Genomic DNA, 288,358 nt, shown 5'->3' on the forward strand with positions numbered 1-288,358 from the left:
TGCAATTCCCTCTGCCATATTCTCCGTCTTGCATTGCCTCCCATTTTATCTTTTTTCATTTCCCTCTTCTTGCATCCCCTCCCCCATTTCCCTCTTCTTTGCATCCCCTCCCCCATTTCCCTCTTCTTGCATTCCCTCCCTGTTTTCCCTCTTCTTGCATTCCCTCCTCCATTTTCCTCTTCTTGCATTCCCTCCCCCATTTCCCTCTTCTTTTCCCTCTTCTTTTCCCTCTTCTTGCATTCCCTTCCCCATTTCCCTCTTCTTGCATTCCCTTCCCCATTTCCCTCTTCTTGCATTCCATACCCCATTTCCTTCTTCTTGCATTCCCTCCCCCATTTCCCTCTTCTTGCATTCCCTCCCCATTTCCCTCTTCATGCATTTCCTCCCTCCATTTCCCTCTTCTTGCATTCCCTCCCCCATTTCCCTCTTACATTCCCTCCCCCATTTCCCTCTTCTTGCATTTCCTCCCTCTATTTACCTCTTCTTGCATCCCCCCCTTTTTCCTCTTATTGCATTTCCTCCCTCCATTTCCCTCTTCTTATATCCCCCATTGTCATCTTCTTCAGTTCATCCCCCCTTTTCCCCTTCTTCCATTTTCCTTACATTTCATCTTCTGTTCTTTTTCCTCTACTTGCATTCCATCCCTCAATTTCCCTCTTCTTGTATTGCCTCACCCCATTTTCTTCTTCTTGCACTCCCTCTCCCCATCTTCTTCAGGTACATCCCCATTTCCCTCTTCTTGCATCCCCCATTTTTATCATCTTCTGTTCATTCCCCTGCTTTTCCCTCTTCTTTTATTTTCCTTACCTTTCATCTTTTATTTTCCTCTACTTTCATCCCATCCCATTTCCCTCTTCTTGAATCGACTCACCCCTTTTTCCTCTTCTTGCATGCCCTTTCCCCCTTTCCATCTTCTTCAGGTACACCACCATTTCCCTCTTCTTTCCTTTCATTTACATCCCATCTTCTTCATTTTCCCTATTCTTGCACCCCCCCATTTCCCTCTTCTTGCATTCCCTCCCCAATTTCCTCTTCTTGCATTCCCTCCCCCATTTCCCTCTTCTTGCATTCCCTCCCTCCCTTTCCCTCTTCTTGCATTCCCTCCCCAATGTCCCTCTTCTTGTATTCCTTCCTCCATTTCCCTCTTCTTGCATTCCCTCCCCCATTTCCCTCTTCTTGTATTCCCTCCCCCATTTCCCTCTTCTTGCATTTTCTCCCTCCATTTCTTTCTTCTTGCATTCCATCCCCCATTTCCCTCTTATTGCATTTTCTCCCTCCATTTCCCTCTTCTTGTATTCCCTCCCCCATTTCCCTCTTCTTGCATTCCCCCTATTTCCCTCTTCTTGCATTCCCCCTATTTCACTCTTCTTGCATTCCTTCCCTCCCTCCATTTCCCTCTTCTTGCATTCCCCCTATTTCCCTCTTCTTGCATTCCCTTCCCTATTTCCCTCTTCTTGCATTCCCTTCCCTATTTCCCTCTTCATGCATTTCATCCCTCCATTTCCCTCTTCTTGCATTCCCTCCCCCATTTCCCTCTTCTTGCATTCCCTTTCCCTTCTTGCATTTCTCTTCCATTTTATCTTTTTTCATTTCTCTCTTCTTGCATTCCTTGTCCCTCTTTTTGCATTCTTTCCCCATTTCATTCTTATTGCATTCCCTCCCCCATTTCATTCTTCTTGCATTCCCCAATGTTCATCCAATTGCATTCCCTCCCGTATTTGTCATCTTCTTCAGATCCTTCTGCCCATTTCCCTCTTCTTCCATTTCTCTTCCATTTTATCTTTTTTCATTTCTCTCTTCCTGCATTCCCTCCCCCCTTTCCCCCTTCTTGCATTCCCCTACCCCATTTTTCTTCCGTTTTAGTTATCTCCTAGTTCTTCTTCTTCCATTTCAGCCTCTATTCCCCTTTCCTCCATTTCCTAATTCTTGCATTCCCTCATTCAATTTCCTCTTATCGCATTCCCTCCACCCTTCCCTCTTCTTGCATTTCTTAATTCAGTTTCCCTCTTCTTGCATTCCCTCCCCCATTTCCGTCTTTTTACATTCCCTCCCAATTTCCGTCTTCTTGCATTCTCCCTGTTTTCTTCTTCTTGCAATTCCCTCTGCCATATTCTCCGTCTTGCATTGCCTCCCATTTTATCTTTTTTTCATTTCCCTCTTCTTGCATCCCTTTCCCCATTTCCCTCTTCTTGCATCCCCTCCCCCATTTCCCTCTTCTTGTATTTCCTCCCTCTATTTCCCTCTTCTTGCATTCCCTCCCCATTTCCCTCTTCTTACATTCCCTCCCCACATTTCCCTCTTCTTGCATTCCTTCCCCCTTTCCCTCTTCTTGTATTTCCTCCCTCCATTTCCCTCTTCTTGCATTCCCTCCCCATTTCCCTCTTCTTGCATTCCCTCCCCCATTTCCCTCTTCTTGTATTCCCTCCCCCATTTCCCTCTTCTTGCATAACCTCCTCGTTTTCCCTCTTCTTGCATTCCCTCCCCATTTCCCTCTTCTTGCATCCCCTCCCCCATTTCCCTCTTCTTGCATTCCCCCTATTTCCCTCTTCTTGCATTCCCTCCCCATTTCCCTCTTATTGCATTTCCTCCCTCCATTTCCCTCTTCTTGCATTCCCTCCCCATTTCCCTCTTCTTGCATTCCCTCCCCCATTTCCCTCTTCTTGCATAACCTCCTCGTTTTCCCTCTTCTTGCATTCCCTCCCCATTTCCCTCTTCTTGTATCCCCTCCCCCATTTCCCTCTTCTTGCATTCCCTCCCCATTTCCCTCTTCTTGCATTCCTTCCCTCCATTTCCCTCTTCTTGCATTCTCCCTATTTCCCTCTTCTTGCATTCCCCCTATTTCCCTCTTCTTGCATTCCCTTCCCTATTTCCCTCTTCTTGCATTCCCTCCCCATTTCCCTCTTCTTGCATTCCCTTTCCCTTCTTGCATTTCTCTTCCATTTTATCTTTTTTCATTTCTCTCTTCTTGCATTCGCCCCCTTTTTGCATTCCCCTACCCCATTTCCCTTCCGTTTCAGTTATCTTCTATTCGCTCTTCAATGTGCTCTTCTTGCATTCCCTTCCCCATTTCCCTCTTGTTGCATTTCATCCCTCCATTTCCCTCTTCTTACATTTCTCTTCCATTTTATCTTTTTTCATTTCTCTCTTCTTGCATTCCCCCCCTTTTGCATTCCCCTACTCCATTTCCCTTCTGTTTCAGTTATCTTCTATTCGCTCTTCAATGTGCTCTTCTTGCATTCCCTGCCCCATTTCCCCCTATTGTACTTCCTCCCATTTGCCATGCTTCCTGTGTAAGCACTGCCAAATTAACAAATGCTTTCACACTGTATGTCAGAACAGATAACATCATGTTCTAAACCTCACTTATATGCAAAAGTCAAAGTGAACAGCTGTTCATATTGTGAATTGAAACTAATATATCCCCTGTATTGTATTCTATTGATTGAAGGACTGCCCTTCATTTGGTCTTTACAGTTGTTTTTTTTTAACCATTCCTTTGACAATTTTTCAATACTTTTAACAATTTTCATAAACTCTTAACACGGTTAGCACAACATTCACCTGTGTATGCTATACAATTAACACATTTCTTGTTGCTTTGAAACAAACTACATATAGTTAACCCAAATGTAAAATGCTTGAACTTCATTTACACACAAGGTCAACCAAGACCAAAACAATGGATTTTCACTGCAAATTAACAAATGCTTACACACTGTATGTCAGAACAGATAACATCATGTTCTAAACCTCACTTATATGCTAGAGTCAAAGTGAACAGCTGTTCATATTGTGAATTGAAACTAATATATCCCCTGTATTGTATTCTATTGCTACAGAGAAACAGCTGATTGAAGTTATGCAAATACAGTAAGAGGCAAACAGAGTTTGAAAGCATTACTCACGTTTAACGTTTGGATTGTGAGGCTGCATTAAAGCTCCAAGTCTGCAGGCACTGCGTTCATGCTGGTGAAGGCTGTGAAGATGTGTCTGTAGTAGATGAAATGTTGCAGCAGTTACCGATGCTTGTCATTGTGACATAACAGCATTGTCTCTCTATCATATCACTACTGATTCTAACTGTCCTAGATGATTTTAAAGGGATAGTCCCATATTTTCTGCTGTTACTTCATAAATTGTTTATTTCTATAGCTTTAAAAGATCAATATATCAACTGTTTTTGTTTCAAACAGCCAAGTAAAACCGTTTAACCTCTTAAGGACTAGAGCAAGTTTCATGCTTTTACTATGTCTCTGTTAATATTAGTTTGTGTAAGAAAGAATTACCAATTTAAATAGACCTATATAAACACAACTTTTATCTATACAAATAATGTATTAAGCATTCACTGAGCTTCATGTGCTTTATAATAGAAACAGACATACGGTATTTTTACCACAAATCTGACAGAAATGTGTGTTTGCATGCGCTTCAGCTACGATGAGTCTCCTCGTAACTCTTCCTGATCTCTGTGTGCAGCCAGGGACCAGATTTTGTATAATTATACAGAAGTTGTTATCAGTCACTGATTAGCAGCGGTTTCCCTCCATTACCCGAGCCGGTTTCTGTGTGTAACTGAAGTTTCACTCGCGCATTCAAACACGGTTAGAACTGTAATACAGCAGGAGGGATGAGCTATAACTGACAGGCAGACCCGGCTTCTCCAAAGGTTAGTACATAACCTTATGTTAGTACCTTATCTGTGTGAGCCTCATTAGATCCTGTTGGGTTTTAAAGGAACAGTTATTGTATTAACTCATAACTGTCCTTTTACCCTCTATGTCACTGTCATTTTCTCTCTCACACCTTCTGTAAAATATTACCTTGGGCTTAGGTTAAGCACGTTACATTACTATTATTATTTACCAAAATGATCTGTTACTTCATACCCGTTTTTTAAATTTCAAACAACATGTTAGTGATGTCATTTAAATAGAGTGGGTTATATCCCTGAGGTTGGCTTTTAAAGTATTATCTGGGTGTTTTAAAGTTCAGTTCTCATGTAAACTCCCTCTTCCTGGAACAACTTAGACTACTTTGTACCACAGATACATTCGTCTTAAGGATAATACCAAATTGGTGTTATGTACCAATTGTGGTGAAAAGTACTAATAGTGGTGCAATCACCATAGCAGCCACCATAGCATGTTAATACTAATTAGTTACTTTGCCCCAGAAATTATTAAATGTAACCCTATTGTCTTTTGCCATCATTTTGCAGACAGATAATACTTTCTATTGGGAGGTAGTTCTGCCACTACCCATACATTTCATTTATATTTTATTCTGAATGCTGAATCTTGTTTTTGTTAATTAGATATATTGTGTAAAGCTCTTGGTTTTTCATTTTATATTTCACTGTATAGGCTGCGAGGGAATGTTTGTCAAAGCCGCTGGTAACTGTTTTCCCCGACAATCGGTTTTGTTGTGTACCCTTTAAATGTATGTATAAAGAAAATGTATATGGTATTGTTAAAGAAAATGTTAAAGAAAATGTATATGGCTGTTTTTTTTCTTGGAATTTACTGCTCACAAAAACATACAAGGATACATTTTGTATTCCTTTTGCATAAGTTTTATGTGAGTTTATACCGATTATATCTAACCCTTTCTGGCCCTTACGTTTAAGTTGTGTTGTTTCTTATGGGCCTGCATGCATTTTGGGGCCTCAGAAGTCTCTTTTTCAGATGGGAACCATTACTGAGATAATGAAAGGAAGCTTTATTCCTTCCGCTATAGCAAAAGTCTAGTAAAATACCGTATTTGCTCGATTATAAGACGACCCCCCAAAATCTGAATATTAATTTAGGAAAAAAAGAAAAAGCCTGAATATAAGACGACCCTATAGGAAAAAAGTTTTACCAGTAAATGTTAATTCATGTAAACTATTACATTTTTTAATAAAAGCTATGATTGAGAAAAATATTTTTTTGTTTTTATTTCCTTGTATTTTCCAACCTGCCCCCCAGTTACGCACATCTGCCCCCAGGCTTGCCACTTCAATATGGCACTGTGGCCCATGATATGCCTTTTAACCCTCTATATGCCACTGTGCCCCATGATATGCCTTTTAACCCCCTATGTGCCACTCTGCCTCCAAAAATGCCTTATAACCCTATATCCCATTCTGGCATTTAGGGGGTTAAAAGGCATATTATGGGGCAGAGTGGCGTATAGGGAGGTATAAGGCATTTCAGGAGGCAGAGTGGCGTATAGAGGGTTAAAAGGCATTTCTGGAGGCAGAGTGGCATTTAGGGGGTTAAAAGGCATATTATGGGGCAGGGGCTTAACACTGCCCGCTCATTTTTCCTTTAAATTGGGGTGTTTCCGGCTGACGTCGGCAGGAACGCCCCCGGCATCAGCAGGAACTCCCACTGACGTCAGTGGGCAGTCCTGGCGTCCCACAAGGGAAGTCTCCAGGTAGCCGGAGCCCAGAAGTTCCCAGGTATGTGTATATGACCAGGTCCACCTGACTACCCCCTCTGGAATATGACCCCTATTCGTCTGACTACGCGTCTAGTGTATGACCTTTGGCCGTCTGACTATAAGATCATGCTCCAATTGTACATTACATTTCAAATCCCCCACAAAAAGCTCAATTAAATGGCATATGCCTTAATTTCTTAATCTATCTCCTGATTTCAAAACAAGTTTACAAAGAGCACGGCTAGAATATGTGAAACATAATGGTCAACACCAAGAACCGCCAATACTTTTTTGGCAGACCGTGATGGCAAAATCACTTTATCTAAGTCGGGGAGGTATTTAATATTACTCTAACACTACTGCAGGAGAGGATCCCGTAAAGCAAAATAGGCCAGGACACAAGGGACAAGGACCTGGAGCCAAAGCAAATGGGGAGGCAAGCGTCAAAAAAGGTCAAACGTAGTCAGGTCGGAACCAGAAGGACACTTTAAACAAGCCAAATCAGGAGAACAACAAACCGGCCAGCACGGTTTACCATGCAGTAGTAACACCCAGTCTCGTTCATCTACTCTTGTCCAACCTATCCCTCACTAATGGATTTGTCCCATCCTCCTTCAAGCACGCTACAGGTGCATCCTGTGCGCTTCAGGATTCATTTCACAATCCTTACTCTTTCTTTCAAAGCCCTTCACAGCGGTTCCCCTTCCTACATCTCCTCACTCATCTCTAAATACACTCCTAACCGGTCTCTCCACTCATCCAATGATCTCCTTCTATGCTCTCCTCTGATTTCTAGCTCTCATGCACGCCTACAAGATTTCTCAAGGGCTGCCCCTATTCTCTGGAATGCCCTCCCCCGGTCTATCCGTCTCTCCACCTGCCTTTATTCCTTCAAAAAATCCCTCAAGACCCACTTCTTTAAGGATGCTTACAACATAGCACACTAACGCCCTCCCATATTCCTTTAGCTCACCTTTCCTAGTCCCTGTCCTGCAATACTTTTACTAGTGTGGCTGGTCTATCCCTAACAACGGCACTTTAACCTATTGTGTAATACACCCTAAATCCTTCTAGACCAGGGGCGTCCAACGTGCGGCCCGTGGGGCAAATGCGGCCCGCCGGACTTCGAGGTGTGGGCTGCGTGAGTGAGCAGGACCAGACTGGCCAGTCCTGCTCACTCACGCGGTGGTCTGTGGGCCGGCAGACCACATTCAAAGTGCCTGCCTGGCTGTGAAGTTCAAAGCAGCCGTTGTGCGGCTTTGAACACGTGACGTTCGAGGGGCGGGCCCACAGAAGGTGTTCCTCGTGGCAGGGAGAGGGTCATCACATCGGAGGAAAGCAGGAAAAAATAAAAATTTAAGCATTACCAATGGATGTGAAGTGTAATTTCTGCTAGCTTTTGCTATTGTGGCTGCTTCTGCATGATAGGAGTGTCATTGCTGTATTACATATATATGATTACTAACAGCAATCACACTCCTATCATGCACAGGCAGCCAGTACATGCTGGATCCTGGGCATCTTAGAAGTGTGATTGCTGTTAGCAATCACACTGTTAGCAATCACACTCCTATCATGCCAAGTCAGCCAGTGCATGCTGGAATCTGGGTATGCCTGGACATGATAGGAGTGTAATTGCTGTTAGTAATCATATATATTTAATATAGCAATGAGACTCCTATCATGCACAGGCAGCCAATACATGCACATAACCTACAGCCTCCCTGTGCCCTGCCCCCCTACCTACACATCCATGCTATCACATGCATATTCATTCATCACAAACATTCATTCCCTCATTCACGTATACTCATTCATGCACCCTTCCCCACCCTTACCTGAACTGCAGATCTTCCTGTTTCGCTCGCAGACTTGCGCAGGGGTGCTGTCTCCCTCTGCGTTGTGCGCAGTCTGTTTGAACTTCTCTTCACCTGCCCAGAGGAACAGGAACGGAGCGGAGTCACATGCGGTGAAGCGCATTCACGTGACTCTGCTGGGTTCCTGCGTCCCCTCGACGGAGCAAGAAATGCTGCTAAGCAACAAAGAGGGAAACGGCAGGGCCCCTGCGGATGATTATTTTCGGTGTTTTTTTTTTTTTGTTTAACCCTGTATTAATATGCATTATAAAGCTAAAAGGCCATATTTTCTCTCAGTGAAAAATGAGTGCGGCCCACGCACACATACATTTCTGGCCCACTGCAGAAAAAACTTGGACACCCCTGTTCTAGACTGTAAGCTCGTTTGAGCGGGGCCCTCCTCACCTGTTGTCTCTGTAAGTCAAATTGTTATATTACATGCTACTTGTTATGTCTACCCATTGTACAGCGCTACGGAATTAGATAAAACAATAAATAATAATAATAACAGCCGCAAACCTATGGGCCAGCCTTAGGGAAATTCTGATTGGGCAAAGCCCCAGGACCAGTCTACAAACTTTTGAAAGACTACCTGATGAAGCTACCAACAGACTTAAATACTGGTAATGCTTTAGTTCAAGTGAAGAACCTGCCACCATTTCACTTTGGCAAGAATAATATTACCCCCAAAGGATAAAAAAGGGATCCTCTGTTGCCAGTATAATACCACCCAAAACTCACTCCCTTACCTTGTTTAGAGCCTTTTTGTAATAGTGCGTGATCCCCCCCCACACACACATTAACGCCCCCCTGAGTGGGTCATTCCAAACGGGACCGGCTCTGTTTGAAGAATTTCGGACCGGCCAAGGGGCCCCCCCTTCTATACCACAGCAAAACAGTAGAACCCCGGTGTCAACATCGAAGGAACAACATAACGAGCTTAAAGCGTAATTATACATAAAGCAACAGACCTGAAGCAGCAGACAAAATCCAGATTAACCCACCATACCCCGCCACTCCGTATAGACCCCAAGCATATAAATACCGCAGGTTTCATACGCCATATAAAGGGAATATTTTTGATTTATATAGCGCTATCATATTCCGCAGCGCAGTACAACGGAATAGTCATACTCCTCATGGGTATTTGGAGAATAGCACTTCAGCCTACAGATTTCCCCCTTAAACTTTAGTCAGTTTAGCCAGTAAAGTGACAGCAGAAATAACTCTAGTTAGGGAGGGAGTGCAGCTGAACTCGCACAGCCCTTTCCTGCCTGTCTCCCTGAGGATAACGGATCTGTGTGTGTTAGGAGACGGAGGGCGGGGATTCACGAAAGGAAACGCCAAAAAAAAAAAAGGGTTGCGACTAGTTCCTATCCGGTAGAAGGACCATGTCCTTTACAGGGATAGGAAATAGCTTGCTCAGTGTGTTTGAGCTATTTTCTATCCAGCAAAATTACCTTTTGCCTCCTAGTGGTCAGGTCCTGTACAGGGATAGGAACTATCCAACTCATGTAAAGAGAGCTGGTTTCTATCCCTGTAAAGGACCTTTTGCTCCATCGTGGCCAGGTCCTGTTAAAGGATAGGAACTAGATGGTTCATGGTGAGAAATCTAGTTACCATCCAGCTTAAGGACCCTTATCTCTCCAGCTCACGCAGGTCCCTTACAGGGATAGGAACTAGACGGTTTATAGTGAGAAATCTAGTTTCCATCCAGCTGAAGGACCTTCATACCTCCAGCGCACACAGGTCCTTATACAGCCAAGAGACAATTATACCTCCAACTCACACAGGTCCCTTACAGGGATAGGAACTAGACGGTTCATAGTGAGCAATCTAGTTTCCATCCAGCTAAAGGACTCTTATACCTTCAGCTAACAATGGTCCTTTACAAGGATAACAATCCCTAGTTCCTATACTGCAAAGGGACTCATATTTCCAGCTCACACAGGTCTTTTACAGGGATAGGAACTAGACAGTTCATAGTAAACAATCTAGTTTCCATCCAGCTAAAGGACTTTTATACCTTCAGCTCACACTGGTCCCTTACAGGGATTGAAACTAGACGGTTTACGGTGAGAAATCTAGTTTCTATCCAGCTAAAGGACTTTCATACCTCCAGCTCACATAGGTCCTTATACAGCCAAGAGACAATTATACCTACAACTCACACAGGTCCCTTACAGGGATAGGAACTAGACGGTTCATAGTTAGCAATCTAGTTTCCATCCAGCTAAAGGACTCTTATACCTTCAGCTAACAATTGTCCTTTACAAGGATAACAATCCCTAGTTCCTATACTGCAAAGGGACTCATATCTCCAGCTCACACAGGTCCCTTACAGGGATAGAAACTAGACGGTTTACAGTGAGAAATCTAGTTTCCATCCAGCTAAAGGACTTTCATACCTCCAGCTCACACAGGTCCCTTACAGGAATAGGAACTAGACAGTTCATAGTGAGAAATCTTGTTTCCATGGTCTTGCCATGGTCATAAAGGCAAGAAAAATTCCAGAAACATTGTCTATTAGATTTTATTTACTCTAACGCGGTTTCATAACATACCCATAGATATTCCTAATAATAATTGTTGTGTTAATGAGTACCGACGTGTCCTTTTCATGACTCCAGTTGTCTTCCATCTGTCCTGGATTCACACCTTAACCCTGTGTGGTCCCTAATCATCTGAGCAGGAGAAAGACACAGCCAATGGAGCCTTTCTTGGATATTCTCCCTTGTGTATGGCGGTCCGACGCACACAGCTGAGCTGTTCCCACTACCTTTGCACTTGTCCGCTCCACAATACTCCGTGGGCAACAGCTTATGCCTGGCTCCTATTCCAAAAAACCGCCACCATGAGGACGTAATCTATTAATCTACCTATTTCACTAAAAAGTTAATGTTGTGAGTGGTTGAGATAGACTGTAGAAGAAGAAAACAGTATAAATATCTAGTTAATGAAAAAAAAAAGGATTTTTAATTGCAATTCCAGATATATTACATGCGTTATGTTCATTTAATTATTCGTGAACATATATTATTATTATTACTATTATTTTGAAACATACACAGCTGCTGCTTTATTTTATCACATTCTCATATACATTGTGAAGGTCTCAATTACAGACATGACATTTAGTCTATAACAAATGAGTCTATTCACTTAAAAATGATGTGCAGTAGAGTTGAGATCCCTGGCTTAACTAGAGTGAGCTGCGCGCGCGCTCTCTCTCTCTCTCTCTCTCTCTCTCTCTCTCTCTCTCTGAGAGAGAGAGAGAGACACACACACACGCACACACTGGCACAGACAGAGAGAGACATACACACTCATTGGCACAGAGAGAGAGAGAGACACACTCACTGACACAGAGAGAGAGAGACACACACTCACTGACACAGAGAGAGAGAGACACACACTCACTGACACAGAGAGAGACACACACTCACTGACACAGAGAGAGAGAGAGAGAGAGAGAGAGAGAGAGAGACACACTCACTGGCGCAGAGAGAGAGAGAGACACACACACACTCACTGGCACAGAGAGAGAGACACACACACTCACTGGCACAGAGAGAGAGAGACACACACACACACACACTCACTGGCACAGAGAGAGAGAGAGAGAGAGAGACACTCACTGGCACAGAGACAGAGAGACACTCACTGGCACAGAGACAGAGAGACACACACACTCACTGGCACAGAGACAGAGAGACACACACACTCACTGGCACACAGAGAGAGACACACACGCTCACTGGCACACAGAGAGAGACACACACGCTCACTGGCACACAGAGAGAGACACACACGCTCACTGGCACACAGAGACAGAGAGAGACTCACTGTGAATTATTTCACAGATTCAAGTTTCCTTCTGCCTTCATAATATTCTGTATTTTCAGTACTTCTGGTAAAGCTTCACCCTTATTGAAAAAAGAAACAGCAGCACAGCACAGCCCTTCTGTAGTCATCTGCACGTCCCGCGCTGTTGCTTCTTCTTCTTCTTCCTGTAGTTACCATGTGACCAAACAGTCACATGGTCTGCTGACATCACCAGAGTCCTTCTACTGGGTAGGAATTAGCCGCTACCTTTATTAAACGGCGCATTGTACTTGTTAACATGTTTCGTTTTTAAGTTGTGCCACCTAATAGGTTTTCAACATACCGTATTGATAACATTCTGGCATTTGCCCTTACTAAACATGGCGCCAGCTACGATAAAGCATAGTGACAGCAGATCTTTGCTTTGGCTGAGTAGCTGGAAGATTTTGGACTGTACCACTTTTTATCTGCGCGTTGGAACATACGCACACATAAAACGTGAAAACCCCTGGGGGAGTTTATTGAAATCAATAAGTAACATGCAGATGGTTATGTTTCAATACACTACAGAGCCTTTTTTATTTCTCTCCAGTCTGTTCGAAAAACAGCAGTTTGTACCCGTACTAATTGTGCTTTGAGACCCCCTCACCGTTTTGGTATGGCCCGCCTGTCAACATGGCTGTCGCATCAGCTGCCGCTGTAAACAGGCACAACGCAGCGGGCAAGATGGAAAGTGTTGGGCGACAAAGCAGGACTGGCCCTGGGGGTGCAGTGAAGGTGAGCCTGGTGGCTAGTGGAGGGCCTTAAGGGATATGTTACCTGGAACTAAATGGCCTGACAGGGTCTAACTGCCCTGCTGCCTGTCAGAAACCACTTCTGCCCGGTGTGAGAGGCATGTTGCGATGCCGGATTACATGTGTTAACACGGTGGGAATTGTATATAAATGGGGACTATGCCGTTCATACTCTGCCCTTTATTGGCTTATCGGTGATAAATGATTTGGCCTGTGATCCATAATAAAATATCAGCACTGTACAAGTTGTATGGTACTGCCAGTGTGCGCCGGCCGGTGTTGGGAATGCCAATATGCGTTGGATGGCGTTGGGAAACAAGAATGCCAGTGTGGGCTGGCGGCGTTGGGAATGCCAGTGTGGGCTGGCGGCGTTGGGAATGCCAGTATACGCTAGCCAGTGTCAGGAATGCCAGTGTGCGCCGGCTGGTGTTGGGAATGCCAGTATGCGCAGGCTGGTGTTGGGAATGAGTTGGCTAGCGTTGGGAAACAAGATTGCCAGTGTGTGCTGGCCGGCGTCGGGAACGCCAGCTCTTAACACTAATAGCCGGTGCTCCGGTGCAGCAGCTGCACGGTTCACTTTTGGGAGATTTAATTGAATTGAAATGGTTTTTTTTGCTATGATTGGGCTGCTGGTGTCACAGAATTGAATTATGCATTTTTGGTATTTTGTCAGTGTTTTTCTCTTAAAATGTCTACAGCATACTAAATATTGAATTATGCCAAATAATCATACCATCAAAATATATTCCCAAATAAGTAACTTTTTATATTTTTCTTCTATGATATTTCGGTTTCGTTTTCTTGCACAAGGCAGGAAATTAATGATCTTTTCCTTTAGACAAGAACTTTTAGTTACTGCACAGCGCGGCTACAGGGGCACATCATGAGAGGGAATGCCGGAGACAGAGAGAAGGGGAATAATTCAATATATATGTAGGAGGAAAGTGGTGAAAATACTTAAAATATTTCGCTATTGTTTTTATATTAATTGGGATTAATTCACTAAAGGGTGAGTTGTGTTTCAGCTCATTGACTTCTCTATACAGTATGAAGGTCCAACCCCAGCAAGCGTCTGCTGTAGGAAAAGCTTGGTAGGCCCTGTATAATGTATAGTCTAATAAGTGAGATTTCTCCGTCTCCTCCCCTATTGAATTATGCATTATACAGAGTCGCCTTATCTGTGCTTGCTGGAGAACATGCTGGCCCTTCATAATGAATAGTTAAACAAGAGAGTTGAAGCTCTCCTGGCAACCCTTCTTTCAGTGAATAAACCCCTACTAGATAGTTAACGCATAAGGACTGTATCCATGTCCTCTGGTTGCCCCCGTGTTCCAGTAATGTAACACACGATACTTTGATGAATATTATTGCACTTCTGAGGCTGTGGGAGATACGAGTGCGTTTGTATGTGGAGAAGTGCCATTCTCATGTGTATAAAGAGTTTTATCTTAATAAATACATGGCCCGAGATGATGCAGTGCTGGTGCGCACAGACCGGTGGAGTTTATTTACTGAAGTGGGGGGTTTGCAGGGGACATTTCAACTCCCCGATAGCACTAAGGTCAAATCCAGTGAGCTTCTTCCACAAGGAGAGCTTGGTTAGCCATGTGTAAGGCATAGGTTAATAATAAATAATAATAGGTAAATTAATAATAATAATAGGTAAGGCATAGGTAAATAACAACAGAGAGTTATCCAAAAATATAGATAGAATGTTTTCATTGCGTCCACCATGACAACAGAACACCAGGGAACCAGACGGTGAGCGGAAAATCCATAAAGAAAACACACCTAAATGAAAACCTATATGAATTTTACAGAACAGAAGGACCTGATGAAAACCTGATTGGGCTTGAAATGTGTGTGCATTTTTCATTTTGATATTACATTTTAGGGATCAGCTTTGGGACAAAGGGTGTTATCTAGACAAAGTCTTGTAAGTTTGAAATGGGGTCTTACCAAAGGTTGCTTATACATATATATATATATATATATATATATATATATATATATATATATATATATATATATATATATATATATATATATATATATATATATATATATATACGTATAAGATAAAACCCATTTTAAAAAAGTATACCAGAACCACTTTTGTACTAAGAACACCCAAACCCTATTATATATGTTAAATGCATATCAAAATCCAAGATATTGATGTTAGAAAATGAGACTTCTGTTTTATTTTCTGTCTCCCATAGCTGCCTCTTCTGAAAGCAGTAAGCGTGCTCTGCAGCACTTTCTGCGCGTGCTCTGCAGCACTTTCTGCGCGTGCTCTGCAGCACTTTCTGCGCGTGCTCTGCAGCACTTTCTGCGCGTGCTCTGCAGCACTTTCTGCGCATGCTCTGCAGCGCTCCCTTTGGAGTCAATGGGCGGAGCGGCAGCCAATTACACCATTCATCCATACGATTTAAATGGGGCAGTTAACACATAGCATATACATTAATATGTACAGACGCATCAGGAGATGCCAATGAGCTTGCCATCTAGCCTTGTGGTACTTTATACAAAGTTCCAGACAGGAATGGTGGGCTTATGAAGCCCCGCTCGAGAGCTTACAATCTAAGGTAATAGTATAGGTAATTGATACAAAAGGAGGGGTGAAAACATTCCTAATACCGTTAAATATCAAAAACCTCAGAACTAGTTCTTGAATCATGTAAAATTTGTATCCATAATTTTTGCCAGGATCATTTTATTTACATGTGACATAAAAGATGCCGCTCTTAGATTGTCGTCGTTGAAACTGAAAATGCATCTTAAAGGGGCGCTCGAGCCATCATATGGACATTAATACATATGACAGGTGCGTGGGCGCTTAGCATGTTCGTAGGGTCCCTTTTGCAAATGCAAGGGGGGGTTTCTGCAGAAATGCATTAGCCAAATACCCTGCTGGGGATGCACTTGGCCGAATGCATCTCTCGGCACGTCCAGTCGGCTCCAGAGCTGTCTCTCCTGAACGCTGCGCTCTGTGCGTGTGTGTGAAGTCTTCTTATTGATCTCAATGGGAGCACTAAAGTAAAGAGATAAGGCTTGAGAGGTCTTAGCGGTTGCCCCCTCATCAGAGAGGATAGCGTAGTTCAGACGCCGCGAGCACTCCGTGGGGCGAGTCAAAGGCGAGGACAGGGAGATTATCACAGGGGCATGGTCGTACCACGTCGTCAGACCGATAGTAGCCCGGTGCAGAAGGGCAGCGTGATGGTAGGGGAGGAAGAAGTAGTCGATACGCGAATAAGAGTTATGAGGGGTAGAGTAGAAGGTATAGTCCCTATCAGAGGGGTGGAGAGCCCTCCAACTGTCTACAAGGCGGTTACGTGGATAGAAGAGATAGAAGTGAGCGTAGGACGCGGCGAGGAATGTGGGAATGGCCGGAGGAGGTATCGACAGAGGGGTGCAGGGCAACGTTGAAGTCACCCCCCCAGAACCAAAATCCCCTCAGTAAAATCCTGGAGCTTCACAAGAATCTGTTTCAAAGCGGTATGTTGCCCCCTGTTAGGGAGATAGAGGTTAACAAAAGTATACAACTGATTTGCTACAGTCCCCTTGAGAAACAAATAACGCCCGTCCGGATCAGCGCAAACACCTAGCTCCCGAAAGGGGAGAGATTTAGAGAGAAGGTACCAAGTATTTTTAATATTTTATACTGAAAGTATTGGCTGTCTCTCCTGACACTGATTGACAGCTTAAACAGCCAATCAACAGCAAGAAATCTCAGATCATAGCGAAAGATTTTGTACCATGGCTGGAAATTCTGTGTCGGGTGTTTTATTTTTTGTTTTCATTTTGGAAGATTTTCGTAATAAAGCGCTCACAGAGGGCTAGGGCTACTCACAGAGTACTTTAATGTGCATTATCACATAGTAGGGGTGTTAGCCTGTCCCTTTAAGTATTTATATAAATAAACTCTCAGAGTGTGCCTAGGTTTGCTTTCCTGACATGCTTTTTGCCTTCAGCATCTACATGATACGAACCAAATGCATATGTAGATTTTAATGGTTAATTGCCGTATAGAGACAAATAAGGTAAAGTAACTCCAGTATTTAAACCGTTTAAAAGTTACCCTAATGTTTTAATGTGTTATACTGTTATAACAGCAATAATAAATATAGTGATAAAAAATCCTTAAAAGCAACCCCCGCCCTGCCCCCCCCCAAAAAAAAACAGTCTCTTATGAAGCCTGGCACAGTGTAATGGGAGTCGATATAGAAACAATGGAATTCTCTTATTAGAGATTTTTTGATGTTTTTCTCCTACATGCAAGTGGTTTATTGAAATGTATCTAATGACTCTAGATAAATAGACCCTATAACCCGATTCCGTGATTCACTGTAATTATATATTGGGCAGAATATGGATTATAACGCCTTCTGTACGCGGCTTTCACATCTGTGCGTTTTAGTGGCATGTTGAGAGACGGCCAATACTTTCAGTATAAAATATTAAAAATACTTGGTAATAAAAGAACCTTTGTATTCCGTCTTAAAGAATAGATTCCTTTGGATTTTTCATATTTTCTAAATAAATATCCCACTCTCTGTGTGTTTTAATTTTTTTTTTTTTATATTAAAATCCCTCATCTAAAAGTTTTATGCAAAGCGCTTTCATGTCGAGCTCTTAACACGTTGCATTGATTGTAAGCGAAGCTGCCTTGTAAATGATATGTGGGCCGCTCAGTTTATTGAGGTTGCTGGTTGACTAGATTCTCCTGCTTGTAATTAGCGTCATCCCTTTCTGTAAAGTATGCACCGCAGCTGAAAGCCGGCACTGAAACGCGAGACGATGATTTCATGTCTGAATTCCAAATGCAGCCGTTCTTAACCCTTTAATGACAAAGCCCGTACATGCATTGTTTTCAATGGGTTTAGGGACCACCCATTGTCCTTAAGGGGTTAAGAGCCGTCGGGTTGCTACACAACTTTTGAACTTGGGGTCTACAATCTCTTGTGCTGTCTGCTTTCAACATGTAAAAAGAAATAGCCGGTGTCTTCATGTATGTCCATTTTATTTCGTGAAAAAAGTTTTCCTTCCGTATTTGCTTATTTTTACATTCCGCGCTGCCATCCTCAGGTCCTAGAATGTGGAGTGTGTGAAGATGTCTTCTCACTTCAAGGAGACAAAGTTCCACGTCTGCTATTGTGCGGCCATACCGTGTGCCACGATTGTCTGACGCGCCTCCCTCTACACGGCCGCGCCATCCGCTGCCCGTTTGACCGGCAGGGCACCGAGCTAGGTAGGACTGTTTGCTTATTTGTGTGGCACAGATAAGACTAGAAAGGTAAATATTAAAATGTCATTTGATTATAAGATGACCCCCCCAAACTTTTTGGATCTTTGTGAAAGAAAAAGAGAAAAGGCCTGAATATAAGAATACCCTATTGGGGGGGGGGTCAAAACCACTATTTTTACTTTTGTTGCTTGTACTCTCTCTCTCTCGCACACACACGCTCACTCTCCCTAACACTCTCATTCTCTCTCACACTTTATTATTATTATTATTATCTTTTATTTATATAGCGCCAAGAATTTACGCCGCACTTAAACAATACATATATTCAAGGGGTCCGACAAGACAAGAATCGACAGACTAAGACAAACCAATACAATGTTTCTCTGCCGACCACTTCTGTGCCCCTGTCTTCCTTTTAACAGCTTCTTCTCTTGCCTCTCCTCGTTCTTCTGTCTTCTTTAGTCGTCTGCTTCTCCCGGTATCAGCTCCAGTATCGGGGAGAAGCGTTTTTCTGCAAATGTCAAGCCCCTAGGCTTTGTCTGCTGCTGTGGATCTGAGGTCTAAATAAAACACGACCTCGGTTATAAGATGAAGTTATTTTTCCAGATGATTTTTTCTGAAAAAACCTTGTCAAGCAAATAAGGTAATTCTGTGCAATTTGCTGAAACCGCTCAATCTTTCTTTTTATACACAGGGGATTCCGGTGTTTGGGGCTTAAAGAAAAACTTTGCTTTGTTAGAACTTCTTGAGCGTCTGCAGAACGGCGCAACTGGGCAGTGTGGCTCAGTCGAGGAGGCTGTAGGAGGATCTGGAGAGGTATTCTTCATAAATGTTCAATTCTTTTTTGGTCCATCTAAGGAATCTTAATGTCCAAACCATTATATGCTTTGATGTGTATATATATATATATTTTTTTTTTTCACGAAGTAGCCATTGTGAATAGGATAGAAATACCTCACACCTTCCATTGACCATCAGCAATCCGTTCAAAGATAATCTGTTTTTCAAACCTTTAAATCATTTCGACGCGTCTTAAAAATCCCAATAATACTCATTAAAATGAGTTCAAGAAATCACTAAGTCGTGTCTGTTTTGGCACAAGGTTTAAACAAATCTTTCATGAGTATATGATGGATTTTTTTCACCTACTGTCACTTAACCCCTTCAGTCCCAGGGGTTTTTGGTACCTGAGCTATTTTGCTATTTTTATTACATGTGGGTTTAATAAGAATTCCCCTTTTCTGTGTTTGATGCACCCGCACAAATTATACATCCTTTTTTTCAGAACAAATAGGGCTTTCATTTGAAGCATGTAAAAAAAAAATAAAAAAATGTCAGTGCTTTTCTTGAGCGTTCCGAGGTGCGCATTTTCCCAGAGATTGTCAGTGACTGGGTTCATGAAGTTCAAAAGAGCCAGGAATATGACCTTAATGCTATATGGAGGTGTTTGAAATAAGCAGCTCCATGATTTCCTTTCTAAAGAACATAAGGTTAGAAAATGAGTAACTTAATTCTGTAAGAAGAAATGTCCGCATCATGTCTTCAAATACTGATTTGTGTTGATTTTCTTTTTCGTGACGCAGAGCGTCGTACGCTGTGATGAAGATGAGACTCACGTGGCCTCTGTATACTGCACCGTCTGCGCAACTCATCTTTGTGCGAACTGCTCCCTGCACACACATTCCACAAAGACGCTGGCCAAGCACCGACGTGTACCTTTAGCTGACAAACCATACGAGAAAACCTTGTGTTCCCAGCACCAGGTTCACGCCATTGAGTTTGTGTGCTTAGAAGATGGCTGCCAGACCAGTCCTTTGATGTGCTGCGTCTGTAAGGAATATGGAAAGCACCAGGGCCACAAGGTATGTCGCGCTTTTCTCAGAAGCCTTATTCTGCAAAAACCGTAAAGACAGAGATCAAGCCCTTTACAATCATCTTTGGCATTTCCTAAACCTGTACATCGTTATTCCAGTACTTGGGGGGCCACTGATCACTTCTCGGAGCCGTGCCCCAGGCACTAACTGAGAACTTGCTGTGTTTTGTGGCTTGACAAAAGTCAATCAAATCAATTTGTAGACCAGTTCTTCTTTGGAAGGTGTCCTGAACGATTCATATATAAACTGCCCTATGGATTTGGTTTTGTCTATGAATTTATATTATGTGTCAATAGAATTGTACCAACTATTGTTTAGCGTTTGGATGAATATATATATCTATATTATATACTAGGCATGTTTGGCTGTGCATTCAAGCACACTAGTTTATTTCTTTATTCACATGTTGTTTAGCATTCTGTTCTAGAAAGCGAAGCCAGCCAGATCCGGGCTTCTATTTTGGACATGGCTCACTGCATCCGGAGCTTCACCGAGGAGATCTCCGAGTATTCCAGGAAGCTAACTGGCATCGTTCAGCAGATCGAAGGAGGAGAACAGATTGTGGAAGATGGGATCGGAATGGCTCACACAGAACATGTAAGAAAAGGTTCTGAGAAAACGCCCATGTTGCAATGGTTTTTCTGTGTTAATGTGTGCGATCAGTTCTATACAAAATAGAGCAATTCTAATAACGCATAGATTGTATCTATAAAACTGATGTTATCACCGTGGAAACCAAAGCTTCAAGCACCAGACCACTTGTTGCTATGGTGATAAACCCACCTTTCAGACCCTGCACCACAATCGGATTTAAATCATTAAATCAATGTTTTAATTGTTCATAAAATGGAAAGATTCAATAAAGATTAATGAGTGGCGCTGGTAAAATTTACTAGAGTGTGACGAGAGGCTTACGTTTAGTGTAAGGAAGTTTTACTTTACTGAAAGGGTAATGGGTAAATGGAACAGTCTCCCATCAGAAGTGGTAGAGGGTAATACAGTGAGGAATTAAAACATGCACGGGATACACATAAGGTTATACTGAATCGAAGACAGGACCAAGGACCGGTTAAGGTTTGGATCTTTACACCAGGAAAGATGGTCGGATCAGATGGGTCAAGTGGCTCTAATCTGCCGTCAATTTCTATGTTTCTAAATATGTCTGAACATTAGAAATATGAGTTCTGTCTTGGGGGGAATCACTATGTGAATAAGGGTTTAATATTTGAATTTACCTGGGCCATATTTATTAAGACAGAATGTGAGACTATGGCGAAGTGATCAATTGGAAGTTACCATAACTCCATAATACGTGTTTATAGCCCTTCTTCCAGGCTGCTCTTTCATTCCCTTTCCCTATTCAATTTTATATTCATATGACAATTTGACATTGTGTGTTCTCCTTGATCTGTCACCAATTCAATAGGTCCCAGGCACGGCGGAAAACGCCCGGTCGTGTGTACGGGCGTATTTCTCTGATCTCCATGAAACGCTTTGCCGTCAGGAGGAAATGGCCCTCAGCGTGGTCGATGCACATGTGAGAGAGCAGCTGATCTGGCTCCGGCAGCAGCAGGAGAACATGACCATTCTGCTGTCCGAAGTGTCCACGGCCTGTCTCCACTGCGAGAAGGCTTTGCAGCAGGTAACTGGCGCCGTCACTCAATCACAGAACATTGAGAGCTGTTATGAAGAGCCGTATGATGCGTGTACTGCTAATCCGTTCCCCAGGGGGGGTCTCCACAAAATACACCTTCTTTCAAGGTGGACTTCAAGTCTCTTTGACGAGACCTGTATTATATGGCGTGTGCCAGCACTGCGTGGTTACGGCACTGTGCAAACACTAAATCAAGAGCTAAAGTTTCAGGAGAACTTTCCATAGAGCCGCATGACACCTTTCTACGTGTACAATAATTTAAAAAACCTAAACTAAATAAATAAAATATGTGAGTATTATAATGTAATATATTTTTGTGTAAAATGTTTTTGTCCGGTATACCTCTGTGCTCTTTTAAATAAAGCAGGGGCTCTGGGTAGGCTGCCCCTTTCTTAGCGTGTAGCCCTTGTCTTTAATAAAAAGTACTTGCAGTTATGTTATTTGGCTACTTTTGCTTTCCTATGTTTAGCCAAGCAGATAGGAAATAATTAAAGTATTTCAAGCAGTTATTATTCCTGGAGAAAAAGCATCAATGGGCTTCTACACAGCAATTAACAAATGCTGTGAAAGAGTCATTCTGTTTTTAGTTGCCGTTGGCATCTATTTGAATGTCTAACTCATTGTACAGCGCTGTGGAATATGATGGCACTATATAAATCAATACATTTCTAGAGCTGTGACTTTGTTTCTTGCCCAGGATGACTGCAGAGTGGTTCTGGCCAAGCAGGAGATCACGCGACTTCTGGATACTCTGCAGAAACAGCAACAGCAGTTTACAGAGCTGGCGGATCACATTCAGCTCGATGCCAGCATCCCCGTCACGTTCACAAAGGTGATTTCATGTTACCGGGAGCTGGCGGAGAGATCCGTGCATGATCTCAAGATATGACAAATTAATATTTGTAAATAAAATTGTCAGCGTTAACATAGAGTGGTTATGATTTAAATTTTTCTGCATATACCCGTGCGATATCCATCACAATCTTTTTATCGTACAGTACAACAATACAACAATACTATATAACAGTATATTTGCCATGTATTATTCTCATTACAGTAATTTGTTCAGACCATAGAAACTTAAAATGACTCCTTGGCACCAAGATTTCATACATTGTTTGCCTTTTTTAACTGTAGTGTTCTTTATTCTAAGTACCTTTAACTTATTTGATAGTGTTAGTTTTTGCCACATCCATATTGTACAGTGGAGTTGTATCTAGTTGCAATGTTCAGAGAAATGCCAGTGTTTTCTGCCTTGTCACGGTTATTTACTCATAAAGGATAAGGTGTAAGTTAGCTCAGATTTGATAAAATAGACCTCTTTGTATTTTAGACTTTTTAATAGATCACAGCTGAGCCCGTTGGCATTTGCCAGGGAACTATGGATGAATATGCATTTATATGGATATGTTTGCCTTTCCCAGGATAACAGAGTCCACATTGGTCCAAAAATGGAAATCCGAGTTGTGACGCTGGGTCTGGATGGCGCAGGAAAAACAACCATTTTGTTTAAGTTAAAACAGGATGAGTTCATGCAGCCTATTCCTACCATTGGTGAGTAACCTGGTGCTTTTGTAACAGATTATAACTTTTTACAGGAAACTTTGTTTCTTTAATAGTTACTCCGTTTTGAAACATCCTTCTGTGAGTAGTGAGTGTACGTTGTAATGTATTTCTCTGTACAGTTCTCAATGGATTAGCTCATGGAAGGATGTTTTTTCTCATCGTCCCTGTGTAGCTCCAAAAATATACAAATTATTGTATATTAGCCAAATTGGCATGTGTTTTACCTTTATTATAAAGTAAATAAAGCACAGAATATATACAAATCAATCATTGTGTGCCCTTTAATGCATATGAGTGAACCCTTTAAATATCAGATTTGTGTTGTTGTTCTAGTATTACTATTAAAATAATAGTAATAATACTATTCTAATTGTGTTTATATCATTACCTGATTTACTCGAACAGGAAAATATGTTATACACCAAAATGTTTATACAAGACCTTCAATCTTTGTGTCTATATACTAATATATAGGCAGGAGCATACAAAATGGGGGATTCTACTAAATTTGTATAGTATCGTTGCAGAAGTAAAACTCCTCGTGTCTGTTGAACACGATAACATATTTGTTTTTTTTGACTCGAGTAACCAGATTTCTTTTTCTTTTTAAAGGTTTTAATGTTGAGACCGTGGAATACAAAAACTTAAAGTTTACCATTTGGGATGTTGGTGGGAAGCACAAGCTTAGACCCCTGTGGAAACACTATTACCTTAACACACAAGGTGCGTGTGCCATGTTGTCTTGGACATGATGACATTTAGAGATGAATATGTATGATGGATAACATTTAACAAAGGCTGAGAGCATTTTCTAATGATATATGTTTAGAGAGCTCGGGTGCCTATTTTTTCCCAAGCTGTTGACAAAGTTATATTAAACCAACATGTGATTTATTTGAAGGGGATCTTACCCCTACCCTTCATGTCTTCCCATTCCTATGTTAATTCTCCACCGCTTACACCTACCTTTGCAATTCTTCAACCTCTGCTTTCATCCGCCGGACCACTTATTGTTTTTGATTGCTTCCCAAGGGGGGTCTTTTGCAAAATTGCCCATCCCAGCCATTTAAACCTTGCAGCGGGTGATCCTTAGCACCCTCAGCCGGAGTCCTCATCTTGGTTTCTAGACATGAAGTGCCATGTTTGCTGTTATGAGTTCCACTGTTTCCAGGACTCCTTCGTATCTTTTGATTTTAATTAACACTTTAATAGCTCCTCTTGGTCAGTATAGCCTCACAGTTGCTCCTTTCCCTTCTTCCCAGCGGTGGTGTTTGTAATAGACAGCAGCCATCGGGACAGAGTCACAGAAGCTCACAGCGAACTGGCAAAGCTGCTCACCGAGAAGGAACTGCGGGACGCCTTGCTATTAATATTTGCCAATAAACAGGTAACACTTGTTTGACTTTTGATCCTACAAGGTATTAAAAGCTGTAACTCCACCTTGCAAAGGTTGAACAATCCACTTAACATGTATCAGCAACTTAAAAGAGAGGGATCATTTAAAGGGGAGGAATAATCATCCGAATCAGGATTTTTTTTGCTGGGCATTCTGGGGCATGTATACTCCACCTCTAAGTATCCCTCTTGTTTTGAACAGGACGTTGCTGGCGCACTTTCAGTGGAAGAAATGACGCAGCTCCTGAGCCTTCACAAACTGTGCTGTGGCCGCAGCTGGTATATCCAGGGCTGCGATGCCCGGAGTGGCATGGGGCTATATGATGGACTGGACTGGCTATCCAGGCAGCTGGTGGCCGCAGGAGTTCTAGATGTAGCCTAAATAAGGCTGTACTGAGTGCATCATTCAGCTGTCTGTGTGTCTGTTACCTGCTTTTACAGACGTTTAGGCTGTTTTAGCATAGTCCAAACTAATACTAATAACATCGGTTTCCAGTAGTCGATAAACCAGTTTGCTGCCATGCTTTAGCAGTATTGTGATGCCTGATTGTGAAGGTTTCTAAGAAAGCACCTTGGGTAGATATAAGAGTCTTGATTATGTTTAATATCGAACAGTTTTATGTTTACATTACAGTCAAAGTATTCCTTTAGTATAGATTGCCACTCACCTAATCCCAACCATGATCAGTCTTAATTAGCCGAATCAGATCTGACTTCCCAAATGTATCTTAGTACATTTGCTGCCACTTAACAAGTCTGAATTCCAGGTTTTTGAGCATTAACGTGAGCATGTATTGAATTCTAAAACGGAATATGTTTGCTGCATGCTTTACCCATCTGGGATCTCTTGTAAGTGAGGCTGGTAACAGTTTAATAGAAATATATGAAAATAAAAAAAATAATAATTTACTGTAGCCTTATAGCAGATGGAACCCATTTAAGGGATTGTGTAACTTCTATACTTCTCATGATTCCCAGCCATCGCTGGGGGATTATTATGGATAGGATAATCAGTATAATTTGTGTACATTAATCTAAGTGGCATTGTCCTGCCATTGCATTTGTCACTGTGCACGCCAGGCCCTATAGAAAATCTATTTAATCCCATTTTTTTTTCGTTCTATGGCCGACAGGCAATTATGGGGACTGGAGAGTAGTTGTCTGGCTAACCCTACCATAGACCAGGACCTTCCAAGTGTAATAATGGCAGGGCACTACAATAATATTGAAGGGGCCACAATTGGTTAGCAGTGGTAGTGACAATTACAGTGGTATGATCAGACTAGTATTTAAATTTCACGTTTTTGTTTTTTTCCTTCATATTTCTTTTCATTGGTTTCCCTGTTAAGGAGTAAAGTCTTGGTGCTGTAGCCCGTCAGTTTGTGAATACAGATCATTAAAATACAGGGTACTAGCAGCTTTCAGGTGCGCTATATAGTAAGCACACGTTGTCTGGCATGGGGTCCTGTCATTTCCCAGTTAGTAACCTCAAACGTAGTATTGTAGGAAATATGTATGCAGAAAATCAATCATAATGTACGGCAGCAATGCATACAGAGAAGCAGAAGCTTAGCTCTTAAGTAACACTGCGTGTTTTCTTTCTTCAATGTGAAATAGAATGAAAACAGTTCTGGAAATGAGTAGAATACTAATATCAATGGTAGATATATTTGTTGCCCAGGCAGCCTACCATATTTGTACACAAATTGTGTATTAGGAAGAGGGATTGAGTTTGTGATACGGGGTCAGTCCTACTCCATGTGTTTTCACACATTTTCACTTTGTGGATCTAACACATTTAATAAAACAAAGATAAACACTAATGTTGGTGTAAGGGTGGGATCGGGGTACAGTGTATATATAACTGCAACATAACTTTTGGGATGGGGAAGGGGTTTCTGATCTTTGGATGACGCCTTAGCCAAGCACTTCACTACTGATTGACCGTGGATCTCTGAATGCTCGAGCCTTACTGTGGTCGCATGATTTGTGAAGCTATTCTCTACCGGCACTGGCTGTGTTTCTGTCTTTTCTGCTTAGACCACATTGGACAAATTGTCATGCATGGGTAGATAAACCGCGAGGCCAAGAGAGGAAAACAATGGAGCGCGATGCCACAGTTTGTCCACACCTGGTTTTATATATATTTCTCAAAAATAATTTGTGAACATTTCAATATTTCTTGCTTTCCACGGCAGCCTAAAAATAAACTCCTTGTCTCAGCACAATATCAATGTATTTTTTGTTCCTGTCTGTGATAAACATATTATCATTTATACCACCGCCCCTGTGGGTTAGTGCACTTATGTTTTTACAACTCACATTTGGTGAAAGCGAATGTCTAGAAAACCCAGAAGCACAAGAGTACTTAACACATACACAAAGGTTTCAAATAGCACCCCCAGTTATTTAAATTAAAACCGCAGGAGGGCTATTGCCGCAGTTGCCACCACAAAAAGGCAAAATGCTCAAACTAGAGTGAATAGGTATTGCCAAAAGAGAAGAAGGGTGAGGAGAATGTTGCCATTATTTATGTCAGTGACCTCTGTGATTCAGGATACCAGCGCCATCTTGAAATTTCATATACTGAATAGGTCTCTTTCTCCATGATTCTGGTTTTAGTTTCCTTAACTTTGAGTATCTTTTTTTCCTCCTCTAACCATCTTCAAATGGGATATTCTTTTTTTCCCATGAACGAAAAAATCCATGTTGTAATAAAAATGGGTGCTATTGTGTTTATAATCCCCTTAACTCTAAAGGTACATTATAAGACCAAGGGCATGTAGACACCTGACCATAACCTATATGAGCTAGTTAAAAACCCAATTTCAAAAAAACATGGGCATGAATATGGAGTTGGCCTCCCCTTTGCTGCTATAACAGACTCTGCTCTTCTGGAAGGTTTTCTACAAGATATGTGTCTGTGAAAAATGGAAATTTTTTACTCACCGTAAATTCCTTTTTCCTTAATACAGTGGCAGTACAATCGGGTAAAGCCTTCTTCCCGGACAAGAAGACCGCTACAGCAAAGAAAGGGTTAATAGAGCGTAGCCCTCCCCTTTACCCATAAAGCCAGGCTTACCCGGAACGAGTCAGTAAATAACAAGAACACCAAAACTGAATGCAAAAAATAATTTATTAAGGGAGGGAAATCCGTACTGCCACTGTATTAAGGAAAAAGGAATTTACGGTGAGTAAAAAATTTCCATTTTTCCTGCCATACAGTGGCAGTACAATCGGGATGTACCAAGATCCCTAAAGAACGGGAGGGAAACCAACTCCTAGGTAACAACCGCCTGGAGCACCTTACGCCCGAAATCCGCTGCAGAGGATGAGAAAACAAAGGTATTGAACGATGACCACGTAGCTGCTTTGCAAATATCTTCCGGTGAAGCAGAAGCCTTCTCAGCCCATGAAGCAGACACAGCCCTGGTGGAGTGGGCCGTGATAGGAGACAACAGAGGAACGTCAGAGACTTGATAGCCCATACGAATAGTTCCTGTGATCCACCTTGCTAGGGAAGCTTTTGAGGCAGCCTTCCCTGCCGACCGACCAGACCAAGAAATGAACAATTGGTCAGTGGAACGGACAGAGGCAGTCCTAGAAATATACAATTCAAGGGCTCTCTTGACATCCAACATGTGCCAAGTAGATTCTTCCGGAGAGGAGGGAGATGGAAAAAACGATGGAAGAACCAGAGGTTGACTAATAGCAGATTTGGATAAGACCTTAGGCAAAAACGAAGGTTGAAGGTGGAGAACCACTTTATCCTGATGTAAGATGGTAAACTGCTCAGACGAAGAAAGGGCTTGTATTTCTCCCACACGCTTGGCAGACGTAATGGCCACCAAAAACACAGTCTTAAACGATAAGATCTTCAATGACACTTCCTCCAAGGGTTCAAACGGAGGTGAGCAGAGTGCGCGAAGAACCACCGTCAGATCCCACGCTGGAAAGTGAGCCCTCCGTGGCGGACGTTGAATGGTGATGGCCTTAAAAAAACGTCTGACCAGTAACTGCGAAGCCAGGTCTATCAGAAAAAAATGACTAAGGGCCGAAACCTGACCCTTAAGGGTAGAGACACTGAGGCCCGCGGAAAACCCATCCTTCAAAAACAGCAAAATGGAGTTGATAGTAGGAGGAAAAACCGAAAGGTCTTTTGAGGCATACCAGAGAAGAAACTTCTTCCAGACCCGAAAATAAATTTTTGACGTCGAGCCTCTAACAGATTTTAACAGCAAGTCAGATAAATCTTCCTCAACACCTTGACCCCGCAGAATCATCCTTGCAGTAGCCAAGCCGTCAATTTGAACATCTGTAGCTGGTCCAGATGCAGAGCCCCATCGTCCAGCAAGTGATCCGAGAGGGGTAGTTCCCAACACGAAAGGCTTAGATGTTTCAGGAGGGAAAACCAGCTGCGGTTTGGCCAGTAAGGGATGACGGCGAGGACCCGTGCTCCGTCTGCCCGTATCTTCTGGAGGACGCGGGGAATCAATGCGACTGGAGGAAAAACATAAGCCAGACGGAAATCCCACTTCATGGACAGACCGTCCAGGAAATCCGGAGAATCCCGCCTGTTGAGAGAGGCGAAAACTGTAACTTTCCTGTTGTTTCTGGACGCCATCAGATCTATTTCCGGGAGGCCAAATCTCGAAACCAGGGAGGCGAATGTCCCCTCGGTTAAAGACCACTCCGCCTGCGACCATCTTAGACGGCTGAGATCGTCCGCAATGGAATTGTCGCATCCCCTTATGTGTGTGGCCGATATGTCTGCCAGATGCTGCTGGGCCCAACTCATCAGAACAGAGCAGAGAATCTGAAGGCTCCTCACCCGAGTACCCCCTTGCCTGTTTATGTATGCAACCGTCGTGGCGTTGTCTGATTGAATCCTTACTGCACGACCTTCCAGCAGGGTCCTGAAGGCTACGAGGGCAAGAAGAACCGCCTTTAATTCCCGAAAATTGGAAGAACGACGCGAATCTCTTAGAGACCATACGCCTTGCCGGAATAGACAATTTAAATGGGCGCCCCATCCTATGCCGGAAGCATCCGTGGTAAGTACCACCCATCTGGGGGAACGAAAAGAAAGGCCTCTGGAAAGGTTCGAAGGCGTCCTCCACCAGGTAAGGTGGGATAAGACTTGACTTGAGATCGTAACATCTAGGTCTAGGTCTTCCTCTCGTCTCGACCAATTCCGTAATATATCCCATTGCAGGGGCCGCAGTTGGGCTTTTGCCCACTTGACCGCCGGGATGGATGCCGTAAGGAGACCAAGGATGCTCATGGCTTTCCTGACAGTACAAGTTGGGCTCAACTGAAGGGACCTGATCTCCTTTTTGATCTTCTTGATGATGGGAGAAAAAATCTTTGAGATATCGAATCCACTCCTAAACCAAGGAACTGGATACTGGTGGAAGGAATGAGGTTGGATTTCTTGAGGTTTATAATCCAGCCGTGCTTCTCCAGAAACCGTTCTGTGGTGGAAAGGTCTGCCCGAAGTTTCCATGGAGACTCGGCCTTGAGGAGCCAGTCGTCGAGGTAGGGAACTATATAAATCCCCATTTCCCGAAGCGATGCAGTCAACGGACACAAAATCTTTGTGAAGATCCTTGGGGCTGAGGAAAGACCGAACGGGAGAGCCTTGAATTGAAAATGATGAACGACCCCACGAATTTGGATTGCAAATCTCAGAAATTTTCTGGAGGACTGAGCAATCGGGACGTGAAGGTACGCGTCCTTCAGGTCTAACGTTGCCATGACGTCTCCCTGCTGGAGCAACTGGGCGACCGAAGATAAATTCTCCATCCGGAAATGGCGATACGGTATGCATCTGTTCACTCTCTTTAGATCCAAAACGGGACGAAATGATCCGTCCGGTTTTGGGACTAGGAAAAGCCTGGAATAAACTCCTTGAAAATGAAGAGGAGCCTGAACCCTCTCTATTACTCCCTTTGACAGGAGAGACAGGCAAGCTGAATGCAGTGCCACGTTCTTTAAGTGGGAAGGGTACGAGGAAATCAGAAACTGACTTCTGGGGAGTGATGAAAACTTGATCTTGTATCCCTCGGAAATTAGATCCCGAATCCACTTGCTGTGCGTAGTCTGTTCCCAAACATGAGCGAACTGCTGCAGCCTTCCCCCTACTCTGTCAGAATTTCCTCTTATCTTGCTTCTTAGGACGATCCTGGAACTTCTTGTCTCCAAAGGAACTTCGAAAATTCTGCGCTCTGGAAGAAGCCTGAAAGGGCCTGGAGGTTTTAAATGGGTACCGTCTATTCCATCTGGAACGCTTATCCTGAGGAAGAGCCCTCTTAGTCTCAGACATTTGTTTAATTAAGTCATCCAACTGAGCACCAAACAATTTATTCTTCTCAAAGGGTAAATCGCAAAGAGCCGCCTTAGAGGCTGTGTCCGCCGACCAGGATCGTAACCATAACGCTCTGCGGGCCACAGAGGATAAGCCCATATTGCGGGCTGAAGTCTTCACCATCTCCTGAGAGGAATCTGTCAGAAGGCTATTGGACAATCTCAAATTCTTAAGAAGTTGAGAAATTTCTGAGTCTTGATCATCTGGCAAGCACTCTTCTAAGGCCTGTACCCAATAGCTTTGAGCCCTGGAGACCGCTGCACTGACCACAGCTGCTTTAGATTGGGCACCTGATGCCTGGAAAATACGCCTGCAGGAAGTTTCAATCCTCCTGTCCATGGAGTCTTTTAGCCCAGAGACTCCTCCAATTGGTATAGTAGTCTTTTTTGACAATTGCGCTATTTGAACGTCCACCTTAGGGGGCTCATCCCAACGCTCATCACTCTGGAGCTTGAAAAGATGTTTGAAATGCTTGGAGAGAAAAACCCTCTTCCCTGGGTATTTCCATTCCCTTTCCATAAGCAGCTTTAGCTTGGGAAGAACAGGGAAGCCCTTAATCTTGGTGACCTCTTCGTCCGATACCAGACGAGTCACCTCTTTGGTGAACTTCCTAAGGTCTTGGGTAGGAAAAACGGACTCCTCCTCTGAACTCGAAGTTGTAGAGCTTGAGGACTGAGAAATTTCACCAGATGAAAGCTCTGATCTGGAAGATGACCGAGATCTTTTGCGCTTGCGGGAGGGCCTACTCGGAACCTTTGACTGGGCTTGAGCTGCTGAAACCTGAAAAGCCTCAAAGGTCTGCGCAAGGTTTTCCTGGAACCATCCCAGGAAGGATTGCAAGTCTTTCTGCTTTTCCTTAGAAAGTTGCTCCGCCGAGCAGGCATTACATAACTTTTTCCTGCATCCGTCAGGAAGAGGGGTAGCACACTCAGAGCAAGCTGCATGCTTTGCCTTAAAAGTGGCCTTCCTTGGAGTGGGAGCAGGTTTCTTATCTTTATCTCCTGGAGAAACCGGACTAGACATCTGGCAAGACACAACAAAAAATTAGTGAATGAAGAAAAATAACCCTTAAACAGGAAAGGGTGTTTTTTTTTTTTTTTTTTTTTTTTTTTATAGTCTTCTGGAGGCAGAGACAAATGAAGGGAAAGATAAAGAAATCTTACCTCCAAATCCTCTGAACCGTGTGGGGGGGCTGGTGACACGGTATCCTGTGCTGAAAACTGCCCTGCAGAACAGACAGGAACTGCAAAACCTTTTAAAGGTTTGAATTTGGCGCCCTCCAGATGATCCGATACGCGCATGCGCAGTAGCGCGATCGGATCTTCAGTGGAACGCAACGCCACCCGGGCGTGCGTTCCACTCACTGCGCACAGCCGGAAATAAAGCTGCTCCAACAGAACTCCTCCGTAACACCAATGCTACGGAGGAGACCTCGCTCTGCTCACCACCCGGGGAGCAATCGGAGGATAACGACCCCCAGGCAGCAACCCGTGCGCCTCACCATAGAGGATTCTTCGGGGGAAAAAAATCCCCTGCTGTAGCCGTCCGTCCCTGTATGGGACAAGAAGAAAAACTGACTCGTTCCGGGTAAGCCTGGCTTTATGGGTAAAGGGGGAGGGCTACGCTCTATTAACCCTTTCTTTGCTGTAGCGGTCTTCTTGTCCGGGAAGAAGGCTTTACCCGATTGTACTGCCACTGTATGGCAGGAAAATTTTTGCCCATTCTGCCGGAGAATTTCTGAGGTCAGGCACTCCTCTTGGCCAAGAAGGCCTGGCTCGCAACCTGTAATTCCAATTGAAAGGTGTTTGTGTCTTTACGGACCTTACTTTGTGGCATAGGGGCACAGTCGTGGTTAAACAAGAAAGGACATTCCCCAAGCTGGTAGCACTTACATTACCCTTTACTGGAACGAAGACCCAAACCCTAAAAAACAGCCCCAGAATGTTATCACTCCTCCATCAAACTTTACAGTAGGCACTATGCATTTCAGTAGATTCAGCATTCTCCTGGCATCCACCAAACCCACATTTGTCCTCAGACTGCCAGATAACTGTGATTCATCACTACAGAGAACACGTTTCCACTGCTTCTGCTGAAGCCTAGCACCGTGCATAGTGATCTTCGGCTTGTGTGCAGCTGCTCGGCCATGGAAACCCATTTCATAAAGCTGGTGACATACAGTGCCTGTGCTGATGTTGCTTCCAAAGGCAATGTGGAACTCTAGTGAGTGATGCTACAGAAGACAGGTGAATTTTACATGCTTCAGAATTCAGCAGCTCCGCTCTGAGTGTGCATGGTCTACTGCCTTCTTGGGTGAGCAGTGGTTACTCCTAGATGCTTCCACTTCAGAACAAATGTGGACCAGGTCAAAAATCTCATTAAGCTCTTTAGACCCATTCCACTACCTATGTTTGTCTATAGCAGGGGTGTCCAACCTGCAGCCCTCCAGCTGCTGCAGAACTACATCTCCCATAATGCTCAGCTTCAGCTAAGGGTCTGGCTGAGGAGTATGGGAGATGTAGTCCTGCAGCAACTGGAGGGCCACAGGTTTGACACCCCTGGTCTATAGAGACGGCTGACTACGTGCTTGATTTTATACACCTCTTAGCAATGGGTGTCCACATACATTGGTCGTATAGTGTATGTTCACATTGACCAAAGCAGTATACAATTTGGAGGGCTACAGTTTCAACTTGCTGGCTTTATGCATTAGTAGATAATAAAGTGTACCGCAGACAAGAATTTATTCCCCCTTCTCACCATCTCTGTGGTAAAGCATAGATATATGGGACTGACCACCTGCAATCATACAACTCCCAAATGCTGTCTCTCACCATAGGCCCAGTTCTTCCATTTTAAGCCAACGCGATGACTTGCTGCGCACTGAGTTACCCAAATCTTTCTTATTATAGAGATAAAGCAGCCAACCCCACCGAGCTTCTACTCCAAAGAAGGGCTTGATTATCCCTGTAAAATGGGGAGACCACCTCTCCAGCGGAGCCGTGTGTTATGCAGGAGCAGCTCAGCCCTTCTTGGAGAAGCACAAACTGCACCACGAAACAGAAATTGACGTCAGAAAAGAACCATTCGGCTCATCTAGTCTGCTGGTTCTTCTGATGTAAAGACTTGGTAATCAATCCTTGGTTTGTCACAGATTCAGAAGCCATATGCCTGTCCCATGCATGTTTAAATCCCATCACTGCATGAGCTCTACCACTTCTTATCTACCAGACTCTCAGTAAACTAAAACTTCCCTGACATCTAAGCTTCTGACCCTCTACGTTTGGATTATGGCCTCCTGTTTATGTTGATGTACAGACAGATGGCGATGCACAACGAACCCCCCCCTACTGAATGGCATTTTACTTTACGGCACTCAAAATCCAAATTTCAGCTATCTGAAAATGTCAACATGAATCAAAAGCTACATAAAAAACAAATCAGTTCCGTAGATTTTAATTATTGAGGAACATTTTCAATTTGCAAAATATTCTCCTCCATCCCAAGCATTTTATAAAAAGAAAAACAAAAAAGACTTATGTACATTCTCATTACGGTTTAAAAACATGGGCTTATTTGACAGTAATGCTGATTATGGTGATGTCTTCATACGGTTTGTCTGTTTTCGGGTTAACCTTGATGTTTGAAATTCTTTGGACAACTTCCATTCCTTTAGTAACTCGCCCAAATACAGTGTGTTTGTTGTCGAGCCAAGGCTGCGAGAGAGAGAGAAGCAGACGGTTACTTAATCCCAAGAGAGACAGCATACATCACGTCAGCACACCCAGACACTTGCCTCTCTGGGGAACACGCTTTAGCTTTCAGACGCAACGTTACCTCCTCCACCAAGCCAAGAACCAGAAACACATGTATGTTCTGGAGAGCAGATAACTCTTCGGAGTAAGTCGTCACTGTTTGAACACGGTATGACGGAGTATACACATATGTGAAGGCTGTTTCTAAGAAGGCTGCATTAGTACTAAGAAAGAGGCTGATGCCGAGGTCTTTCAAAGAGGTTAAACTAAACAAGATACATTTTGCAGGTCATGGACTTCATTCAGGTCAAATAAAGATACAGTAGCACTTAGCAACCCATATTTGTACTTTTATTACTCCAACAATCTGCCTTTGATAGCGACTGGAATGATTTGCCAACATTTAGATCATCTTATCGAACTCAGTGAAGTATTTTATCACAATGGGACTTTTTTACTGTAGATATTGAGATAGTGATATCAGTTTATGGTCAGGTGAGTTCACCTTTTTAAAAAAGGGACAGTTTAGTCACCGACAACCCAATGGAGTATCGTTGGCACTGAAATTGAGGATAAGACGCTTGTCACATCATTGTTCACAAGGTTAGTGCTGGGGCTGACTGGTGGTAAACACATCACGAGCAGGGAGATGCGCTCAGCTGAACAAATCTGCATCCACGCATGAGCAAAAGTAACACAACGGAAATGTAAAGGGGGAACTCAGCTCTCATATGCCTTTAAATAAGCAGCCCAAAGCCTCCCTTTTTCCTGAGCCAACCTCTGCCCCACAAATAATAAATTATACACATATGTACCTAAAGACATTTTCCCACAGAAATCCTAAATTCAGTTTACAATTATATATATATTATACATAATGATCAGCTGATTTAATAATAATTCAATTACTTTTTCCTTACCGTTGGTACGACGGTAACGAAGAACTGGGATCCATTGGTGTTGGAGCCAGCGTTGGCCATGCTCAAAGTGTAGGGCCGGTCATGCCGCAATGTGGCGTGGAACTCATCCTCAAATTCTCCACCCCATATACTCTCACCTCCCATTCCAGTGCCGGTTGGATCACCAGTTTGAATCATGAATCCCTAAGAGATAAAATAGGGAATTGGCATCAATATAAAGATAATCGCTTCTAACAGGACCGCACCGTGTATGTGTGTGGTAAGCACTCGCACCAATTTCAATTCTACCACCGAGTAACTGCTGCTTCAAGCCAACCAGTAGTGCTAAACGCATTATTATGAGTTCACCCGAATTTATACTTAATTTTATTTTTAAAAAGCTATTTATGCTCAATAATTAATTTCAAGATATCATGGATGAGTGTGACTCTCAAACATGGGTATGTTATAGATGTATAATACCGATTTATTATTGTTCTGCATGAACTGGTCATCTCACCAGCCAGTTATCTTACAAATCTACTGACTACAGCATACTTTGATTTACAAATGCTTTGTTATTTCAGTAGGAAGGTTGAAGCAGCCTCTGTTCTTCCACGATTGGTGATCACAGAATGTAATGACAAATTAGTGCAAATAGCGCAAGCCACAGACTAGCGTAGGGGAAAGCTGTAGTAAGATATTTTTTGACCTATGCAAATTACAAGGTGATATATTGCTTTAGTGTCAAGAATACAAACCATTTATGCACATATGGAACTCACTGGGTATTTTAATGATAAGGTGCCAGTGCTAAAATGGGAAGAAAGAATTGCACATAACAACCCAGAAATGATCTAAAGCGCATGTACCCACCTTAATGATTCTGTGAAAAACATGGCTGTTGTAGTAACCATTTCTGCTATGGACACAAAAGTTTTCCACCGTTTTGGGACACCTGCGTTAAAAATGCATTAGACATACTGTAAAATGGTTATCCAACGAAGAGAACAATACTTTCTGGAATTATCAGAGGATTATGTTATCACGGCTTGTGTATTTATGTATGCAGTTTTCCTGGCTTGATTTTCATCGAAGCTTTAATGTGTAATATCACTTAAGATTTGCTCTATCTCTGCTTTCATTATCTGAAAACAAAACCACTTCACATTAAGGGATTTATCTATGCAAACTCTATTTTACTTTAAAGTTTACAGTTTGCCTCTTTATGCCAATCATTTATTCAAACCAAGAATCATTTTCCCAAAATGCTTTAGTTCCCATAAACAAGCAGAATATCAAAGAAAACAGGCAGTTTACTTACTCCACGGGGAACAGCTTGACGTGAAGGTCTCCCATGCTGGTATGAATAATGGCGCTGTCAGAAACACGTTTTGGTCCATCTGCTTGAGTGGCAGCCATAACTTCTTCTTTTGAGGGTTTTTCATTGAATACGTCTCTGTCTGAGTCCGCACTTTTTGTGTCTTCTGGTTCCCTTTTGGTAAACTATAATTTAGAAGTTACAAGTCAAAAAAAAACAAAAAACAAAACAAAAAGAAAAGAAAAAAAAAATCAAAAAAGATGGTAGGATGTTTCTGATAACCAGGAGTGGTCTGGAAATTATGCGTCTAGACGGAGCTCATTACCCCTTATTCTGAAATGTGTTTTTAGAATACCCTTGAACCAAAAACAGATTCGAAGAAGTTTGAGAGGGGTGCAGGATCAGAACTCCAAAGGTCATGCCATACCACGAGGATATGCAGGGAGAAGAAGAAACTAGAACACCCATAATATTTCAGATAATCTAAAACAAGGATTCATTCCATTGACTCTCTACGAAGAAAGAAACATAAAACGAAAGAAAAAGATGCTTCCCCACATTATTTACAACAAGATTTGACCCGAGAAAATCTATATTCCTAAGTAGATGTTATTGACTGAAGACAAAAGGATTTAATGGAATCACGCTGATTCAGGGTGGACAACTTAAGGTCCATGTAGAGAAGCACCGTATCGCCTGCATTACTTGCATACAGTAGAGGAGGGCGCAAACCCATTGACACCCCGGAGGACCCTTATTTAGAATACAAAAAAGTTTTAGCAACTTATAAGGAAAAGCATTATTCAGTTCATAAAATAGTACGGAAAATACAGCAAATGTACGGCAAACGTACCTCCAATACCAGAATTAAAGCAATAGTTGTGCATAAAAATGACATCACAAAATATTCTAGACAATTACCCAGAAGCTGAACGTTTGCAACACTAATGAATGCTTTCAGACATTAGAAACAGAACATGTGGACAGATTAGCTGCTGGCGGCCTTTCCGTAACCGTAGTGTTTGTGAATCTGTAGAAGAGTTTCTGACTGTTCCCATCAGCGGCGGATGTGTGATGTTCCACTTAAAATGGCCATTTATCAAAAGTTTCCAAATCCAAATGAAAGGAAAATTGTTACAGGCACACCATGGTACGAAAAAAAACAAGCGCACAACTGTTGACTTCAATGGTAATTTGCTTTTCTATACATCTGGAAGAGGCCCTTTGTCACAGCTTTCCAGCTGGGAGAACATAATAAATCCTCTTGGCCACAGCAGAGAACATGGGGTAAAAAAGTCAAAGCAAGCACCAAATCATCCACATTTCAACTCAATTCGAAAAAGGCTCAGGGAATGTGTACGTTTCTTGGAAAAAATATGGGCACGCAAAGCAAAAACAATCGTTTTAAAGGGCAACTGTTGCCATCACAGCTTCTAACTAGGATAATTATTCTAATGACACTGCAATTTACAGCGTAATAGTTTTGATTAAAAAATATATATATAAAATGATAATGACAGGCAGATCCATTTTAAAGAGCTAGTAGACACTAAATAATTTATGGCTTATTTTGTAGAAGCCAAAATTATACTAAAAGGTGCCGCTGTAATTGTGGAAGGACTCCATGTACTTTTTAAAGGTTCATGAAGCTTTTCTTCCTTCTTTTGACAGCCAGATCAGTTGGAACAAGCAAGGTGTGAACAGCGGTCTTTGGCTGCCTCCGAGGTGCCGCTCCATTTTTACACCGGTACACTGACGTTAAATAGACTTAAAATCTCCACCGATCTGAAGTGAAAACAAGGGATCCATGGCTTCAGAGGTACGAGAGTCACCAGATACCCCGGCTTTCATTCAGAACGTGGCTATAGGGGATTGGAAGAACAGGGGGGGGGGGAACCAAAAAACTATTAATATATATAAGTTTCTGAAAATTCAAGCATATGTATATGGTTCCTACAAGATCAAGAAGCATTTACTACCAAACTCTGGATTCCTTATGAACTGGAAACTTCACCTGCTTTTACCAAGATCACCCTGGCAATGATTCATTACATCGGTACTCTTATGCTTTGGTGGTGATCCAGCATTCATTCTTTAGTAGTGAATTCATATTGCACGAGACAAGCAGATCACCTTAGGTGTAAACCCGACACACTGTATTTTGGGCTATTAATTGTAAGAAATAAGATTTGTTGCGTAGGCTGGACTAACCACGTAAAAGCGATTCTTTTTGAAGGCTGTGCATACAATGGTGGGGTCAGCCTGGGCGCTCTGGAGGACAGGATTATCCGAGGCTTTCATCTCTACCGTGGTGGCAGCGCGATGCTTCCTAGCCACTCCTTGGAAAAGAGCGAGCTGCATCGCCCTGATGTTCTCCTGCTTACCCAGAATACGCACACATCTGCAAGAAAAAAACAGCGTCCATCACAAAAAAGAGTTTTCCATATCGAATAATTCAGTATAACTACAGTAGCACCGCGACAAGTCGCCTCATAATCTCCAACTAATACTCACAAACTCTTTCACTAATCCTAATATCTGACCTCTGGCAATCGTTTCTGTTTGTCCTTGTAAAGAACACATGGATCTTTAGCTAATGTTAACGTTTTTCTTTTGTTCCAAAGGGGTTTTGACTGCCGCCAGGAGAAATACGTTTTAACATGATTGTTGCCATAAACCAAAAACAGATCCTCCCTTCTGCTTTGAAGCTGGCACAGAAAGGCTGCATGATAAAAAGTGCGTTGCTCATACAATCCAATGTGTAATGTTTTTGGTTTCCCAGCAAAATTAACCCCGTGCACTCTGGAAATCGACAGCGCACAACCTGTACAGTCAATGCAGTTAAGCGCTGTGTAAATTGTGGGCACTATTAACAAAACATAATAATAATAATAATAATAATAATAATAATAACGACACTCACCTGTTGGTTTCAACATTGATAACCTTGATTCCGAGCATTGTCCCATACAATACGAAGTGTCCAGTCTCATCAAAAATGATATTCATGAGTTTTATTGCATCTACTTTCTCCAGCTCCCGTTCCACCGCCATGCGTCGTCCAAACTCCATGTCCGGAAGCTGTTGCCTCATCTGCTGGAGTTCTGTGAACATCTGGGCGAGCAATTAAGATCGTGAATTACTTGTCTAAAACACCACATTTTGGCAATATCAAATATGTAAACATAATACATGCAACTACAATAACTTAACAGGGATTTGGTTACTTGTTTATGGTAGAATAGGTATTTACACACATACATATATCTCGTCACAGTGGGAATTGCACCATGATGGGACCTTCGCTGTATGCCATGCCAGGTGTGAGCGAGAATTTACACCATGGCTCTGCAGGAGATGTAACAGTGTGTTGTTGGGAGGGAGGAGAGGGTCTACTGGACGGTGTTGTGTGCGCGTGTGTAGGGTTAAATAAAAACAAAGAAAAGAAAGAACATGTGATACTACTAAAAGAAAAAGAAGTGATTTAAAGACAGATACATATGCCTGTGTACATTTAAAGGGGAAGTACTGTGGAAAAATATCATGAACATAAAATACAGCTCTGTATACAGTAATGTAGGTTAGCATTGACGAACAACAATTTAATCTCCTTTTGCTCCAATAAACTTGTGAAGACCTCGAGGCTGCCATTGTTGTTAGTCATGTGATAATTCGGTTACTTCTGAGGCAATTCTCTATGGGAATGGTTATGAAGTCTATTCCTCTATAGAATGTTATAAGTAGGGCTGCAACTAACGATTATTTTAATAATCGATTAATCGGCCGATTATTTTTTCGATTAATCGATTAATCGGATAAAAAAAACAATACGCAAATTTTTCGTTTATTTAAAAGAATTTTGCATTGTGCCCCCACCCCTTTGCACTGTGCCCCCACCCTCACTCTGCCCTGCATCCCCACCCCCACTCTGCCCTGCACCCAGTCTCACAGCCTGCCCTGCACCCAGTCTCACAGCCTGCCCTGCACCCAGTCTCACAGCCTGCCCTGCATCCCCACTCTGCCCTGCACCCAGTCTCACACCCTGCCCTGCACCCAGTCTCACACCCTGCCCTGCCCTGCACCCAGTCTCACAGCCTGCCCTGCACCCAGTCTCACAGCCTGCCCTGCACCCAGTCTCACAGCCTGCCCTGCACCCAGTCTCACAGCCTGCCCTGCATCCCCACTCTGCTCTGCACCCAGTCTCACACCCTGCCCTGCCCCCCCACCCCCACTCTACTCTGCACCCAGTCTCACACCCTGCCCTGCATCCCAACCCCCACTCTGCTCTGCACCCAGTCTGCCACCCTGCCCTCCCACCCCCACTCTGACCTGCATCCAGTCTCCTGGCCCCACTCTGCCCTGCACTCACATCCTGCCCTGCATCCCCTGCCCCCCCACCCCCTGTGCCGCGGACCCCCCACCCCCTGTGCCGCGGACCCCCCACCCCCTGTGCCGCGGACCCCCCACTGTGCAGCGCACCCCCCCCCACTGTGCAGCGCACCCCCCCCCCACTGTGCAGCGCACCCCCCCACTCACTGTGCAGCGCACCCCCCCACTCACTCTGCCGCGCACCCCCCCACTCACTCTGCCGCACGCACGCACGCACGCACGCACACACACACACACACACACACACACACGCACGCACGCACACACACACACACACACACACACACACACACTCTGCCGCGCACCCAGTCTCGCACATAAACATTCGCACAGACAATAGACATAAAGAGTACTTACCTCCGCTACGAACTTGTTCCACTTCCAACTTGATAGTAGACGCGCGTCACATCCGTCGTCACGTAGCTTGAAGAAGGCGGAGACTGCAGAGCGTGGAGCAGAAGCGGGGAACGCTGGCGGAGGTAAGTAAAAGGAGCCTAGTGCTCCAACGACGAATCGATCACTCGATTAATCGATAACGGAAATCGTTATCGATGATTTCCGTTATCGATTATTATCGATTTTATCGATTCGTTGTTTCAGCTCTAGTTATAAGAACGTCACGCTAAGCCATATTATTGTTTACTACAAGGCAGTATGATAAGGAGTCGCGGTGTTTGTCGTAGATTGGGCTAAGCTAACAGAGTGAGAACGCATACAAATTTCCAATATGTAACTGCCTGGTAACATGATGCCAAAACTAAAAGAAAATCGCACTTTTAAAAGAAATAACGGAAGTTACCCTTTAGTAAATACACACACACGTGTAGAGGCATAGGGGTCTAGTCACTAAAAGGAGAGTTTGTTTCAGCTCCTTCTCCTCGCTATGCATTACGAGGACCCCGGAGAGCTTCTGCTGGGGGAAGAGCTTGGTTGGGCCTGAATAATGTATAGTTAAACATTCAAGATTTATTCACCCTTTGACTTATGCATCATGCAGGGCCAGCTCAGCCTTTTGCAGGAGAAACTTGCCAACGTTGACCCTTTTTAATGAATAGTAAACAAGAGAGTTGAAACCAGTTGAAGTTGACAACTCTCCGTTTAGTGAATATACCCTATATAGAGTCTGATGAATAAGCTGGAGCAGATTCACTAACAAGCTGCATTAAAGCAGGCACACTGCTCCTACAGTGAATGCGGAAAGGAACAGCGTGTGGGATTACTTAACAGTAAGCAAGATTATAAAACATTCCAAGAAGGGGATTCCATCTGCTTGGAATCAGAGGGCAAATTGGCTCAGTCTATACATTCAGAGAGACCACAAAGTCTCAACGTAACATCTTTCAAAAGGCCTTCAACACCTAAAACATGAAAAGGCAGCTGCTCGCTGCTGACCTTCCGTGCCAATGATAATGTTCAAGGCGAAAACCTACTGGCAGCCTCTTGTTCAAAAGGTTAAGATCAGACACTGGAGACAATTCCTGCGCGTGATTTAAAATGTTACAAAATGATTTCAAACTCTTTCCAATTTACAGAAAGACACGTTGACACAATATGTTGTTCAGAAGGTCAAACCGCAAGCAGCAAGCAAACTGCACTGCAAAACGTTCTGCTCCCGCGATGGGGAGACAAATTGCTCAGTAAACGCAGGGTCAGCCGCACAGCGTCAGGTTATCAAGGAGTTTCTGGACATGCTACAAATTAATTTAAAACGAACGGAATGGTCTATGAAAACGAATATGAAAAGGATGGTACGTCTGTCAGAAGAGTAGAGAGCTTCAAACAAAGCTCTAGAGAATATAAGCGTGTAAAACAACATACAATCCTTACTCCATCATTAACTAAATACAAATAATCTCTTAATAAATGAAAAGGGATAGCAATAAAAGGGTCCGGCTGTTACTTACGCTCAAAGACTCGTCGAACACCCGCATGAGTTTTCCAGTCAAAAAACGGAATATTCGAACTTTCCGGTCAGATCCGACGGTGGCCATTTTTTGGCCATCTGGGGAAAAACTTATACTGGTAGAATACGCCTTACATTTGGCAAACTCATACAAATCCGTGTCGGTCTTGAACTCCCAATTGACATTGTTGGGAAATTTGTATCCCTTCGGAGGGCCAGTCCAGTATTCTATCATCCCGCTTTTATCAGACGACACAACGACTTTATACACGGGATTGAGTCGGACTGCGGTTAGCGGAGAGGAGTGCAGCTTGGAGAATACATGCATCGGCTTGTTGTCCCCACGGCCGTCGTATACAAAGATCTTTCCGGTACTCTTTTCTGAGCAAGCCACCGCCGAGATCGCATCTCCAGGGCAATAAATCCACTCAGACTGCCCAGGGTGAAAGCTTCAAAAAAGGAAGAAAAAATTATCACGGAGGGGAAAGAAAAGAAAAAACAATACATTAGCGTTTGTTATGTAATAAGAAAGTAATTTCATATATTTCCTTCACATAAAAAAAGTTTAGTGATTCCTTAATTTAACAAACACAGGCCTGGTTGATCCTCAACTAAGGAGGTGTTGAGAAACTGCACTTCTGATCGTAACGCTACTTAAAAACTTGTACTTGTAAATCAATCCCTAAACCCCAGCGTGTCTAAAGGTACTTGTGTCTTATTTCTTGTGCTGTACTGCGGTTTACGTTGGCGCGTTAGAGGAGTCATGCGGAGGAGAATGGTGTTAAGAAGGTACATAGCTGGGGGAAAGGGTTAAAACCTGGCTGCTGTTCTGTTTTCACATTGGTGCTCCATAAATTAGAATAGAAACATTCTACAAAGGTTTAAACTCCAGCGTTTCTATAATGTTAAGAAAAGAGTTATTGTACTTTGCCTACTATATCTTTTGTAAAATAACATGTCTGTGCCTTAAATAACCAATATAATACACATCTGCTCCCAATTAGAAAATAAAATGATTTATTCATGAGATATTTAAAAAAAAATCTGGTAGCAAGTTGGAAAAGTGGTCTTGTCACCATAGCAACCAGCAAAATATTCCTGACTCACTTTTCACATAACAATTATTGAGTTTAAGTAAGTTATGTAGGATGAAGTGTTATACAAGGCCAACTTCGCCATTCATGTGACAGAAGGGGGCTTTTGTTGGCCCCATATAATCCACAGTTAATGCAATAATATATTTTTAACTCACTATAAAAAGTTACCTACAACCCAATTAGTGAATAAATCCTATATATTACAGAGCGACCCACGTGGTACACATTACTTTTTTGCGATGACAAGGTACCCACAAGAATATGGCTTTTAGACACATCACGTTAACAAGTAGATAACATGCACACACGGCTGAACAGAGACTGCTAAATGTTGACCTGGGAGGGTATGCTTATCCAGCACAAACACTGTATGTCCAAATTTATTTAAAGGATGCCTGAAGTGGACAGTATAATGTCCCATACAGCGTCACCAAATAATAAATTATCTTTGGAAGAAGCAGCAGCTCCAGAGATGCAGCCCCCCTCACCCTCCAGAGTCAGGCAGATCCTGCCACTAATTAGCATAGACAGAAATACAGTCCCATTGAAATAAATGGAAGCTCTTTCCACGCATGCAGACAGTGGGCCTTGTTAGACCGGCAGCCAAACGCATTTCCCGCACACCAAACATCTGGAGGGTGGGGAAAGAGGCAAACCTCTACGCATTTGCAAGGGGGTTCACTATATACATTTAAAGGGGTCACTCAGCTATCATACGCATTACAATGTGCATAAAGGCTGCAGTGTACTGGTCTGTAAGTAAAAACAGAGAGTTGGTCAACAGAAATTAAGCAAGCAGTGAAACTTGACCTTATTCTTTTTGAACTAACATACAGCACTAGTACCTACCCAAGTTTCAACATATTGATCATGTCGAAGTTCACCACATCAAATACTTTCATTGCTTGGTCTTCTCCAACAGAACAGAGAAGAGCTCCTTCAACACTGGCTGCGATACTCTCAATCACTCCTGCAACAATAGACAGGTAACAAGTTTCTTAGTATTTATGGCTCATTTTGAATACGGTGGCAAGGGTAAAATAAATAAATAAAATCACAGGTACCTAAATGGCTCCGAAAATGCTTTACAAATTCGATCCCTTCTTCTACTTTCTTCCAGAACTTCACATGCCCATCGTGACTGGCAGTTATAATAAAGTCTGTCCTGAAAGCATAAAAAAAAAAAAAACTTATCAATACACAAAAAGAAAGAAAAATCATAGATAAAGAGTCTGACCTAGTCAGGTGTTCTCAATTCCATAATAAATAGAAAAATAACAATAAACAAGATTATGCTACATATGATACAGAACAGCCTGTAAATTATTATTACTCTATTAATGCAATATGCAACATTACATATACAAACATTTCATAACGGTGTACCATTTTAAAAAGACACCACGTGTATATACAAAGCAACCCTTTGTTGTGATGTCAACAGTGCAATAACTAGTAATTTTGTGTTCAGGTGTATTTTACTCCTGAGTGTCCCTTTAAAAATAGCATAAAATAATTTAAAAAAAAAAAGAAGATTAAAGAGAATTAAGTTCCCTCTTCCCATGTTTTTAGTCCTGTATGTATATTATTTTAACAAACGATAAGTGAATTGATCTACGACAAAAATAACGGGTTTATTATAAACGGTACTAATCACGATTTGTAATCTTTAAAATACAATCAACCAAATGCACAGTTCTATGTAGTCTTTAACTCAAAAACCAGGAGTTAAAAAAATGACATAACGATGCAGGATCAACTGGCAGCGGGGGTTATTCATCAAAACAAGGGAGAAAGGCAAACCGGGGAGGAAACTTTTACTTACTTGGTACATACAATGTGTGTGATCACATCTCTGTGCATGTAACTGCGCTCATACATCGAGGCACTGGGAAGGTTGTCCAAGTAAACTTTTTCAAACTCAAGAACTTGGGTGGAAGAGAGGAAAATTAATCAGATCCTTAGTGTTATTTAGGACAACAATATCAGAGCAGCTCATTTTACAAAGTAAACCACGTGTAAAAGCTATACAATAAACGGATCATCATTATAGGGTGTTGTAGACTTACCGGTGGTCAGTCTACAACACCCTCTGTCTAATAATTTCCTTATTATGACAGCACTAATAATGAATAAAATGTTGAGTCTTGTGCTAGAACTACAGCTATATTCCCGCAGTTACCGAGGCTGCGCATCACATGGCACCAATATCATTATATAACCTTTCACAGACGATCGGTTTCGTCATTGAATTTGCCTGACAGAAAGACGACTAAACAAAAGAACAACTAACTACACAGTAAAAAGATAACAAAGTGACAACAAAGCCGAGCGGCGGATCCGATAATAACCTTTCCTCTTCTTGCTCTGGGAAGCCTCGGTGGGCATCGGTCCCACCCAGCGTTCTTCCGTCTCTTCCTCCTCATGCTGCTGCTGCTGCTGCTGCTGCTGCTGCTGCTGCTGCTGCTGCTCATCTCGCCTCGGTACCCTTTCCTCCTCGTTACTGGAACTACTAGAACTGCTGCTACTGCTGCTGTTGCTCCGGTGTCTAGACTTTCTCTTCCTCTCCGCCATGCTTGCCCGCGTCACTGGTATGCGACGCGCTTCCCAGCGCAGTGTAGTGATGTCACCAGTCTCGCCAGCCAATGAGTGGCCGGCGCGCCCGTTTTGGCTCTGTGTGACCTACGCGGTTAGTTATGACAGGCGAAGTATGATATCCCTGGAGCGATAGCGGACGGCTCTCGTAGTGCCAGACCCCGGGGACCCCCCGTCGCCATGGTAACGTCTCTTCATTTAGCCGTAAATCCGGGAAACGGACGAGTATTAACGGGATGTGCCGCGTATTCATTGTATTGTTTACCTGTGTAAACAAACAGTGCGTTTGGTCGGTTTTGGTTGAGTGGAGGTTTTTTTGTTGTTGTTGTTTATGATGCTCTTTAATGGGCCGGCATGGAACAGGTTACAACTTCGACAAATGTCGCCAATACCTCAGAGGTCTCTCTTTCGCTTGTAGTATTGCACAGGGGACCTAGAAGCCTCTGCAGTTCGCTACATGCGTGCAATGACTGGAAAGCATCGCGCACTTTTAACTTAAGTGTTATGTGGGACCGGTACAGGCCTGTGCGTTGTATGTATAGTATAATCTCCCGTGTAAAGAACCATAGAATAAGAACCATTCGCCCCGTCCAGTCGGCCCATTATTCCTGATGTAGACACTCAGAACTGAATCGGTACTTGGCCTCGTTTTAGATTCGGGCTAGCTTTATGTCTATCCCATGTATGTTTAAATTTTAGCCTCTACCACTTCTGCTGGGGGGGTATTCCACTCATCTACCACCTTCCCAGAAAGTAAAACTGTCTTACCTTACACCTAATGTAATAGGCAGAGCTGTTGTTTTAGGGTAGTATATACCTTCTGCATGTCCTCTTTTGGAAGTTGATGTGGTGTCTGGTCATATCCTATGCTGTCTGTGTATCCCTGTTTGGAAGGTTCAGGCCTTCCTTGGAAAGCAAAGCCCTTTCCTGTCCCTCCTATAGAAGCTTGGATTGTTTAGTGAATGTATCGCGGTGTTCTATGCTAATTCAACTAGCGACGAGTGTTTATAAACAAAAGACACTAATATTGTTTCTTTGTGATGTCCGGCTGCTGGTTTTGCCCCTGATGACACCTCCTAAAAGCAGCGACCATTTTTAACTATTAGCACCTATGTGCCCCACCCCCATAACTCACATATGCATTCGCATATATATATATATATATATATATACACACACATACACATACACACACCCCACTCTTACACATACACATTTACACACTGGTGCTAACACACACACACATTTACACACTGGTGCTAACACACATACACATTTACACACCGGTGCTAGCACACAGACACTTACACATTTACACACTGGTGCTAACACACACTCCCTCGCACTTTTACACATACCGATTTATGCTAACATACAAATTATTAAACATACCGATATATGCTAACACACGAACACACATATACATTCATGCTAACACACAACATAAACCCTCCGTCACATCCTTGCCTCACATGCAGCCTCACCGTTTCTTTCTGGCTCTTCAGTGCATTTACCCCATTGGCTCCTTGTGACCTCCCCTTATTACTCACATACACACAGGCACGCACACACACTCCCTCTCACATACTCTTACACATACACATTTATGCCAACACACCCGCACTTACACATTAACACACATTGCGTGCATTACATACACCCTCCCTCATTCCCTTATCTCACGCGCAGCCACAGCTTGTTATCTGGCAGCTCGAGCCCCAGGATCACATTGCTGTGTTCCCGCCACTCCAGGCGGGTGAAACATTCTTCACGAAGGGCTGGTCCAGGACAGAGCAATCTAAGATGGAGATGCATTCGTTAGGTCGATATGAGATGAATGTGTTGGAAGGAAGGCAGGGTGAGGGTGCCAAATATATGTATTTAATCAAGAGATTTAGAATCCCACACAAGCATTCAAAAAGAAATAAATGTCATGCTCGAGGCCGGGTCAGAAGAAAATGTCCCCAGTTATGACTATTAATAAATGTAGGAAACTTCACGTAGGTGTAACGTGGATTTCAGAATCTTATCTCATCTAGTTTCTGTCCTAAAATAGCAATGAAATACCATGACTAAATAATAAATTGTAGACACTATACATATGCCCATGCAATACTACCAACAGCCAAGGCTGTTACTTACCAAAAATTTATTTAAAAAGTCAACACTTTAAGTTACTCAGGAAAAGATAGATGTATACCTTTTATATATACATACAATGGCCATCTGGCACACCAGGCAAATGCCCAGTGCTGCTGGCTGAGAGCTCCTCACACTAATCTGGCACTCGATCTGGTATGCACCGACCTCCATATTTCCTTTCCTTTCACCGTCACATACTCCAACTTCCATATCATGTTCCCTTCTACCATATAACCATCACCGACCTCCATCTTTTCCTTGCAACACTTAGTGGCACCAGGAGAGATGGCTCCACCTAACAGGCAGGGCAGAAACTAGATAAAAAGATGAACCTCCCCAGTGTTGTTCCTGCCCTACTCAGGACCCCCTTACCCTTAGGGGGGTCCTGGTTCCCTTTCTACTTTCTATGTTATCCCAGCGTAATCTTTTTCCCCACATACCCCTTGAGGCATTTCTGCTGGAGCTCTGAAAATCTCACTTCCGGCTGGGAAGGCGCGTGTCGCTTCCCATGGCCTGCTTGCCCCTCTAGATCCATTCTGGAGAGACCTACATGTGATAAGAACAGGCTTCCTCAGAGAAGAGCTCCTCTTTGTTTCATGACCAACTCCTTTTGTTCATCAAGGGATAAAGAGGGGTATGTGTCATACCAATCCTTTCGAGACAAGCCGTACAATTCCAGAGGCTGCTCTGAAAAAGGAAGCGGCCCGGGTAAGGACTGCCAGATTACCGCCAGTGGGAGGCAGACTGTGTTTTTTTTTTTCTGCACAAGTGGAAGGAGATCACATGAGATGCATTGGAATTAATTTAACCCCCCCCCCCCAACTATTCTGTATCTCTCCTGCTCTGATGATCATTACCTAAAACACCAGTCTGGTCTCTGAGATGAAGTTGCTAATTAGTAGAGATCCATCCCCTGCTGGCATGGCTATGCATTTTTTCAGTAAAAAGACCAGTAGGAAAACCGTCACTTCAGTTAGATACAGCAAGATGTAGAAATCCTTCTCCAGCTGGAGTATACAGTGTTTCTCATCCACCTGTCCCTCATCTTTCTACAGAAGGGATTTGATGCTGGCCTACAACTTGCTACGCTCAAAGTACAGATGGGGGCAATAAGCACCTGCATGGTGAACATTGGTGGGTCCAGACTTTGTCCTCGTTGTGTCCCATCGGTGTCACCCCGGAATCTCTATCTAGTTTTTCAGTTATTGTCCTCTGCACGTTTTTTCTTTTTTTTTGAACCTCTCGAAATTCTTACACATAAGGTAATTTTGTTGGTGTCAGTTACATCTGCCAGAAGACTTTGTAAGCTTCATGCAATCTCCATTTAGAAACCTTTTTTCAGATTCCTTAATGACATGGTTGTTATACTCCTACCTCTAGAGTTCCTGCCGAAGGTATTTTTTTGTTTCTGTCTTGTTCGGAATCTTGGAGCAAGTGGAACTCTCTCCATTTCTTTTGCAGGAGTCAGGAAAGGACTGAAGGTTTCCAAAGCTTCCTTAGGCCGATGGATCCAAAGGCTTCCATCTCAGAATGTTTCCTATCGTCAGGAAAAGAGCCCCCCTCTGGTCTCAAGGCACTCTTGCAAATCTGACCCTCATCTGTAAAGTGGCTTCCTGAAAGAGTTAGGCAGACACTACAGCCCAGGCCTTTCTTCACAGGATTCCAGTTGGGCCGTCTAGTCCTTCAGGCTGCTGTTTTTTTCCCTCCAAGTCTCTCCTGGTGCCACCTAGAATGGCAAGGAATTCTTACCTGGGAATTCATTTTCCTTGCCCGTTTCCACAGTGGCAATTTTTTTTCTCTTTACATCTTTTCAATTACACTAGAGGCAAGGGGGAGGTTCACCTTTTTATCTTGTTCCCTACCTGATGGTGGAGCCATCTCTTCTGGTGCAACCATGGAAAGTTACATTATCTCTGTCTTCCACCAGATCACATTACAGTAACCTCTGTGTTGTCTTCCCCCAGACTCTGTTTTGTCCCCAGCCTATAATCCCCCACCCCACACACACGGCTACCTTTTTTCTGAAAGGACCACCGTTCCCTTGTGGCCTAGTGTAGAAAAGGAAGCAGGTCACCAGCGGCTGTTTTAGAAGCGGTGGATTTGGCATCACGTCAAGTGCTTCTAATACAGCTGTGCGGGAGCTGCTTCACAGACTAGCGCTTCAGCAATGTGGGCCGGTGAAGGAAGATCTTATGAGCGTGCCCTTGCTAAGTGAGAGCCTGGGTGCAGTGCATAAGCCGTGTCCCCCTGGTATCAGCATTTTGTCTACCTTTTAGATGCCACATCTACATGTTCATCCCTTCCAAAGATAGAATAAACATTGCCTGCCTTGCCTATTCTATTTTTCATTTGAGAGTATCGTTATTTAACTATATTATACTCTGTACATAGTTGTAGAACGTCTTTAATACATCAAGGGTTTATAAGCACTTTGGTTTGGTCAAAATGGAGTATCTTATCTATGACTTTTATCGTTTGCAGGACAAGCAGGATAAACTTCTGGAAGAGGTAAGTTTATCAAACTGACATGAATTGCATTGTCTAACGCTTTGATTGCTGTACGCTACAGCGTAAACCTTGTTTTTCAACGTCTTCCAGATGTCTTATGATTCTATATTTATCAAACCTGAGGCACATTGTTTTTCTTTTTAATCAGGAACATCCTAGGGTTTATTTACTAGCCTTTACGTTGACAGAAGACTTCACAATACTTTATGAAGGCCTTCCACCAGTGAACTTCTCATGTAATAGGGAGTGAGCTGCATAATGATTAGTTTTGGAGTGATTTCTCCTGTCATTAAGGCTCATAAAATCTCGTCAGGGGTGTATAAAGGTTGTAAATTAAACTACATAACAAAAAGTATGCGGACAGCCCTTGCAATTATTGAGTTTAGGTATTTCAGCCACATCCACTGCTAACGCAGTTATGGACTCAAGCACAAAGGCAGCGTTCTCCATAGACAAACATTGGCAGTAGTGTGGGTCGTACTGAAGAGCTCAGTGAAATGTGGCTCTGTCATAGGATGCCATCTTTAGCATCCACTGTAAGTGCTATTACTCTTAGATGCTTCCACAAAGTGGCAGCCTACGCACACTCACAGAGTGGGGTGCTGAGTGCTGATGCTGTAGCGTGTGAAAATCGTCTGCCCTCAGCATCACTCACTACAGAGTTCCAAACTGCCTCTGAAAGTTGGTTTCCATGGCTGAGCAACCGCACACAAACCGAATACCACTATGCACAATGCCAAGCGTCGCCTGGAGTAGTGTAAAGAACACCGCCGCTGGACTCTGGAGTGATGAATTCCCTCATCCTGTGGAAAGCCTTCCCAGAAGAGTAGAGGCTGTTATAGCCACAAAGAGGGGCCAACTACATATTAACCCCCACAAGTTTGGAATGGAATGTCAAACAAGCTCATATAGGTGGGATGGTCAGAGGGTCCACATATTTTTGGCCATATAATATATTGCTGGTGACAAGATCACATCTTCCAGTCTTCTGTTAAATTTCCTGCATACTCTCAGAGAGCAACCATTTCAGTGTCATTTCGGGGAATCTTGGAGGGGAAAGATAATTTGTATCATTGTACTGGGATTGTTATTTAAGTTGCCTGTAGATGTAAACTGTAACTTCTGGCTAATAGGCTTGTGCAAGGCTGGTTTAATGAGAAAGTCATTTGGCTTTGCTCTTCTAGTGTTTGTCTTCCAATACAGTGAAAGGAGACATTGTGGAGAAATACTGAATTTGGGTTAATACTGGAGTTCATGCAATTAAACCTACAGAGAAACACATATCCAATAATACTTTGTCCGAGAGCGGCCAGATGTGATGCCATTTTAATAACTTATGGACTCTTGGGATGTACGTTTATAATATGCATGTATAAACATTGTTCATGACATGAGGTTTTGTTAATAAACAACAGCATTTTAATTGGTAACTGTGGATTTTTCTGAAACGCTAGCGTTTTCACTCTATATTGCACTATTGCACAGACTACAGAAAGTGGTAATAAATTACGTTTGCACAGCATGCAGTTATGGGTATTAACAGCATATGTGCGTTTTGGGGTTGGTTTTTTTTGCAGAAGGGTCCTTTACTCGTTCTGGCTTCAACGGCATAGTAAATATCATAGATACCCAGTTTTACTCAATGTGAATTTCTACTTAGGGTCCAACGAGCCAAATCACGCATATCCTTTTCTCACTAACAAGTCGGTATGTTATTTTAAAAACTAAAATGTGCCATGAATGTGCTATTCACTTTTTTTTGTTATTTTATAGTAATGACCCTTCTGCTAGATTAGCGAGTGTCATGGAAGTGTTGCTGCTCAGTATATCTGTTGTAATACCGACATGTTTGAAGGAGCTGTGACTGTTCTCTCCAGTGATATTGGGAGAAATCTTCATGACATGCCGAATTATGTATTTAAATTCTGATGGAAAAACTACTTGAGCACTTAATATAATGATGTGAAATTCATCATCTTTTACATGGAGAGTTCCTCTCTTGGGTTTACAAACCGGTGGCGCTATTTTATTAGACAATCGTATGTGTTCGTGTTAAAGGGAAGGAATTATAATGCACATCCCAAGAACTGGAGCGTAAACTGGCTCTCAATAGAACTCGAAGGGTTTGAAAGGGTAACATTTCTGGCACCTCATTTACCGTATCGTCTTCAACTTTGGACATACTTGTGTACCATTTGAAATCCACTGGGGGGTATCACATATCCTTTTATAAAATCTCACATTCGCAAATAAACCTTACAGTCAAACATCTCTCTAGTTTAAGAGCCTCGTGGGGGGGGGGTGCATGAAAGGTTCCTTCTGGTTAAAGATAGAATGTCCTCCATCGCTGAACAGTATTTGGTCATGTTATCCTGAAGCCAAACTCCTCCTGTTTCATTTTAACTATGAATCTGATTAAAGACATATAAAGAATAGATTGCGAGTTTAGTGTTTTTAAACCTTTTGGCATACATGCCTAAAGCTAACTTTAAATTGTAAACGTTTCTCGTAGTAACTGATACCCATCACACAGCCTTCATTGCATTCCCTTTCATGACCATCTTTGTATCAGTGTTTTTTTCAGCTATTTATCCATATTTCCCTATCACCTATGGAGAAGGTCTGGGCTAAGAGCCCGAGGGGTGTATTCACATTGGTCTTTCCGTGCCTCTAACTCCTAGCTTTCAAATATTTCATGAAAACACCTTCCCTTTTAGATTGTAAGCTGCCCTAACCAGTGACCTCCTTATTGTCTCATTTTACATATAGCTCCTTGTACAGCACTTCTGAATCCTGTTGGCATTGTATACAGTATATAAAATTTAGCGATGGCTTAAGTCAGAGATTGGAGCTGTAAGACAGGCGTTACAACTTGTATTCTCAAAATTCATCCTTGTTCACAACTCTATCTCTTTGTAATGCAAGCCTTGGGTACTCCATAAAATATTCATCATCTTCTATTATTTCCGTAAAAGATGCACTACGTAAGCTCATATAATTGTGAGGACGTATGGTTTGGATAACGGGTGGCAATACTTAATCAGTCTGTGAACCCGAATCACACAGGAACTCCAGCAAAGTTGTTCATTGTTCAGTAGGCAGGATAATGAAGATCAGGTGAAAGGAAAAAAAAAAACGTGAAGAATCACGAAAGGCCTGCAGTCTCAACAACCCGTCCTGTACTGAATGGCTGGGGACACAGGACAGAATAATGGAATCTCACAGCCTAGATGCCACATGCAGCATTTTCTTTTTTAAATGTAAAAGATAAAAATGGCCCAAAGTGATTATTAAAAAGGTCGGAAACATACTGGTCGCTATGATATTATATGGGGTGTTAAAAGGAGGTTTCATTAAATAGTGTGGGTTTATCAGTGTGTTCCAAGGAGGCTCAAGCACAATTAAAAAAATGTATTTTTAATTTAAAAAAAATTATTCATGTGACACATTCAATGATTGTATTATCTGCTGAATAGGAAGATGTCCACTACAACATGTTGACTTTGTTTAGAAAGATCTGCAATCTTTAATATGGACATACACCTATACAGTTTACCCCTTAGTCCTGTATCCTGCTGTTACTGCAATATGCGTATTAGCAAATGTATAATGTATTGTACTGCTGGCCCAGACATTCATCCTGTTCTGCTGTGTTTTCCAATGATCTTAACCTTTGGTATATATTTGTTTATTTTAGGCAGAGCACTTGGCAAAGCACATGTCAGCATATCAACATGATCTGCCCCCCGATATCAGCCCTAACACCCAAATCTCTGAGGATGCGAAGGAAGAGTTAGTACAGCAATGCGAGGAAATATGGCAAGAAATGCAAGAGGTATGTGACTCCATCTTGAATGTCTGGCTATGTTGGTAGTGTCTGTCCCTCTAGGAATATGTAAGGGGCCGATTTACTCTCTGAGGAGTCGTAAAAAATGAGTTATGCAATGTATCTGGGAATGGGAAGTTTCTAAGTATAAAACCCTTAAAGTGTATTTATATCAATAATTTTTCTCCCAATGTTTTAAGTATAGACAAGGACAACCTGCACTATATACGGTTTAATGACATTAGACGGTTGATAATGTAGTTTTTTTTTTTTTTTTTGTTTAATGCTTTTCATCTTCTGCTTTTATTGTTTGGTTGGCTACCATGTGGCATTTAAATGGTTAATGCATATCTGTTAATGATGTCTTTGCTTTTGTGGACAGTGCCAGAGTCGGTTAGCAGTCCAGAGTACAGAACCATTACCTGAATCAGATATACAGGTGAGAACACTTTATATGAACACTCTGAATTACATGGACTCATCTCTGCTGTTGCGTGTTATTTCTCTGTATTTCGCCCCCACTCCTTTTCAATAACCTTTCTCTCGGTCCAAATTCTCTGTGTTTTAGTCTTTTTTTCTCTCCCAGGAAAGACATTCCTGTGTTAATGTAATTACATTTCTTTCAATAAATATATCATTTAGCCATTTCCACATGTTTAGCAGTCTGCTCTCCCCTGTACAATAACTCAGTGGGTAAGAGAACATAATATTTAAGTGTCTCTGAGTGCCCCAGACTAGTGTGTGCTTTGCTATTTTCTTTGGTGCATGCACTTAATACTCCTTGTGTAATATTGGTAATGTCCATGATTTTACTGTAGTTTGCGCAGTTCCCACTGCCCTCTCCCCCAGTCATTCACCCTTTGTGTTCTCGAGCTGTAAAAATCTTTATCATATGTTGTTTTCTAGACAATGGTATAGTGAATATGTGAAATTTTGTTAGACAATAGAAAATATTGTTTCTGTTTCTGAATTACAAAATATAAAGAAATTGTACTTTCTAAACTATCAAGTACTGAATGTGAGTTGTGTTTCGATTCAGTTACATTTGCTCATGTTGCAAGTGAGAGCCCTCAATGCAGAATATGAACAGTGGCAGAAGAGATCTCCTGAAAGTAAGTTTTAATGATATAGACAGCGTTCATTTTAAACTTGACTGTGAGTTAAATCTGAGGACATGGGTGGATACCCATGCAAGAATATCCCAGCTTTCGGTAATGTCTAATTTAATGTATTGCCTATTACAAGTACAGGATGAGACAAGGAACAACATATTTTGAACATTTCACACTGAAAATGGCTCAATTTGAAAATGAACAGGTTGAGTTTCTTGAACCTATCCAAAGCATCCTTAAAAAGGAAATAAAGCAAGTTACAATTCCCATGTCGCAGGAGTGAAATATTCTATGAACATCATCACTATTTAAGAAACCAAGAATTATATCCTTTAGGCTTTAGAATCCGGAAAAAAAATAAAAAAAAATATATATATATATATATATATATCTTATTTATACACACAAGCAGTATGACGTTTAGCTAACACGTTTAATGGTGCTAAAAGCAGCGTGTGATTGTAAAGTGGCCAGGGTGTGCATCATGGTCACGTTGATGGTTTTGTCTTCTTGTAATCCCTATAATTAAATATTTTAAGGTTATACTTAAATTTACAGCGCCAAAATATTTCTGACCAGTGATTGTCATTACATATGACTGACTGAGTTCATATATGGTTTGTGGTTCCAGATTTTTTTTTTTTGTTCATCCTTGGCTTTAAAATTTAGTTTTTAAGTGTTTCTCATAAAACTACCCACAATTCTATGACCTCAACAATCAAGAAGCCATCCAGCACTTCAGGAGTCTAGCAAGGGTTTATAGACGATGAAATATTCTGGATATATGGATAAATCCATATTACGACATCCAGGTTGTAAGAGGTTAAATAGCAGAAATCATTTCTACTCAAATCACGGTAATATTATTGATTCTAATAATTCTTCTACTTGAAGATGTCTGCTCCATGTTAATTACATTTTTACTGACTTGGCATGTCCAAAGTTGGGTCTTGTGTTGTCATATTTGGCAAAACATTCTGTTTCACTGATTTCATTGTCAGTGAGGAAATTAAAATGATGGCTTTTGTCAATATGTTGCTATAGAAATAAAATATTAACTGCTATTTTTTTATGTTTCTTAGTCATCTCTAAAAACCAGGAGGTTCTTCTAGCCGTTGGAAAAGAAGAGGTAACCTTCTCGTTTGATTTCCCATAAGTAGTATATTTTTTGGCAAGGCCTCTTTAGGAAGTATATGAAGTGTCCTACTGCTCTTAGAATGCTTATTGATTAGGCTTTCTTTCCATTGAATCATTTTTTTACGTTTTTTGCCCTATCTTTTTGGTTTTATGATATATTACAGTACAGATCATGCCAGGTCAATGTGAATGTCTGTTTTGTACTGCAGAATACTCCAGTATGATTTTTTTTCTCTTTTTATGAGCTCATGTCACAGTTCATAAAATTGAATTTGTTTTATTATGTCTGAGTTACTCTATTCAGCTGGAAGCAGCCTCATCCAAATTGTTCCTGATCAATGGGTTTGAAATCACACCTTTATGGGTAGTTTAGGTTTGGGTTTAATGCGACAAATGTTTAGGCGAACAGCGAGGATTCAACATGTTATATAATCCTGTTTGTCTGGCAATTTAGTAGTACAGTCATAAGAGTCCTAATGGCCCATAACCTCTTGATTTAGTTGTATTTTGATCATTTTATATATTTTTTTTTAACTGTAAGAAACTGCAATTTCAAATGCTGATGCAGTTGCACAGAGGATAGGTTTAGTGAAGGCTTATACAGATTAAAAGCGGGGGTATGTGAAGAGAGAATGCATACAAATAAAAATGCAGTGGCAGGCAGATAATAGTCACGTATCATAATTCCAATGATTAGGAGAAGCATCTTGATCTTTCATACTTTTGTATGGTCTTAATGCCTCCTGACCTTTTTTTTCTACTCTTCATCTTTCCAAAACGATTGCATTCCAGAAGTATTTACGATATTATGTTATGGTGCACACTACCGCACGTGAAACCACTACAGATAATCTGTATTCAGGAGAGAAACAGATGTGTTTTAAGAACCCTATTAAGTACTTATGACATGTTAAATACATGAGTGTACTTCCACCCTTTTATTATCCCTCTGTTCTGCAGAAAGGCTGATATTTACTTGGAGTCCTGTTCTCCAAGGGATGACATGTGCTTGAGAAAAATTAATAGGATCCAGGAATTCTCCTGTCATCACTCAATGATCAAAAAAAGCTGAAGTCCCCATGTTCTGTGAACTGGGAATCACACAATCCAAAGTCCTCAATTATGCACTCAACAGATCAAACAACATCTTAAATTCTCATCTTTCTTTTTGTGTTGTAAGATTCTTTTGTAGATCATGTTCTGCTTCTTACACCAATAAGTTGTAGGATTGAGCAAAGCCTATATAACAGCTGAACCTTGGTCTGACTTCACTGACTGTGTTTTGTTTCTGTTATGTGTAGAAAGTATAGAATAAATATATTTTTTATGAATAGATTCCAGTAGTTTTCACACCTGGCATTTTTTATAATATTTTTGCAGTGTCTTTCGTATTTTTTTTGTGTATCTGAATGTGTACGCTTTCCTTGCAGTTGAAGAAAACAGACCGGGAGCTTGAGATGATGCTTTCTTCAGTTCAAGCAAAGAACAAAGAATTGAAGAAAGATCTGGAAGAGTATGATATTCATATTCAAATAATGATGATAAAATATGTAATTATCAATCTAGATCCCTCTAAGTTAAGAACGCTCATCCGTTTTATTAAATTATTGCTAACTTCCTGAGGTAGCTAGGAAGTGAATAGATTTGACAAGATACCTAGGGGTAAATTTACTGACTGCTGTAAATTGTATGTTTTCCTGTCTAATATATATAATAACTTTGTCACCTTGGGAATTGTTTGTCACATTGGGCAGGTGTTACGGTCCAATCAGAGTGCACATGCGTCTTCATACAGCTCAGCGTTTCAGTTCTCCTATTCTGTTTCTGTCTGGCCATCTGCTGCTCTTCACTCCCTGCTGTCTCTCACTGGCCCCTCTAGCTCCCATCTCATCCTTCCAGCCCCTTCCTACCCTTTCAGCTCTTACCTGCTCCCTTCAGCGTTCCCCTGCTCTGACCTGCCCTCTTTTTACGCCAAAGGGGTCTGCTGTTTTTTGGGGGATCAGGCTGACTGCCTGGTGTCCCCTTTGGCAGCTGGGGCCAAAATCTGGGGAATTCCCTTCAAAATCACCAGGGAATTCCCTTCATGCGTCAGGGGCTCATTGGGTCTCCAACCATAATACCTTGCTGACTGATCACACAATGCGTGTATGTATTCTGCAACAATCAGAGGGTTCCCAATAGGATTCCTATGGTTGCTGTTCAGGGGAACCCTGATGAGGGACCCTGTGCCAATTGAGATCTCTGGTGTCATAAAAGACTATAAGGGGATGTCTAGGCAGTGTGCACTTCTCTCTGTTAGAGAGCTGTGTTAAAAAAAGGCAGAAAAATACAGAGAAGATGGAGAGAAAAAGTAAAGGAGAAGAAAGGGAGAGAGTTAAGAGAGAAAAAAAGTGAATGAAAGAAAAGAGGGGAAAACGGGGGGGTAAGTATAGCGATAGAAAAGAAGGAAAGATTTTTGGCCACGTAATTTCAATGACTGGTCCCTTACACTAGTAAAGCATATTCAACAGCAGAGATTGCTGTACGGGTCAGTTTATCTGTTTGGGACAAATTGTAAAATTGTGTGGGAAAATTTGCCAAAACTTTATTCATCACCACCAATAAAGAATGCATTTTAAAGGGACACTTGGCCTTTATGCCATTAGTGTGCATATGATGACTGGTGTGTCCTTTTAACCTGTTTCTAACGTTTGATTACAGAAAAGTCTAGTATGTGAAAAGGTTCTTGAAATGGCAGATTTTCCCTTGGGTGAAACAAGACATATGGTGAACACACTTAGAACGTGGATGCAGGGAAGGTTCTTCTTGGAATAATTGTTCATTTTTATTTTTCATTTTTAAACCAGCATTAGACTTCTATGGCATCAACATTTAAATAGTCCACATGTATAGGTATTAATTAAAGGGATATTGTGACTACAGTTTATTTGAACCTCTAAATAATTAGTCATGACCCTCAATTATACCAGGATGTCCCCCTGTCTTTAAAGACTTTAAATCCTGGCACCATGAAGAAATAATGAAATTGGTCAATGTTTTTACTACATACTATATGAAGTAACTTGTTTTGAGGGATTTGTGTACAAAGCTTTATCTGTTGTTTCTCTGTGTGTCCATATAAAGACGGGACGTTCTTTTCTTCTCTGTTGGTTTTAGAGAACAGTATTGGTTGGATGGTCAGCAGCAGTTAGTGGATGCTCTCACTGCCAGGCTTGAAGAGCTGAGAAGTCAGGCCACTGGGTTTTCAGAGAATAGGTAAACTGAATATCTTATTATTAAATTGCATCATTATTTAACTCTGCTGTAAGGTTGAGTGTAGAAAGGCAAACCTATTTGGTTACGTTATTGTTTTCCTTTCTGATATATGTTTGTGTTTATTGTTTTTGGGGCGGGGGGTTCTTTTCTTTTTTTATTTTATTCTTTATACTAGAGGTGTCTAAATCAGTTTTATAAGGCTGTGAGCCAGATGGATTGGAGATTGGTATAATTAACCAAATAGGTTTGTACTACTAATATCAGATATTCTCCGTCTGTCATGGTTTGTGCCAAAGGTTGAATTTAGTTAGGGAACCCTGCTGCTGCGATCTTACACTCAACTATACATTTATAAAAACAGAAACAATTATGTCTGAACGCAATCCCAATTTGCTGTGTGGCAGCAACAACCTTGTTAGTCATGTTTTATATATAATTATATATATGATTTAGAAGAACTAATTGGTAGGCTGAGAAACACAAGTGTTATATAGTTAAAATAGTTATGAATAGTGCTATATTTTGGCTAAAGCACAAGCTCACCTGCCACGTCAATGATCTAATATGTCAAAAATCACTATACAGCAGAGATCAACACATCTATTGCTACACACAACTGAATCCATATGAAGGTTTTATTCTGTAATATTTACCAAACATTAACAGAGTTATATGTGGATAAGAATTAACTTAATAATGCCAGTGAGATTCTAAAAGCTTAGAATTTGTTTTATGCAAATGTCCGATACTTTGACATAGTAGGATGGTGCACCGTTATGCACGGGTATTACAGGCATATGACACAATTGCTGTAAGTCTTAACTGTGCTTGCTGAAACTCCCCATAAAGATAAATAACTTTTTGATGTGTTAGCAATCATTGTATAAAATTTTTACATGCTTACATCTGTCTTCAAAGCGTGTTTCAAGATCTTGCAAGTAAGCTTGTGAAAGTAAGAGCGTATAAGGAGGAACTCTTAACGGCGCTGGGAGCCTTTCTAGAAGATCATTTTCCTCTTCCTGAACAACACGAGCTGAGCAGCAAAAAGAAAAAGGTATGTCTTGAATTAGGGTAGCGCTTTTTTATTCAAAATGCCTTCTATATGTGTGAATTATTACATATGAGAGAGTGAAGGCATTACACATTCATGTGAGTGTTCCATTCAGGTGATCAGTGGAACACATCACATTGTTCACACACCCATCTAAAAGGCTTCTATATAGTTTTTAGAAAGCAGCTCACAAAAATATATACATAAATGTATTTACTCAAGCTCAAAGACCGCATTTTTGGTCAGCAATATTTTGTCCTGTTCATTTGTAGTGCACTAAATGTTTGAAACCCCTTTATGTGCTCCTGCATTCAGGCCCCAATACAAGTAAAGGAGAAGGATGTGATTTAATTGGAAAGAGTATAATGTATATGTGAGGTCAATACTTGGCCATTGTGGGGGTAATTTTAACCCACTTGACAGAGCAGGCAACAGCAGCCAGCTTATTATGATTACAGGAGCCATGGTGTCCTCTTAAACAAGGATATTCTTTCTGGTAGAGCTCTCTAATTTACTGCTGTGTATGGAGGTGCAGATTGCAAACCCTGTGGAATAAACGAGAAAGGACATTCAGTGGCATACATCATAATTAATGTCTCTAGTACAACCAGAGCTTGTTCTGACTGTCCATGGGATCCATTAGGAGTAAAATTGCCACATGTTTAAAATGTTAATATATGTTTTGCCTCCTTTTGATTTGTGCAGTTAGTACTATATTGGAACTTTCTTGCTAATTAGCAAACCGTTTTTGTGCTAATTATCTTCTAGGTGCTTTCTCCTGAGCCTTCGGTGGAGCTGATAACTTTACATGAAATTTTAGAGGTAATGTAAACTGTGGGGTATATGTCACTGACGTTGGTCATATAGGGGTAAAAATGACAGGAGGTAGTGGGAGGGCTTGTAAAGAGATGAAACTATTTAGTTGTAGCTGTCTCTTTAAACAGTTTCATGTAGGCATTTTTAGGGAAAATTGTGATAAGATGAGAACAGAATTCAGAGTAGGATTTTGACTTGTCACCACATTGCTTATGCCTCCAGTAATAGTACGGTGAAACAAAATAAAGTTTAGACAGTTAGCCCCCTTTATATTTTCACGTGGTCTGTTTTGCAGATGCATGAGGGGATTATGTAGACTCCCCCACATGCATTCACCCCTTCCCCCCCCACCAGCTAAAAGGCCTGCAAGAGATGCGTTCAGCTGAATGCATCTCCCTGCACGTGGCCTTCTCGCCTCCAATGCAGCACAGGCTCTGTTGAATTCTGCACGCGGCGGTCTGTTTAAGGCAATGGAAGCACAATTAATCAGTGGCATAAACACTGTCATTAATTTCATTGGAAGTACTGTACTGCCACTGATTGACAGGTTAAGCAGCCTATCACTGGCAAGAAAGTGCTCCTGTTGAAATCAATGGGAAGACTTTACATTTTGGAAGAATGCCTAACAAAGTACTTACAGAGCACTTTAATATGCATTCTCCTATAGTAGGGATTTCAGTTGGGTTGTCTTGGACATGTCCCTTTAAATATAGTAGAACCTGCCTCATTGAGTATATCCGTATCTGTGTATTATAGTTGGTATGCAGTAGTATACAATGTAATCGATAATATTAGTGCTGCATTTACAGGGTTAGGGAACCACTGCAGTTTCTTGCAAATTAAGCATGAATTTAGACTTCACGCTGTTTCCTTAGTAGACAGCATTTGGTTCTTCAAGCACTTCAAAAACTTAGGTCATTGTGACATTGGCTAAGATAACGGGCCACAACGCTGATACGCCAGTTCCTTACTATGAGGAATCTCCTGATCTAGAGAACATCATATCCTCTTATGACATCGTATAATGTCATCCAAACAGAAAGCACTTTTTATGGTATTGTAACTTGATGCATCCATCACTTCAGGGCATTTCAAGAGATCTAAACTGACAGTAACTTCAGCGAAATTGACTTACAGATTTATTTCCGTTGCTGTCTCTGGTGAAACAAAAGCCCATTTTTGCATTAACACCATAACTATTTATTTGACATCTTAAATATGAAAAAAAGAGAAAGAAAAGAGCAACAGTCGCCACATATTACATGTCAAAAGTGCTTTACCATTGTAAAGCTTGGGCAGGCTACCAAATAAAAGGAGCACAGCTAAAATAGTAGATAAAGCCAATAGACTCTCATGTTTTTCTCCACATATTACTACATTTCATGAAAATAAAGTAGAATCTGGCGTATGGCCTGTTTAGCTCATCTAGTATGCCCATTTTTGTACCTGCTGTGAAACATCAAACCATATTTGAGCCTTGTGCTTGTTATAAGTTCAGGATAGACTTGGCTCGGGCAAATTTTAGGGGGGGCTTGAGCTTTAAATGCTGTACTATATGCAGTAATGAGTTTTAGCATTGAAGAAAACATGGTTTTATTTCATTAATTAACTTCCTGCAGTACCAGAGGCTGCCATATGAAAATGGCTGCTAATAAAGCCCGTTCCTCCATAGTTAGTGTCAGGCTGTATGATTGAGACTGAGCCATTCTATTGTTTGCACTATGATAAGGAGATCTAAAATCTAGAACTGTTTTAAAACAGAAAACAATACCGTATCTTTAAAAACTCATTTTTAATGGTAATCATAATAATAAAAAAGCCCGCTCCCCTTTACATTCCTTTTCTTTGTCACTAAGCATGGCCGTAGATGTATCCCAGACATTTTATTTATTATACCTATCATGAAGACTGTGTGGGACATCATCTATCCTTGTTTACTAACTTTTTTATCTGTTTCCTTTTCTGCTTACAATTACAATGTGAAATGTGTTGAAATAAAACCATTTGCTGGTAGTTTGAAATCCATGGAAGTCTGTAATAATTTTAAGCTCTGACTGGCATATATTGTGAAAAACATCACTTTGAGCACTACTGACTTTAATTTTCCATCTTTAAGATCCTCATAAACAAGATGATGTCAACTCCACACGACCCATATGTTGTAATTGACAAGCATTACTGGCCTCCATACATTGAAATGATACTGAGATATGGAATTGCACTGCGGCACCCTGAAGACCCAAACAGATTACGATTAGAAGCCTTCCATCAATGACTGTGTTCCAATTGCTATGAAAAAAGCAAAAAATATGAATTAGGGGGGTAAACGTGCATAGTAGGGTAAAACACACATGGTGAAAACAAATCTGTATGAGTTATATCTATAACCTATATCTTACCCACTGTTGACTGTGGACAAAATTGGTCTTACAGTGGAGAGAACAAGGAGACAGATCAGATTTTACTGTGATATGTTCAGCCTCCCAAGAGCTAAAAAAGTTTGTCGAGAATGCACATCACAATTTTGACACGCAGGGAGGAATGTGAGCGCACGCTCGGATTTAAACCTGTTTTAACAATACGCTTTTTATTATATATTTTATTAATACATACCTCTCTGATTTTTGAATGGTGGGAGTGCATGGTTATAAGGGCTTGTGCTCAGAGAGTTCTTTAGACTTATGTCACTGTCCATGTGTGTCACGTGCACTCGGCTTTCTGGGTTTCATTTGTAAAATCGCAGGTATGACCTAAACGTAATACATTGGACATTTCCATTGACCTGCCATTACTTAATAAAGTAGCACAGAACACAGTCGCATAATGGTGGACGTTTGTGAAGCTGTAAGAAGCAGCCGTTCTTTATCTTGGTGGGGTATATTGCACCGGGACTGGAGCTCTAATCAGAGCTTTAAAATCCTTTCCAGGTGAATCTCGCTCTGTAAATATTATTCTGCAGCAATCTCTCATCGAGTACCTTAGGTAATCATGCACTCTGAGAAGTGTCCTTTCCATGTAATGAATTACTCACAGTAGTCAAGGGCTGTCTGTCTTGTACATATACGTCTCTGTAGTCACCTATAGCATCAGACAAGGGTTTCACAACTTGAGTCCTCGAAGTCCACAAACAGGCCACCAGTTTTTGGGATATCCCATCTTAAGCACAGGCATCTCATCCAGTAACCTCGTTTTCAGGCAAGGATTTTTGTTTGTGGCTCGCGAGGACTGGAGTTGTGCAGCCCACCACCAGACACCGAAACTTCTTTTAAGATATATATGCCAAGTCAGAGGACCAAGGGGAGAAGACGACCACACTTCAATTATGGATCTAAAGAGATGATTGGCTAAGTATGCAAAAACGAAAAACTGGCAACTGGGGAAAAGAAAATCAAATTACTGACACTTAACTTATTTGACAAAACTATGTACCTTTAGCTTACGCTTCAATGACAACGAAGTAGGTATTACTCTTGATATGAAGATGGTTCTGCTGTAGGTAACCAAACTTTTCATAAACCCTGGATATGTCTGAGTTAATTACCAGTATAATTAACTTTATTAACATTATTGTATCTATTCATATCGGTAAATGTAATTCCTTGTCCAAACCATCATATTCTGGTATATATTTTTAGATTTCCATAATTTTAGGGGTATCATGCTTTATTTTCTGATATCTATTAAATATTTTAAATATTGACTGAAACCATTTACTTTTGCCATTAAAACATTGTTTTGTATAAAGTGGCCTTTGTTCTTTGTTTTAACTTATTTTTTAACATTTATGTATGCAAAGCTAAAGATACACTGCGGAAAAAAATATTGCGACACCTCTTAATTATTGAATTCGGGGGTTTCAATCAGATCCCTTTCCACAGGTGTATAAAATCAAGCATATAGCCATGCAGTCTGCATTTACAAACATTTGTGAAAAAATGGGTTGTTCTGAAGAGCCCAGTAAGTTTAAGTGCAGTAGTGTGAGAGGACGCCACCTTTGCAATAAGTCATCCTCGTCATCCTCGCCAAATATTCCACGGCCAGCTGTAAGTGGTGGTATTGGAACATTGAAGCGTTTGTCAATTTGTTATGTTATATACTACTTGTTATGTCCTGTCTACCCATTGTACAGCGCTACGGAATTTGATGGCGCTATATAAACATAATAGCTTCAACTCCACTTCCATTAATATCAGCACAAAACTGTGCATTGGGAGCTTCATGGAATGGGTTTCTATGGCCGAGTAAATGCATGCAAGCCTCACATCAGCAGGTACAATGCCAAGCGTCGGATCAAGTGGTGTAAATCTGGACTCTGGAGCAGTGGAAATGTGCTCTGTGGTGTAACGAGCCATGAAGGAAAATCTTAGATTCCGCATACCAAGACATTTTGGATAATGCTATGCTCCCAACTTTGTTAGAAGGGCCTTTTTTCTATGCAAGGTCTATAGAGACATGGTTTGGTGAGTCTGGTGTGGAAGAACTTGCCCTTGCCTCACAGAGCCCTGACCTCATTGCCATTGAACACCTTTGGGATGAGCTGGAATGGAGATTGTGAGCTGGGTCTTCTCGTCCATTATCAGTGCCTCACCTCACAAATGCTCCACTGGATGAATGGGCAAAAACCTATTTTTGTGGAAAGCCTTCCCAAAAGAGTGGAAGCTGTTATAGCTGTAAAGGGGGGGTAACTATATCTTAATGTCTATATATTTAGAATGTAATCTCATAAAAGCCCCCTTTTGGTGTAATGGTCAGGTGACCCAATACTCCTGTCCATATAGTGTATCTGAAACAAGCACACTTCTCATAGTCTGACAGAGAGAAAGTGTTTGCAGGGGTTAGGATGTCCCAGTGCTTTTAACACTTCAGTCTTCTGTATGTACAATCCTGCTCATGAGTCTAATGGAAAGGGCCACTGGGATCATTATACCTCCTGCTGTAGATTAATTGACAAAATGTGCACCTGGAGCAGCAGAAATCAGAAACTCCTTGTATGAAAACAGGTGTTCTGTGCCGCTAAACTGAGGTTTAGGTATTGATTCTGCACATTGGGGGTGATCTCAGACCACCTGGTAAGAGGCAATGTGTTTGGCCAAACACATCTCCTGCAAGCCAAAGAGCTGGGGGGGCTGATAAAACCAGATATATAGAAAGGATTTTGCTGAGCCCATCTATGCGCTGGGATACAAAAGTGAGGTATGATGTAAGGGGAAACATAAGATGGATGGAGTGGCCCTTAAACCAAACAGTAACTTGAAACCTTTTATCTAAGAGTTGTAACAACGTGGTATGACTTGTCAACCCTGGTGAGTTTCATGCTTCATGAGCAAATCCAGCACACTTCTTGTGTGGCATGCGCTACTTAGTAGCTGTGAGGAGACCGGTTCTCAGACTGGACCTTGTTAAAAGTGAACTCTTAATGGCGTGGCTTAAAAAGCAATCAGTAAAAACAAAATTCTGCCCAGAGAGCAAAAAACATCTGACTTCATGTTGTGATCCCCCCCTCTTTCGTCCATGTTAGTAAGGACTATTTTGTACCCAAACACAGTATAGCGTAAAGATCTAAATATGCAACAAAATGCTAAAGGCAGATGCCGCAGGGGCTCCGCTGTATATGCATTTAGCTTTTTGATGCGCACTCTGCTCTTTGTAATGATCATTGGAATGTGTTTGGGTGTATTTTCATCCATATGTACACTTGTGTATGCGCAGCACATCTTGTGGTGAATGTACAGTGCCTTGCAAAAGTATTCACCCCCTCCTCCTTGGCATTTTTCGTGGAATTAAAATGGTTTGTATCATTTGATTTACACAACATGCCTACCACTTTGAAGATGCAAAATATTTTTTTTATTGTGAGCTTTGCAGCTCCTTCAGCGTTATCTCTGGTCTCTTTGTTGCCTCTCTGATTAATGCCCTCTTTGGCTGCTCTGTGAGTTTTGGTGGGCGGCCCTCTCTTGACAGGTTTGGTCTGGTATGGTCTGTAACAGGTGTAAAGGCTCTATTATGATGGCCGTCTGTTGAGCCACTACAGATGTGATGGTTGCCTTACTCACCCCTTTAATGGCATTTTCCAACACATTTAAAGAATATATTCAAGGGGCAGCCACAAAAAAGTCCTGTATGCTTGTGGTATGTACCTCCCACCTAAAAAGGTAGTCCCACTTCAGTGAAATTGCTAACAGCTGATGCAGGTTTTGCTAATTACATTTTATGGACCAAAAATGTATATCTATATATAGAAATGCTTCTTAGTATTGCAAGCCTAATTCTGAATTATTGTAAATGAGACCAATGTGTAATTCAAAAGAATGCAAGAAATTGAATAACTGATGAAATATGGTTTCCTAGAGCACTTCTCATTCCAATTTTGGAACATTTTAAGGGACAATTTAGTGTCCCTGACATGCATATTAAGTACTCTGTGAGTAATATGCATTCCTCAGAAACCCATAAAATAAAACCCACTTAACTGACGTGGAAACTGTAGCCCTGCAGCTGCAGTCGCCGTCCTCCTCTGAAGTCTAAGGCTTTTTTCTCTTGAAGCAGCCAGTCAGTGGTAGTAAGAGCTCAAATTGAAATCACGCGGCAAATCCTCTATACATTAGCAATGAAGACACCACAAACAAAGTGCATGTTATGGCTGCAATGTCTTTAAATTGGAAAATACATTTTATTGTATTTCAAATGTGTCTTCACACCACAAAAGACTTTTCTTCTTCCTTTTTAAAGGCAAAATAAATATGGGGGGGGTTGTCTTTTTTTTGTTAGAATTCAGAAGAACAATTGAAAAAACATTCTATTGTATTTAAAATTCGTCTCTTTTCACACCATGAAATGATTTTCTTCTTAAAGTTAAAATAAATATAGAATTTTTTTATTAGTTTTAAGGAAAATCCAAAATACAGTTTTACATATCACGCTATGATCTATTTGTTTATTATTTTTATGTGAACCTCTCCTCCTGAGCATCTAACGATGCTCCGAGTTTTCTTTTTCACCATAGTTTATCTTTTAAGCACAGTAAAAGAGTTGCTACGCTTTCTTGTTGAGCAGGATATTCCAATTCTATATCTGTTACATAATACATTTTCTTGGCTTCTTTATCACAGTCTATCTAAGTGCTTGCAAGAAACATTGTACAGCACACACAAAAATCCACGGAAACCGATGAAGGTATATCCAGAACAAAGACTCAATGAAGACGAGAAGTTAAAGATAGGGGCATTGAGTATGTAATGGCAGGCAAAGAGAGGAGTAACGAAATATAGGAGGAAAGGCAGTGAACGGCAACACTTTGTCCCCGGCTTCTCCCCCCACTGGAGAGCTCGACCTGATCAATCCTAAACACCTCTAAACATATCTAACCTCTTCCACCTGGTGTTCAGTTGTTAACCTTCAAGAACTATGCTTTTCACTATATGATATACGCAAATTACACTCCATCTGTTTCCCCATATGATATTTGTTTTGCTATATGATGTGCTATATAAAACATGATTTATGTCCTGATGGAGAATTATTTCCAGTATCTTTTAATATTGCTGCCTGTGAACCCACCTACTGCACTGCTGTTTGAGTGAAGCTCAGGCCCGCCATGCTTTGTGTGAGGGAAAGGTGCTTCCCTGTTGCTTTTTTCCTAAATTTTACTGTTCAGTACACTTATATAATGGCATTTACAGAAATAAAACAAGAAATATGTATTTATTAAAAACAGAGCAGCCATCTTAACTTCCTCCTCTAAATATTATTCTTCCCCATTAGGTTTCCCTATTTAAGTTTGAAAGCATATTGATTCTGGCAGCGTTAGAGACAGCAGTAAGCAGAAGGGAGATGTTCATTTTAATTGTAAGCCTTTGTAATTCTCATCATTACACTCATTACAAAAAACACAAACTAAATGATTCTCGCTATACTAATTTAACAATGTTAAAAACCAAGAGGCTGACCGATCATATTTAATGCATTCGCATACCTGGGAACCTCCCTTAATATGCTACCTGGAAATAGGGTGAGCGCATATCCCGGATTTCCGCAATGGGACTTTTTCCCGTGTCCCGGGCAGCCTCAATCTGAGGCACTGCATTGAGAATTGAGAAGCCTTTCCTGATTGAGTTCCTCCTTAACACGGAGGTCAGTGTAATCTGTAACCAGCGCCATGGAGGAAACCCAATGTGTGTGTAATGTCTGGTAGTGGAGGAGTTAATTCTCTGAAACTGCTCATGTCTGGTAATAGAGGGGTCAATTCTTTGAAACTGCTCATATCTGGTTTTAGATGGGTTAATTACCTGAAACTGCTCACGTCTGGTAATGCCTGTATGTATATTTTAATATATATATATATTATTACAGTTGAAACCAACATGGTTCCCAAGGCTTCCTAATAACATATACGGTAATATAAAATGTAATAGTAATATATGATATGTGAAATATATATTATACGCCTGTGTGTGTGATCTCATCTGCTGCATTTTCTGTCCGTGAATGGCAGAAATAAAATGTGGTCGCCCCACCTAGGACTTTTGGTGGACGAGCTTCATGAAGAGGCAAGCTAGCTGCGTAGAGAGGTGAGGCTGGCCCCAAGCAGCAGCCTTAGCAGCAGTGAATGCACAACCACTTTTACCAATATCACATTTTCCTACACCAGAAGCAATGTATTTGGCAGCTTTTGACCTTGTGATAATAAACTGTAAACACATGGTTTTAGTCCTATTATTTCATCTTTAGCAACACACTTGTCTGTGTCTGATAAAACGATATGTTGTTCATTCTGCTGCTTTAAGAGTTAAAAAAAAAAAAAAGAAAAAAAGAAAGAAAGAAAAGAAACCATAATGACGTTAATAGTAGGTAAGATATAGGGTACAGAATGGAAAGATGTGTAAAATAAGTCTGACTGGTGGTGGTACATTAATCACAAGCCTAGGTAAATAGATAAGGCTTACAACGTATGTTTTGAAAGGTTTCCAGGGACGGGGCCTCTTTCAATATTACGGGCAGATATTTCTATAAACGTACAGAAACGCAGCTAAAGCCTGGGGCCCCAGAGGATGTCAGGGAGATTCTGGTAAATTTTACATGTTCTACGGTAATTGGATTTCTAAGAATACGTTAAAGTGCATATGTTGGTTGGAGTGTCCCTCATTAACACTTTGTAAGAGCACAAAAAAGAATATATAACACATTTTGATATTAATGAGTGAAAAAAAAAATTAAAGGGATTGTCTGATGTCCCTGACACTCCTACTATAGGAGAATGCATATTATGGTTCTCTGTGAGTACTTTTATATAAATTCTTCCAACAACAGCAAAAAATGATGAAGAACTTAGCGGACACGGAATGTGCAGCTGCAAAACTGCCTTCTTCCTCCATGACCCGACATTTCTTACTACTGATTGGCTGCTTGAAGCTGTCAGTCCAGTGGCTGCAAAGTGCTCCTATTGAAGTCAAGGGGAACACTTTTCTGCCGCTTTCTGACAGCTTCAAGCTGCTAATCAATGGGATTAAATCAATGGGAAGACTTTACGCATGCACACTGGGGTCTAAACCCCAGACCCCTGCACTCAGCCCTCACCAGCACTGGATTAAACACATCTCCTGCAGGGCACTTTTCTAAAAGATGGGGGAAAGGGGCAAACGCACTTGCAAAATTAGCCAGACAAAAATTTAAAGGGACCATGTAGCCATAAAGTGCATGATGGCTGGAGCATCCCTTTAATGACTTTAAAACTTTAATATAAGAAACTCATCCTAGTACCTAATTAACAACGCAGATTGGACAAAGCATGAACAAAATTTTAATAAAATATAAACTGAAAAAGCTAATTGAATAATTAATGAGAAAACTTGATCCGCATCTACCAGATGACTAAATATAAAAAGAAAAAAGCGTCCGGAGTTATAGTCCATTGACTGCTGAAGGGTACAGTTGGCCAGTCACTGCAAAATCGCTTATATAACAATTTTACTACTGTCCTAGAGAATTTAATGCTAAACAAATACCTTTATGGAAAGTAGAAACACATAAAACATTTTGTTAGCGGAGGGCTCTGTGACACGATCTGAGTGAGGTTTCCTAGTCGTAAACATATTCTCCATCCCCGTCAGTCGTGTTTTGCAGCTCAGCTAGTGACGCTAGTGATCTTCTTACGACCCCTGAACGTCTGCACAGGAAGGGTATAATATTCAGTCATCTTATAAAGTCTGCCGAGAAGAGGTTTTTTATTTACACAAGGTTTGGTTATGAAACACGTTTCCCATTTATTCCTTCTAACAAATTTTGGTTTAACTCCCCTGAGTGAAATCCATGTGATTAGGCTACCAATGCATCATTCTGTTGCATACCTCCTCAAGCTACCAACACAATGATTTGTATCAAATTGTTTCCAGGTAATACAGTGAACTTTTCAAAGAAACGTAAAAATTAACAAAGTCCTTTAATCATGATTAGTCATAAAGACAAAACCATCTTTGTACTGAAAATTCTGTACTTAACAAAATGTGTTCTACCAAAGGAAACTTGATTCCTGCTCCTTCTGGTGCTACATACTCTCCGCAGGTGCTGTAAATGTGTCTTGAATTGTAGCAGTCTAGAGAAATGTAAATTGCTTTAAGAGGCTTCCTTTTTAATTCATTACCAAGCCTTTCATATAAACAGCGACACTACTGTGTTAAAAGATAAGCGTGGGACTCCAGATGTACCTGTGCTTTCCTTCATTACTCTGTTGTCAGGTCAATTTATTTTAACTTGTCTTTACATTTCCAGAGTTTTGCTAATAATGTGTCCTCCGTTAAATTATTCATATAAAAATATAGCAGATTGATCTACAGCATATATATATATATATATATATATATATATATAATATTCAAAAGCTGTGAGTTGCATTATACATTTTAATAGGCTTTTCCTGTTATGGTCTGCTTGGTGGAATCTGGTTGAATGTTTCGTGCAGGCATTGTGATGGAAAATAATATTGTAGGAGAGCACGCCTTTTGTATGATCTGAACAAGGAGGCGCAGATGAAAGAGCAAAATACTTCAGGTCAACAATAGGAGAGAGAAACAAGATGTTACATGACCAGTGTCAAAGGCCAATGTTTGGATTGCATTGGGTCTTCATCATGGCAAAAATCCAAACGCTTAACAAGCAATGATCAAACCGTAATGAGACATAATACAATGGGGAGAAAGACCATGCTGGTCCAGAGGATAGGAATTTAAGATGGCTACCCCCAAGGTAAAGTTGTAATATAGCCGAAAGATTTCGTCTCCAAAGAGGAACTGTGACTCGTAAAGAGGGGCCGTTGGATAATGGTCCTTTCCAAAAGCTCCATGCCAGGGATCTAAACTCCACTAGCATCTCTGTTTTGCTACTAATGTTAGACATGATGAAGAACATGCAGAGGAAATATACAGTGTATACTGTCAAATATAATCAATCCCCAGTGATGTATCCCGGCCTAGACCTACATGTCCCGGGGGCAGCAGTCCCCTGGTGTGTTGCTGCACAACGGGCTGGTTACATGGGACATCTTTGATCATCCCAGCTGGCCTTTTTACGCTACGGAAGCTGTGTTGGCTTTGCGCTTTGAAGGCACAGGGCGTCAGGATTTTATGTTATTGAACCTGGGACGTCGACCATGGAGGGGAAGGCAGCTGGGGATGCTGGCTTACATCGAGCCTAGGACGGCTCCAACAGGAAATACATCACTGGTGGGGATTTGCACTCAAGAATAAGGTGATGTTTTAAACATTTCAGGAAACTGCCCTTTCTTACAATTATGCATATCTTTCTCCATCAAGGGAGAACTTAGGGTTAATCACAGCAGTACAACACATAAACATTGGTCTAAGGGCCTTGCAATCCAGTGAACTAGTTATCTATCTTTCTATCCATCTATATATCTATTTATCTGTCTATCAATATATCTATCTTGTATTTAATTAGGTTTTTGTAATACAAGATTACTAATTGGAAGATATCTGCTACAGCGTACTGTGCGTTCTCCTCTTATAGTAATGAGAAAAACATACTCCAGACACAAGTGTTATGGATTGATATAAATCTGGAGTTACTCTGATTTCTAAACCACTCCACACAGGAAAAGTCTCCTGCAGGTGGGTTACATTTCAGTGCTGTTGAAACTGGCCCTGAGAATCGCAGCTCTGTTTTGTCTGGGACTGTCAAGTTGTGAGTGTTCTGCATTAAGCAAAGCGTAACTGCTGCAGCATTCAAGCCACCTAATCAGGAACAGACGTTGGCCGCAGACTTGCGTATTGCGAGTCAATGGCTACATGTTCCTGTCAAACTTTCTCGAGTACAATCAGCATTCCAGCCTAATTGTGTTTCAGCTGCGCACAAAAGCAGTTGTACAGCACACGGACTCTTCTCCCAGAGGTCTGTGGCTTATTCGATGACATTGGGGAACCACCATCTTGCACAGGATGATTAAAAAGTGAGCGAGAAGATGTAGGTATTTCCTTTTCAAAGACAGGAACACCACGTGCTTGTCCTCAGCTGAGCAGTTAATTTCTCACAACACCGGGTTTTGTTTTATTAGTTGGAGACAAAACATTCTGTGGATTTTGGGTTTTATTCTCCTGAGATGGAGGTTCTTCGGCTGTATAAGTAAATTCCAGATTTTTGTAACACTGATCTGAGCTACATTCTGTCAATCTGCCAAGCCAGGGTCTTGATTTTAATGGTAGGTCTTCGCTTTGTTCTGTGGAAACAGCCTCTGTTTACATTACGTCTGCTACCTCACATGATGCAAGAGGCTGGGATGATGCCTGTTAACAAATTACGGACCACGGGAAATGTTCACATCTTTCTAATGTCATACGCACACATGAACACCCATCCCAAATGCAATCCTGTCAGACTAAAATCGTGGAATCAATCAGGAATCTTGGAATCCAACACAGCTTTAGTGGTCCCTGAGCTTACTCCAGCCACCATATCAAGTTTAATGCATATGATAGCTGGGGGGTCTCCTTCAATTTATATAGTGTCCACCTTCCAAATGCAATCCTGCTGTTTGCCATGCAGGAAAAGCTCCTGAGCTGGATCTGCCAACACTGCGGAGGGGGTCTAACAAGACACCCCGTGTGCATGCGCCTAAGGTCGTTCCATTACTTCTCACTAAGTGATACATTTTTTAACCTTTCAAATAATGCATATTAAAGTACTCACAAAGATGAGGCTGTTAGGGACATTATACCGCCCCTTTGATAACATTCAGAATGTGAGTTATCTGTGATACAATAGATGTACCTAGAACATATATGTCTGTTAAATGCTATATGCATTCTCAGGCTCATGGTACATATTAAGATTACTTTTTACTCAACCCGAAAAGTGCTAATGCACAGTTACTTTTTGATGGTATATAACTAATTATTTCCTTTTATCTGTTTTTTTTTTCCAATGTATTTTTGAGTATATTAACTGCATTACATATGTTTGAGATGGATCCCCAGAACCTCTCCTGCCTATGAGGACCACGTCCTTGCTTGGAGCTGACCTTGCATGCTTTCACATGTAGACCGCTTTCACCAACCTCGTCACGTCAGATATACCAGTAATTCTCAGAGTGCTCTAATGCTGCCGCTGCCAGCTGTGGGCTTATTCTTTATAACACGCCATCTTACTTTTTTATCCCCACGTCTCTTCCATTGGGCTGGTTGCCATTATATCACGTCAACTTTAATTCTATGTGTCACTCTAAATCTTCAGCGCTTATTGATTCTGATTTTGGATTCTGTGTCCTGCTCTTAATACCAGTCTCACAATGTAATTACCATCCATTTCAGACATTGTATGATTTTATATCTTCAGCAAAGTCCACGGTGGCAAACATTACTCAGAGCTGGAGGAAAGCTTACACTACAGGAATCAGGTGTGCAGGAGTAAAGCATGGCCCTGGGCCTCTTGGACAATATCTCTTGTTTCAGATGTCTGCACAATTCATTGGAGACAGATTTGGCTTATGGGCCAGTTCTCCACATGATGAGGGTGACTATATGAGCTCCACCTGGACAATTCTGGCTTCAATATTCTTGTTCAGATTATAAGAACATGCTTTGACTAAATCTAAAGAATATGCAGTACAATTCTGTGAGCTTGTAGTAACGGCAGCTGCTTTTACTGTTTCTTGCCCAGCCAACCTGTGAACACAGCTTGTTCCTTTTATGCTTGCTTTACTTTTTTTACTTCTTCTCATTTTGTGTTCTTTTATCTATTTGTTCTATACTCATACTTGGTATGTATGTAAGTATTCAAATATTTCTTTAGATTTCTTTAGGTTGATCTGTTTTCTTGACTCATCCGCTATCTTTTCTATTATGTATCGTATACTTAGATATTTCGCAAGAGGAGGGGCCTGTTCCCTTTTTGTACAAGTATGTCTTATGTTTTTGGTATTGCTAGTTTGGGATATTGTTAGTTTAAATTATGTCTTAAATTTTGTATACTCCTCGTATCGCCTTAGTGCTAGTGAATCGGATTATCTGTAATAATCATATCTGTAATACAGTACACTGACCAAAAAAGGCAATAATAAAAATAATGTAAAAGGCTGATACGGTCACAGTCCCTCTTTAGATTCTTCTAAAACTCTAAAAGTAAGCTGGGCCAAAAACCATACCCAATATGTTGTACAATGATACACACAAGTTTAATGCATATGATAGCTGAGGGGTCTCCTTAAATTTATATAGTGTCCACCTTCCAAATGCAATCCCTCAATATGCGTTTACGACCCATCCCCCTGCTGTTTGCCATGCAGGAGAAGCTCCTGAGCTGGATCTGCAAACATTGCGGAGGGGGTCTAACAAGACACCCCGTGTGCATGCGCCTAAGGCCGTTCCATTACTAAGGATTACGCACTTCCCGTGTAATACCACCATTTAGACTTTAATAGTAGTCTGTAGTAATGTAGACCACCTCCCAATATAGGCTGCATCCTCATCTATAATCAGGACAATTGTTAGACTTAACTGAGAGTGGAACGCCTGCACTCTTTAATGCGGAGTGTTGCTGGCCCCTGTGTTCCTGAGCATGTTGGATACCCTGAAAGTGCGGAAAGGAGACTTAGGGGATTGATTTGAAGTGTCTATAGCACTCCAGCTAAAATGTGAGTGAAATGTCTTTTAGAAATACTACATAACATATTTGGTTTTTATTCCCATTATTTATATATTTTGGGAAATTGAAAAAGAACATCTTAAAACAAAGAGATAAAGTCTTTAGGTTGTATTTCTATCCATATCAGATTTATCACTAAAGCACACAATATCACCATTTTCTTCTTTTATCCTGTGTTCCTACATGAAGTGACTCTCTGGTTCCTGACCTCGGCCTCACAGCATATGTTTTGGGTGCTACCTACATGGTTCCTGATACTTGTCATCCTAACTGTGGACAAAGAGTCCTACAAGCCTTTGAGGAATCCCTCAACTCTTGAGGCTGTGTTACCACATATATGTAATCTCTCTAGTGGAGTTCTGACAACTTCTGGCTTTGAGGGACACACAGCCAAATGACCGTATGGTGGGGGCTGCATAAAGGACCACAATATGAGAAGGAGGAGGATAGATTCAGGGTGTAAAAGCTTCTTAGAACACTTGCTAATCTAGGTACCCTTGTGGCAGAGGCAGAAAACCTATAAATCAGGATAGCCCAGGGGGCTGGGAAGCCCTCCATTTGTGCTCTCACTTGTGCACTTACTAACTTCTTACCAGCTGCCTACTTCTAACACTTAAGTAAAAGCCTTAATGTTGTATCCGGATGAGAAATAAAGTTGTGGTGCTTTCACGATGCCCATAAGAGCTATTTTTATGATCACATTTTATTTACAGTGTAAGTTGGTTCTGTAGCTCTATTACAATAGGGGAAGAAGAGCAAACCAACAGAAAAAAAATGAAATTGACAAAACTCCCAATAACATGAAGACACATTAAGGGGCACTAGTACATCTGTTACATTTGTGTTACAGACTGTTGTTTGTATTTAAAGTAAAGTATATGTCAACTGTTTGGAAGATTCTCAAGATCGGGGATTAGCCCCTAGCTTTTAAAGCTAGTATTAACTTGATGTAAGACATTGTACTTTTTACATTTTGAAAAGCACATTAGACGTTTATTACAGATCAAATAAATGCTCAGTGGCTAATTTACCTAAATGATTTGCTATCACAGCTAGTACTACTAAAAACGATTAAAGAGCATTCATTCTCCACCTGCACACATATACTTAATCCCATGATTAATGATCCGTTTGATCCCAATATCTTTATTAAAGATAATCAGTATTATTACTATTGCTTTAAAGTATTTCTTTGATCTATGTTTGAAGTGCTAGCTTTATATGAATATTTCTGTTTGTTTCCCTAGGACTATAAACATATTCTGTCCTGTGAATTTGACTTATAGATGTATTATTATTATTATTATTATTATCCTTTATTTATATAGCGCCAACAGTTTACGCAGCGCTTAATACAATACATATACTCAAGGGGTATGACAAGACAAGAATTGACAGACTAAGACAAACCGATACATTAGGTGGGGAGAGCCCGGCTCGCAAGCTTACAATCTAGAGGGAATGGGGTGACAAACATAAGGCATAGAGAAAGGGTGAGAGGTATTGTGGTGGTTGTATCGATGACAAGGAAGTTCTAGCAGCTAAGATGGTATGCTTCTCTGAAGAAGTGGGTTTTTGAGGGAGATTCTCATTGTCTTTATGTAAAAGTCTTTTTTTCCTCTTTGCATCACGACAAACTGATAAAGATGGGCAGACTACATGGGCCAAATGGTTCTTATCTGCAATTACATTTTATGTTTCTTCCTGCATTCAATGAATTGCAACCTAAATGTTCAATTTTATGTACTATTGTTCAGAGCTCTTGTTCCTCTTAACTAGATTTATATGATCGTCACATTTGGGAACCTTTCACAAAAAAAGTTCTACTGTAGTCACTCTAATCAATTGGTTCTAATAATGATCCTTATGAAAACCATGACTTGCCAGGGGGTAAAGGTGTTTCCACCATAATGTGCCGTGAAAAGGATGCTTTGATTTATCTTGGCATGATATGAAGGACTGCTTGACTGTGGACTCTGAGACAGGAGTGAACGCTTCGAGACTCGGAGGAAAACCATGCAATTTTGTATATTATGAAGTATATTTTCAGTGGTCCATGTTGGTTGTGTAAGGCACAGTTTTACCAAGTTCTACTTTCAGCTGAGGCATCCAGCCATGTGCTAGAAATATTTATCTGGCATCACAAAGAAAACCAAGATAAAGTAGTTGTTAGCGGTAGCCCCTCTTTTTTTCATCGCTGGAAGCCTACTTAAGAATAATATTTGTACAAAGCGTTTAACCTTATTAGTTCAGCATTGTTCCTTTTAAGTGCCGGTAATGAAGACTTTGAGCCCTTAAAACGCTGATTGCTGCAGACATTGCCAAGCTGCACTGTCATATCATGAGTGCTTTCTGATCCAGCTTCCATTAGACACAAATACCGTTTCGTACACTTAGTTCTCTTCAATTTTTCATGTCTGTTTTTCTCGGAGGTTTTGCTTTTGAACACAATGCCAGGAATTTGGATTAAATTTAATCTGAAGCCAATAATTTGCTAAATATCAATAGATTTTCTAGTCTTCTGTGTGGAGGCTGAGGTACCAGTCTTGGCAGCCCATGGCAGTAGTAAATCACTGATCTTTAGTTCAGGTTGATACCTTTTTATTGGCTCAACATAGAAAATGATGTAAAGTTACATGAGCTTTCAGGACCTCAGAGGTCCATCTGAAGAAGAGACAGTTGTGGTACTGATAACTTTTTGAGCCATGCAAAAACAGCTATCTAGTTTAACTGAAAACTCAAAGTCTAAAGTCGAATTGTATTGAGCATTATAATGCATGTTAACTGATAGCCTATAGACCCACGTAATATATTGCTACATGTATAACGTAGAATTCTACCATCTAGTAGTCTATTAGGTCTTCTACCTGTTCTGAAATCTGAAACTACTTTTTTATCCCCTGATCTTAACATACTGTATGTCCTGGACAGCCGTATTTAATTTAAAGTCAGAAGCTGGAAATGTAGATGACCTCCAGACCTCCTGTTATCTCCCACTCAGTGCCTCACTGTTTGTTGAGGAACTAAATAAGATACAGCAGAGCCAGGCTGCCATGCACTTGGCATTAGGATCAGTAGCTGATGGCTATAGTTTTTCCATATAAAGTTTTTATGTAATCTGGTAAATATGGGGTTCCAACAAACTGCTATTAATGTACTATTAGTGAATTATTGTTTTCCTCTCAACACAACTGATATTGTGCGATCCGCAAAGAAATGGTCTGGTAGGTCAATTTGCAGTGTGTGAAGGAGCTCAATGTGAGATAAGAAAGACATGGTCCAACCTGGAGGACATATATTCTACAAGTCTGTGCTCCATAGCAATTTACAGGAAATCATTACCTGCCAAGGTAGTCAGAGAGCTAGTTGATATTAGGGGCTCTTAGGTGAATATGAATCTTGGTTTCCTCTTTCAGACACCAAAGTATTAACATTTAGCTTTTGTAATAAACTGCATTATAGATTATTCTTCATGAAAGGCATTGCAATTGAATACAGTTTTGCAATAAATGCGCCTTTAATAGGTGACAACATTACTAGACATATTCGTTCTTGATAGTTGCGATTAAGGACAGTTTTGTGATTATATTTCAAAATGAGAAATGGAACGCGCCAAGGTTTAAACTAGATCAGAGTTTTTTCAGTGTTGACACTGTGTCACCATCAGTGCTGGAATCCTGTAGCTTCACTCATGTCCAGATGCTTCACTCAAGAAACTGGAACGTTGAAAGATCCATTTGTACTTAATCAATGCAATACTTAATCAAATGTAAAGTAAAACAAAAACTGTCTTTTTTATATATGTTACCGAGCAGAGAAGTGCACGTGATTTGTAGAATGAAACATGTTATAATAGCAGCACACGTTTTAGATACTTCTGAATTATGCAGACAGAACACATTAAATGTTATGTTTTTTTACAGAGCACCTTATGAACTAAAGATTAAAGATTAATAGCCATTGGATTTAGTAGCTACAAACAACACCATAATCACAGTTATATTAACGAGGAGAAAAAAATGAGAATTTTATGAAGATGTTCGACTTAAGCATGATTTGCACTCTGCAGTCTGTGAATCAAATAAGACTTGGTAGAACTGACTTAATTCTTCATTATGAAGGTTTAATCACATAAAAAAACTTTTTTCTTTTTTCATTTCTATGTTAAGTGCCAGCTTTTGTGTCACATGACATGCTCCCATGATTAGGGAAATGTTTGTGGGAACCGTTTGGGCCCCAACAGTACTATTTCATTTCTAATGCTGCATTTAATTACAAAAGTGTTAAATGTGTTGGATTTTTTTTATTTGCAGGCAAACACTAAAAAAAAAAAGTTAGATTGGACGGAAAAAAAAATGTTCCCAGTGCAGCTGTTGTTTCAGTGCATCCCCTATCTTGGACAGCCAGTGTGCCGTAATAATGAATACTTCGGTCTGAAGCCATCAATAACACTAACGTGCTTGCACTATTTCTCCAGTACTGTTATTATACTTCGTTTCTCCCAGGATAAGTTTGCCTCCGTGGCCCCAGCCCATTCACACATTATTACAAGGTGAACGTCTGTGCATCGGCCAGCACAGACCATTCCATCAATGCCTCCTTGTGACCCAAGTGCCACCGGGGTACCGGCATATCATGTGTTTCCTCAGCAAAAAGGTGACACACCAGCCACGAAGAAGGAAATTAGAGGAAAGAGGTTTGTGCCGGTAACTTCACAGACTTCCACTTCCAGATTATGGTGTCTGTTGAGGGAGCTTTTGGTGGCCATATGCCATGGACCCAAAGCATCTGTCCATTCTGCCCAGTAAAGACAGCCATTCAGACAGTAGAGAAGGTCCTTCTGTGAGTACCATAAATATTATCGTTTAATTAACAGACACCCACAAATAACAACATAATGTGTTTTGCGTTTAACGTCCAGAAATGCTTTCCATTCTTTTGTATATCAGTTAACTCTTGTGTTGCTACATTTGTATCACTAACATGGATGTCTTGCTAAGCAGACAAGGGTGCCAGAGCCAGCACGGGTTGAGGGCTTAGCTGATTACCCTGCAGGCCAGTTGGTATTCCATTTAGACCACCCAAAACATATATGCATTAGTTTTTATGGCTACTTCCGAAATTATTCATAAAATTATCCTAAATGAGTATCCTGCTTTGGATTCGTATTCCTTTTTTCTGCCAAGATGCTGGACTGAAATCCGTAGTACAATGTACTGTAATCGCAGATACACGATGTTCCAATATTAAGCTGCAGACATTTCCCTTTATCATTGGATTTCAGGGATATGCTAACCTGCAGCTGATCTTGTTTGGGTTAAAATCGACCCTTGGGATGCCAGCTGCAAATGTAACATATGGTCTCTGTAAAACCTCCCTTTTTTGGACAAAAAGCCTTAAACTTTCACAAGCTCACTGTTCTCCCAAATGCTGTTGGACCCTGAAGCATTCTCAAGTATGTGGCTTGGAATCATTACTCTTGGTCAGGTGCTGTTGTCAGTAGAATCTTGGGACTAAACTCATGGTTTTGCTGAGACCGGAAAGCACCTGAACAGAGAGCTCCCCCTCTTCTCTCCTTCACCCACATTTTCCTTTCCGGTTGTTTATGCAGTTATCTCCGTAACAGTGTAAAGATGAGACTATCAAACAAAAAAGGTTCCAACAATCTCCTTTAGATAAAGCTGTCAGGATATAATGAAAGTCTACGCATCTAAAACCTTTCACATTTATTAACACGGTTATTAGAGGGTTGAATTTAGTTGAAGTTGAGACATTTTGTTTGGAAAAAAGATACATAGTATACAAAATGACATAAACTTTCAGGACCCCAGGGATCTGCTCTTACGCATACTCTGTGTTCATACTTGAGAACTCCCCAGGTTTGGCCCGAAGTGTGTGGATGAAGCCCTGGACAGGGGAGCGGTATTTGGCCACACCCACTCCCCACTCATTAATGGCTGCTGGAGCTAGCCCCACCTTTAAGTGGGGATAGCCACACCCCTTCATGAACTGGGTAGCCAGGTATGCCCATGCAATAACTACGGCCCCGAATCTCTGCTGATTCCATAATTGAAGCGTTCCAAACTTCCGCTGGCATCTGCACAAAAACAGAGGAGCTTCATGAAACGGGTTTCCATGGCCTAGCAGCTGTATGCAAGCCCCACTTCACGAAGTACAATGCCAAACGTTTAATTGAGTTGTGTAAAGCGAGCCGCCACTGGACTCTGGAGTAGTGGAAATGAGTTCTGTGGAGTGACAAATCACACGTCTCTGTCTGGATTTGGTAGATGCCAGGAGAACTTTACCTGCCGGACTGCACTGTACCAACTTTACAGTATGGTGGAGGAGGAATAATGGTATGGGGCTGTTTTTCACGAGTTGGATCCCCTAGTAGCAGTGAAGGGAAATCTTAATGCTTCAGCATACCAAAACATTTTAAACAATGCTATGCTTACAACTTTGTGGGAACAGTTTGGGGAAGGCCCTTTTCTATTACAGCATGACTGTGCCCCAAGGTCCATATGGATGAGTTTGTTGTGGAAGAACACCTTTGGGATGAACTGGAACGGAGATTATGAGCCACTTCTGTATAACTATAATATTTTACCCATAATCCCCATGTTTTAAAAATATATTCCTAGATAGTGCCATTCAAAACAGGTAAAATATGGTGTTTGCACATACATGTACCATATTAAATCAATATTTGATTTGATCAACATCAGTGCCTGACCTTACAAATACCATATAAGGTATTGTTGCCTCAAAACTCATCTTTTGAAGTTATTTTATCTAGTGGCAAGAACTATAAATATGCTTACTTTGAAACTTTGACAAGTAGCTCAAAATAGGCAATGTTTATAAAATACATGCATCCCAATGCATCCAAACCCCAGTCCCTAATACACTGTTTAATGTGGTATTCAGCAAAAAGAATTAAGAAAGTTATAAATGACACCACCAAACACATGCTGCAGGGTATTTAGATACACAAACCAATGCTTCTGTGCGTTTGAGAACTCCAGTGTTGCAATATTGGGAGCTCCATCCAAAATGCACACTTGTGTTATAAGGGGGGGGCAGAGAAGTGTGGATGCAGCACTTGCCCTTAATGCCCAGAGGAAAGGGCAGTTCTTCAAGCCATGGATTCCCAGAGGTTTCCTCCACATGGGTCTTATTTCCCTCTTCTGTGTGCTGAAGTCACTTTTGACTTACTTTGGGCATAAGTAGTCATGAACTACAATAAAATGTCTAATGAAATCCAATTTTGTCTATGTTATTGATTTTTTACCAATACTGGTTAAAATCTAGATACAGATAACTTTTACACTTCCAATCAGGGATTGTTCAAACAATCTGACAGCCAGAAGTATAGTACAACATGCGCGTTTGTGTATACATTTACTGGAACCCATATAGCATTGCTTGTCCTTTGGGCCAAAATATGCTAGCTTTCCCTTGCTTTCCATAGTAACTTTAACACTTTCAATAAAAACATAAGCTACACAAAATCTAGATACAGAAATGGTTGGATGAACCCTAGGTTAAGATGCAGCAAAACTGCTCATCAGTCTTAACAAATCCCTTGTCATCCTTTGATTACATTACAGGAATTCCATAAAAATTCTGGGAATCATAGGGAATTGTCGTACCCCATTTGTATATATATAGGACTGGTTTCAATGTCAACGGTTAAATCAGTCACAAGTAATTGTAATAGTAACCCTTGCAGATTTGAAAGAAAAAATATGAGATACAGATAGACATATATAGCTATAAATCAGTAAGAAAAAATTAATTGAATCTCATTTTCTTTTATTGCAGTTTGGGTGAGGATTGTAATTCAATTACTTCTGATTTATCTCCAGCATTGAATGCCTTTTAAAAAATGTTTAAAACATAATGGTTTACAGGAGTGTAAATCAGAATAAAGCAGAATAATAAGTAGTGAAAATAAAGCGTTCACAAGCATATTTGTAAGCCTCTCATTACCTCCCCTTACTTGTCTTAGATACTTTGTATGAATATGTAATATATTCTATAAAGGGCAGATTACTTCCATTAAAAATATAATTCTGACATGCGCAGCTGATCCACGGTGGGTTAGTGGATCCTTAGTTCCTGTATCCTGGAGTTTAGAAAAATGTATCACAGTATAATGCTGCTTTATTGTTAATATTATCTATGGTGTAACATAAATAAATATTCCATTGCAAAAGGTAAGATTGTGGACGTCCATGCGTGCCCCTCTTTCCAAGTCACTGCACACGTGTTTGTGTGAAACGGTTATATAGAATAAATAGATCAGAGGGTTATGTATAAATGTCTTGGAAGCACACAATAGGTGCAGTGACTAAAACGGCAAATAACTACCCCAATATTTATAAATGACATACTCAAGTGTGATGTAGCTATCTGGAAGTGGATAGAGGAGACAGGGGAATAACCAGAAGCTCATTCTTCTCAGAGGTGTTGAGCTTCACATAGTTTGATGAATTGAACCCTGAGGCATACCAACAGAAAGTAGAACTGACAAACAAGTTCCAGAAAAGATACAGTGAGAAAGGTGGGAATTGAACCTTATAAGAATGGATGCCATAAAAATGAAAGGTTTGCTGGAGAAGAGAGTGGTCAACAGAAAGAAAGAAAGAAAGAAAGAAAGAAAGAAAAATAAAGAAAAGAAAGAAAGTCATCTGTCTCCAGATCAAGGGTGTGTGGCTGAAGTGAAAGCCATTCTATAAAAGAATAGCAGGAAAAGTAGAGTCTGAACATGTCTTTTGTTCTGTGGCTTTCTGTAAAACTGCTCTGTGCTTGTTTATCACATTGTTTCCATTGTGTACCTCATCCTTCTATTGTTGCTGATAATTTGTAGTGTGTGTGTGTGTGTGTGTGTGTGTGTGTGACATAAGGTAATTTTTTTGGTCCATGCAGGTATATTTAGCAATGTTGCTCCAGAAAATAAAATCGGAAGAATCTGGTAAGAATTTTGGCCTAAAAGGGTTACATGTGGCTAGGTGAGCAAGGTGGACATAGAGGACCTGTGGTTTGTGCTGGGTGTCACTGGTGGCTATGACTCAAGAAACACATTCTTATCGCAGACCTGCATATTGAGAACAAGGGAATATTTTAGAATACATTCTTAAAAGTACAGTACACAGTCTGGCCTGTTTTTGGTTCAGCTGATACTGATCTCTGCTAAGCACTCACAAATGTGCCAGGTGATCTTTTCTTGCTGCAAATAAAATTGATCTGACATATATATAAAGGCTACATGTGCCCAATAAACATGTCTAGACCATAGACATGTTTTTTATAGGTTTGCGCTGAATGGCAGTGTTCCACCAACATTCCTATAAAATCAGCAACATCGAGAAAAAGCAGTGTGTATATTTTACGGTCAAAACTTGACCATGAAAATCTATACTTTTTTTTTCTATACACGTTGTTTTTTTTCCCCTAGGAACTGCTTCCGCATTCCCAAATATAGGGCTCAGTTCCACTGCTCATGATCTGCAGTGACATTATTTAAAGACATATGAGAAGAGCATTTTAATGGAATATTATACTTTTCATGCCTTCTGTTTCTATCCTTCATGTTGTTGTCATTTAAGTGTCTTCTGGTCCTGATACAAATTATGTTTTTGTCTAGCATCCTCAGCTTTTCCTCTTCACTCATAACTTGCTCTCATACTTGTTGACTTTCACATTTCTATTAGCTATCTCTCACCCCCTGCTTCCACAAGACTTCTTCACTAATTATTTCATTTTCTGGCTATAACCTAATCGCCTTTCTTTCCAAGACCCTAGGTCTACCTGTGTGTCCACACTAAAGTTTTATTTATCTCCTACCTTTCCATCTCATCATCCATACAATTATCATCAAAGAATTTGACCATCCTCTTGAAGACTAAAATAAGCATAATTAGACATCACACAAACATCCACTCATCCCTCTCTGCTCATGTTTGATAGTACAAGTTTTGCCCCAACACTTGACTAAAACAGCACTAATGAATGTGACGGATTACATCTTCACTGCTCAATCTTAGGTTTTTCTATACTGTTTTCTTGATCTATCTGCTGCCTTCAACGCCATTGATTACCCCTCTTCATTTCAACATCTTCAAAAGAAAAACAAACCTTGTTTGCGTTGTACCATAAAGTGAAAAATGTATTGGACTCTAATTGTGGCGTGGAAATGTAAAACATATGACAATTTCTATTGTATCAAAACGGTATGTTTTGCTGCTAGTCCAGAAGTTATTAATCATTTCTTAAAAGTCTGCCTTTTAAGGAACCAAACAATTGGACATTAGCTGGCAGCATGCAGCCACCCTTTTTATAAAAGTTAGTTCACAGGGCCAGACCAAGGATAAAAAGGTGGCCTTGGCGTTTTAAGGCCAAACAATTGGACATTAGACGTAACATTTTTATGTCAGCTCCAGCCAGTGGCCCATCAGGCATTTGTCTGGTGTTCTAGATGGAGCGGCCAGGCCTGTTAGTATGAGAACGATTCGTTTCATGTAGCTCACAGACATTGTTTTTTTCTCTTCATCTCTTTCTTTTCTTGTCACAGATGATCAGAACCATTTTCTCCCAGTCTGAGCATGTAAGGCAAGGCTTCTCGGTATCATATAAGTTTTGTATGTACATTTAAACCACAGATGGAGGTAGAGGAAGGTGCTGCTGAGTCTACACAAACATAATGTCTTGGTGGAGAGTGTGTCACCAGATATAGGTGGTTGGCCTCTTAAGCCTAACTAAAGGACAAACATGGCATTACCGTATATTTTACAGAATACATTTATAACAGGTAGATTAAAAATAAGAGAACATGGGGCAGCACAACTTTTAGTGGTTAAAAACCATACCAAATCCATACGATGTAAGTCTTCTATGGTGTAACTCGAGATCTGGATTGAAATTGGGGTATGCTGTATGAATCATTGTTACGCCGGTATATAAAATGAGGATGGCCTGTTTAACTACTGTAGTTTTCCCTTTGTAAGTAAAATTCCATTTAAGGTAGTACTTTATTTTTAATTTTTAGCATAACCTCTAAAAAGTGGAAAATTATTTGGTTACTAATAAACCCAGCATATCATAAACAGATGTTGCTTCCAGACACCCAACTAAACAATTCCAGATGTTTGATGATAGCAGAGTAAGCTGTTTATTTATGATAATATAAAAATGCAGAAAATTAAAAGTCTCCTGTACTACAAATGAAAGATATTTTGAGTATCTGCATGTTTAAAGTTTGGAGATGTTGTACAAGACATGCAATTGTCTTTTTAACCACATTTAGGGGGAAAATATGCCTTCATTTTTTTGAAGTGGTTTTTCTGACATGCTTATAATTCAGTAGACTAAAATCTAGGATTTGCAAAGTGATCAGTCATTGGTGTAGCTACTACTCAACAGGGCTTAATGAGTTCCCCACCATAACACACTAGGTCAAAAGCCTGTCCATTGTCACGACAATGATGGTGAACAATAAGTGGTTGGAATGTCACAGCACAATGTCACATCTCAAAATCCAAAAGTTTAAAGTCTTTTTTTGTAACATATGACATAATGCTCTACCTGCGTAGTAAGCAAAAACAATGCTTTATAAAGATCCAATAAAATAAATGTGCAACTGAAGACTTGAGATGAATTATGTGCATAAACTGATGTTAACTGATGTTAACAACTGGTCCTCACCATCATTCTACCCTCACAAGATGAAGCAATGTAGAGGATATCAATGTCATCAGAGGAGCAAATGTCACATCTGTGTTCTACGAGTTTATGCTCAATGTTTGTGAATGAGTATGTGTGTGATAGCATGGATGTGTAAGTGGGGGGGGGGGATAGCATGGCATAGGGAGGCTGTAATCACATTAATATGATGCCCAGGTTCCAGCATGTACTGGCTGCCTGGGCATGATAGGAGTGTGATTGCTGTTAGCAATTATATATATATATATATATATATATAATATTGTTGTTGTTTTTTTGTCCAATTTTGGTGTGTTATTTTTAATAAAGTGGTTTTTTTTTTTTAAATGGGGGGTCATTTTCAGTTTCGGTCCGGTGAATTCGGAATTTTTGGTCCAGAATTTTCATTTCGGTGCATCCCTATATACTAAGCCAGACACTGAAGCAGTAGGCCTACACCACATCAATGTTTAGCTTAGTATATAGTGATAGGGGTTATGCTACATTATTGGCAATGTCTGGCTCAATGTTTAGTGATAGGTGTTGTGCTGTGCCTCAGTATATAGTGATAGGTGTTATGCTGCCCGACCGTCAATGTTTGCCTCAGTATATAATAACAGTTATGCTGCAACATCGTCAATGTCTGCCTCAGTATATAGTGATAGGTGTTATGCTGTACCCCTGTCAATGGTTGCCTAACGACAGAAGCTATGCAGTTTTTCCCAATAAAAAAATAATATATATATATATATATATATATATACACACACACACACATATATATATATATATATATATATATTGATCCTTTATGCAGCCCGAAGCATATATATTCCTATGTAAGTGTCAAACGGTCTGTTTTGCTTCTGCATGAAAGTTTGATTAGTTTTTAACAGAAAAAAGTTCTGGTGTAAGTAAAAAGATCAGAAGCTTTATAACAATCGTAACACATGTCTACTTTAATAAAAACAATATTCCACTTATCATCATATTCCTATGGTGATAGGTGGACTATGAAGGAAGGTCTGAATAGAGTAAATGGACCATGAAATTACTGAAATAGCCCAAAACACAAAATTACAGTACCAGCAAGCCGTCCCAGACTTTTACCTGTGTTTTCAGTGAATTTAGTACTAATATCTAGTTTTTCACTGCCTTTTCAACATTATTGCTGAACACCTGGTAGCTAAATGGTTAATGCCTAACACTCATCCTCGCTAGGCTCTCGCCCATAACACAATTATCTGAGGGTACATTTATATTACATATTTTTGGGTTTGTGTGCACCTTTTCCTTACCTCTGGAAAGACCTTGTATTCAATAACCACAAACATCAGAACAGATTTAGGAACTGTGTGGAGAGCTATTTGGAGAAACTCATTGTGTGGTCCCAGGCCTACTGCAAATGACTCATCACACCTGTGTAGTTGGAACTATAGAGGCCAAAGCCTGGAATATTCTACTTAATTACACTTGTCTTTTTTTTATTTCTTGGCCAACCCCCAAATCCTTGGAAATGTCATTAGTTGTGTATTAGGGGGAGAATAGGGAAAAAACAGCTAACATTCAATATGTTTTAACTACTGAAACACAGAATTTGATTGTCGATAAGAATTACTTGGCCCACTTAATCCGCCAACAAAAGTTGCACAAAAATGACTTTATTTAGATAAATGGAAGGCAGAGCTGGACAGGGGAGAAAACGCAGTCCTGGCACTTTAAGCCCCCCCCCCCAATCTGCTGATGGATATAAGCTTGTTTGAGCAGGACCCTCCTTACCTCGTGTTTCTGTAAGTCCAATTGTCATGTTATTTACTACTTGTTATGTCATTATTACTCATTGTACATCGCTGCGGAGTATGATGGCACTATATTTAACAATAAGTAATAATAATGCATCACAAAATAATCATTTTTTTACATGTCCTCTTCTTACATGATGATGAATGATAGATAACTCCATACATATATGGGGGGATAGAAATTCATGTCACTTGGGCATTAGTTGGGCATAGTCTGAGTTTATTTCTACTAACATTTGGATGTGGCCAAAAGAACTGGCTGATGGAATTTCTTCTATTTTTGCATATTTGTCTTATTTAATAGTAGATAAAGATAAACTGAGTAAACACAAAGTGCAGTTTTTAAATAATGATTTCATGTATAGAAGGAAAAAGCTACCCAATCCTAGCTATGTGAAAAAATTATTGCCCCCCCCCCTAATTAACCAAATGTAATTGATAATTTGGCTCAATTTCACTAGACACACCCAAGCGTGATTACTGTCAGCAAAGCTGAATCTAAGCATCAATTAAATAGAACCTGTCTTGCAAAGTGAATCAGGATAAAAGGTCTCAAAAAGTCCCACGTGATGCTGCGATCTAAACAAGTTCACAAAGAGATGAGAAACAAACTCATTGACATCTAGCAGTCTGAAGAAAATGGAGAAAACTTGGAAGAGTGGTGAAGCTTCCCAGGACTGGCCGTCCTACCAAAATTCCTTCAAGAGCGCATCGACGACTCCAGGAAGTCACAAAAGAACCCAGACTCACATGGTAAGGCGTCACTTGCCTCAGTTAAGGTCAGTGTTCATGATTCCACAATAGGAAAGAAAATGTGCAAAAATGGCATCCATGGAATGTCTAGCCATCAGTTTCTGACCTAAAGCTGACAGGAAAATGATCCAAAACACAAGCAAGTCCACTGCTGAATGGGTTAAAAGAAACAAAATGAAGGTTTTGGAGTGGCCTAGTCAAAGTCCTGACTTGAATCTGATTGAGATACTGTGGCAGGACCTAAAAAAGATAGTTCATGTTTGAAAACCCTCCAATCCTCCAATGAAGAATGGGTCAAAATTCCTCCACAGCTACCGCAAACGCTTGATTGCAGCTACTGTTGACAAGGGTGGCACAAGCAGTTATTAGGTTTAGTGCTGTAAATGATAGGTAGTCACAAAATGTTGCAAGAATGTTCCTGAATTCTTGCGTAACTTTCAGTTTGATATACTTCACCAAAGCAAGCCACGTTAATCTCAATATTCTATCTACATGTATGACCTCAAATCATATGTCACCAAGCTCATGTCAGATCTAAGGCGTATATTATTTCTTAAGATCTCCCCTGCACTGCTCTTCAAAGGCAGATGTTAAATGTTTCTAGGAATAGCAGATGAATCTATGTTTTCCTTTAAGGTCATAATGAGTAATAGGGAAAGAGTATTCCAACCTACATATTGATTTTACTTATTCAGCAAAATGCCCAACAAATCAGAAGTGTAAAACAGCATTATTTGTATAATATTGTTTACAATGACAGATAGCATATCTTGTTGTTTTTCCCCTTCAACTTTTGTTTTCTTCTTAAACCTCTCTTCTCTTTAACCCTGTCCCTCTCTGCCTCGGCAAATTTTCCTCCTTCCTATATTTTCCCTATTGCCGTCATAATATTTTGCTTAGGGGTTGGCCTAGGCTTCACCCACAGTAGGTCCCCAGTATGGAGGCCATCTGTCCTGCCATCCCTAAAACATAAAGTGACAGAGAGATAAAAGAAATCCAAATCCACATTATAGCCAACAAATGTTAAATAATTGTAGCTTGTTAGAATAATGACATCCTTTATGTATGCTTAATATTTATTCATTTATTCTTTTTAGAATATGTACAGAAGGTAAATTGCTAAATGGGAGCCACGTATTTATCAAGTTTTTTTTTGTAGAGAAGTAAGACAAGAGCAACTAATGACCAATCTAATCTTCAGTGGCCAGTATAGAAGTTTCTCTGATGCGAAAATCTTGTGGTAGCACAAATATGTTTCTGGTCTAACAGGAGATGGAGCAATATTCAAATGCCAAGGAGAGCAGATTTGCACTGAAGGGAAAAGTAATTTTGGGACAAAATTAAAATTTAGGACGCTTAGGTATCAAGAGACCCTTATTTCTACCTAGAATTATTATATAGACTGGCCTGGAATTGAGGCAACTAGAGGACCAACTGCTTCTTCTACTCCTACTGCTTCTGTTCAGTTGACCCTTCATTTGCCTCAGGAGCTTCTACCAGTGAACTTTCTACCCAAACGGAATCACAAATTCTACTACATGAAAGGTCCGGTGCTGATGGCAGGAAATATTGGTCTTTCATTATTGTCTGACAGCTTCTTTGTTCCCTTAAACTCTATACCTACAATATAGACTTTTTAAAGTGCGCACTATAATGTCCATACTGTCAAAGCAACCAATGGATTGGGCACACCAATTGTTGAACACCAACAGTCTTATCTTGAACTTCTGGTTGTCGTTTGTTCAGGCTATGAATATCCAATATGAAGACTCGTTCAGGATCTCATCTGCTGAAATTACTGAAACTGGCAATTTGCAGACCAGTAGAGGACTATGTCTTGGACTTCAGGCATGCGGATGGAGAAATGTACCTGCCCTGAAAAATCTACTTGGCTCTAAGTGTCCTAAAAGAGCTGGCCTGGTTTATGGATCAGCCAAGTTTATGGCTTCATAACATCAGGGGAAAGAGTTTCCCGGGCACCATCTGAATCCTTTCCTGTGAAAGGTGGACACTTGGTTCACCAATGCCCCATCAAGCCGACTCCTGCATATACTTTTGAGATCTCACCCATCATTCATCCATTACCGTGCACCTACAGTGGTCCACTGACAAAGCTATGCCACCACCCATATAAACTAAGCAGACAGTGGCTGTTTTATGTACTTTTTATGTGTCATTTTTGCTATGAATCTCCAGCTCCCAGCTTTAATTGCTTGGGAAATGTCTGTGGCTTCCTTAGTATGCATCATCTCATTTCCTTCAAGCTATACTTATTGAGCTCCCTTAGTCTTTCAGAATATTTTTTATCCTGTAAACCACTTACCATTTTTGTAGCCCTTCTCTGAACTCTCTCCAATATGTCAATATCCTTCTGGTGACGGGGACTCCAGAACTGTACACAATACTTTAGGTCTAACCAGAGGTCTGTAAAGTGCAGAACCACCTCCCTCTTCCTGCTACAATTGTCTCTCACTATACAACCCAGCACCCTGCTTGCTTTTAGCGACACTTTTTAGCATTATTATCCGAAACAATTACTCCTGAGTCTCTCTCTTTTGCGGTCTCTGACAGAACATTGCGTCCAAAGCTATATTCTGCTCCCGGATTTTTACATCCCAAGTGCATTATTTTACATGAATTAAAATTAAACTGCAGCGACCACACATGACCATTCTTTTAATTTACTAATTGATACACCAGGAATATCTACCCTGTGCCACCCATCAGAGACCCACCTGTCCGGAGCAACTACCTATTGCGTCTTCTATATACAAAGCATCCGGCAAGTGCTTTGCTATCTATACTCAGTTCCTGTAGTATTGGCCTCTACCTGAGCCTCCATGCTATTGGGATCATCAAAGTCCTTGGTCTACTGTCTAAGGGCTCAATCATTCAGTAGGTTATTCAAGGTGAATAACTCCTGTGTTGTGTACTCCAGGTGCATACGTTGTGACACCCCATTAGTGACAAGTCCTTCCTCTAAATATACACCATTAACTACAACCTTCTGTCTCCTATAACCTAGCCATTGCCTTCTCCGTTCAACTATTTCAATATCCAAGCCCAAACACTGCAGTTGAGTGTGGACAGAGTGGGGATTATGAGGGACAGTGCCAAGTGCCTAACTAAAATCTAGGCTATATCTTTATCTACTGCCCTTCTCTATTATTTTAGTTACTCAATCAAAGAAGTAAATTGGTTAGACAGGATCCCCCTGCAGTAAACCCATCTACATCCAGATATTTAACACTATTTTCCTTGAGCGTGGTTTCCCTTAATGTGCCAACCACTGACCTTAGACTTACTTCCCTGCTACCTTTTTTGTGAAGCGGTACCACAATTGCCAACTTCCAATGCTCTGGAACTGCTCCTGTCAATAGCGACTGGTTAAATACGGTATGTTTGCCAATGGTTTTGCCAGGAAGCTTATTTACAAACTTTAGGTGTTCCCCAATGGTTCCTATGGACTTGTCCGTCTTTACATACTTCACTTGGAGAGTTCAAGTAGAATCTTTTCCTCTGCAAACACGGAAGTTTTACTTGTCTCTTTGTTTCTCCTTCCTGAGTTCCCTCCCCTTCATCTTCCTTTACAAAAACTAAGCGTTTTTGTAAAGTGTGAAGTGTTTATTTAGGTAGTCAGCTGATGTTTATCCTTATTTAAATAACATCCTTCATTCTCCTTTCACTTATATATCTTACGATAGGTTGTAATTTTCTCCTCCGTGGGTGCTTTGTTGCATCCAATAATGTGTTTTGCCTCCTTAAGCTTAGCTTTATATTTGCTCTCATCTTCCTCATTCTGAGTTTGCTTATAGTTGCCCTTTTCTCCACAGGAGTTTCCTTTTACTTTTATTCTTACTAACGTGTTTAATACAATGTGTATGTGTAAGCATGAATGTGTATGTGTAAGCATGGATGTGTATGTGTAAGCATGGATGTGTATGTGTAAGCATGAATGTGTATGTGTAAGCGTATGTTAACATGAGGGTGTGTGTGTTAATGAGTATATGAGTGTGGATGTGTATGTCAGCGCATAAAATGAAAGTGTGTGTAAAAATGTGTGCCAGTGCACATGGGTTACCAGGGGCAAGAGGCCGATTTGGGCAGCAAATATTGGATTGGGCCCAGGTGCCAAATATTCGAAGTATGCCACTGTCCTGGACTCCATTTAAAGATGCCCAGGCCAACAGATGTGTCTACATTTCTTTCTATCTTACAAAAATCTGCCTTTGTGGAATCTGAAACCTTTGTTTTAGTGTGGTGCAATGCAACTTCTGTCCTATTAAACCAGACTGATTGATGACCACTGGAGCCCAAACAATCTCCTACAGTGACATCCAAAATGAAGTCTCCATTTGTAAATCCTAAATCTAGCATTAGCACCAGCAATCTACCCTCCTTCCTTGTTCTTTGATACCTTCACGGCATTGTACTTAGACAACATTCTGATTTACGGAACCATATAACAACGGTAAAAAACATTAACCAAGTCTTTAACCACTAACTGATAGATAAGAGAAATGTGTTTTCATGACCATCTCTGAAGAATTTCTCTGCTGAGTTTTATAATATCTACAGGAAGCTTTACTATATAATCTAAAAAGGCTGCTGTTATTTGTGAATGGTCTCCAAACTATATAAAGGGTACCCAACACTTTTCCGGTTTCCTGGATTTCTTCTGGTTTATCAAGGACTTCTCCGAAATGATTCAATCCATCACAGCCTAAGCTTAATTAAGCTTCCTCTCCTTGGTCTATGTGAGTTTGAAGGGCGAGTTTGTAGATGCAGATAAGCAGCAATATATAGAAACGTCAAAGTCTCTTTACATCAAATTAAAGGAACACCCATAAAAAAGAATTGTACTAGATGATTGGAAAACTTTGACACTGGTTGGAGCTCCAACAGCATGTTTTTCTGCCTACCACCCTCTGCCAGAAAAAAAACAAGATCAAGAAGATCGTCCTTGTGGGAAGCGCTATTTTGTCTGACCATGTTTGTTTCTGGAAAGGTTACTGCCAGGGATTTGGCATCCGGAAACTAATATTCCATCCATACACCAACAAAATGCACCAAACCCTTGAATAATACATAACGGAGTTCTATTTCCCATCTACTAGGTGATCGGTTGCAGCTATACTCATCATTCCATTCAATCTTTCCCTTTTAAGGACAACTGTGGATGTTTTGTTCCTGATTTGCCCGATGCATCGATGTTCATGGTGTCTCCACTCGCATTCTACAAGGGTACTCGAGAACAACTTCCACAAGGCCCAACATAATGGCAAAATACTATAGAGGTTGTCTCTGAAACCCTGCACCAGTTTACAAGGTTGAAGACAAAATCTTGTTTCCCGTTGCTCACTTTAGGTTGTCCCAACCTACCAAAAAGTTGGCTCCTATGTCATTACTTGGGTAATTAATCCTGTGGCCATAGTTGGAGACGTGATTCAAGTTGGAAAGGGTGTGCTCCAGATGAAGGTTTTTGGAAGCCATCCAACAATGTTCATGCTGAGGTCAGCTGTATGCATGTAGGAGGGTTATAAATCACATACGTGCAATATGTAACCAGCCTGTATCCAGTCATATGTAGGCACTGGGTTCGCAGCCACTGCCGGACAAAAATACAGAAAATTTGAACATGCCTCTTCAATTCCTAGGACAACAAAAATAACCTATCAGTGCCAACTTTTTGTGTCACATGACTACAATTTGTCCCCTAAGAAAATATAAATAGGGCATTTTCATTCATATTTAATGAATTGTTCCTGGATGAGGACATGACATAAACAGGGCTGAGAATAGCATTTTTAATAGTATTGTAAATATATTGAGTGGAAAAGCACCATTAATGGCTTTAAAATTACACTGAACAGGAGGAGAAACATGACAACTTTCAGTCCCTTTAACAGACAAGTCTGGTGAGCTCTGCCTGACCTTTCTTGATAGAGCGAGGCCCGCATTAATTTGAGTCTTGAATTCATAATGTGACTTGTCTAAAAATATGATGGGATGACATAAAGATTATTATAAGTAACAGATGAACTATACTTATAATCTGCAAACACGGCTACTGTTTGAGATCATTTTTAAATTATAGCACTAGTCAGATCTGGTGGTCTCTCTGATGACCATCAGGGGTACAGTATTTCGATTAACCATTTCAGTACCAAAGACATTGATCATGATATAGACCTCGGGTTCCCGTGAAATTCCCAAAACCGTAGATAACATTTGACTAATTATGGTCCTTCATTAGTAAGTACAGAGATGTGTAGGTTGGTAGTTAATAAACCAGATTTAAGTCCCATTTGGTTCAGGCTGGAAGTTTTTTTTAAAAACAGACCCTTCAAAATAAGGGGTCAGTTAGCTATGAATATGCAAAGTACAGAGCAAACAGTTGGGGCAATCAGGTATTAAATAGGTTTTCTCCCCTTGGTGGTTTACTTATTAGTTTGGGACTTTGCAGGTATGTTTAAAATCAAGATAACTACCAATATATAGGAACCTGAATGTCCCTTTAAATCAAATTAAAAGGACATTTAACTTTTTCATTTACCCCTAAGGATAGAGTTGTACTGATGGATTTAAAAACTTCGACACTAGGTGGCGCTCTAGGAGCAAGTTATTCTGTCTATTAGAAGCTGTGAGTGATTCCCTTACATAGGCATTACCCTCTCTAGCAGAGTCAGCATATGTTGACATCCATTCACATTATATTGTTGAATAGTCAGAATTGTTAAACTCCGCACACAGCAAAAGTATTTTTTGTGTTTACAATATACTGGCAACTGGTCTAAACCATTTCCACCACTGTACTATGATATAATATTAAACACAGATAGAGCTGTACATGCTTGCCTTTCACAGTGTATATTTCTGTCTTTCCTCAGAACAGGCTGTAACATGTCTTTAATATCAGCACAAAATGACCAAATACATAAAATAAGTTTTTTTATTAAAATTATATTAACAAAGCGGTGAGACAAAGGGTGGAGGGAGGCTGCCTTAAGCACATAATTGAGTGCATAGGGAAAAGGGACTGTAGGAATATTGCAATCCCTTGTAAGACCTCATGTGAGCTACTTTTAGCAGAAAGTAATTCAGTAAAGAAAATTCAATATAGGCCCTTCAGTGCATATCGAGGCTTGAGCCTTTAATAGTTATGTCTTGGAAAAGAGAAGGGCTCAGCACTGGATTAAGGCCCTCTGGGGCCCCTAGGCATATGGCTTGTGCCTCACCCTTGAAATCCCAAAAATATTAGTTTACTCGTCCGACAGTCCCTGCACTGAGTTGCATGTTGCAATTAAAAATCATCCGTTTCCAGATACAATAGTCCTTTACAATATCCATTTCATTTTATTTTAATGGACAAGATTTGATTTTCTTTCCAAAACAAGGACATTTCTAAGTGACCCCAAACTTTTGAATGGTAGTGTATATATGTATATTTAATTGACAATTGTTTCTTATCCAAATACAACCTCTCTCCCTTTCATACGTGGTCACATGCAAACCAAATATAACCCTGTCTTACCAGTGACCTGATTTATGGCAAGAGTAGGATATAAATCAGGGCTCCGGTAAGGAGATCCTTAGTATAAGTTATGACCAATGACTGAATAAAGTGTGCCGTGTGAGTAGATGGGCCCGATGGGCCCAAATGATACGTTTCTACAACAGAAGCATACAACTAAACTTTAGTTATTTTTCTCTTGTATTTTTTATATACGTTCTGGTGAAAAGAGACTCAGAAATGGTCTGACTCAGTGGCCAATCTGGTTCTAGTTTCACGCAGAAAATACTTGATGTGGAATCTCTCTGAGAGGTAGGAGTATTCCGGCTCCTATATGACGTACTTCTACACTCTTTGTCGATAGTGTTTCTCACATTACATATCTTCAGAAAAGATCTGTGATATTTAGCAGTTTTCAGCTCTTTTGTAAGTTTGGAACTCCAAACGTTGGATTACTGCGCAAGACCAAATTTTCTAGGGATTGCTATCAATGTTTCAATGTCTATCATTGCTCATGGACAGAGCAGGGTAAGAGGTCTCACACATCTCTCTGTTTCAGGGAAACTCCAGTGGAAGAACCTTGTTTCCACTGTTGTCCGGATGATGTCACATTGTACTTGTGACTTCATCATACACTGTTCAGGAAACTCTGCCCAATGCCTTAAATCAAGAGTTACCACGGAAGCAGACGATGTGAGGTTTCTGCAGTTAATCTTGCAGGAGTATTTCTCCAAATTTCGCCCGTTAATTGGAGTCAAATCCACAAAAGAAATAGTACTATTAAGAACAAAAAATATCCACGCAGTTTAATCTACAACTCAAAAAAATATTAAGAATGGCATACTTTAGCAGCTATCACACAAAATCACTAGAAAATACAAAGTAATAATTCACAGTGACTTATCTTACTCTTCACACAGCTGTGAATAAATGAAGCAAATTATAAAGCTTCACTTTCAAATATTTTATGTTTTATCCAATTCTTTATATTCTGTGAAAACCAGACTGCCCTCTGTGCATGCGCCCAATGGCTTAAAGCTGGAGTTAAGGCATTGACGTCAGCAGGTAAGCTTGTAAAACTGCTTTGAGAACCAATCAGTAAAATATTAGTGTCAAGAATCACATAAATGCTGAAATAATAAAAAAAAAATAAAAATGAGTCCCTTTAACTTGTGACAGGGTAAAAAGACTATATAAAAAATACATAAAATATTATAAATGGTAGGATGTAAGCAGGGTTGAGCTAAAGCGGGTGTACAGCTCCCAGAAGAGAGGAAAGGGCCAGAAGGCTCCAATCCTCCTCCAGCAAAGTCCAGACTTCACTGCCTCCTAAAAAGAAAAACAGTGTCCAAAACGTGGTTACAAAAAACGTGTGCCATAGAGTAGTGGGGGCCAAGCCGTGAATTTCAATGCCGTGAATCAAAAGGGGAATAAATTAATGGGCACTCGTGCAAAAACGAAGTGAATTAAATAAATTAAAGAAAAATAATTTAAGGACAAGCCATTTCTGGCCTGCCGGATTCAAAAATAATTCTCATCCCCAAGACCTGATGGTACATGGGGGCGAGTAGTGCTGGAAGGCCGCCAGTGGAAACGTGCGCTCACCGTGTGCAGTGGCGTGCAATACCACACACGGTGACTCCAGCATTTCTGCCAGGGCAATTTCACCTCGGGTTCCATTGCTTTCCCGAACCCTAAGGCCAGAGGATCAGTGCCATCCCTCCCCACCACAAGAGAGACTACACTTGATCTTAGCCAAAAGGCCGAGAAGCGAATAAATAAAGCACACACAATATAGGATGTGGTGGGGTAAAGGTGAAAACCCATCCACTTAAAATGAATGGGGTAGTAGGCGTTAATAAACACTAGTCTACACCAACCAGAGAAGCCCAGTTACTTGCTGCCACCAATGCAAGGGATTCTGGGTAGACGCATGCAAATTAGTTTAACAACAATCACCTTAGTCTCTATATCCACTTTATACATGGATCCCTTGGAGCAAATGTGCTCTGTACTAGACAGCCTTTAAGCAGACGTGCAAAAGCCAAGATCGCCGCTCACGGACAGCTGTTTCATCCTTAATGGGACTCATGAGGTTGGATACTGGCTTACTGCTTGAGGCTTAGAGCAATATGTGAAGCACACACAACAAATGAGAAAGAGATGTGAGAGTGAGCGAGTATGTGTTGGAGTGAATGTGTTTTCGCGTATGTGTTAGAATGTGTTTTTGTTTTAGTCTGTACCGTGTTGGATGCAAGAGCCTGGGGGTGCCAAAGCAAAACTGCATTCAGGGACCACTTACCATAGGCTCACCCCTGGTTGTAAGGCCTCTCATTATGGAACAGAGCAAACCTGTATTTTAAATTGCCAAAGTAGGTTACGCCAACAACCAGCTTCATAATGTAACTTAGTGATCACACATATGACATCATCCAGTTACTTTTATAAATAAAATAAAGTCCCTAGTGATGACTACAACATAGAATAAACCCGTATTTGTGACCACCTTTACATTTCTATGTAGGGCAGCTCAGCATCACCAGGGACTACTAAATGGTTCTGTCCAAATAAACCTTTTTATTGTGGACCAACCCACATCATGGGCTGGGGGGGGCAAGCACCCCAGAGGACTTAGCATGCAGGGTTATAGGCATTCAACTGAACCAGAAGAACCATGGCCTTTCCCCCATCTCCATGCTGCATGCCGTCCATCCCTTGGTGTTTCTGCGAAAATGCCCCAGTTACAACAATTGTCATTTTTGGGAGCTTTTGACATAAAGCAAAAACATGCTGTATTTCGTGGCTACATTTCATACCAGCTGGAAAGGAAGGAGGAAAGAACAAAACACTATAAACAAAAGAAACAAAAACATACTTTTTTCAATAACGTAACATTAAGGTCCACAAACCTTTTCATGGTTTCTGTGCCTTTAAATTGTTAAAATAGAAAGCTATTACAAGCTATTAAAGATAGATTAAATAACAGAATAAAAGTAATGAAAACAGTTATTCTATATCAAGTTTAACCTGATTAAATCAAATGATTCCAGCCTATGTAACTATAAATTATTACTCAGAACTTTCAAGTTCTACATATGTTGACACGTCTTTGCCAACGAACACTGTGTCTTGCTTTGATGAAGTCAGCCCTCCAAGACTAGCAATTAGCTGAAAGAGCAAATTAATCATGATCCAAATGGGTTAAACTGAAAGGTATGTGTTTCAGACAAAGAATGGCAAAGAATGGCTTTAATTGAAGAAAATAAACCAAGTACTAGACTGAGTGTGTTTACAGTATGTCAGACCAGCCAAGGCGAGGTACATGATGTCCTGAGTAATGCCAGGAGTGAAGTGCCAAAGCTGGACTGCCCATCTGGCAAACTTTACCATGTTATTTGATTGTAACCTCCAATAGGGCTGACTTGGCAGCAATAGAAATTGGAGTCTATTGCTTTGACCAACAGAGGAAAAGTTTACAATTTACCCACACACACATAAATATATATCATAAATATACATATATAATATACACACATGTATTATATACATATAACACACACACACACATATACATATGTATATATATATATATATATATATATATATACACACACACATATAATATATATATATACATACCGTATATTATATATACACATATAATATATACATATATACACATATAATATACTATATTTACATATATACATATTTACCCACACACACATAAATATATAGCATAAATATACATATATAATATACACACATGTATTATATACATATAACACACACACACATATATATATATATATACATATAATATATATATCTATATCATATAATATATATATATATATATATGTGTGTATATATAATATATATACACATATAATATATATAATATATATATATATATATTATATACATATATACACATATAATACATATATGCATATATTATATATACACATATAATATATATACATATATACACATATAATATACTATATATACATATATACATATTTACCCACACACATAAATATATAGCATAAATATACATATATAATATACACACATGTATTATATACATATAACACACACATATATATATACACATATAATATATAGATATACATATATTATATACACATATAATATATATATATATATATATATTATATACACATATAATATATACACACAATATACATAATGCATATATATAATATATATATACACATATAATATATATATATATATATATATATATATATATATTATATACACATATAATATACTATATATACATATATTATATACATACAATATATAGATCCACACACACATATATACGTGTTTGAACTAAAAAAAAAGAAGATATCAGGATGCTTTCAATACTATTTGAACAATTACTTAACAATTAAACAACTCTGTGTTTAATTCACCAACATTAGTACTACACAAAATTCTAACATACATCTGCTTGCAAAGCCTTTGTTATGAACTTTAAACATATGTGCGTGCATTGTTTACTATACAATTCAATTGAAGCCAAGAAGAGAAAGCAAACAAGTCAACATTTGCTATTGCTAATCTTTTCATGTTTATGTCCTATTTAGAATGAATTCATTTTCAAAAATAACATTCCTTTATACCTCCATAGGTCCTCACCCTAGGGTATGGGGGTGGTGGTTAAAGAAGGTTTAAATTAAAGTGTTCACTTATTGTTCTCGTAAAATTCATTAGCAGACAATATCTCCAATAGTTCCAATTCTTTAAAAAAAAAAATGGATGGAGGATAAGAACTGATTGATACATCGAGTCTATCCCTTTGGGAATCTTGTGTTTGATTCTTGCCCTTTCTGTATGTTTAGGCTCTATGGATACCCATGCATGTTTAAATGCAAAGGTCCACTAGTTGTCTTTCTTCTGTGGAATTAAAAATCCCATGATGTTAAGCCATTGGCACACTCACTTTTATTAAAGGAGGCTAGTTTATGCATTACGGAGGTTTCGCTATAGTTCAATAATAGCTAGGAAGCTACCTGTTGGCTACCCCTTACTCACAAGAAGCAGGCCGCCTTGTCTACAGGAACCAATGCACTGAAGATAAGGGCAGTTGAAGAACAAAATAATGGTGATTCACTAAAGGAAGTAGACCTGCTACCAATAGGTCATCTTCTATAGAGATTACGAAGCCCAGAAGACTGACACAGGGTGAAGGGATCTGCTAATGGCCTGGATTGTTTGCAAGGAGAAGCCACCCGCTCCCAGCCATAAATGTGCTTGTCTTTACTACTGCGCTCTTATATTTAGAGTCGCCAAATGATTACGAGTTTTAATACCTGCTGTGACAACATCACTAGATGAAGCCATCATGGTTGATAATATTGCAGTTCTATGAGATACTAGTAACCTTTTGGTAGACAGTGGACTGGTTCTGGCGTATCACAAGAAATTGATAGGTACTTATGGACGAACGCATGGAGCTCATATCATAGTATTACAGGATCCTAGTCTATATCGCCTATACTAACTGCTAAGAATAAGTCTTAGCTCTTGCTCTATAATGATATAAATGATTTTCAGCAGAAGACAAGCTTTGGCCAAATTATGTGGTAATGATAACCCTTCTATTTGGCATTTTGGAAAAATACCAACCTTGGCTACAACCCCACATTCCAACATTAAGGGACACTAAAAGAAACTCAAGACTAGGAACCCCTTTTTGCATAATACCAACACATCAACAACATGGTCTTCCATTGATTAGGGTAATGGAGTTATCAAGCTATGCAGAAACCCCATAGAATGAGCTAAGGCCAGGTGAAAGCAATCACCTTTTGCTTGCAGAAAAAAAGCCCTGCTTCAATTTTCCTCTTGAAATACCTGCTTCCCCCTCCTTCCTTCCACCACCATGTTGATAGACACTATTCATTCACAAGAACAAAGCGCATGTGTGCTGTCTAGGGGAACATGCCCGGAGTAGATAGGAAAGTATTTTCAGGCTATAATCTCCTGATAATAAGTAAAATAGCGATCTTCAAAATGGTACAAGTGCACGAAGAGGGAAAAGACCGGGGGGAGAGAGAATAGGCTTTCCTTACGTTACATTTATTTATATAGCGCCAGCAGATTCTGTAGCGCTGTTACAATTAGTGGAATAATTTAACATAGAGGGAGAGCCTTGCTCTTGCTAATCTAATCGGTGGTTGGGAGAAGTGAAACAGTAGGAGAGGACCGCTTGGATGGGGATGAGTTCATAGGGTCCGGATAATCTGTAGAGGCTGTAGGTTGTCCATTTTCATGAATACAACCAATTTGTTATTCATGGAGTGGGAAAAAACCCAACACTGTCCCCCACCTAGAAGTGAGTACACTAAAAAAAGTGTGTGTGGCAAATATAGTTACTTTTTGTGTATTGATTACAAAAAGCATCCCTAGAGCTTGTTATGATGACGATGGAACTTCTGTAGTGAGCAAAATGTGGACCTCTACCTGAAGCTGGAAACTCCAAAACTACGATGTTAATTTAATTGTTTGTTGGATTTATGAATGAAGACACAACATGGGGTTTATGGTGTCACAACACCCACAGAAAAGGTGCTCTTTGAGACTAATTAGCTTGTGCAGACACAAATACCATCAGTCGAAGAGGAGAAAACATGGCACTCAAGCTTAGTGTTCAAAACAGCGGCTTTATTTCAACTTCCCTCAAGGTTCTGTAGATTTGCTTTGTCTTCCGCTGTATTCTGTGGTACTGTGTGAAGCTTATGATATATTTTAACAATATGTAAGTTTTACGTGTGTTTCACAGAACCCACTCACACCAGTATTTATGCTTTTTGCAAAATAGCAGATTTGGATTTTAATTGTTCAAGAAACTCATTATTCCACAACACCAATCTACTCCTGAAAATGTAAAATCGTTTCCATTTCAGAACGAAATAAAAGCAGTCTTGATAAGTTATATTCACAACCTTTTGCCTTTACAGAGCATCAATAAAATATTAACCAACACCGACCCCAAGACTTGAGACTTCCAACTAATAACCAGGGCTCAGGAACTGGGTAAAGTAACTTAAATAAATAAATATAAGCAAAATCAGAGATTGTTCCATATCGGTAACACTATATTTCATCATATATGCCATTAGATATAGCGATAATGTTTATCGAGTCAACATAGAAAAGGATTTTTCTTTGGCTGTGCAAAAGACCTCCTAAGTTCCAAAAGTTCCTGTAACACCCAACATCACGCAAGGGTCTTCCTCAATAGAAATCTGACACATCATTAGAAAGAGACGTTTTTATTGATCGCGATTATACTTCATTGTTAGTCTTTAGATGAAAAATACATTAAATAAATTAAAAATATACGGAAAGAGGGACATATAAGTTGTATCACTATCCAGCTACACAGCAGACACAAGTTGTTCAAACATCTCTCCCTGTTCATTCTCAGGACTGCGACACTAAAGGAAGACACGTCTGGATCAATCTTCTTCCAATTTTGGTTGTTGTTAGCAGCCAGAGATATTTTAAGCCTCTTTTTTTGCACAAAAGCTGCATATCTAAAATCTCAGTTATCTCTTGGAATGAAAGGAAGCTCGGGACAGCTCTGTTTGGCCTCCCCCCGATGCTATCCCCCTGCCTAAACAATATGGGATAAGGGCTCTTATTGAGGGGTCTACTATTCTGGCAAAGGTTCTGTTTGTCTAAAGCAAATACAGAAAAACAAAACCACAAGGGAAGTCTGGTGACAGTTGTCCAGCTTTATAACCATATATCTGACAGGGTGGCCTACAATTACAGGGGTCAACCTTAATGCAAGTATTTAAAAGGAATTCAGTCAGTCATAAGGGTTTATTCACTCAGGCTAATGCTTTAGCTACTGAATTACAAAAAGTCTAGCTCAGGCAGGGCTCGGACCTTGAAACCTTCATGCTGGTGATTCCAAATGGAATTTGTTTTTAGCTGAACTCAATAGCCGCTTGGCATCAAGAATGATAAGTGGAAGACCCTGCAATGTTCAGCTGCAGATCAAACCTCCTTCAGAGACTAAATATCAATTTTAGATGGGTTCTAATGTAACATGCTGTACCCCAATACACGGTTACCTGCTAGCCAGCACAACGAGCAAATCCCCAGCTGGCCACTGGCCAACAGTGCCACATACTCACCCGACCTGCCGCTCCTGCACTGGCTTGATGCACCCTGCTGTACCCTACGTAAGCATAAAACCTAACGTGTGTAACGTCACATCCAGTCGCACCGACGTCATTAGGCGGCTGCCGGCCTTAAAGTGCCAGGACCGTGTCTCTCTCTGCTGCCATCTATATAATACTGATAAGCCAGATCACATGGTCTGATATAATGAAACCCAATATATAGACTCTCAAAGCCTCACGTGGGTTAATAAAGAGCAGCCAGAGGTTTGAGAAAATATACAGCCACCAGCTGTATGATAAAAATGTAATGAGCAGTAGGAGTCTGATAAGACACTTTAACGGGATAACCTCTGCCATTCTTTAAAATATGTTCCAATTAACCTAATATACATCTTCTATCCCAAATGCTTAAATTGGACTTTTAACTGCACTGTAACGGCTTCTAGAAATACATTCCAGGACACGTAACGTACATCGTGTCTGCAGCTGCAGGAACCCCAAGACGGCACGCTTGGAACAGAACACATTTTGCCGCTGGCCGGTAAGGATTATATACCTACCCTGCAATAACATCGGTTAAAGGATATTTAAGTCTGAAAGACCACCGTTGCCCATGGAATTAAAGAGAGGGCTTTAAATTGCAGGAGAGTCTCGTGGGTTAAAAGCTAGCGCAGTCCCACTGATTCAGCTCCGTGGTAAACTATACAGCCTTACAAGTTGGGATTAGATAGAACTCGCTGAAATTGGGGTACTTGCAACATATGGCCGGATCCCAAAAACATACACATCAGATAGGTGCTTTTAAATCGTATTTGCTGGGTGTGCACAGCTTTTAGCAAAACTAAATTCATTTAACAGAGCTACCTATATTGTGTGCTGTTAGTTTTCATATGTGAATATTATTTTTTTTTAACATTTGTGCTTTAAACGTAAAAGGATTATTTTTTTCTTTTGGAGATTTGAACCAGTGGCAGAAAGTGGCAGAGCTAGTATATGAATACATTTTGTCCTGAAGCCCTCCCCAGAAATGGTCGAAACGTCTGCTCCCTGCATTACAGCAAAGATGTGGTTTCTACATGTTGCTTTTTGTAGCCTGTTGTCTTGTGTACAAAAGGGACCAGAATGAAATTTGGCAAATGACCCGACTTACAGGGATCCTTGTAGGGTTTACTGATATTGTCAAACAATTCATTGGAAACAAAACACAGCCAAATATTTAACATCCCTCTCTGCTCCTAATAATGCGTTCTGACACATGATGGTTACAAAGTTCCCCAATTTGTAACACAGAGAACTGTTAAACATAATGGCCGTGGATATAGAAATATAGAAGCCCAACGCATCTGTCTTATCTGCACCAGAAAGCCCACAGGGTCAGCATAAAAGGGCAGCTCCAAATCATGTAGCCAGGACTCCTTCTGCCTGTAACGTATACCTTCTGACCCGTATAACCATAATACCTATATACCATCTGCACCAACATTACCATCATAGGTCATTCTATATTAACAGCTATTTGTTTGACATATATGTATATATATGTGTGCATATATGTATGCATGGATATATATATACTTTATATATATACATGCATGCATTTTCTCTCTCTCTCGCTCTCTCTCTCTCTCTCACACACACACACATATATATACATATATATATATATATATATGTATTTCACACACATTATATATATGTATGTATGCATAATTATGATATATATATATATATATAGATTTATTATACTATAGCCTAAACACACACGTTCAATACTTCCCTCCCGGAGAGACGGCGAGAAGAGTAAGTGACGGTGTGCAGTCTACCGGCTGTTTTGGCTTGCAGGATTCCCCATGTACAGGGGGGGGGGGCAAACATCCCTCCGGTTACCCATCCCTCCGGTACCGCTCTCTAACCTCAGCCACCCATTACCCAGACGCAGCACCGGATCCCTCACTGGGAATGAATCCCGCAGCTGCCCTTTAAACGCCCGGCACACGCTGCGTCCCCAGCCCGGAGAGGCAGCGACTCCGTCCCCGCTGCACCCATACATGAAGGCGGCTGCACGTAAGCGATGCCCCTGCCTGTACCCCAACATCCCCATCCCCCCTCCACGTGACGGAGCGCGCATGCGCAGCCAGGGGCCTGGGTGACGTCAGCCTGCCCTACCTCTTCTTGCGGAGGTGCCAAGAACTGAGATCTCTGGACGGACTAAACTTGGCTGCGGGCCGATAAGTGAGCAATGACTGGCCGATCTAGCTAAAGACTCTCTGCTTGCACAGCCACATGCACTTGCACTGGAAAAGCTGCTCATAGGAGGCAAAGACTGAGCAGCAGCTGCAAACCACACAGACTAAACGAATGAAGAATTAAAATGCCAGTGTTATCACCCTCCCAGTGATCCCAGTTCACATCTCCTCTGCCCAATGGGATGGTGGTGGCATCAGGACAGGGCTGGATGCTGTTGGAGATTAAGGGTAAATGGGCAAGGGGGTCTGCAGGGTCTGAGTCCATTGTCTGAGAGCACAAAGTGAAGATGAGAAAGGTAAGAGATCATTTCTGACACTCTATACAATTCTTTTTTGTCCTTTTTTTTGCAGACTCTTCCTGATGCTCTTCTTGACTACAAATCAGATTATGTGGATTTTGGAACTTTAAAAAAATCCCTAATTTTTAGCATTTTTTTTAAAAAAAATCTATTCTATTTTACACTTGTCATTTTAATGTCAGCGTTCTGTCTCATGCCAATGTTCCGTGTAAGTGTATGGTTTTTTTTCCTCCCCAAATAGTGTTGTGTAAATGCTGAGAATGGATGAGCCGGGTGTTAAGTGCTGATTAATGGTAGGTGAGAGAAATGCAGAGCCTGTGAATCAAGCGAGTGTTTAAAGGGAGATCTGTACCTGCATTTCAGGAGCAAATCTCAAGTCGGAGAAGAGAAGCATTTATGCTCCATGCAAAAAAAAAAAAAAAAGTCTGCTTAAGAAGTCAGACAAGTGCATAGTTTGTGTCTGGACTCGGAGGGGCAGCGTTAGCGAGTCCCCGCGGTCTGATGCTGGACGATATGTTAAGCTCTTAATAGGCTAATCAAAGAGATGGGAGCGTGTGGGCTTCGCTTCCTTTTGGACATCTGATCTCCCCAGATCGCTGTATTTAGAGCGATTTATTAAAAAGTCTCCACTTTTCCGAGAGATCTGGCTTGTTGGCAGTGCTCAGCAGAATGTATAGGGAAAGGTTATGTGAGGTGGACCCCCCCCCCTTCCCGTTCCCTCTGGCTGCCGGAGCACCTCCTGACCCGGAGAGCTTCGGATCCGTGCCGGAGAACCATTGCTCGGGTTCGGATTTTTTAGTTTTAAGAGTTAAGGAGCTGAGAATTTGAGTTTTGTGAATATTCTGCCCCCACCCCTTCCCCTGCTTAGTGGTAAGTGGTTCATTAACCCTATGCCAGTGTGAATGCTGATTTGCCCGTCGGTGTGCACGGTGCTGGCTGGGTGTAAGGCAGGTTGGGTCGGTGCCAGCTGTCTGGGTCACACGCGTTCTGTCCAAATAGATTTAGCGCTGCTGATGGATGGTGTGGGGGATGATCAGCTGGATGGAAGATACACACTCCTGACACATGCTGCGAGGCACAGCCGACCTACTCCACTGTATGCTGCCATGGACTCCAACTCCTATCATCCTTAGCAATCAGAGGCATACAGCCCCTGGTTACTCAGCTGCTGTGAGCTACAAGGGCTAGGGCACAAACGAAGTTGTAGTTCTCAGCAGCTGGAGTTGTGGTTAGGTTCTCCTGCTGGCTGGTTGGATGAGAGTGGTAATCAACACTAGCTTCTGTCTTATAAGTAGCCTATCCTTCTGCTTGAGCATACTGAGTGAAAGACTAGAATAGCGTGATGGATGTTGCAGTGCACAGTAATTTGAGTTCTAAAAGTGGCTTGTTGTGCATTAGACTGAAAGTGTGATGGGAGTTGCAGTGCACCGTTTGAGTTCTAAAGGTTGCTTGTTGTGCGTTACACTGGATGTGTGATGAGAGTTCCAGTGCACAGCTGCTGCAGTGCCAGCTCCTACCTGCTACTTGGGCATAGGAACAAGCGATGTCTCAGGGGAAGCAGGGACAGCACCTGGCAGCAGCACTTAAATCCAGACATACTTTAAGTGAAGGCTGCACAGTGGGAGCCGCACAATACACACAATCACCACAGAACACACAATTGTCATTTTCCTAGGAAAAGATTTATCATAAGGAGCCCCTGGTCAGCGCCAGAAGAGCAAAGTAGCCATTTACTCTCAGAATCTGTCTAACATCAGATGTGTTTAATCAATTAAAATGTATCATTTGTTTTAACCCGCTCATTGCCAAATGTAGTAGGGATGCCTGGAGGTACACCTAGAATGTGTACTCAGCACTTATGTTATAAAAGAGTTAACAGGGAAAAAAAAAACATTTATTTAAAAAATGTAATTCACATAGAAAAATAATGTTAAGAAAGGACACGGGAACATTAGAAAAATTGCTTTTGAAGACATTGTAGTTCTTATATGGACTTTGTGTCTATTACTTGACATTGGAAACTAGAGGGGCATCTGAGTGCAGGAGAGACCCTCTTACATCGCCTTCTGCTTTATCAATGGCTAGATTGACTTGGATGTGACAAGACCCCAATCCCTGCCCACCTTGTCTTAATATAAGCCTTTACAGCACTAATTGGAAGGCAGCAGACCCCCCATCCCTCCCTTCTGCATGGGGGTTTAAAGGGTTAATAAACAAGGTACACAATTTCTAGCTAAAACCTTTTTTTCTTGAGACTAGCGGATTCATTATGTGTGGAGATGCCTCCAGTGGGACAGTCAATAGACTTCCTGTAAGTTTTACAAGACTTTTCCAGACCTCACAGATTCCGTTAAAAACACCCCTGAGAATGGCGAGTGTGTATCGCTGTTATGTGTGTCTGCGCACTCCTAGGAAGTGTCTGCTATTGCACCGTATAGTGTGGCTGCGCACACACTTTTTTTTTTTTTTACATTTTTTATTAATCCTGGTGAGGATTTTATAATCCATGGCAATGGGTTTTCCATATCCCGCCTGCTACCTGTAGGTTTGATCAGCTTTGATTTATTTGTACCCCCTATGTTAGCCTCTCTTCCCGTCGCCTTGGTAACCGCTCGTTCCACTTGTTCATTGCTTCTGCCTTGTAACGTGTGACCGAGATGAAATGCTCAATGAGGTGAGAACAAGGCACGGGAATTTAATTAGCATTTCCCTGCCTTGATAATGCAAACCAACCCCCCCCCCCCAAAAAAAAAGGTACTCTGTATAGAGAACTAGTTCAAGATGGTCCAGTCTATAAGTCTTCATACTGTTGGCGGCTGGATGATGAGAGTTGTAGTCTGTTTATAGTTGAATCAGCATTTCACTTTTTTTGTAGTCTTCGTAAAAAGGTGAACCTTGCAAGCAGGGCCCCCTTTACCTAATGTCTCGGTTTGTCTTCGTCAGTTCTGGTGTTGTGATACTGTGTGAATGTATGTTTTGTAAGAAGTGCTGTGTAAATTGTTGGCACTATATAAAGTAGTGATAATAATACTGTATTTTCTCAATTATAAGAAACAAATCATCTGCAAAAACGACCTCGTCTTATATTTAAGGTCATCTTTTATTGAGACCTCTCTCACACTGTCTAATGCTCTCTCTTAATGTCTCCCTAACTTCTCCTCCAACCACTTGTCCCGGTCTCATTTTCCACAGCTCTTGCCTCTTCTTGTTCTTCTGTCTTCTTTCTTCATTCAAATTTTGTTAAAACTGAAATTTGTACGAATCCGAATGCACAAGTCTAGTGATCGTTGTGAAAATAAATGACAGTGATCCCAATAAATGACAATTCATCCAAAGGTTGGAGGGGTTGTCTTATAATCTGGGTCATTTTATAGTCAAGCAAATGTGTTATATAAGAGACCATTCAATACACCTTTTTAAGACAATTTCTTGTGATCAAAATGAAAAGAAAAAAAAAAAATGTCTTTTCCATAGTACATGCTGGGGGCGCCATAGATCTGCAGTGTATTTTGATGTATGAATATTTACCCCTCCCCGAAAAAAAAAATATTTTAAGGTGCTGTTCCACCTAGGGGGACAGATAAGTTCTGCATCATGTAGAGGGAAGTAAAAGATTTTGTCATTTTGTTTTTCTCCTAAATCCTCTCTGTGCTTGAAACTACAATTGCCTAGAAACTAGAGTCCAGTCATTGTGTTTTGTGTGATGGGCGCGATGTGTGATAGGTGTGATGGGCGCGATGTGTGATAGGTGTGATGGGCGTGATGTGTGATAGGTGTGATGGGCGCGATGTGTGATAGGTGTGATGGGCAGTGATGTGTGATAGGTGTGTGGGAAGTGATGTGTGATAGGTGTGTGGGAAGTGATGTGTGATGAGAATGAGATCCATTTAAACAAGAAGATCTTAAACATAACACCCCTTCTCTATGTCAGAGATGGGCAGGCTGAGCAGTGAAGACTGGAAATGTTTTATTTCTTTAAGATGCACACCATAGGAGAACATCATAATGTAAACATCTGAAAAAGTTGGGGGAAATCACCTATGTGAAACAGCTGAGTTTTGTGTGTTTCATGTTGATAAAAACCTCTATAGCTAAGTTATTCCCTGTCCTAAACTCACCTTGCTGTCTGAGCCAATCGGTTTCCTTTAAAGAGGAGACGTCACTCATTTATAAGTTGCTCAAGATGTAAACGGAATTCCATATGTTTGTTTATGAAATATACTGTACTCACTAATTCAGTTGATTCATGTAGCTTCGGGCCTTCCCAATGTTCCCAGTTTGGGTTGGACTTCAGCATATTTAGCAGTCTTCTAAATAATCTGAAAACTGAGAAAGTATTAACCCTAAAGCAGTCTAACCAATTCTATGAGACCACCAGTGGGAACCCTGGTAGAAGCCCCCTATTTATCACTTATGGTCGTGTAGAGTGATCAGCTGATACATTTGGAGGCTTGTATTGCTTGTACCTCTAGAGAATATGAGATGATCAAGTATTGGGCTGGAAATCTGGTAAATCTTAAGCATACATGAAAAGAAACCCAAAATTAGCGATTGGTGGTCATATTTTTAGTATCCATTGTTCTTAGGCTTTTGAAATTTGTCCACATTTGTATTGCTATCAAGCAAAATAAAATTGAAGGAAAAAATACCTGGAACGTGACGTTCCAGGTAGTATGCACAACCACTATCCCCTGTGACCTCCAAGTATGAAAACTCAAATCCCTGTTTACCCAAAAATGATTGATATTATTATTATTATGATATCATTTTCCCACTCTTCTGTGTGGCTTACAGCTGATGTAATTTTATTTAGGACTTAGGAATTCAAACCCAAATAGGGGGTGCGCTAGTAATCATAAATACCTGGAACTCTGTACCTCTTAACATTTCAATTGATGAACGTGAGGTGCGTTCGCTTGGGGCATCGTTAGAGGTATGGCTTTGGTCTTGGCTTCCTGTGGTCTAATTAAGTAGAGCGCTGGGATGTGACATCATAAGGTGAGGTTGTTATGTGAGAGCATTGATTGAGGTCTGTGTTTCAAGGGTATTAGTTTCATAATGGGACAGTCTTATGGCATCCTCTAGTCTCCCCAGTGGTATATGATCTCCACTACCAACAACAAAGTGCCTCGGTGAGACAGTGCTGGAAACATTCTTAAAACAGGACAATTGGTACGTATGGAGTTCTTGAGGTTCAAATAACTTGGGCAACTTTAATTATTTTGCACGTTCTCAGGGGTTCCTGCAGCCAGGCTTTGTGCAATATTTGCACTGTTCTTGCAACTTGGCCAGTCCTTTTGGTGAGCTATAATGTGCTGGACAGGATATTTCATCTTTTTTAGGACTAGTCATTGTTTCCTGTGCTGTTTTGGGCCAAAATGCTACTTTCACTATTATTTGGACGGGCTTGAAAATTACCTGCCTGACCCTGTCATGGAATTTAAATCACCATCGCCTATCTTTGTGCAACGTCATGTCTTAACTTTTATTTGCGCTGCCAGGAAATGTCATTTACATTACCGACCGCTTCCCATTAACAAAACCAGATGTGAGGTCAGGGGGCTGTATATAAGCAGACTTCAGACAGGGCAGGATCCTTGAACATTCAGATACCATCTTCTAGATTTTTGGTAGCTGTTAAGGTGAATTAAGACAAAATCCTTGACCTTTTCATAAATTGTAACTAGTCAACTATTATAAAATGCAAAGCTGAGCTTGGCTTTATTTTATTAGCTGACCCCCATAGATGCATAAGTGATCACGGATGATCACCTTTTTTTAAAGATTTTCTATATATATATATATATATATATATATATATATATAAAATGACAATACAATATTACAATAACATACAATATTAAAACAAAGCATTGGAATAAGCAACATATCTCAATAAGTTTGTATATGTGAGGGGATATAGGATCAAGACTAAAACATCGATTGGCAAGATCTGATATTGCTTGCTGACTTCATCCTGTGTTGTGCTAAGACAGCCACAGGCATGCTGGGAGTTGTAGTCCTGAGCTGTTGGAGACCCATAGTTTGCTCACTACAGGTCTAAATCACTGCTGATATCATGATATATATGACAACTCTCTCTCCCATTCAGTCCTTGCATTCTATATGTCTTAAAACACACATTTAGTCCATTCCATTCCATTGATTGGTTAGATTTATTACTTATTAATCTTTTTGGTGGCAAAGGGAGGTACAGAAGACAAAATGGCTCATATAAAACATAATAATAATATATAATTATTTTCTATTTATTCAGACCTCGATATGACTACCCCGTTTGCTTCCTCCCTGTAACTGTCAGTATAATTGGTTTGATGGTTGGAAGGGGGTCCAAACTTGTATCAAAACAGCATCTGAATCAACCTTGCAAAAGAGACTTCAGGGTTTATTTTACGACATGTTAAAAAGCCTGACTTAAATACATTTACTTACGTTGGGACTGGGTAATAAAAGGTAATTTTTAGCATATGTTTGAGAGTGAATATACCTTTAAATAAATTATCTGGCATGCACGATGAAAAACAATCATAGCTGAGTTTTATGTTTCCAGCAGAAAAATCTGCAAGTTCATATTGGGTTTCTCATCATTAATTCTATATTATATATGGGTCAGCGCTGATTCTGTCTACTGGCTTTGGCATCTAACCAATGGCTTTTTATTTGCTTTTTTTTTGTTTTTGCTCTGCGGGGATCTCCGATTCTAAACGCTGCTTTTCTGGGTGACATTATACTCATACTATCCTATGGATTCAGCTGTGCCAGACCAGTTTATTTGCCCCCCCCCCTTGTCCCTAAGCCATGTATCATTTGTGTCCATGGATTCCCAGATTTAGCATGAGAAAGTACTAAAAAAAATCAAACCAAATAACGGTAGACTTTCAGATCCCTCTTACTGTGTGTTGTTGTTATTATTGTTATTTTAAATTGTCTTTGTTAAATGTTTTCACTGTCCCCTATTGGAATCTGCTGGCTCTTTATAAATAAATGCAATCATATGGGAATATAATCTGGAAAACATAATTAATGAGAAAATAATTTTTTTTTTGCTATTGTCTGCATGCCTTTAAATAATTATGGAGCGGCTCACTGTGTTTATAAATTCACATTTTTGTTACACTGTTATCCTTTGCAGTTATTTTGTAGACTTTGCCCACTCAAGTTTCTAGCTTCTGTCCTATTCCAGAACAGTGTTCTTCTTCTAAATATCCATTCTAGTTGAGTGCTTCCCCAGACATCCTTTTGGCAGGAGTTATGGAAGGGGAGCTTGGTTCAAGAATCTGTTTCCAATATTTACTATGCAAGAGAGAAGAGAAAAAAATGTGCGTTGGGTTTAGATTTTCTCCTCTCTCTCTCTCTCTTTCTTTTTTTTTTCTTTTTATCAAAACAGAAGCATTTGCAGCAGGCATATGTCTGGAGAGTAAGGACGGCACTGTATGAATGCTCAGATTAAAAAAAAAGGTATTCAAATCAATAGGGAATACTGTACAGAATGTATACAGTGGAGCTCCTTAAGCCATATTTACCTTAGAGGCAAAATGCTAAATGCATACAGATGTGGACAGTAACCTTTATGAGAACAGGTGGTGTCTTTCTTGCATTCTTTTTAAAAGGTAATCCCACTTTTTTCTTTTTCTTTTTTTTTTTTTGGGAGACTCAAACATGACCCCTGTTCACCTCTGCATATATTCCACTCGATTGTCAACAGAGATGAATACCTGGCAAACGATGTCTTGGCAATAAATCATTAATTCTCATTAACCCGTTCTCACTTTTGAGTGCGAGAGTCCTAAATTTTCCTGTTAAATTCTCCTGAATTGTCAAGTTGGGACTTGTGAGATTGAATAAAATCCATTTTGCTTCTGCCGGTACTAACCTCTGTTATTAATATAATATTATATAATAAACAAAATACACAGCTAATGGCGAATAACAAATGTGTCAATGCCCCGATTTTGCGGTTATTATTAACGTACCGTGAGCCTTCCTGCAGTCCCTATACAACTTAGCTGCTATTTAAAAAATGCAAACGCTGGTGTTTGTTAAACGCACGGCTTGGTCTCCATTTGCAAATAAGAGTTGCATGGTGCTCAGATGCCTTTGAATCTTAAATTAGCCTTTCACTTTACAAACAAAAGAAAATTTCTACCAGCACCCCTGACAAATTCCATTTCATGGTTTTCTCTCCCTCGCTTGGAAAACCACTAATTACTTTAGTTCGGCGCTTCACAAAAACTCAAGTCGACAATGCTTTTTTAGAATTGCCTGTAGCCGCACAGTGAGCTAGAAAGCGGGCATAACTCTATCATATCACGGTGAAATTGTAAATAAACATTTCTTTTCAAAATAAAGGACAGTGTTTTGCCCCCCCCCAAAAAAAACATAATTAAAATTAGCATTACATTTTCCACTTAAACTTAAAAAGACTAGAAAAAAAATAAATAAATAAAAAAAAATATATATATATATATATATATATGTGTGTATATATATATAAATGTATAAGTATTTTATGGATTTCGGTTTGATTTCACTGTAACGGGTTTATCTGTTAAATAGTGTTAAAATATTTCTACCTAGTCAAACCAATGGTTTTAGATGCTGGGCTCCAGCTCCTTCATTGAGTAGAAGGAAAGTTTAAAAGTCCTGTAGTCCTAGGAAGCAACTGGAACAATTCAGACTTCTAGTACTAATTGAATGTTCCTGCGGATAGCACCTTATTTAGCACCCCTGCCCCAGAATTCCTTTTTGGCACCTTTTTTTTTTATAAAAAGTATTACTTTGCTATATAAAAATGGCACAAGTTCCTTGGTAGAGTTAACTTGTCACTGATCAAATGTTCAAAAGGTTTTTATGCCTCTGCTTGAATATAGCATCATATGATGAGCTAAAGATGATATGCGTATACATAAAACACCCTTCGTGTTATGGCCAGATGCCTATGGGCAACAATAGAAATGCCACAGGACATTATTGCTTGTTTTGGACTAGACTAAAGTCCACCATTTTTCAGCTAATCTCATTTTTTTTCACATGTCACACCCCATCTGCTGCTTTTCATTGTGAAGAGAATCAATGGCTACCCATGGCATAAAGAATCACATTGAAAATGCTGGTCCTGAAGTATAGCCCTTCATGACTCTGCATCCAATACTTTTCTCCCTTCACCACAAAATATTCTTTCATGCATTTACGCTCTAATTTCCTCCCCTCTTATCGCCTATTTTTTTACACATAAACAACGTCTCTTATGATGCCTTGCATCTCTCGAATTCATTAATGTCTTCCAGACCCCCCCAACCTCAAACCTACAATTTATTTAACTAATGTTGAACTAGTGCATCCATCTCCCCTTTCACTCGTGGCCCCCTTTTTCCTATACCTATAATCATTCATCAAAGACCTCTCTATCTCATGTGTCTGTTTGTCTCTGTCGATTTGACCATGCCATGTCCCGTAAAATTATGTACAGGGCTGATTTTAATGATAATAGGGCTCCTGGCAAGCCTCCCCTAGTGAGCTAGACCTGGTCTTTGAAGTGCCAACAATAATGATGCCATCTAATCCTCATACTCGCACAAAGCCCGCTCCTCCCAGCTTTGATTCCTACCTCCCTGGGCTCACCAACATCTTGGTTCTCCAGACATAAACACAGAGAGGGACCCTGGTCCCACAGACCCAGCTGCGCTTTGCCTTCACTTCTGCCATGTCTGTCATCTTGCCACTCTATGCACAAGTTTATGGAACACGTCGGCGCGGGACTTTCATGCAGGACAATGCACAGAACAATCAGACGTCCAAAGGACCGCCTGCGTCTTTGCACATGCAGCTTTTGCCCTACATTACAGAAGGTCTTGATTATGTAAGGCACTGGATACATTGTAAATCCTATATATGTATAGAAAGATTGATGGACTCCAAGCAATGACACCATGACATGCCATAATCCGCAGCTATCTCTGCCCTAATTGGAGAGAAGTTGTATTGCCCCATGTAAGCAGTTGATGTTGGGATCATCTCATTTATACAAAAGCCAACCTGATCGGTGGTTATACAGTCATGATATCCAGTGGAAAGTTTGGGATCGGTAGTTGACATCTTAGTTACGCGGCACTGCCCATCATCAGTCTGCTAAAAATGTGGTTCTCCTAAAGAGTTCTAGGAAGGTGATGAACGTATTCATAGAATTAAATGTAGAGTCACATAAACTTTTAAAACCTCAGGGTTTTCTTCAACAGATGTAAATAAAAGGATGACATGCAATTAAAAGTCAAAGATAATCCCTTTCCCTTGGAGACGTACAAGACTTAAAGGGAAGTACAGACAAGTACACACAAAAAAGGAGCAGTTCTATTTTACAGGAAGAATCTTAAAAGACTTTTCAATAACTGGCAACCCAATAACTCAATGCGGGATTGCATGGCCACGTCTCCCATATAGCGTATGCCATGTAACTAAACGCCCCAGTCTGAATATACCGTGCAGTCAGGTGCTGTTTAGTATTGGAAGTTTGAAATGGATGAGGTTATATAGTGCATTTCTGGTGGTTTGGTGTGTTGATGTGCTTTATGTAACTGCTTTATAAGTCTCCTTCCAATAGTCACCTCACTATTTTTACTACACTGTATTAATTTCAGTGTATTTTAGCTCAAGAGTTTGGCTCGAGCCCATGGAACAAATCTTGTGGATGGGGTCATTGGAAAAAGTACAGTAAACGAAAAACGGATTTTCTGCAAACTAAAAAGCTTAGGAAATGGTATAATGCAAAAATACTCTGGTCTTATATTGTAAGTGATCCTACACGTGGGAGCGTATAACCACAGCTGAAGTGTCTATATGTCAACTACACCATAGTGGAAAATAGTGTAACAATGATACATTTTAGCTTTGCAGACTACTGTGTTCTAAGTGTCCATAAATCGGAGCCGTGGCATCTGTGTTTTCTTCTCCTTGGATGGTGTCTGGGTTCTAGCTGCGGTTTGTAGCTGTGTGTAGTGGGGCTATTGGGCATAACCGGTGCATGTAACTGAACGTATATGTCTCTCTTGGTATCCAGCTCGTTGTCGAAAGGCATTATTTCATTAATCAGAAATGGGGGTCTATTCGCTTAAAAGGGTCTTAGCAGGAGAGTCACTGACTTCCCGCTACATAAAACATACCTATTTAAATGTATTATTTAACACAATATAAAAATCATAGAATTCAGATACCGGGTGTTGCTGAAATGACTGACGTGTACACACAACAAAGCGAAAGATACTGAATATAGAAAGAACTATCCTAGCTACTTGTATTGCACCGGTTACATATACTGTATTCACACAAACACATTTAAATTAATAAAAACCCATAAATATGTAGTGACCTCTGTTCATTGAATGCAGAGTTACTCCTTATTTCAGGTGACATGTTCAGATATTTATTTGTAGTTAGATTATTGTATGGAATGGCAAGCTGTGCCTGTCGGTGTCCAATGTTGGTGGCTCTGCGGATAATGCGGTGATTGGGAAATGCATGGCTTTGGAATAAAGAAGCCTGTACCCCAGGCAGTAAGAGTTAAAAGTCACATGTCAGTCCCTCACACTTACTGTTTGACATATAGGCGCATATTACTCGAGTGGGTTCCAATCAGTAGAATGGGTATTTCGTTTATGGGCTAGAACATTTGAGAAACACTGAATAGCTGGGTAAACTATGCAGGGAATCTCCAAGAAGAAAGTAGTTTTTTTCTCAGTTGCTGAAATGAATGCACTTATGATGTCACTAAAACTTGCCTCAACAAGAGGGCACTAAAAGGTAATTTACCACTGCAGATGTGTGCGGAGTAAGAAAAACTGTATGGATTCCAGAGTTTAGCCGTCTAGACTTTATTGGCCTTTCATGCAGATCTTGACACATCTCCTGACCATTGTAAAATCTGTACTGAGGAACCTTTAAACACATGGGTGAAATGACCCACTCTCTTATCAGATGAATGGAGTGAGTACTATACGGCAGGGACGGTATTCCTGGTCCTGGTTTTTGGAGAAGGAAATGTATAAAGGGAATAAGTTAATTGGAATCTGGAGTCATTTCAAAATGTGGATGAAAGTTGCAGTGTTGCTGGCACATAAACAAGCTACTGTCGTGAGACGGTGTTCAAAAAGGCTTCAGGCTACATTAAAAGGTTATGATGTCATCCAGCCGATGGAAGGATAGAGGAGGCCCGGTCAGCTGTGAAATGCTTGAGAGTCCCATTCAGGATCTGCCTGTACAAAGGGTCCAGTCTAGCAGAATGAGTGTGAAATGATTACTATGGCTTTTTGGGATCTCGCCTGGTGTATAGCCCTGAACAGCATATTTATGCTATTTTACACAGTGTCTGTATTACAATAGACCTTTGCTGGCATGGACAATATGATACTGTATACTGTATAACACGAGAGGTACCGGTACGGGCCGAGATGTAATATAACTGGGATGCAATATAACTGGGATGATAAAATCTGTAATGTTTTCGTGTGAATCGGAGATGACTAAAAATTCAAACTAAAAGCCATCTTGCATTCCCCTGCAAGCCATGTGTTCATTGCTTTACATCCATTGAATAAATGGTTTTAGCTGCACGTGTAGCAATGGATAGACAACACAGGGAAATGTCCTTATCTATAAAATATTTCTTTGTAGCAATGGAAATCTGCACTTATATTGTTCCACTTACATTACATTGAACGGGAGGTACGGTACTTGCTGGAAATACCTGTTGTTTTGGATTTGCTCTGATGAAGACCTTGCTCAGGTCGAAACGTTGGCATAAATTATCACCCAAACATACACATTGGCTGAAAATACATGCATTTTTACAGGCACAGCTTACAGACATACTGTAGGAGCTTCTTGTTCTATGAAGCTTACAACCTAAATGTTCAATTATAATTGATTTCAACATTTCTAAGAACAGAAAAGGGTTCCCAAGGTCCTTAGAATAGCTGAGGGCTTGGGGGGCATTTACTGTAATATAAAGGCTTGACTTCAGTTTGTGTTGTTCCTTATACTACGTCCTATAAATGAAATCTGTAATCATAATACATACCAGAAATGCAATAGCATTTGAATTTTTTATTAAATTAAATTTTTTTCTTTGATTTCACTCTTTTTTAATCATGTAACCAAATTCCGTTTTTTTTTTTTTTTTTTTTTTTTTACAAAATATGAGGTAACAGAAGGAACAAGGGAATTGAAAATTAATTTTCTAATTTTCCCTTTGCAGCCAATGAAAAATGAGCTGTCTATTTTTGACACATTATTTAGGTTAGCCTTATATGTTTAGTCTTTTAAATGTTTATTTAGGCTATGAATAACAACACCGGTTTAATTGAATTACTTCATATTTTGTAACTTAAGCTATGACCACTGAGGCTGTTCTGTCATACAGCTGAAAGTGTTTTTATCTACCACTTAGGATTTAACCCATTGTGCCTGAAAAGATTTTGGAAATCAAGGAGTTGAAGTATATGTATGTTCCTTATTTTATTATGTTTTTGTTTTGTGTCTTGCAGGTACAAAAGTGGCCCTCACTTATTAGCTTTCCAGTCTGAAGCTTGACACTTACATAAAGGATTATTTTGCGCCTGCTAGGGAATATTTTTTATCTCCAAGTTGAGAAAATGAAAGTGAACAAGCAAGAAGTTACCAAGTTCAAGAGAAGATCATATGTTAAAAATAATATTGTATAATAAGAAAAAAAACACAAATAGAAAAGACTCAAAAAAAGTAAAGCATAAGAAAACAAGCATTTGGGTTGTGCGGAATAACAGGCATTATTCATGGACTTGGTATGGTTCAGGTCTGGGACAGAACAACTATTATAGCACGAAGCTAATCCCAAAACTGTAAAATCAGGAACTTCACAGCAAAAAAAACAATATTTCCCCCCCAAATTATGGAAATTTTGTGGAAGACGTTGACCTGGATTTTGGGCCTCGCCATGGCTTCATCGGAATTTCACAGGGACAACAGACTTTCCTATAGTTCTCAAGGTAGGGTTCCACAATCACTCCTGCAATAGGCGATGCAATAGTATTTTAGAATGTACATACAAAGATTGTTGTGCCCTTCACATTTGTTTACCTTTTTAATAAACGTGGCAATAGACTCATTCACCTTATAGGTGGTTTTGTAGCTTAAACTTGAAAGAAAGTTATTTGTCTGAGGGAGCTCAGTGCCAGAATTTAGCAGATAAACCATAATTAGTGCATCTACTTCCTTTTTAATAAGAAGCTTGAGGCCCTGCTGCCAGAATAAGACGATTCAAATCTCTGATACCTCTCTGAGATCTTCTCTTTGACTTGGAACCATCTACCAACCTGTCAGGTTGATGCAGGAAGTACAAGCACACAATATTGATTACCTGCCAAACTATAGCGGTAACGGCTATAAGTAAAGGTATTTGGCGCCATAAGTAACATAGTCATTGAACATAACTCCATCTGTAACTTCGTCCACTTTGGTGGCGCTAGATGGTTCCTTAGAACAGGGATGAGGAGGAGAAAGACAAGGTTGGCACTGGAATCTGTTAGTTATTGTATAAAAAAAAAATACAGATTTTATTTCACATATCACCAAACTCAGCTCTGCTGAGGAACGGTAGTTGTTACCTTTCAAATCAAACACAGTTGCACTGATTAAAAAAATAAAAAAACACATTTAATGAGGCTATGGGTTGCGTTGGTGATTGGTCCACTTTTGACGCAAGATAGTTAGCTGTAATCCTATCCTTGTGTTCGCTGTATTTAGTGCACTAGTATGTACTACTTCCTGTTACTCTCCTTTTCCTTTGCATGCTACCTTTCTGGACTGGCCTGGCTTGCGATTACAAAGGGGAATTCCTGTCTTACCTTGAACACTACCAGCTGACGGTTCCTATAAGGGTTGACCACAGTGGAGCCTTCGTGGGTTTTATTGTGAAGAATGAAAAGCATTCGCGGAGGAGGCGGAGGAGTACGGACCCTAAAGACCAAGAACAGGAAGCTTCTAAATTATTTTTTAAAATTTCTGCCTACGGCAAGCACTTTCATCTGAACCTGACCCTGAACACGGATTTAGTCTCCAAACAATTTACAGTAGAATACTGGGGGAAGAATGGGCCCGAGTGGAAACATGATTACATTGAGAACTGTCACTACACGGGATATTTACAGGACCAAAATACCACAACTAAAGTGGCTCTAAGTAACTGCAATGGGTTGGTGAGTATTTTTTTTTTACAAGTGTGACTTTGTAGAGTAAAAAGGAGATAAAATGTTGACTTGTTAGAACTTCTCACCTTTGAGTTGCATAGACGATACACATGTGTCTGTACCCTTTGTTAAGGCAGAGCAGTGATGGTAACTCTTAGAAAGTTGCAAAGTCCATCCAATAGTACTTTGGCTATTTAATACCACACTTTTATTACTGCTACTTCCCTGAGTTTAAGTATCGGTTTGTTTCTATATATCAGGGGATAATCTCTCATTCTTTAGTATTTAAGAAATAAGAGCTATGTTTTATTAGTAGGTCACTTCCCCCATTTCTCCTTTTTCTGTCAATTATTTTGGAGCAATGTCAGCAGAAGAGAAAAGATTAATCGGTTGGGGTACAAATTGCTGCTGTTGGTAAGGACCTCCTGTATATTATTAACCTTTAAAACATTTTGGCTTACCATATTATCAGGATGGGCAGGGCTCTGAGGCTGCTAGACACATCAGTTTCATTGACCCTTGAGTGAATGTTGGACACCCTGACCAGTTTGGTCCTCTGTACCCCAAAGATTATACACAGCTAGTTTGGTCCTTTTGGCACCATTCACAGGGCGATAGGAAATCTTATCTTTATTTCACAGCAAGGTGTGTACGTTTACCAAACCATGTGTGTTTAAAATACCCAACAGATTGGTGAGACACATTTGAGGCTAGTGTTTTCCCGATATACGTTGTTCGAGACTTGAAATGATTCACTCGTTCTCTAAACAAATCACTTGCTGTGATGAATAGGAACACACTGCCCTTTCCCTGCTGTCAGAGCATGACATGCACAATAGGTATCGTGTATCACGTTTTTGGTGGCTTGAGGCTAGAGCAACACTACTGGAATCCTTCACGAGGAAGCGAGGATTCAAGGCATGTACTGCAAAGTCTGAACCTTTGTACTGTTGCTCGGGAATGTATTAGACGTATACAAGCCTTGCGGTTATATCCTATGTAACGTTTAGTGTATTGTTACTCAATGCTCAGCGGGCTTAAAGGTAGAAGGAATGTATACATTAGCTGGCTTATGTTTTTTTTTTTTTTTGCTGAAGACACTGCTGATTATTATCTTAAATACTATAAAACACATTCTAGCTATTATTATTATTATTATTGTACGACTCACCAGCCCATTCCATAGCATGCTTTTTATGCGATCCACGCATCCTATAATATATTTGTATTTAATTCCCACCAGTCTTCCTGTGTTCTGCAGAGTGTTCTATGTGGACCATTGTGCCGACCAGCTAGGACCAACTCCTTTTAGGATGATGGCTTTGTAGCATGTTCAGCAGGCTAGCGTGTCATTGGCATGGAAGGCGTGAGCCGGTAGGGTTAAATCCCAAGGAGTCTAAGGGGGAATACATTGGGATTGTGAGAAGGTGTACTGTGTTGAATGTGCATACCTGGCAGTGGTGTTTGGTATAGAAAAAGACACACGCTTGGGTATTTAATTAATACAAAATTTGAATGTCTCATGTCTCACTCTACATTATGAAGGATCAAACCCAGTGAGGCTTTCCTGTATAATGAAATAAGTGAGAGGTCTTTCAAGAAACCCCCCCCCACATGAATTATGCAATACATGGGGCCATCTTGGTCAGTCGTGCAGGGGAAGCTCATTTGGGTTGGCCTTTCACAATGCAAAGTGATGTCAGGGAGATGAGAGTTTAACTGTTTTTGCAATCTCTCAATTTAGTTAATAAACCAAGTGTTACAATCTAGTTAGAAGCTTTACTTCTTTTATAGATGCCATTAGCCTGCTTATCCAACGTATTTTCGTATATGTAATTATCAAGTGTCGTAACTATTGCGGTAACTTTCCTTACCTTATCCTGCTCTAATACCGCAATAAACAAATATACGTATTTTATCAGGCTAGGTTATATATAAAAAAAGTGATGTGAAAACAAATTACTGGAAATATGGAAAGTCTGAGCTTCAAATAGAAATACATGATATAAACGACGTTTAAGACAATTGTCCAGACAAATGTTTAGTCAACCGTGTAAACAATGTACAGTGCACTGAACAATATTACAGATAGTATGCCCAGGGACACTGCTTTACATTAGATAGTTAAACGTGGTGTAACTGAATATTTTACTGAGCGCATCAGTAATAAAGTAAGGCTGTTTAAATAAAAGGGAATGATATGGCAACAATACATTTACTTGTCCAAAACCATCATTATGAGAAGGAAATATGATGCAAGTGTGAGTCTGCTATGATGTAACTTGAGATCAGGCTTAAAATTTAGACATAAAGCGTAAACCGCTGTAAGTTGAATCAATGTAAGATGAAAACTGCCAATACTTTAGTAGAATGCACATTTTAGAGCTAGATATACCCACGTTTCTGTAACCGGTTGGGCCGCCATCTGGTGTTTTTAGAGTTAATTAAATAGGGCACTGAATTAAAATTGCTTACTGGTGCATTGCTAATCCTATTTAGCACATATTTTTTGCATCCTTTCTCTTTCATGGGTGACTTTTCATATTTTTTTTTCTTTTTTTTTTTCTTCATTATAGATGAAATGTTTAGATTGACGTAATTATTCTTTATACATCTCATAATCGCTGTTTTAATCTTTGGATTGGGGATAAGTGGGTCCCTACAGACAGTGAATAGTACGGAAACATTGAAGTTCATTGTTTCATTGTTCCTGAGTTTCTTAACATGGATTTGTGAGCAGATTAACTTTTTCAGGAATCACACAGTCTTTCTCAGTATGTATATTTTTCATATAAGGGATTGTGGTATTGAGTTAATACATGGTTATTTTTTCACATTTGTAAAAAGAACACACAGCCAACCTTGAATGGACCCGTATTTATTTTTATTTAATTTTTTTCATTTCGCTTTGTAACACAAGATTATCTGGTCTATATGTTTTAAGAACTTCCTGATTCACGGGTTTGTGTAAAATAAAAGTGGACCTGTCACTTGAACCAGTCCTACATTTTATAATTCAGAATAAGTATTAAATTCATGGAATTGTCTTTAATTTGTCTATTATAACCCAGTTGGGTTTGAAGCTAATTGGTTCTCGCAGACTTATCCAATATCCTACATTTTACTGAAAATAAACTAGTGTAATAGCGTATAATAAGGGTTTATATGTATTATATTCCCTATATTAGCATATTCCCTGTACATGTCTACCTTGGGAGCAGCCGTTTTAACTTTTCACTGGATATAAATTATTGGTTCTGCCTATTAAGTTATCTCTTCCCACTTGTACAGTTGCTGATTGTCTTTGGTTGGTTCAGGCACAGCTTCGAAAGCATGCTGTACTCTATGATGCGTGTTCTTCTGAGGCCAGGATATGGTGTGTGTGTGTGTGTGTGTGTGTGTGTGTATATATATATATATATATATATATATAATACATACACACACCATATCCTACCTCTCAGTAAAATGCATGGCAGCTATGGACGTAGGTGCCCCTTGCTGCCCTGGGATAATATACCACTTATAAGCTATTGTCAGAACAAAGGACTACTTGTTAGTGCAGAGAATACAGACAAAAAATGTAAAGTTACATACGCTTTTGGGGTTCTTCTCCCGGGTTGGATCGACAGCAATTTGTGTGTGTTTCAAATCCCAACCTAATTTGTAGACCATGGTGAACGTTATCTTTAACTTTTTTCCTAGGATATGCATCATTATTCCTTCCCTTTATGTTATTTTATACCTGTTGATGTGTTGTCCAGGAAGGTGATATCCTCAGGACAGGAACTAGATCAGATAATCTAATAATTTATAGACCCCTTCCATGATGTAAAGTTTTATACTGGATTGACAATCAAAGATCACAAGCTATAGGTAGTTTTTATGAATGAATTTGATTATGGAGGAAGGTGTGATGGGACAAGGTGCTGTTCCACCTACTCTGCTCTAACTTTTCATAACTAAATACAGTATTACTATTATTAATATTTTGCAGTGACTTATGTATAGAACACCATTTCTAGTACTGTTAAATGCCCAAACGCTTCAAGAAATAGTTCTCATTCATAATTTCTGCTGGAAACACTTGTCATGTGACACCATAGAAGCCGAAATAGCGTCTGTGTTGTCTATATGTGACTAGAAACCACAGGGCCCTGATATGAAATAATTGCCCTGAGGCCCCCAAATTCACCAAACAACATGTCCCATACTGTCATATTTGCCCCCCAAAAGCCAGCTTATCAGTGCCATCTTAGCCCCCAAACCACTTGTCTGTGCCCCCAAACAGCTTGCCTGTGCTCCTGCCCAAGCATATCTATGCTCACACACAAATGTATACATATCTATGCTCCCACACAAACACTTAAACATACACATCCATGCTAACACACAAACACTTAAACATTCATGCTCATACAAACGTTATACATACACGTTCCAGTTAACACACACTTATACATACATTCTCATTCTTACATACATACATAGAATCATACATACTCCCTTCCTGCCACTCACATCCCCTTAATTCACCCTCTTCTTTTTTCTCTGGTGCTCGCACACTGTATGACCAGACCAGCCCTCTGTTAACCGGCAAAAGCGAGGCTGCTGGAGGAACTGGCGGACAAGTGGTTGCAAGGGGCCCATGGAAAGTTGGGCCCCGTCGCAGTTGCGACCCCGGTTGTTACGCCACTGGATTAAACGTTTAGAGGAAAGAATACAGTGACAGCTCTGCTACGGTTTATTTGCTTAACATACTAAAGAATGCAATTAATGTTTTGCCTAAGAGGAACAGCAACTTTAAGCGCACAACCATGACATTTTATAACAGAGTCCTGCTGCTACCATATTTATTATTTCGCTGTAGTGCTCTACAAGAAGCATCGAGTTCCCCCTTTTCAGCAGTGTTCAGAGGAGGAAAATATTATCTCAAGTGAGACATAAATCACTTATTATTGTTTGTGATAACATTGTAAATTGATGTGCTAACAGCGAGTTAGTTGATCTTTGCTAAATCCCTGTTGACAGAACACCTCACATGGAATGCTCCTACAAATAAGATGAGAGCGGGAGATCTGTTAACTACTAATACTTAAAACAATAATAATGCTGTGTATAGTTGCCCAGGCTGGGTTACTAAAGTAACGCTCAACCTTTATCCTTTTTAAAAGTTGCAATTATCATACAACATAATCTGAATAATCAAAAATAATGAAGTTAGATGATGATTTCTGTGAATTAATCCCACAGTTCACCTAATAGGGAAGAGGTCAATGAATTCTAATATTACAAATTAACTCGATAAAGACAAAAAAACAGAAGAATCAGTTTTCTCTTAGAAACTTTAATAGGGGTTTACCAGCGCGTGCTAAATGCAATACATAAAATTGCACTTGTGCATTATAGCATGTATAAATGCAGGGCCGGACTGGCAATGTCGAGCGGGCCCTGGCACTTTATATCCAGCAGCCGCCTGATGATGATGTCCAGGCCTGTATACATGGAATTACCATTCTTTATACACCTGTGATTGTAATGCTGCAGCATTGGATATGGGGTTAGTTTTGTTTCTTTGGTCACAAAAACCAGACAAAAATATACATAGAATGTGCTTTTTTTTATCGCGTTTCTTCACAAATGTACTTTATGGCATCCCTATCTCATTATTGAAAATTATATGGGGAAAACTATTTATTCTTTGACACAGTCACAATTTTATTTCAGATGTTTATTTCTTCTTTTTTGGGGTTTATTCACAAGAGAGGATGTTGGCAGCAAAGTCTGCAGGAGAGTTGCTGTTTCATCTTAATTTCACTGTACGTTTTGAAGAGCCAGCCTCAGTGAGGTTCTGCTCCAAGACTAATTTGGATTGGCTTGCAATAATATATATTTAGTGAGATTTCTTAAAATTAATTTCACTTATGGCACTACTCAGCATTCTTTCTGAAAAGTTTGCCCTTCTTGCACAGAGATTTGACCCTTTATAATGTATAATGAATTCAGGGAAACCACAACTCTCCTGTCAACTTTCCTCCCAACTTACACTTTAGTGAATAAACTCCTATTAATCCGTCTCTCCACTGTTATAGCCAGGTTTCTGAATATGTACGTTGAAGAAAATCAGTTATAGATAACGCAATAAACAATGAAAATAGTTTTTGAACCTCTGTGTGCTTTTTTATTAGAGGGAATAAAGGTATTTTATTTAACAGAAGCATTCTAAATAGCTAAATATTCATGTAGTGATGTAAGAGTGTATGTTAATAGTAGCAGGTATTTGTTGCGCATAATTATAAGCCATACACTCCCAACATAATGATACATGGCCGAATGGGTCAACAAAGCGGCCCTGGCAGTTTAAGACCAATGGCCGCAAATGGTGTAAGTGTGGCTGACGGCTAGATAGAAAGGCAGCATGCTGTGTTTATGCCGCTTATGCAGCTGGAGTGGCAGATTAGGTGTGCATGGAGCGATGCTGGACAGATTAGTTCTGCGTGCCAGGTGGCCGCTGCGGGCCTGTCTGGGAATTTCCTGGAGCACTCCTGATTGTAATGGTACAGCATGGCTGTGTGCTTTAATAGATTAAAAATTAAGGACTATTGACCCTTATAGGAAAAATGTATACTGCTCAGTTAATGTCGGCCTTGCTGACATATTGGAAGGCAGGTGACTGTTAGGGGTAACAGACGTGGCTTTGACATTGATTTTCACCCTGGGTGTTATTAGTTCTTGTGCCCAAATGCCATGCTTTGTTTTTATTTATAAAATGCTCGATCATTTTGGGGGAAAAGTTCCTGTTATAATGATCAGCCATGCCGGAAATATATTGTTTCAGGGATCAGTGAAGTAAACTGTGTTCCAACTGGCTTGTCAAGCTAGCTTGTCAGGATGAAGAGTGGTTTTTAATACATTTTGAATCTGTGTCTTTCTGAGTCTCTCTTTACCTGCTTTTACAAAAAAACGCAAGCAGTAACGGTGCAGCAAATATCTTAATACATTTTTTCCGGGTGGGTTTGAGTGCTCCTTTAACTAAATTAGTATTTAGTATAATAATTGATATTATGATCGTATCTATTTGAGTTCTAAAAAGTAGGTTGATGAATTCATATTTAACACACTTAGCAAAATGTACGGTAAATAAATAATGTGCATATTCAAACTTATAGAGTGCTATACTGATTTCTTTGCTAAATCCTTTTCATTCTCTCTCCTCCAAGCATGGCGTCATCGCTACAGAAGATGAAGAATATTTTATTGAACCTTTAGAAAACACAACTGATAATTCCAACCACTTTAACTATGAAAGGGGTCACCCTCATGTAATTTATAGAAAGTCTGCCATCAACAATCGGCATTCGAGTGAACAGGGGCATTGTGGTGTGAAAGGTAAGTTAAACGTGCAAACAGATAAAATAAAGTAACTAAAAGTCCAATGCAAACAGACAAAATAAAGTAACTAAAAGACCAGTGCAAACAGATAAAATGTAATCTATTTAATGAAAAAGGAAAAACGTATTTTATCAGTCACTTAAACAGATAATAAAAAAGGTCTGATTTACATTGCCGTATATTTTTTTCCCTGGTAACTTTTTACCTCCATACGTCACGTTTGCAATGTGTTTCATTTATAAGAGCAGGTTATCGTGGCTTGTAGGACTGTATGGACCTTTGTTAGCTTGCGTATGTTTAGTCAACAAAACCGGTCGTTGGAATGATTCAGACCACGTCGCCTGTCCCAGCTTTGTTATACCTGCTTTGATTAGATTCACTCGTTGCTATTACATTGTATCAGAAGGGTCATTCAGATTATAACATGGATGAGAAGTTTCTTATTCGCGTGAATCATATCATCTTGCAGTCTGTGAGGGCGGATGCATTCGTAGTACTTAATAGTGTTAAGCACTACTCACGCCATTCTGAGTAGCTAAATCTGCTGTAAATTATCATCCTTTTTTGCCTAGAAGACTTCACTGGAAACAACAAGCCCTGGTGGTTGAACCACACATCCTTCATGCCAACTGCCTCATCAGACAACGATACAGATAATGGTCCTCGCAGGCAGAGGAGATCAGTCAGCGTGGAGCGATTTGTGGAGACATTGGTTGTGGCTGATAAAATGATGGTTGGATACCATGGCCGGAGAGATATTGAACACTACATACTGAGCGTCATGAATATTGTAAGTTTGACCCCTTTATCGTTTTGGACAAGTACTTCTGTACATGATCTTTCTATTCTGTCTGTAACCCAATCAAATTCAACATGGTGGAAAAGCCAACACTCTATAACAGACCCTACAACAATCCACTGTGGCATTTCTGTTTGTAAAATTTAAAAAAACCCTACATGTCTATGATGGAGGGGAGCATACGGGATAAGAAACACATCTCACCCTGTAGGAACTCAACCAAAAACTGTTTTTTGTCTCTTCTTTCCTCCGGTATTTGACTCATCCAAATTTTTTTACAAACATATGTGTCAGGGTGGATTGATGTGATGTCGAGCTTTTCCCCCATGTTGAACAGCATCATGGTCAGTGAGGCCGACGTGCTATGCACCATTATGGCAGAGGACTTGGATTTTAATGAATGTCCGTAATCATTTTAATGCATTTGTAACCTGCATGAGTCATCCTCATTAACTTCAAAATGTAGGTAAAATACAGAAAATGCATTTCTCCTTTTCAAAAGATAATTCTCCGTCTGTTTAATTGATCACGTCTTGTGGAATGAGAGAAAACCTTTCCCTCTAAAGCCAGTTACATGATACTCGCTTAGACAGAGCATCCTATATCTCCATTCATCCGGTGACAGTTTCTCTGAGAAGAAGAAGGTGCTGGTGACTTATGTTTTGACTTCTTTTCCAACTCAGTCAATGTCCATTGTGAAAGCTATAACTTTAGACATTGTTTGGGGTTAATCTTCATCCCAGCGCACCCCTTTGAAAATGTTATATAAGAACTAAATCCAGACTTCAGTAGGAGATGTAGTTCCTGGATCCCTCTTTTGAAGTTTCTTTTGAGGTCTGTTCCTTCCACTTCACTAGAGGCTGTACTTAATTTACCTGTCAAATCGAGGTAACATTTTACATTGAAGTCACCGGATAACTGTTAGAAAACAATGCAGATTTTAAGATGCCTATCTCATAGAACGTCCAAAGACACCACGGAAGAAATGTTCCATTAAATCGGAATGTGATTGTGATAAAATCTACAAAGGTTGGCATTCTGTGATATTATCACTTGAACCTCCAGCTTTTCTTTTACTTGTCTGGGATTTTTCTAACACACTGTTAGTTAGCCTACTGAAAACCATGGGGAGCACACGCCCGTTTAATCGGCAAATAATTTAACATAGATCTACCCTAATGTAAAAAACAGATACTACATTGCATTGGAACTCTCCGAATGCCAGAGCCCTGCGCAACGCTGAGCCCAAAGTGCACATCCTTCAGGGACACCAAGAGTTAAATCAGTAATGTCAACTCCATTAGAAAACTCAGTCCAAATAGTTATGTGATGCACTGCTTTTTATGTCCTGTTTATCCGTCGATGGGTTATGATGATGCTATATTAATCAATAAATAATAGTAATAAATAATTATGACAGCAAATCAGAAATCCATAGTCTTTGAGCTTGCGGTGATGGCAGCATTGACTTGATTTACATCGGCACCAACATTTTTATTTTTACAATTCCAAATGTTATTAATTTGCCAAACACAATGATTTTTTTTAAAAAAAATAATATATATATATTTATATATTTTTGAGCATGTCACTTGGTTGTTTCATTGTCTGACTTTGTGTCTTTTCTTCTTTTCTGGAGGTCAGGTTGCCAAACTTTACCGTGATTCCAGCCTAGGAAACGTTGTGAATATCATAGTGACGCGTTTAATAGTCCTCACGGAAGATCAGGTAAATCACCCATCATGCATGTTTGAGTTTAACCCTTCTCTTTCTTGGCATATTCCACAATAGCCACTAGCTCTGTCTAGTTAACCTGTAATTAACCATTTAACCTAACTCGGTGATTGCAGAGGCATGCTTTGATCCAAATTAGTTCCACTTAAAGGGAAATTATATTAAAAGTATAAGCAGTACTTAATCATGTTTTGGAATTATGTGTCCTGCCACTCCCTTCCCTTGTGTATGCATTTGTGACAAGGTACAGTGTCTCTTTAAAGACTAAATGATGTCTGTATATGTGTGTGTATATATATATATATATATATATATATATATATATACACACAAGGGACCTTGCACACTTTTTATAAAATAAATCATTAGGACCCAGGGGCATAACCCAATGAAATATAACATGAAATCAAAAAGTAGAACCCTTGGAATTCAGCAAAATGTTAAATTAAGAAAATCTCAACATTTCTACCTATTGCTCTCTTTCTCTTTCATTACCATTTTAATAACATTGCTTCCAGGGGTCCATCTCCAATAAGTGAGGAATTTATTTGTACACAGCTGGGGCTCTTTCAGTGGTCCCTGCTTTAGTAAATTCTGCCCGGTATTTCCCAAAGAATTGCACCTTATTCACGTGCCTGTTTGGTGCGTCCTGACTCATCAGTCCGAAACCGGGGGTATATGTGAATGTGTGTACATCGCGACACACGTGCACTTGCCTTGGGACCCAACAGATTCTCCACTTTTAGCTGAAATCTCCATAAAATGACTATATATACCTTTTTGAAATACTCCACATTTGTGGACACTATACATTTAACCCTGTTAATGCCAGAATGGCAAGGAATATGATATTTGAGGAAGGGTGAAGTAACATGTTAACCAGATAAACTTAAATTAAGATTACACAGGTTGCTGCTGTTTGAAATGCAGCATACAGAAAGCTGAAGGCTCCAGTAGCACACTTGTAGGACTATGGATTTGTGAAATGACTTCTTTTGCTGATGATGTGAAATTGTTATATTGACATAATCATTATTGCATTTGGAACACAATATACGTCTGTTCAGTAATATGTTGGCTGAACTCTGGGTCAGATTTTATAGAGATAAATATTGGCAAGAAGAGCTTATTCCTAGAAACCACTGCTTCTAATTATAGTTCCATTTTAGTCTTCAAACGGCTTAACAACTGACCTTAGTAATTTGTTTGGAACATTTCTGGTATGTGTGTTGTATTGCAGCCAAACTTGGAGATAAACCACCACGCCGACAAGTCCCTTGACAGCTTCTGTAAGTGGCAGAAGTCCATCCTTTCCCACCAGAGTGACGGGAACACAATTCCAGAGAATGGCATTGCACACCATGACAACGCTGTGCTCTTTACCAGGTATGAAGCTCTCTGTTCTTGTATTAGTGAAAGTAAAATGCAATTCCTGTAACCTAAGAGGGTAGCTTCCCCTAGAAATGACGATTTATATATATATATATAAATATACAATGCCGTGCAAAGGTTTTAGCAGGTATGAGAAAATGCTGTAAAGTAAAATTGCTTTCAAAGATAGACATGTTAATAGTTTATTTTTACAGTTTAACAAAGTGCAAAATGAGTAAACAGAACAAAGATCCAAATCAAATTCATACTTGGCGTGACCATCCTTTTACTTTTAAAACTGCATCAATTCTTCTAGGTATACTTGCACACAGGTTAAGGAATTCTGCAGTTGTTCCAAATCTACTAAGGAGAACAAATCACAGTTCTTCTGTGGATTTGGGCAGCCTCAGTTGCTTCTCTCTATTCATGTAATCCCAGATTGATGATGTTGAGATCAGGCCTCTGTGGGGCCATACCATCACTTCCAAGACTCCTTTGGGTCGTGGTCATGCTCCATAATAAAGTTGGGGCCATTAAGAGGCCTTCCTGATAGTATTGTATGATAGATAGGCATCTGCCTGTAACATTAATTGTGGCCAAACTTCATTTGCAGAAATGCAGCCCCAAACTTTCAAATAACCTCCACCATACTTCACTGTTGCCTGCAAAAACTCATTCTTGTATCACTCTCTAGCCCTCCAGCAAATAAATTGGCTTCTGCTTCATCCCAATATTTAAAAATTGTACTGACCAGTCCAGAAAACTTGCTGCCATTTTCTGCAGCCTAGATGGGTGTACCAGGGTACCACCGTTCTTTGCCAATGCTGAGCTGATGGCAGCATTGGACATCTTCCGATTGCAAAGGGAGTAAGCATGATGTGCTGTTCATCTGCTGTACTAAGTTTCCTTGGCCGACTGCTTCTTCTATGGGCCTCGACATTGCTCGTTTCTTTGTGCTTCTTCAAAAGAGCTTGGAGACCCCTGTCTGCCTTGCAGTTTCTGCCTGTGAGAGACCTTGCTTGTTGCCGTGCTCAGTCTTGCCATGGTGTGTGCCGTTTGACATTAACCTGTCTTCAGCAGCCTCACCTTGTTAGCGAGTCTGGCTGTTCCTCACCCAGTTTTATTTCTCCTACACAGCTGTTTCTGTTTTCAATGATTGTCTTTCAACATGCATATTAAATTGGTGACCATCAGCCCATGTTTTGTATAATTTATTAAATCATACCACTAACTATATTGCCACAAAATTCCCTGATTTTGTGCAAGTGTACCTAGAAGAATTCCTGCTGTGTTGACGGCAAAGGACAGACACACCAAATAGTGATTACATTTAGATTTTTGTTCTGCTTTCTCACTTTTCATTTTGTTAAATGGTAAAAATAAACTATTAACATGTCTATTTTTTAAAGAATTCCTCCTTTTACAGCATTTTTTCACACCTGCCTAAAACTTTTGCACAGTACTGTATTTTTTGTTTGCCGATTAATGGTGATTAGATGGACGGATTCCATGCTGGGATCTTATAATGGTAAATAAATTGCAATTGCACAGCTATTCTAACACATTGGGAACCAGATGATGCTGAGGGAAGGACTGTCAGTCCTAAAAAATATTGAATTAAATCTTGTCCTTACATTGCCTTTGTTGGAACCGTTCTATGAGAAATTGTGATACATAGTTAGATGTAATTGCTGTTAATCTCAAACTAATACTTTTTTATGTATGTGTTGTAATGCTCTGTTTTAATTAAAACTGCACAGCCAGAAAGAGCCCAAAAGAGTGTTTTTATGTAGAGTGCCACTTAACAGCAATAACGTCAAAAGACACAAACTTAACAGCCAGTCAAGAATGGAGGTCAGGAACATGCTGGTGATTGCAATGCTCTAATGGCGCAAATGTTTTATCAAAAATATAATAAAAACCTGAAGAACTATGATGACAACAGAACCCATATACGTTTTTAATGTTGTATGTACTAATAGGGTAACATGGGCAGGAGGCAGCCCAGCAGTGTATTTATCTCGGGGCTGCTATAGGCTTGACTCTGGGCAGTGGCCCTAGCCGGCATCCTCATGGCTTGGTGCTTTGTGGCACCTTTTAATAGGCTTGACTCTGGGCAGTGGCCCTGGCCGGCATCCTCATGGCTTGGTGCTTTGTGGCACCTTTTAATAGGCTTGACTCTGGGCAGTGGCCCTGGCTGGCATCCTCGTGGCTTGGTGCTTTGTGGCACGTACCACCTTTTAATACGTCCTGTGGAGGTCATTGCCCATTGATCCACCAAGCTCTGTGTTTTGGGAGAATCAAAGCCCAGCCTGTACTTGGATTAAATATGCCCCCCCCCGGTCCACTAGACTTCTGGTCATACGTGGGGCTTTTTGGTCATGCTGTCAGAATGGCTCTAGCTCGGCCCACCTCTGTTTTAATAATGGAAGGATTTGCAGTAGGCTTTTCATCGCACTACTATTTGTAGCTCTGACAAGTTTTGTGTCAATGGAAAAAAAACATAATGTCTCCAGAAAGTATAATTAGTAATGTTATTGGTTCAACTTGATTTAAAAAGTGTGTATTCTTTATAATATATATCAGTTTAAATCTTTATCTGCCTGTCTCTGAGCAGAACGCGGAAAGTGCATTGTGGACTTTTGTTTGGAGCGGGATTGTTCTTCGACCTGTATATTAGTGTGAGGGTGTTTTGTTCTGCTGGCTGTTCTATGTATGGGGTTGCGTACATTTTGCTCACCAAAAGGTTACTGAATCTGTTGAATAAACACTTAAATTAGGCTGTTGCAGGGGTAAGCCTTAGTGAATATTCTGGCAGACACAAGGACAGCGAGCACAATGCGTTCTTCAGTTGTTTGCATGGATTATAAATAAAGCAGCAGTTCTGATGTCATGCAAATGAGGTAGTGAGGCGGTGTGTACCGATACGGGGCAACACAGGACACATTTTACTTATTAAAGCATTTCAAGTCTTGACATCCGGCAAACTGCTAATATGTCTTTGTTAAATGTGATAACACCGTGTTACAACCCCTTATAGGGAGCGCCCTCAGGTTTTCAGTAACTAGTCATGTTCCTTCTATTACTTGGAGTTCCATGACGTTTTTTTTAAATATATGTTTTATATGTATATATATTTTTTAGGATATAATGTCATAAGCCACATTTTAACGTAGATGAACGTGTGCTGCATTTTTCTGTGTGGTGTACAAGTTGTGTATTAAGTTAATGACCGTTTCAATATCAGGTTGTGTTTTAGAAAGCGCCTTATAACAATAGACTATGACTTAAGACGTCCCTTGTCTGTACAGGTTTTCATCTGCTGTTATCATGCATTCAGGTGAAATCATCCAGAGCAGGTTAACAGTACTACACACATGCATTTTTTTAGTGTTTTCATTTATTACGCAATGTTAATTGTTTGATTACGTGCTCATTAGAGTAATCGCACTACCCAGGCGCTACTGCAGCCTCAAGACTGAGTTTGATACCCCTAATCATTGGTATTTTAAAATGTGAAAAGGTATTTGAATCAGATAGAAAACAGATACAGACTCTTATGGTCTATCTATACATGAATGATTGTATTGGGTCTTAACTTGCATTCCAACCTTCTAAGGGTGAATGCATCACAGGGCAGAGATTCCACGTCCCGTTGGCTGCATCCCGTCTGCCTTACATCCTTCTCACCTCACCCTGTTCAGTTCCATCTACAATACCATCTGCAATCCTCGTAGATTCTTCCTCTGCATACATATATATGCGTGAGAGTCACAAAATTGGCATTCCTTGCATTTTTACTTTAGTACTATGTTTTAAAATATTATTACAGGCTACATAAGAAATATTGTAAGGAGAGGCTTATTAGTTATATCAAGAATGAAGCCAATCTAAAGAAATTTGTTGTGCTACAAAAATGAAAATTTCTGGTGGTTGAGGTCATCTTGTGTGTACGTGAAGCACTCTTTGAATATTTCTTGGGACTTCTTCCATCCAGAATCTGGAACTCCTGTTTACCAGGCTGCCAGTGCCGGTGGTATAGATGGGTCTCAGCTGGATTTAATCCCGAACCCAGATGCTAGGGGAGACTGCCTTAGGATCAAGTAAAAAGCACACACTTAAACCATCAACTGGCAAAGTAAATGAGCAATTTATAAATCAGTGACCCATGAAAAAAGGGTGTCTGCGCCGCTAAACAAGTTGTCGACTTTGCAACAATGAAAACTTTATTGCAATCGTATAAAAGCCGAATACATAGAGCTTTATGTAAACTGACATTTATGCAATGGAGAAAATGACATCATAATACCTAGAACTGTGTTTAAGGCAATTATGTGTACACAGTTTTTATTATGATAGATTTCAGTTGAAAAAACGCAGACAGAATAATTAACAGACAGTTTTTTTCCCCTTTAATTGTCAAGAATTTACTGTCTAGGTATTTCTTAAGAGCACAAAAAGTCTATTACAAATTCTCTTTTTGTATAATAAATTATTGTAATTTAGATTTGATTTATGGCACAATCCTCAAAGTCTGCCATGTGTCAAGGCATTTTTATAATGGTAAATTTGGAAGCTAGATTGTAACTCTGCATTACATATTTGGTTACAGTTTATTTGTAACAGCGGTCAGGTCATTATACTTAGGATTACATCTCGGCTCTGGCTTTCGCTAAATCATCGATTGTGCAATTAGCAATGTATCCAAATTCTATATGTTCACGGGTTGCCTACTACAAACATTGAATATTAACTTGTTACTGTAACAGGTGAAGGGGAGAATTCCAGCCGAAGAGTCATACCGTGCTTTAATGTAACCTGCATCGGAACCGGGCTGGTGATGACAGGGTGGCCCTTCAGAAAACTTTCTCCTGGGTTATTTGATTTAAGTTGTTGCTCCAGGGCAGGGCCGCCATCAGAGGGGGGCAACCGGTGCTGTTGTACTAGGCCTAGCTAGGCTGGGAACTAAGGAAGTGAGGCCACAGTGGGTCCCCTAGCACCATTTCCCCAACTCCCCCCAGGCTGCGTGATGCACTTCCTCAGGCCCAGCATGAGCACCGGAATATATACATACTGCATACACGCACACTATATGTGTCATATGTCAGTGTGTGTTGGTGTATGATGTTAGGGTATGTGCACATAGGGTGTTATATGTGTTACTGTATGGCATTAGTATGAGTGTGTATATCCACACGTAGTGTTAGAGTGCGTATATTGGTGTATGGGGTTAGCATGCCTGTGCATGAGTGTATAGTGTTAGCATGTATGTATGTGTTAGTGTAAGGTGTTAATGTTTGTGGGCATATGATGTTAGCATATTATGTGTGTTTGTTACGGTATGTTGTTGTAGGGTGTATAGTGTTAGCATCAGTGTGTTAGTGGTGTGTGGGTCGCGTATGACGTTATCGTGAGTTTGTGTCTCAGCATATGGTGTTGGAGTGTCAGGATTGAGCCAAGGGTTAGGCACCTGGGAGGGGGAGTGGAGAGCAGGAGAAAGAATATGTGTGTGAGTGTACAGTGGTAGAGTGAGTGAATGTTGTATGTGTAGTTATGATGGGGAGGGCATGAGCACCCATGCGTTAAGCATGTACTGAGCCCCAAGATGGCGGCCCTGCTCCAAGGGCTGGATTCTGTTACCGGATATACATTTATAACTGATTATTGAATGCCAGTTCTCCCAAAAACCACAGAAAAATTGCATCTCTTCTCACCCCCCCACATTTTAACTTTATTCCATTCTATTTTAATATAGATCAGGCACATAAACTTTAAAATACACGTGCCCTAAGTGCAGCAGGAGCACATTTCTTTATTATAAATATCACGTGGACACTAAAAGGGATTTATTACGTCTAAAGCCACAGAATGACTACTGAGTCAAACAAAGCAAAACAGTAACTTTAATTGGATATATATTTATGAATGAGATCAGAAATGATGTTCTATCCAACAGGAAGCCTTTAAGCTCCAGAGAATGTGCAGCCACTTTTCGCCATATACAGTACCCTGGCATGGAATTATTTAGCTATATTTTTATTGACGTTCAGCAGGATGCCTTCTGTAGGGCTAATATGAATGAATAATATGTGTGCAGAGTTTTTGTCACTCATCTTTCTGCAAACTATAGCTCAGAATGACTCATATAATCATAACATTCAAACATTTTGCAGTGGAAATGTGTTTTGTAGCATTAAGGTAGGATGTCTGTTATAACATTCACTAATTTATTTCCCAAATGATGGAGAAAGGCCAGCTGAGCAGTCTGCTTTTTGTGCATTCAAAAAATGCTTGCTATTTTTTATTGAAATTTTTATAGGAGCAAAACATGCGTAACTTGAATAAATCTCCAGTTCAGATGGAAGTCTAGCTTTTGGATTAATATTGTTTCAGAGTGTTTTTATAGTAAAATGCGAAGATATAAAAACAAGTACATTTTTAATTTAAAAAATATGTAGTGGCAGTCCTTTTGGGGGCAAAAAAAAGGTGCAGTTGGGCTTGATATTAACATATTTTTAGCATGTTATACATTGGGGCTGAATGCCTTAAATTTCCACTTTATACATGGAGAGACACGTATATATAATTATAAATATATATATATGTATATGTGTTATACAGACACACAAATAGATATTACTTAAAGGTCCGATAAGTATATTTTGACCATCACAAGTATATTCTGATCTAGACTGACTAGGCTTAGGGTTTCAGTTCTAGGGGAGACAGCCCCCTTTATCGGCGGCAGCCCATTTCTGATCAGAGCCATACCCTCTTTGGAACGAGCTCTGGGTCCCCTAGGCTATGGCCTCAAATAGCACGCCTGGTACGTACTGTTCATAGTGACTACTCTTGCAGTGTGCAGACTGGGTTATTTATATGTCCTATTACTAGCCATAAAACAATATTTTATTATCTAAAATAGAAGAAGATTTAAAAGCCTTATGACTAAGCCAATGGTGTCCTGTGAAAACACGCAAACGTATAGCTCATAAACACAGTTTATTTGACCATTACTTGAGTTGAAGGTTGAATAACGATAGCAATTTTAATGAATTCCCTGTAAATAGACTATATTGGATGGCAAACAATAATCAGAAAGTAAAGCATCTAGGCAGTAAGCCGGGCATATGGTTTTGTCGCGTAAGGAAGGGGCAGGATCCCTTGCAAGCCTTTTCCTAAAAGGAACCGATTTGTTAAGCTGGGACGACCATGCTGAAAAATAACACTGGTGTCTTCGGAGACGCTTCTAAAGCCAAGTACCCTGTAGAGTATATGAAGAGCTTTGTCCATGAGCAAAGACAAACGTCTGTAGGATGCCTACAATAAAGTGTATTGTGACACATTGGACCCCGGTGCTGTCCTCTACAAGTAGATCCCCCACCTGACTCCAGCTGTTCAGTGCCACAAGTGTGACAGTAATATCGGTATTTCTTTTGCAGCCAGTGCACATTTTTATTGCGTTGTTCCTTGAATATTTCCCCTTCCAATTCTGAAAGTCCAACCACACCGTGGAATGCTACGTTTTCTCATCCATGGCTTATGGATAAAGAGAAGGAATTGTTTTAGGTCAACTTGGTAGGGATCTGTGGGTTATTGTTGCGAGTTGTTTTGACAGCAAACAATAGGCTTAGGTTAGAATATTTTCTTTTCCAACAAGCCTGTATCATTCATTGCAAAAACATCACTTCCTATCCTACTAAAAGTGTAATTTCACCCGAGTACTTAAATACTTAAAACCCTAAAATGATGACATTAACAGTCAGAAGGAATAGTGATATTTTCATTTTTGTTGTACATACCTATCCCACCTTTGTTTCCATTAAATTTCACGGCTTCTGATTGTCAGAGCACATGTAGAGTGGAAACTGTGGATGTGTTGACTTTTTGTTGTCCTTGATGAGCAAAAAATATGTCAAATTAAAGGACCTGTTTTTGGTTCAAAGTTTAGAATGCAGTGCAATAATGTCTTCTTTGAAGGTCTGCAGGGGATCCATAGCCATCCTGTCACAGAGCTATATTGTTCCTGGTCCTAACACAAATACACCTGTAGTGTAGAACAGGTATTCAGACAGACGTATGCGATGGTAGGAGAGTTCTCCATTCATAGACCCTAGTCTTCCACTAAGCCGACCACAATTATTTGAAATATGTTGAGTAACAGAATAGTATTTTCAGGCTCGTTGTAATTTTACTATATTAGGCACATTTATTTTTTACAATGCTATAAAATTGATGACATTTCTTTTTGTCAGTGTTGAAAGTACATCACGTGCTTCATCTCACACCGAAGAGCTGAATGACGCTCATGCCTAAATGTGGTCTGAGTTAAAACAGACAGCTTTAGGTGAGCTGATGGACATCCATCACGTTCCCCTTATTTTTAGCCTTTTTTCTTATTATGGTAATTATTTTAAATGTTCAAATATATAATTGTTATAATATTTGATTTCTGAAGTTTTAATTTTATAGCCCTAGAAACCACCTTGTTTTGATGTTTTTGCTTATAGGATGCTGGTTAACTCTTAACCATGCCTAAAGACCCTTAATTCCTCACGCTCTTCCTTGCCATATAACTTAATCAGTATGAAAACCTTCTGGGGTAACCAGTTTTGAAATGTATATAGCACTTCTATATAAAGAATTATAATTTCAAAGAAGTGATTGTGATCAGATATTTCTACCAGACTCAACCTACTGTGACAATAATATAATATCGCTTTTTTCTAATAAGCTCATGGAATCAGTTTGAAACATATGTCTACACTTAAGTGTAGATAGAACTTTCAAAATTGCATGAGAATTAGTCTTAATTAGTACAAAAACAAATTAAATAGACAAGAAATGTTACAGCAACATAATAAAACTTGTTTATTTTTTATAATGTGAGGATATTAACATTTCTATAGCGCACGCATTAACAAGGCAGTGACTATAATAACAATGTAGTACACAACTTGCTTGACCCCTTAATGACAAAGCCCGTACATGTACGGGCTCAAAATGCATTGTTTTCAATGGGATTAGGGACCGCCCATTGTCCTTAAGGGGTTAATGGACTGGACAAACTCACAATCTGTAATTGCACTAAAAGCATAAAAAAGCAGGATACCAGTGAGGTACAAAAGTCTTGAGTTTGTCTTTTAACTTCTTAGACGTTAACCTGTACTCACTGCAATTTAGATGGAATTGTCCCTCAATTGTGCAAAATGTTCCCGAGGTTCCTCACTTCATACACATGGTGAAAACATTAAGAAAATAAACATCTTTACAATTTGAAAAACCTTACAATGTTATGTATCTGTTATACCTGCTGCCCTTTTAATTCATGGACACATAGACAATCAATCACTAGAATTTGTTTATTAAGTGATGTGTGTTCCTCAGGTTGACTTGGCCTTCAGCCTGCAAGCATAGTCTAAATGCCACCGCGATCCAAGTGTTGTGTCTTACTATATTCTGGCACGGTCTCAGCAACCTAAACACATGGAGGCACTTACTGAACTCTTACTTCCAGGAGCTGGAGGAAGGCCTGGTTATTCTGTAAGCTATCAGAATTGTATCATGCAATGCTTTTCAGATATTCCCATTCTTGCCTTTCATGGTAACATAGACAGGTCTTCAAGAATTTTCAGCTGCTGTGTAAATCACATAAAAACATCAGACTCATGCTCTATTTAATTTTGGGATGAGAAACAGGGAAACAAAAGAAGAAAGAGAGAAAAAAAAATCAGAGGTCAAGTCTTTTTGTTTGCCAAAGACCCCTGTGGTTGTATAGTAGGCCCACTCGTTAAGTGGCAGACAGAAAACTGAATTCTGTCTTTATCTTTCTTTCCCGTTACTTTATATTTCCTTTTTTATGTATCTCAGGATTGTGATAACGGGGTATCTCAATTCCTAAATGTCAGTTCCTGTGCCTCCCTCCAAGCCGCATATACTAATGGACTCAATAGCTTGTTTCAACGAAGCCGCTTTATTTTAAAGGGGGGGAGGTTTAGGAAAAAATGCTATTTTGTTACTGTTTACTTATCTTAACTCTTACAGTGCCAGAGGACTGTTGAAACTTTATCCATAACTGTTTTCCTTTAACTTCCCCCCCATAAATGCTTAACTGCTTATAAAAAACAAAGTTCTAAATTTTGTTGATTGGCACATTTCCTGTAGTGCTAGAAAGAAATCGTAAAAGCGAAATGCAATTACAATTTTCTGCAATTTGATTTCTTTCTTTGCTAAGGATTTTGCCGGAATATTCACAGAGCAGAGATGATAACATAACGTAAACGTTTTATAAGCTTTACGATATTGTTCAGAATTGTGAATTGGGTTCCTTAGAGAAACATTTTAAATTGTTTGCTAAGAGCTGTGAAGCTTGGTCTTCATTACCTTAACTAATTACAAGTTTCAAGTAATATACAGAATGAAGTAGAGGATCATACTATTTCTGGAAATACCAACATGGTGTACATCTACCCTTTTGTAGCCAACATGTCCCCATCAATGGTTAGAGGCATACAAACAAATAGAAATCTGTAAAATTCATTCTAGATTAGACTTGACGAAGAAGGATGTTTGAAAGTTAAGTCAGTTCTTTAATTATGCCACTGTGGGGGTCCAGCAACTTTTACATACTACACCTTTCATTTGATTTAGCTCCAGAACATCTGTGCTTATTTTGGTGAGTAAGGATCACCTCTGGATCCTGTGAATATAATATCCTATCAATATAAAATGAGTGTGAATTACTAGACGATTATTTATTTGGCCTAAAACACCATGAATAGCCGAATATTTGCATGTATGACTATGCATTTGACCCATCAGAACTCCACTGGATGAGCTTTCCTGCCGTTGATTGTCAGTATATGCTGGTTTGTTATGTCCTGTTCACCTACTGTACAGCGCTTCAGAATATGATGGTGCTATGTGAATGAATAATAATAATTGGGCCACCTGATGCTTTGGTAAAAAGAAAGCAGATATAAAATAGCTTGATGACCCAAATGTGAAGCACTTGTCAAGCAGGCTCTTATATTTTAAATGCCCCCTTTCTTCTACCATATTCTCCTTCTTAATTCACTGACTTGGATGACTCCAGTTTTTATGGCAGATGAAAGTCTTGTTGAATAGCTGTTATTTACTGACATGTCGTAAAGCCCTTTAACAAGCCAATGAAGCCGTTAATGAATTCCTCCCATGATCTATTGATCCAGCATGACGTTATTACATGTTTACTGCCCTGCAGTAACATGCTGCAATTGCATCTAGCAACATACATTCAAAAATGTGGCTTAAAATAAGGCATTGAATGCAAATGTTTCAAGATAAAAATTACAGTCATTAAAAAAAACAGTAAATCTGCGCGTACCGACTTGACACACGACTCTTATTTTATTTCTCATCAACAGTTTATATTAACACATTTATTAGCTCATTTACTGTAGTTTTGATGAATATACTGAAGTATATGTGGAAAGCATGGTATCATTTTTATACAATATTTACTGACACCACATTAATCATTTTGGTAGATGTATCATTAGGATTAGTCACTTTCTGATTGCATTTAACTGTCCTTAAAAACATCACATTCTGTATCAAAATTTCTATACCAACCAACGACAGTTTAAGAGAGACCGACTTTTATTTTCCGTGTAATTATGGTAGAAGTTTTGTAAGTTTCGTATGAAGCCAGGTCTATCAGCGAGATAGGGCGATCATTGTGGTGGAAATGACCTGACGGTTGCAATGAAAATGTACTTATCAATGCATGTCATATTCTTCCATCTACAATAGTCATTTACGACATTAATAATAGCTACACTGTAATTACGATCCATTTGATGTTATTTTAATGGATAGAATTTGCTTTTCCAAACCTCAAACTCTTAAACTGATGTATACTATATATATATATATATATATATATATATATATATATATATATATATATATATATATATATATGTTGGGGTCTGATTATTTGCCTGCCATTGGTGCTTAATTAACAAATGTGTAACCTTGGTTTATGTCATGATTGTTGAATAGAGACAATAACATTTTACTTAATGTGAAGAGATGAGCTCTGAATGACCATTGACATTGTCCACTGGCAGTAACTTTAAGAGAATGATGTTCACTCACAGATTGGCTGCTTTGAGTTAAAACAGTTTATCTCAAGGCATAATCTGGTCCTGCATGGGAGAGAAACATGGCAGGGTTTGTCTTTTGTAACGCACAGATAACATGTCATTACTAATCATTAGACATGCAATTGGGCCAAAAATGATTAGGACAATTTTTTTTGTTCCTTTTTGGCCCATTCGTTTTCAGACAATGAATTCCATTTTCACATGAAAATCAGGGGGCCTTTTAGATTTGGAAACAAAATACGTTGTCCCATATTTACTCTTACTCACTCTTTCACTCATTCTTTCACAATATCTCTCATGCTCTCTGAATGTCTCCCTACTTTCTCTGCTGCCCAGTTCTCCTGCTCTGCATTATCTTGTTCTCTCTTTTTTCATCCTCCACATCTCCGCGGACATAACCTCCTAGTAAAACTCTCTCAAAATGCCGGAGCTGCTGCTGACATTCTTTCCCTCGATCCTCCAATCAGGGGAGACAACATCACTGGAAGCTCTGCCATTTTGGCCAAAGTTCACATAGGACAAAATGCCAGACCTTCTGGTGGTGACCTCTATCCTGACACTGCAATCAGGGGAGAGGACGTCACCAGAAGTCTCTGTCATTTTGATAGAAGTTCAAATGAGATTATTTTAGGGCAAAATGGAGGAGCTTCTGGTGATGTCGTATCCCAGATCCTCCTCCAGAGAAGGTAGGGAGACATTCAGAAAGTCGCAGAGAGTATGAGTGAAAGAGCTCAAGGATTTCAGATAAAAAAAATTCGGCGCTTTTTGCTTCGTTTTCGCCCGTTTCATGGGAGGTCTGGCCTCGTACGGATTGACGACATCTACAAAGTGTTGCAGGTATTGGGTTATTTTACTGTATTTTCTGAATGTAGGGATTCTATGTAAACAAGTGCCATTTTCTGTAATAATATGTTTGTTTGGTAGGTCCATACAGTTATGCGCATTTCACCTGAAACCATGATGTGTATTCTTTTATGTGTGTTTTAACCACTAGTTAAATAATTTAATAATGAGCTCAGCTGATTTATCATGCTTTCCCAATTTACTGGAATAATTGAATGATTCAGTTCAGTTATGCATCAGTTCTTAAAATTAACACCCACATATAGCCAACAGTCGTGGTTAATCTGAATTCACAGGGGCATTTGGGGATACTAATGGTTTCTGCGCACTGGCGGATGTTGATGTCTGAGGACTTTTCTTACAATCTTGACTGGTTCACAATCTCCTCATTGTGAATAAGACAATGAATGGAATGAGAATACGTGTAGATCCTCGACACTGAATTTTATATTTATTAATGTATAGGAGTATACAATAAAGAGCCTTTGATTTTTTTATTCACAACAATAATTTAGACTTTTCTTTAAATAATTAGACTTTTCTCCTTTTAAATGTGGAGGGATAAAAAAGTAGGATTCCCCTGGCTTACCAGCAAAACATAAAACAGATTAGAATAGATTTTGACACAGATCGTGTTGAACGGAGGGAAATTGTCCCTTTTAAATCAGTCTGCCGCTGGCCCCACATTATCTCGGAAACAATCACCATTGGCTCAGAGGACCTGAAACATTGTTCATTGTAAGTAACAGTCTTCTCAGTGTTCCAATACTGTTTATCTTCATACTCATTGGTTTATTCTAAAAGAGTGTTGGCATCCTCTTATCTCAAGTGAAATACACTCAACACTTGTTTCCTTATTTTAGGAAACTCAATTACAACTGACAGAAAACTTCAGTTGTGACCTGTTGTGCTGAGCGGTGGAGCGGTTTTCGAGGAAAGGAGTATAATAGACAATGAGAAGCCTTTTTCACTCTTGTCCCTCTTCCTTTCTTCTGCATATATTGGATCTCTAGATATTTCATCTTAGACGTTTTCCAGTGCACTGCATGGAAGCTGAATGTTTATGAAGCATTAGGATGCTTGTAGGAGACAGTGTTCCCTCTAAGTTGAGCATTCCTGTATTTAAATAGTTAAGGGCAATAATATGAAGGAAATTATTTATTTTCTTTATTTTTCTTCTTTTTTAATTTATTTTTTTTTTTTTTTAACAAAAAAAGAAAAATTAGCTCACCCTGCACTTTGCGTGGGAGCAATTACCACCAAAGGCATCCTTGCACTTTACTAGCACCCTTAACTATTTAAGTGTGCTTCCTGGCACTCCGGTGCTGAAGGGGTTAAAGAACAGACCCTGGAGCGTGCAATCGTTTTAAATGTCATCTGCAAATATTTTCTCAAAAAATAAAACTCTCAAGCCAAGTCTAGCTTCCAGTCATATGGCTGAGTAATTTTCGACTGATGTAACTGCTGTTCTTGCCAACGTTGAACTCATGGGGGTTCTGAAGAAAATACCTTTTAAAATTGTGGACTTTTAATAATTGTTATTTAGGCTTTGTTGTTTCTCTGAACAGTCCCCATGAGGCACTATCTGGGGGTCTCCTCCTGGCTTTGAGGTCTCCCCAAACATCTGTGGTTAACTCATCGTACATCATTTTGCCTGATGATGCCCTATTTTTTCATGCTGTTAATAACTAGTGCCATTGTATTATCTAGTTACTTTAACTAGACACCCACTCTTGTTTTAATTCGGAAGTAGCCCAAAGGTAGTTCTTGACCGTTCCCGTAATTCTAGGTCAGACTCTGGCTGTGGACCAACATAGGGAAAGCTACCTGTTCTTCACCCCCCGGCCCGAGTATTTAAATAACCTATTTTATGTTTAATAAATCCAGTTTAGAGAAAGAGAAAATATTTTCTGAAGAGACAACTTGTGATTTTTTTATTAAAATAGAGAACCATTCAGGAAAGTGACTAATATGAGGCTATTGCTTTAACCTCTTGACTGAAGGAGTTTCACCTTCTCTGAACTTCTGACTTTGGTACATTCAGACAGGCACGTGGCTGGCTCTGTCTGCTGGTAACAGAAACATTCATTAACTATGTGTTGTTCCTGAGGATCTTTTTAATGTCCAGTATAACCTGTGGCAAGGGGGAGCTGGCTTGGGCCACAAGATGCTTTAGGGAACAGTGGAGAGCTGGCAACAGAGCCGGCCTTAGGCGTTGTGGCGCCCTGTGCGGACTACTCCTCTGGCGCCCCCCCTCAATACCCCCCCCTCTGCCCCTTCAAACTACCCGCCCTCTCTGCCCCTTTAAACTACCCCCCCCTCAAACTACCCCTCCCCTCTACCCCCTCAAACTACCCCTTCCCTCTGCCCCTTCAAACTACCCCCCCCCCTGCCCCTTCAAACTACCCCCCCACTTACCTTGTTGCCGGAGTCCTGCGGTAAGAGCGGGAGGCATCAGTCTTCTCGCTCTGCCAGCATTTCATGTTGAGCGCCGGTATAGTCCGGCGCTCAACATGAGATGCTGGCACCGCGACGGAGTCACGGAGAGTAAGGGGCGCCGAGCGGTTGCCGAGAACTTCACGAGCAACCGCTCGGCGCCCCTGACCGGGACTTAGATTAAAGCATCGTTTTTTTTTTTAAACTTTATTTAACATCAATGATGTTAAATAAAGTTTTAAAAAAAAAACAAAAAAAAAAAACGATGCTTTAATCTAAGTCCCAGTCAGGCGCCCCTGCAACCGTGGCGCCCTGTGCGGTCGCACAGGTCGCACACCCCTAAGGCCGGCCCTGGCTGGCAAGGTGGGGCAGTTGCCTTCTGGATGTCTCCAATTACAAGATTTTGACCCACTGCCTGAAGTTTATTTCTACTTGTAGTTCTGATTATATAGATATCAGGGCGTTAAGCATATCAGGGGCTGTATGTATCACTGTGATGTTTTTTTTCTCTTCATTTCTTAACATTTACAAACTTTAGGAGACTGCTACCTCTCTCTAGCCATGGAGACCAAGAGACCATTTCTATACCCTTTACTTATGCATGTCCGTTTGCAGCCCCTTAGCATTGTATATCAATTCTTTATCGTATGCATGGAGTTCATGAAGATCACTGACGTGTTTTTTGTGCTCGGGCTGCATCTGGTTTATGAGTAAGGTGTGAGGTTTCATGTTCCATCACCTGCGTAACATTTTTTGTTGGGACTTTTCAATGCTCCAGAAAATATCTGGGATTTACAGTATGCCTACAGAAGCTTGAAAACGTTAGCAGCCCATTAACTGCAGGATATGGATTATGAGGTTCACTGGAAAGTTGTTAAAATAAGACAGAACAAATCCAGTGGAGCAAAACAAAAAAACAAATGCATTCACGTTGGCAGTTTCATGCCTAGATTTTGCCGGCAGTTAAAGGATTGTCTTGGGTTTGAAACAAGTACTGGGAGCTAATCTGGATTTCTCCCATTGTTTATTTGCAATATTCAATATGCTTCTTCCCTTTAAGTAATTGCTGTTTACTACTGAAGATGTGAGCGCTGAAAGTATATGTTTATCCCACATGTATGTCGACTCACTAAAAGGTATTGCGGGCTCGTAAACGTTTTGTTGTTGCTTTGATATCTTGAAACTGCTTCTTCTTGAAATTTCCATTGAATCGATTTGAATGCACTGTTCATTAAACTACTAGTTTACTCCGTTAATTACGCTATAGAAGAAAAAACCCATCCTGTTGTGTCATTCATTAGCAGAATATTGACGGATGCATTAAAGATTTTAAATAATCAGGGTGATCATAACACTGGGGACAGTCGGATATATAGACCAAGTGAAGGGATCCCAAGTTATTAACATATATTGTATATATTGTATATTGTAAGAACCATTCGGCACATCTAGTATGCCTATTCCCTTGGTCTCGTCTTCACGATAACCATATGCCCATCCAATGCATATCCAGCTCTTCTACTGAAGCATATTTATACCAACCAACTACCAACTCTTGAATCATATTTTAAGAAGTGGTCTTATCACCATAGCATCCAGAGGAATATCACTGCTCATTGCAACATTCTATTGGTGGGTGATAAGACCACGTTTCATTTTTTGCATCAGAACTGATCATCGTAATTGCATGTAGTGCAAGGGAGCAAGAGGCATTGAAGTAGAGAAAAGAAAACAATGTTTCATTGCCAACAGCCATACATGCCAGATATGGATCTTCATATAATAATAGAAAAAAAAGCTCATTGTGAGCGTGGGTTATGTTGACCTTCTCAATAACTGTAGGAATATTGTTTCAGCAGCTTGGGATATATAAAAAGGAATGCTAGTGAAAGTGGCAAAGTTACCAGTATCTTTTTTTTTTTGCTTATCTGCTTGTTGAAATGCTGATAAGGAAAAAGATATCGTTAACAGGACTCATTGTCCTTTGGGTCTGTGACCGTAGTAGGAATCTGTAGAATTATTATTATAATTAATAAATGTTGTGTTTATTGGTAAAATCCCCATGGAAATGCTAAAAGGAACTTTATATGGAATAATGGAAACACCATACAATGTCTCTTCTTGCTTATGTTTTCCCTTGAATGCAAGTGTGGATGTTGACAGCTCATTAAAGTTGATAATGCGGATCTAAGAACGCGTTAGTATTCCGAGTTATCAGGATTTTAATTTTGAAAATCATTACATAGTTTTAACAATAATCCATGTTTTTCGCAGTAAATTAAATCCTGGGTGCAAAAGCATCCAGATCTCGGCTTAGTTCGGACAATGTAAGCTAGGGCCCCTATGGATATCTTGAATCGAAGACAAGACCAAGGACTTATTAGGGTGTGAGTCTTTTACAGCATGAAAAACAGGCAGACTAGATGGAGCTAAAGGTTCTTTTCTGCCGGCATATTCTGTGTATGGCACTCTCAGGTTTACTACAAAACCACATACATGGCTTATTAAAACATAATAAGTCAGCCTTCAACTAACACGGATGTAATCACAGTAAAAATGACTTATTGCAGCTGGCAACCCTTCACCTAAGTAAGAAACCAACAAGGCTATCTGTCTAGATATGCTTTGCAGTTGGAAGTTGAAAGCTACTTATTAAATTGACAAGTGTATATACTTAATCACTTACAAGCATTATTTTATTTGTTTTGTGAACCATTCTATTGGTTAATTCCCAAATAGTATTTTTATTAATTTATATAGCACCATCTCTAGAGTGTAAGCGTGTGAGCAGGGCCCTCTTTACAGAATGTATCGGCATGTCTTTGTCTCAATTCTAGTTTTGTCATTCCCTTTGAATATATGTATTGTAAGAAGCGCTATATAAATAAAAGAAGATAAAAATTATAATATTACATGGCACTCTACAACATGGAATGCATCACAGAACAGTTGGGACCTACAGAAACAAAAGTTGAGAAGTGATTAAATGGCTAGAATGCGTTAAAAGAGATGAGCAGAAAAAACAGGCTTCAATTAGTGATGAATACAGCTTCCAAGGCAATGATTTCTAGCAGATTTTTTATGATCAAGCAAGTAATGCATTCTAGTTAGACCAGAGTTCATTTTAGACAGAACATTGACCCCATGCATTTAAATTTTTTTCCTGTGGAATGCTAATTATTTATTTTTTTGACAGAGATCATGCATTCCACTAATGAGATAATGGTAAAAGGTCAAAAATCAGATTTCATTATGCAGAGCCCTTTGGAGACTAAGAGACATTTATGAGAGGGAAATGTGGAAGCTGAAATGTTTTGTGATTTCCAGTGAAAACAGCTTGTTGTCCGCTGCAGGATGGATATTAATGGGGGGGGGGGGTATTTTGAGGCATTGTTATAGCTAAGAGTCTTTTGGGATACCTTTCTGACAGTTATTAACAAGAATTCCTGACCTCCTGGTTCTCACTAGCCTTTCTGTATTGGTAAGTGCCGGAATATACTGCAGTCACCTTAGTATTCTATTTTGGGGCCATTTGCTTGTGACCCCCCGCAGAATTATTAAAATAATGATTAACAGGGGAAGATTTATTGGTGCCCTGCACATTTTACTACGTGAGAATGTGAAGGATCATCTTGTGTGGGTCTTTGAAGACACAGTTATCTCTGAAGGGTTTGTTTGGATTAAAAGGTATAAAATGGTGACAAAGTAGACTTTCTGAGGGAAAATATTGTCAGATCCATGTTGGATAGAAAATTCTGCTGGTTATGAGTTTATTTTTGGATCTTATTGGTGTTATCCCCAAATATCTATAGGTCTGATATTAGGGCCTTATAATGGGTATGATCCTTCCGTTGTCTTCAAACGTCAGTTTCCACTCAAGTAATAATTCTAAGCCCAATTTGTCTGTGACATTAAACCTTTTGTTGTCATGGACAATTGTATTTGTTGGATCAAATACTGTGCCTGGACAAAGACTTTAGTCCATATGTGCTACATTAGGAAGGGACTTGGAGAGAAAGGGCACTGGAGTGAGAAAAGGATGGGGATAACTACAGAGGTTTTTCATGAGCAGGACTACAGTAGAGATGGAGATGAGAGAGAACAGGTTGGAGGAGCCAGGATATTTACTGATACTTGGCAGAAGGATGCTTTACTAGACCTTATAACAGGAAATGGAGGTATATGCGTGACCCGGACAGCGATTCTCACTTCAAGGGAGGTTTGGCATGTACCAACAACCATCTGGAAGAAGAAAGAGCAACATATTTTACCCGTGACACCAAGTTCGAAAAACTTCCAAAAAACCCTAAAAAGGTTTCCTAAGTGACAAACAGCTTTTTTGACATCATCAGGGCCCTGAAGTACTGAGTACTATGGAAAGGGCATGAAACACATTCTGTACCACACCCAGCCAACACCTGAGGGCTTCAGATGAACTCTAACAGTGCATTAGATGGACTATGTGGTGGCCAGTAGTATAATGATAAACATAATTACTAGTTGTTTTTTAATTGTTAAAATGTTACATGTTTTAGAATCATTCCTTAGTTTCTATATCTCTTCTCTCTCGGCATCATTTGCTCTTTTATGCCTATGTTGCCAACACGCCTAAATTTGTTTATTCATTCATGTTTTGGCAGATGTAAATGTTTTAAGTGCTAAACGTGTGTTCCATGTTGCCAAGAAAGCTACTAAGTGACTAGTGCATTTGGCAGAGAGCCCTGTGTTCTTTTTTTCTAAAGATTACAACATTTGTGATTGGGAAATCAAGCAAATGTTAAGTTTTCTTTTTTACATGAAGTTTTTAGTGTTTCCATTACTGAAATACAGGGACTTTTTAAATGTAATCAATGAGGCAAGTCAAGATGTGGTAAGGATTTGCTAGGAGACTGAGCAGTAAAATGAAACAATCTTGAAAGCTATATATCTGCTTGAGCTAGAGCCACTAAATTGTGTATAATTGATAATCCTAGTGTTATCAATATATCTTTAATTAGATAACAGCTGGTATAACCTGTAGTCAATGTGGTTTCTTAATACCCCAGTGTCATAGTGTGGTCTTAAGTTCTGGAGATCTCTGGACACTGGAGAAAATAAGACATATTAACCAGTTACAGCTGTTATGATGGGGGGGGAGCATAATTATTAATAAAAGGTTGTGCATTGAAGCTCTGCTGTGCCGGAACAGCTCCATGAGCCTATGTCCTGCATCAGCCAAGTCGGTAAACTCTGATACAAGCCCATTTTAAGTATCTTCTCCAGCAAATATATTTAGAAATATATTTAGAAAATATATTTATAGCTTGAAACCCATCATCACTTAATTAACTCAATCAACCTAATTAACAATGTATTAAAATGCATGGTTTGCTATTCAAATACCTGACTAAACACCAAACAAAGATTGTGGTTTCTAGACTGATCTTCAAAAAAAGCTATCTTGAAAAAAGTAGAAAAGTTTTGCTAAGCAATTTATTGGGAAGGGGGGAGGTTTCCATTTTTACATGTAAATTTTGGACTGTAAAAAAAATATTTGTATGTAATCTCTAAGATGCACCTAAAGATCTTTGACAATGTACTCCTAGACTAAATCACAGTCACTTCCATAAGCATAGCTTTCATCCTAATATTATTTTTTTATTCACATATTAGCTACAAAAGCTAAACAAATGCATTAATTTTGCATGAGGGTAAGCATACTTTTAAAGCAGGTTGTGCAATTTTGCCTGTAATGAGCTTCTTTTGTGTCCAAAATCTGCATTAACATCAGTTAGATTATTTTCTTTCATCTTGTTAGATGTTCAGGGGTTCAGGTGTGAAAACATTACATGTTATTATGTGATGATAAGATACTTGTACTCTAGATTTGTGTCCTGGGAGTTGAATTGTTTACTTGGGAGTATGATTTTAGTATGTAAACCTCATCTCTGTACAATTTTCAATGGGTTTTACTTGTAACTCCCAATTAGGCCCATTTGCTCTCAGCATATGGCCGTTTTTACCAAATCGTGTAGGCATGTCCTCCTTTAAACATCCTTTTAAAACGGCTTGGGCCATAAAATCTTACTATAATCTGCAACATTCTTTTTTTAACAGAGAGATCAGTTATGCACAGTGCTATTTTTTTGTTAATGGCAGGAAGATAAGTGCAAATAGGGATATATTTCAAAGATTGAGTGGACCTGTACCTCAACATTTTGGTCAGTGTTGGTTGGTATACAAAAATACTAATTGGAGTATGCAGTTTGTGGTTTTGTAGATCTCCATGAAAAGCCACCAGATGCTACTCTATGTAATGGTTACTTTTGAAATAAATATAGGACCTTAAACTGTATATTGACCAGGCCAATATGGCTTTTTCCATAATTTAAGGGTATTTCACGGTTGAGTAGATGGATGATGACTATGGGAGAATCAGAGAATGCTTTAACAGGACTGAACGCATTTTTGGGCTCTTAACACCTAACTCTTTACCTTGTGCTTGTCTCGGTTAATGGAGCTGCATACTTGAAATAACAGAAAGGTCAAACAGAATCCTTTTGAGTGGAGGTCTTAAGAATACCCTTCTTTTAGTTGTATTCCGTGTAAGAAATAATGGACAGTGGACATTTTCTATATGTTTATGGAAACAGAGCTCTTAAAAAGCATATTAGTAGCATTTTGAGTTATTTTTCAACAGTAGATGGATTATCATGTAACTCACTTTATGTAAATTTGAACGGCCATAGTTGTTGGACCCGTGTACCTGAATTGGGAAGAACACTAACAGAAGGAGTTTTACAATATGTGCTCTGGATTTTAAGATTGCCCTTTATTGTTGTGGAAACTGACCACTGCTTTCTGATTTTGTAATTTTCCAGAAGTCAATACTATTCTATGTTAAGTTGAGTTGTCAATTAATTTAAGGGTTACACGGACTGACCAAACTTGCATGGTTTGAATGGTAATACTTTGCAAAACAATTGCAAATGTGTTTGAATTTTGCACATTTCAGACGAGAGAATGCAAGTTGAACGAATGCCCTTAGCTGAAATTTGGAGAAAAATTAGTAAAAAAACACCCTCTAGTATAAATAGTTTGTCAAAAAAGATTAAAAAACAAAGACATGATTAAAAAAAACAAATCTGAAAAAAACGAGTCCCCAGAACCCCTATTTGTCAAGGGGAAGCTCATGATCAGCCACTTCTTCCTCGAACCCTTGTGTGCTAAGATGGGGTAATAAAATAATCCTTTGGGAGGTCTAGGCTCAAGTATATGAGAGTTGTGTGTTTTTGCGAGTGTAGTGTAAGTTCACTTACATGGAGCTACAACTTTGTCCAATTTGTGCGAGTTTACTGCTACAAATTCACATTTTTAGCCAACAACCGTACACTCGCATTTTAGTTAAAAGACCCTATTGACTACCCTTTGGCCCATTCAGGTCTATTGGATATAGCAGAGTTTCTAAAGCTGAAGTTGGCTCAGGAAAGCGAGTATTGACCAAAATTTCAATTTTGGCGGCTGCGGCACTTAGTGTTCTTTATGAAAATTCTTTTTGAAATGCATTAGACACATTTAGTCAATCATAATGGAAAACTAGCCTTGTGGTGCCATAAAGTTAGTGATGCAGATCCAGTGGATAGATTAGTAAATGTGTTCTTGTGGTTGCACGCTACTTTTATTTTTTGTTGGCATTCAAGTACTAATGTGGAATACACTATTTTATTCATACATATGTTAATTTTCCTGAGGTGCATTTTAGTATCTTTACTTTATTTACTGACTATTTTTTATTCTTCTAGTTATTGTTTATGGAATGAAACAATACAAACCACACAACATAGAATCATGTCAAAGTCAAACACCTAAAATAAAACAACAGCATTGTTTTATATATATATATATATATATATATATATATATATATATATATATATATATATATATATATATATATATATATATATATATATATATATTTATAACAATGATCCAAAATATTCTATTGTTAAGAAAATTATATTCCATTTTTTTACGATCTAAGCACTTGTTCATTTCTTTAATATAATTTTCTTTTTGCCCAAAATACACTATAAAAATATAGATTACCAGAACCTTTCCTTCTCTGTAACCATTTAATAATGTATGTTAAAGGGTGACATTTATGTAAATTGCGTGTTCATATGTATTGTTAGTGTTATCAATTTAATGCTAACAATTTAACACTACACTTTATTAAACTGGTATATATATAAATTAATCCTCTATTTCACTTTATTAAACCCAAGTAGGCATTTCAGTAAAGATAAAAATAATCGATTGATTGATTGCCCAAATATTTACACATTACGCTGGATAGTAATGATATGTTCATCTGTCTTATGACCTGCTTTTTATTTGTTCAAATGCGTGTCCAAGTATATCTCCTGAAACTAACAATTTAACTTTAGCCACAGTCTGAAATCCCATTTATACCCCAGACGTTTGGATAGCTGTGGCAGTCTTTTTAAGTCAAACAATCCTAATAATAGAAAAGTTATTTTTGCTTTAACATACATTATATTATACATTTCCTCCCCTTGGTTAAAATTGCCCATTTTTTATTTCAAATTTCTATTTTAGGGTCAGCAAATAAAAACAGAATTATTATTTTAGTTTGGGGTCGGAGTGCTGTGGTGGAATACCACTTTATGTTAAACAAAGTAGACAGTGGATTTTTGGGCAGGGTATAGAAAGTGGGGTTGCTTTCTTTGTTGTTGAAAGTATTGTGTTGCATGTAAAACCTAGTATGTTATTAAAAGGAGGGGTTGTGGTGGTGATGACCACCATATTGCCGCTGACAGAATGTTAAATATGTTTAACGCCTTTGCCCCTGGAAGAGGACAGGATTCGCTACAAACTATGCTCAGAGAGAGAGTGAAGCCACAAATAAAACAATGCCTCTAGTAGTGGAAACAATTAAAATATAACTAGCTTTCCATTACAGCAGGCTTAGACCTAACGTGAACAAAAAATGTGTAGAAAAATACAGATTTTAGGTTCTTATTTCAGTGTGTATGACGCAAAGGGAATTGTTGGTGCTCTTAAGTTCTTTGTTTGTAAAGTTGCTTTATCCTTATGGAGTTGCTCAGAACTACTGCATTGGATTAACGCTGACTTCCAAAAAGAGTCCAAAACTGAGGTCAGGGGAGGTTGTGGCAGATGATCAGGGAAGGGCTGCAGAGGGGCAGAGGGGCAGGGGAGCAGTTACCCCCAGGTCTGGATACTGTGCAGTGGGTGTTTTATGGGACCCTGACCACTGTGCAGAGAGAGATTCTAGCTTTTTTCTTTCACAAGCAAGTATGTATTTATTATTTCATAAAGCATCATAATATTCTGCAGTGATGAGGTCATATCCCTGCGCTCCCTCTCCTAAAGGTGCACATGCTTTAAGATCAGACCTCAGAGCTATAACGGCCTATTGAGCAGCAGCACACCAGCGGGCCTGGTCACCCAAGAGGATCACCCCCTGGACCTGCCACCCCAGGCCTAGTCAGCCTAAGCCAGGATAAATCACTGAGAGAAAGTATAAGCAATGCCTTATCTGTCTGTTAAATTTGTTCAAGGATACTATGCACTTGAGAGATTATTGTGGAGACCGGCAGCTACGCTTAGCAGCAGCTTCCATGCGCTGATTTCTATACAGGGAGGGGATCTTTTTCTGCAGCCATGTATTTTATAAATTGCTTAAGGTTTGTGCTGTACTCCACTTGGGAGCCTAAATGGTTAAGAAGCAGGTGATCCCCCAAGTTCCAGTTTAACCTTTTTTCCTGCAACTGGCCATTGTCCAGTTGGCTTGTTGCCAGAGCCTGTGATTATGTTGCTTGTGGTTACACTGGCTATGCTGAAGTTCCCGACACTCTACTTGCTGGCGGATAGTTAGACTGATTTGTGGTTTAACTATTGGAGCAGAGATAAAAGACAAAGACTAAATATATTTAAACTTTTCCTAGCGTTTCCGAAAGACTCGCGTGCGGAGAGCGAAAGGAAACCGATTGCAGATTGTCTTTGTAGGTTCCAAACGCTAGTGTCCCACTTACCAGTATGCCAGATCAGATATGCTTCTTCAGGTGTCCTAAAAAAGCCTGCAAATGCCAAAAAACGTACAGATCCCTCTGGGTTGGATGGAATTAAAAGGGTGAGATAAGTAATTGCAATAGGCCACTCTCTTTGGATTAGAGGAGCATTCATGGTGCTTTGTATTATACTGGAACATTAACCAAGATAAATGTACGAAGCTTTCAATTCACACAATGAACAGTAGTGCTCTCATCATGAAAACTAGGAGCAGCAAAGCCTTGAGTTTACCTTGAATAACAATGAGTAATGTATTATCCAGCAGTCCTCAAGCATCAAAATTTCGAGATAACGTACAACTTTTGCATGAAAAGAAACCATTAGACTTGTATTGGAACGGCTGATGCATAATATGAACCAGATGAGATTTTCTCAACTAGTCCCCATATAATTGTGTTTTACACTGGGGTACAATTCTTCCAGAGAATGTTTATGCCCAGATAAAATCTATAATTGGTGTTCTGAATAATTATGCTCTTCATATTAATTTGAAGTCCGCTGCTTTCATTGACTTCATTGCAATGGATTGAATATACTAATGGGCAGTTTCTGTCGATATGAAACATTTAAAGTCACCATGTTAATTAACTTGAGTTGCGAAGCTGACCATTTCCCAAAAGATTCCAACTACTATGTTGCTTTTTCTTTGAGACCTTAGAATAATTCCGGAAAAAGCTTTCCTTTTGGTTTGTGTATGTTGTTTGTTGATGCTTCTCAACCATGGGTGATGGGAGAAAATGGAATGTCCTGTTGGTTCTATGTATGAATTTATGAATCGATGTGAAATTCTGCTATATTTATTGTTGTGTGATATGTTACCAACCATGTACCATTTTAAGTAATTACCCTTTCCCTTTATCTGTTCAATAGGTATGACATCTGTACATACAAAAATAAGCCATGTGGGACTCTGGGTAAGTGCACAGAAATTGTTATAATTTATCTTTAAAATGTTATCCCATTCACGGTGTGTAATGTACCAGCTCTGCCTTCTCAGTTGACCTGCTTTTGTTTTCCCCTGAAGAAGACCTCATTGAGGTCAAAATATCGGCATATGCTATCATCTAAATAAAACTTTATTTTTTTTCACTTACTGAAGTGTGCATGGGTACCTTCCTTAGTTTTAACCCTCGATTGGACTGAGCTGAAACCAATGTTGGTTTTTTAAGTTAATGTATGTGCCCCTCCAATAATTTTTCCTGTGTGTGTGTGGATAAAACCCTTTGAATCTGAAACACTCAAGTTGGGTCTACTGTCACATTTGCTCTTACTGGTGCTGGTCCGATCTGGATTGACAGCATGACTACGTTCTAGTCTTCCCCATATACAAATTCTGAAAGCAAAGAAAATACGTGTAGGAACAATTTTTCTCTGGTCTTCCATGACATTTCCTTTAAAAATACTACATTATTTATAGCCATGTCTGCCGTCCCCTTGAAAAATTACTAAAACATTGAAAAACAAAGTTTAAAAAAGAAAATATTTTATTACTTATTTAATTCTTCCCTAATGATGTCAAATAAAGTATGCTAATACCATTGTCCAGTTTTGGGTCTCTCAATGGGTTAACAAATCTTTTGAGGTGAACACAATCTTGTAAGTCATTAAAAGCTGAAAATTTTGTAGATTAATGTAGGGCGTTCCTCCTCCGACAGCTGTAATCAGTGATAAAAAAAATGTTCCTGAGATGATTCCAATTTACCAAGCAAGTAGGAAACTGATTTATTTCCACCCAGTTCAGGTCCACGATAGTGTCCGGAAAAATAACCTTACTGTATTAAAGAGGTCTTGGTTACAATTCTAATAGTTACGTCAGTCGAAACAAATTCTCTTGTGAACTGTAAGCATGGTATTGAATCATTGATATGCGCTATTAGTTAGACTGCTCCCTGGCTAGCAGTTTATGCTATCTAACCGGCTCATGTGGTTTGCCTTAAATAAATGTGTTTTTAGCTAAGTTTCCTCTTTGGAATCTTTCACCAGGCTCAGTAGCCTTATGTGTAAATGAACCAGGACTGTAGTTTGTACAAAAAGGCGTAGTGATGGATAAAAAACTCCCAATTCCTCTTTGGGGAATTTTTGCATTTGTACTCAAGAGCTGAGCGTTAAATTGCTGCCTTTGTAAGTGATTTTTCCATCTGATTATTGTTCACACAGTAGGAATTCCTGGTGGGAAGGGTTATTTTTCTAGTGTTTTTTCTTTGTTTCACCCTTCCCAATTATACTCGTTTAATTTCAACTGTTTTCCAATACTAGCATTTAATAGGCGTATGGAACTAAGAGGAGTTCATTTAAATGAACGTTATAATTTCAAGAGTTTATAAGCGCTATGTAGAAATTGATCTAACTAATATTGATCTAGTATATATATATAATGCATGCCTTGTGTGTATGTGTGTGTGTATATGTGTGTGTGTGTGTATATATATAACACAAACATTAAAGATTTATCTATAATGTTTTAAAAATGTAATTCACTTTAAAAGTAACTTTGCAGTTTTGCAGTGGGATGGTTGCACTCTTTTGACTTATACTTGTCTGATCCTAACTAGTTGAAGTAGCTCGTTAGTTCAAATAAGCTGATTAGCTCGTGTACCAAAACTCACCATATTTTTCAATTTCTTTATTAATCACATTATAATTGTCTTTGGCTCGGTGCTGTAATAATGAGCCCTGCTTTCAGAATCCCATTCAGAAAGCTAACAATAAATGGTAATATAACTTCCAGATATCAACAAAGCAAGAAAAACACAATAAAACCTATTCTTTTTTTCACCTGTAAGATACACAATTATAACATTGGGTCAAATATATGTTACAAATTAAGGAAACCAATGAATGTAATTTAAAAAACATGCACTAGAGAGGTGTGTAATGCCATAGGCAATATGTAGTGAAGGTTAATGATGGCGAAAGTCCGGATTGCTGCTGTGTTCTAATCATTATATATGTAATAAATAAGTATATTTCCCAATGACACACAACAAGTGTCCATAGACTCTGTTATTATTGAAAGTTTTAGGTTACGTACTGAACTATTTAGGAAAACGGTTCAATAAAATTAAAATCAGCTGTTATTTTTTTAGATGACAGGCCCACCTTCAAGGCTCTGACCTTCCTGATCTCTGTAGGCTGTTTGGAAACATATGTGGACTGAATACGTTACCTTTGTCTGGAGTACGAGACAAGTAAAAATCTTTCTGGTTTACTGAGTGATGACATAACTAGAGCAGAACATGAAAAAAAGTGAATTAATCTGTACATTCTGAGATTAAGTCCCATTCCCAAGAACAAAAATATAATGTTAGCTAACGCTTTGTGTCAGGGCATAAATAAAATGGACCAAAATTAGGTAAAATAAGTAATTGGTGCTTCCAACAAATAATGGGTTATTTTATGTGGGATGGGATGCATGTACTTCTTGATATTAACAGCATGTACTTTTCTCAATAAACAACCTTTGTTGACATTCTTATTATTTGTCTACAATTTCTATTTTGAAATAGTTATATTGCATTTGTTTAGTTTTGCATTTAAGACAAATATTCGTATTCTAGTTATGAAGTTTTTGTTCTACAGTATATCATTTGAGTAAGTTTTGTTACATTTGACGTAAGGGCAGTTACAATACTCGGCACAGCAACTGGTGTGAACACGTGGGGTCCTCCACTTGAGTATTGGTGGAATCCCTGTGTTTTGCTTGAATGCTGGTTGAAAGCAAGTGAAGTGGAGGATCTACCTTGAGGGCCATGTGCATCCTCTGAAAATAAATCTAGCCTATACATTATCACTGATATCAAAACACGTGCAAATATTATAATGCTTAAGTTTCCCATTGTTTATTACTTAATTGTGGCCAATGTACCAAATTATCTTTTTACTTTTTGTTTTCTGACTCAAGCCCTCAAAACTGACTTCTTTGGTACCAGTGTTACCACGCATGGCTGCATTCTTACCTCTCTTTCATTCTTAACAGTTTTCTTCTTCCTCTTCAATGCTCAGAAGTGCAGAGTATTTGACCTGTAGATCTCTGCCTGTACATCCAACCTTAATATAATAAGCTCTAGCTTATATATTCTCAATCAAACGATACCTCTATCAGAAGCCAACCACCTAAATCTAGGAAAGAGTTGATAACGCAGACACATTATCAGATAAGGAACATCTAAAATGAACCCCTTCTGCTCAAAGGATGTAACCAAACTCTTAAAGTCCCATCTTCATTGACCTTACTATCGTTATACTAGGACCTCATCCCATCAATCACAAATTCTACCGCCCCACCTCACTTTGCATTTTATTGTCTGCTGCTCACATATCATTGTGCTACAGTTACATTATTCCACTCACCTTCTTCCTTCGGACACTTAGCCAGAGTTGCTGAACATTCTAGAACATTTCTGCTCTAGAGTGGGTTGTATTTTCTCTGTAGTATAATTAAGGAATTGACCACATAAATGGGAAATTCAAGGCCACCCCACTTTGGCTGACGCTCTTCCTAACTTTTCCTACCCTCTTTCCAATGGCTTTCTTGGGGACGAAGGCAATGGTCCAAATGGCATCAGTCGTGGTTTTACGGAAAAGGAGCAGAGAGATTTGAGCCCAGTTGACTGGACTGTAAAACGATGAGATAATGACTATTGTTGTCAACAAGTTGTTTTTTTTCTGTGCGTTTGCAGAATAGTCTATTTCAATCCAATGAATTAAACTCGATTCAGTTGAGTGGCTAACAGTGCAGTAACTAAAAGTGCTATATCTTAGGCGCCTTTGGATTTAAAAAAAAAAAAAAAAAAATATCCTTTTCAGGATGTCGAGGCTTTCCAATGGTCTTGGGTTCATCTGCCAGTTTGTAACAAATCACAGGCTCCTATAACAGGAAACATAATGCATGCCAATCTGATCATGTCCTGACATCTTAAAAGCCGTTCGCATCCTGAACAAACATGGCATTGGTTCATTCTGTATTGGGGTATTCACTGCGATGAAGGAGCCCCCTTCTCCTTTGGGTACACTCTCTTCCAAGTGTGTATTTTTCCAAGAAGTATGAAGCAATAAATGGTAATGTATGGTCTTTTCATTTTTTTTTCCAGTAAAATACAGTTGTTCTATTTATTGTATAAAATCAGCCTGTTAATCGGTTGAATTGGGACTTGTTTTTACTAACGTGATTGAGGGTGGATAAGTTGTCTGCATACTTCTTTTATTTGCATCCATACAGTAGAAGTTCCATGTAAATTGATTTTCTTGCTGAAGTCTGAAGGAAAACACAGAATTTCCCCCAAAACTGAAAAGCAATACCCATATCCAACTGCTGCCGTTAAAAAGAGCTTTGTTTGGAATACAGTGATTTAGTCTTCACGCTGATACAGTACCTTATGTTATTAGCAGGGATGAACTATTTAAAAAAATAACAGCAGTATATAAATACCAATTATCTTCCAAAGTGGCACAACCGCCAGGAACGTGCCATTGGTTGCTGTGGTAATTGCACCATGTTTACCATTTTCCTTCAGAATCGCTGTCTGCGTAACCCCTAGTAAGTCTGATATGCCTTGACCATGCCAAATGACTTTACTGAAGGCTAACATAGAATCAGACGGCCCCAGGTACTCGTTTGAGTCGCTGCAGGTCAATAACATGAATATCCATTCAGAACCTTCTCTGTTCTGGAGCTCCATTTCAAACTACATTTGAATTTCTCCAACCTTTCATCAACACATTGTGATCAGCCCAATTACTTTCCCATACCTTTCTGGTGACTATGGACTTCTGGCTATGGCTATTAGCAGAGGTTACTCTTGAAGGGCTCTGAAAAGACACCCATGCTCCTAGAACCTTGACCTTTATGTTTGTAATTTTGCCGTAAAAACGATTCCGTCTGTTTTAAATATTAGTTTATTTTATAGGGTGTGTATGGAAGAGGCATGGCCATATATTGCACTAGGCAGTTTTAGTGTCCGGATGTCCATCTGTCTGTCAATAGGATCTTATTGTGCGTAAAGTAGTATTATTTGTGGTAAAATGGCCCCATTCAATGGGCTTAATACTGCAGTTCTCACTATTGTTTCTACTGGACATGAATTGTTAAAATGTAATATGTGTTCACATACAAAGAATTATTTTACGTAGTATACCGTATTTGCTCGATTATAAGACGAGGTTTTTTCCAGAGCAAATGCTCTGAAAAATACCCCTCGTCTTATAATCGGGGTCGTCTTCTAATCAGACCCCAAAAAAATGGCTGGGGCCATGCTGCTTACCGGTCGCGAGCAGCGTCTCTTCCGTTAGAAGCAGGAGGACAGGAAGCTTGTAGCTTCCTCACAGAACTCTATCTCCCCCTCCCTCCTCTGGGGGCGGGGCCAGAGAAGTTGCTGGTACAGCCGGTCCCCTGCAGAAGTCTTCGAGTGAGAGATCTGCAGTTCAGGTAAGGGGGTGGGGGAGGGTTTTTGGGTAAGTATGTGTGATTAATGTGTGAAGTATGTGTGATTAATGGAATGAATGAGTATTTAAATGTTTGTGAATGTGTGTTTGTGTGTGATAGCATGGATGTGTAAGGGGGGTGGGGGTTGTAGCATGGCATAGGGAGGCTGTAATCCCACTACTATCATCCCCAGGTTCCAGCATGTACTGGCTGCCTTGGCTTGATAGGAGTGTGATTGCTGTTAGCAGCAATCACACTCCTATCAAGCCAAGGCAGCCAGTACATGCTGGGTTAAAAGGCATATCATGGGGCTGAGTGGCATATAGGGGGTTAAAATGCATTTCTGGACCTCCAGAAATGCATTTTAACCCCCTATATGCCACTCAGCCCCATGATATGCATATATACCTCCAGAAATGCATTTTAACCCCCTATATGCCACTCAGGCCCATGATATGCCTTTTAACCCCCTATATGCCAGAGTGGCATATAGGGGTATAAGGCATATCATGGGGCAGAGTGGCAAATAGGGGGGGTATAAAGCATTTCTGGGGGCAGAGTGGCATAACTGGGGGGGGGCAGGTTGGCAAATAAAAGGAAATTTAAAAAATATATTTACATGAATTAATATTTACTGGTAAAACTTTTTTTCCTATAGGGTCGTCTTATATTCAGGCTTTTTGTTTTTTTCCTAAATTAATATTTTGATTTTGGGGGGTCGTCTTATAATCGGGGTCGTCTTATAATCGAGCAAATACGGTAATACAAGTATATATAATCTATAATAAACATACATATACAGAGTATATACATAAAGTACATAGTGTCAATAGTGTCAATATCAATACACATTATAGTACCATCAATAATTACAGTAAGCTGCACATACTGTACTCCGAAAGGGAGGATACTGTAGAATCTTGATGCATCATGATACATACTTTTATGTAATACGCTTAATTTAGAACTAGGTTGCAAAAGACTAGATCTTGCTCTAAAGAACTGTATTGTACTTGAGATTTTTTACAGTATTATTACATATATCTACTGTAAACAATGCATTCACTGTTCCAATAATCATCATAAGACGTTGTCTGTAGTATGTTTACTTTAAATGGTAGAATGGACGTCTTGAATCCTTCACAGTATGTGCTCTCCAGGTCTTCTTGAATGTTTTCATGCCTGAGATTTTCCGACAGTTTTGTAAGTTGGGTTTTTAACCTGTGTCTGTTTGTTAAATGCAAAGCACTCTTTGCACTACGCATCACTTATTTTCTCCTCCCTGGGGTACACATACACAATGTAGTATTTCTTTTCTTCTTTCCCTGGGGTGGACATACTGTTCAGAATGCAAGACTTTTTCCCAACCTTGCTCTACACCTATTCCTAGTAGATTTTTTCCAATTAAGTACACCTTTTATCATCATTTTCCACTTCTGTCAGGGCTTTTTTTCAGTGGAGTCCTTTCAGCACAACCCTTTTCTCAATAAAATACCCCTAGTGTGAACTTTCCAAGTGTTATGGAGCTGGTTATGGTTTGGGAATAGTGGGCATTCATCTAACCCCTACTATTTGCTATGTCCTTGCTATATACCATGGTACTATGACATATATATATATATATAGGTAAATATTCAGCACTCTGGAAGCACATGTCAGGAAATTATTATGGAGCCACTATTGGCCACTCAACAGCCACCACAGACATCTGAGAAACTATGGTAAAATCAAAGTCCATTTGCTGGTAATTAATTGGGAATCAATGACCAATGATGAAAGTAGTCCACCACACGTGACTTGGGTCATTAGGGCCTGACATTTTTTGTCTCATCACTTCGGCCTTTCTGAGTAGTATTATGAATTAATAAGTTCCAACCTACATAACTGATTATTGATGCCCCCCCCCCAAAAAAGGCGAGTATCAATTAATGAAGTCTAAGCCCATCCTTAACTAAGAACTACAACTAGGTCTGTGAGCTTGGCCAAAGCTCACACCTCTCCATGGCTTTCCTAGCTCTGTATTTTTATAATGTAGTGGGCTTTTCTGTATTTCACGCCTACATACGAATGTGAATGCCAATATTCTGAGATACGGTGGCTATCAAGCTTAATCGGTTATTACAAAAGGGCCCTGCTTGATGGTTCTTGACATCTTTTGCGACCTGTCAGAAAGCCAACGCAATGTCATTCTAGCTTGTGGCATTGTACAGTCAGTTCTAAGAACAATCCCTTCGCTATGTTACTAATGTGTTTGGTAGAAGCTTTGAGAGCACAAGGCTGTCCTGGTGGTAGGGATGAAGGACAAATCTCTGCTTGCCGATGGGGAACGAGGAAGCGCAAATTTCTGGGGAGAGAGGGAAGGAGCCTGCAAAGGGATATCCTGGGGGTAAGGATATAGCACAAGGTTCTGCGAAGTACACAACTGTGCTAGAAAAGAGAAAACTCAAGGCCTTGCTGGGGGCTACACTACAAAATAATGGATGGTAAAGGTAATTGGCCAAGAGCAACACCAATACTGTTTTGCTATGGTTTAAATACCTTACCAGTTTGACAGATATTACATTTTCATTTAAATATAACCGCTTCCACCAAAGCGTTCACGGAGCTTTTGTTATGTTGGGGGGGGGATGCATTTTTTAACGATTCAGATTTTTTTTTAAACAAATAAAAACTTGCTTATATGTTTTTTCTTCCTGAGCCCACTAAACTTAAACAGCACTCTAGAAAAATAATGTGGACACTTTTTTTTTTTTTTTTTTGCTTTCTGCTGCCTCAAGAATGTGAAAGTAAAAATACTTTGTTGAATTCCCTCTCCTGGCTCATGTTTCTTGGTGGTCCCAAGTTACCAGAAGTAAAATTTATAAATCTAACCCCTCGTCTAGACATTTTCCAGCACTGACTGCAGTTCAAAAAATATTAATGTCTAGCCTGCAAATTCCCCCCAGTGATTTTGTAAATGACTCGAAAGTTAACCTTTTGCCAACTGCTCCTTCTATATGTAGAGGTTATTAAAAAGAATCCAAGCATTTATAAGACTGAAACACCTTGGCTTGACCCTTTGTGTCTCCTTCTGTTTATTTAGGCTTGGCCTCGGTGGCTGGAATGTGTGAACCAGAGAGGAGCTGCAGTATTAATGAAGACATTGGCTTAGGCTCAGCATTTACTATTGCACATGAGATTGGTCACAAGTGAGTTGGAAAAAAAAAAATCTAAATATGTTATTATGCAATCTGTTTTACATTGTTCCCGTGAATTACATCCATTTCCAGTACACTCATCTCTCTGTATTTCACTGTCCGCTTCTTTCGGTATCATAACATTATCCAGTCGTGGACGTGCATTTGTTTTTGGTATAGCTTTGTTCGTATCGTATTATATTTATATTTATACTGGTGTAAAAAAATTATTTCTGTTATTTAGATATTTAAACAATTTTGTTGTTCTATTTTTGAAAGTATGTATTTTCTGTGATTTTCTTTTTTGTCTAATATTTAGGAAAAATTTCTACTGGGTTTTATTTTCACACTAGACACTTGTAATTGTTTGGATACTGGAATGTTACAGCATCATAATTTTACTTACATTGCTACAGGCTTATTATAAAAATTACGTTAATGCATACCAAAATTAGGTTCATTTTAAAGAAATAAAAGCTTTTTAAGGTGGGATTAGGTAGTACGTGGGTGAACCAATACAAAAAAAAAGTAGAAAATGTTTGGAATGGTCAAAAATGGGTGGCATAAAGGGAGTGGGCAGAGTTACGTGAAACTCCCTTTAAACCCCAGCCCTTGGTGTGTATGCTAACTATGACTGCTGGTAAAACCTTGTGGCAATTGTAGGTTTCATAGAGACAGTGGCAATAGTAGGTTTCAAGGGGCTTGTTCTCGTGTTTAAGTATCTTGTTTCAGCTGATGTATTCTACATAAGAATGACAAAGCACCTCTTCAGTCCCTAAATTGGTCAAGCTTGGCTGGTCCATCGCTTGATGGTGACAAGTGTCCAAACTTCCTTTATGTACTGACAGATGATGGCAATAAATACTTGGTGTATTTAAAGCAAATCAACCATTTTGTATTAAGAAGTCTGTGTTCCTTTTAGCTTTGGAAATATTTTGACCAATTTAAAATGTGTCAAAATGTAGCTGTCCCCTTCAGTCGCAGAAACAAAGAGTTAGAAAGTTACATCACAAATGAGCACTTCCTAGTCTAAGGACACGTTCCAGCCATATATGCTCTTTAACGCATGTGATAGCTGTAAGGTCCCTTTACATTTCTATTGTGTCTTTTTAGAAATGCATGCCGAATTCTGCAGAATCCCCCCATTTGCTCCTTGCTCTTGCTATTTTCCGTGCAGGAGATGTGTTTTGCTGAATAGATCTCCTTGCACGTAATATATTTACTGCCCATCAGCTCCAGCACTGGCCCGCTGAACACTGTAGGCATGAACCCCTGTGTGCATGCGTGCCAATTAAGCACTTCCATTGATTTTAACGGGGGCGATACCTTGCCACCGATTGGCTGCGGCAAACAGCCAATCAGTAACAAGAATCGTTGGACCATGGGCTGCAGCTTCTACAAGTGTTTTTTATTTTTATTTTATGTTTTGAAGAATGCATATTCAAGTGCTCGCATTATTCGATCTCCACTGGGGTTAATAAGAAACATTATTTTCTCAAACAACAATCCGGGATAAGTAAATGCAAAAACCTGTAAGAGCCGGAGCATTTACATTTTTTTTGCCAAACTGCTGAGGAAGTAATTGCAATGTATTAGTCACTGTCCAGCAGTCAAGAAGTTAAGGTTTCATTACTACGACTACTGTAAATCAGAGAGACTGCTCATACGTAATACAGAGCTCATTTTAAGTAGCAGTGATTACATAGATGGGATCAATCACAAGCTGCCTAATTATTATTTTTGCTTTTTAAATGCAATGTCTGGATTACAAATGTCTAAAGCATTTCCTTTACCTATCTGTCGCTGGGCTGACCCTACCTGCCTATGAAAGGAGAACTGTTACTCACAATTTCCTTCCTTCATTTTTAATTATTAGTGACAAGCAAGACGTTTGATAAAATAATATTCACTTTATTTCACTGTTTTTACAGCTGCACCGATCTGTTTCTCCAGCCACAAAGTTTATGTACTGGTCTCATAATATCACCTGCGCTTCCAGCGCACCTGCGTGAGTGACATTTAAATAGAGTCAACTTTAGGATTTGAGACACAGCTATTGTAGTTATAGGAAGCTTGGGAAATTTCCGAATATCCTGTTTGTTGTCAGAAGCAGTCCTCCTTCCATCATGGATTGGCTCAGCGATAAAGCCCTTTTCTGCTTTAATACGGCCGGTGCCATGAATGTCAAGCGCTATAATATTTTTTCTCTGTTAACTCTTTCATACCCGACAAGTGGCACTTGTCCCTTGATGTTTTTTTTTCTATACTACACTAAAATATATTGAAATTAATATTGATAAAAAAAATATCATTGTGTAGTCTTATGCCAATAGACAGAAGAGTGCAAATAATGTCTCGATGGCAACAAAGGGGTAAAAATTACAGGCTTTAAATAGGATGTACAAGAGTAGGCTGTTACTAGTCCCTATATCCTAGTAACATTCTAACAACTACAAGTAGTTACAGCCATGAACGTCTGTACATCCGTCAGAAATTGAGAATGGGGAAGCTAAAAAAAAGAAAAAAAAAGGATTGGGATTGTCCATTCGACCCTGATGTACTTTGTACATTGAATTTAAAGCAAGTCTATATAGAAACATAAAACATGGCCCATCTTTTCTGACCAATTGTCCTGATGTAAGGACTCAGACCTTAATAATTCTTCTTAGATTTAGGATATCTTTATGCTTATTCCATGCGTGTTTAAGTTCCCTTTATTATATTAGCCTCTAACACTTCTGATGGGAGAAAGTGTGTGTGTGTGTATATATAGTAGCGCTTGCTGAAAACTTCACGAGCAACCGCTCGGCGCCCCTGCCTGGGACTTAAATTAAAGGATCATTTTTTCTTTTGTGTTCACTTTATTTAACATGAACGATGTTAAATAAAGTTAAAAAAAAAAAGATGTTTTAATTTAAGTCCCGGGCAGGCGCACCTGCTGCCATGGCCGCACAGGTCGCACACCCCTAAGGCCGGCCCTGGTTGTAGGAGCATTTTCCACCACCTCTCTCTGTCTCTGTCCTCCTCTTTGCCTTCGATGACGCCCTTTGCAGGTATTGCTCTGATCTTGTGTGCAGAAATGGCGAGCTCCTGCCTACTGGTGTGAGGAGGCCGCTGATGGTAAACTCAAAGGTTATTGAAACCCTTCTTAGATTTAAAACATCAGCTTCCTGGAAAAGACCACGTTGTCCCTGTAAAGTTGTGTTAATATTCACAAAAGTCCCAAAAAATGGATTTTTCTTTTCATTTTAGATTGCAGGTCTTCATAGCAGCACAATTTATCTCCCAAAGTCAGGCAAGATAAATGAACCCCTACCTCCATCGCTAGCGCATTCCTTCCTGTGTGCGTGACGATATGACTGTAAAATACTACGCATTTCAAGGTTGTTTTTTTATATTGTAACTAGTAGACAGGGCACTTAACATCACTAAATTCCACTGCCTAAAAAGAGCACTCTCTTTGTTAGACGGCTCTTTCTCACATTTCTCCTCATTTACCCCCTACAGCTTTAGAGCATGACCTCTTGTTCAAGAATTTATTTTATCCTGGAAATTGCTTCCCTTCTGCAACGTACCCTTGAGGTGTCTGCCATATCATCTCTTTTACCTGCCTCCAGAGAGATTAGAAGTCTTGTCATTTTGTTCGAGGAAAGAATTCTGTAAAAAAAAAATCAAGTTTTAACTATTTAAAAAAAAAAAAAAAAAGACACATTGTAAATGCTGTTTATGGCACAATAACAACAGAGACTTTAATTATTATTATTAACTTTATGTATATACATCGCTTCTTTTAATACGTACATTCAAAGAACCGATAAATTAAGTAAGTAACGACCTTGCTTACAATCTGGATGGCAAGCTTACAATTTAGATATTACAAGATTAATAGTAAATAAAAAAAGGCTTATAAATTTGTCAGAAAACAAACAAAACAAAAAATGTAATAAATAATAAAAAATAATATAATAATAACAATTAAAAAAAATAATAAAAAAAAAAAATATATATATATATATATATATCTGTGTGTGTTTGTGTGACCTGCTGATCACACGCGGTATGATTCCTGGTATCTGGTTCTATGTTTAAAAGGCGGTTTAGAGCCCGAACGTGCAAGTGATGTACAGGCTGTAACATGCAAGTTCCTTCTTATTTTGCTGTCTTCCGTTTAAGAGTTGTAGATATTGTTCTTGTGATTAGTTTGGCACAACTGCAGCAACGTCAACAAATCCGTGTCAAAAAAATGGCCCGGAGAACACCTCTCTTAATAGGAAAATTAGAAAGAAAAAAAAATGAAAAAGAGGAAAGAGGGAGAGAGAGAGCAAAAGGACATTATGAAACCCGTTTGTGAACGTTTATATAGAAGTCTGAGCGGAGTACCACACAGGAAGCTGTCAAGAAGTTACTAAATGGGATCATATGGCAGAGACAGAACAATTAGAAAGGAGTTTACTGAAAGGTGAGAGTGCTTAATGTTATACGGTCCACAGGGTGTCCAGTGAAAACTGGAGCGCGCAGGCACACAGCAGGGTGTAATATTTTCCTAAGCCGCTTCAAGTCATATACTTTCTATAGAATCCTTGGTACAATACATTTATATTAAAATAGCTGCGTGCATGTAGGATTACCAGATATTCTAATACCGAGACGCTACAGGGTTTTGGTTTTAAACCCTTTTTCCCCCCCTGAATGCAGTTCCCAAATACTGGGCTGTATGTGTTTTTTTAATTACTATTATGTATGCTGTATCAACCTGTAAAATATGAGTTTTATTCTAATATATTAAAGATATCTCCAGGATGGATCATTCAGAAAGTGAAGATCAAATACCTATAGCTTTATTTTTCAGGTATTCAACAGAAAAAGATAGGGTATATTTATGTTTAAATTAAATATAACCGTTACCTTGGTTTATTAAGTAAGTTGAATCCACCTAAAGAGTTAATTCCAGCAAAAAAAATTATTTCTTCATTCCAAATAAGCCCCATCCAACCATTAAAGATTCTAGTTCTTGCGCAATATCGTTTCCCCCCCCCCAGGCAGCTGCATATTAGCCATTTGTATATGTTCTAGCTTAGTTATTTTAGCACATTTTACAAGACAAACACTTGCCATACTACACTTTTGTAAACAATAAACAATATCCGGACACACAGACTAATGGAGGAAAAGATTTTATACCCTGGGAACTTCATCACCACTGTCATAAAGAATCAGCTCAGTGTGGAGGTAAAGTCACCCAAAAATATTACATGACTGGCAATGGCGGCAGCCTTTCGAGTCCATAGGTACAGCATGTTTATTGAAAACAAAAATGAAATAGAACTTTTTTTTAGCAATTTGAGGATACATTACTTCAACGCTACTGGATTTTATACTTAAGTTTTCCGTTGGATTCTGCTGTAAATGAACGTACACCTTGAAAGAATGGGATGGAGGAAGTGATGGTTTCTTCTCTCATAGTTTGATGTTGCGTTGGGTACATCAGGAAATGATGAGTACAAAGCCAAACTCTTTCTCCTTACTATTCCGAAAGCACGGTATGTTTTTGATATATATATATATATATATATATATATATATATATGCAGCCAATTTAGATTAGTGCAGAAAGACAAAAATCTCACCAGCATACAACATTTAGACACTGCTGATAATTCTGTGCACCAACAAGAAAAGAACCGTACCCGGTCACTATTTAGATTCCAAGCATATTCACAGAGATGAGATTTCTCATGTGGGCTCTTCTACTGCAGGTTTTATAGAAAGGCAGGCGAGGGAATGCCTGAGCAGGTCAACCAAAACGTAGACAGTTGTTTTTACGTCTTATCATCAGGCCTGGAATGATAGCATTTTATACAGTTCCACAATAGAAACATGTTTTTGTATAATAGTTTGTCTTATTCATGGTAAGAGACATAGGGGTTTTTTACCTTAAGTTTAAAGGTCAGTTAAGGTGAGATTCAGGTCCGGTCTGGCAATCTGGCATAACAGGCAAATGTCTGATAGGGTCACAAACCTACCGTCACTGGCGATCCAGCGTGCCTTGCAGAGTATGGTTTGGATCATCACAACTACACGTCTAAAAGTATATAAATCCTAACAAGCAGCTGGGCATATACAGCATATACAGCTGGTGGCCACACCTACACCATTTGGAGGCTGCTGGCCTTAAAGGGACAGGCCTGCTTAGTCATTCCCAGTTATGGCCATGGTCATACAGCTGTATGTAGGTGAAAACTCTTGACCATATGCTATGGGTAAAGGCATATACAAAGAGCTTGTAACAGAGCATGTAACATCCTTCCTAGAATTCGTATGTTGAATTCAGTCCGGGATTCATTTTACAGACTGTGTGTGTATGTGTATATATATATATATATATATCTATATATATATATATATATAGATATATATAGATATAATGTTTTCTTTTCCCTCTGTATCTGGCTTTCTCTATCTCTCTCTTTGAGCCATTCAGGATCACTAAGCACACTTTTCTAAAATATTTTTTTAAAATATTTATCCAACTATAATAAGTCTGGCTAATACAGGTCTAAATTACAAGACATTATAGTCCTAATATAGAATTATAGCTAAATCCAAGTTTATTTTTAATGTTTTCCGTTTGATGTGTATAGCAGGATAATCTATCCACAGAAAGCATTTTTGGGGGAAGCTATCATTACAGTGTTACTAGTGGTCACATTCATGACCGTTATTTCTTATGCTCCAGGAATATACAATTACCACGTGAAAACATCCGGTTTACATTTCGGTACATGTGTAACGTGTGTCCTATTTTCACCTTACAAAAGGCCAGTCATTCATTTTCTTGCTTGTGCGGGTAATTACAACCTGCCTGTATATCTACTTACGTGGTGAATTTGATTATTATGTCTCGTGTCTGTTTCTGTTATAAAAACATACTAGATCTGTAAATGTGAACCAAATACTTCTTTGGGGGTTTCAGCCATTATGATTTATTAGCTCTGTAGGCTGAAATGTCATAAATGCAAGGCTTAGAAAAACATTGTCGGTTTCTGTAATGTGGTTCAGTTTGCGTTAAATGAGAACGGTGCCTTGCATGGCATGGAAAATGTATTTCTCAAGGCTCCGTTTACAAGACCCTAAATCATTGTGCTAAAACACCCTATTGGCGGAGGAAGGATCAATATGTGTCTTCTTCTGCCCAAGATGTTTATTGCTCTCCATATTCTTGGTGTAATAAAGATAATTAACAGTGTATAGTTAACGACATCTGTTTTTAATCTCATCAGCAGTTAGGACTCGACTCTCATTGCTTCTCTGCCCAGGTAATTTTGTTTATACTGTGATAGAGATGTGCCAGTGACAGGCGGTATGTAAGTCCAGCTGCTGGGGTCTATTTGCTGATCATTGACTGACGTAAATACTCAGATGGTCACTAAAGTGCATTTGTATCAATGTGGGTCTGAACCACAATAGTTGTACCACACAGCAGCTTAGATTGTGCAGTTTAGTGAAATGTGTGATGACTATGACATGACTGAGTTCACTGATGTGCATCTGATGACCTAATCTTAAAACTTGAATCTCTACAGTCAGTATAAGCTGAGTTTGGCAACCTGGTAATAGTAAATTGGCATTTTATTCCATCTTGGTAGCGCTAAAGTTTTATCTGGTTACATAAAGTTTAAAAAGACACAATTAGAATTTTGAGATTGTAGTTTGTGTTTTTCAAGTTGCTTCCAGTTACCAGAAGTTACTGTCTGTGTATCGTCGGAAACGTGGGGTAGAGAGAGAAAGTACAAATAAACCAATCCCGTTCCCGGGATCAAAAAATACCCTTATTATAACCCCACCCTAAAACATAACTTTTATTAATATGTTTATTAAAAGGTATAACCAAAAAAAGATTTTTAAAAACACCAGTGTCACCAGTCCTACTATAAAAGGTATACGTCACAGTAACATAAGCTGTGTAACACTAATATTAGGTCGTACATACTGTTGATGGCTGCAGTCCTAACAACAGAAATAATTCAATTATGACCAGTGACAGAGGCTAATTAAAAACTCAGACAAGTAGCCCCCCTGACATGTTTCGCTCCTCAGAGCTTCATCAGATGATTTTTTAATTAGCCTCTGTCACTGGTCATAATTGAATTATTTCTGTTGTTAGGACTGCAGCCATCAACAGTATATACGACCTAATATTAGTGTTACACAGCTTATGTTACTGTGACGTATACCTTTTATGGTAGGACTGGTGATTTTGGTTATACCTTTTAATAAACATATTAATAAAAGTTATGTTTTAGGGCGGGGTTATAATATAATAATAAAGATTTTTTGATCCCGGGAACGGGATTGGTTTATTTGTAGTTGTAACTTACCCTTGTCCCCACTGGGGCATTATTTTGGAATTGTAGAGAGAGAAAGTCATTTGGTCAGCTTATTTGTTCTTTGGGTCATGTTTTTTGCATCGCAGGCTAATCCATTGGGTGACTGTGTGGTAGTTTTTTATGAGTGAAAGATGATTTTAATTGATTCAAAATTTAGCTTCTTTATAAGAAATCATTCTTTAGAGATTAGTAGATGGTAGGCCAGGACTGGCCATTGGGTACACCATGCAAGGTGCCCAATGGTGCCTCCTAGCATGGGGCCACACACACATCATTTATTTCAATTGTACAGCTCTGTGGAATATGATGGTGCTATATAAAACAATAATTAATAATAATAAAAATATCCTGTTTAAAACCAGAGCAAGATCATAATCATGAACCATGAGTTCACCGCTCAATGGTTTATGGTTTTAATAATTTATTCTAAGCTGCGTGTTCTACGTTTTACTGTATACATTTTGGAGGACCACATGTGGATTTGGTTAGGGAAGCATTAGCCCAATCAGGGAGCCAAACCTGGTGAGACTTGTCCATATTCAAATAGTGTACAGTGCTCTCCAATCCAATGCATTTCATTCATCTCTGATTTGTGTGTTATGTTTTGTTAATGAAAGTTGGTGTCTGCTGACCACAAGGTCTTCTGCTGGACCTCGTTGGTCTACATCAACCAGATACAAGACCCTCTGGGCAAGATTGAGAGCAATGATCCTCAACTAGAAAATAATCTTCATGTCCTTCAACTGGCTTTGTTTATATCTTGCTCTCAAACCCAGTTGATTAGAGATCAGTCTAGAATCAATTAATATAGCACAATCCACTAGTATAAAGTACAAGCATCATGTTGCATGTTTTTAGTTTTGGATTCATGACAGTTTACAGCTGTTACTGCTTGTGCTGCTCAGTCCTTTATGTTTTACAATTTTTAAAATTGTTTTCTCAGTTTGCTGAGAACTTACATCAGAGTGTATAAGCACAACCATTAACAATGATTAAAAAATAAACATGAAAAAGTGCAACATTATTAACAATTCCAGTTATTTTGTTGCATTTCTACTGCTTGTATGACAAACTTTTACAAAGTGTGCTCAAGGGGACATATGCTATGCTTCCAATTTTGTGGGAACAGTTTGGGGAAGACCCTTTTATATTCCAGCATGACTCTGCCCCAGAACACAAAGCAAGGTCCAAAAAGATAGGGAGTTTGATGTGGAAGGACTTGACTGGCCGCACATAGTCCTGACCTCAACCCCATCGAACACCTTTGGGATGAACTGGAACAGAGATTGTGAGCCAGGACTTCTTGTCCAATATCAGTTTCTGATCTCACAAATGCTCTACTGGGTGAATGGGCAAAATTCTCACAGAAAGGCTCTAAAATCTTGTGGAAAGTCATTCCAGAAGAGTGGAAGCTGTTATAGATGCAGAAGGGGTGGCAACAAGATATTATGTCTATGTATTTAAAATGCGGTCTTGTAATTTAGAACATTGTGATATTAAAAACTTAAATGCATTAATAAAAAAGCCGCCATATTCCGTTTTATATATACACAGAAGTAAGAAAGAATGTTATCCTGGTCTATGTTGGACTGTGATAGAAAGACACTCAGCACTGCTTAATTATTGTCTTGGTTGGTCCAGATCCATATGTTGATAGTTTGAGCTGAGTGGTATAACAAGTGTCATTTATTCTTTGTATACACCAGTGCTCAAGTGTTCATATGATACCAGGCATTTCCCTCTATGCCAGTCCAGCCTTCATCATGTCTCATTTCGCTCGTAGATAGTAACATCTATGTCTTTTGGAAAATAAGTCTCTGGAAATGCGAAAGTTTGCTTTTTGGCTATATTTGAATTAATAGTTTATATACTAAGTATAGCCCAAAAAAGTGACAAATGAAAAAGGAGCTGAAAATTTTTTAGAAGATTGCCAAGACTTTCTCTCCTTCAGGGATTAAAACCTAAGAGGTTGATTATTCGCTAGTTCCAGACAAAACATCAGCACTGCAGACATAACATCCTACCACTTTGCTACACCAAGAACACAGGCAAAGTATAGATGTTTCAAAAGTGGTACAGATTATATCTACATACCCACATCAGTGATTCACGCAGTAAACATATAATTATCAAGAGGTATACCACATCCTCTCGTGAGGCCCAGACTATCAAGTCACTGTGGATTCTGGATTGGGAATAGTTACGTGTTTATCTACATGCGTGATGTTTGCTGTATGGCACGCACCAATTGCAGGTGCCCCAGACACATTCCACACAATCCAGCATCTAATGGGGAACAGTCAGCATTCAGTAAAATGAACCATATTTCTTCTGCAACGGTAGACTCCTTAGAATTCCCCTAAAGAGACTCTAAATCTTCTCTTGTTACTGTTTCATAAATATCCATTCACCAAACGTTACTGGTACTGTTGGCATTGTTGGCATCTGGCTCTGCCTACCTTAACAAGACCAGGACAATCTACAGAAGTGGGGGACTTTTAATATATGTAAGTTTTGGTGAAAAGTCGTATAAATAGTGAAAAGTTAAAGTGCTCTTTTGGTGCGGCATTAATACATGGATGGATATGATTCCTTGATGGTATTTATTTGCTAAATTGGTACACAGTGTAAAGTTATAAGAAATTCTGCATCTGAACAGAATCTTTATTCAAGGACAGAAGACAAATGTTTTAAAAAATAGTTAACCCTGTTAACAGATAACTATAACGCAAGGTTTGTAAATCATCCCACTCAATCTCATTCTTGTGTCTAATACACGCGTGCACTCTGGGATTCCATTTGATTGTTTCATGCAGGGTCAGTTGTCCCATGGGCTGTCCCATTTTTGTGTGTTTTAATTGTAGTACCAAACATAGCCACAAGGATGTCTAGGGTAGCAGGGCCTTTGGGCAACATTTATATCCCAATTGGATCATTTCTGTGCTCTTTTTATGGGCTTTTGCATTCCCTTCCTTGGACAGGACTGAGTGTATTGTCTGTCAACGTGTTCTTGTTTATTCCTGTGCCACGTAGCATGACTTGTCCCCAGGCCCAATAGTGATATTCCTCCCCTGCCTTTTATTCCAATGGGAGTGAGAATGCACATTTCTTATTGCTTAAACAATTTAAGTCTTATTTAATATTATTTGACTTTTGGTTAAGAAAACAAAAAATATATATTTCTGTGTAAAATGTACCCCTTTTCTCTTCTTCTTCCTTTTTCTACCAGCTTTGGTATGAACCATGATGGAATTGGAAATGCCTGTGGCACCAAAGGTCATGAAGTAGCCAAGTTAATGGCAGCGCACATTACATCAAACACAAATCCCTTCTCCTGGTCCGCCTGTAGCCGGGACTACATCACCAGCTTTCTTGAGTAAGTACTCATGGTGAGCCTTATTCTGATGGTCTACATTTTATGGTTTATACGTTTAATGTACTTCATTTTTATGGGGTTTCTGGTGGCAAGTAGCATTAAAATAGATTTGCGTTAAGAACAATAAGACTCTGACTTTGCATTTATCCCATTTATAAGAAAATATGAGCCACCTGTGTAAGTAGTTTTTAAGTCAGTAGGTCACATAATCCAAAACTCTGCAACATCTACAGTTTAGGGTTACCGTGATGTTTCCTACCTTCTGTAAGGGTCTTTAAAACAACGACACGTTGAGTGTGCTCTTTAGTTTTGGGTAAGGTGGGTGAAGGAATGGAACAAACTACTTAACCAAGACCCGATACCTGGAAGGTGTCCTCACATCTTAACATTACCATAGATTGAATTACATAGTTTCGAGTGGTTATGTTTTCTCTAGTGTTTTCTCACTGTATGGAAACCCCAGACCATACAAGGTTGGAATTACATAAGTCGAGCCTATATTAATATTATTAAATATTAATGTCATCATCATTTATTAGTTATTATCCCATAGCACTATACCAAGAGGTTATACAAACTGTTTCAATATACTAATCCAGAAGGTGCCCTGGTTTCTAGAATTGATCATGTAACTTGTATTATAAATGAGGTAATGAAAACATACATGTCATACCCGCTCCGTGAATCATACTTGGTTACTGTTGGTAGGTTATGGGTCCCTGAGTGGTGGAGCACGCCAGCGTTCCTTTAACAGTAATAGAGCTTAAGGCAACCATTAAATCAATGCCATCCCTAGACCACATAACTTCGTCTTCAAGAAGCTTCTGTGTTTAACTTTATACATATTTCCAGCTTGCTAAGTCACCCAAACAGAACTGCACACATTAGTTCCGTTCACTGCCTGAACAAAACTTCTTACGCGGTTCGGTAAACCTTTCTGCCTTTTGTGAAAAATTATTGTTTTGCCAAAAAGCATAGTTTTGTAAAGGGCATAGCCTGATTAATATGCTGGAAGATGATCCAGAGACGTAGAAAGTAGCTTGTTCTGTAACATTTTTTTGGCAAATGTGTTCAAGTACAACAAAGAAATCGTGAATTTATGTGGAAACATTTTTGGAAACGTATTTTATTTTTGCATGACGTGTACTAAAGGTCTGTGATTTATTATGTGTTGAGATTAGTGTTTCAATGGGATGTCCATCGTCGTTAGCATTGTAACGCGGGCACAAAAAAATATTGCCTCCCTTTCCATCTAGTTACTTAGTTGTGTAGGTTGTAACTAAATGTTAACACCACCCTTTTACTGTTGCCGTTACCATTATAAACAATCGGATGGTACAGTGGATATAGGTAATAGAGCGCATTATACAATCCAACATTTTTTATTATCTGTATTTTCTCCTCTTTTCTATTTTTTTCCTCTTTCGCATGTCTTAGTATCTAATTGTGTGATTAGTCATTTAAAAGTTTTCACTTTTTAATTGTTTTTCCTTTTAACTATCTTATGTTAACCACTGTTCTATATCACACATTGTTCCACTGTTGATGGGATTATGTTCCCAATAACTACCTTTTCACTTTCCTTTTTTCACCTTTCAGTTGCCTCCTTATAATATCATCGACCTTACCTTTCAGTTTACCCTCCTTATTATAATTATAATATTTTTACACTATAATTAGATCATACAGTATGAACACACTCTCTCTATTTTGCTTCCAATACTGGAGATACAATACAAAACAGAAGGTAGCGAGAAGTTGCTCTTCATCACCCAAGGCCTAAATGCACTTTTAGTCTATGATGACTACAGGAGTCACGTAAAAAAAATCTCCTTAACCATAAAATACAGTGCTGTATAAAGAAGTGTATTGGAAAAAAATGTTATTTTATTTCATTTCAGTTAATAAATACCCTCTACAATTGTTGTCGGTCATGCGTTTTTGCTGTTAATGTAGTATAGTTAGTATGTTAAGGGTTTTTGTCTAGTAGACTGGGCTTAAATAACAGCGAGAACACATAAATTCACTAAAATGCAATTGTCTGAAAGCATTTTATTATGGGAAATATAGACGTAGTTAAAAAAAAATACTTTTATTTGATACTAGTAATAGAAAATTGAGGGTCGCCTTTTAAGACCCAACAAGTAAATATATATAGGATATTAATATTTGTTCCAAAATATCACTGTGCGTAATATTGATGTGTTTGAGGTTTATTGTATTTTAGTTTATTCCCTTGGTGTTGCATAAGCTATATTGTTCTATTGTAGCATTTGGCCATTTGTTGTACTTCATAGAGCTGAAATGAAAATCATGAGGTCTGCACGCTAACTATATAAAAATGAACAATTACATCTGACTTCCAAAACAAACAGTCACTGTCTGGCTCTCGTTCTCCCCTGCAAAAAAAAAAAGGAAGAAAAAAAAAAGACGGCTGAACACAGGCTAACCCTTAAGAGAAACTATTGTCAAAACTAAGAGCATTATTACATTTTTTAGCATTTGAAAGACTAAACAGTATTACTGTTCTGACATCTAATGCTTTTTTTTCATATTAGTTTTAACAATTAAGCACATTTCTATCTGTATGTTTTTATGAACACCGATATGTAAAAGCATGTATCAGATTATATCAAAATGCTTTAGAATCTGCCTTTATGGTTCTAGACACTATGAGTCTGGGTTCTTTATGCTTCTAGATTCTAATGGTCGGTCGTATCTTGGTATTATATAGCTTTACTAATGCCCATTCAATATTTACTCACTCAGTGATCACTCAAGATTTAGACTTTTTGAGGGATATCAAGGTCCATTCATAAATAATAATAAAAAAATGAAAACACTTAGCATTACAATCTTTATTATCACATATAGGCCCCTCTGTGATGTTCATGGGTTCCCCTTAGAATAATTGCATGATTGAGGGGAAAGATCTTCGATTTAAATTGTAGAATGGTGATATCGGTTGCCCCTCAGGATACATTGAATGTAAGTTTGGTCTTACTCTCTTTTTTCAGAGAACATATTAGAAAAGAGCATGTGAGCTGAGATCATATAACCACACAGTCTTAGGGATGGAAATCCAATATATTGCTGTAGAAGTTGTCTATTTGTTTAAAGAAACAAATAAAGCTCTGACACCAATATCTGCTGTTAGTACCTTGTGCTCCTTTCTTCTATACCTCCTTGCATAAAGACCCATGTTGTACCCTTGAGATATACTTTTTTTCTCTTCTGAGTTATTCCTAATCCACGAGATATCTTTTTTCTTTATGTTTACCAGTTCAGGACGTGGTACGTGCCTCGATAATGAACCTCCAAAGCGTGACTTCATTTACCCGGCTGTGGCTCCAGGCCAGGTGTACGATGCAGACGAGCAATGCCGTTTCCAGTATGGAGCGACATCACGCCAATGTAAATATGGGGTAAGAAGTTGTCATCTTTACTTTGAATATGACGGTTATAATAACATTCAAGAACATACAGTGAACATACTGTCCATTGTCAGTCACAAACCCCATTGGCTTCAGAAGTTGTACTTTTTGTGCATGTTTGTGCCAGTCCACAGATTGCAGCCCTTGTATTCTTGTATGATTTAAAATTGGTCCTTCGAGGCATGAGAGGAGACTATAAAATCTGCATTTTTGAGTACTTAAGATCGGATGTGTATCTAGTAAATATAACAATCTGCTAGCTAAGGTGTATGTATCTTGAAGGTGCTATAAAGGAAATTAGTCTAAATGTATACCCTTGACCAGTAACAGAATTGAATGATCAGTCCCATATATACAATATCAATAGGGGAAGGGTTTGCATTCCAGGTCCGCCAAGCCGTAGAGGGAATGTCTGGGGAATGAGCAACAATAGATAACTGGGCATGGGTGAAACTTGAAAATGAGCAACCATAGGCATGCGTGGAGATGGTGGGATTCTTCTTTACCAAAAAGATAAAAATCCACTCTAGACACATACCGAGTCTGCATTATTGAATATACAGCAACAGGAGCACCATCAGATCTGTGAAATCCCTAAAAAGAAACACAACAATGACTCAGATTCTAAAGATAAGCTTCGCTAGGACATGATTATTTAAAGGAAGTCAAAACTTCTTCCAACATACGGTATGACATTTCTAGAAATGCCCTCCTTCTAGTGTATAGCTCATTATACAAGCATACTCACGCTTGGACCAGCATCTGCACTTCCATCTCTACCAGTTTGTCCTCAATAATTTAGGTCTTTTTTAGTGTAGATAAATACAAGGACAATGCTTCTTAGCAAGAAAAACAAAATACAAAACTAAACGTTAGGACAGTAACATAAATAATGAGAAGGGGTATCCAGCATGTATCACTCTTGGTGTTAGGGCTCTTGGTGACCATTCGCCAGCGGGATTCTAATTTTATGAACAGCTGAAGAAATAATGCTGCCTTGCCCTTGACCTGTTAGCCGTGGAAATGAATTTTCCCTCTTTTTCCTTCTGATCATGCTATGTTAATTATTCTGATGGTGCAGGAAGTATTATCTTCATTAACCCCCCACTGTTTTTTTAATGCACCTCAATGCATAATTAATGTTGACATTTATTAATATCAAACATAATGATTTTTTAATGAGATTGGAACTAAAATATTTATGCCTAATATTGGAGCTCAAAAGTTTGTCTTTTTTTTTTATTTATTTCTCCTTGTTCTGGCGCTATACCAAGTATAAATGAAAATGGAGTTTAATAAAATACTATATTCAACTTGATCCTCTGAATGTCCAGGCATGCCATTCACTGGTAATACCAATTGTATCAATGAAAATCAGATTTTGTTTTAAATTAATAATCTCCTTGATAACCTTCAAAATACATATAAATAAAAAGCGCACAGAAATGTTTGTAACTGACCCAAAAATCTCAATAAAACACTGCATTAGTGTTTTTATGAATAATAAGGTCTTGGGCAAGCCTCTGCAGGACCCCCCACAGGATCTCCTACCAACATCAGCACTCCTCTTATTTAGCACCCCTTTTTGTCTACTACCATCGGGTCACCTTCCACTGTAATTGCCCCATTTGCCCTGTCCTAAAAAGAGCCCTGGATCTAGCCATTGAAACAACAGCATTGAGTCCATTAATGGAAATACACTTTAAAGCTTCTTTAGTTTTTCTCTACTTTTGCCCCTATTCCTTATAACTTCAATAAGTAACCATAAAAACTAGCAATTTTATTTTTTTTATGATTATATCTTGTAATAGAGTAATCTAAACACTTTCCATCAGTTTAATTATGGGAGGATTAAGGAAAAAGTGATCCTAATGACCAATGCCCTGGGTGGATACCTATATCCATAACAAAACAGCATCCTATCCCTCCTCTTTATATTACACAGATGTTTCCATGGTGTTTAGATAAGGTTTGCTTCTTAATTGGTAATATGATTTGAAACTGATCTGGAATAATGGAAGGGGTTAGGATTGGACTTTCCTATCAAATGTGGTTAAATAAGGCAGGATATTTTCTTTTTATTAAGTGCTTCCTGTAAAATCGATGGGATTTCCCAACATCATGTAAAGATGGCTTTGAATGGTTAAAGGAAACTATGACAGTGTGTGTCTAGAACTGTAATTATATGACAAATGGCTGAGGAAACGTATGAACTTAGATTCAATCCTGGGATATCTCCTTGGCGGTACCTAATTATATTAAATGTCATGTGATTGTGTAAATAGCAGTGCAAAGCTTCTATATACATTATATTTTATATATATATATATATATATATATATATATATATATATATATGTATACATTATTTTGAAGTCATCCAAACATATAGATGGTTCTCGTGTCGGTTTAACTGGATACTTTAGGTGGATGTGTAAAAGTTGTGGAAAGTTTGGCATCAATGCAAATTATTATTTTTTTTTAAATGATACAACCTGAAAAAAAAGAAATCCATAGCCGCTCTATAATGGTCAACCTCTGCTTCTACTACAAGAACAGCCCCCCCCCCAATTATGCATAGATAATATGGGGACATTTCTTAAAGTTCTTAAACGAAGTATACAGGGTCAACTCAACAAGGGAAGCGATAACAGGGACAGTTTAACGCGCCAGGTAGCCTCACCAAAGAAGAATGCATGTTTAGGTAATGTGATTGCTTTCTGAGCATACCCATGGGGGGGGTCTTGTTAGAATCCCTGGAATGTTTGGCAAACTAGCACAAGAGCTCACTGACGGTAAGTATAGGAAAGGGGTAAATGTATACGGGGGAATTCTGCAGCATTCCCTTGTGCATTTGCAAGTGGGGCACCACACAATTTTAAAGGGACCACTCAGCTACGATATACATTAAGGTTCATATGATGGCTGGAGCGGCCCTTTCATTGGGACATTATATTGGGAAGGCCATCTCGTCTGGAAATCTCCCAGGGTAATCACTACTCAGTGTATTCTACCTTTTGCGAGTAGCATATACATAACATTAGAGTAAAAATACTTTTTCTACGGAGTTCATATATGTAAGTCCTGTATTACGTCATAAAAGAAAATATTTTCCTAGCTGTATTATTTCCTAATATCAGAATACTGAAATAAGAAAGAATATATAAAATTTGCCGGTTTGTTCCAGGCAATGTGAAGTGTATTCATGACTTCCTCTGGGCGATGAGTGATTCTGTACTGACAGCGTAATGTTTAAACCCTTCTTACGGGCTGGTTTGTTTACTCTGTCATCGTTTCCACAAGTCATTTCCTCTTTAGAAGAAATAAAATTGACATTATGTCTCGTTTATGTCTCTGTTGCCACTCCACAATATTTTTGCAACATTCAGCTTTCTAGGAAACCTATTATGATTTATTATTGATTACAGCCACATTCTTATCTTGCTGAACCCGTCACAGGCAATTTATATTGGAAAATTCACTTTACAGTGGCAGAAATATAAAGTGCGAGTACCCACGATGGGTTACTATTAGGGTCCTTCAATTCTTCACGGCTAACAAGTCAAATATACATGCACACATGCATATTTATGTGTATGCTATTATTATTATGCACCAATTTTCTAATTATACATAGTTTTTGTTTAAAATGATTAAAAAAATTGTACTCACAGTAACACTTTCTTAAACAAGAATAGATATTCTAATCTTTTAATTGTATTAAGTAGTCTTATCATGTTAGCAACCAATAGATTGTTCGTTCTGATTGTATAATTCATAATAATAATTATCGCTATTGTTTCTTCAAATGAATAAATAAATTAATAAAATGTAATAGCAAAACTATGGTAACACAAGCAGAGAAATTATAGTGTTGTGTTCGAAAATCATTTACTAGATTAAAATGTTAGTGTTAGTAATAAAAAAAAAAGTGAAACACTACTAAATAAAACATAAAAAAAATGGCTTGCTGGTTGACTTTGCACGATGGCTTCAAGCGGCTTTATTGAAAACAGCTGTTACGAGATATTACCTATCGGGTATTTTAGAATATGGCCGGCTTGGAACATCTTCTATTTTAGAACAAAGGCTGCGCAAGTTTAGTGCTTCCTTCGGGGCGCAGAAATACCAGGCATTATAATTAAGTCATTGTAGACTTTCTTTTTCATTTGTTTGTAATTGACAAATGCTTAGATTATGGTCTTATGCATCACTTAATTGTCACTTTCATGTAATGTTAGGATTTTCAGACTGCAAATCGTTCTTTTTTTCTTCATGAATTTTCCTTTTTAGTGGAATGTATAATTACGCAGATTTGGCCATCTCATCCGTGTTGCGTTATTTGTAGGTAATTACTTTTAGTCTTGTCAAGGCGATTTTAAACACCTGGTAGACATTTGTGTTCAAAGTGGTTTTAGTTTCATGCCTGGTAGTTGAAAGAGACAACGTGTAAATGTCAGGAAGGGACTTGATTTATTGCGTACAATAATATATCATATATGTTTTAATGTCAGTTATTATTCACACCTTTTATTAAACTTACCGAACGGTAAAAAAAATAAATGTTTGTTTTGAAAAGAAAGAAATGAATACCGAATCTAAAGTGTAGGTTACTCAATCTTTGTGGAAAAAGCCTTTCTATAATGTTAATGTAGGGTGTGATAAATGATCTGTACTTCTTGTCAGCAAAATACCGGGCAAATTAGGAATTAAGTTAGAAAAAGTTATAACTGCATTAGCTCTGTCCAGTTTGGGGCACTATACGCTAATTGATCATTCTTCATTGTGCTATTTAACGTGCATATTGCGCAACATGATGATTGCGCCATGGGACAAAAACCAAAAAAATATATTCTTTAGCTGTTGTAATGAATATATCATAAGCAATTTAAAGAGATGAATCATCAACCCAGAGCTTTAAATGCCTCCAAGACCACTACTAATATGTATGGTACGTTAAGCAATGGGGCTCCTGCTCTCCTGTAGGGATGGGGTTTATTCACTAAAGGTAGAGTTGGCAGGATCGTTTGCAGAATAGTTGTGGTTTTACCTCTCACTTCACTATTCATTATGAAGGGTCAATTCCAGCAAGTTTCTCTTACATGAATTCTTTTGGGGAAGAGACTTTTAAGAAATCTCTCTGATTTAAGAATACATTATAAGGGGCCAGTCAAGCTCACTGGCGTTGAGTCTTCATAATGTATAGTGAAGTCAAGCAGATGAAACTGCAACTCCTGCAAACCCTCCTGTCAGCGCTCTCTAAAGTGATTAAACCCCTATGTTAGTGTAATAGACATAGCACAAATGGTACCTCATCCAGCACACCAAACGCAAACTCCATCATAATCTTGCAATGTCACTTTTTTTCTTTTATTAACATCTAAGTCTAATAATAGGTACTCTGTATGTACTTTAAATTTAACAAAGGTAGTTCTTGCTATATGTAGCGGTGATGTATATCATCAATATACATTGTAACGCGTTCTTTTAAAACATTCTAATATTGGGTGTTGGAACAGATATATGTGCCAGCATTACCTGTGGTTTACTTCTGTAGCCCGTAAACTAAACAGAATGTCCATATACTTTGTTTCATGTGGAACAGAATGTTCATATACTTTGTTGCATGTGGAACAGAATGTTTGAATGTGTAATTCTGATCAACTTGCTTCTGCCTTCTTTCCTAGGAAGTGTGTAGAGAGCTCTGGTGCCTCAGTAAAAGTAACCGCTGTGTTACCAACAGTATTCCTGCCGCCGAAGGAACCCTGTGCCAGACTGGAAGCATTGAGAAAGGGGCAAGTTCATATTGTTTTTTTTTGTTTACAAGTGTAAATCTGTAAAGGAGAGCAGATATGCCACCTTTAAGCATTCAATACGATGTTGTATACAGTAGTGCAGTTTAAAGGGACACTACAGCCATCGTATGTACTTTAATATATGTGAGGTGCATTTTTGTTCTTTGTTTTGCAAATGCATGGGGGGATTCAGCCGAATCTCTCCATATACATCGGCCCTTTTCCCACGTCTCAGCTAGATGTTGTGAAAGCGATGCGTTCAGCCAAATACACCTCCCTGCATGTGATATACTCGCCTTCAGTCATTTCCAGGGCTGGTTTGGCAAATGCTGTGTGCAGGGTCTGTTGACACCCCTGTGCGCATTTGTGGGAAGCACTTCAAATGATTTCAATGTAAAAAATGTCTATTGTGGAAGGGGGCAGTTGCTGCTGCAGAGCTGCCACTTTTGTGTCAAGTAAGGCAGTCTAGTACAATGGGCTAAGATAACAGAGCCAAAACATATACAAATTACTAAAATGCGGCTCCCTGAAAATATTACATTACGTTAAAAACTGGAACTGTTAAAAACAGCACAATATTTGTGAAGACTCGGTTTTAATCTAATGCTAAAATGGTGGGAGTCCCCCTTTAATATGCTGAGCTCACATACACAGGTTATGTACAGGATAACACAATACAATTAAAAAAAAGTCAAAAAAATGTATTATGGAGGGAACTTTGTATCTTTAATCTATAATCTATAATTTGTAAAATAGAAAGTGTTACTCAGCTGATAAAGACTTTATGTACATGCAGCACATTATTATCCCTTCGTATGTATGCATGCAAACTATAGTGTATGGAAAGCTACAAGTCATTGTGATAATAGGCTTGTAGTTCCCTTAGGCCAGGGGCGTTCAACATGCAGCCCGTGGGCCAAATGCGGCCCGCCGGACCTCGAGGTGTGACCCGTGTGAGATCTGCAGCCAGGGCAACCGGGGTCGCAGGATCACAAGGGCCCTGTTGCTTTCCTGTGGGTTGTGCGCACAGTGTCTTTTGTACTGCACAGGGGAAGCAGAATCCAGCAGAGTCACGTGAATTTACATCATATCACATGACTGCTTCATTCCTGCTTCCTCTGTGTGGTACAAGAGAAGTTGCTTGCACAGAATGCAAACAACGCAGAGGAAAGCAGCAGCCCCTGTGGAAGTCTGCGCGTGACACTGAGGGAGCTGCAGTGCAGGTAATGGGGTGGGGAGGGTGTTTAAATGAGTAAGCGTGATTGAGGGAATGAATCTGTGAATGAATTAGTATATGAATGAGTCTGTGTGTCTGCTGGCAGCATCAATACACAAGGGGGGCAGCTAGCCAGGTTTCAGCATGTCCTGGCTGACTTGGCATGATAGGAGTGTGATTGCTAACAATTTTCGGTTTCGGTCCAGAATTCTCTTTTCGGTGCATCCCTAGAATAAATAGAACCCATTATTTTTTACTTATCCAGAATCCTGAATTTGTAGTCACTTCAGAGGACAAAACTTTCCAGGCCCAGAAATCAGTGAGAGGAAAAGTAAAGGTTTTGTGTTACTTTATTTCAATCTGCATATCTTATTAAAGGCCATATTTTCTCTCAGTGAAAAATGAGTGCGGTTCTCGCACGTATACAATTCTGATGAAGCGGCCCACTGCAGAAAAAACTTAGGCCACCCCTGCCTTAGGCCTACAAATGAATCAAGTGAGACATTTAATAATAATAATTTATATGGAAACCCTGCTTGTAATTAATTACCAGAATTCTTTGATTCTTCTTATTATAATTCTTTATTGGATAAAAGCGTATGGAATGTGTGCGTGGCCCATACAAATGACCAATCATTTAAAGTACATTTCCACGTGGACCTATGTTAGTGTCAGGACTGCTGTATGAATGCATTATTCCGGGATTCTTAGAATGATGATCACCCTTCAATAATTATTATTAGTATTATTATTATATTGATATGCATAGCACCATCATATACCACAGCACTGTACAACAGACAAACAAAACACACCAATTTGGACATACAGAAACAAAAGGAGAGGTGGTTTTCTACACGTGAAGTATACATTGTTATAATAATCTCAGTGTTCTTGCACTTGTATTCTCTCTGATGGGGAATCTGGCATTGTGCAGACGAGGAGTGGGCACAGCTTAAGTGTCAGGAAAGGGTAGAGCCTGGCCAGAGAAGTAACTTTCTCTTATTCCCATGAGTAATTTCCTTAGGCTTTCACATATCTATCACAAACTCTACATGCGCTCAGTTTATTTTTGCCTTTAACCACTTGGGGTTCTTAAAGGCTGATGTGCACATATTGCAGGGCACTCTGTTGCTTGTCGTCTGCCACGCAAAGGGTTAAAAAGCAGCAGTTCAGACTGGATTTATGTTAACAATGGCTACTGTCATCTCCTCTTAGTGTGGACTCCTGCTATATCAGCTGGGCTAGTTTCAACAAAGATCGCAGCGCACTTTGACTTGCAATCTGATGTTTAAATAAAGAGAATGAAAGCTTTTGGGCAGCTGTCACTGTTTATTAATCCTCGCTGACGGCTTCATTCAGAAACTCTGACCTAGTGCCACTTAAATGGCTTTTTCATGCTGACTTGGGGAATGTTAGCAAACCGTGCTAAATTAATTGATTGGCCATTAAACAATGAACCTTGGTGACCGTTAAACAGAAAGTAACATCTGTCTTTGGATAATCATATTAGGGAGGTAATGAGAACCTAATTGTTACCATTGTCCGCTTTTAGTCATGAATCCAACTGTTCCATAACTAGACAGTCAGAAGGAAACACGATTGTCCTTAGTGCCTCATTGTGTAATGAGGTTTAATTAATCAATAATTAACTTGTGTTATGCTGATACATATATCCCCATTCCCCTTTTTTGTTGTCTGTACCCCACGTTTCTGTCGCCAAGAATGATAGAGGTGAGCCTCTACGTAGCAGTACATATAGACAAGTCTATATATTCCTTCAGTTGTTTTATTCTGTATAATATCATCTCTCTAAATTGGAAATATTTTATGGTATGTGAAATTGAATAACATTTTAAATTAAAGTTTCCAAATTTCAAACTAAAACTTTCCTCGCAAGTATCAGGATAGCCAGTACCACCGTTTGCCACGTCCACCGGCATGTTGGGAGGGATTTGTTGCAGCCATTTAGGAGAATATCCTGGAATATGTACTCGGTGTTAATTCAGTGCCTATTAGTGGGGAACTAGAAGTGGATTGGGCAGATGTATGGCTTTTGGGATCAGCCAGGCTCATGCTTGACATTAGCCTATACAGCTTGCGGGAGGAATTATTAGTAAGGCACCATCCTGCCAAAGCTTTTACACTACACTACATCCATTGACCTGGTTTGAATTTATCGTCCATTATGGAGCAGCCAATCCAGCCTGTGAGTAGGAGAGCACCCTACTCGCTTGGTGCACTAGACAGCTGCCTATATGGTGGAGCCGGCCCTTAACATCCTACCCTAGGCTTGGACCAAAACAAGCTGCTGTTGGCATCCATTGACAGGTAGGCTGGGTTTCTCATGTAATTTGTATCTAATCATAGGCTGAAGCAGACATGACCTATATAAGCAGCAAATTCAGTTATACATTTGATTTGCTTTAAATAAACGTTCTGATTCGTGAACCATGATGATGAATTGCCCAGTTAGAAAAGCCCAGTCTTTGGTTTCTGCTGGTAACGGCGGGTCATTTACAGTTTATGTGAAGAAAGGGCTGTTGGCAGTATTGGAAGACAGTAATCCAGGTTTGTATTCCCCGTGACAGCTTACATTCTAAATTAGGTGATGAAAAGGCTTTCACGTTCAGGTGCTGGAAAATAATAGGTACCGCTTTCCCTACCGCATATAACAAAGTAACTTCAGTTACTGCTTTTTGGAAATATATATATTTTTTTAATGTTTGTACAGAGATTTGCAGCTGGTGCGGATGAATAATCTCTGTGATTCAATATTCCATTTAATAAAGTGAGTGTGCGCATTCTGCACTTAAAAGGGCATTTTCAGACTATTAGTAACCTGGATTATTAATTTACCTGATTAAATTGGTAAAATTATAGAGAGGTATTACTTTTTTATTTGGTAATACCTTTTAATGGGGTAAAATAAATACATATTTATTTTGTAAAGTGGGCTATTCTGTAAGGGGGACAGAATTTGGTTTAGTGAAAAGTTAATTTTGGTTAAAAGTTAATTGCAGCTGTCACACACATAAATGCAACCTAATTTATATTATTTTTCTTAGGCAGGTCCTATTAATACAAGGGTTTTTTTTTCTTCCATTTGAGACAGGCAGTGAGTTTGAGTGCAGAAAGGTCCTGGACTGAGTGTACGACCCTGTGCAGGGTCAGAAGATCTGTGGAGTCCTGTAGCATAGTGCCCTAGGACATAGGGTATTCTAACCCACTAGGCAGCTTAATATCAGGATGGGGGTGCATTTGTTCACGGATTAGTAAGTAATAGGGGCAGCGTGAGCAGTGATGAATGGGTACTAAGCCATCTGCATCACTTTCTGCTGGTACTGGTGGACACTATGTGGATATCTGGTACAGAAACCTGCATACATCCTAAATGACACATCAAAATAAAACAATCTAATTAGCCCTGGGAAGAATGGGGTCAGCCATGTTTATTCCATCACTCAGCACCTTGGACAGCACACCAGACTTGAAAAGCCTCTTGTTCTTAGTGCTAAGTGTGGCATACCATGTTGTACTCCGACAGAAGAAGCCCCCCAAAAGCTTGCAATTATCAGGTATCTAATGATAAACAAATGATATGATGCTGCGATCCTCTTTATTGAGATATGTGCAGCAAGCAGTTGGCTTCTGTATGCGCACCCAGACCAGACTCTGGTCCATTTACTACAGAGCTGTAAGGACTCGAAGTTTAACTCTTTGCTTAATGGCACATTTGGGTTTGCCCCAGAAAAAATAATAAACTCACTTATTGAATCTCTCCATGTCAAGGGGAACGGTATCTCAATGGGACACACAGTCCAACTTGTCTTGGGGAAAAAATCATAGTAACATATATGTGGTTTATTGGATGGTTATTACCTGCTCTTTTAGTATTTTTTAGCAAATGGAGCTAATACTTGCATGGTTCTTCAGCTACAGAACACCATATACTGGACAAGCAATTAAATACTCAGTGTTCTGGGGATTTCCTGATTATACGATTTTCAGCAGTTTAAACCCCATCATCCAAGGGCTGCATCATTATACTGGGCATTGTAATCGCACAGCACACAGAGTTCCTCTTATTGCCCACGGTACTCTAATTGGTCTTTATTAGTGATGCCTCAAATCCGAGGAAAATAAAAATAGAGAAATCACTATGCCATATGTGCTTAGAGTTATCTGTGGCTTGTAGAAATGGGTTTTCTCTCTCTTGAATTAGCCCAGTGTATATCTCCTCTATTCTTTACTTAGCTCTTTCTTATGTGAATAGCAGCTATTATATCCTTGGCATCTCTTAGCTGCTTCATCTGGGAATCTGGCTGTGGTCCCATTGACCGGCTTTCACCCTCTCTCTCTCCACTTGTCTTCTAGCTATTCCTTCTCTGTGCATTTTAGACCGGCTTCATTTCTTTCCAGCAGAACCATTTGCATGGAAGCCGTGCTACTGTATGTGACCTGCGAAGGCTATTATGTGGATCAGTCTAACCCTGGCCATGGACATCCATTTCCCCCCAAATTAGAGTTATCCTATGAGCTGGATTGTTGTAAAGAAATGAAAAGTGCGTTCCTTTCTTTAATCATTCCGTATTAAATTGCGGAAAACTCGAAGGACACCCAGGAGGCGTTTATTCATCTAGAATTGAGCAGAATTTGTCTTCATTTGTCCTTAAAAAAGGCGATTTTTGGATTTGCATTTTTTTGAATTGCTCCTTTTTTACATTTTTAAGTGGAAAGTGCCGGGGACTGCATGAAAGGGTAGCTTGTATAAAGTATTTTGCAATAGACAGAGAAACAGCACTTTGATTATATGATGTCATTATCAAATGAATTTGCATATTCATAAATACTGATGCACTTGGATTGCATGGAAATTGCACAAAATTCCCCAAAAACCCACCTGAGCAAAGGGTTTGATCCGACACAAGTGTGGTATTTTCATTACATGAGTTATTGAGTTGTTAAATAGATATACAGCTACCCCAGATAAGATCTGAGATGACTATTTTCTCTTATGAAATACATCAAAGCGCAATGAACATATTTCTGTTGTATTAGAAGAAAAATAGTATTCTTTTTTAAATTAAGTGAGGATCTTCGTTTTAAAAGACCCATCACCTACAGAACAAATACATCGGACTGCCTTACTATATGGGATGTATACACTTATGGAAGGGAACCAATTAGTTATACATCCTCCATACCGCAGGGCAGCATTTATATGTGTCCTGGAAAACATGGCCGGTGTGGTCATCCTAGGGCCAGAACATGTATCTCACATTTCCGGTCCTCTGCCGCCAGAGCCGGCCTTAAGTGTTCTGGCACCCTGTGCGGACTACTCCTGTGGCGCCCCCCCATCCCAAAAAAGGAAAGGAAAAAAATCTTGTCACAAAACTCCTCTTTCTCACCATCTACCACCTCTGCCCCTTCTCACTGCCTTCCCCCCTCTGCCCCATCTCACTGCCCCCCTCTGCCCCTTCTCTCTGCCTCCCCCCGCCCCTTCTCACTGCCCCACCCTCTGCCCCTTCTCACTGCCTTCCCCCTCTCTGCCCCTTCTCACTACAAAAAACTTTATTTAACATGGAGGATTTAAATAAAGTAAAAACAAAACAAAACAAAAAAAAAACAATGTTTTAATTTAAGTCCCGGGCAGGCGCCCTTGTTACCATGGCGCCCTGTGGCGCCGCACAGGTCGCACACCCCTAAGGCCGGCCCTGTCTGCCGCAATGGCACGGGCTTCTCTGTGTAAACTGCAAACGTCCCCTGTATGTGCCATGAAATATATTGCAACCGTATGATGTATACTGTATGCTGTAGTATATATTACGTAGAAGTTAGGCATATAATTTACATGTTATGTCCATGGAAAGCTAGTAATTAGATTTTACCTAGAACCTGTTAATTAGGCTGCCTTCTCCATGGCATCCCAGCACATATTTGTATTTAAAGTATAAACGGGGGGCAGTTTCTCTGAGCGGCCCGAGAAGATGCTTTTGGGACATTTCTTAATACGATTGCCTCCATTCTGATCTTGTGCTTTGTTATGCAAGTGACGTTTTTTGGAGTAAAATCACCTTTAAAGTAAAACATTCTTGACTGGGGTGGACGGTTGTCCGTTTGCTGCTGTTGCTTTATGTTTAAGCAAAGTCAGCATGTGTTTGGGATTATGTTAGATTACTCCATGCTTACAACTAGCTGCAAATGTATTGGCTTATATGCAGAGTTTTGCATTAGCCTTTTAAATAGGGGATTTGTAGAGTATTTTCAGATGCACTTAATGGACATACGACTTTATCTAATATGTTTATCTTTTTCGAAAGAATGGCTTCACAAACAAACCAATGATGGATTGTAACAGCTCTGATTATGGAGCGCTGGCAGTAATTCTGGCAGATTGAGATAAAAGGAGACACCTTGTGGAAATGCGTATCGGCACAAGGGTTAAACAAACAGACGGTGAACCAAGGAGTCTTTAAGAATTAGGATTATTTGTCTCAAAGTATAATGCTAAACACATCTAGCAAAGCGCTCATTCAAAACACAACCTTTTATAGGCACAACCATGAAAATGGAAACAATTGTTTTCTTTTGCATATTTATATACTTGATGACAAGCAATTTATTAGTTTAATAGTTTTTTAAAAATATTTGTTTTACTATTTTTTTTTTTAAATGTCCTCTTTTCTGCTTGTCTGTTGCCTAATTGCGAGATGGTAAAAAAAAAAAAGAATGACTGCATAGTCATTGATGTTATGGCTTTGCTTGAGTGAGCTTTTCCATAGACGTCAAGAGCCTATTAAAAACTCAAATACCGTCCGTCTCTATAATTAGTTAATAGACACAGTAATGAAGTTGTAGTCTGAGTAGATTTCTATATGCTTCATTTGTGTGAGAGCTGTGATTTTTCAACTACACGGTGTCTTTGCCCTATTTCTAGCTATTTTATAGGTAAAAACATTTTAATTATTATTTTTCACCTTTATGTCATCATCGTAAAGTTGTAATCTCCCAAAATTCATGCAGGCAGTGCAGTCTTTTGTGAATTCGACATACATTATACAATCGACTTGCAATCTATATAGATGAATGTTTTACGATATACATTAAATGAGATGTAATCCCTTACCTGTCTTACTGCCATCCTAAAAACGCTTTGCTTTCATTTATTTATTAATTACATTAATCTAAAGTAAACCTTTGTGACGGACCGACCAGGAACCTCAGGTTGTCCCTCTCTCCGCCAAGAGCGACTTCTCCCGCTAGGATGCCAAACCACCGCAATCCGTCGGCAATATCCCCAAGCAAAATAAGGGGATATCACTATCCAGTACCCAAAAAACCAGGCAAGACTAGTCTTTAGGTAAAACAAGAGGAGAACTGATTAATTTTAGACGCAGACGGCTGGATATATCCAGCAAAACACACATTAACATGAAACAAGATACTGGGATACCAACTGCCCCCTTAATCTGCCTCCCAGAGACAACAGGGGCAGTAAAGGGATTAACAATACAAAAGGACACAGAGACCACTAAGATAAGGAATACACGTTGTCTTGATTAGAGTATCTCCCAGACCTTAGTGTGCTGTGTGTAAACGGTTAGGAAATGGGGCAATAATAAAATACATTTTTATTAATAACACACAAAAGGCTAACATGGCACTCATTACCAGGGCCCATAGTCTGTAGGAAGAAGGCTGGCACTCAGTCCCCTCCAGGAGCCCATGGCACGGAGGCTTCCGTGACAACCTTGATTAATGGTAAAAAAAAAAACCTGTGATTTTCTGTAAGTTTTGGGGGAAACGGATGGGGGTTCGTCATTATGAAACAAGCTTTTTCATTATTTATGTCTGCTACTCCCATAATGTTCATTGTTTTCTCTGATGTTCAGCTGATCCCATGTTCTGTCTTCTTTTTTTTTTAGTGGTGCTATCAGGGGGAATGCGTACCCTTTGGCACGTGGCCGAAGAGCATAGATGGGGACTGGGGGCCGTGGTCCGTTTGGGGTGAATGCACAAGGACCTGCGGCGGGGGAGTCTCGTCTTCTGTTAGACATTGTGACAGTCCAGCGTAAGTAACTAAAGTAAGCCAGCGCCAACAAATAGAACCATTTGGATGCTATTTAGAATTGTTTCTTTTTATTATTATTATTATTATTTTTTCCCTAGTTTTATAGAACTGTGTACTTGATACTACAAGGTTTAATTAATCCCAGCGCTTTAATAATTTCAGATCACTTACTAGCTGATATGTAAAAATATGAAACTCTCAGCATTATGTATAAAAAGTAAAGCTGAAATAAAGTTTAACATTTTTTATTACTTTTATAGTTCAGTCAGCGAGAACACAACCTTTCAGCTAGTTGCACTTACATATAACCCCACTAAAATGAGTATATTTTGTTGATCTGTGTAGCGCCATCTTATTCCGGAGCGCTGTACAATGGTATCCCAGAGTGATTGCCTTTTCCCCAGTAACTGAAGCACAAGTGTTTTACTAAAGTAATAATGATTTATCCATAACATGAAACATTAACAATAGTTTACATTCTGTGATATAAGTATCAGTATGTGGCATTTTCCGAGAGCAGCTTTACAGAAATCCTCAGAATCAAACCAAATTCTTGTTAGTGACTAGTACCATTTGGCAGATCTGTCTAGAAAATGAGCTTAACCAAGTTAAGCATCCAGATTTCAGGGTAACGCAGACACACATTAAGCATTCCCACGTTTAGCATTATTTCAGAGTTTCCTTGGAATAAAGGCAATATATATATATAATCTCAAACCACACACGTCTTAATTATCTTTGTTTCCCAATAATTCCACAATATGGATTCTAAATGTTAATGTTTGCTGCAAGCTCATCTGTCCATGATATTCCACATGTAACCATATGCATACTATGAGTTTTTAGGAAAGGGGTAGACTTATCTGTTTTCAAAAGACATCTGATAGATTTGTACTTTTTGAAAGAAAATCCAGGGTTTGTAATTAATAACATATTTTGTTTTTGGACAACACATCCATTGGACTGTTCTTTTCATGCAGACTATGATTATGATAAATACAATGTGTACCAAAGCAGATTTTAGAAAGAATAGACTGCTTTACGTAACAGGGCGCAGCTCCTAGGTTCTGTTTGCTGCCCTGATTAAGGACAGTTCTTCCTATGTTTTAATAACGGTGAACGAATAGTTAATGCGTACGTGCATCGTTAATTAGGATGGGCCTGTGTTTCTTTAATTCTTTATTCCTTTAAGATGGCTAAAATAAAGTACCGAGCTCATAAGAAGCTAGAAGCTTATGCAAAGGAATTATGGACACAAAATATAAATGAAAATATATAACCTATGTTAATCATCTATTAAAAAGTAGCTAAAAGTAGTGAAAACACCAGGGCAGACATCCTGATACTGGTATCCAAATATCCAGCCATTGGTGAAAACCATTCACAATAACCCGGGAACAGAGGATAGAATAAGAATACAGTAGTAATGTATGCATGCATGAATATGTATTTGTAAATGTACAGTTTTAATGCGTGCATAAATGCTTCATATAGAAACATAGAAACAGGTATGTCCACAAAATATCACAAGTTGAATTCTAGACCATTTAGTGAAAATGTTTTAGTGTGGAAATCATAAAACATATATAAAAATATTGTTAGAAAGTGAAGTCTATGTATATTGTATTGGCTATTTTGGTACGGATATTGTTTTACATGTCCTTACAATAATTGGTTTACAAGAATAAAGGACAGTGCCTTTTTACAGACCTTCAGGTGGAGGAAAGTATTGCCTCGGGGAACGGAAGCGGTACCGCTCATGCAACACGGATGTAAGTAGAAATTGTGAAATGCTACATTGCTTGTACCGAACTGCAACGTTTTATACTTATTACAGGGCCGTGTGATGTCCGCATCAGATATCTTCGTGATTAACCCTCTGAGTGCTAGAATAGTATGGAGCACATGACCTTACATTATGCTTCATGACTTCTATCACTTGCTGGTTTAAATTTTCTATGTGCACTGCAAGGAAAAGTCTCTTTTAGGCCGTAATACGTGTGTCACCCCCGTTTCTCCTGGTGGTGTCGAAAATGTTCTGTTTTTGAGTACATTGTATGAAAATATGAATACTTTTCCTTTAAGGATACATGCCAACTTTTGTTTTTAATTAAGCAATTCATTCTCTAATTGTTTAATACCTTGTCATTGCTGTTCTTCTGTCATAAAACATTCTCTGTCATTGTTTATAGTCAATTGTTTTGGCCAAATAACCCCCATTGACTTCAATGTGTTTAGAACACTCATCCTCTGCATACGTCATTGGGCATATGTGATTAATTCACTCCGTTTAGAGGAGAATGGCAGATTTAATTTTCTTATTTCAGTGACAGGGTACAGGTAGAAACACAGATGCCATCATTTGGAGATTCCCAATTAGTTTTGGCAGATAAGAACCATTCAGCCCATCTACTCTGCCCTTTTTCCCTGATCAGATTTCTCATCTTAGATTTAGGATAGGTTCATGCATATCCACTGCGTGCTTACATTCTCTTACTACTACCCTCTCAGCATCCTTTGACAGGGATAGGCAAACTTCGGCACTCCAGATGTTGTGAACTACATTTCCCTTGATGCTTTGCCAGCATTAAGGGCATTATGGGAGATGTAGTCCACAACATCAGGAGTGCCGAAGTTTGCGTACCCCTGTCCTATAACAATTGTGCTCTGTCGTAAGTCGTTAAGTAGGATTCTCAGGCAGGGGCAGTAGGACATGGTTTGTTTCATGGATGCCAGAAATTTGCAAAGGCTGTCTCTTTAATAAATACCTCTGCCCGCCACCAGTTTGAATAGACAACTTGTGATTTTTATTCCAAAATCAATGCCAATACTTCAGCGAGCCTTTAAAAATGCTTATTATTCTGTTATAATTTGCATAACTCTCGTTTGGGTCTGGTTAGCATAGTGGCTTTCTTGGATGCACCAACCTAAACTTAGTCTCCTCCTGAGATTTTTCAAAGCTGATTTTGTCCTTGAGGTCTGGTCTTTAATTTCTTGGTTTGTTTTTAGCCTCAATACATATGGGAACAGACTGGAGCATTTTCAGGATTCACGGGGGGGGGGGTTCTGGGGTTTAGCCTTTTACAAAACAATGTCAACAAGGGACAGAGTGGTTAATCTCGGAAGTGAAAAGCTGGAAGGTATCACGTTATTGTGTATTTCTGTTAGTGGAGGACAGTTTGGGTGCAGTAACTCTCTCAAACCTTAACATTTGTGAATGTGCAATATGAGAGGTGGATGGTCCGGCCAGAGACACGGCATAGTCTGATACGAGGCTCAGCCGTCAGTCACCCACTGAATAAAGATAGTCCTCACAACCATGTCGATGTGCTCAAGGACCAAAACACCAATTCTAATTTAAAGGAAGAATTTGAGTTGGCCCCTCCATTCTTGGCAAGCCAGGCATTGCGTTTCAATCCACACCAGCTTGGCCAACATTAATGCTATTGGTGTCTCCTCCACAGACTCCGTTAACCATGGTTGAATTTACTTCCTATGGGATAGAGACTACTAAAGGGCTCCTACTTCCTAAAAAAGTCATAGATGGACAGGCGGAGAAAGTTCTTTGAGAAAAACAAATGTGCAATGTGTAAAATGCCTTATCTTTATGAAGTCTGTGAAATTTTCCAGTACCCAAAGCTGATGTTTAGGCTTTAAATGTTTTTGCGATATCTCTGAAGATTATTCAGTTTGTTAAACGATGATTGGTTACCAGTTCAACCACGTACAGTCTATGCAAGTCATGTTCTCTAGTTGGAATGTTTTGTAGTCCTTCATGGAATCATCACTGAATTCACTGCAAGGTGTGCCTTCACACTCAACTTGGTCTTACTGCTCAGTACTCATTAGAGAACATGGTTTAAATCTGTGGAACCAAAGTCAGATGGCCATAAATGTTGCTGCTTGAGGTAGTTGATGCCGAGGCGCTCAGGGCTTGTGACAGGCCGAAGAACCAGATGGGGTTTCAGAGGACGCTGCTTGATTAATGTTAGCCTTAACCAGCTGAGAATTTGACAGCCTGTGCTTGAAAAATGTGTTGCTTTAACATGTTGTTTTCTTGGAAGAGTTTTTGTGCACTGTCAGCATTCATCACAGCCCTAATAATTTAAAGGGTATTTTTCTTTGCTGATTCTGCTTTTCATAAACAAAGTAGATGAAAAAAAAACATATCTACCAGACTTCATTTATCTTGCAATGATAAACCTTCCTTTTGCCTGTTTCTTCTTTGAAATATCTTCATTTTCTTTGAAAACTGTCTCAGTGCCACTCCTACAGACCACACTCCCTCGTTCAATAGTGCAACACAATGCATTCTTGTGAAGCAATCCTCATTAATTTAGAAAGCCTGTAACGCAGTCTTGGAAGTAAATGAAAAATGATATTAACCGCTGCTTTCTTAACTTTTCATTTAACACCCAGGCCTACTATCTGTAGTCTCCCATGTACGTATTTTAGCACTTCATACACTTCTAACCACTTTGAAGCACTAGCCTAGTTTGATGAATTTTATTATTATTATTTTTTTACTATCGTACGGACCTACAGAAGATAGTTGAAAAAGTTTTTCTGACATGAACCATATGGCGAAGAGTGCCCCCCTCCCCTATTTGATGTGTCTCTGTCTATACAGGTCAAGCGTAGACATGGTGCAGCTGTTTTTGGACATCATTCTCAACAAGCCAAGTGCTCCCCTACAGAGTTTCTCCCAAAAACTCTTTTTAGTTTAGTAACCTAGCCATCTCCAGCAACTTGGCCAAACCTGCCGATTCTTAACATTGCCTACAACCAGTGATGGCTAGAATTCACCACTACTAGGACTCGGTTTAGGGATCAGATTTAGCACCTGACATATGTTTCATTTTTAATAAGCACTTTGTAAGAAATGCAAGTTAATGTGCTGGCCAGAGATCCATGACATTTTCTTGGTTTGTTTTGTTCATGGCTGCCAAAAAAAATACATTAGCTATTGTTTTATCACATCCACATCATTGATTTAAGAGGCTCTGGCACTCCATGACACCATGCTTATTGATACCCTTACCAAATGTAGATGAAGGATTGCCATTTTTTAAGGCGGGTTGTACAGATATTTTGAAGGGAGACATGGTTTCACTTGTGCCTCTCTGCATGTGTCAGGCCTTATTGTACATGAGGCCTACCCATCTTTTCCCTGCCTGCGGCCCTTCAAAAAATCCCTTAAGACCCATTTTTATTAAGGATGCCTACAAACTTACACCTTAACACCCTTCCTCCCATACTTCTTACGCTCATCTTTCCTTCTCCTGCAATACTTATACTAATATGGCTGGTCCATCAATAACAACGACACTTTTACCTCCTGTGTAATACACCCTAACTCCTACTAGATTGTTAGCTCTTATGAGCAGGGCCCTCCTCACCTGTTTCCGTGTGCCATCTTGTTACGTTATATACTAGTTGTTATGTCCTGTCTAATTAAAGAACAATTAAAATTAACAATTAAAGAACAATTAAAAAGCAAGGTTAAATTTACAGAGATTTTATTAGTTTATAGGTATGCTTACATTATATACTTTATATTTTATATGTTCATTAGAGTCATGCATTTTTTCTTTATGAGCTACCCAACATTTACTATTTTTCCTATTGAGTATTTAACATTTCATTAATAAAAGACAAACATATAATGGAAGTCATGGAAACGTGAAGTTACCTGCTTGTGATTTAAAATTACTTTTGCAATTTAATGGGAATTACGAAAGGGTCAATGTATTTTTTTTTTGTGGTCATTTTTCTCTACAGCAGTTTAGCAAAAGAAAAAAGTCACGCATACCAAAAGCAGCACCGTACTGCCCAGGGAACACAATGTTTTTACAAGTCGTGTGGTGTAATTCACAAATATTCAGGCTTGACTTGGCACTTTGGTGTATTTTGCATATTTTCAAAATTTGCAATAGCTTCACCTTCCAAATCCTACAGCCTTGACGTGCTGTGGTAGGAAACTGAAGGAGAATACGCTGTAATTATGAAAACATTTGAATGGATATTGTATTTGTCATATATTACAATAGCGATAGGAATATAGTAACTTATCATTACAGTTTGGAGACCAAAAAGCAAACAATGGCCTTGTAATCCTGTTGGCATTCTTTAAGAAATAAGATTGTTTGCCTTGGTAAATCATCTTTATGGCGATATTATATGGGATATTAAATCTACCCCATCAGTGAGAATGGTACGGTTTTATTCCACCATTATTATGGCATGTTAGTCCAATGCACAGGGCTAGAGTAATAAAGCAGGAGATGGAATGGGCAATTACAACTTATATAGCAAGATCTTGGGTTCTTAACCTTTGTTAGGCAGAATGGAAATTAAGTCACGTGTTTGTATAGAGCAAAGCTTTGCATTGGCCTACTGAAGTAGCATGCCACGTCTCTGTAGATGCTGTAGGATCCTATCTAATCCGAAAACATTTTTGATTGTGATTGCCCTGATTTCTTCTACTAAGCATCAACTACTATTCATTTTCACGAGAAGCTGAGCATAGATGAAATTCTAAAATATAGTGTATTATAATATAATATATAAATTTTTTCTAAATTGTTGCTTTATTTGTGAGGCTAAAGTGGGAACTGCTAACCTGAAAGTCAAGTTGAAGGTTGTAGTGTTCATATGGTGGATGAACCCAGTCTTCAGGAGTGCTCATGTTTGTCTTTTACGCTACTGCTAGAGGCAATTGGGGAACTACTAAGAGTAGTAATTTCTGATGAGCATACCTCCAACAATTCGGGACACTTGTGCTTAGGGGTGGAGTGGAGTTAAGAGCAGAAGTGTGCAGGTCTGAGACATGGCCGCCCACCCTCCTAACCTGAATAGCCACCTTATGGAGCCCAGCAACAGCCCAGACCTCCTTTGATTTTACAGATCCCTTGGTGCTCAGGGAAGTTTAGTGGATCTACCTAACCAGCCTGTGATCATCGCTGCCCACAAAAGCAGGACAATAGGGCAGCTCTGCAGAATAGTGAGCCTAAAAACCAGGACACTTGGGGGTAGGCAGACAACATCACAAAATGATGAGAAATCAAAGAATGCTAGGTTGGTTAGTAAGAGGTATTATTAGCTGAAAGTGTGAAGTGTAGCTTTATAGATAACCGTATGACACTTCACCTTCAGTACAGCAGACACCTATAGCAAGTCTGACGAAGCGCTAGGAAAATGGTGGATGGTTTTCAGGATGACATGATCGGATGAAACTAAAAGATCTGAAGAAATGATGAAAGAGCAGGGATGTTATAGAAATATTTATATACCTCAGGGTGGCCAGATGGCTCTTTTAACTGTACCAATGTGGCTTCTGTAAACCGCGTAGCATTTTATTAAAGTAGTCCTGGTTAAAGGAGATGCAAATGGAAAATGCTGGATTAATTAAGGTTCACCCTAGTCTTGATAGACTTGTCCCTGATAGAGATCGGTTTGACACTCGTATACATGGAAGCCTTAAAATGATCACTCATCACACATGGGAGTTGCTTTGTTTTGGCTGTGTGTTTTATCAGTCTCGTTCCATTCAGATACATCTAGAGAATTTATTAAAAGCTGTGAGGCATACGAGTTACCCATGTAATGAAACTGCAAAGCTAGACACAATGTTACAGTGTAACTCGGCTTCGGCACTAATATAACACCCCCCCGTATTTCATAAGGGGATTAATTAGGTGGAACATGTACTGCTGTTGAAGTATGTCATCAAATAATAATTAAATGTAAAAAAATAAAGTGAAAAGACTGGGATGATACTTATTAAAACAAAATTAAACCAACACCAGCAAAAATAATACGAGGGGTTTATTCGCTAAACAGTAGCTTTGATAAGTGTTTTCATCTTGCTTCAGTTCACTGTTAAGCAAATAAACCCATACATGTTGTTTGTGGCTTGTTTATATGTGGGGGTAATTAGTTTATAGGAAATAAGGGTTTCCAAGGGGTCTGTCTACACGAGGTGTGAATCGCGGTTCAAGCTCCAATGACACGTTGCAGAGACAGCTCCACAGTGGTAGTTTAGTGAACGGGGTAACGTAGATCTCATTGGATATACAATAATTACGTAGGGTAGAAAAAAATGGTACGTGAACTTTTGAAAACCTATGGCTCCACAGCTGTGTACAATTTGTATGATGGTTTTGATAATTTTTAAGATATTACAGCCTGGTTAAAATCAAGCCAATGGAATCAATATGTTGCTCTCTTGACCAATGCCTGTTCAGTCTAAACAAATGTTTTGATTGCTGATTTAAATAAAGCTTTGTAAAACTGTGCAGAGCAAGAGAAGTAAAGAGAATCCATTAAATAAAAGAAAAACACAGTTTGCTGATTCAGCGATTGTCTGTCTGACTGTAATTGCTGTAACTCGATATCTCCATCAGAGAATAGAGGGAAAAAAAAAAAGATGGCATTCGGAACACATACTTCAGCTGTGACGTTCTTCGTGTTACAATCAAACACGCAATGTTAGTGCTTCATTTTCAAAGTACTAACTTTAATGTTTTAAACATGTATACAGTAGATGTTAATCACTACCAACACCCTGTTGACTTAAAACCTTGTTTAAAATAATAATACCATTAATTACACGAACAAGTGAGTTGTTGTGTATGGTGTGCCAAGCTGATTTAACACACATGTGCACTTGTTTCTTTGAAACTCAAATAACTAAATCATAGCTATCTAAGTTATCGCAGGATGTTTGATAACGAGAACAGATTGCATAACCTGGTTTGATTTTTCATGCATGTCCTCCTATAAGACGTTTGACTATACTGAAAGGGCTTAACCCTTCAACATACAGCAACACATTTCTAGTGCTACACATCTAAAATGTGATTTTCAGAGATATTATGTGCCTCATTGTGGCAGTTTTTGAGCTTGTTGTAAATGTTTCCATTATATATTGAGATGTATACTTGCTGGTTATACTGGAGCTTAAGCCTGTGATGTGAAGTAGAACACTTGAGTGGCCCCCACCTTTATGAATCACATTTCTACACTCTAACCTTATCAATTGTTAGGATATGGGACCATGTAGCAGAACCAGTGGTGGCCAGTCTTTGGCTTTCCAGCTACTCAACTATGGTTCCCTAGATGTTTAACAGAACGTTGGGGTAACCTTATTCCAGGACAGTCATCATTTCCATGAAAACTGTATCATATGCTAACTATGCAGATAACACTATCAGCTAGCGTCATAATAATAGGAACATGTGCCGTCTCTTGGAACTAAGGAATCTATCAAAAGAGGGACACAGAAATAAGGTATAAAGCATTCTTAAATGCAGATAAGTAATAGCAACAGATAGTCAAGAGGTTTATAAAAGTCAATGGTCATGGCCCTACAAATTCCATGATGCTTGGTCAAGGTGACATAGCTAATATGTAGCTCTCTGGCTGTTATGAAACATTATTCCTAGCTAGAATTCCAAAAGAACAGAAATGTGACTGTGGTGTGCTTTTTCAGGATTCCTTGAGTTTAGTTGAAGCTACGGGGGAGAGGTCTTGGCGAATACAAAATTTGTCAGTGTCTGAATGTTCCTGCGTTTCCTTGTAGTTGCAGAACTTGCTGAAACATTTAACAGGTTTCATTGGGAACTAGGGAAGGTCCAAGTTGGTCCTTCACACATTTTAGTGAATACCCTTGGTTTAATATTTTCACCTCAGGGGTATTTTCTGATCAACCTAGTGAGTATGGCCCTATGTCTACTTAGAAGGTATAGTTTCTAGGTACCAAGAAAACTACCTATTGACTATCTCTGACCAAAAACCTTCTTTAGCACAAAGCCCGAGGTTTAGTCCTGCTCCGTGTACATATTGATGGTCTATGTCAATGGTGAGCAACACAAATTACATTTTTTCACCCAGAAATTCTATGTAAGAATTAAGTAATCAAGCCTTTTATTACCATGAAGGCATATCCCTCCAGGAGAGGGTAAAAGAGCATATGACTCTGCAGGGAACGTGGGACATGAAACATTCTCTTTTCTTTTGCACTCCTCATAAAATTATTTATGCTGGTAGTTAAAAGAATATAAATGGGTATATTAGCTCTCGTCAGATGGGCTTCATTATATTGCACAGCCATCCAATGATTCCCTTAGCAGGAGGCTAATGGCATTTTTCAGTTCAGCGTTCAAAACAGCTGGTTCTGCAGGACCATAACTGCGCTTTCATGGCTCTGTTTATATTCTGGATTCTTCATCTATTTTTTATGTGTGTTTATAAGGAGATACCTGATGGATTAATTGCAAAGTGATCCATGACATGCACTGGAGATTAAACCTGTTAAGAACTGGTGTAACACTTAGCACTGTTTATAAAAGTTCTATTATATAATACTTGCCCCATATTACAAAGGATACAATTTAGTCTCGATACCAGTTTAAAAACTCTTCCCATATAATAACATTTTTATTTTGGTCCTAACAGAATGAATCGTTCACTATAGTTCTGATATTCCCAGCCTCAAAAAAAGTGCTTGATAAGCTTTGTGAGTTTCATATCTCGCTCTTTCTGAAATAGTATTAATAAACATGTTATATGTATTGTACTCTCTAGTATGCTTTAGATACGGAAAAATAGACCATAAGTTGGCAAGCCATCAGCAGGGAATTGAGTTCAGTATGGTTCTTTGATTAATTCTTGTGCAGAATTGTGTGTTTTTGTACCCAAAACATGTCATTTACAGGATGAATGGATATACTGCTAGAAGAATCTAACCTTGTTTTGCTTTGTTTTAGCCTTGTCCCTCCGGATCCCGAGACTTCAGAGAAAAGCAGTGTGCCGACTTTGATAATATGCCTTTCCGCGGGAAATATTACAACTGGAAACCCTACACTGGAGGTATACTGCCGTATATGCGAACAGGAGAATATAGTTAATCAAGACGATGCATGTAGACAAGTTGTATCAGAAAAGAGGGAGGAAGTGCTTTACGATTGTTAGATAGCAGCATAGCAGGGCAAGAGAACCATGGCGCAGGCTAGCAAAGGTCAACACGGATGTAAAATGAAATTAAAATGGCCTCCTAATATAACCAAGTTTACACTAGAACTCATCTAGAAACCTATCCATTGTTGATGCCCGACTTTTGGGGAAGCCAGGAACGTGTCATTTAGAAACACTGCCCCTTTGCTCTTCTGACACATTTGCTATGAGGGTGATTGTTTGCATAGTTCCAGTGCTTTCCTCTCAGTTCTCCAACCTATATATGCCACTGGCACACTACACAGACCTAGTTGCCCTCAACCTGCAATGGGCAGAGTCGCCCCCCCCGTATCTTATTCCAGATGCCCTCAGTGTTATATATGGAACGCCAAGTAAAGATATTATAGCACTTGTGGTTAAAATAATAGCATGTCTAAAGAAGCGGTCTTGCAACTGAGAACTTGAAAGTAATTCAGATAACCCATAAAGATTTTTTTTGGCATATTTTCTAGATCCTTTGGTAAGCTGCCAAGGGGCTATTCATCACCTGCCCACCACCTGTCTAACCCAACCCTGCATATCTTTTTTTTCCGAACTAATATTTGTTAAATGTTGTCATTGAATTCACTGTATATTGTTGGGGGGAGGTGTAAACTGCTTGTTGAACACTATGGTAGTTGTCGTACAGTAAGAGCTAGAAGGCTACCAGCCGGCTGTGCCTGTACTGTTAAAAATGTTTTAACCCTTTGTCATGATAGCTGCAAAGTTTACATAAGTGACATTCTTAGTCTACTAGACTAGGTTAGACATATTGTCTTTATAAAAACTCACTGATTGATTTAGTGTCTCTGTTGCCTGTTAAAGATGAGGCGACATGAGGTGGAACAGATGGCTCAAAAGGGACAGATCAGGTCACAATTAAGCAGGGAATTTGTGAATTGGGACTATTTTTGGGTTGTTGGTTTTTTGTTTTGTTTTTTACAAGAAGTTGGTACATTTTCAGACTATATTATCCTCAGATATGTAATGATGCTACTATTCACGTTTTGCAAAAAACGAGGGAGTACACCTTGGGATTGGTGGACAGTGAGGAGGAGGTATGCTGCTGGTACAGAGACATTCTTTAGTAGTCATTAGAAGGGTAGACATTCTGGAACCTTTTGTTGGGACCCTATTTTAGCTACTTACACATATGTTGTGTTCCTTATTAAGGGGAATATTAGAAATAATCAAAAGAAAAATAAACCGTTTTAATTAAGCGACAGGACATAAACTTGTATTTGCTGTTTTTGTAGAATATTATATATTTATTATATATAAAATATGGAGGACATTTCATGTATTTATGTAGTGTGTTTTTAAGAGAATGTCAATAAGAATTGCATGGGTCGATATGGTTTATAATGTTATATAAAATCGAATAAACAGTATTTGCTCAGTCCTATGGATTGGCTCGGGTCTCCCCCGCTTTGGCTATCAACAAAAACAGCCATGTCAGTGGTTACTCCAAACAAGCAGTTTTTAGTCCAATAAATGAAAGAGTCTCTCTGCATATACTGTAACAGTAATGTTTTCCTATTGACCCATAGACAGGTAAAATGTTCTCTCCTGATGAGTAACGTAGACCCATAGACAGGTGAAATGTTCTCTCCTGATGGGTAACTTTTTTCTGCATGGGTATTGTTCCAGACCTGCGTGTAATAATGCGTAAGCAAAGCAAAACAATGTGTGAAGTGGAAGTGGATGGGTACTTTTGTTGATGTGGGCAACAACCTACATGAGGGCCAACCTGACAATATAAGAACTGTAGATGAGTGTGGCGAATAGATGTGTTCGAAAAATAGCTAACCACCACCATTGGGATTTGTCTGACTGACAAATATGTTTTGAAAAGTAGTTAACCCAAGGAACAGCCAATCAGAGGCATTGAAAGTCATATTTACTAATTGGGCGCCATTTTATATGAAAGCACACTGTTCCATTCTTGTCTTTGAAAGAGTTAAAAGATACATGACTTCTATTTGCTTCGTTCATGGGGTTGAGATGCAACAGGCAGTCTATAATATATTAATGTCCGTGTCTGTGTTGTAATCATAGGTGGTGTTAAAACGTGTGCGTTAAACTGTTTGGCTGAAGGCTATAATTTTTACACTGAACGAGCCCCCGCTGTTATTGATGGAACTCGATGCAACGCTGACTCCCTGGACATCTGCATTAATGGAGAATGCAAGGTTACTGACAACATATTTAATTGAATTCACGGATATGAGCATATGTTAACCAGCAGTGTATATTTTGCAACTATCCACCACCAAATAAATTAACCCAAGTCTAGGCATTAGAAACAGATGTACCTTATTGGAAAAACGCTCTGCATTCTGTTTTCTGATGGCTTTGCCTGTATATATATTCCTAGTGATCACACTGTAAAAAAAGAGGTTTTTGAAAAAAATTTATGCTTTGCTTATTATGGGTTTTGGTTACTATGTCTTTTTTTAGGAAAATGGTCAATGCTCTACAATGCTGCATGACATTTATTATTAAAACTATTTATAACATTACATAAACCTATTTACATATATGCCCATATAGCATCATCATAGGGCAATTTGGAAAAAGTAATTGTGTACACACACAAATATATGTAATTGGCTTTATGTAAATGTTCCAGAAGCTCATGTTCTAATAGAAGAGTTATTTGGGTGTCACTATTCATTTTGGTTCTATTGCTGTGCATGTAGACAGTGAGTTTATTTTTATACCTTTTTGCATTTTAGTTTTATACTTTTGGGGGTAATGTAACCAAAAGGCACACGCGGGATACATAAAGAGTTACTTATGTTACAAAGTTCCATTCACTAATGCTCATTTTACTGTTACATTTATTTTGTCCCGGTTAGCATGTAGGCTGCGATAACATTTTGGGCTCAGATGCCAAAGAGGATAGGTGTCGAGTGTGCGGAGGAGATGGAAGCACTTGCGAAGCGATTGAGGGATTCTTCAACGATTCGTTGCCCAGAGGAGGTAAGTACATTGACAGGTTGGCATCATGTAAGTCTGACACTTCTGTGACTACAATACCTTCACTACTAAGAATTAAAATTTGCCACCCCACCTATATGCCTTTCACGTTTCTTTATTCAGTAAATCTAAGAGCCTGACTTAAAAGGAAGAAAGTTACCTAAAGGTTTCCAACACACCCCTAAAATAAGTGTCCCTTTTGGCCAATGGAAATGTTGGAAAATATGCACCTATGTCAACAAGGTCAATATTTTGTGGTCAGCCTTGGTCTGAACATACCAGCGCTCAACAAACAAGGCTTACATAGAAGGGTCATTGATCGATCATACACTAGATATAGTCAGGATAGAAATTCCGCCTCGGGACCTGGCAGAAAATTACCCATGTTACCAAATGTGGAATTCCATACAAGGAAAAGCTGATGGCGTAGTTTCTTGGAATCAAAGTATTCTATTTGACAAATACCCTTCACCAGTCAGATGGCCACTCTTCCATTGCCAGGAACACATTTGTAAACCCTGGGCATCAGCCTTAGATTAGAAGCATTACAGTTGGCCTTTTGTTAGGGAGGATTCTTTAAGGTCAGTGTTTTCTGGAATGAAGCGTACTCCCCTGCTCATTAACTAATTTGAAGGATGATGTTAGCAGGGATATTTAGTAACTGCGGGATTATTATGAGGCAGGGAATCTATCAAGTTGAGTGATAAACGAGTAAAGAGAATTTCTTCTGTTTGGTCGCACTCAACTTCTGAACCATGAGAATCTTTGTCACATAATCATACACACACGTTTATTGCTTTCATAGTTTATACCGCTTCATTACGTTTGTTCTTCATTTGGAAGACTGAATCTGCAGGCACATTAAAATGTACAAAACTGTTGTGAAAGTATTTTGATGATCCTTTGCTGTAACACCCATACATCATTTTAATAGTTGTAAGATCTGTACTGTATCAGTGTCATCCCATCAGCTGCAGAAGGCTTTAATATGTGTTAAATTAAAACAAATATTAAAAGAGATGCCTAAACTAAAGGGCCGGAATAGGGCATTCTGCAGACCGTGCAACAAAGAAGGATAGCATTCTGGATTTGGGGACAGAAGGTAGCCCAATGCCTTGTTCTGACCACATACACTACACATTACACATTACTATTACAATTTAGTTCTATGTACATAGTACATAGTTGTGGGCATCCATCACAAGGGCCAAGATGGGGCTTATGCACAGCCTGTGGTCAACCATCCCCTTAAGAGTTATGCTTAATGGGTCTACAAGGCAAAGTAGAAATCTAAGCACTTAGAACTGTAAGCAGTTTAAGAAGTCCTTGACCGAAAGAATAGATGAATGACATCACAATGAAATTAGGAAGAGGAAGATTGCATTTACCCACAAGTTAAACATGGCTTAACCATCCCCTTTTTGTAAGTAGTATTTTAGTCACATAATCCAGATTGCACTAGAACGGATCCCTAAGAGATTTCTTCACAGTTTTACAAATGCTGCGTTATGACTGTCCAGTGATTGTGATCCCCTGTAAAATATCAACTGCTATAGTCTTGGTTATAAAATAGTTTCTTCTGACATTAAGCCTGGGCTCTTTTTTTCAAGCTCTGAAGTTTGATTTTAACACAGTGGTTCAGGCGACCCCGTTTGGATTCTGCAGACTTTAAAGCGTGTCAATATTGAATAATTTATTGAAGACCGGTTTCCTGTCTTTAGCTCCAGATGCCGGTAATAACAGGCTAACCTTTGCCTTCTAGGCTACATGGAAGTTGTTCAAATTCCACGCGGTTCAGTTCACATTGAAATTAAAGAAGTTGCTCTCTCTAAGAACTATATAGGTAAGATTTAAAAATGGTTTTGGGAATGTGTTTTGCTGGCATGACAAGAATGGGGGGTGGACGCTAAAAAGCAAACATGGCTGTGTTTAGACAGACATAAACAATGGCTTTGTAATGGCTAGATTCAGTGCTGTGTTATTACATTCGCTCAGGTACCCAAGTGAAAATATGCATATGGTGGTGCAATTCCTTCATTGTTTATTTCTTGGGAGACAGTTATACATGAGAATTCATATTTTGTCCCCTTGATGGATACTTTTCTTAATAGAATTTGTTCTATAAAGCACAGGCCATATCTTAAGTATGACCTGTGGTTTTGATTTCTGTCGGCTTACTGTGATATAACCATGGCCTGGCTTTTCCATCACTTCTGCAAGATTTTTGGATTTTTTCTTGTCTCATATAGTATTGTTATATTATTTCCATTTGTTCTTTTGCCCTTATTGCACCGATTGTTACTAAAGCATTTTTCTTATACAATGTAACACTATTTGCTTTTCTCTTCTATAGCTTTGAAATCGGAAGGCGATGACTACTTTATCAATGGTGCTTGGACAATAGATTGGCCAAGGAAGTTTGATGTAGTTGGGACAGCATTTCACTATAAGCGTCCGACTGACGAGCCTGAGTCTCTGGAAGCGTTGGGGCCAACCACAGAAAGTCTAATAGTGATGGTAAAGCAATGTAGCAAATTAAGATAAACGATCCACTAACCGATGAGTTCCTGTAAGAGGAAAACCTAAAGGTTGAGGAAATAATCATGCTTTTCTTCCAAGTGTAGGAAAGGCCATAAATCACAGACTAAGACCCTCCAAGGCCCCTAGGGAGACCTGCGCGGACACACATTGCCGCACCTGTCAGACGTGCTTACATAACGTGACCCTGCTGCATGCTCGCCTTCCAGCTACGGTAGCCTGCACAGTACAGTTACTGGTATGCGACCAGTAGCAGAGCACTGGCAGACTATCCACTCATGCCCATTAATGGATAATTTATCACTGGTTTAGTGACTTAAACCCAGATTAAATGCTTTTGTTTAGTTTTTTAAAAAAATATTTCTTAAAAAAATCTAATTGAAGCTATTTGATAGAAAGGCAATATATGTTTCTTGCATTCTTGGACTTTGTAGTTATTTAGTGCAAGGTGGTAAGTACCTAAGAAGAAGAACCTACAATAAGCTGCATGAGAGTACCAGGGTGCCTAGTCATTTTTGGCCAGCGAAAGATCTAAATAGAATGATATCCCTTCAGTAAAACAAAATAATAATTCTCTAGAAAGAAATAGCTCACACAATAAAAGGCTTCCTTTCAGTATTTTTAAGAAGGACCTCCGTTTCTTTGCGAGGATCTTCAATTTTCATGAGGATGTTTTGAGGGGAGGGTAGAAACTGTCATGGAAGGGAATCAAGTGATTGTTGTAGGAATAGATCACATCAGCCTAGACTAATATTGGCTTATTACAGGTATTACTACATCACCATTCTGAATCTCCTGACAGACTGTTTTTTCCCCCAGTAATCATCCCTGTTGCCTTAGCAAACATTACAAATATTTTAGGCCAATGTTCGTAGTTCGTAGTACAATTGACCTTATATGGTCAGTGAATGTTAGCCGTAACTTCTGTCTTGCTGGAAATTTCAGCGAACTGAAAGACTGAGATATTTTGGCTTTGCAGGCACAGTTGTAATCATTTTTTTTTCAAATAATGACTTAACTTGGTAATTTAATTTTCATGGATGAAGCAATTGCAGAGTAGGGACTAATTGAATAATACAGTTGTAAAATGTGTACATATTTAACTAGATTACCTTTTTTATAGAAACTTATATGTCTGTTGGTCTTTTTTTTTTCTTAAGGGATCAGAAATCTAAAGCATTTTTTTGATGTCTGTTTTTATGACCCAATCTTTTCAATCGTGTTATGATTTATCCAACAGATTCTTCTTCAGGAACAGAACTTGGGCATTCGATATAAATTTAATGTCCCCATTACACGGACAGGCAGTGGAGACAATGAAGTTGGGTTCTCTTGGTTTCACCTTCCGTGGTCAGAATGCTCAGCAACATGCGCTGGAGGTAAGGCATTAAATGAAAACGTATTCCCCGACACTTACAATCAGCACGTTCTTTTCTTATATGACCTAACAAAACATAATTAAGTGCTCAAAAGGGGCATTTAAAGGGCTTTAAAACAGTGATTACAGGTAAATACATGGATTATACAGAAGCTACCTGGCCACTCTGGTGGGTCATATCATCCCATACATATTCACTTTGACCCTTTACTTTTTGAACCAAACTTGCTTTGAATTCAATATAGATGTACAGAGTTCATGCAAACTAAACTAAACCCTCTTTAAGGCTCTGTGAAACTTTAATCTGCCTATGAACCTGCTTTGTGACAGGTTTAAATTTACTTTTTTTCATAAATTGAATAATTTTGGATAAATTCTGTTTCCAGCAAGAAGGGTTGAGCTGGTCCTATATATAACTCATAGTTTAATGTGTAAGGAAACTGAAGAAGTGTCCCTGATCTAAGTATATTTTATAGAGCGCCAGCAAAGCTCTTCCTGCAGCGATTGTTCACATATTGTATAATGAAGTGAAGAAACCGAAACACAACTTCCCACAAACTCTCCGAACAACTCTCCACTTAGTTAATCGATGTCTTTGTAGGAGTCCAAATATCTTTTAGTAATATCAATAGTATCTAAAAACATAGTGTAAGTACTGAAATATGCCATGTTGTGTTCAAACATTCGCAGAAAGAGATGTATGCTTATTATGAGATGACCATATAGAGGCCTAATGATACGAGAAGACGAATAACTAATTTTTGGTTATGCTGGTATGAATTTGTATGCATATCTATGTTGTTTTTTGCCTTTTTTTTATGATTATTTGTCCTGTATGAACTGTGAAAAAAATAATAAATATGATTTAAAAAAAAAAAAAAAAAAAAGAGGTATGCTTATGTATCAAAGTTAGGTTGAACAGAGATGTGTACTTGATACTTTAGACAGTGAGTGTGAAGCTACTTGTTCCAAGACCTTTATTATAAAATTGCCGTAAATGGCAGGACTGTACAATTAAAGACAGAGGACATATTTAAGTACCCACGAGAAGAATAAAACATCCAGTCTAGAACATTCACTCTAGAAGGTTGGCATTGAGAACCTGTAAATGGTTCATAAGGCCGGTGGTCCAGCCACAGACTTTCATGGTTTCTTCTCGAAGGATTTGAAAGGCTGTATTGCTTAACTCCTTTGACATCCAGCATATCCATTCCTCAACAATATCTGTGTCATGGTAAGATTCTTGCCAAACGTTTACTCAATACGTACCACTGTTGGTGGATACAATAGACTTGCTTATACTATGTGGTTATGTAATGAGAAATCTCTGATTTCTGTGCCATCTCTTAGTTTGGTATACTGTATATGTGTTCCGGGTGTGATTAGGTTCTGCGTTTGTCCATGAGCTTTCTGGGCACTCTTTGGTTTTCGGTATAATATTCAGTCCATGGAGATAGATAATGGAAAGTGTCCATGCAGTGTTGGCACTAGCCAGCACTCAGACCTTAACCTTATTCAAGAGATGTTTAAAAGCACTCCAGCTTGTTGGAATTCTTTATTTGTTTAGTAAGTATGACCTTTGGCAAAATACCGAGACGGAATAATGCTTTCCCTGAAGACGAGTTGGCTCTTTGGGGTATTGCAGATTAGTGCATTTCTATATACAATCCAAGCAGGGTTTGTTTTCATTCCGTGTGTTATGACGATCGGACAGCTGCAGCAGGGAAGCTCTTAGAAATTGTTTTGAACAATAATTCGGCGGATGCTGAAATCCATCCACTTTCCTGAAATGGTTACTGTTTCTTTACATTACTTTGTTTATTTTTGCAAGGCAAACAGACATCTGACTTAGGTTTTTCACTTGGAAAGGTCAACAAAGGTCAGCCTATTAATGCTTGGAGCGTAAGACCAGTGGAAGCTGTATTTCTTATCTACCTGAGACTTGGAACGGATTAAAAACAAGTCTCTGTTTTTAGTGTGTTTGGTATGGTACACAATCCATCTGGTCTTCAGCAAGTTTTACTCCAGGAAAGGTAATCTCTTAAATCCCCCTGTGAATCTAATAAGCAAATGTAAATACCTGTTAAAAAGCAGTACACAAGTAAATAAAAGTACAATGCCCAATGTCGTGCAAATAAACACATGGAGGATTTTTTGAATTGGAGTTGAATTAGATTTCTCTCCTCTAGGGCTGCAACTAACGATTATTTTAATAATCGATTAGTTGGCCGATTATTTTTTCGATTAATCGATTAATCGGATAAAAAAAATGAATGTAAATTTTTCATTTATTTAAAATAATTTACTAAACAAATGATGTTAAATACAAACAGCAGAATAAAAAAAACTTTGATAATACATTTCTTGTCTTTATTTCCCAACCAGCCCCCCAATATATGCACATTTGAGCCCAGGCTTCCTACGCTGCCTCCCAGACATGCCATGCTGCCCCCCCACATATGCCACGCTGCCTACCACAGCACTCCACGCTGCCTCCCACATATACCACACCACGCTGCCTCCCACATCTGCCACGCCACGCTGCCTCCCACATCTGCCACTCCACGCTGCCTCCCACATCTGCCACTCCACGCTGCCTCCCACATATACCACACCACGCTGCCTCCCACATATACCACACCACGCTGCCTCCCACATCTGCCACTCCACTCTACCCCCCACATGCCACTGTGCCTGATACGCCTTATAGCCCCTGAAACACCACTCCATCCTCCCCAGACATGCCACCCTGCCCTCCCCACATATGCCACGCCATGCTGCCTCCCACATCTGCCACTCCACAATGCCTCCCACATATGCCACGCTGCCTCCCACATCTGCCACGCTGCCTCCCACATCTGCCACTGTGCCTGATATGCCTTATATCCCCACTCCATCCTCCCCAGACATGCCACCCTGCCTCCCAGACATGCCACTTCTCTACCCCAGATATGCCACTCTACCCCCAGATATGCCTTATACACCCTGATACACCACTCCGTCCTCCCCAGACATGCCACACTGCCCTCCCCACATATGCCTTATATACAGTATATGCCTTATACCCCCAGATATGTCACTTCACTGCCCCCAGGATTTAGATTCCCCTAAATTAACCCTAAACTCCCCATTAACCATAACTGCCCCTAAATTAACCCTTAACACCCCCTTAACCACAGCATCCCCTAAATTAACCCTAAAGACCCCATCAACCACAGCATCCCCTAAATTAACCCTAAACACACCATTAACCACAACTGCCTCAAATTAACCCCAAACACCCCATTAACCACAGCTGCTCCTAAATTAACCCTAAACACCCTATTAACATAACTGCCCCTAAATTAACCCTAAACACCCAATTAACCATAACTGCCCCTAAATTAACCCTAAACACCCCACTAACCATAACTGCCCCTAAATTAACCCCCACCTCCCCTAACTTTCAGTAGCCCAAATATATATATATTACATACATATATACACATATATATATATATATATATATACATATACATATATACACATATATATATATATATATATATATATACACACATACACATTATATATATATATATATATATATACACACACACACATATATATATATATATATATATATATGTACATATACTTACAGTTAGATGAGTGTCACAGCCATGTGGTTCTGGCCTGGAGAAGGAAGGGGCGGGGCCAGTTGTCACAGTGATTACAGGGAGGGGGAGTAAGTAGGAGCTGCTGCTGTGAGACGGTGAGTCAGACTAAACGGATTATATAATGAGGGGGATTTTTCAGAGCGTTTGCTCTGAAAAAACCCTCATTTTATAATCGATAATAATCGATTCAACTAATCGATAATGAAATTCGTTGCCAACGAATTTCATTATCGATTATTATCGATTTTATCGATTACTTTTTGCAGCCCTACTCTCCTCCATCTACTTCTTCTGACGCATGCGTACACTTGAGTATGCTGCCAATGAGCATGCTATACAGTGCTTCGAATTTGATGGCAGTATACCAATCATGAAATAATAGAAATGATCTCTCTACTGGTATAATTGTGTGCCGGGCACTGTATGTAAGTTGAACTCCCCATTGTAACCACTGCATTACTTTGTGTAGTTGCATACTGCGATATACATAAGGGGCTACACCGTGTGCTATAAAAATGCATATTTATTAGTTGAAATTCCTTATTGGCTAATAAAAAAAAAATCCCCACTCTTATCTGTGTTATTAGTTTTCAAGGTAGTTATCTCCTAAGGACACACTCAAATGCCTTTCTTCTTGCACCTGGTCCATCTGAATATGCATAGAGTTTTTCATCTAATTCACTATTAAATGTACATTTCACCTGCAGTTTTCCTATACGTCAATGTAATTTCACAATCAGCTACAGACCCCTTTGCTCTGAATAGAAGAATAGACTTTCCTCAAGGAATAGTTGGCCCCAATGCAATAGTGCCGTCTGGTTGCCAGATGTCACGTTTCAACAAATGCTCATAAAATCATCATTCGTATTAATTGATTTATATATCACCATCATATTCCACAGCACTGTGCATTTTTTCTCGTTTGGATGTGTGTAAATACGCATAGATTACGATCTACCACATTAATGATACGACTTTCTGTTGCATACAAAGTGATACCACATTGGAGATACCAATATACCTGGATGTCCCCGGTATGCAAATTGCATGGAACCTTCTTTTCTTTCATGTCAAGGAATCGTGATCAGAAACATGAAGTTCTCTCACATCAAGATGCATGCACACTCCAGTATAGATGAATGTTGACATGGCAAATCCATCAAACCCCCAGATGAGAACAAACCACCCAAACGTTCTTGATTTTTGAGTTACCATCCTGGTTTGAGAGCCACATTCTTCTGCCCCACTTTTCTAAGATCTCAGTATATGTGGTTGATCATAAGATCACCCTGATGCTCTGTAGGCACCAGACTAACAATATTGCCTTTGCAACTACATCAATAACTATGACTGCAGTTCCCAGATACTCCCTCTAAAGCAGACACAGAACTTTTTGTGACTTTCCCACTCAAGTCCCACACTCAGATGATTTTTGATGGCAATGCATATTTGCGGCTGTCTGATACACTATATTGTTTGAAAAGTACAATTGTTTTAATATAGAAAAATACAAAAACTAACAGCGACAAAATAATTTTACCATGAAAACTATTCCAAATGTACTTCTGTGGGAGCCCATCTTCCATCTCCCAATGTCCCCCTTTAATCGTATCCCAAAATGTTTGCTGGGAATGAGTTTCCAACCATAAAAGTCACATTGGTGAGGATATAAGACCGCAAACAAGTTAAATCACGTAAATAATAGTAAAGTATTATTTTCAAGTACAGAACTAGGTTGCAACGTCAAATAACAAGTAAAGCTCTTCTCCTTACCCATTCCTCTAGCCGCACTCTCTAGAACAAAAGTGTCCTTCTTTGGCCCTTGGAAATGTTGAAAGTGGTGATATTCCTAAATCTGTTTTTACTGAAAAAATAATAGTTTCAATATTGAAACACAAAAATTGTGCAAATCTGTAAAAAATGAGGTGAGAGGATACTGCTCTTTACTCCTTGATACTTTCTATGGCCCCCGTGTGCTATAGGATCCAGCTGTGGCTTATCTGCTGGCATTAATTATATGAAGCATATTCATCCCATCTGATAGTACTCCCGGAGTGATGTATGTTCATCAGATGAAAGCCAAACCGGCCCGTTTATCCAATTTACATATGATTGCACATACAAGCAAGTCGTCTCATGTTCACCGTTGAATATTTACAATCTGCTCTGCTTATACTCATTGCATAAGCATTAATCATGGAGATAATACATATACGTATATGTATATATGATTTATACATATTACATGGGGAACATGGCACTTCATTCATTTTACTTGAATTACTGACCATACGATAGGAAACTAACACATATTTGATGTCAGGTGCTGCGTCATACATTGGGTGTTATATATTACAATGTTAATACCGTAGAAACCAGTGCCCTGGTTTAATCAGTGGGAACATTCTATTGGTTGCTATAGTGATAAACTACTTGTTTTATCACTTTGTAGCCCAAAGTTAAAGAATATAGCAACATCTTATATATCGTGCATAGATGATCTGCCAAAATATACATGTTGCCCACTATGGTAGTAGATAGTTGTGGGTATTGCTAGAGGCATAAAGTCAAACCACCCCTTAGCACAAGACAACTGACAAAGGATTTGCCCCATATAGTGAATGTTTGTCTGTACCGCTGCAGCTGGAGCTCCACTTTCCTTGGTTGCCGGTACAATTCTCAGACCATTCAGGAAGGTGAGGAATGATTTATAGCACCGTGCGTTTATGTGAACCAAATATCATGGGAATTAGACTCTGTACTAAAAAGTAGCCATTTCTATGACAGCGTAATAAAACATGGTTATCACTCTGCTGGAGCACTGGAAATACTTTTGTTGTATCTGAGACAGGAATATGGGGAAGTCGTAGGTAGATAACTGTCAATCTGGCACCTGGGCCTGACATGTTTTAACCTATCACAGGAGTAACACTGGGGTTAATAGCATCTTACACTGCTGTGAAAAAAATATTTGCCTCTTTCCTGACTTCTTCTATTTTTGCTTATATGTCACATTTAAATTTTTCAGATCATCCAATTAATTTTAATACAAAGACAACATGAGTAAACACAAAGTGCCGCTAATAATCATTTATTTTATTGAAGGTCAAGAGTTAATCAAAACCTACTATGAAAAAGTAATCATCCCCCTAAAAATAACTGTTGTATCAATTGGATTCAAGTCAGGACATTGATTAGGTCACACCAAAACCTTCATTTTGTTTCTTTTGAAGCATTCAGAGGTCGACTTGCTTGTGTCGACGGACATTCTACTTCAGGCACACAGGGGTCCCAAGATCCTAAGTTTCCTCTCTCTCAGTGTCTACCTACCTGGGAGACATTGAGAGAGAGAGCAAGAGAGCATGAGAAAGTGGGTAAGAGTGTGAGATAGCAAACAAGAGAACTGGCAGGTAAGAGTCAATGAGAGGGAGCGTAAAAGCGAGAGGTGAGAGAGCGTGAGCGTGGATATTTTCACATTTTATAGTGTGTGTGTGGAGGGCATAATATAGGATCTGCCCTGGGTGCCATATACTCTAGGTACACGCCTGGGCTGGTCACTCCTGGGTAGGTTCGGAGCATTTTTTTCTATTTGTAGATAATGGCTCTCATCGAGGTTCACTGGGGTCCTAGAGCCTTAGAAATGGCTTTTTAACCCTTTTCAGACTGATAGATGTCAATGACTTTGTTTCTCATCTGTTCTTGAATTTCTTTAGATCGCGGCATCGTGTGCTGCTTTTTGCACCCTTAATCCTGCTCCACTGTGCAAGACAGGTTCTATTTAATTGATGCCTAAATTCAGCCGGGCTGGCAGTAATCATGCCTGGCTGGGTCTAGTGAAATTGAACCAAATTATAAACATACAGTTTAGTTAATTGGTGGATTTAGTAACTAAGGGGGCAATTACTTTTTCACACAAGGCCAGGTAGGGTTGGATAACTTTTTGTCCCCTTCTATACATAAAATAATCATTTATTTAGTTTAATGATCTGAAACATTTAAGTGTGACAAAATAGAAGAAATCAGGAAGGGGCAAGTACCTATTCACAGCGCTGTATGCAAAGCTCAGTTATGTTATGAACATAGGAATGTTCCCGATTGTTCTAAAGTTAGCACTTGGCACAATAATTTAAAATGCATGAAATCCAATATAATAAAAATTAGTTTTATAATTTTCCCTCGTAGGCTTTTATTGTTTAGCAATTAGTAACTTGGAAAAAAAAAACTTTAATGAAAATCCATTTTTCCACTAAGGCGACATTGGCATGGTGATGAGCGTCCTATGATCTGATGAGGCTGTTAGAAGGAATGTCTGGGTTAGCTAGTTATGGTTTTATTGACGCAGAATTCACCGTGTTTTAGCATTGTTATTATAAAGTACTGTAATCTTATACCAAAATTTATTTTTGTGGTTGCCCTCTAAAGCGAGTTGGGCATTAACATGTTTGCAATTTTAGATATGTCCCATATTTTACATTTAAATAAATTGAAGAGTCACGCAGACACGGACTGAGGAACATCTGCACATCCATGTGAGATATGGTCCCTTAAACCACTCCACGTTTGTTTTCTATTAGAGATAGTCAGGAGGGCACTTTATGTATTTTATTGTAAATTGTAAATCTATTCAATTTAAAAGCTGTATGTTTCTGTGTAGCTCCTTGTAATTATTTCCCCTTAGAGTTTGAGTCAATTTATGTAACAATACTTTTCAGATTATCCAAGAATCTTTAGTTGAAGTTGATACGTTTTATTGGGCCAACATAGAAAGACATGTAAAGTTACATATGTTTTTGGGACCACGCGAGTCCTTTCTTCAGATATTTGAGATTATATGGGAGCACATTAGGCTCCCAGACAAGTGGAGCTGCTTAGAAAACGAGCGGTGTGAACACAAGCAAACCTTTCTTCCTCTTCATGGCACAGACTGTTAATTTACAGCCTATGACAGAGCCTTCTCCCCATAGGATAACTGAGAAATGTACTTGGCGCTTCTCAGTTTGGAGTATGATAAAGGGGAGGTAACAGAAGTGGAGTCATATAATATCTACAGTAGTCAAACAGACATTATGAATACATTAGGAAAGGCGGTCTAAGCTCTTCAGGACAGGAGCTCGATTTCCACCATATAAGGATTGCTAATGAATTAGGGCCATATTTATAAAGGGGTTCATTCGAACAATCCTGGGGTAAAATGATGACCAAATACAATATTTGACCAATAAGTTATTCCTTCATATTGCTCTAAATTCAGAAATTGGACTTTAAGTTTTTTTGTTTTTTTACAAGTGAATGACATAGTGGAAATGTCCAGCCTTGTACAAATGTATTAGACATGGGCAAATTTTTTTGGTTTGTTTTTGGCCCATTCGTTTACAGACAGTGAATTCTGATTCCTGCCTGTTCGTTCCAGATGAAAATCAGGGGGCCTTTTAGATTCGGAAATGGAAATTTGCTGTTCTTCATCTTCGTATTCTTAATCACTTTCTCACACTCATTCACACTCTCACTCACTCACTCTCTCTCACTCACTCTCTCACACTCTCATTTTTGTTCACACTTGGAAGGCTGGAGATTACCACAAATGTTGTGGCATGATATGTAAAGATATTTTGTGAATTAGTACAATTTAAAAGGTTGCAGCTCAGTGAAATGTTAGACCCAAATTACACATTAATAAATTGGAGAGCTGGTGTTGGTTACATCGGAAGCCAGACATTTTGCTTCCCAGGTGCTCTGTGTGTGTTTTGGATGAGGTTATATACCTCTCTGGTAAAGCATCACACTTGATTACTGATTGAATCATTATTTATTTCCAGGTATCCAGAAGCAAGAAGTGGTGTGTAAAAGACTTGACGACAATTCCGTTGTGCAAAATAATTACTGTGATCTGGATAGCAAGCCACCGGAAAACCAAAGGGCTTGTAACACCGAGCTGTGCCCACCAGAGTAAGTGCTACCCATGTTAATACTATTCCAGTGTAGCCGGCCTGTAGTGCTGGCAAACCAAGCTTTCACATGTTATTGTATGGAGAACATGCCCAGGAACAGACGAAAAATTTCATCAATATACCAATATCTTTAGCAGGGTTTGAAGAATGAAACATAGCCGTCTAGTCTTTCCAGTTTGGCATTGCAGGCATTGCTCTACTATTGTATTCCAATCGCTACTGCATGAAAGCTGTTATATAGCAGAAATAATAGCAGAACATCTTCAGCACTTCATGAGAAGGAGGTTGCTGTAAGACATTGCAGGTGGTAAACAGTGACAATATTCTTCCTTATCCTGCTGTTTTATGTATACATGTAATAAGATATGATATAACAATCACTGAGCAGTGAACAAAGACAATAATGCAGTGGAATTCAGGGTACCACTTTTAAGTAATGGTCCTTAGACACATTTAATAGTGCCTCCCCAATCACATAGAAATGTAGTTATATATTATATATATATATATATATATATATATATATATATATATGAAGGACAAAAGCTTACTTAATTTGTGCCTGTCACTGAAAACATTTATGTTGCTGTTTAGTGCACATAATCTTTCTTAACCCAACGAATATTTAGGCAAAAAGATACCATACCCAAAAAGATTTTAGTCTTAGTTTCTATGCTGTCAGGTACAGATGGCATTCAAGCTCATGGCCCTTAATGACTGGCATTGGAGGTATGGAGGGGTTTTCATAGGACCTGGAGAAATGCTTGTCAACCTACACTGAGTGTCTGCCTTAGTCACTGAGCAGCACACATTTTAATTGTGGCATTTTGATGGTGGGGGGTTGAACAGGGTAGTTTGACTATGCACCAATAGTCCTGGAACCAGCTTTAGAGCGCTCATTGGATAACGGGTTCAAATACTCAATGAATATGTTATTCTCTTGCGCTTGATAATATCTATTTTTTTTATCTTTATGATATATCACAAGCTTACTACCCAATAGTACAGAACTGTTTAATATGCTGGCACTTTATAGCTAATAGAACGCAATAAATCCATTTTTATTAACAAAGTGCCAGGTATTGTACAATGGCGGCTTCTTGGATGCTAGTCAGGAATATGCATGCCTGAAGTGAATGATTGTGAAGTGGAACTGAATGTTACGGTATGTATGTGTGTATGATGGGAGGGAATGCCCAAAGCATAGGCAGATATCCCTGGGGTCTGAGGATAAAATATGTTTTGTAGTAAGAAGGAATTGACTTTAGACTCAGAGAAAGTTTCTGCTGTTAATGTAGGGATTTATTGTGGTCTCTGCTGGAGTGCTTCTGTCTGAAGCTGAAGGCTGTTTACCATTTGTACAGCTGAGGGTTTTGACAGTCCGTGAACATGATAAATCTATCCAACTAAACAGTATTTCTCCTTTTGCATATGTGAAGGATGAAGTGGCTCAGGAAACATTTGGAATGAGTTTATTGGAAGCAGTCTTCCTTCAACCTTAGTGGAGCTCTGCTCTCTCTTGAACTTCTGCAAAGCTGAAATATTTCCAACATGCAGTGTTAACCTGGGCAATTCAGAAGCAGACTGTGCCTCAGTGACCCCATTTTGTATCAGGTCCTATTACTACACATGGGTTGTTTCCTTAATTTAAAACCCCCATCCCCTGTGCCAGGGGAAGTTAAACATTTACAGTAAAAGCAACACTCAAAAGATTCCTAAAACCAAAAGGCGTGTATTCTGGTAACCAACAAATAGACGTCAACTGGGTGGCTTTTAAAGCTCAGCAAGACTATAGTTGGGTTTCATTGCCTGCAGTCAGATTGGTGACCGTTGTTACTGTCTGCATTTGCATGCTTTTGTAGTCTGATATAGAAGATGCTGTTTAAGACACGCCAATAACTCGTTCCTTTCATTTAGTATGGTAAACATATCAGTCTTTGACAATGAAAGTCTGCGCACTGGTACGTGATCAGAGTTGGCCTTGGGTCAGTTGGCCATCTCTGTGACAGTGTTACAGTATGATAGATACAGAGGGCTGATACCACCATTCTTAGGACGGTACCGCAATGAAAAAGCAAGTGTTAAGAGAAGAGCTGGCAGGGGGACAATCCCTGGGTTGCTCTGATTTGAAGATATGGCACACTGGATGAAACTTTTCTGTGTGCTTTACGTCCAAAACCACATGTGGCCCCCGGGGTGTCTAGTGTATCGATGACTACAGGTAGACACCGACTGGGTCTTTTCTGTTTCTCTGTTTTCTATGAAGCTCTTAATCAGAAGTTGTGTCAGACAGGACAGTGACTGTGGTGTCAATCAAATTCATTTTGGGCTGATTTACTGTAAGGACACTAGACTGGATGAATGTTGCCAGTCCGTTTCTATGTGTGTATGGTGAATGAGATTAATAATAGATAACAGATCATTGGTTTCTCCAGCTTTCTCTCCTAAGACCTTGAATTGTAAACTGGAATTATACTTAATTTGCACACAATGATTAGCTTCCAATAACATGCAATGGAGTCCATGGACGTTGATATGGATTAAAAAATAAATAAATAATATAAACTAGACTGTTCCTTTAAGGTGCTGCAATGGGAACACTGGAATGATGTCATATTTATGAGTATTCAAAACAGCATTAAATTAAATATACTAGAGAAAAAAAGTTCCTCAAGAAAATGTTCTTGTTATGAGCATACAGGATATTACTCACTCAAGTCAGGTAACATGTGCGTTCCTATTGTCTAGCAAAATTTAATAGGAATAATTAGGGCAAGGAGTTTTTTCATTTTACATTTTTTTTGTCAAAAAATAAATGGTAGAAAAAAAAGTGCATTAAATGTAATAATATATCTGTAAATTGTAAAAGGGAAGTGAGAGATAACTCTTTTATTATAATGAGTAATAATTTTTTTGTCTTTTTTTTTATAAAACAAATCAAACTTCAGCCCTGTGACCCATTTTGTTCATGAACATTTCTTTAAATGATTTTATCATGCATTACCGAAGCAAACAGAAAGTATGTTAATGTATGCATATATGTAGGACTTATAGGGATCTCCGTTTTTTGGCAGATGGTTCATAGGTGACTGGTCGGAATGCAGTAAGACTTGTGACGGGGGGATGCGAACACGGACAGTTCTTTGCATTCGGAGGATAGGCCCTTCTGAAGAAGAGACACTTGATGACGTTAGCTGTCTGACACATCGGCCTATTGAAAAGGAAGCCTGTAACAACCAGTCTTGTCCGCCTCAGTGGGTTGCGTTGGATTGGTCAGAAGTAAGGACACATGTTTTAAGATGCATTATTTCTAAAATCTGAATTTGCTCTTACTTTCTTAGCAGCCAGCTATTCTTTCCTCTAACTCCCCCTTAATGGTGACTATTGACATCATGTAACCTATATGATAGCAACAAGTTTCAGCATCCCACATTGGAAGAGTATTTCTGCAGCCCTCGGAGTTTATGTTTAGAATTAAACATTGTACATATAACTTTTAATTCTTCCCCAAGGTGAATGCGTAAATTCCAGAGAATTAATGTAAGAATGCCCTTGGCTAGGAAAGTCCCATGACACATAGGAAACATGTTGCCATTTGTTATTACATATCCTAATGCTGATTTGTTTGTACCTTTTTTCATGGAGGGTGAAGTATAATGAGAGTTAAAATGCTAATTTTTCATAAATGAGCCAATAGTGGCATATTGAGATAGGTGGGCACAAGAAGTGGTGGAACTGGTCAGGACTTGGAGCTGTACCCCACCATGATCAAAAGACTATCTCAGATACAATAACTAATAAATAATTTTCCCCAGATTCCTCATAAGAACAACCACAGAGGATAGACCCCATGCTATACAGAATTGTAATCATTACAATATGGTTTTAAATCATCACGTTCTTTCTTGACTACTCTGCAAATTTTCACAGTATAGCAGTTCTTGGGTTATGAAATCAGTAGGACAGAATTCACCATGTTTCTTAGAAGCTACTGTAGGTTTGCATTTCTTAGAAATGCAACAAACTGGAACCAAAGATACCTGTTAACTGCTTCAGTACAACAAGCTTAAAATATTCCTAAAAATGAAAATAACAAAGCAATACTAAGCATAAATACAATAAGCTGTTGACTATTTGGTTCCGTTCTGCAAAAGCTTAAAAAGAATATAATTTGTTTTTAAAATTCCTTCTTCAAAATGCGTGCTATAAAAACTGGAAAGTGATTTTACTGCAAAAGCAATTTCAAATAAAACAATGTTATCTAAGAAATGTGGTAAGTGGGTGCCACTTGAAAGAGGCATTACAAATGCCAGCATGTTGGCAATGTTTAATAAAAACATCCAGGCATTCCAGGATTATAAAAAAAGAATCCCATTTGCTTTTCTGCTTTAAATAAATACATACGAGCGTGTTACTGCCAGAAAGGTGAATTTGGCTGTCGAGGAACATGCTTTAGTAAAGAACTAGAATTCTATTTTGATGGCAACTTAAGATGTATAGAAGACCTATATCTATCGTAGGCTTATATTAGCCCTTCCTTTTCATTCAACCTCTTAATTTGTCACCATTATTACTTGTTTGTCGCTGACATTTTCTGTTCACATATCTTTACTCTTTACCCATGTCTGTCTTTTCTCTCTCTCCTCTACTTTTATTTGACTGTCTCTGCCAGCCTTGGTTTCTGCTCTGTGCCATTCTGGCTTTGGTTGTCTTTCTCTACCTTGGCTTGTCTCCCTCTGGGCATCCTCTCTTCTCCTTTCCTCCATCCTGGCCCCTTATTATATAATATGTTTCCTCTTCTCTGCCCCAGTTCTTGTCTTAGTCTATGTCTGTTTTTTTTCCATCCTCCATCCTTATTGTTTTCTTCTATTCTGTCTTTGCCCCTTCTGCATTGGTTTGTTTCTTTGCGGTCTTGCCCTAGTTTCTGGCCAAGTTTACACTCTCGCTTTGTCCAATGGCTGTCCTTTCGGAAATTTACACTTTCCATTAAAGATAATAAAATTAAAGTTCCGTATAAAAAAATATATCAAATAAACCTTTCAGATAATACGAAGGACACAGATACAGAAACTGAATTGTTATAATAAATGGTTATAATATAAACACTTTTTCTAATTCTGCCAATAAACCACATTTTTTCACATAATTTTGCATCAACAAGTTGGAAAAGTAATGAGAAATGTTAATAAAATCAACAAAAAAGCTTAAATAACAGAGAGGGCTGGCACCTTTTAGCCCCAGGGGCAAGTAAAGCCAAGTGGAAATTGCCCCGCCCTGGCCTAGGCCGGTCCACCCTTTCCAAATATTTTTTTCCTAGAATGCAATCATTCTTTTAGTGTCTTTGAAATACATTGACATCATAGCATGTACATTGTGTGCGTGAAATTCTTGTTATGCCCAAATTACAATTGTCTTTATTTTAAGAGTTGAATAGAAATTTTTTTTTTTTTTTTTTGGGAAAAATAGGATTTATATACATATTTTGAAAACCTTTTTCTGCATCTTTAGGGGAAGGGGAATAATGTTTGTTTTTGGAATTATTTTTAGTGTACACCAAAATGTGGTCCTGGATTTAAACATCGTATTGTTCTATGCAAGAGCAGTGATCTCTCCAAAACATTTCCTCCCGCAAATTGTGCCGAAGAAAACAAACCTCCGGTCCGCATGCGGTGCAGTTTGGGACGGTGTCCACCTCCCCGCTGGGTTACTGGAGAATGGAGCCAGGTAGGTGGCAAATGAATGCCATAATTATCAAATTATTTATACAACACCATGTATTATGTGTTATTAAGGCAGAAGTTGGACAACATCAGCCACATCTTGTTACACTTGTTTTTAATACTTTATTTTAATCATATCTGGGAACACTCCCGGTAAATCGTCCGTTCTCCTGGTAACTGTGGTCTGTCTCTGGGTTGCGGAAGTGCCGTTTAGGCACCCCCCCCCACTGCTTGACCTATTAATCTTCTACCCCTGTACATTTTTAAGAAATGTGGGGGTAGTCTTGCAACTCACTAAGCCACTCCGAGTAGCCCAAGCCAGGAAGTTCTCATTTATGATTCTAATGCATCTATATCATTAAAGTGCAACTTAAGCATCCCCTGCCTGCCATTAAAATGATTTTGCAATATGCTTCCTGCTTTAGGCAGAAAAGAAGGAAAATCACATAGAACCTTAAATTTCTAGTTCCAATGAAAAGAACTCATACACTGATCTGTGTGCAGGAAAATATATTGGAGTCTATGCAAAATGGTCTCCTGTATGAGCCCAGAATCATTCTGTACCATTCTGTACCATTGGCACTGGCTGGTACTGGTGCTGGTGCTGGTACTGTTCAGTGCTGAACTCTAGAAGAATGTTTTGTATTGAATTGGAAGCTCGCCGGTGCTGCATGATATTTAGAATAACTTTGTTTTATAAATGTTAACAGCATTTCCATTTTTCCATACTATAAATATAAATGAAAATGTAACACTCTAGTGATCTGAAAAATATTTTGTTCTATAGCACCACTCATCACACTGGCCTTCAAAGTTAGCTTAGTTTTTGGAGCCAGCAACATTGGTCTTTTAACCCTTTACTGGGTGTAGTCCATGAAAACCTATGTGGTCTACTAATAGGTAACAGTATATGTGAATAGTACTTGTATCATTAATGTAACAATGCTGACAGATGTCTGGGAAGGTAAAAAGTATATACCGGTTGCAATAAAGCTACTAATAGCTAGTAAAACTGTCTACATTCCCCTGGACCCTTTTGCCTGTGTCGTTGAAAGCGGTAAATGTATTCCATAATGGAAGGTCCATTCCTTGCTTCAGCAATCACGCATGTTCAATATGTTCAATATGAACACAGAATGGATTTTTGTCCATTGCCAAAAATGTAATTAAAAATGTAACCCTATGCCAGGTAATCTACCATTGTCCAGTTTTTTTTTCCATGTTTTTTTTTGTTTGTGTTTGCAAGATGCAATCACAATTTAGTAAATATATTTATTAAAGCATAGATGATCAAATATGGTGCAAAGTACAAATTGTTAAGGATTCATATATATATATATATATATATATATATATATATATATATTCTTTATATATTATCTGACCGCAATTCAGTTTATTGGATGTTCATGTTGTGTTCTATTTTGCCATTACGCTCTAATTGATTGGTATAATCAGTGGTAATGGAAAGCCAATTACTTTGTGTGTCCTGCCTTTGAGACACATTCAATGCAATATGAAGAAGCAGCGTCATGCTCCATAGGACCCACCTTCCCCATGGGAGTTAAAACGGCTACTACTCCCTTTAAACGGATCAGAGTTCTGTATTGGTAGCTTCATCTGAGCCAAATTTTGAAGCACAGATTCAAATTTTTGTTTTTGTAAGCTTCAGTTGTTTTTAGTTTCAAAGGCTTGACAGTCTGATTTAAGTCAATGATAATTTGGAGATTTATTTCCCTTTTTTTAACAAAAGCTTCTTTCTTTCAAACCTGTTCATTAGTGCTCTGCACACTGTGGTCTGGGACAGCAGATGCGAACAGTACAGTGTCTTTCCTATACGGGGCAAGCATCGAGCGAATGTCCGGAGAACGTTCGTCCTGCATCAATGCAGCAGTGTGAAAGTAAATGTGACAGCACACCCATTTCAAACACAGAGGGTAAGTGTGTGATGTGTCTCGTATGCTGGCACCTAGAACAATAAGAAAGCCTCAGTCTGTCTGTTCCAAAGACCTTGGGACATATTTATAATGAGCAATTCCAGGGAAATCTGGAGCAACCTCCATGGCACCAAGTAGAATGCTTTGAGCTACTTTTAGCAATTTGCACCAGAATTGATCTTTGTAAATTGGGCCCGTAGAATAAAATAATTTCCTGAAGTTGTTTTCTAGAAGGGAAGGCAGGGGAGGGTAAATGGTTAATAAAACAGACTCAAACATAACTAAAACCACAGAGATCACTGGTTTCTATTCCCTTCAAAATGGTGAGTCAAGAGGGCTCTGGAATAGACTAAACTATTTCATGGTGACTGCAATTCATCATCAAATAGTTTGAGTATTACAGCAGCCGCAAGAAATACGTTTACAAGAACAGGCGATGTTAGCATGGTGGGAAGAAGCCTCATCTTTACTTTAATGAAGACAAACCTCAAAGCAAACTTAGTTAAATAGAAGCCTGCTGTGTCATGCATAGAACCAGTTCAACATAGGACATCATAGCAGGATTTTGATTGATTTCTTCCAGGGAAAACATTTGCAGGAAGCTCACAAAAAGGACCCACTTCTCCTCTTTTAAAAGTGCGCCTTAACATGTGGTCATCTTGTCACCAAATTCCATATTCTCTGTTTTAATGTAATTATTAATGTTCAACAGAAGCCCTCACACCATTGTAATAGCACAAGGAATCCGCTAGTGCTCTATAAATTCATGTAAAAGATAGAGATCATGTCTACCACAAGAATTGCTCTCTACACATAACCCCCAAAATTCCTTTTTTTTAAACTACCCGCACAAGTGTTACATTTGTTCTTGATTAAAAAGTTTATTCTTCTAGCTATACTCTTAGAAGCATTTGTATGTTAAAGATCTGTGGAGTTTCCTGGAAGGGTGGGCATTAACATTTCAAAACATCGAGCTCAGCCTCATTCGAGCCTCAGCTAGGCTTTTCCTCTTTCGCTCCTAATTGTATGTTATGCCTGGCTTACGCAGCACCCTCACTTTGTAGTATCTGTTTTATTTTGAGAAATAGGTAGCAATTGATCTGGTACCAGAAATTTTACTTAATGGCTCATAAGGATCAATTGCTTCCACAGGCCTTGCCATTAACACTGGAGCCACATACAGTTAATTTATCCACTTCTGTTAAGCAAACTTGAAGGGTAACCAGCTACCTGTGTGTTAGTCTTTCTTCTCATCAGAACAAAATGGGTCGAGCCATTAACTTCTTGGTCCCAGGGGTCTCAGTAGCATTTCCTAGTGCCTGTGCCTTTTCTGATACTTATTGCTCATGGCCCTGCTATTCTAGGAACGTCATCTTCTGTTTTAAGAGACACATGGGTACACTTTGCTGAAGTAGGAAGGTTAAAACAGGCTTTCCCCTTTATCTATAAGCTCATCATATTTAGAAACTTCATGAACTGCTACAACTACCAGAGAACATACCATTTTCTAACTCAACAGCTGGGTATAAGGTTTGTTTTAGATTATGAGGCTTCACACACCACAGAGCTTCTCCTGAAAGAAGGGATTCCCCCAATATTTCATGTGTCCAATATTTCATGTGTCCAATTCAGCGCACCTTCCTCTGGGGTTGTAATTATAAACTCTACAACATGTCATGGAAAACAAACCTTTTCTTTGTCAGAATTGCTGGTCTTGGCCATAAAATGTCCAATTAATTAAGTATACTTTACTAAACATCAGCACCATGGGCAGAAATTCCATAGAGTGGTTGGAGATAGTTGGTATTTCTACTCATGGATGCTTTTTATCTTGAGAACAGAACCAAATCACATTAATCTTTTTGCATCCAGAACTTCCTTGTCCCTTTCAGCTTGACATGAAAATCAAACTATAGACTTGCTCCCAAGTGTAGCATGATAAGCAAATTATTTAACATGGTAACATTTCCATGTTTCTTAGTAAGAATTGTATGTCACTAAAACCAGCTTTCTGGTTATAGTAAATACATTTGGATATAAATGTAAACAAATGTTGTGATGTGGAATTTGGGTTCAAATCTACTTTATCACTGCTTTTTTTTTTGCGTGTCTATAAATCAATTTCTCTCTTTTGGATTTTTTTCTCCCGTTTTTAGAGTGCAAAGATGTGAACAAAGTAGCTTATTGCCCACTGGTGTTGAAGTTCAAGTTCTGCAGTCGAGCCTACTTCAGACAGATGTGTTGTAAGACCTGCCAAGGGCATTGACCCACGCCAACAGGGGAAGAGAGAACATTATTACTGCATCGGGAATTTGTCTATTGAAGAGCATGATACCGAAGTGTGTGACTGATGTCCTTGAAAAGAAAAGCCTGTGTAGAACATAACCACTCGTCAGCTTCAGCTGACAAGATTTCTTTATTATTTAACTTCTGTGAAGTGAATTTATTATCCAAAGTGCTGGACACCAGAAAGGAGGAAAGACAAATTGGAAAACTTTAAAACAGGCCATCGACAAAAGAGGACTATGCTTGTGTTCTTCACAGTCCGCCGATCACCTTGCTTACCTCCTTCAACCATTTTTATGATGGACTCATGAAATGACACTGAATACGATCTATTTAAGACTTTTTTTTTCCAGTTGTAGCTGTTATAACGTGGTCAACAAAAGAGAAAAAAAAATATTTTAGCCGTAACTAAGACCTATAATAGCTATTTTATCTCTATTTACAGCACCACAATTTAAATTATAAAAAATAGGCTTTTGAAATGTAATTTAAGAAGCAAATATAAATCAAAACTAAAGTTATTGTATTTGTAATGCATACTGCTTTATTTCCTCTGAGTTCTTCAGCGATTATCTTTAACACTGCTGTGAAACATATGTGTGTGTGTATGTATGTATATATATGTGTGTGTGTATGTGTATATATATATAGATATATATTTGTGTGTGATTGTGTGTGTGTATATATGTGTGTATGTGTATATATATAAATATATACATATATGCAATATATATGTGTGTGTACACATATAGGTATATAGACACACACATACACATCTTTGTATGTTTATACACAATGACCGTGCAGGTGGTCAAGCGTCACTTTGACATTTCACATCGATACAAAAAGTCCTAAACCACAATGCCTGCGATTAGTCATATTGCTAATGTGAAATTATTAAAAAAAGAAAAACTGTTGTCATTGGTGCTAACTTTTTCATTAGGTATTGTATTTAAAATATTTGGGAAACATACCTTTTTTATTCTTCTTATTTGTTCTCTCAATATTACCAAATTTGATATTTAACAGTTACAAATAGTATTTTTTATTTGCATTTAGAAGTTTCATATTTCCTTCTTGAATGTTAAAGTTTTGTAAAACCGTTATTGGATTTTTTTTTTTCATGGGCAATTGGTGCATTCGGTTCTTAAAAGTTGTTCATGATTGAGTCTGTAAATGTAGTTAAATTTTACTAAATGGTGATAGACATTAGAATTATCTAATTATTCATATACCTAAAAAAAAAAAAAAAGAAAAGCTCATGCCTTTGCTGTTAACCTAATTTGGGCAAATTGAATTTGAAATATTCATGTTAGTGTTCTCAGCACTAGAAAAATAACTGATAATCTAAATATTTATTGGAGACATTAGAACATTGGCTTGACTGTTTTTTAGTAGGGATGGATCCATAAATATGAAAGTAAATCTTCTACCATACATTCCCAGAGCCTGTTAACATGCCAGGGGCCCCTAGGCTTTCTTAAATAGTCTACGCTGCCTTCTTGCAAGAAAACTTCCCTTCTAACTCTGACTTTGGCTGACCCCATAGAAAATCACTAAGCATTCCAGCTACTGGAAAACATGTGCGTTACAAGCATCCCATAAAGAATGTTTGTGAAAACATTCCCCAAAATGACTGAACATGCAGCAGTTTGATGCTTCCCCCCACTGTCGGTGAAATAAGTGGGCCATAGGCAAAAAGGGACAGCGCATGATTAATCATGGGCAGGGGCTTGTTTAAAATTCGGTGGTGCCTATATAAATGTGGGCAGGGTAGACATTAAACGCTCGTCTTTACTAGCCACAAAACCAGAAAGAAGTATTATGGGCTGTAATTAAAGTAAATAGAAGTTCAAATGTGTTGTGATGGGGAAAGAATTGTCTTTGCCCAAAAGCACTTTATTTCCTTTGTGGTCTGTTGTGATTGGAAAAAAATGTATATCGTGCACCTGTTCAGATGCCTATTTTTCTCAATGGACTTGCACGTCTTTTTAAGTTTCTGTAGAATGAAATCCCATTTAATAATGCAAAAACATCCTCCTGTTGCCATCTGCAAAGAATGCATTTCGAACTTGGATCTTCCGTGCTGCACCTCTAACAATAGAAAAAAACATACACCGAACACAATGCGATGCATGTTGTTTTGCATAATCAAAATTTAATAACTGCTAAAAACACTGGGCACTGTGGACAGTTATTGCCAATGTCAGGTTCCACAACCATTCAAATGTGCCATATAAGAATATTATGCAAAGCACTATAATATGGAACCGGGCCCCTCTAACCCCCATTACAATTTTAAGCATCCATTCAAAGACCCTATCAGGAGGAAGTTTTTTGTACGTGTAAATATATATATATATATATATATATATATATATATATGTGTGTAACTAGATATGCAAATTCTTATTCTCTTTGAACGATTTATAATTCATTTGATCATGTGAATATCTTGCAAATTATAGATCATGCTTGTAACATATGTGCCAGGGTCAATATAACGCATCATAGGAGTACATCCAGCACTGCCTTTGAGTTTTTTGGGAGTTTGTAGCATTTTTGCAGGTATTAAGTACAGACAATTTCCCCCTATTTTGTCAGATAATTAGGATCTGGGAGATAAGCACGCGTTATATATACAGGCTTTCAATTTTAAGATTGTAAGCATCTGCCCATGTGCTAATAATTCTTTCATATCAAGTAAAACTTCTTTGGTATTTACATGGAAATAGATTCAAAGTTAGATAATAGAAATTGAGAATGCTGATATTTTCCACAGCAATGTGCCCATACCCTGTATACGTGGTCCCAAATTAGTCCTCTTAGGACAACAAGCATCATATTCCTTCACTGACCATGCTGAAAATTCAGTTTCTTTTGGCTGATTGACTGAAATACCAATAGTGGTGAATGACAAATATGTACATTTATTTCATAGTTCATTTGAAAGAAAAAAATTCTCCATCAGATACTTGATTCCTTTCTAGGTACTGTACACGTGTAGAATGTCTCGCTTGTGTACTCTGAGGATAACGCTCCACTTTACACTTCATTATACAATGTCATCTTCTCAATTTAAGCTCCAGACTAACGATTCTATGTGGAAAGCCTGTTTTTTTGGAGCTTTCCAGAGCGATATAGAGCTTCCTATCTGTTGGATAACATTGTGTAACATCTAATGTATGAACTGCCTTCCTTTGCTCAATATATATGATTTTAACAAAAAGGGGTATGGTTTTATGAAAGAGTGGCTGAAAGCAATGGTTCTGGGTTTCACTATCGACCAATGTTTTAAACTGCACGCCAACCATGAACGTGTGAAATAGATGGATTGTTCATTTTTCTAGGAACATTCTCTAGGAAAATTAAGATGACAGATGAGCAGTGCTGGATTTTTCAGCGGGTGGACTTGTACGTGCCAAGGGGTGTCACAAAGGCCAAAGGCCTACCCCACATATGCCACTGTCTGTTCTTATTGCTTATTTTACCCATTCTGTCTATACGGTGACTCTATAGCATTTTAACCTTTTCTACTTTTTGAGAGCGCTTTCTAGGCCCTCCTGATCTTGGTGCTTCACAAGGTCTAGAATCTAAACCCAGCTCTGCAGAAAGTACATAGGAAAACAACGGGAAATATTCCATCTACAATTTGTGACAATCTAAATAAATATGATGCTAGGATCCTTATGATAATTGGGTCTTATTGCTGTTTACTGTAGATGCACCCAATCGCCACAGCAGCATCTACTTCCAAATCATTTTGCTTCTTAGAATATGTCACAAAGTTAAAATGCTTGCATTGCCTGCCTTCTTTCCGTTCCTTTTTTTTTTTTTCTTTCCCGGTTAACCTGTTTCAAGTGAAAACAATCATTTTACCTCAAAAGAACTGAATAGTAACATTGTAAGGTCTGTTTTCACAAACATATTTCTGCTTCCTCCTTGGCGTTAAGAAAATAGGGAGTCAGATGTTTCAGTTATAAATAAAACAACGCAGAGGTTGGAATTTAAGGAACTCCTTAGAGCAACATAAAACGGAATTGTTAACTGGTAACAAAGCACAGAAAACCTTTGGATTTCTTAAGTAAACCATCTGAAACTGAGATATGCGGAAAAAAACAAAGGAGATAAGGAATCGCCTCTTTTTTTTATAACATGGCTGAACATTTGTTTGTGATAAAAATCCTTTGCTGCTGCTACGGAGAGGCCAGCGTGATACGGCAATACGGCTATTTGGTTTTATATTTGCAATTTAGATGATGTGGCTAATTGTGATGGTTTATTGGGCCAGAAATCATTTTGTGTGAAATGTCGGAAATTTATGGTGCTGAAAGATCTGTAACGCTTATCAAGGCCATTGTTTTATTTCTTATTTGTTATTATTATTATTACTATTGGTGCATAAGATCTTCAAACAGTCGGTTTCTTTTTACGAATTTTTATTAATCGAGTGAATGTCATATAGATAACACTAACATTACAGAATGAAATTACCCTTGTATTATTGTGACTAGTCGCTTATTATTTTGTATTCAGTATTAATTTGGTACACTGTTACTAAAATGTTTTTACTTTTTTTTTTTGTAAATTATATTCTAATTTATTACATTGTTTCCTAACACCTGTTCTCCGTTCATTATGTTTGAGAGAAAATATTGTAAAGGATTGCAAGTTACATTTCATCACCAGGCACCATTTTTAAGAAAAAAAACCTAGGTATCTGCAAAATAAAACAGGAGCTTTTATGAATTTGAATTTTCTTTCTAGTTTTTATAATTGTGGTCAAACTCAGCATATTATATGGTATACATAGGTTGAGATGCCATTGGAAAAGTATATTGGCTTTTTTATCACAAGGGGAATTCCAACCACTGTGCCAAATCTATATTTTTAATAAAACATTATGATAAGTAATACATATACAAACTTCAGCAAACCTCTTCAATGAACACATACCTACAAAGTGCACATTACTAGGTACCCCACTAACTAAAGAACTATACAACAAATGGGAGAAACCAATGTATTCTCATTAAAAATCTGTACCTGTATCAGCCTGCATCTTAAAGCTGATCGGTTGCTTCACCCAAATCATACAGTTTATAGTTCTAAACACTAAATGTGTGGCGGTTTACACGTTAAAAATCACCTAATTGTGTATACTATGGGGATCTCTCTCCTATTGCTGATCGTGGTTGGTAAGGTCAGGAAGCCTTTGGAAGAATGGAGGGAGGAGAAGTGCCACAGACCGCTGTCAACCATAAATGAAAAACATCTCCAAAACAACGCCATTAATTGATAAAAATCCCAAATGGTTTTAAAAAATGAATAGTTTTGCGTGAATTATAGAATGGCTACAAAATACAAATTAGACCTATCCCAAACATGACATGCTGAACATCCATGCCAGGCACTGTCCATGCAGTGCTCTCCTACCACTAATGGACTTCATCAGGAGGCACCACTCCTTTGTATGCAGTGAAACCAGGGGAGGGCTGGCAGCCCAAGGCTTGGGGGGCAAGTCTAGTCAAGTGGCCCATTGCGCCACCAAATCGGCTGCGAGCGACATTGAAAGCGGCTGTCGTGCGGCAGTCACTCCACCGGCGCCTAATGAAATCAAAGTGGCCGGCGTGCACGCACCGCCCAATAGCCTTGCCTCAGCTCTTCATCCCACCCCTTTTAAGACGTGGGACAAAGAGCTGAGGCACAGCCATTGGGTCTGACTGCCGCATGATGCAGGGGCGTACCAAGAGTATTTGGCACCTGTGGCATATACTGTATGTGGCACCCCCCACACACACACTTTAAAACTGCATAGTTTCTATGGTTAGGAAAACATTGACAGGGGTACAGCATAACTATTATGTACTGAGGCACACATTGACGTCAATGTGTGCCTATCACTATACATTGAGCCAGACACTGACAATACTACACTACAACTCCTATCACTATATACTAAGCCAAACATTGATGTGGTGTAGGCCTACCACGTCAGTGACTGGCTTAGTATATAGTAGGGATGCACCGAAATGAAAATTCTGCATTCACTTGGCCAAAACCAAAAAAAAAAACAAACTTTAAAATACTTTATTAAAAGTAACTCACCAAAATTAGACTAAAAAAATCAACAACAATATTAATTTATATATTTATATATATATATATATATATATATAAAATTAACAGCAATAACAATCCTATCATGCCCAGGTTCTAGCATGTGCTGGCTGACTTAGCATGATAGGAGTGTGATTGCTGTTTGCAATATATATATATATATATATATGTATATATATATATATATATATATATATTTATATTAATTATTCTGTTCAATAAAAGTGTGGTTAACACACCAACGTTGGACCAAAAAAAAATTGATAACAGCAATCACGCTCCTATCATGCCTAGGCAGCCAGTATATGCTGGAATCTGGGCATGAAAGGTATGTGATTACAGCCTCCCTATGCCATGCTATCACCCAACACTTACACATCCATGCTATCTGAAACCCTCATTTACAAACATTCAGCATAGCACCCATCACTCTCACACACTATCCACTCTCCCTGAATCTTGTCCTACCTTTCTTCTGTCACTGTCACTTTTCCTCCTCCTCTTCGTTCTTCCTCTTCTTCTGTGTCCTGTCCTTCCGGTGCGGAAGACGGTGGGCGTGGCTTCAGTGTTTTTCTCAAATCCCGGCACACAAGTCCTGACGCACAGCCACAGATGCGCGGCAGCCGGGGCGGGCTGCCGCCAGGTACGCTACCGGCACGATGGCCGCATTGAATCCAGCCGCAAACTAAGCGGCTGCGTTGAATATCCGTCTGCCGGCCATCCGGCTGGCCCACCGGCCCGGATTCAGGGCGGCCTGGGGGGCAATTGCCCCCCTGCCCCCCGGCCCAGCCCGCCCCTGAGTGAAACAGTTCCTGTCCATGCAATCCTTACTGTGTAAAGTGTCTCTTTGAGCCAAGCCTGTTATATATTAGCAATTGAGCAATACTAGGACGATGTCATTTTTAATCCCTTGAAAACATCTGGATCTATGAAATAAAAGGCTTTGATGCATGGTAGACCGTTCACTGGCTAGTATATAACTGTCCTTGTCCTCTAATTGTTGGAGAATCTAGGAAACAACGTCGTATATTGTAAGAACTATGAACAGACAGATTGATTTTACAACATTGATACAAGCTTTCACTGGCTCATAAGATACGTTCCTTTAGTGGTTATTTGACACATTAAGATTACAATTTAGGGCAGTTCTATTAAAGCACATGCTGAGTGTGCCACATGGTTAGTGCAGAACCAAACCTATTAATTGAGTCGCTTGGATAAAGAAGGTAAACTCTAACTGCAGATAGAACCAGTAATAAATAATATTTTCATGATGGTGACTTCTTTCTGGATTACAGAAAAATTGTTCTTTGCAAACAACTAAAATATGTTTCTTAATTGTATTTCTAATTTTATACCAGATAGCATCTGATTAACACAAACCAAAAGCATGTCATGTGATTTGATATGTCGGCTAAGACAAATGACGTAGGTTGTGCACATCTCAATTGTCCAAAAGAAGGATTCTGGCTAAAATGAGCAGATTTTTAAATAAAGTCCAGCATGACGACATGGCAGAGAATGTGGCATATGAGGACACATTTTAGGACAGCCGCATAACAGGACAGTTGAAGACTATGCTTCAATTGTATGTTTTAAGATTCAACATCACTGATTTAATATTTAATGGTAGTCATCAAGTAATAAGTTGGCTGCTGAAGTTTTTATAAAGGGCGCATCTGACAATCACAAAGACAATGACTATGGTGTAATTGCCATGTGTGGTTTTTAAGAACAAGTTGCTTTACCTTGAGGAGTCCTTACATCAGGAAAAATGGGCAGACTAGATGGGCCGAAAGGTTCTTATCTGCCGTCAAATTCTATGTTTCTAATACTGGATACAGAAAGGTCAGCATTTTGTTTTCACACATAACACCTTTAGCTAAAGGATCTAGATGAAGTATTTAACCAAACTTGTTGTCTTTAATTGGGTAAATTAAACTTTTAGGATCGCAGGTCTACATTCCAAATGGAATGAAGACAAGACCTCTGAATTCCCAAAAGCTCATGGGACATCTTTTTCTATATTGGCCCAATATAAGGCATCACCTTCAGCAGAAGTCTCTCTCTTTTTTGGACTGTAATAATTTTACAGGTTCTAGAACTGTGTATATGCTTTTTAAAAGCAACCCGGTTTCCATTGCTGGGTGTTAATTAATCAGTAAAAGGTGTTTTGTAGTGAGAATAAAAATTCCATCTCAACCCATGAACTTTTGTGCTGTGACATACGTTTCTTTATCTCACCAGACTTTGCCTACAAGGCACGGCTTAGTGATGTGGAATCTTAGGATGTGGAGAGTGGGTAGGAAGAGGTTAACTATTTCTGCTATTTGGTGATAAGAGTCTGATGCACTGGGAGGTAGTATTGTTCTGTTGAGGAACAGGATATGTATGGTAGAGGGCATAGGTCAAGTTACACAGCTGGTGAGAAACTGGACCATACGTGTAGGCTCAGGGTCAACTTAAGGGCACAGGATGTCTGCTTTAATTAACTGAAACCCCACCCATATCATACATATTAATGATATGTAGGTTAGGCTTTTGCCTTTTATGGTAAACCCAGAGATATTACAAGTGTGCCAGCCCTTTTGTAGGAGTTTACTTATTTCTTTTGTTTTCAATGTATATATATTGTGTGAAAATGTAAAGCTGTTAGATTTGCCTGCTTTTGTGCAGATCTCCCTGCAGCTGCTTGTATCCGGAATAAACTTTTATACATTCAAAGAAGTCTGGTGGTCAGCACAACGTTTGATTTCCACAACAGTTTTTGGCGTAGTCGGCAGGATCCCAACATCCAGGAAACCTGATCGAACCTTTCCTTGGGACTCTCTCCAGGACACACAAACCCAGCGCGCTATTAAGAGGTAAGACACCTTTTGAAATGTCTATTGTTTGTGTCTCCTGTGAGTGGTATTGTTCCCGTGGAAGGTAAGATATTCCTGGTGACGGGATCTTTTTACTTTGAATGTATAAACGTTAATATTAAGGTTGTATACCTAGGTCAGGGATATTGGAACATGTGTGAGTGCTGTGTGACTGAGACCCAGGTGGGTCGGGACTGGGTAATAATCAGACTGCAGCCGCCCCAAGACCCCTGCTAGCCTTTCGGGTGTTGACCAGGGTATCTTGATTGCAAGGGTGGTCTGAGGAAAACCCAGTTGCGTGTTAAATTGAGGGCTGAATGAAGTGGTACACGTGAGACCCCTGAGGACGGTTGAAGGACGGTCAGGTTATATTTGATAGAAGGTCCCGGGTATTAATATAAATACCTTTAAGGGAGGAGACTGGCCGTGGTGACGTTGATGTAGTGGACTCAGAGCAAGCGCAAGTAGATAATTGTGTCTAATTGTATCTGGTCCAGGAAAAATAAGTTCTTGGTGTATGATTGTGTAAAATTAGTTCCAAGGAAGTGGTGGTCCCAGGAAAAGGGAACCCCGGTTTGGTATTTAAATACCAGGAATTCACGTGAGATATATAAAATTATTTATTGGAGCAAATTGGGGAATAAGATAAAACTGCAATTCCCTGAGAAGGTACCTTAGATTAAATGTAATATGAAATTGGCACATAATGTAAAAGTCTAAAAAAAAAAAATGATTAAATAAAAGTGTTTAGAATTACTGGCATGCCTCTCTAAGAATAAAGGCGCAGAAAACTGAAGAAATGACGTCACCCTTGTATGTGTGTGAATAAGAATGCAATAGTGTAAAGAGTGTATGTATATTTTCCTTTGTAAGATGTGCACAAAACTATTATGAGTGTTTGTGAGTTGTACTGTTATGAAAGTAAAAGGATGTACCGTACTTACCGGCGTATTACACGCACCGGCGTATAACACGCACCCTCGCCGGAACCGGAAGTGCGGGAGACGCGGCTGCAGATCGTGCAGCACAGAAAGTTATCGGCGTATAACACGCAGGTAGGGTTTAAACTTATTTTTTTAGATATAAAAGTGCGTGTTATACGCCGATAAATACGGTATTTAAAAAATAAATAAAAGTAGTGGAAGCATGGGGTGGGCTGCTAGTGGTGGTGGTTGTATGAATGATTTGTATCTGGTATGATGTTATCATTGGGTAAAGAAATAGAATTGTTTGATTGCTCTATAATTGTCAGATATTAATTTGAACATTCTAGGAAGTGGATAAGAGACTTGTAGTTATTGTAAATATGGTTTATGTAAGTGTCAACCTTGCCTATTCTGTGCATAAAGGAACATTGAAAGAGACTGTAGCTTTGTTCCACCATAACGCCCATGCACAATTATACTAGCAGATAACAGCCTAATTATTTGATTATTGATTGTTAAAGTGATGTACAGGAAATGCATATTTAAATGAAATAGGCAAAATAATATTTTTGTAACTTGATATTCGTTTTTCTTTTTGTATTTTGGGGATTAAGTTTTGAAAACCCCCTGGAGTAATGTTTTTAAGTATGTACAGGATGCCTGACAGTTGCCTCAGCCTGGCCAGCTGGAGAAAACTGTGAGGTAAACTATAAAAAATGGTTATAAAAAAAAAAAAAAAAAAAAAAATTCTACTTAAGAGTTTGAAGTAAGCAAAGTTGTATGGTAGTACTAATACTAGTGAATACAATGCGCATAAGATAACTGCTATCGTAAAACTTGTTTCTACTCCAATCTGCTTTACCAGTGTGTGTGTGATACGAATGAAGTGTGAATGAATGTTGAAAAGGAACATGGATATTGTTATAATGCGTGTAAAATGGATTAAGCAGATTGGATTTGGAAAATATATAATAGAATACACCCATATCCCTTCTTTGGAATAGTTCCCTAACTGTATTTCTATCAGGAATATTTTTTAGCATTAAATGTATGTGAGATTATAATTGTGTTCATTAGGAAATATCAGTTTAGGATACAACGACATCCATATGTCAAGTATATTTATGTACGTGCAATGTCAGATTGTGTTAGAATATTGATGAACTAACCATTATGATTTGAGTTATATCTTAACAGGGTTCTCAAGCCATCAGAACTCAGATCTGAAAGAAAGTTGAACGCCTGGTGACTGGTTACTTTGTAACAAGAATGTTCACATAAAGTCATGACTTGACCGAGTAGCTAGGGGATTAATTTAGGTTATGAATTTATTTTATTGCAATTCTAATTTAGTACAAAACTGCATTAAGGTAATAAGGTAATCTTTGTGGATTCTAAATCCACAGATACAGGTTCACATCTTTTTAGATTCTATCCCATGAAATTAAGCCTTCTAACCACTTTCTTTTTCAAACTTAAATGAAAATAATTACAAAAATGTTGTGCTTGTATTCTCTAAGTATATTTGTACTTTTAGTCTAGGTAATAAGTATGTCAATGCAATGTGTATTTAGATGTAATGTAAGGAGGTTTTTACGGAGTTATGTGGTAGATGTGTGGAGCTGCCCACCAGCGGAAGTGGTAAATGCTGGTACAGTGAGGAAATGTAAAAGACAGGACATGGGCATGTGGCTCTTGAGTCTAGGACGGGACCGTGGGCTGATTGAGATATGAGCCTTATATTGGGAAAACGGACAGTGGATGGGCCGAAAGGTTCTTATTTGCTATCAAAATCATACAAGAGGACAATTTATAAATGTGGATATGCCACTAATTTAAGCATTGGAGTCTCGACATCTACAGGTCAAAGCTGTACAGCCAACAATATATGAAGAAAAACGTGCACCATATCCAATCTAGAGACTTGGTCTTTATTAACAGTTTCCAAAGGAACCGCACTGGAAAGGAGCTTATCAAGTATTATGTACAACACAGATTTGTTTGTTTCTTGGATCCATATCTCCCATTGCAAGCTTGCTCCTCCCCCAAAAGATTTAAAAGACTGAAATTCTCCTAGTAATTTTATATTTCAGATACTTGTTTTGTTTTATTTATGTTGCTTAATTAGATTGCATAATTAACATGTATTTTAACACAGAGAAAGCAGGAAGTTTTTTTTAAAAAAAGTCTAATTTTACAAATGTTTGTTTTTCTATCCTTTGTTATTCTATTTCAGTGTTATGAACTGAACTCTTATATTGCTTTTGCCAATAGTTATGTTGAGAATGTACAAGATTCTCTGTGTGTATATTCATATACCTCATAGTTCAGACAGGGTTGTTCCTTTTTATACCCGACCCATTATTATTATTATTGCACTGAGTATTGCATTGATGAAATGGTAGGATTTAGAAATAAGACTCAAGTTTTACTCCCAGGTCTCCCTAAAACTCTTTATCCTCCCTTTCTGATGTCATAAATTGAGTGTGGTCAGTGTTATAATTCTTCAAAGAGAAACAAGGAAGAATAACAGTAGTTCAGACCATTGGGGGTTTGTGTTTAGAATATTGAGGGAGGTATTTTTGTAGGAACTAGTAAGTGTCACAAGTAAGTGCAGGAATCAGGTGTCATTGTACATCTTGTTAATATTGCATGGGAAGAAGATGTTGGGTTATAGGTAAAGCACATATTTATGTGACATTACATGGGTTTTATTAGGTGTGTGGAAATTATGCATTTCCTAGATTACCTGAGAATTGTCAAGGATCATTTTATGTGGCCTACATATTCCCTACAATAAGACATACTAAAGAAAGAGCAATAGTTGTATTTGGGGTTCATAGAACTAAAAGGCACCATAAAGACGAACCCACGTTTTCAGAAATTTTGGGATAATTTCATAAATATAATAATTCCTTCCACTAGGGTCTAAGATAATTGGGGAAGAATCAGAGCTTTAACCATCATGTTAGAAATGGTGGCCAATTAAACAGAAAACGCTCTCACAAGTATTACAGCAGAAATGCAAGCACTACGATTGGGTGCCATACAGAATTGTATGGCTCTTCATTTTATTTTAGCTATTATGCTCACTAGTGGGCTCTGAATGTTGCACTTATGTTCCAGACGTCTCTAAAAAATGTTACTCTAGCGGTTAGTGAGATTAGGAAAGAAGTACTTGAAATGCAAAGTTCCTTGAAAATTTCTTCTGGGGATTGGGGAATAAGTAGTTGGTTTGGGGCGTTAGGATCAAAAAATTTCTATGGTTTGATTATAGGGGCTTTGTTCCTCACAACCATATTTGCCTCCATAACAGTGTTGAAACTTTTACTCCTTAAATGTTGGAATTCTGCTACCTCGTCTATTGCCCATTATCCTGGTCTAATTGATAAGACCATTCATGAATGTCCCCCTAGTGCTAATGGAGATTCTAATATCAAAACCAAGAATACTCAAGAAATTACAAACCAAGAATTTACACGTTTATTATCTGTGTATGACGCTGACCAAGATTTGGCTGCCCACAAATGTATTAAACACAATGGGTGAATGCCTAAGAGTCATGCTTCATGGAATCTTTAAAGCATGAAAGGGGGGATTGTGGAATCTTAGGATGTGGAGAGTGGGTAGGAAGAGGTTAACTATTTCTGCTATTTGGTGATAAGAGTCTGATGCACTGGGAGGTAGTATTGTTCTGTTGAGGAACAGGATATGTATGGTAGAGGGCATAGGTCAAGTTACACAGCTGGTGAGAAACTGGACCATACGTGTAGGCTCAGGGTCAACTTAAGGGCACAGGATGTCTGCTTTAATTAACTGAAACCCCACCCATATCATACATATTAATGATATGTAGGTTAGGCTTTTGCCTTTTATGGTAAACCCAGAGATATTACAAGTGTGCCAGCCCTTTTGTAGGAGTTTACTTATTTCTTTTGTTTTCAATGTATATATATTGTGTGAAAATGTAAAGCTGTTAGATTTGCCTGCTTTTGTGCAGATCTCCCTGCAGCTGCTTGTATCCGGAATAAACTTTTATACATTCAAAGAAGTCTGGTGGTCAGCACAACGTTTGATTTCCACAACAGTGAATAGACCAAGGCGTGCCATATGATGAGGAGCACATTATCATTGCTTTTCTACACCCCCCAAAGTCAGTACTGTACATCCACTTACAAAAATTGACCTCGAGCACTACATAAATATTTGCTCGGACAGGAATAAGTGTTTGGCTTTGCCTGTGGTGTGACTAAACTTTTGGTTTAAATACAGAACTTCCCCTGAAGGATATTTTTTTCTGCTGTATCCTCTGCACACCAGACTCAAGAAGAAACATAAACCAGTCGCTTGCAGAGTTTATGCTGTGTTCACTCGCAAATATATTGTTAATGAGGCATTCAGGGAACAAGTGTTGGTTCCAAAAAAGGGATTTAAACTAGAATTCAAGGAATGTTAAAAGTCTATAATGATAGCAATATGGAAAAACATTTTACAATTGCCTGGTTAAATTATATCCCAGCAAAATATTTTTGGTATTATTTACTAGTGCCAATCTCTGCTGTAAAATAATGTCATCCAACTTTTCATTTAAGGTTGTATTCAAAGTCGGCATGATAAGCCACCATTTTGAAATGGTACCAGTAGTCTCTGCATCTGATATATATGAATTAGAGACTTACAAACTTACACCCTAACACCCTTCCTCACATATTTCTTTAGCTCGCCTTTCCTAGACGCTCTCCTCAGAAATGTATTCTAGTGTGGCTGGTCCATCCCTAATAACGGCACTTTTACCGCTTGTATAATATTCCCTAACTTGCTCTGGATTGTAAGCTCTTTTGAACAGGGCCCTCCTCACCTGTCTTTTCTGTAAGTCAAATTGTTATGTTATATACTACTTGTTATGTCCTGTCTACCCGTTGTACAGCGCCACTGAATATGAAAGTGCTATATAACACAAAAAATAATAATAACATGCTATTAGATAGTTAACATTTAAGTATGGGGTTGTGATATAAAATTTATCAAAGGCCCAAGCTTATCTCAGGGGTTTAGGGCAGCTGTCCATTGGGCCCACTTAAGATCTGTCACAGACCACACTTAACATCTCCTCCCTCGAGTCCTGGGCACCCCTGCCAGTATATGGTGTCATATTCTGGCGAGAAGAAGTGCACTAGCGATGGAGGAATCACTAGTGGACACTTATGCACCACTCATACAATTTGGCTGGGGGAGCCTTTTGGGGGGATCGTGGCCCAGCTTCCATTATGTTAAAGTTTCTATATGTTATGTCATTATAAAGTTTAAAGCTGTATATGTTATGAGAAGTAGATATGTCGTGTTGGTTGATGGCCAGTATACTACTAGTGTGAAAATTTAAGGTTTTTTTGTTCAAAAGCAAACAATGTTTAAAATGTACCAATGTTTTATCCCTGTTTACCGTTATAAGTTTAATTGGAGGCTTGACAAAAATACATGAAATTTTGTTTTGGAAGCATTAAAGATACAGTTTAATGAGAGAAGTAACAGAAAAATGCATTTATTAGCTTGCCTTATCTTCTAAATCCATGTCTTTGTGGTAAGTGGTCTGGCTGTGCCAATCAGAGTCTCAGGTCCACCATTCTCACTTGGTGAATTTAGATGTTTGAACTGTGGACGTTTATAAACTATCCATTTCTATGGAAATTTAGCCAAAAGCCAAATGAAACCTTGTCTAATTTGCAAGGGGTTTTGCTGCCATATTTACAAACCAGTCTTATAATTACCGTAGATTTCAAATATTTTGATGGTTATCAGGTTGTTTATACATGTGTTTTAATAATTCTGCTGTCATTTTTCCTAAGAATTTCTGCATAATAGCGAGGTGATATCTTGTTTATACCACAAACATGTATGTGGCCGATCAGATAACAAGGCCATTGCTTTTGCTTAAATGTTCGGAAGCAAACTGATAGGACAGTAGCATTTTATCAAGAAGAATTTCATAAAATTGACTGCATTAAAAAGAGTAAATCCTACAAATGTTCTGCTATGATAAGGCAAAGACTGGGAAATTATTATCATTTTTTAATCCAACCCATTAATTAGTAAATTAAATGAATGAGAACTTGAATTTGGTGGGAGCCGATGAAGTCTCTTACATAGTGAAACATGGATTGTAAAAAGTGGAAGTTCCTGCTGAATGACAATTTTACAAATGTAAGTGTAACATATTGTCCCAAGTATAAGTTGCTCTTTTGTAGCAAATAAAATGCATATATTACCGACATATGGTAGGCGATAGAAGGTCAGTAACTGTGAGCATCACTAAATTCATTGATAGGAAGTTAAACTAACAGATTGTCCCAGAATAGAATATTGCTTATGTATTGCTTATTTTAATCTGCAATATTTAATATTGTTACATTTTAACAGGTTAATTTGGCATATTCAAACATGGCACTGTGGGACATGCTGCTTGGAGAAGTTGGGGGTCCCTGTGGTTTCTCGTTATGCCCCTGATTAACTGTTGCTTCTAACAGGATGGATCACTGGACAGGTGATTATTATTATTATTATTATTATTATTATTATACTTTATTTATAAAGCACTGACAGAATGAAGGGCCCTATTCCCGCAGGAATTTACAATCTAGGTTAACAGACAAACGTAAAGTAGTAATAGTATAATATACATGACACAAGTACTTTTTTCACATGGCAGTGTCCCAGAAAGAGCATGAAAACCACTGGAAATGTTTCTCCATTAGCAGCAGAAGTTAGTGATTAGTTAGTGTTAAAACAGAAAAAAAGAAGAAAATACTAATTATATAACACAGAAATGTTGCAGATGACCTCATTTTTATTTTATTATTGTGACCTCTTTTGACTGAGCATAAAAGGGAGGATTTAATTGGAATTGGCTGACCCTGTGTGATCATGGGATACTGTCGGCAATATACATTCCTTTCAGGTGTTAGAAACTCCAAACGAATGCTTCTCACAGCAGGGAGAAATAGCGTTTTGTATCGTTACAATATACACCACTTACTTTTTTTTTCATATAAAATCAGAAATCTTAATCATTAACCACTGGTTTACTAGAACAAAAATCAAGGCTAAAAGATTCCCCTAAGTATACTTTAACTAGCATTTATGAAAAAAAATACCCATTACAAGAAACTTAATATCAATATGGCAAACTCTGGAGGAACTTGCAATATTTTAATACCTGCCGTATTCTAAAAATGTTTCTGCCCAAAGATTTTAATGAGGTGCTTGTGGTTTTTTTGTATAGTCTTGTTCTGTTTTGTTGTGCCATTACACTGAAATAAATCACAGTGTGTTCAATGTTCACAGATTCAGCTTCTTAAATGTTCAGCTTTAGAGAATGGCAAGGAATGAGATTCTATCATACCTGCTACCTGCTGCCGTGAGTCCATGCTCTTCTATCAAGGAATCTTCAGAAAATCCTTACTGCCACACACTGTATACATGTACACTAAACACAGACATGCCAGTCATAATTAAATCCTTTTTCAAACAAATCTAATACCCCATAAACATTGCCTGATGTTAAACACCGGTCTAGTAGACCAAGTTCTTTCATAATAAACATGAGGCTTCTGCTTCATTGGCCTTCCTTAGCAATACGTGAAATACTGTAAAAATCTTACCGTAGTTTTTACTCTTGGACATTTTACCAATTAAGGTATCTAGCAGATAACACAGTTTCAGTCTACAGTTTCAGTTTTTTTTCTATATTTTTATGTTAACACATTATTGTTTATTCAAGCTTAGATTGTAAAACATGCCTAAAATAGTAGAAACCATTAGTTGTCGGAGAGCTACCATCATAATTACGCTTCATGTTGTTGTCTGTATTGGTGAGGTTTCTCCTGTACTTAAGAACTTTACAGGTATCCTGCTAGAAGAGAAAAGTCCCCACTTAACGCCTGGCCAGTTTACGTTTTCCATGTCTACTCCTGGAGTGCTCTTGGAATGGAATCTTGGGCAATGTAAAAAGTTTAGTCCACATTCATTGAAGGTATGTTGCAATTTGGGTAATGACTTTTTTAAATCTTGGCTTTCTTTCCTTCCCATAACTACCCACCACCAACGCTACCTTTTCCACATTGTATTTGGTGTAGTGGCTTACCCTTGCTTACCCTCTTCATTTATCTAACTTTTCATTCCTGCATTAATTACAGCAGCAAAGCACAACTTCGCCCCTGGATGGATACAACTAGACAAGTGTATCCTCATCTGAAATTAATGAATTCTTAAATAATAATAATAATAATAATAATACTTCACAGCATTTATGTTGAGGAGTGGAAAGGGAAAATGGGACTTTGGACAATGAACTTTCAAAATTGAGAACATGAACATTTAAAGAGACCATAAAGCCATCATATAGATTTAAGTGCATATGATAGCTAAAGTGTCCCTTTAACATAATCACTTACCGTAATCACTTACATAATCGCTTACCGCAGAATACCGTTTCTGTTTCCCTTTCTCCTAGTCTTTAACTACCTTGCCTTTCCTTACCCTATTTCCTTGTTTTTCCCATACATTTAATTCCATTTATTTTAATTTTCCTTCCCGCAAATGTTGTTTCTTTTCTAATATTTATTTCTCTTATTTCCCTTGTACTCCTATTATTTCATATTTTTTCCCTTCATCCAGCAGTGGTAGTGTCTACCATCCGCATTCGATTTTCAGCCAGCCTATGGCTACAAGGAAGGCTTAAAATCATTTTCTGGGTGCGGTTTATAAATCTTTATTTAGCTAAACCCTATTTACTACCGTAAAACCAGCAGGTAAGGGTTTCTATCACATTCATATCCCCTTACGCATTGGTTATTTCATGGGAGAATGAATAAATGAACATTTATTTGAAAGGTAGTTGGTTGGAAGCAACTCTCATCTCCAGGAATAATAGTGTTGGCAGGAGTGTTAAAACATCCTAAACACGCAAACATCAATAGCACAGTATGGGGCGATCTTCCAAAAGACCTTTATTGCTCTCATGAACACTTTCTTCATTTTTCTCAGAGTATTAAAATGTAACATTCAGCGAGTATCAGAGGAAAAAGCGGCCCTTTAATCAGCTGTGCGTTGCTGGCCCCAGGCACTAAAGTGCTAATAACATTCAACCATTTAATAGTTTCACATGTTTGCTATTAAATAGATCCTAAACGAACTGATGTTTCTGTATCTTAACCATGCGCCATCCTTAACTGTAAAGCTATACTTTGGCGTTTCATGTAATAAAACACCAGAAAACCTCTGTCCTTGTAAGAAAGGTCAATGGAGCTTTGTAATTGTAACACAGAGCAAGAGACTCATGGGAGTTACTATCTTTTATTTAACCGCCCCTCTATTTGTATTATTTAAGGAGCATCCTGTGCTCTTGTGAAGGTTACTTCATGGAGCAGGCAGTGCTGGACATTGGTAGAAGAAATAGCTCTACGGTGCAGGAAGTGCCCGAGAATAAAGACACTCTACGCTTCCCTCCATGGGCACTGGCAACTGGGCCTGTGTGGCTGGTCTCATCAGGAGTTATCAATAAGTACTGCCCTTAACTGCATGCATGCATGGGAACTTCCCAGAGCTGGCTACTGAACTCCCTCTATTCTGTGGACTTGGCTTCATGAGGGGGCAAGGCCAGCCAGGAGTGGAGGCGGGGCTAGCTGTGCATCTGGGCAGGGCCGTCCCCAGGGAGCCTTAAGTGGGTTGCTAGAAGGAGGAAATGGGCTGTGAGTGGGTGTGCTCATCTGCCTGGAGAAACAGGAACTTGACCTAGAGACCCAGGAAAGCAGCATTTTTAGGTCAAACCAAGAGAGTCCCCGGATATAACTACACTATATGGACAAAAGTATTGGGACACCTGACCATTACACCAACAGGGACATTTATAACATACATTAATATGTAGTTGTTTCCCCCTTTGCAGCTATAACAGCTTCCATTAGTCTGGGAAGGCTTTCCACAAGACTTTGAAGTGTTTCTATGGGGATTTTTGCCCATAACATTGTCTTGATATTTCCCCTTCACCATACCAACTACGATAAATTCAAATTAAGAAAATGAGCATGACTAAAATGTGATTCAGTGCGCTTACTAGTACCATCAAATAGTGAGTGCACGTGGTATCCAGCACTGTAATGGACACCCAGGCGGACCAAGCTTGGGGGCCTCCAAAACCAAGCTTTCCCCAAAAGGCAGGGAAACATTTGCTTACAGGTTATTTTATTTTTTTACATTTGAGGTATGCTGTCCTATGTGGCCTTGACCAAAATTCATCTTATCTTACTAAAAATTTTGACAGTTTTAATATCTAAGATGGGAACTTATGCACAGCATCTACCCAACAATTCTGTATGCTAATCATGGGTCAAAAGTGACAACACCTCTTCTATACAGCAAACAAAATTGAATATACGTACGTGAATATGGGCATGTTTCAGACAAATGCAAAGTCACAAAGTATGTTACTTTTTGATTCTTGACCTGCTCTGAATATTTAAAGCAATATCCAGAAAAATATTATAATTTATTTACTACTTTGGTTGTAAAACTCTAGATAAAACGATGAATGCGTTTGCTCATTCCTAGTTTGTACATTGCTAACACCGCAGTAAATCCTTCTTTTTGCGTTTTGTACAGGAATGTGTAAATGTGTTTACTGTTGCTATAATTTGTCTAGGATTCGGCCTCGATCTGCCTTAGTGCCAGCAAACACTCATGGGAGGCAATTCTGCACACATATTTATTTTCCAATATACACATACCAGCTTTTGACATTTCCTTTCCACTATTCAGAATTGGAAGCCAATTGAAACATGCGTTGCAAGGCTGACTGAATCTGGAAAAGTGCTTGCCTAAAGCTAAGTTTAACAGTTTGCCCGTCAGTCACGTGCTGCGTTAAGCTATGCGGCAGGAATGTACATATTCATTTTTGCTGTGTTTAAAGAATAATACAAGCTATATATTTTCTGCTAGCAACAAGCTATATGTTTTGTGTTTCACAGAAACCATTATCTTTGTTTTGACACAGAGGCTAGAAAAATGAGCTAGGTTTAACGACTCATTGCTTTTTAACGGTCTTAAAAATGCGTCATAATAAAATCCGCAAAATTGATATATTCAGATTTTATTGTGTGTGATTGTCCCTCCTGCGTGATTTATTTACATTTTAGGAGATATTAAAGCTTCAGGGTTCTGTAAGAAATGCAACAAATGTAATTATTTCCACATCAAATATGGGCAAGACAATAAATAAACCTTCTAATGCTTCTTCTGTGAGTGACCACGGTAAAAAGCATTGGTAGGGAATACATTATACCTACAGCATTAGAAACAAAAAATATTCATTTTAATAATATTTTCTTGATATGTTAATTATAAAACCTAAAAGTGTATCGATGTTAAGCATTAGCAAAGCGCTGGACATTTAGGAATGAACCATGCATATTAGAATTGGGCTGACAATTACTTTTTTAAGTTAGTTATTCCTAGAGGAGTGACTTCCTTTGGTCTCTTGCACAGAGCCGTAGCTATCTCCTTTTGCGCCTGAGGCAAGAATGGAAAATTGTGGCCCCTAGCTATTTTTTTACAGAGGTCATTTTAATTAAACTGCCCTTACACACTGCCTTTACCACACATGCCCATTCACACGCATATACGTATACACTGCCTTTACACATGACTGCCTTTACACACATACACACACACACCAGCTAACAAACATACAAATACCTACACTGCTCTTACACACACACTGCCCATACACACACCAGCTTACAAACACACACATATATACACATACACTGCCCTTACACACGACTGCCCCTATACACTGCCTTTACACACACCTGCCCATTAACACACATATACACATACACTGCCCTTATACAAGCCTGTCCATACTCACGTGTATACACATATACTGCCCTCACACTCCCCTGCCTTTACATACACATATACACACACCAGCTTACAAACACACAAATACGTACACTGCCCATACACACACACTACCCATACACATACACTGCCCATACACACACACTACCCATACCCATAAACTGCCCATACACACACACTGCACATACACATACACTGCCCATACACATACACCGCCCAAACACACACACACCAGCTTACAAACACACACATATACAGAGTCTTTGCACCCCTTTCTCCCCATCTCTTACTTTTATCATCATCCATCATCTTCCATCCTGTGGACTGTCACTCCAGGCCTCTGCTTTAGCGCTCCCTCATCACTATGCGCCGGCTATTGATGCAGAGCGTCGTGATCTCCCCAACCAGTCCTGGAGGCTGCTGCTGATCGGGTGGCTGTGCGCCCCCTCGCAGCTGCACCCGATGTGAGTGCCTCTCTCGCCTCAGCCTTCCCACGTCCCTGCTCTTGCATATTAGGTTATGGTCAATTTCATAGATGTTCTATTTCTTGGTTTGTTTCTCAAGTGTCTCCCAATAATATATTGCGAGTATTTTCTCCAAGTTTGTGATGGCCCTTTATAGGGTATTGTTAACAACGAGATGATATCCATCCTATATTGTACGGAAGATAATTAGACAGTTTGGGTCTTTCACCAACAACATCGATCCATAAGACATCAACACTAACTAAATGTTTAATATTTATTTTACTCAGAACTGTCATTCAACACCTTGAACATAAGTCATTAAGCCTTTTCCTTGTCTGTGTTAAGATTAGCATTTGTCAGACGTTGTTTACCTTAGAAATTGACTGTTTTTTAGTTTTTATTATTTTTACTTATTTTTTAGGCAAAGATCTCACCATCTAAACAGATACTTCTATCTATGCTACAAATTACAATTCTATAATAATCTGCAGAATAGCATAATGCCCTTTCCTTTTGAGAAAATGTTGTTCTGTAGACTGAATATGGTATACTTTCCCTTTCCGATGTGGTTTTGCTCTCAGATGCAGGTGTGGAGCTGGAATTCTACAAGTGTAAAATATTATATATTTGTCCTTCACTCTAAAACATTTACTTTAAGGTTTACAAAGCTCAAATAATTTTAAGTGTTTGGAGAATTCTAGCTAAAATCATCATAGACTTTACCAATTTTTTTGTCATACCTATTAGAATACAAACAATCATGCGCAATGCATTGTTTGGATTTTAACTAAATGTAAATATATGTCTATTAATTCAACCTCTTGGATTCCAGATGAAAAGTGTGGCAGGTTCTCAGGTACATGCAATGAATAATAACTTAGAACATCCACAAATTTATATTTCATTTCCCTAGAAGAGGTCCCCCCGGTGGTGACAGTAATAAGTGCAGCTTCTACAGCAACCAGTAAGTGTATACCTACAAAGCCCTTGAGAAAGCATGAATGCAAATTTAAACTTTTATGTAGGATAATGTGTAGGTCAATACCTCTTGCTGTTACCATACCATTGGGGATTTGCTCTTTAACCTTCAACATCTCCTAGTTCACACAAGTGACTAGAGTAGTCCGAATGCATTTTCCCCTTTGGCTCAATTCTGGACTGTCTAACTGACCTTCACTCAACACTGGGTCAAAAAACCCAACTTAAATCATGGCAACCTTCCAATATAACCCATGCCAACATTACTGTAGCAGTAAGTCTACTGTAGCAGGTGGATTGGCACACAAGACATTCCGTTCCCTAAGAGACCCTGCCCCTAGGGTACCATTATCAATAATTATAAATGTGGCATACCACTGCCTGTCGCCTGCTTAATATACGCCCCATGAGGATAATTTGGCAGCCAAAATTTCACTTTCATACGGCATCTGTTTCAGGGTCACCTTTTTAGTAGACCATAATAGGCCCACCCAGTGCCTCAAGTCTTTCACTTTATCAAAGAGGAGCTAAAAACTATATTGGCAGTGTCAATCTCAATACTCTTTCAACTTGGTGCATGGACCCTCCTTTTTTCTGTTAGAGGAACCACAAATCAAGCAAAAACATGCTTCAACTTGGTCACCGACACCCCACACACTTCAGAAGTGGCTGGCCCTATGCACAAAAAGTGATCCAAATAATGGATAATTGACTGCACCCTAACCTCCCTTTTAACCACCCAATGAAGGAAGGAACTGAAAGCCTGAAAGTATGCACAAGATATAGTGCTACCCATGGACAAACATTTATCTGTGAAAAAAAGCAACCCAAAAGCAACCCAGCAAATGAAAGCACACGGGATGTACCACCAGCGGCCGAAAAGCAGCCTCCACATCGGCCTTGGCTAACAGTGCTCTTTTGCCATAACACCTCACCCGGTTAAGGCCCCCCATTATTGACAGAACCCCCTTTTTGGGTAGGACAAATGATGGATCAGAAAGAACTTCCACTTCTATTTCTTGTGGATTACCCCCCAGTGGAGATATCCTCAGATTATCCATGTGCAGAGAGGTGAACAGACCCACCATGCTGCCCAATATAAACTCCTTGGCCAGCTTTGTGGATACTACATTGTGATAAAGGAGTGCAGATTAGAGATTCCTTAAAACCACGCTCTAGTAACAAGCCCATTTCCTTTAAGCTATAAAGTCTAAGCCACGGCTCCATTGTGCGTATCTTTACTGGAGCATTTCCCTTTTTCCAGAAGCTCCCTGTCCCTTACCGGTCTCGTCCTTACCAGTTTTTAAGGCAATGTGACTGGGGTGGAATCCTGAGCACCATGAGCACCCATGCTTGTATCTGCAGGAGGATTCCCATTTGCACGATCATATTGCCAGTAATATCCTTTTTTAAGTGTAGCCAAAGACACCCAACTTGAACCGCAGGCTCCCCCTGAAAGCGATGCTCTGCTGCTCTAACCGAGGCCGTAACCTTTAACCACAGAGCACTGTCCTTATGATGACAGAATTGCTCATCATAGCGCAGCCATGCTTGCCCTCCATATACTGTACTTCATTTATATTATATATGTAACAAAATAATAATGATTGCCAAAATAGTAAATGCCTGCAGCCAATTGGGAAAAGTGTGGGGTATCAGCCAGTCCCCCCCCTTTTTCCTTCTTAAAAATATATTTTAAAATATTATTCAGATTAAAATGCTCCAAGGGAGTAAGGAATAGATTTCAGTGTACTCTCCTTTCTATATTTTGTCATTTATTTCCTGCTGCAAATTGCGCTCCCAGGGGACCTTCAAAATCTGCCTGTTTACCTGCACCACCCACTACCTGTCCTGGGCCCTTTTTATTAATTTCCAGTGCTACCCCCACACCTGTGCTGGCTGCAACTGGTGCTGCCACAGTCTGTGTCCCACTAGGGCCAGCTAAAGAAGCATCACATTTGGAGCAGACACACTAGGCCAGACAGCGGGCCCATCTACCAATGAGACGCCTCATTGACCACGGTACGCTCTTCCGCTCCCACTCTGTTCACCAGACCTAGTCCTCAGGGTCACACCCATTACCACTTTGGGGCTCAATTGGGGCCTCCAGCTGTTAGTTGCCCCAATTGATCACTGAGCCATGGGGTGCCATGCTCCAGAGCTGAGGCCCTGATCTGGGAGAGCAGACTCTTCAGCCCTTCATCTGCCATATCAGTAAGTCTGTCCCTTACAAAAGATGACCCAAATATGTCACCAAAAGGTCTGTAAAAGCTGTCTCCAAAGCTGCCACTCCACTGCAGTCTTCTATAAAAGAGGGGCGTCCAGAGGGCCATTCTCCTATTTCAGTAACCTTGCTGGACCACCCCTTCCTTTTCCTCTCTTCCCTGCATCCACTACACAACTATGAACTGACAGGCTGCACTCAAACAGTAAGTATCAACCTCCTTTACTGCCATTTAAGGTAGAAAAAGTACAGATAATATGCATTTACAGAATCAGCCCCACCATATAGGTGACTTAGGCAGGGGCCACAGCTGGATGCCTGGGTGCATTAGGACCAGTTGGGGAGATCAAAGATCCCTGCTAACTAGTCCCTGTGAAAACATGACTTCTGTGTTTAATGCTGCATTACGTTGTGCTTATCCTTACTGATACTTACAGAATTTGCAAGAGATGATGTCACCCAACACCCAGAATCCAGTGGCTGTGAGCAACATGAGGAAAAGGTGCCAAAGAGGCATGTCTGGGGCCAGTCCTGAGCACACACTATCACTATACCTGGGAACTTCCCAGGGTGAGCTACCTTAACGCTGCCTCTGGGGACAGGTGTCGTCACGTAGGGGTGATGTTAATTACGCATAAGCCAGGGTTAGCCACACATGAATGGTGCTAGCCACTTGTTGGGGAGGCTGATTAGTAGATGAGATATGGGTGTTGCTCTATGTCGATCCTCTGTCTGGAGAAAAGAGAAACTGACCCAAAGCCTTGGGAAAGCAGCATTTTAACCTGAGACTCCGGGTCAAACACAGAGTTCCCAAGTATGACCATTACCTTTTTGACCTATTGGTTGTACCCCATTCTAGTTGTGACAGATTCTAGATTCTCCCTACTACTCCATCTGTTATTACTGCGTGTGAAGTATTTGGACACAGTCTTTGCAAAGGCTTCACTGCTTTATATTTTCTAGTGTCCTTTTATGAACTTGTTTAAAAATTGGCACCAACATGATGCAGTCTCTTCTCTACTTAGGGTAGCCTTTTTGGACAAAGAGCAGTGAAAATATATGTATGACTACATAAAAAAATATATGTAAAATACCTAAAGATACATACTTTGAAAAATAAAATGAACACGGTAGATTATATAAACAATACTCAATGCAGTGATTCATTTCATTGATTTTGTTTTTTAAATAATACTTTATAGAACAGATTTGTAAAACTTTTAAAGAGTCCGACCCTTTACTAAGCAACATACTCTGAATTATCTTATTTCATCCATATTCGGTAACGATACTTTCACTATTGTGAGTTATTGTACTGTGTGTGTCTTTTTTTTTAGTGCCTTGGTATTGCTGCTGCAGCAAATCATTTAACAGAGCAGAATGAAAAATGCAGTCTGATTTGTTCTGTAATAAATTTTATGTAGAAAAAACCTTTGGCAACATGGAAGCAAGAAACCTTTTACCACGTACTTCCATGAGTTTGTAGACTGTATTTCATCATAGTTATGTGTTATACTGTTGGATTTCCACTGCTCTTTCAGCCAAAAATGTCACTGTTTATGTATTTCTAGGGAGTTTCTCCCATCAATTAACCCTTTTGGCCACTTCAGGAAGCAAGAGCATCTCGCAAGGCATTGATCACCATTCTAGTATTCAATGGGTTAAACGGTTAGTTTGCTTTCAGGAATGCAATTATCAAACATATATACATATTCCAAGAGACCTTCTGGCTTCTGTAGTTTAACATTGTAGACAAAGGTTTAACAACAGCAAAATGTTTAATTTTTCTTCCATAGTTGGTCAGTGGTTAGATTTTATAGACAAAACTATGATTAGCCTAATCGTTCCTTATAAGTACATAACAATTACTGAAAGTTCAGGGGGGTTCCTCTGGCTGACATGCCGTTTATTGGTGTTCCATGCTTCACCACACTAGAATATGTCTACTGGATTATAGTTGAGTGTTAATCAAAACAAGTCATATATACTGATGTTCTTTTATATTAACATTAATGATAATCTAGATTGTCTTAAGCCTATCCACAATTGCTTCTGTAACCTTATAAAGTTCTACCCCTTATAGCTACACAGCTGTTTTAATGCGGTTTCCTTTTTTTGGTGCATTATAAGAATTCTCTAGTATGTGTTTGTTATATTTTTGGGAAAATGATCTAATGTATATGTTCACTTTAATTACATGGAAACAGATAGGGGACCAGAACACGAGAATTTACTATTTGGTATTTCAGACTGTAAGCTCGCAAGAGTAAGGCCTTTTACTTCTGTAAAAGTGTGTCTTATTGTGCGTTACCCTTATTGTCAATTTGTATTGTCATTTTGAATGCGGTTGTTAATTTCCACTATCCCTACTAACAGCGCTACAGATTTCACTCTGTTTCCCCTATTGTAATAGTGCTACATAATGTGATGGCACTCTATAAATGATTGTAATGTAATAGAGGATATTATATGGAAAGCCCCTAATGCCGGTCTGTGGGTTAGGCTTATTAATTAACTTAATGAATACATGGCCCAGCCATAGAAATGCCTTCTTTTGGTATAAAGGTGCATGTTTTTTCTCTTTATATTTCAAAATAAATAATAAAAGTAACAACTAAATGTTTTTTCTTAAAAGTCCGATTTACGTATATTTACGTACATTGCACATGAAGCTTGTTTAAATTTAACAACATATTGCATGTAATAATTATACCAAAGGAACATAATCTAGGGATAGAATACACATATCCACGGGTGTGATTATCTTTTGTACTCTTGAAGACTAAAACTCCCATGACTAATTTCATAAGTCTTTATTTGCCCATTTTTATTGTTTTAAAAATCTACTTTTGACAGTTGTTATGTTACAAGCATAATTGTATCTGCCTGCTGGTAGGCTTCTCCAACAATAAATTGGCCACTTCTGTTACACATTAAAGGGAAGCAGCAGATCGATAAGCTTCTCTCTTCCTTGATCAGAGCCACCATGTTTAAATGTAAAGGCAAGGCTTCTATCTGTACTGGAATCTGCCTTGCATATTCATTAAAAGACACAGGAATCGAGCAGGGATAAGGTACAGAAATGTTATAGAGTGGTACCAAATATGGGTCCACTTGGCCAACCACGTATCCCATACAGGGTTGGCACTCTAAGGATTAAGGTTGCAGATGAGGGCTACGCAGATCTCTTTCACTGAGATGAAAAGGAGAAGTGATCCAATTTTACACTTGCATGTCACGATAGAACTTTAGGCTTTTGATGGCACAATATGTCATTATTCTGTAAGCTTGGATTTATAAATCGGGGCTCTTATTTCATTTTTGCTTCTTAAGTAGGATAATTTACCATGTGGACTTTTCTTCTGGCCAATGATTTATGGACTAAGGGAACACAACTAGTCTCCTATCTCTAGAGCCCAAGGGATGGAAGACTATGCTCCAGCACTGCAGCGTTCTTTCAATGAATCATTAATGAATCACAAATGAATTATTTCATACACGTCATAAAGCAGTCAACATATATGAAAGTGACTAATATTATTTAAAAAATAAAACTGAAAATGTACACAACATTTAAAGTTTCATACATATATATTCTTTTACGAGTGGAACTACGGCCTTTATCTTTAAATGTTCCCATTGTTGCTGTTTTGCTAAGTACTATTTTGGGAACTGGTACACAGTATTCCATCGTTAAATAATTTAAGTTCTCTTACAAAAGAAATATTAAATTTTTATGTCTAGCAACAAAGTTATGCCAAGAAAATAATTGATAAAGCTAATAAAGCGTTATAAATATGGAACAGGGATTACCAGGGCAAAATAAAGAGAAACAACACACTTGTTCCAATTTTCAAAATAGAATAGTTCCGCCATTTATCATATCAGTAAAAATGCCAAGTCTATAAAAGTACTGTTGTGCGCAAATATTGGAACATATTACTCCTAATATCCAAGATTTGTACTTAACTTTATTTCCAATTTAGGGCTGTATTACTGTCTGATAACTGTAAAATATCACTAGTTTTATCTTCCATTTCTTCTGATACCTGATAACCGAAGCATATGAGATTAAAGGAATACATTGTGCTAAATCTTAGGTTGTCCTAAGTATTCTAAACATACTGAGCACAATAAAGAAAAGCCTCGTATACACTCTTGATATCCAGGATGAAGCTTAGCACACACACAAAAAAACCTAAATAAATACGGCTAAACTTATTCTAAATAAACAGTCATCTTTTTACAGCACTGCTCCTACCTGGGGATCTTCATTCTCCTGTGGCTATGACTTTTGTGACTAGGGTTGGCCATCTGCCATTTTCCATCCTGGATGAAGCTTTGTTTGTTTGGTGCTTTACTGTACATATGCTTTTCTGCACCATCAGTACTCACTCATACATTTGCAAATGCCTACAAATAAAGGTCCATCACCATCCATCAGTTGACAATCACAAAATAATCGAGTCTGTTTATGTATATGTGTGTGTAAATAATATATATATATATATATTAACAAAAGCTAAGCAACACATTCACTTTAAAAGTATATATATTTTATATTATGCAAATGTTGGTCAGAACAAATATTGATAATTTTTGGTTTTCTGTAAGTATTACAGACATTACAGTTTTAGATTAATTAGTGAAAATTATGTATTTTTGTTCAGAAATACTATATATTTTGTCGAAGAGATGTTTTTCAGTTTTTTTTTCAAGTTGGGTGCAGCTTAATAAAATCTACTTTTTCTTAAAAGCATATACTCAATCTTGCCAAGAGCCACAGAAACCACCAATTCATGGTCTCCACACAGGGCCACCATCAGAAATCTTGATGCCCAGTATATGCTTAAGCCCATATGCCCCTTACCTTAGCCAGCCCCATGTCCATCCCACTGCCCCACCCATTGCTCTACCTATAAGCACACCTTATGAGAACACGGCCAATACATTCATACACTAGCAACATACACTAACACACACCCACTCACTATATTATGTTAGAGTGTGTCTGTGTGTGTACGTATAGTGTTAGTGTTAGGCTCTCTGGGGCCTGTCTTCCATGCCCCTTGTACAATCTGTGCAAGGTGCCACTGCTTCTCTGCTCAGTGGACTAACCAAAAACGCTGTGCCCCCCCTGCGAGACATATGGTTGGGAATCCAAAGATCCTCCTACACACACATAGTACCATACTTACACAAACTAACATACTTAGCCTTATAAACTAACATTTGTACTTACACACACAGTAACATACACATATGTACAGTATTTTGACACAAACTAAAATATTTATACACACTAACATACTTTAACACACAAACTAACATTTGTACTTACACACACTAACATACTAACATACAAACACTCTGACATACGGACACAGCTCCGTCTCCTACACACACACACACACACATACGTACTTACGCCCGCAGTAAAAAATACTTGCACACACTAACATACATACAGGAAATGACATCATATAGCGCCAGCCTAGCGGTATGTTCAGGGAGGGGGGTTGCGGAGCTGGAATTGGAGCCCTTCTTTACATCAGTGTCTAGCGCGGGGTCATGTAATGCAGATGTGAGAGCAGGTAGGTTGGGGCCCCCAGTACTGGGCATACCCTCTGATGTTGCCCCTGTCTTAACCCCATTGACTTCTCCACATCAGTCATTCTCACACAAGCAGTTTCTCACATTCTGTCTCATCCTCCCACAAACTAATAGATTGTAAGCTCATAAGAGGAGGGCTCTCTTCTGCATCTGTACCAGTACATCTTAATGTGTGTTAATGCTATTCTAAATTTACATTATTGTTAGTTTATATTCTCCCTCCTGTAAGTGCTACAGATTCTGCTGACACTATAAATAAAATGTATCTTAAGGATATCTATAGCTTGTTTCCAAAGAGGTATATAACTGATGACCAAAAATCCATGTTAATGTTTCAAGTAATTCTATGCGCAGGAAAGCAGAATTATTTATGAATATTTGAGCTATAAAGGTAGTTAAGAATAACAGATTTTGCCTTAGTGAATGATTATAATGGAAGACAATTTAGTCTGTGTAATGAGTATGTAATCTAATCATACTATTCTCAATGCTATTACCATTTTACTCTTACAGCAATGCAATAATATAATGGCTGCTTTCCTAAACATTTCAAAACACAGCTTGGAACCACTTAAAATCCAGTGAATTATCATTTAAGATGTTTGAGATTAAATATTCTTATGATGGCTTTTGCAGCTTGATATTTTGAAGTGCATCTGTCATGCAGAACATTAACAAATCATATGACCACCTGCCTCATATGGCTACCTAATACGGGTGCCTAATATTGTACCTGATATTGTGTAGGTCCCCTTTTTGCCCCCTTTGCCGCCAAACCAGCCCTGAATGGTCAAGGCATGGACTCCACTAGAGCCTCTGACGGTGTGCTGTAGTATCTGGCACCAAGATGTTAGCAGCAGATCCTTCCGAGGTGGGATCTCCATGGATGCATCCTGGTGCTGTGTGTTCTCCAGGTAAGTGACGTAAACACACTCGGCCATCCACCTGATGTAAAAGAAAACTTGAATCATTAGACCTGGCCTCCTTCTATCATTGGTCCGCGGTCCAGTTTTAATGCTTACAAGTTATTGGCAGTGGACAGGGGTCAGCATGGGCACCCTGACTGGTCTGCCCCCCACGTGCATCAATAAGCCTTGGCCACCCATGGCCCTATTGCCGGTTCACTGCCTTTCCTTCCTTGGACCATTTTTGATAGGTGATGTTCAGACCCCCACTCAAAGATTTCAGCTTGTTTTGCAATTGAATTGTTCAAAAGTTTGGGGTCACTTAGCCGTTTTCATGGAAAACAAGGACATTTCCAGCTGTAACATCATTTGCAAAAGGGTTTTCTAATGATCAATTAGCCTTTTAAACTTAAACTTGGATTAGCGAACGCAACGTGCCATTGCAACACAATAGTGATGGTTGGTGATAAACGGGCCTCTGTACACCTATTAAGATAATCCATTAAAAATAAGCCTTTCCAGGAACAATACTCATTTACAACATTAACACCGTCTATACCCTGTTTCTGATCCACTTGATGTTATTTTAATGGACAAAATTTGCTTGTTTTGCTTCTTCAAAAACAAGGACATTTCTAAGTGATCCCAAACTTTTCAGCAGTGGCGTATATACATAGACGTATCATATATATAAGACCTTATATATGTCAAGTTAGCATTGAACAAGAGAATTTCAGAAACACTAAAATTGTGCTGAATGTCAGTGATCTCCAAAATAATGGGGTTAGTCTACTTTTCTTATGGGTCAAGCTTCATGAATACATTCAAAAGAGAGACTATTACTTAAACTATAAGCTCTTCAAGGCAAGGACATCCTTTCCTAATGTATTCATACCTATAGCATCCCATTCATAATGTCTAACTATTGTATTTATTCTGCCTTTTATTATACTGTAAAGGTGTACATAATATGTTAGTACTTAATACAAATGCATGCACAGTATTGCAAACAAAAACCCAAGCCAAGACAACAACCCACTTAGCTCTGGTCACTGCGTATAATCCGGAAAAACGCAATCTCACTGTTGCTAAATCTTTGGGCCTTTTTCAAGGAAATTCTGTTGAACAAAGGTCAAAATTAGATGGTCCTATGTCACCTGTGAAAAATCTAACAAATTATATGGATGTAAAATTTTTAAAAGATGACAGAAAATCGAACTAGCTCCAAATCTAGGGAACCCTCTTTTTCAGTTTCCATTATATTAAATTTTCTAGGCTTAGCTTCCAGAAAGTTAAAGCTGATTGGTAGGGTATCTACCTCTATCCAGCCAAACATTAAGGGAGCGCAAGGTCTGTCACTTCAGACCTCGGCTTCCGTGCCCCCTAGCACTATGCGTCGGCATAGGTGGGAGATGAGGAGGGGGGGTATATATATATATATATATATATATATACAGCAAAGAAGGCTGTGAAAAATTGTCTTTATTATGTAACCTTTTGATCTTTTCTTCAAAAAATACTCTCATTGGTATCAACCAGTTGCAAACACATGTTTATCCAAAAAACACATGCAGGGTTTGCGGTTCTCATTTGATCTATATAATGTGGTTCTCACTTGATCTATGCACACAATGCAGGGTTTAATTGTAATATTCAGTTGATCTCTATGCTTCCATGTGGTTCCCATTTGACCTATGCACAAAATGCAGGGTGTGCATGCGTTACTCAGGTGATCTATGTTTCCATGTGGTTCTCATTTGATCTATACACAAAATGCAAAGTTTGCATGTGTTACTCAGTTGATCTCTATTTTCCTTTGTGGTTCTTATTTAATGTTTACACACAATGAATGGCTTGCATGTGATTTTCACTGATGTGTTTGTTTACTAGGGAGTCCTACATTATGACATGCCAAAGATATTTATATACTTTGACCTATAAATGTTTTTAGACTGCTGAAATAAGCTTAGACAATTATTCTGAACATTGAAGGGTTATTAGGACTGTTATAAAATCAAGTATTGGTTAAGAATTGTTTTGCACATGTTGACCTCTAAAGAATAATTTCCACTGTTTTGGAATGTGGAATGCACAATTTAGCTCTATTTTTTGTTATTGGAGCTACAAGTTTATTTGCCAGTTTGTCATCTACAGCAAAAGTGATTTCTGAGGAAATAACTTTTTTCAGTAATCTATTTAAGTAAACTTGAAGATGGTTAATCCTTTTTAGCATTATTTGGAATTCTACAAGTGCTCTCCTAGAAAGATGGTTCTAACCCCTTGAATGATGCCATGGACCAGAGTGATATTAGCAACTGCTTTTTTATATGCATCTTATTTATAACTAAATTTGCTCTTCAGATCTTCTTTATAAATGCATGGTTTGTCCCATGAAATGTTGGGCTGGTTTTCCGTTATTTCCAGGGCTGGTTTATATTACCGGTGGAGCCCTGTTTGCTTGTATCTTAGAACACGTTTTACCGTATGTACATGAATAATGCCTTCCCAAATTCTCATGAAGTGGTTACATATGATATTCTATTGACATGGAAAATTATGGTGGTAAAACTAGAATTAGGAATACATTTTTTATTACTTCTGAATGCCAAAACCTCTCCCAAAAATCATACATTAATTATGTCAAAGCTTGTTCAAATGCAAGGAAACTATCATGACAATTGATAGAAAATGTATTTTATGTGTGGTCCTGTTAAATAATGGCAACAAATGGCTACCATAGTATGGATCAGCAGTGGGCTGTTACGCTACTTTCATAGACCCTCATAGACCTCACCCAAAGATTTCAAAAGCATATTTTAATGGGTATGATAGCCAAAGAGTTTGACAAACATGAATAGAATTATCTTCCGTTGTACCAATACAATAGTTTTGTTGGGTAACTAATGACCCGGACTTTTGCAATGGGACTCTCCATGGCTTAATCCAGTATGTTCACATTCATAAAATGAGATAATAGCTGGAGATAGCTCACCTCCTCACATGTTCACTTCTCTCTTACAGGGTTTTAGTTCAAGCTGTTGATTTTCTGGCAGTGGGGTTTAATAAAACAAACTTGCTTGAAATAGATGAAGGCTCATTAAATTACTAAGAGAGTTTAAAAAAAGGACATAACTGGAGATGATCAAATTCATATATTTATATTTTCTTTTTTTTCATCTCCATGTCATCTTTTTATTTTTTGGATGCACTGCTTATTTCTGCGGAAGAAAAAAAACTCTAATGACAGCATTCAACAGGAAGTATCGCTGGCCTCCACTGTCCGTCTCCTCTAATTAAACAAAGATTGGATCTCATTTCTACAGAACCCTATATGCACCTACTAAATAATAAAGACATGTTATAAATGATTTTAGCGTTAGTAAACCTGACTGCTAATACTTTGAGTAAAATCATCTTGGTCCAGTGGCAGCCACATTTCTGTTATTGTTTCTATGTGTTACTATCTGGGCCAACAATAAAAACCTGAAGGATCTATAATAAAGAGCTTGGTGGAAAACACTCTTTAGCTTCATACAGAGGCATGCATACGAATAGCATTTTAGAAAGTATGATTAGATTTTATAAGGAGCAGAGCTTAGGTTTGCATTTAACATATTAGTTACAGATGTGAAAACCATCTGCCATTTTCAAAATTCATTCATTCTTTTACACAGATCATACATTCATTCATATAGTCACCTATACACACAAGAATATATCCTATTTTATTACACATTCTTGTTATAAGCGATTTATCTGAACCTGTTTTTTTTTTCACACAGCCTAACTACTAAAAGAGCTGCTTCTGTTAAAGTTTCCTATCCATATGTTATGTCATTATAAAGTTTAAAGCACCATATTTTTTATGAGAATTAAAAAAGTTGAGTGGCTCAAGCATCAGTATAAAATAAATAGTATATGAAATTGATTTTTTTTGTAACATATCCTTGTTACAGTGCTTTATAAAATAGTGAATTTTACAAAAATAGAAAAAAATGTTGTTAGAAGCATTAAGGACATAGTTTAAAGAGAAGTAACAGAAAAAATGCATTTATTAGCTAGCCTTATCTTCTATATTCATCTCTTTGTGGTAAGTAGTCTGGCTGTGCTAATCAGAGTCTGTTTTTGTCTCAGTTCAATCATTCTTGCTTGGTGAATTTTAGAAATTGTTTCGAAAACCCCAAAATGGAATCAGAGCACAGTGAACTGTATTACCACAGTAATGCAAAGTATGCACTTTATCTGAAGCTAGTAAACCAAAGAAAGCAGCAATGTGTACAGCGGACATTGTAGATACAGCAGTCCAATATATTCAATATAGTGAATGGTTCAGCTCAAACAGCAAACCATTTAGGATTCTGGCTAATTCTATAGTATATCAACCATCTAGGTTGGAATGATCATGGCCACTATGAGAAACGGGTATTAGAAAGTCGAATCAGTGTAAAACTTAATTCATCTTGAAATGTCACTGATCTGTATGTTCAGAGAGCTATACATTCTGAAGATACCATCTTAAATAAATATTTAACATCACCACCAAACTCAAATGTTTGCCTAGACAGTAATATTAATTCTAGAGATTTTATTTAGTGACAATCCTTAGCTAATACATTGTTTAATGGCCCAAACATTTCAAACCTGACCGTAACATGTCTTTTAAAGGAGCGGGCTGCCCCAAGGACCAGGAGGACAATGTCCCCCCTGGGCCAGTCTGAAGTCTTCAAACAATTCTAACCACTTGGACCTGGCTGCTGAGAGCTCAGTGCAGTCATGTAACGAAAGGTTAAGTGACCCCGCAGTAATGGTGCGGCAGCTTGGGTCTCATTGAAGCAGCTCTGAAGACAGGTCCCACATAAGGTAAATGTCTGTAAGTGCTTGTGTTGCTTTGTGTTGAGCTAATGGTATTTGCTGGACCTCTATGAATGCAAAGATGTTCTACGGGGTCCTTTTACGAACCTATGACCGTTACACAATAATTGCAGCTCCTTATGCCCCTATTTATCTATTCATCTCCCATATAATAATTGAGGGGAAGGACTAACAAGAATGACACTGATTCATTATAATGTAACAAAACCAAAATGGATTTTTAACAGACTAAACATATATGTTATAGGCAACTAAATGGATTAGAGAAGGACCCCTAAAATGTTTAAGCCACCTAAACGTCTGCTCTGTAAACACTACTAATTTATGAACTCCAAAACAAAGGCATTCAAAATGTGTCCTTCAATTGCATCTGGAAAAAAGGGAATGTAATCTGTGTGCAAAGTGGTTTAGTATAATGAAAAAGAAAGACTTTGAAGCGTTAATGCCATAAAAGAAGAATAATTACTAATAGGCTTTATGTCCAATACATTTATGACTTTTGCAGACACTGCCTTACATTACACATTCTGCTGGAAGGGAAATTATCAGTAATCAACACGTCCCTTATCAGTGCCAAAACATTTGATGTAATGAAGAAAAATGTTTTATGTTTAAGTTACAGCTAACAATTTATGTTGATTGTTATGCGTTTTATGATTCATTTAATGTGTAACACATATACAGATTTTTGCCATATTGTTATCTGTATACTACAAAAATTGTAAACCCACAGAAAAGGGTTAAGGCAGTGTAAAATGTATATGATCGAGATTATTGTTTGCAAGTACAATATATCCAATACCTACCTGGAATACAGAAATTACCAACACACAAGCACAAGCAGTTAATAATGTAATGGTGTCATATTGAGCTGCCATACTTCAGTAAATGAGGAAAACCTCTGGACTCCATGTGGCGCCAGCTCTGCTGTTAAGTCACTCAAAGTTAATGAATTCAAATGAGCCACACAGAAGACCTAACACTAACACAAGTACTGTCACTTCTTCCATGAATCTATAAACATTGCTCTTTTTTATTGTAGATTTAAACTATCTCATTGTTTGAATTCAATAGCAACAAACACAAAACACACATTACAGAGTACATTTACTTCCAAGCGAAGCACATGCTTGTGTAGTTGAACCGGCCTGGAATTTGTTTGAAATGCTGGAGGGCAGAAAGAAGATGTTCTACTTTTCTACTGCCAAATATGCCAGCAACTATCCAATTCTTTTTTTGTTTGTTTTCCTGAAATGTATTACTTTTTAACACACATACACACTAGCATGGAAATGGCTGAATATAATACACTCACAAAAAAAAGAAAGAAATTAGACAGACGTACTGGCGTCAGGTGATGGACAACATAGCTACATAGTTAATAAGTCCATCAACTTCAACCTTTCCAAGACATCCCTATCTATGTTGATCCAAACTACTGGATTCAGGCAGTAAAAAACAAGGTAGTGTCAACTAGACTTGGGCACCAGGGAGGTCTTTGTGCTCATCTTCAGCAAAAAAAAAAAATCTTTGTATGCCGCGAATATTCGCACTTTCCTGTCTTCTCTTCGGGCGAATATTTGTGGACATTCTTCGTGTTCGTTTTTTCTACGGTGTTAACGCGTACCGCAGCAGCTCTGGCGCCAGGAGTTTAAATGTCCGTATATGCAACCAATGGTTGATGGCAGACGAGCCCCCTGCTGGTGACCAATAGAGTCGCTCTTACAGACTTTCAAACTCCTGGTGCCGTAACTTGGCCGGGAGAGACCACTGGTCTCCCTGCTGCAACAGTTAAAAGACAGTACGAACGACCAATAAAGTCGCTTGTACGGACATTTAACTGATAGGACAGGGAGACCAGTGGTCTCTGCCGGACAAGCTGCTGCATTAGGATTTTAAAGTCTTTTAAACAGACTTTTAAACTCCTGGTGCCGTAACTTGGCCATCACTACAACCAGATAGGTGTCTTTTCTAGTTGGTGTCTCCACTAATTGTAAAATGATTGCTTCATGTCACATATTTAAGAAATCTACTCCCTTTGCTATAGAGGAAAAGTAAACAAGAAATGATTAGATTAAAGGCAAATTAAAGGAGTTACGTATCTATATATTTAACGTTCTATTGGTAAGGTATGACTTTTTGCAGATGATACAATGGTCTTCAACTGGGTAGACATTGCTGGTGAAACAAGTAAGCAAGTAAATTAGAAGAACTGCCAAGTGTGACAGCTCCAGGGACATAAAAATCCTGAGGCAGAATATAGCTTTGGGTCACTGTTTTGTCAGTGACAACAGAAAAAAGGACTTGGGAGTAATTATTTCTGAGGACCTAAAGGTAAGTAGGCAATGCAATAAAGCATTGGAAAGAGTAAGCAGGATGCTGGGTTGTATAGCGAGAGCAGTGGCGTCGCTACAGGGGGGCAAGGGGGGTGCAATGCGACTTTAAATCCCGTTTTGTTTTTTTTTTAATGCGGAGGAGAGAGAGGGGCGCCTAGCAACCGCTCGGCGCCCCCCATTCTCCTCCACGAGGCCTCTACCCTCCGTCGCGGTGCTGGCATTTTATGCTGAGCGCCGAAATACAATGTCATATTTCGGCGCCCAGCAGTGAAGCAGCGGACACCGCAGCAGAGGAGGAAGACAGAAGCTTTGTGCTCCTGTCGCTGGACCTAAAGGTGAGAGAAGTGCAAAGGGGGAGGGTAGATAGTGAGTAGGGAAAGGGGAGGGAGAGGGGTTAGAAAGTGATAAGGGAGGGAGAGGGAGTAGAAAGTGGCTGGGAAGGAGAGGGGGTAGATATTGAGGAAGAGGGTAGTAGGGAAAGGGGAGGGAGAGAGGGTAGAAAATGATAAGGGAGGGAGAGGGAGTAGATAGTGAGGTAGAGGGTAGTAAGAATATTTAAATAAGTAAAGAATGTGAATTAATGTGTGGATGCATTGTGTGAATGAGGGAAAGCATGAGTTAATATGTGGATTCATTGTCCGTATGAGGGAGAGCATGAGTTAATATGTTGATTAATTGTCTGAATAAGGGAGAGCATGAGTTAATATGTGGATGAATTGTTTGAATGAGGGAGAGCATGAGTTAATATGTGGATGAGTTGTCTGAATGAGGGAGAGCATGAGTTAATATGTGGATGAGTTGTCTGAATGAGGGAGAGCATGAGTTAATATGTGGATGAGTTGTCTGAATGAGGGAGAGCATGAGTTAATACGTGGATGAATTGTCTGAATAAATCGAGTGCTCCCACAGTTGATTTCTTCACACTAAGCTGCTTGCCTATTGCAGATTCAGTCTTCCCAGCCTGGTGCAGGTCTACAATTTTGTTTCTGGTGTCCTTCGACAGCTCTTTGGTCTTGCCCATAGTGGGGTTTGGAGTGTGACTGTTTGAGGTTGTGGACAGGTGTCTTTTATACTGGTAACAAGTTCAAACAGGTGCCATTAATACAGGTAACGAGTGGAGGACAGAGGAGACTCTTAAAGCGGATGATACAGGTCTGTGAGAGCCAGATATCTTGCTTGTTTGTAGATGACCAAATACTTATTTTCCACGATAATTTGCAAATAAATTCTTTAAAAATCAGACAATGTGATTTCCTGTATTCTTTCCCCCCATTCTGTCTTTCATAGCTGAAGTGTACCTATGGTGAAAATTACAGGCCTCTCTCATCTTTGTAAGTGGGAGAACTTGCACAATTGGTGGCTGACTAAATACTTTTTTGCCCTACTGTATATAGGGCTTTGTCCCAAAATACATTTTCTACTAGTTGTAGTGACTTCAGGGGACAAAACGTTCAAGGCCCTGAAATCATTTAGTGGAAAAGTTATTTATTGTGTTATAATATTTATTTCAAGGATTAGTCACACTCAATTGTGGCTTCAGGCTTCCCATGTTGAATGATCAAGTATTATTTTAGTCCAATAACAAAAGTATAATTCCATAGCACATTACTTTTGGCAATATATATATATATATATATATATATATATATTTATTTATTTAATTTTTTTCAGTGGTATGATTTAATGGTGGAAATAATGAATGCCTCCCAGTTTGACTGTGGTATCTTGTGTGCACCCCTATATATTGTTTCTAGAGTCGCCACTGAGCGAGAGGAATTAGTGTTGCCGAAAGAAAGAGGTGGTTCTTCGTTTCTGGTCAGAGTATTGTGTACAGTTGTGAAAACCCCATCTCTAGAAGGATATAGACATATTTGGAGAGAGTTCAGATGAGGACTACAAAAATGGTAAGTGGTTTGCAGGATAAAAACTATCAGGAAAACTAAGTGAGCTCAATATGTATGGCTTGGAGGGAAGAAGAAAAAGGGGAGATGAGGAAGATGTGAATACCTAGAGAGATTTCACAAAGCACATGAGTATTTCAAAGAAGAAATTTTAGAAGAACAGGGCATGATCTAAAACTAGCGGGTCAGATAAATGGAACAGCCTTCCATCAGATGTTGTGGGGGCTAATACAATGAGGGAATTTAACCATATATAAGATATGCATATAGCTACCCTGAATCTAAGGCAAGACCAAGGACTGATTATTGTCTGAGTCTTTGCATCAAGAAAACTGGACAGACTAGATGGACCAATGGTTCTTAAATGCTGCCAAATTCTATATTTCTACAAGATGGAACCGTTGTTCTTCCGATTTAAGGTGCTAGCCTCTTGTGATTTGCTCAGTCCCTGTGTTGAACAACTGTCTTTTAAAAGACAACTGTTCAGTAAAAATGTCTTTTACTGAACTTTCATATTTTAAAACCTAGTTACAAGTTCACCTCTATGATCTATTGTGAAGGACAGGAATGCAGGCAAGCAGAAAACAAAAATGCAGAAGAAACACGCAGACAAGCACTCAACTCAAATGCAAACCGAGTGACGGATATTCACCAAAAACAATTAAATTTCTGCATAAAAAACCTAGATCATATCAAATGGAAACTAGTTGGATAAGTCCACAATGCAGCTGCAAACACTATGAAACTTTGTTTGTGTTTTTCATTACCAGCCAGCAGTATGGTCCACTTTGTAGGATAAGCCCCTTATACTGAAGAGCTCCGAGCACTTTACAAACCGCACCAGTATCACTTATTTTACTTATCCCTCAATAGGTGATCAGAAAAAAAATGGTGAATTTATCCTTATCTGCTTTCATTCTGTTTGCTTCAACATGTGCAACCCATATATGAGACTGTACACAGGATTGATCAGGGTGTTTTGATGACAACATTTTATATTGATTAACCTTCCACTTAAAATTAACATCAAATTTAGGATGACAATTTCTAGTTGTTCCTCACTAGAATATAACATAAGCAACGTAAGTTAAACAGACTCTACCACTGTTTCCTATTTGATTTGTAGAAAGATATTACACACAAAAATTACAAAAATCACACCATAAAAGGTTTTGGGTCCTGCTTGATTAACAGCATACATATTGGGGATTCCCAGCACACCGTATGGCCATCTGTTTCTTATTCCACCACTATGTCTGTTATACCCCAACATTGTTCAGTTCTATATAATCCTTACAATGGAGCTGAATCAGCAAAACTGGACTGCCTTTTATTTTAAAGCCACCCGTATGGCACCAATCTGAAGCATAAATATTGGGGATTACGTCACACTACATGGCTATATAATGCCACTATGTCAAGTTTTTATACGTCTACCTAAGGAAAGACCCTGTCACTGTATTTTAATCTATTTGTAGACTGTAGAGATGGTTTTTGATATGGCAATGCATTTAGAAAGTATGTTTGAAAATACATATGTACAAATATATATGATTTGCTGGTTTGTTGTCACCTACCATGAGTAGTAATATTTTTATCAACCTCATTTGTTGAACAAGGTCATTTAAGGACCCATGACCTAAAAATTTGTTTACATCACTGTGAAATGAATGAAACCCATTTTGGAGCACTCCGGCTAATGGAAAAATCAAGTGTTAATCTTAACAACAGTACAAACGGCCAGCATTCCAGAACTGCTGTTTTGCAAGACCATGAACATTCTTACTATTTAATCCAAAATTATGATGTGCTACATCCTGCTGTGACATAGAATAACATCTTAGTCTGGAGAGCAAATATTTGTTCTAAACATATTTAAGTTACGCACAAGAAAAAAGTTAGTAAATTTCATGATAGTGGATGACTCAGAAATGTATGGATTTTACAGCTGTTCACAGATTACTGCCAACGCAGACCTCTGAAGTAGAACCTGTCCAACATTCATACATTTTATCGGATTCCCAAGTCAAATGAGGAATTCTTTAGTCTTCGACTGTGAATATTTTGGTGACACTGGGGACTGTAGTATATTTGCAAAATACTAAACTGAAGATAAATAATTACTAACTTTTTTATTCAGTAGATGTAACCAGTGGCTGGCTACCTCTAGGTAGTGGAGTATTAAGGGTTAAACCTAGAGCGGCAGGTCCATAGTGGTTGACAGCCCTTCTGACACCAACTAGTGGGTAGATTACCATAATAGCCTGGTTACAAAAAAGATCTCTGATCTTCCCAGCTGGTCCATTTACACTATGGACCACTCAGCCTAATCTGTACAGCCCTTCATGTTATGTGGTACCTGGCACCGAGTGCCTTTAATACGGAGTGTTGGGATATGACATCATACTCAGCAGTGAGGAGGGTGCTGCAATGGGTTAGGCCTAGGTACATACATCACTGCCTCTAGTTACAAAGAACAGTAGCAACCTGCCCTGGAGAATAGGCATTAAGGAACAAAAAAGAATGGACAGAGAGTAGATTCAATGGATGGACATATATGGAATGGGCAAGGTTACAAATATGTGCATATTACACACACAAGTATAAAAAACCATGCCCATAACGGGACGAAATATATGAAAACTGAATTCTAACTTAAGCTTGCAATTCATACATAAGTGCCTATTATATCAACCCTTTATGGTACAAAGTATAGCTGCAGCAATGGATTATAATAGCAGGTAAAAATTGGTGTATTCAATGTTAAGATTATTGTTGGCATTTTTACCGGGTAGACTATATATATATATATAAATATATATATATATATATATATATATATATATATATATTTATATATATATATATATATATTAACTTCAACAGGGTGAAAAAACTCAATTTGCTACTATTGACCTTTCTGTTAGGTTCCTTTAAAATGTGGTTGCCCAGTTTCAAAATCCTTTATTTAACTATTCAGTACACTCAATAAAACATATTTAATGGGGTTTAATAGATTTGTGCAAGTGGACAAAAGCCACCCAGACACATTTTTTATTACATTTTTTACAGTTTGTTTTTCGGCAACAAATTTTCGGATGAAATTCGGAGGGATTTTCCCATTCGGAAAATAAATTTGCTGTCACTCACACTCTCTCATGGTTCTTTCTTTGTCTGCTTCTTCACAGTATCAGCATCGTTAACCAGGCATCCTGCAAAAGGGAGAGGCCAGAATAATTTACATGGGTCTGCATTATCCTGGCCTCTTGGAGTACTTCGGCAAAAAGCTGGAACCGTGGGGACGGCCTTTTCCCCGCTTCTCCAAGTAAGAGTGAACGTGAAAGAGCAACCAAATGCAAAATTCAGAGCTCTCTGCTTCATTTTTGTTTGTTTTGTTAAGGCTCCCTCCCAGTATTCTGACATTCATGTGAATTAACAAAGTTGGCAAAAATGTGTACAACTCCAAATGCCCAAGTGTAGTGTTTAATATATAAGAAAAATGGCCACCGACAACTTTATACATTATACAGTTTAATCCATTGGAGGTTAATTCACTAAACTGGGAATTTTTAAGAGGGTTGCGGTTTCAACTAATTGAATAAATTATTCATGATATGCACCCCAGGGAGCTTTGCTCTCAAAAACTCTCACTGATTTAATTATACATTATACAGGGCCAGCCAAGCTCTTCTTTCACCAGAAGATCACCAGGATTGGCCCTTCTTAACGTATAGGGAAGTCTGTGAGTTGAAATCATAGCACTAATGCAAAGTATAGAATAAACCCCGTTGAACATTTCCATTACAATAACCACTGTACTAATATTATTCAGTGTGCTCAGTAAGTGCCAGTTACTAGGTACAAAACATTTCACCTGTCATAACTACTAGACTGATAAAAATATAGTGAATATCTTAAAGACTTCTATATTTGTTGGATTCAGCAATTCTGTTCAAGATAATTCAAGGCCAAGACATTACTGCTGCAGCAACATGTGTTTTCTACATCGAAAGCTCCTTATTAATGGTATACCAGATGTAATGCTAATATCCGTGAAGCTATCTTGTAATCTGACAGTAGCCTTGGCAGCAATGACTTTAATTCGTGGCTCACGTAGAGAGCCTGTGGCATATCCAGCCTTGCAGAGATCTATCCTAGCAATTATCCCTCTGATGACTTATGCAGACATTGCCAGAACAAATGATTTGCAACCTTTATTTATCCAATAAAATGGTACCTAGCAACAAAAGTCCCCCCCCCATGCTTAACTGCTTTTAATTTCAGAAGCTATCACACGTACGTGACATCCACGATCCGTTCTGGCTTTTCCAAAATACATCTGCAACTGAACCTGATGTAGAGGTCATTGACAGAGTGAATATATTGCAGGGAGCAGAAGGGTTGCCATTAATCTATTTCCTTTTAACTTAACTGACCTGTATGAAATGTACACATTATACAACTCACATGTTCCCAACGTATATATATATATATATATATATATATATACTGTATATTCACAGCCACATTTTTTTTAAAAACATTCCCCTGGCCTTACCAGTCCACTAATTTTTTCCCTTATTTTCAAACTCTTACTCAATTGATGGGTGACCCAATATTGTGCAGTCACTCAATTTTCTTTAGGCTCATTTGCTGCTCACTTATTGGTATCTCACCGACTCTAAGGTCTGATAAACTCTGAGGTACACTCAGAGTATCTCCAGCTGGTTGTAGTGAAATAAACACTATGATGTCCAGCAATGGCCCCCTTTGCCCAGTGGTCTCTAAAAGGAACTGGTGTGCCAGTCTCATGTAACGGTCTCACTTGCCTTGTGCTAAATATATTAATAGCCATATGCTATGGTATATTATGTATATGCTTACAGACTATTTGTAAAACTATCCTTTTTTGAAGTTAATGCATGGTTTTTGTTTTCTTCTTCCATATAAACTTATTAGATCCCTTACTATAAAACTATATAACTAAAGCACAATAGGTAAATACAAAATTTGAATTGAATCTAAAACATTATAGTATCATTCCATATGAAAACATAAAATGGATTTTATCTCTTGCTGTCTTTGTTTCTTTCAATTTTATACTCATTGTTTGGTATTTTTGCAAATAACATGCTGAAGGTATATTTTGGAGGGAAAGTAGGTCATGTCTCTTAGAGGTTTCATATTTTTATCGTCCAGAAGTTAAAGGTTTGCTGTCCCTGTAGAGAAGCTGCTGGCATAAATAAGGCAGTAATAAAGTAACATATTCTTGAAAAAGTGGTGTTGTAAAAATAATCTTCTGGGTATAACTAATGGTGAATTACATGACTGTAAGTTAGTATATCTTGACCCCTGCAGTAAATAATTCACACACGGAATGCACTAGAGATACATAAAACCCTCAACATGACTGGGTACATTTTTTATTTTTGCTTCAGTGCCTCATCATTCTCATGGGAAATTTGATTTTGTCTTAAATAGAAAGTAGATACTAAATGGTTTACTTTTTGAATACTGATTGCCAATACATGGGGGGACACAATGATTTTAGCTTTTCAAACTTCTTTATTTTTCCAAAATGAATGACACCAAACAATGACGTTAAGGAGCATTTGCCCCATGTGTGTGTAAAGACTTTAATCGCTCCTTGGTCTTTCAGGATTCAGGATAGCCATATGTCTAAGCATGGGTAAATGTATTCACTGTATTAGCCTCTAGCACTTTTAGTGGGAAGCTATTATACTTATTTACCACGCCTCAGTAAAGTACAATTTTGTTACATTACTTATCAGTCTCTGACCCTCTAGTTTAGATTATGACCTCTTTTTCTAACTCCTCCTTTGAAATAAACTTCCCTCCCGTATCTTCTTAAATCTCTTGCTGCATTTAAATATTAATACCACATCCTCCCTCTCTCTGACTTTTTGTCTCCAATCTATACATTGAGAGCCCTTAGGCTTTCCTGATACTTTGTATCCAGCAATCAAATCACCATTTTAGTAGCCCTCTTAATCACGCACGGTGTTTATCTGTTTTAACTTTAGTAGGACTTCTTCCTCTGCACAGACGTCGCCCATTGTAGATAGACATTTTACATGCCTCGCTATTTCTGAGGTCCCTTCCCGTCATCTTCCTTTGTAAAAACTAATCAGATGTATTTACACACTCAGCCACCTCATTATTCTCATTAATATAACACTCTTCATTTGTTTTTAGTCTAATTATTCATTGTTTACATTTCCTCTCTCTCATCTATACAGTACATTTAAAAATGTTTTAGCGCCATTTTTTATTAACTTATACTTTTCTGCTCTGTGTGCGTCGGAGCCTCTAATAATGTGTTTTGCGTCCTTAAGCTTAGCTTTGTATTTTCTCTCGTCGTCTTCATTCTTAGTCTGCTTATAGTGCCTAAATGCTACATTCTTCACCTACATATGTACCACAGTGATAACTTTTAGTCCTATGGACAAGTGTTCAATAAGCAAATATAAATGGTCAATTATCTTATTGACAAGTATCCAATGTTCTGTTTTAAATAATTCAATTTCTTCTGGACTCCGTTTAAAAATCTCCAGTTTTCAAAGACTCACCATCAAATCTTTGCATTTTAGATAAATCAGCCTTTCCAAAATCTAAAAACCTTAGTTTCTGTGTAGTGTAATTTAACCTCAGTGCATATATTATTCCAAACTAATTGATGATCACTGGAGCCCAAACACCCCTCTACGGTAACTTCAAAAATCTAGCCTTCATTTGCAAATACTAAACCTAGCCTCCTTCGTTGTTGGCTTTTCTACCTTAATCCCTGTGGTATACAATCCCTGACACAATGCATGTAAAGAATTCAGGAGCTCTCCTCCTGGTTGACCCTGTTGCTTGGTTTTTGCAATCTATATCAGGGAAATGAAAGCCCCCCATAATGTCATTTTAAATGGCATCTTCATTATTTCCTCAACAGATGATCAAACACCTCTGCTTGTCAAGGGGGTCTATATCTAAAATTTACCCAAACTATCTCTAGGCTCTCCTTCTTACCTTTTGTGAGGTTAACCATTCTATAATCTAGATTGTAAACTCATTTGAGCAGGGCTCTCCTTACCTCTTGCCTGCTACTTCTTATGTTCTGTTTATCCATTGTACAGTGCTGCAGAATATGATGGTGCTAAAACAATAGATAATAATAACAACTCAAATCCTCAGAGGACCATTAGATTTATCAGCTAATAACATGTGGTGACATTACATTTATTTATGTAGTGCCAGCAGATTCTGTAGCGCTTACAATTTATTCGGTGGTTGGAGGGGGGGTGAAACAGTAGGAGAGGACTGCTTGGATGGGGACCAGATGATCTGTAGAGGTTGTTGGTCGTTCATATGGCTTGATTAGGACACTGGCTGAGAGTATTAGGAAGAA

At 39.0% G+C, this 288,358-nt stretch overlaps 4 protein-coding genes and 1 pseudogene across 4 annotated transcripts; 3 read left to right on the forward strand and 2 right to left on the reverse strand.

Moving 5' to 3' along the window:
- Positions 1-12,771: 12,771 nt before the first annotated feature.
- TRIM23 (tripartite motif containing 23) lies at positions 12,772-25,518 on the forward strand. The gene is made up of 11 exons (XM_053448013.1): positions 12,772-12,884; positions 17,990-18,152; positions 18,844-18,965; positions 19,733-20,011; positions 20,438-20,620; positions 21,450-21,665; positions 22,375-22,509; positions 23,102-23,231; positions 23,856-23,966; positions 24,506-24,630; positions 24,841-25,518. The coding sequence occupies exons 1-11, from the start codon at positions 12,783-12,785 to the stop codon at positions 25,018-25,020; spliced, it is 1,746 nt and encodes a 581-aa protein (XP_053303988.1). The 5' UTR covers positions 12,772-12,782; the 3' UTR covers positions 25,021-25,518.
- Positions 25,519-34,445: 8,927 nt separating this feature from the next.
- PPWD1 (peptidylprolyl isomerase domain and WD repeat containing 1) lies at positions 34,446-46,956 on the reverse strand. Its single transcript, XM_053448014.1, has 11 exons — positions 46,721-46,956; positions 46,195-46,297; positions 45,434-45,534; positions 45,219-45,339; positions 43,274-43,721; positions 39,904-40,094; positions 39,192-39,381; positions 36,984-37,165; positions 36,536-36,617; positions 35,681-35,863; positions 34,446-34,721 (listed from the first exon to the last, which is right to left on the reverse strand). The coding sequence occupies exons 1-11, from the start codon at positions 46,941-46,943 to the stop codon at positions 34,578-34,580; spliced, it is 1,968 nt and encodes a 655-aa protein (XP_053303989.1). The 5' UTR covers positions 46,944-46,956; the 3' UTR covers positions 34,446-34,577.
- A 183-nt stretch (positions 46,957-47,139) lies between these two features.
- On the forward strand, positions 47,140-65,169 carry CENPK (centromere protein K). Its single transcript, XM_053457946.1, has 11 exons — positions 47,140-47,147; positions 51,588-51,614; positions 55,312-55,449; positions 55,823-55,879; positions 56,480-56,552; positions 57,635-57,681; positions 59,120-59,202; positions 60,846-60,944; positions 61,863-61,998; positions 62,764-62,817; positions 64,928-65,169. Exons 1-11 carry the CDS (start codon positions 47,145-47,147, stop codon positions 65,084-65,086), a joined length of 876 nt encoding a protein of 291 aa, XP_053313921.1. The 5' UTR covers positions 47,140-47,144; the 3' UTR covers positions 65,087-65,169.
- A 36,154-nt stretch (positions 65,170-101,323) lies between these two features.
- On the reverse strand, positions 101,324-101,504 carry LOC128468744 (uncharacterized; annotated as a pseudogene).
- An 8,578-nt stretch (positions 101,505-110,082) lies between these two features.
- Positions 110,083-240,346, forward strand: ADAMTS6 (ADAM metallopeptidase with thrombospondin type 1 motif 6). The gene is made up of 25 exons (XM_053448027.1): positions 110,083-110,445; positions 124,005-124,484; positions 125,326-125,693; positions 132,905-133,073; positions 133,652-133,866; positions 135,520-135,603; positions 136,850-136,995; positions 163,374-163,417; positions 172,007-172,112; positions 183,717-183,863; positions 187,147-187,288; positions 192,985-193,092; positions 202,237-202,382; positions 204,091-204,154; positions 213,152-213,254; positions 215,436-215,569; positions 216,239-216,362; positions 218,122-218,202; positions 218,713-218,876; positions 220,138-220,276; positions 229,751-229,880; positions 232,957-233,161; positions 235,430-235,606; positions 237,383-237,539; positions 239,696-240,346. Exons 2-25 carry the CDS (start codon positions 124,388-124,390, stop codon positions 239,803-239,805), a joined length of 3,360 nt encoding a protein of 1,119 aa, XP_053304002.1. The 5' UTR covers positions 110,083-110,445; positions 124,005-124,387; the 3' UTR covers positions 239,806-240,346.
- Positions 240,347-288,358: the final 48,012 nt, after the last annotated feature.

This window comes from Spea bombifrons, chromosome 1 (assembly GCF_027358695.1).
Source record: "Spea bombifrons isolate aSpeBom1 chromosome 1, aSpeBom1.2.pri, whole genome shotgun sequence".
Classification (NCBI taxonomy): Eukaryota; Metazoa; Chordata; class Amphibia; order Anura; family Pelobatidae; genus Spea; species Spea bombifrons.

Bases quoted from the DNA above. Each gene is read 5' to 3' on its own strand.
- PPWD1 (XM_053448014.1), bottom strand. From the start codon at position 46,943: ATGGCGGAGAGGAAGAGAAAGTCTAGACACCGGAGCAACAGCAGCAGT. The intron at 35,864-36,535 runs GTGGGTACATGC...TTTATCTCTTAG, and splicing joins TTTTTCACAGAATCATTAAG to GGATTCATGATTCAAACTGG. The intron at 34,722-35,680 runs GTAAGGAAAAAG...TCTCTCTCGCAG, and splicing joins TCGTTACCGTCGTACCAACG to CCTTGGCTCGACAACAAACA.
- CENPK (XM_053457946.1), top strand. The intron at 55,880-56,479 runs GTGAGAACACTT...GTTTCGATTCAG, and splicing joins TACCTGAATCAGATATACAG to TTACATTTGCTCATGTTGCA. The intron at 59,203-60,845 runs GTATGATATTCA...TGTTGGTTTTAG, and splicing joins TTGAAGAAAGATCTGGAAGA to AGAACAGTATTGGTTGGATG.
- ADAMTS6 (XM_053448027.1), top strand. From the start codon at position 124,388: ATGGAAATTTTGTGGAAGACGTTGACCTGGATTTTGGGCCTCGCCATG. The intron at 215,570-216,238 runs GTTACTGACAAC...TGTCCCGGTTAG, and splicing joins GCATTAATGGAGAATGCAAG to CATGTAGGCTGCGATAACAT. The intron at 218,203-218,712 runs GTAAGATTTAAA...TCTCTTCTATAG, and splicing joins TCTCTCTAAGAACTATATAG to CTTTGAAATCGGAAGGCGAT.
- TRIM23 (XM_053448013.1), top strand. From the start codon at position 12,783: ATGGCTGTCGCATCAGCTGCCGCTGTAAACAGGCACAACGCAGCGGGC. The intron at 18,153-18,843 runs GTAGGACTGTTT...TTTTATACACAG, and splicing joins CCGGCAGGGCACCGAGCTAG to GGGATTCCGGTGTTTGGGGC. The intron at 21,666-22,374 runs GTAACTGGCGCC...TTTCTTGCCCAG, and splicing joins GCGAGAAGGCTTTGCAGCAG to GATGACTGCAGAGTGGTTCT.